General features: G+C 43.9%; 2 protein-coding genes and 1 non-coding gene across 13 annotated transcripts; 1 reads left to right on the forward strand and 2 right to left on the reverse strand.

Annotated features, from left to right (window-relative positions):
- The first annotated feature begins 5504 nt into the window (after nt 1–5504).
- LOC139265605 (gap junction alpha-3 protein-like) lies at nt 5505–58212 on the forward strand. The gene is made up of 2 exons (XM_070882728.1): nt 5505–6130; nt 56917–58212. The coding sequence occupies exon 2, from the start codon at nt 56934–56936 to the stop codon at nt 57984–57986; it is 1053 nt and encodes a 350-aa protein (XP_070738829.1). The 5' UTR covers nt 5505–6130; nt 56917–56933; the 3' UTR covers nt 57987–58212.
- A 30857-nt stretch (nt 58213–89069) lies between these two features.
- Nucleotides 89070–223059, reverse strand: LOC139265606 (zinc finger MYM-type protein 3-like). 11 transcript variants are annotated; one of them, XM_070882736.1, is made up of 26 exons: nt 223045–223059; nt 220118–220229; nt 186472–187342; nt 164884–164957; nt 164701–164767; nt 163421–163742; nt 160710–160878; nt 157806–158018; nt 152203–152353; nt 149813–149928; nt 142415–142501; nt 140275–140425; nt 134979–135151; nt 131388–131553; nt 119024–119094; nt 116644–116830; nt 115526–115641; nt 114058–114232; nt 113076–113222; nt 111704–111807; nt 110798–110966; nt 107623–107774; nt 98762–98876; nt 97948–98208; nt 94871–94988; nt 89070–91736 (listed from the first exon to the last, which is right to left on the reverse strand). In XM_070882736.1, exons 3-26 carry the CDS (start codon nt 187322–187324, stop codon nt 91535–91537), a joined length of 4359 nt encoding a protein of 1452 aa, XP_070738837.1. In that variant the 5' UTR covers nt 187325–187342; nt 220118–220229; nt 223045–223059; the 3' UTR covers nt 89070–91534. The 11 variants fall into 11 exon arrangements, with proteins under 11 accessions (XP_070738837.1, XP_070738833.1, XP_070738834.1 ...); XM_070882732.1 differs by lacking the exon at nt 223045–223059 and adding an exon at nt 222960–223011; XM_070882733.1 differs by lacking the exon at nt 223045–223059 and adding an exon at nt 222573–222615.
- On the reverse strand, nt 106200–106271 carry trnac-gca (transfer RNA cysteine (anticodon GCA)). Its single transcript has one exon. It is a non-coding gene; the product is annotated as a tRNA-Cys (tRNA).
- Nucleotides 223060–288358: the final 65299 nt, after the last annotated feature.

Consider the following 288358-nt stretch of genomic DNA (forward strand, 5'->3'; position numbering starts at 1 on the left):
ATCCCTGCTGTTGACCTCCTCCGTGATCTCCAGCCATGCCCTCTTAATGTCTCTGGCTGGTCTTTTGCGGCCATCCGCAGGGAAAAGGACCTCCTTGCGTGTTCTGCCTCCCTGGATCAGCACTTCCAGGGAGGCATCAGAGAATCTTTGTGCAGCCTTCTGTCTGTGTGACTCCATGACCCACACAAATATCAGTGATACGTAACAATTTGTAGCCAGTCCAAACTCCTTTATCTCTCTTACAACAGCTTTCATCCGGGATGTGTGTACAGCTGCTTTAAATATCCGTGCTAAAAACATGTCATCGGTGACATCATCAAACCCACTCCATTTAATTGGGCCGGGAAACCCGCATGTTTCAATTGATGTAATTGAGTTAAACGCACAGTGCAGAACGCGCTGTTGAAAACTTCAGGATGGTGACCCGCTACACGGCCCGTACGCACCCGCCCCGACTCTAAAGTAAAGATTCCGGCCCTGGTCTCTGCATTGTCACCATGAGGAAGTGCCGAGTACAGTCCGAGCTTTTCCGCACAAGGAAAAGGAAAGTCCCAGTTGCCTTATTTGGATAATATATAGCTGCCACAATATTTACAATGTTTTTAAATATGTAAAAAAAACATATTATATACCTAACAGTATTAGCATCTTGTATAATCTTAGGCTTTGAGAGAGGGGAGGTCTGTGCAGGCAAACGTTGTGGAGAGATTGGAAAGTGAAATGGTTTCTTTTTGAATTATTTAACATTTTATCTGTTGATTATTTAAACATTTTTGAGAGATAATAAAATTAATTTTCATGTGTTTTTTTGTTTGCTTTTTAATCAATGTGAAATCTGAGCACTCTAAGAGCATACAAATGTGTCAGACACAAAACTTTTCATTATATTGATCTATTGGCTATTATTTATAATGCATATATTGACATACTTAGTATATATATATAGAACATTATTTTCACTTATGTATATCATTCTGTAAACCAGAAATGTATATATCACAATCGTTATTTTAATCACACTTCAATGTTATGGGATATGTTGACAGCTGTTGTTCAGTATGCCATCTATACTGGCAAAAGAGCAGACCAAATTAGAATAAAACCACTCACAAGATGCAGTCTCTCTCTCTATTTATATATAGAAAGACTTGCATTTATAGCATCCTTCATGACCTCAGGATACCCAAAGTGCTTTACAACAATAATTTGCATTTATGTAGCACCTTTAACATAGTAAAACATCCCAAGGCGCTACACAGGAGTGTTATCAGATGAACGTTGACATTTTAGATACTGGCTGAGGAATAAATATTGATCAGAATAACTCCCCCTGCTCTTCTTTGAATATTGCCTCTAACATACTTCTGAAAAGGCAGACAGGCACTGCGCCGTAGGCAATTAGGTCCATATAGCAGTGCCTGGTCTCCAGTAGTCCTGGAGCCCCTTGCCATTGGACCAAGACCTCGCTCAGCTAAGCCCGTGTGATAGCCGGCATGCAACGATCACCCCACGTTAAAAGAAATCACGCACAGGCATCTTCCACTCCTCTAACATGAAGTTTGGGACCTGGAACATCAGGACCCTCATGGACAACCCCAACAGCGACAGACCGGAATGCCGCACCGCCATAATTGCCCGGAAACTTAGATGCTTTGATATCGACATTGCAGCCCTAAGAGAGACCCGGCAGGCAGGGGAAGGCCAGCTTAAGGAACAAGATGGAGGTTACACCTTCTTCTGGAAAGGGAAACCAGAGGCAGAACGCTGCCTCCACGGAGTCGGCCGCCATCAAAAACGAGCTGGTCGACCGCCTCAAAGACTCCCCCTGCGGGACTAACTCACGCCTCATGTCGCTTCGACTCACCCTATCTCAGAACTAGTGTGCCACAGTCATCAGTGCTTACGCCCCAACACTTGATGCAACAGATGAGGCCAAAGAGGGTTTTTACTCCAACCTCGAAAAATCCCTGACCTGCGTACCTGCGGGCGACAAACGATCCTCCTCGGCGACTTCAAAGCCAGGGTGGGCAGGGACACGATGGCATAGACCTCTGGGGAGGCGTGATTGGTAGAGAGGGGCGAGGGAAAGCCAACCCCAGCAGTACCCTACTCCTGACAAAATGTCTAGAGCATGAACTTGTCATCAACAACACCTTGTTCCACCAGAGAGACAAATACAAGGCATCGTGGCAACACCCTCGCTCCAAGCACTGGCAACTGCTCAACTATGTCATCGTCCGAGCCAGGGATCGCAAGGATGTGTGCATCACCCGCGCCATGACAGGAGCTGACGACTGCTGGACGGACCACCGCCTAATCAGATCCATCATTGACATCAACATAGCCCCAAAGCGAAGGGGGCAGCAGAAGCAGTGTCGCAAAAAAGTCAATGCCGGGACACTTAAAGATCCAGCTAAGTGAGCTCTTTACAGTCAGCGCCTCACAGCTAACCTGGCGTGCCTTGATGACCCCGAGGCGCAGAATGCCCACAGCGCTTGGTCTGCCCTCCAGGCCTCCATAACCAGTGTCTGCAAGGAGACACTCGGTCACTCAACCAGGAAAAACCAGGACTGGTTTGATGAGAATGATCAGGAGATTCAAGAACTAATAGACTGCAAGCGCAGGGCATTTCTGAGTCTTAAACAGCAATCCAACTCGGGAGCAGCAAAGCAGCATTACAGACGGCTAAAGGCTAAGGTCCAACAAAAAACGCGGGACCTAAAGAACAGGTGGTGGATGAAGAAAGCACAGGAAATACAGCAGCTGGCCGACAGCCATGAGGTGCGAGGATTCTTCATCGCAGTCAAGGCCACATACGAACCAAACTTCCAAGGCCCCACCCCACTCCTGGCCAAGAACAGGGAAACACTCATCAAGGACACCGAGGCAGTCAGGGCCCGCTGGAATGAACACTTCGAAGAGCTCCTCAACCGAAACTCTGCCGTTGACTCGAGTGTTCTCGACTCCATTCCGCAGCATGCGACCCGCCACCACCTCAATGAGACCCCAACACTGCACGAGGTAGAAAAGGCCATAAGACGGCTAAAAAACAACAAGGCTACGGATGTGGATGGAATCCCTGCTGAGGCACTGAAGTATAGCGGAGAGGCACTACTGGCGTGAATAGACGACCTCATCTCTCTCATTTGGAGGGAGGAGAGAATGCCGGGAGATCTTAGAGATGCAGTGATCGTGACCATCTTTAAAAAAGGGGACAAGTCCGACTGTGGCAACTACAGTGGAATCTCCCTGCTATCAACCACTGGGAAAGTCGTTGCTGGAGTCCTTCTCAATCGTCTTCTCCCCGTGGCCGAGGAGCTCCTCCCAGAGTTGCAGTGCAGATTTCATCCCCTCCGGGGCACAACGGACATGATTTTTGCAGCGCGACAGCTGCAGGAAAATGCAGGGAACAGCGCCAGCCCTTATACATGGCCGCCTTCGACCTTACAAAGGCCTTTGACACTGTCAACCGCGAGGGTCTATGGAGCGTCCTCCTCCGTTTCGGATGCCCCCAAAAGTATGTCACCATCCTCCGCCTGCTGCACGACGACATGCAGGCCGTGATCCTTATCAACGGATCCATCACAGACCCAATTCATATCCGGACCAAGGTCAAGCAGGGCTGCATCATCGCCCCAACTCTCTTCCCAATCTTCCTCGCTGCCATGCTCCACCTCACAGTTGATAAGCTCCCCGCTGGAGTGGAGCTAAACTACAGAACCAGTGGGAAGCTGTTCAACCTTCGCCGTCTCCAGGCCAGGTTCAAGACCACTCCAACCTCTGTCGCGAGCTACAGTATGCGGATGATGCCTTCATCTGTGCACACACAGAGGCTGAACTCCAGGACATAGTCGGCGTATTTACCGAGGCGTATGAAAGCATGGGCCTTAGGCTAAACATTAGTAAGACAAAGGTCCTCCACCAGCCTGTCCTTGCCGCACAGCACTGCCCCCCCAGTCATCAAGATCCACGGCGTGGCCCTGGACAACGTGAACCACTTCCCCTATCTCGGGAGCCTCCTATCAACAAGAGCAGGCATTGATGACGAGATCCAACACTGCCTCCAGTGTGCCAGTGCAGCCTTCGGCCGCCTAAGGAAAAGAATGTTTGAAGATCAGTCCCTCAAAACTGTCACCAAGCTCATGGTCTACAGGGCCGTAGTGATACCCGCCCTCCTGTATGGCTCAGGAACATGGACCTTGAAAAGTAGACACCTCAAGTCGCTGGAGAAATACCACCAGCGATGTCTCTGCAAGATCCTGCAAATCCCCTAGGAGGACAGACGCACAAACATTAGCATCCTCGTCTAGGCCAACATCCCCAGCATTGAAGCACTGACCACACTTGATCAGCTCCGCTGGGCAGGCCACATAGTTCGCATGCCAGATACGAGACTCCCAAAGCAAGCGCTCTACTCGGAACTCGTCCACGGCAAACGAGCTAAAAGCGGGCAGAGGAAACGTTACAAGGACACCCTCAAAGCCTCCCTGATAAAGTGCGACATCCCCACTGACACCTGGGAGTCCTTGGCCATAGACCGCCCTAAGTGGAGGAAGTGCATTTGGGAGGGCGCTGAGCACCTCGAGTATCGTCGCTGAGAGCATGCAGAAATCAAGCACAGGCAGCGGAAGGAGCGTGCAGCAAACCAGGCTCCCCACCCACCCTTTCCCTCAACGACTATCTGTCCCACCTGTGACAGAAACTGTGGTTCTCATATTGGACTGTACAGCCACCTAAGAACTCATGCTAAGAGTGGAAGCAAGTCTTCCTCGATCCCGAGGGACTGCCTATGATGATGATTAACATCTCATCTGAAAGACGGCACCTGCGATAGTGCAGCACTCCCACAGTACTGCGTTGAAGTGTCAGCCTGGATGATGTGCTCAGGTCTCTAGAGTGGAACTTGAACCAACAACCTTCTGACGCAGAGGCCAGAGTTCTGCCACTGAGGCACAGCTGACATACATAAATAGTTGGTAATGCTATAACATTCCAACAGTATTGGTCATGTTATTCTTTCTTCTGTGGTATAAGTTTTGCCTATAGAGTGTACTTCCAGTAAGTATTACACGTTCCTTATTACACTTCATTGCCAGCACTCTAAACGGGGCTACTGCAGATCTGCCTGTCGGTAACAAAAACAGCTTCAGCAATGTCTGCGGATGATCTCATCTCCTTGTTTAAATGTTTATGAACTGCTGGAAATTGAGCGTTAGCGGTTTATGTCTCACTTGATGAGATTACTGTCTGGTTAGAAGTCTCCCTGTTCCTTATTCTTTATTTAAAGTCAGGCTATCTATTGCTAACAGTTATAGGTCTTAAATCCTGTAAATCTTGGGGGAGGGGGTTGTGGAGGTGGAGGGTTTGACTTTAAGCGGTTAATTCCTTTTAAACAATGTAAAACGCCTTATTTCCAAAGGGGATTTCATTGTGAGAATTTCAAGGTACTCCCGAGCGGTATCTTTGTGGAGTTACTGGGTATATTTCTCGCAGGCTCCCTCACCCCCATTGGTGAGCAAACCAGCCGAATGTAACCAGCAGGCAAGGAGGCAAAGGGCAGCTCTTTAAACCCGAAGGCGAGCCTTAGTCTTAGGCAGATTGTAACCCCGGCAGCCAGGCAGACAAACTCAGCGGAATTCCTGTCCTGGGATTGATAAGACAAGTCCCACCCTGAAACCAACGCAAGCCGAGTTTATATTTAGAAGGGGTCCCGAGCTGGGTGAACGGTGTCATTGGTTGGTGGCACCGTCACTCATTCATTTCCCAACTTTACCGTCAAGAGTTAGAGTTGCTTCAAAAACGGAGCCATCAGGCAACGAATCAAGCAGCCGGACTCGAGATGAATTGAGCTGTAAACGCTAAAACAAGGACCGAGGCGACAGCGTTTAAGCGCAGCCTCCCCTCTCGGCTGGTTAATGTTCAACGCCCGCGGATACCATTTGGAAAGAAGAACGTTTTTTTCTTTTAAACGTAACGTTTTATTTAAGTTCAAGGACAAAGGCTCAACGAGATTCGAGAAATGATTATCAAGTGGCCATGAAGTGCTAGGAGACCCTTACCGACAGGACTGAGGAGGCTGGTATCACATATATTCTGCGATCTGCTCTGATTGTCATCTTCTGCTAGCAAGGTAATGGTGATGGTTAGGCGATCTTTTTCATGTTCATTGCTACTTATGCTGCTCACATTGCGAGGACATCTTGAATATATATATATATTATTTAGCTACAGAACATACTTCATTCTTTTATTTACTAAATAGAGGTAAAATTCAGAGAACAGCAAACCATTACATTTTAAGGAAACTTTAAGTTTAAAAAAAAGTTTGAACAGAATGTGATCCATAGGAGCGGGACTTTAAACCGAGTTTACTAGTTTGCTACAAATATTTACATAAACAATTAGGATAAATCTTTAAAGTGTTGCACAGTAACCAGGACCTTACAAAAAAACCTAAGCATTTAGGAAATATTTCCTCCAAAAGTGAGTTCGGTCTCGTGTGTCATGCTGAATAAGTATACTGTCATTTTATTCCTGGCACTTGAGTTTGACTCCAGGCCAGGTTGATGGCAGATGACTGCTTCTCTCTGCTGTCTGTGAGGGTCTCCAACTTTTAAGCGTTGACAACTGTATCTATTTGCCTCAACTAGTGAGTGGGCCAAATATGATTAAAGAAAGCCTTGCATTTATATAGCGCCTTTCACGACCACCGGATGTCTCAAAGCGCTTTACAGGCAATGAAGTTACTTTTGAAGTGTAGTCATTGTTGATTAGATTACTTGTCAGGCAAAATCATGACCGTCACCTTCAACTCCCAGTCTATTTTATACTTCTTGGAATCATCCAACCATGCCATTTCAGCTGTCTTTGTCTCGGTTATTGGCTTATCTCGTCCTATCTCTGCCTTCAACTGTGTGTGTCTTTCTCCTCCTTCACATCTGTCTCTTCCAATGCTATTTCTCTATTTATGCCAATCTCTTTCTCTTTGGCCACAGTGCTGTTAGGGAGGGAGTTCCAGGATTTTGATTCAGCGACGATGAAGAAATGGAGATATATTTCCAAATCAGGATCATATATGACTTGGAGGGGAACTTATAGGTGGTGGAGTTCCTATGTGCCTGCTGCCCTTGTCCTTCTAGGTGGTAGGGGTCGCGGATTTTGGAAGAGTGTCGAAGAAGCCTTGCGAGTTGCTGCAGTGCATCTTGTAGATGGTACACACTGCAGCCACGGTGTGCCAGTGATGGAGGGAGTGAATGTTTAAGGTGGTGGATGGGGTGCCAATCAAGCGGGCTGTTTTGTCCTGGATGGTATCAAGCTTCTTGAGTGTTGTTGGAGCTGCACTGATCCAGGCAAGTGGAGAGTATTCTGTCACACTCCTGATTTGTGCCTTGTAGATGGTGGAAAGGCTTTGGGGAGTCATGTGCCACAGAATACACAACCTTTGACCTGTTCTTGAAGCCACAGTATTTATGTGGCTGGTCCAGTTAAGTTTCTAGTCACTAGTGACCTCCAGGATATTAACGGTAATGCCGTTGAATGTCAAGGGGCGGTGGTTAGACTTTCTTTTGTTGGAGATGGTCATTGCCTGGTACTTGTGTGGCGCGAATGTTACTTGCATTTACCTAGAGCCTTTCACAACCTCAGGGCATCCCAAAGCATTTTACAATTAAGTACTTTTGAAGTCTAGTCGCTGTTGTAATGTAGGGAAAGGTTAGAGACAGCAGTGTCATTCACTGCAGCCAGGGCTTGGTGGGAAGGGCATTGAGAGTCTCCTGGCTTGCTGTGGCCTATTGGGAGAAAGGAAGCTGGCATAATCAGTCTCAAAAGCCCTATGGTCTTTTAGAGGTGTTTTAGGTTGTTGTAAGGTGGGCTAGCTGAGGTCTGACTGCAACCCTCCTGACTAAATACAGCCCAGTCACATTGAGTGAAATGAACACTATAAATGAAATGTCCTCACCTCCAGAAAACCTCGCAGCAGAAACAGTTGGTCTAGAAGGGAATGAAACAGACAAATATAGTGCTGCCGACTCTCTCTCAGCTGGAGTACAATGGGATGACACCTGCCTTCCCCTTCCACCAACGCTGCACTCACCCTCCAATTGGGAGCTGTCTAAAGAATCCATGCACTCCATATCCTATATCTACTTCAAATCCTATGAAATATGAAGTGAGAAGCGATATTTTGGATAAGGTATTAAACCGAGGCCCTATCTGTAAAAGTTCCCATTGTACTTTTCTCAATGCAAATCAGGGAGTTCTAATAGTGTCCTCACCAACAACTGATTTTCAACCACCAAAAAAAACAGATTCAAGGTGCAGCTTTAATTCAGATCCTAGTGAGCATGAGCCCATGGCACAAAAGAGTCAATAACTTTTTGTGAACTATCACTAAATTGGCAATCTTATGAGGCAAGTTCACAAGAATGACTTGTGGGAAAAGGAAATATCACAGTGGGGAAGGAAGCTCCCCTCAGTTAACGAGTCAATGCACATTGTTGAGTATAGAGAGAAGTTGATTCTGTATGTAGGCCATGGTATAACAGAAATAGGAATGCTTAAGAAATGCTACATCTTCCAGTCCTGATAAATTTTCCCCTTTTAAAAAAAAGAGTAAATGAATAATTCTAGAATGAACTCATCATGCAGTATCTGTAAATCCAAACTAGCAAATGGTTAATTTTACTGGTGCCATAATAGCAAGATCTATAAAAGACTAACACATTGGTTGCAGTGAATTTATTAATCTTACAACTTCATACCCTATGCAAATGAAGCTATATGTTGCTTATTCAGCATGTAGAGCCTAGACACCTGAAGGCACAGCCTGCAATGGTGAGGCAAAGGGGGAAGTTACACAAAGTCTGAGTTAGAAAAACAGTAAGTTTGGGGCTTGGGGTTGTAGGGCTGGAGGAGGTTAGAGAGATAGGACAGGGGTTAAGACCATGGAGCGATTTAAAGACAATGGCAAAAGAAATTACATTTGAAGTGTCAGGAGTGCAGGACCCAGTGTAGGTCAGCAAGGGCAGGAGTGATGGGTGAGCGGGACTTAGTGTGGGATAGGATACAGGAAGTGGGGTTTTGGACAAACTGAAGTTTATGGAGGGTGGAAAAAGAGAAGCAGGCATCGACAGTAATCAAGTCTGTTTCAGCTGCAGCGAGGTAAGGATTGTGCCTGGCAATGTCATAGTGGTGGAAGTTTTTGTGATGAAGAGGATATGAGGTCAGAAATCTAATCAGAGTCTAACAGGATGTCGAGCTTTTGAACTGTCTGATTCAGTCTGAGACAGTGCTTGGAAAGGTGGAGTCAGCGCTGTAGGAACTGATGTTTTCATAGGGATCAAAGACGATGGCTTTGGTTTTTCCAATGTTCAGCTGGAGAAAGTTAAACTCATCCAAGACTAAATGTCAGACAAGTAATCAAGAAAGGTGGTGTAGAGGTAAGTCACATGTAAGTCAGAAAGATCTTTAAACAATAGAACTGAAAAATATAAAAATATCCCCTCTGATGACTGTAAGGATCTCAAGTATAATGAGTTTGGGTGGTCTCAATCCAACTTTTTGGTAGTTTTGGGCAGGCTTCGTTCTTAGAGCAGCCGACTTTAAAAGTTTGCCTGCAGTACATCATGGCAGATTTACTGAAGCATGACATTTTGTAATGCATGTCTTAAAAAAGTCTCCTTTTTCCCTTTCCATGGTCATGAGAATCCAGATTAAATGTTAACCTTCTTAGCCTGGGACCCTGAGGCAAATTGTACTGGTGCTGCCACTACTCCAGATAACTCAGAATAGACCACAGATGAAACATGGGACCACCCCCAGTGTATGGCTCAGTATCATATCCGACAGTAACCCACTTAGATTCAGCAGAGTGCATTTAATATTTTTACCTTAGCTTGTAGCTGACAAAATTAATTTGTCCGACCAAACAAGATCAATGATGTGATGACAATGCAATGCTACCAATAGCATCACTGCACTCTTCTCTGTATACAGCTAATTACAAGGCACCATCATGGTGAGACTGTCAATTTGAGGAATCATTCAATAATTTTAAAGTCCCACATGACAAAGCAATGATGCTATTAATAACAAAGTGTATGTGCATGGCATCACGCATCATATTTTCTATGCAAGGAAAGAAAGGAAGGAAATAAATAAAAAGACTTGCATTTATATAGCGCCTTTCAGGACCTAGGACGTCTCAAAGCACTTTACAGCCAATTAAGTACTTTTGAAGTGTAGTCACTGTAAAGTAGGAACCATGGCCGCCAATTTGCGCACATCAAGCTCTCACAAACAACAATAAAATAAATATAATCTGTTTTAGGTGTTGGTTGAGAGATAAACATTGATCAGGATGACCTCTTACACCCACCTGAGAGGGGAAACAGGGCCTCAGTTTAACATCAAATTGTAAATAGAGAAACCCAGGGCAGATTAATGAATGAGAAGATTTTGAATTTCCATCACAGCAGTGACAGAGTAAACTCTAAAAGTAGAAACCATCCGCTTACCCTCATCTCATCTATTTACCTCATAATTGTGTTTACAATACAGTACTACAGTCAGTGATACATCAAAATGATGCTTGTGATACAGGATGGAATCATTTAGTTCATTGGATTATATTGCATAATAATACACTATCTCTTCATTTAGCATAAATAGTTGTTTGCATGCTTCAACACAGCTTCATTTTTAGAAATAAGAAATGCAATCGAGATGCCCGAGTGGTTAATTTCATGATAAATAACCTTGATTTGAAATTAAGTAGTTTACTAAGAATAGGATATGTGCAACTTTCCACAGATGAGGAATTTTAACAAAAATCTTATGTTGTTTTATATCCAAACCAAACCACAAATCTATAAAAATAGATTATTGCATAACTTCTCCCTTGAGATCACTTAAAGTTTGTATATTCTTGTCTTGAGATGATTTTTATACACATATATATTAATATAATGTCTGGGAAGGAGTTGCATAAAGAATGATAGATCCTTGGGAGTGAGTCACTAATTTCTGGGATTGAATTTTACAGAACTCGAGGAATGAATTACATGGAGTGTGATCTGACCTCGGGGGAAGATTATATAAAGAAATAACAATCTCTGGGAATGTGGGAGTGTTGCAAAAGAAATGACAAATCCCTGGAAGTTAGCTACACATCATTTATTAAAGATAATTAATGAAATTGGTGATTGGTTTCTGATTTGTAGAGCTTTCCAGTCTATTATTGGCTGCAGATGATGTGGTGAAGGGAGGGGAGGTGCACGAGAAGCCAGAGTCAGAGAACAGAGTTGGGGCTGGTTGTAGGACTGGAGGAGGTTACAGAGATAAGGTGGACCAAGGCTATGAAGGGATTTAAATACAAGAATGAGAATTTTTAGTTTCAGATGCTGGAGGACAGGGAGACAATTTAGGTCAGCAAGGGCAGTGGTGATGGATGAGCAGGACTTGGTCTGGGATTGGATACCGGCAGCAGAGGTTTGGATGAGCTGAAGTTTTCAGAGGGAGGATGGGAGGCTGGCTCAGAGAGCATTGAAATGGTTGATTCTGGAGATGATGCAAAGCATGGATGAGGGTTTCAGCATGGTGGACTGAGGTAGGTGTGGAGGCAGGCAATGTTACAGAGGCGGAGATAGGTGGTCTTTGGGATGGAGAGGATATAAGATTAGAAGCTCAGATCAGGGTCAAACTAAATGCAGAGATTGCAAAAAAAAAGGTTCAGCCTGAGCCAGTGGCCAGGGATTGGAATGGAATTGGTGGCGAGAGTATGGTGTTTGTGATGGCGTTTGAAAACAATGATCTCGATCTTGCCAATCTTTAACTGGAGAAAACTGTGGCTTATCCAAAACTGGATGAATGTTGGACAAGCAGGCTGACACTATAGAGGCAGTGGAGAGATTGAAAGAGATGGTGGAGAGGTAGAGCTGGACTATCAGTAGCATACATGTGGAACCATCTCTGAGCCATATAGGAGGGTGGGTATCACTACACCCCTGCAGACCATAAGCTTGGTGCAAGATTTGAAGTCCTGGTCTTCAAATACTCTCTTCCTCAGGTGACGGAAGGCTGCGCTGGCACATTGGAGGCAGTGTTGGACCTCGTCATCGATGTCTTCCCTTGCTGATAATAGGCTCCCGAGGTATGGAAAATGGTCCACTTTGTCCAAGGCCGCGCCATGGATTTTGATGGCCGGGGGGCAATGCTGTGCGGCCATATACAGTAGACACCTCAAAGAAGTACCACCAGCGCTGCCTCCGCAAGATCCTGCAAATCCATTGGGAGGATAGACGCGCCAATGTCAGTGTTCTCGCTCAGGCCAACATCCCCAGCATCAAAGCACTGACCACACTCGACCAGCTCCGTTGGGCGGGCCACATTATCCGCATGCCCAACACGAGACTCCCAAAGCAAGCGCTACATGGCAAGCGAGCCCCAGGTGGGCAGAGGAAACGTTTCAAGGACACCCTCAAAGCCTCCTTGATAAAGTGCACCGGCACCAATCCCCACTGGCACCTGGGAATCCCTGGCCCGAGACCGCCCTAAATGGAGGAAGAGCATCCAGGAGAGCATTGACCACCTAGAGTCTCATTGCCAAGAGCATGCAGAAAACAAGCGCAGACAGCGGAAGGAGCATGCGGCAAACCAGACTCCACACCCACCCTTTCCTTCAACCACCACTGTCTGTCCCACCTGTGTCCAGTCCAATACGGGAATTAGTCTTTGTCAATCACCTGAGAACTCACTTTTAGAGTGGAAGCAATTCTTCCTCGATTTCGAGGGACTGCCTACGATGATGATGACATGTGGAACCTGATCCCATGTGGATGATGTCACCAAGTGGCATATTGTAGATGAGGGGTCCAAGGATAGATTCTTGGAGATATGTGTTGGAGGAGGAAGAGAAGCCATTGCTGGATAAGTGAGAGTTTAATCAAGCAAGGGCAGTCCTACTGAGCTGGACACTGGAGGAGAGGCATTAGAGGATGATGGTGTGGTCGACCTAATTAAAGGCTGCAGAGAGGTTGAGGATGGGATAGTGCACCACAGTCACAGTCACGGGGAATGTCGATCGTGTCTTTGGATGGGACCATTTTGGTGCTGTGGTGGGGCAAAACCCTGATTGGAGAGATTCAAACAGGGAGAGATGGCAGAGATTTGGGAGGGAACAATGCATCCAAGGACTTTGGAGCAGTTAGGGTGGTTGAAGATGGGTCAGTAGTTTGCGAGGACAGAGGGGTTGAGGGTGAGAATTTTGAGGAGGGGCTATATATATCTGACTGAAAGTTGAAAAAGAAGCGTGCTGTCAATAATACTCATACACCCATAGTGATGACACGTATATCCATTCTGCCTCAACTTATATAATGAAACTCTGTTAAAGTGAACAAGGAAAATGTGAACATCTAGTTGTGATGCAAAATTCCAGAGTCACAGTTCACTTATATATCTGAATGGAGTAACATTCCTGTTAAACTGTCCTTTGATCAATACTCAGTATTGTTTAACCGCTAAGCAGCAGGATAATGCGACTCACTGATCAATGTACACTGGTGCAGCCAATGATAAAATGCTTAATTTTTGACTGTTCACTGACTCAGGTCGTTAATTAGATCTTTTAAAAGTGTTCATTCCAGTTTGGTTAGAGGGGGGAAAATCACTTTTTCTAAAGGAGTTGACATTGATGAACTAAAGACTCCTACTATCCTTCTATCCATCTTCCGAGTTCCCTCTCTCCGTTCCTGCACCCTCTCCCCCGCACCCCCCCCCCCACCCGTGTCTCCCTCCGCCCCCCCTCCCCCCCACCAGGCTCTCTTTCTTTCCCCCAGTCTCTTTCTCTCTCCACCCCCGCCCCCAGCAATCACTCTTTCCCTCCCTCCCCCGCCCCCCCCCCACCGGCTCCTCACTCTCCCGCCTCCCACACCCACCCCCTCAAACTCACCACCCCTGGCCCCTCACTCTCCCCCCCCGCAAGCTCTCTCTCTTTCCCCTCCTCCCCCGCAAGCTCTCTCTCTCTCTCCCCTCCTCCCCCGGGCTCTGTGTCTCCCCTCCTCCCCCGGGCTCTGTGTCTCCCCTCCTCGCCCGGGCTCTCTCTCTCCCCTCCTCCCCCGGGCTCTGTGTCTCCCCTCCTCCCTTGGGCTCTGTGTCTCCCCTCCTCCCCCGGGCTCTCTCTCTCTCTCTCTCTGCCCCGGGCTCTCTTTCTCTCTCTCTCTCTCCCCCAGGCTCGCTCTCTCTCCCTCCCCTAGGCTCTCTCTCTCCCCTGGGCTCTCTCTCTCTCCCTCCCTCGGGCTCTCTCTCCCCTCCTCCCCTGGGCTCTCTCTCTCTCTCTCTCCCCCGGGCTCTCTCTCCCCTCCTCCCCTGGGCTCTCTCTCCCCTGGGCTCTCTCTCTCTCTCTCTCTCGCCCCTGGGCTCTCTCTCTCTCTCTCTCTCTCTCTCTCTCTCCCCTGGGCTCTCTCTCCCTCCCTCCCTCTCTCTCCCTCCCTCCCCCGGGCTCTCTCTCTCTCTCTCTCTCTCTCTCTCTCCCTCCCCCGGGCTCTCTCTATCTCTCTCCCTCTCCCTCCCCCGGGCGTTCTCTCTCTCTCTCTCTCTCTCTCTCTCCCCCAGGCTCTCTCTCTCTCCCTCCCCTAGGCTCTCTCTCTCCCCTGGGCTCTCTCTCTCTCCCTCCCCCGGGCTCTCTCTCCCCTGGGCTTTCTCTCTCTCTCTCTCCCTCCCCCGGGCTCTCTCCTCCCTGGGCTCTCTCTCTCTCTCCCTCCCTCCCTCCCTCCCCTGGGCGCTCTCTCTCTCTCCCGGGCTCTCTCTCTCTCTCTCTCCCTCCCCCGGGCTCTCTCTCTCTCTCTCTCCCTCCCCTAGGCTCTCTCCCTCTCCCGGGCTCTCTCTCTCTCCCTCCCCTGGGCTCTCTCTCTCTCTCTCTCCCTCCCTCCCCTGGGCTCGCTCTCTCTCCCTCCCCCAGGCTCTCTCTCTCTCCCTCTCCCAGGCTCTCTCTCTCTCCCTCTCGGGCTCTCTCTCTCTCCCGGCTCTCTCTCCCCCGGGCTCTCTTTCTCTCTCTCTCTCTCCCCCGGGCTCGCGGTCTCTCTCCCTCCCCCGGGCTCTCTCTCTCTCTCTCTCTCCTTCCCCTGGGCTCCCCCTCTCTCTCTCTCTCTCTCTCTCTCCCTCCCTCCCCAGGGCTCGCTCTCTCTCTCTCTCTCTCTCTCTCCCCTAGGCTCTCTCTCCCCTCATCCCCCAGGCTCTCTCTCTCCCTCTCCCGGTCTCTCTCTCTCCCTCTCTCCCTCCCCCGGGCTCTCTCTCCCCTCCTCCCCTGGGCTCTCTCTCCCCCGGGCTCTCTCTCTCCCCTCCTCCCCCGGGCGCTCTCGCCCTCTCTCACTCTCCCTCCCTCCCCTGGGCTCTCTATCTCCCCTCCTCCCCCGGGCTCTCTCTCTCTCTCTCTCTCCCTCTCCCTCCCCTAAACTCTCTCCCTCCACCAGGCTCTCTCTCCCCTCCTCCACCGGGCTCACTCTCTCCCCTCCTCCCCCGGGCTCTCTCTCCCCCCTCCTCCCCCGGGCTCTCTCCCCCCTCCTCCCCCGGGCTCTCTCCCCCCTCCTCCCCCGGGCTCTCTCTCCCCCTCCCCCGGGCTCTCTCTCCCCCTCCCTGCCCCTCCCCCAGGCTCTCCCTCTCCCTGCCCCTCCCCCGGGCTCTCTCTCTCCCTCTCCCTCTCCCTCCCCCGGGCTCTCTCTCTCCCTCTCCCTCCCCCGGGCTCTCTCTCTCCCTCTCCCTCCCCCGGGCTCTCTCTCTCCCTCTCCCTCCCCCGGGCTCTCTCTCTCTCTCGCTCTCTCTCCCCTCCTCCCCCGGGCTCTCTCTCCCCTCCTCCCCCCCGGGCTCTCTCTCCCTCCCCCGGGCACTCTCTCTCTCTCTCTTTCTCCCTCCCCTGAGCTCTCTCTCCCCTCCTCTCCCCCGGGCTCTCGCTCCCCTCCTCTCCCGGGCTCTCTCTCGCTCTCTTTCTCCCTCCCCCGGGCTCTCGCTCTCCCCTCCTCTCCCGGGCTCTCTCTCCCCTCCTCCCTCGGGCTCTCTCTCCCTCTCCCTCCCCCGGGCTCTCTCTCTCTCTCCCTCTCCCTCCCCCGGGCTCTCTCTCGCCTCCTCCCCCGGGCTCTCTCTCTCCCTCTCCCTCCCCTGGGCTCTCTCCCCCACCTGCTGCCATTTGGGATTCGCGGATCACGGGAGGCCCGGGGGTCCAGTCGGAGGCTTGGGGCTCGCAGCTCAGCGGGAGGCACAGTCGGTCGCAGCGTCCCACTTATGGTTCGGGGACCCACTTCTCCCACTCCCCCCAGCCTCTCTCTCGCCATCGGACTACTCCGGCTGCCTCCCGCCGCTAGCGGCCCCCTCCTGCCGCCATCTCTCTCCCTCGACATTGGGCCCAGACCCGCCGCTATCGGCTGCCTCCCGCCGCCATTGGGCCAAAGCCGGCCAGGGGGAGAGAGTCGGGGCCTCAGGTCCTACTGCTCGCATCATGCGCATGGAATGATTTGGGCCAGGAGGGGGGCGGGGCTTGTCACCTGTCAGTCAAAAAAGTGCTTGGGCTGATTAAGCAGAGTCACTAAGTTTAAGTTTTGCATCCCTAAATGGTTTAGGATCTCGGTCATGACTACATCAGCCACTGTGCCTGGCTGGAGGATTGCGTCTGGTAGACTATCTTTCAGGGAAGTGGAACAGGCTAAGAGGAGGACTCGTGTTAAGTCTCTCTCTTCTAACTCGGGGTGACTTCTCCTGAAATTTGCCCACCTTCTGTTAATTCCCGGTGGGTCGTCCCCATCATTAATGGGCTCCAACTCGTGGCTACCCGCCCTGGCGTCAGCACCAGATATGGGCCATGAGTCAGCATAGTCACCGGTGATGTGACCATGCACATTACGTCGTAAAGAAGTGGTTACTACAGCTACGGTTCGCCCTCATGTCTCCAAGGTATCCCATTCTTCATCACCCTCCTGGGGATTATACGGACAGCCTTCCTCTTCCCAATCTGTCTCCCACTTGTCTCCTTCTGTTGTCTCTGATATGGCTCCCAATGTTACTGCAGATACAGGGCCTGCTGCTCCTCTAACTTACTTTTTCGCCTCGCTATTTCTAGTTGGCACCTGAAGTGGTCTGCCTCCCTATATGGCTTCTTAATTACTTCCCTTAATGCTCCCCTAGCATCTTCTACCTCTTGCCGGAGCCCCAAGTTTTCCAATTTATATTTTTTAAACTCTAATTTGTTTGCATTCGCTTTACTGTCGGCTGCTGTGACATTTAAATTTGAGAGGCTTTGTTGCTGTAGCAACGAAGCTGCCTGTTCGGCCCCTCTTTCTACTTGCCTAATACTGTGGTTTAATCGATCAAATTCTTGTCTCAAATGCTGTATTTCTCCCTCCTTTAACTGCCCTTTGGTCTTTTAAATCTTGTATCACTTCCCTTAAATTTTGAAGCTCTTTTGCATCCTGTCCCATTAATTCCTCATCACTCTGAGCACAGTAATGTGCGCAGAATGCCAAGAGACCGTTTACCCATTTTGGCCGCAGCTCTCCTTGATTTAATTTCTCCTGGACAAATGCCATGAGCTCCCCAAAGGAGGCATGTTGGCCCTTACGGAAGTACGGCAACTCTTGTATGTCCTTTATGGATACCTTTTCGTATGCTTTCTCCTGATAGACTATCTCTATATCTTTTGATGGCTTTCTATACATGACCGATCCCTTCATCCTGTGTCTTTTGAATTTAACCACTGGTGGGTCCCCACTTAAACAGTTCCAACTACCGAGATGATTGCTCCTTAAGACGCAAATTCTCCTGATCCGTTTAAAAGTTTATAGTTTACACTTCGCAACACAGGTTAGAATCGCAACTCCCAAGATTTCCAATGGTTCAAAAGAATAATCAAAAACTGTCTCGCCAGATCCCGGACGAGCCCCCAATTTTGTAAGATTTCTACATTTCTGGCATTAAATTAACAGCAAGACCGATTCTTTTAAAACAATTTGGAATAGTTTATTAAACACACACACATGCACACCTATCAGCAGTCGTCAGCTATTCTACGGAACTACTTAGTTACAACAGATACAATGATGTTACAATAATGATTTATAAAAAGGTATACTTTACTTCCCTTTGGCAAAGCACTAGCACATGGCATTCATCCATGCTTCTGCTATGGAGGGAGGTTCCTGCATTTGCCGAGTGCTAAGGAGAAGAGAGAGCCAGCAATCTTTGCTTGGATAATTACACCCCTTACAGCCATTGTTTCTCAGAAAGCCTCAGGATTGGGTATTATTTCCAGGGCCATTCCTGATTGGCTTCTCCTCATACATGTGTCTGTCTGGAGGGCCAGAGCCATTCCTTGATTAGGTTAATGGCTTTCCAATTAACATCTTTTCTAGTTTGGTGAGTTTCAAAGCCATGCTGACATGAACTTGGGAAGTCATCCATTTTGTTTCTTTTAATATTGTCATAAAATCTACACTTTTAATATTTATATATACAGAATCAATTTTATCATTACTAAACACTTTTATTCTTACACAAGGACACCTAGATCCCTCTGAACACCAACATTTCCCAATCTCGCACCATTTAAAAAATACTCTGTTTTTCTATTTTTCTTACCAAGGTGGATAACTTCACATTTTTCCACATTATTTTCCCTTTGCCATGTTCTTGCCCATTCTCTTAGCCTGTCTATATCTCCTTGAGGCCTCACAACTTACATTCCCACCTAGCTTTGTATCATCAGCAAACTTGGATATATTACATTTGGTCCCCTCATCCAAATCATTGATATAAATTGTGAATAGCAGGGGCCCAAGCACCGATCGTTGCGGCACCCCACTAGTCACAGCCTGCCAACCTGAAAATGACCCGTTTATTTCTACTATGTTTTCTGTTCATTAACCAATCCTCAATCCATGATAATATATTACCCCCAATCCCATGAGCCCTAATTTTGTTTAATAACCTCGTGTGTGGCACCTTATTGAATGCCTTCTGAAAATGCAAATACACCACATCCACTGGTTTCCCCCTTATCTATTCTACTAGTTACAACCTCAAAAAACTCTTAACAGATTTGTCAAACACGATTTCCCTTTCATAAATCCGTTTTGACTCTGCCGAATCTTATTATTTTCTAACTGCCTTGTTACCACGTCCTTAATAATAGATTCTAGCACTTTCTCTACAACTGATGTCAGGCTACTTGGTCTGTAGTTCCCCATTTTCTCTCTCCCTCCTTTCATAAATAGTGGGGTTACATTAGCTACCTTCCAATCTGTGGGAACCATTCTAAAATCTATGGAATTGTGAAGATGATAACCAATTAATATCACTCACAGATTATCTGGTCATTTTCACATTGCTGTTCGTGGGAGCTACTGTGCACAAATTGGCTGCTATGTTTCCTATATTGCAACAGTGACGACACTTCAAAAAGTACTTCATTGGCAGTAAAGCGATTTGGGACATCCGGTGGTTGTGAAAGGCGCTTTATAAATGCATGTCTTTCTTTTGTCTTTCCCATTACAAACCAATAATGTTCCCATTTTTAATTTATTTTTCCATTTTTAAAAATATAATTTCATATACATTTCTCCTTAGTATTTCTTCTTATTGCATAAAAAGCATCTGTGTTTCCTTTAATTTCCTATTCCTGTGACTCCTGTTAAACAGTGACAGTATTGCTGATGAACTCCTTGTCCTCCACCTGTTTGGCGACGTCTCCAGTACATCAATGTCAGCTCAGTATCACTCCTAACTCTGCAGCAATTATTATTTAAGATTTATTTTTTAAACTTTTCATAATTCTATGAAATAGATCACACTGATACCAACCTCTTCCTAAAGGATTGATTTCTGATCTTTGCTGATCAACGTTTGGCTATGCCAGGCCACTGCAATTATCTTTAGTGCTCTGGGTTAGAAAGGGAAAAATTAACCGGTGACATCTGCTATAAAAAGCACTGAAATAGACATTAAGGTCAGTCTCCATCCGCACAGTCTAAGAGGTGGAGAGTCAAGACTCAATCTCTAATCTCATGCGAAGGAAGGTCAGTCACTTAGACAAGATACCCAAGTACTTCCAATACCCATGGAATTGTGCCCAGCATGAGTCACTGCCTTCATACGAAGAAGGGAAAAATTAAAAAAAAGGCTTGAATATGTGTTGTATTTTTAGGATAGCAATACTATTATCTGAGAATGGTACACTCTTGCCCTCTACTGATCAGGGTAGGTAGCAATGTATACGATGACATTTACTGCAATCTTGCTCCATTGGATATTTTCTAGTTTTGCGAGCTATTTAATGAGAAACACATATAGGAAAGGATTACTTGGTACTAACTCAACTAGCCAATCTTTCACGGCATGATAAATCTTTAGTATAAGTTCCCAAATACACAACAAAAGATCCTGAAAATGTAGCAGTGCACATATCTCATTTCTTTCCTTGCTTGCATGCAAAAATGAGTAGATATCAATATTGTGTGTTGACATTCACATGTCGTGGTTGATACCTAAATGACATATTGCTCACTGGAATCAAGCTTAAAAGGAGAAATTGACCAGGTTGCTATACACAACCCCTACTGGAAGCGCAGGAGTGCAGATTCTGGGTGAGGGTAGGATCATGTTTGACTTTGAAGTTGTCTACAGTTGGATAGCCTGTCAACCATCACTGTCATCACTAGAACATTGCCGCCCTAAATGAGACCCAGCGGGCAAGGGAAGGCCAGCTCAAGGAACAAGGTGGAGGTTACACCTTTTTCTGGAAAGAGAAACCAGAAGAAGAACGCCACCTTCACGGGGTCGGCTTTGCCATCAAAAATGAGCTGGTCGACCACCTCAAAGACTCCCCCTGCGGGGTTAACGAACACCTCATGACTCTTCGACTCAGCCTATCCCGGTACCAATGCGCCACAGTCATCAGTGCGTATGCCCCAACACTCAATGCAACGGATGAGACTAAAGAGGGTTTTTATTCCAACCTCGAAAAATCTCTGTCCCTGTGGAAGACAAACTGATCCTCCTAGGTGACTTCAATGCCAGGGTCAGCAAAGACACAGCCCTCTGGGGAGGTGTGATTGGCAGAGAGGGGGTAGGGAAAGCCAACTCCTGCGGTACCCTACTCCTGACAAAATGTCTAGAACATGAACTTCTCATCACCAACATATTGTTCCGCCAGAGGGACAAATACAAGGCATCGTGGCAACACCCTCGCTCCAAACATTGGCACCTGCTCGACTATGTCATTGTCCGAGCCAGGGATCGCAAGGATGTGCACATCACCCGCGCCATGACAGGAGCTGACGACTGCTGGACGGACCACCGCATAATCCGATGCGTCATTGACATCAACATAGCCCCAAAGCAGTGGGGGCAGCAGAAGCTGTGCCGCAAAAAAGTCAATGCCAGGGCACTTAAAGACCCTGCTAAGAGAGCCCGATACAGCCAGCGCCTCACAGCTAGCCTGGTGTGCCTTGATGACCTTGAGATGCAGAATGCCCACAGCGCTTGGTCTGCCCTCCAGGCCTCCATAACCAGTGCCTGTCAAGAGATGGTTAGTCACTCAACCAGAAAACACCAGGATTGGTTTGATGAGAATGATCAGGAGATCCAAGAACTAATAGATCGCAAGCGCAGAGCATTTCTGAGCCTTAAGCAACAACCCAACTCGGGAGCAGCAGAGCAACAGGCGGCTCAAGGCTGAGGTCCAACAAAAAACCCGGAACCTAAAGAACAGGTGCTGGATGGAGAAAGCACAGGAGATACAACAACTGGCCAACAGCCACAATATGCGAGGATTCTTCATCGCAGTCAAGGCCACCTACGGTCTAAACTCCCAAGGCCCCACACCACTGCTAGCCAAGAACGGGGAAACACTCATCAAGTACACCGAGGCAGTCAGGGCCTGCAGGAAGGAGCACTTCGAAGATTTCCTCAATCAAGACTCTGCCTTTGACTCGAGTGTTTTCGACTCCATCCCGCAGCATGTGACCCGCCACCACCTCAGTGACACCCCAACGCCGCACGAGGTAGGCAAAGCCATAAAACAGCTCAAGGCTACGGGAGTGGATGGAATCCCTGCTGAGGCACTGAAGTATGGCGGAGAGGTGCTGATAGCACGGATACATGATCTCATATCTCTCTCATCTGGAGGGAGGAGAGCATGCCAGGAGATCTCAGAGATGCAGTGATCGTGACTATCTTTAGAAAAGGGGACAAGTCTGATTGTGGCAACTACAGAGGAAGCTCCCTGCTATCAGCCACTGGGAAAGTTATCGCTGGAGTCCTCCTCAACTGTCTTCTCCCTGTGGCCGAGGAGCTCCTCCCAGAGTCACAGTGCGGATATCGTCCCCTAGGGGGACAACAAACATGATCTTTGCAGTGCGACAGCTGCAGGAAAAATGCAGGGAGCAGCACCAGCCCTTATATATGGCCTTCTTCGACGTTACAAAGGCCTTTGACACTGTCAACCGTGAAGGTCTATGGAGCGTCCTTCATTTCGGATGCCCCCAAACATTCGTCAACATCCTCCGCATGCTCCACGACGTGATCCTTATCAACGGATCCATTACAGACCCAATCCACGTCCAGGATCAAACAGGGCTGCGTCATTGCCCCAACCCTCTTCTCAATCTTCCTCGCTGCCGTGCTCCACCTCACAGTCAACAAGCTCCCCGCTGGAGAGGAACTAAACTACAGAACCAGTGGGAAGCTGTTCAACCTTCGCCACCTCCAGGCCAGGTCCAAGACCACCCCAACCTCTGTCGTCGAGCTACAGTACGCGGATGACACATGTGTTTGCGCACATTCAGAAACTGAACTCCAGGACATAATCAACGTCTTTACTGAGATGTGCGAAAGCATGGGCCTTAAGCTAAACATCCGTAAGACAAAGGTCCTCCACCAGCCTGTCCTCGCCGCACAGCACTGCCCCCCAGTCATCAAGATCCATGGCGCAGCCTTGGACAACGTGGACCATTTCCCATACCTTGGGAGCCTTTTATCAACAAAAGCAGACATTGATGAGGAGATTCAACACCGCCTCCAGTGCGCCAGTGCAGCCTTCGGCCACCTGAGGAAAAGAGTGTTCAAAGACCAGGCCTTCAAATCTACCACCAAGCTCATGGTCTACAGGGCTGTAGTAATACCCGCCCTCCTGTATGGCTCAGAGACATGGACTATGTATAGTAAACATCTCAAGTTGCTGGAGAAATACCACCAACAATGCCTCCGCAACATCAGTGTCCTCATCCAGGCCAACATCCCCAGCATTGAAGCACTGACCACACTTGATCAGCTCCGCTGGGCAGGCCACATTGTCCGCATGCCAGACACGAGACTCCCAAAGCAAACACTCTACTCCGAACTCCTTCATGGCAAACGAGCCAAAGGTGAACAGAGGAAACATTACAAGGACACTCTCAAAGCTTCCTTGATAAAGTGCAACATCTCCACTGACACCTGGAAGTCCCTAGCCAAAGATTGCCTGAAGTGGAGGAAGTGCACCCGGGAGGGCACTGAGCGCCTCGAGTCTCATTGCCGATTGCATGCAGAAAACAAACGCAGGCAGCGGAAAGAAACTGCGGCAAACCTGTCCCACCCACCCCTTACCCTCAACGACTTCTGTCCCACCTGTGGCAGGAACTGTGGCTCTCGTATTGGACTGTTCAGCCACCTAAGGACTCATTCTAAGAGTGGAAACAAGTCTTCCTCGATTCCGAGGGACTGCCTATGATGATGATGAGCCTGCCAACCATCACTGTCAAGGCCTAAACATGAATAACCACTGCTTTGCAAGACATGGGAGGGCGACTGCTGCCAAAGGAACTGAACCCTAGTGATGGAATTAAGGGATTCAGGAAAGGAGGTGAGAAATGGGAGGAGAAAATAAAAAGCAACTGAAGGACTGAAGACAAGATGTTGATTGACCTTACTGTGGGATCAGTGCTGGGGTGAGAACCACACTGATGGATTAAACACAGCAAGATAAATGGAACAGATATGGTGGGATAAACAAGCTGCTGTTACTCAGGTTGGAGGGTTTCTTTGTAGTCTAGCCAACAACAACAACTTGTATTTATATAGCACCTTTAATGTAGTCAAACGTCCCAAGGCACTTCCCAGGAGTATTATGAAATAAAAAGTTTGACACCGAGCCACGTAAGTAGAAATTAGCGCAGGCGACCAAAGCTTGGTCAAAGAGGTAGGTTTTAAGGAGTGTATTGAAGGAGGAAAGAGAGGTAGAGAGGTGAAGAGGTTTAGGCAGGGAGTTCCAGAGCTTGGGGTCTAGGCAACAGAAGGCACGGCCACCAATTGTTGAACGATTATAATCAGGGATGCTCAAGATGGCAGAATTAGAGGCGCGCAGACATCTCGGGGAGTTGTGGGGCTGAAGGATCGATTACAGAGATAGGGAAGGGTGAGGGCATAAAGGGGTTTAAAAACAAGGATGAGAATTTTGAAATCGAGGCATTGCTTATCTGGAAACAATGTAGGTCAGCGAGCAAGGGGTGATGGGTGAGCGGGACTTGATACGGACAGCCGAGTTTTGAATCACCTCTAGTTTACGTAGGGTGGAATGTGGGAGGCCAGTCAGGAATGCATTGGAATAGTCAAGCCTGGAGGTAACAAAGGCATGGATGAGGGTTTCAGCAGCCGATGAGCTGAGGCAAGGGTAGAGACAGGCGATGTTACGGAGGTGGAAATAGGCAGTCTTAGTTATGCAACGCTATACAGTAACTCAACTCCAAGCTGCTCAATGATTTTTCAGTCCTAGGATGATTACCCAGTTAATGCTTCCTTTATTCCCCGTCCATTTTCTCGGGAAGGCCTAGACTCATGCTGGGATACAGTTCCGCAGATATGAACTGCTGTCTAGGAGCTTGCCCAGGAGGCCATTATTAATTTGTGAGCCTGAACAGTGCTATTCACTCTTCAGTGCTATTCGATCTATTCATCAAAGCACTGGAGCAGTACCACCATCGCTGTCTCCATACGATCCTGCAAATCCATTGGCAGGATAGGCGCACCAACGTTAGTGTTCTCACCCAGGCCAACATCCCCAGCACTGAAGCATTGACAACACTCGATCAGCTCCGATGGACGGGCCACATCGTCCGCATGCCCGATACGAGTCTGCCAAAACAAGTGCTCTACTCAGAGCTCCGACACAGCAAGCGAGCCCCAGGTGGGCAGAGGAAACGCTTCAAGGACACCCTCAAGGCCTCCTTGAAGAAGTGCAACATCCCCACCGACACCTGGGAATCCCTGGCGCAAGATCACTCAAAGTGGAAGAGAATAATCCGGGAAGGCGCCGAACACCTCGAGTCTCTTCGCCAGGAGCAAGGGGAGACCAAGCGCAAATGGCGGAAGGAGCACATGGGAACCAAGCACGTCAATCAACTGGCCCTTCAACCAACATCCTTTCAAACACCGTCTGCAACCTGTGACAGAGACTGTAGTTCCCGCATCGGACTTATCAGTCACCCGAGAACTCATTTTTAATGTGGAAGCAAGTCATCCTCGACTCCGAGGGACTGCCTAAGAGAGAGATTCACCTCTTGGGTTGGCATTCTAGCCGAGCTTGGTGCTATCCCAGTTGATGTCCACACTTATCCATGCTGTAACAGGTGTCACCAAATACTGATCAGCAGAAGGAAATGTGGTTGATTTGTTTTCCTTCCTTTGACCAAGGATGCTGAGGTCAACTGTAGTACCCCTGCTGCCCTCCCAATTTAGATCAGCTAACTCAGAACAAATCAAGAATCATAGCTTTAATTTTACACAGACAGTTCACTTACTGACCGAGCCATTAGGGGAGCAGCAGCCAGTTTTTAAGAAGGCCACCACTTTAATGTTTCTTGCAATAGACTTTCTCATATTTAAATATAGAGGAGGCTGCAATTTTGTGTTTGGTGACAGGCTGACATCACCTGTGGCATTTGCCTCTTAGATTTGTTGCCTTTTTTTTCTTCTCAGTTTTAATAAGAAAATAGCTCAATTGGGAAAACAGGTGGGCTGCAATAGGTCGTGCATCTGCTACAATGCGTATTTGGCAGTACATCCAACACTGCAGCATGGCTGCATGCATTTTCAAAACAGAATGCTCCATGGCTGTTCCAGGATATGAACTTGATTGAAAACTTCCTCATTAAACAAAGTCACCTTTAATTGCTACGAAACAAATTCACGTTAATCTATATTTTAAAAAGGAGAAGATTCAGTTGATTTCCTTGTCATTTAGTGGATGTTTGGTGTAGTAAATGACACACTGAAGGTTTTTTTTAAAAGGAGGCCCCATTGTCTAGATGTTGACATTCCCAAGGACATAAACTGAAAACTTTCCTTCCTGGCTATTGTCTTAAAGAAAGGCTGTAAACAGCATGAGCTGCTGTGAAGGAAGTCAATCCAGCACCACAAAGAGACTGTTTCCCACTATCCCATTGCCAGAAAGCTATGAAAAGAATTGAATGACTTACAAAGGATATGTGTGAAGGAAGCTCCATTATTGTGCACCTACCATCTCCCATCCCCTACCAACTTCCCGGTCTCACATTCAATCTGCAGTATTGTTCAGGTGTCATTTCTGATTCCAGATATTATTTGTGTTTAGCTTTTATTTCGCTTAGGGTTATTTCCACTTAGATGCCCCCTTCCATTTCCTATTCAGCTGTTATAGTGCAATTCCTCCTCCAGCCAGGAGAATGTATAAACTGGCTTTCAACATATAAGCCAGTAGGAGGTGCACTTTTTTGAAGTAAAACAACATTACTATTCTTACATCAATGACAAACAATATCATTTAATGAAACACTTTAAAATGAGTTTTAACTTTTCTCCCATATTTGATTTATTCTGGCAAGGCCCTGAGTTCTTCTGTGCTCATATTTATATGCATTTTCAGAAGGAATGCCATAAAGATTCCAGTTGTGACTCATAGGTGCAAGAAATTTTTTCGCATTTATTAACATTACATTGTGTCATTGCCAAGTGAATATATAAGATTATAAGAAGACAGAGACGTACCTCACCTTCTAACTCCAGAGAGAGAAGTACCCCACCTTCTAACTCCAGATGGGGACATACTCCACCTTCTAATTCCAGATGGGGACATACCCGACCTTCTAACTCCCAGTTTCACCAGCTGGAGATGCAGAGTTTCAGCAACAGATGCTTGATTCTTCGCAATCCAACCACGATAGACACTGAATGTAAAAATAAAATGGGGAAGGTGGCTCAATCGTGGCTAACAAGGGAAATTAGGAATAGTGTTAAATCCAAGGAAGAGACATATAAATTGGCCAGAATAAGCAGCAAACCTGAGGACTGGGAGAAATTTAGAATCCAGCAGAGGAGGACTAAGGGTTTAATGAGGAGGGGGAAAATAGAGGATGAAAGTAAGCTTGAAGGGAACATAAAAACTGACTGCAAAAACTTTTATAGATATGTCAAGAGAAAAGGATTAGTGAAGACTAATGTAGGTCCCTTGCAGTCAGAATCAGGTGAATTCATAATGGGGAACAAAGAAATGGCAGACCAATTGAACAAATACTTTGGTTCCGTCTTCACTAAGGAAGACACGAATAACCTCCCGAAAATAATAGGGGACCGAGGGTCTAGCGAGGAGGAACTGAAGGAAATCCTTATTAGTCAGGAAATTGTGTTAGGGAAATTGATGGGATTGAAGGCCAATAAATCCCCAGGGTCTGATAGTCTGCATCCCAGAATACCTAAAGAAATGGCCCTAGAAATAGTGGATGCATTGGTGGTCATTTTCCAACATTCTATAGACTCTGGATCAGTTCCTATGGATTGGAGGGGAGCTAATGTAACCCCACTTTTTAAAAAAGGAGAGAGAAAACAGGGAATTATAGACCGGTTGGCCTGACATCGGTGGTGGGGAAAATGCTGGAGTCAATTATTAAAGATGCAATAGCAGCGCATTTGGAAAGCAGTGACAGGATCGGTCCAAGTCAGCATGGATTTATGAAAGGGAAATCACACTTGATAAATCTTCTAGAATTTTTTGAGGATGTAACTAGTAGAGTGGACAAGGGAGAATCAGTGGATGTGGTGTATTTGGACTTTCAAAAGGCTTTTGACAAGGTCCCACACATGAGATTAGTGTGCAAAATTAAAGCACATGGTATTGGGTGTAATGTATTGACTTGGATAGAGAACTGGTTGGCAGATAGGAAGCAAAGAGTAGGAATAAACGGGTCCTTTTCAGAATGGCAGGCAGTGGCTAGTGGCATACCGCAAGGTTCAGTGCTGGGACCTCAGCTATTTACAATATACATTAATAATTTAGATGAAGGAATTGAATATAATATCTCCAAGTTTGCAGATGACACTAAGCTGGGTGGCAGTGTGAGCTGGGAGGAGGATGCTAAGAGGCTGCAGGGTGACTTGGACACGTTAAATGAGTAGCAAATGCATAGCAGATGCAGTATAATGTGGATAAATGTGAGGTTATCTACTTTGGTGGCAAAAACAGGAAGGCAGAATATTATCTGAATGGTGACAGATTAGGAAAAGGTGAGGTGCAACGAGATCTGGGTGTCATGGTAGATCAGTCATTGAAAGTTGGCTTGCAGGTACAGCTGGTGGTGAAGAAGGCAAATGGCATGTTGGCCTTCATAGCGAGAGGATTTGAGTATAGGAGCAGGGAGGTCTTACTGCAGTTGTACAGGGCCTTGATGAGGCCACACCTGGAATATTGTGTACAGTTTTGGTCTCCAAATCTGAGGAAGGACATTCTTGCTATTGAGGGAGTGCAGCGAAGGTTCACCAGACTGATTCCCGGGATTCCCAGGACTGACATATGAAGAAAGACTGGATCGACTAAGCTTATATTCACTGGAATTTAGAAGAATGAGAGGGAATCTCATAGAAACATCTAAAATTCTGACAGGATTGGGGTTAGATGCAGGAAGAATGTTCCCGATGTTGGGGATGTCCAGAACCAGGGGTAAGCCATTTAGGACCGAGATGAGGAGAAACTTCTTCACTCAGGGAATTATCAATCTGTGGAATTCTCCACCACAGAAAGTTGTTGAGGCCAGTTCATTAGATATATTCAAAAGGGAGTGAGATGTGACCCTTATGGCTAAAGAGATCAAGGGGTATGGAGAGAAAGCAGGAATGGGGTACTGAAGTTGCATGATCAGCCATGATCATATTGAATGGTGATGCAGGCTTGAAGGGCTGAATGGCCTACTTCTGCACCTATTTTCTATGTTTCTGTGAACTCTAGGGAGGAGAAATTCGGCTGCTTGGTCCCTCCAGTTAGCGCCTGGGGGAGGCGCTAACAGGGGGGGTGCGGGTGCATCCTGCTGTTTAGATCAATGTATACCTACCCAGAACCGATTTCATCTTACTCTTGTCTAAATGCTAAGCTCTTCTCCCTCTATTCCATGATAAATCATAATCAGCTAATTTCCATTTTAAATGCTTCAATCAAATCTGCATTCATTCCAGCTCAATTGTTTTGGTCTGCTACCTGTCTGTCACATGCTGAAACCTATCACCATGTGTACAACTCTCCAAACTACTGGGAAATCTACACAGGTAGAGTTTCTGTTTGCCTGATTTGGAGTGCATGCTCCTGGATAGGGATTATACCCCACCTTCTAACTCCAGATAGCGACATAACCCACGTTCTAACTCCAGATAGAGACATAACCCACCTTCTAACTCCAGATAAGGACTTACCCCACCTTCAAACTCCAGATAAGGACTTACCCCACCTTCTAACTACAGATAAGGACTTATCCCATCTTCTAACTACAGATAGGGACATATCCGACCTTCTAACTCCAGATATGGACATACCCCACCTAACTCCAGATGGGGACATACCCGACCTTCTAACTCCCAGTTTCACCAGCCGGAGTGCAGAGTTTCAGCAACAGCTGCTTGATTCTTTGCAATCCAACCATGATAGACACTGTACTCTAGGGAGGAGAAATTCGGCTGCTTAGTGCCTCCAGTTAGTGCCACGGGGAGGCGCTAACGGGGCACTAAGGGGTTAGCAACCGGGCACAGCAAAGCCCGCAAACTTCAATGCTGGTTTAGCGCTGGCACTAACTCTTACCACCTGGGCCTCTAGCGCCTCGCAGATCGTGATGTCATAAAGTGCGCAGCGCCCCGTTACCGCCCCAGATGTGAAATTGCCTCCCGTCCCCTGCTGTATTGCTGGGCATGAACAACGGCAGGAAGAGGAGGCATTGTCAACTCGGCTGGCCACTTGGAGAGTGCTAATAAAAGGGAATGGTTTTCACGTAGGCCAAACTTTATTATTTGCATCAGTCTGGTGCCTGCTCAAAGTATTTGATGTTTCATTGCTGCAAGATGTTCCAGCCCTCCACTTTGAGAGTGTTTTTGGGGCTGTAATGGCAGTTGCACAGGTTGCCTTGCAACGCAAAACTGAGCAGAAGTATGTTGTGCACCATCATTGGCCCTTCCTGTCATGTATTCAACTGTCATTGTAACCCATGTATTAGCTGACCTAAGTTGTATACCTTGAGAACACTGACCACAGGGGGCGAACTTGTGGGAGACACTCCTAACCTGGACTTTCCGGTATAAAAGAGGAAGCTCCACCCACCGTCTGCCTCTTGAGGTCTTGGTAATAAAGGTAACAGGTCACAGAGTGATCTCTTAAGTATGGGCATCGTGTGCATTTATACTGTATAGTAAGGACATATTATTGGCAACGAGAAACTGGGATTTAAACCATGTGAGCATGGCCACTAGCAGCACAGAAGAGAGGTACTGTGTTGGTGATGATTGGGACGACTTTATTGAGAGACTACAGCAAAGATTTGTCCCTAAGGAATGTTTGGGTTAGGATTCAGCCGACAAACGCAGGGCTCATCTCCTGATGGTTTGTGGATCCAGAACGTGCTCGCTGATGAAGGACCTTCTAGCGCCAGAGAAGCCGGCGGACAAGATGTTCGAAGAGCTCAGTAAGTTGATCAGGGAACACCTTAAACCGGCGAGCAGCATGCATATGGCGAAACACCGGTTTTACACACACCGGCGGCGAGAAGGGAAAAGCGTTCCAGACTTCGTGGCAGATCTCCGGCGACTGGCGAGCCTATGTAAGTTCCCAGATGCATGCAGAGCGGAGATGCTGCAAGACTTTTTTTGTTGAGGGCATCGGGCACGCTGGGGTTTTCAGGAAACTGATAGAGACCAAAGACTTGACTTGGAAGCGGCGGCTATGATAGCCCAGACAATTATCTCAGAGGAGAAGGAGACCAGAATGATTTATGGCAACAATCCTGGCTCAAGTGCGGCAAACGACCAGGGCATCAACATTGTTAATGAGGCACACAGTTCTCTAGGCAGACAAGGGCAATCGGACATGCCCCAGCATGTAGTTGAACCCAAAGGGGGAATTCAACAGAGATAATGGCTAGCTGAACGGCAATTCATGCCATCGCAATGGACAATGCGGTCAGTAATGGGGCCATCAACACCTGTTAATGGTGCGCTTAAGGACAGTTACAGAGACAATCAGAGATGATCGACTGGTAATGGACCTTTTGTTTCCGACAATGGGGCCTCTAGCTCATGCTGGAGATGTGGAGGCAAATACCCAGCCAGAGCTTGCAGGTATCAGCAATATACCTGCAGAAACTGCAACGTCAGCGGTCACTTGGCGCGTATGTGCAGGAAGCCTGCAGCCAGGTTGATGTACGAGGAGGACAGGCCAGATGTAAGCCCTACAAGGCCAAATGAATACTGGGGGAAATCGCTGGAAGCTGAAGTTCAGCGAGTTCATGTGGAGCACATATACAGTTCATATACCAGGACGCCACCGATAATGATGAAAGTGCTCCTCAATGGCATCCCAGAACTAATGGAGCTGGACACGGGGGCCAGCCAGTCCCTGATGAGAATCAAACAGTTCAAAAGGTTGTGGATATCCAAGGCCAGGAGGCCAAAATTATTGCCGATTGACGCACAGCTACGGACATATACAAAGGAGATCATTCCGGTGCTAGGCAATGCCACGGTAGTCGTGACCCACAAAGATTCGGAGAAGAGGTTGCCACTCTGGATTGTCCCGGGGGACGGTCCCGCACTACTGGGGAGTAGTTGGCTTGCTGTCATGAACTGGAAATGGGGCGATGTCAATGCAATTTCTTCTGTGGAGCGAGTATCATGCTCACAGCTCCTGGACAAATTTGACTCGTTATTTCAACCTGGCATCACCACTTTCATGGGGACCAAGGTAGTGATTCACATAAACCCGGATGCCAGGCCAGTACACCACAGGGCCAGAGCGGTGCTGTACGTGATGCGGGAAAAGATAGAATGCGAATTGGACCACCTGCTGAGGGAAGGCATCATCTCGCCAGTCGAATTCAGTGACTGGGCGAGCCCGTCGTGCCGGAGCTCAAGGCGGATGGGTCAGTCAGGATATGTGGCGATTACAAGGCCACCATCAATTGGGTGTCACTCCAAGATCAGTACCTGCTACCGTGAGCGAAGGACCTCTTTGTGACGCTATCCAGTGGGAAACTTTTTTCAAAATTGGATCTAACCTCAGCTTACATGACCCAGGAGCTGGCGAGTGAGTCGAAGAAGCTGACCACCATCACGACACACAAGGGGTTGTTTGAGTATAACCAATGTCAGTTCGGGATTCGTTCGGCCGCTGCGATCTTTCAGCGAAATATGCAAAGCCTCCTCAAGTCAATTCCAAGGACGGTGGTTTTTCAAGACGACATCCTCATCACGGGTCATGATACTGAAGAACACCTCCACAACCTGGAGGAGGTGCTACGCAGACTGGACCGGGTAGGGCTGCGACTGAAAAAGGCGAAGTGCGTCTTCTTAGTTCCAGAAGTAGAATTTCTGGGGAGGAGGTTAGCAGCAGACGGGATCAGACTTACTGCGTCCAAAACGGAAGCGATCCAGAGAGCAACCAGACCCCGCAACACGACGGAGCTGCGTTCGTTCCTGGGGGCTCCTGAACTATTTTGGCAACTTTCTTCCCAAATTGAGCACGCTGTTAGAGCCGCTACACGTGCTCCTATGCAAAGGTCGCGATTGGGTCTGGGGGGACAGCCAGGAAAGGGCTTTTGATGGAGCATGCAACTTGTTATGCTCTAACAAACTGTTAACGTTGTATGACCCGTGTAGGAAACTTGTTCTAACGTGCAATGCGTTATCCTATGGGGTCGGGTGTGTGTTTCAGCATATGAATGCCAATGGTCAGTTACAGCCGGTAGCTTATGCCTCCAGAAGTCTGTCCCGGGTAGAAAGGGGCTAAGGGATGGTAGAAAAGGAAGCGCTAGCATGTGTACATGCAGTAAAAAAAATGCACCAGTACCTGTTTAGCAGGAAATTTGAACTGGAGACAGATCACAAACCCCTAACGTCCCTTTTGGCCCACAACAAGGCCATAAATGCGAATGCATCGGCCCGCACTTACGTTAGCCGCCTATGACTACACAATTTGGCACAGACCGGGCACTGAAAACTGTGCCGATGCACTCAGCAGGCTACCACTAGCCACCACTGAGGGGGCTGCTGAGCATGATGCTGAGATGATCATGGCTGTTGAAGCTTTCGAAAGCGAAGGCTCACCTATGACAGCCCGTCAGATTAAAGTCTGGACAAATAAAGACCCGCTACTGTCTTTAGTTAAGAAATGTATCCTGAATGGGGACTAGGCAGCCACGTAGGGGGCATGCCCTGAGGAGTTTCAGCAACCCCATAGAAGAAGCAGAGGAAGAACACGTTGTAGCGTTTACTCCACCACAGGTGACCGAACACCGGAACCAAGTGGAGGAGAGCCCAGTCACTGTGGGCAGTCCGGACAGGCCTGAGGAGTTAAAACCGTTTCATAGGCGCAAGGATGAACTCTCGATTCAGGCCAATTGCCTACTGTGGGGAAACCGAGTAGTCATGCCCCAGATGGGCAGAGAGGCGTTTATCAGAGAACTTCACAATGAGCACCCGGGCATTGTCATGATGAAGGCAATTGACAGGTCACATGTTTGGTGGCCAGGGATAGATGCAGAACTGGAACTTTGTGTTCGCAGGTGCAACACATATGCTCAGCTGGGCAACACACCCAGGGAAGCCCCCCTTAGCCCCTGGTCCTGGCCCGCCAAGCCATGGTCACGCATCCATGTGGACTACGCAGGTCCTTTCATGGGAAAAATGTTTTTGGTTGTAGTAGACGCCTACTCCAGATTAATTGAGTGTGCCATTTTAAATTCAAGCACATCCTCTGCCATGGTAGAAAGGCTATGGGCAATGTTCGCCACCCATGGTCTACTGGACGTCTTGGTCAGCGACAATGGAAACACTGAATTCCAGGACTTCATGGCATGCAATGGAATCAACCATGTCAGAACTGCACCGTTCAAGCCGGCCTCAAATGGCCAGGCGGAACGAGCAGTGCAGATAATCAAACAGGGGATGCTCAGAATCCAAGGGGGTTCCCTACAAAGCCGCTTATCACGCCTCCTGTTGACCAATAGATCCCGACCACACTCGCTCACAGGGGTTCCACCCGCAGAGCTGCTAATGAAAAGGACGCTCAAAACCAGGTTATCCCCTATACACCCTACCATGAAAGAAATTGTTGGGAGCAGGCGTCTGTCACAATGTGACTACCATGACAGAAATGCGAAGGCGCGATGTATTGATGTCAATGACCCTGTTTTTGTCCTTAATTACGCTGTAGGGCCCAAATGGCTTGCAGGCACTGTGATTGCCAGAGAGGGGAATAGGTTTTGGTCGTTAAACTTACCAATGGACAAATCTGCCGCAAACACTTGGATCAAACTAAAAGGAGGTTCAGCAACCCCATAGAAGAAGCAGAGGAAGAACACGACTTAGAGTTTACTCCACCACAGGTGACCGAACACCGGAACCAAGTGGAGGCGAGCCCAGTCACTGTGGGCAGTCCGGACAGGCCTGAGGCATCGCAAGCAGCAGACACTCAGGCCAGCACCCAACAACCGGAGCCCCAACTCAGGCGCTCAACAAGGGAGCATAAACCACCAGAGAGACTTAACCTGTGATCCCAATAAGACTTTGGGTGGGAGGTGATGTCATGTATTCAACTGTCATTGTAACCCATGTGTAAGCTGACCTAAGTTGTACACCTTGAGAACACTGACCACAGTGGGCGAACTTGTGGGAGACACTCCTAATCTGGACTTTCCGGTATAAAAGGGGAAGCTCCACCGTCTGCCTCTTGAGGTCTTGGTAATAAAGGTAACAGGTCACAGAGTGATCTTCTCTCAAGTATGGGCCTTGTGTGCATTTATACTGTGTAGTAAGGACATATTACTTCCTTTTAAGCGAGGGAAGCAGCCTCAGATGCCGTTAGCAATGTGTTCCAAATTGTTCAGCGTTCTGCCGCTGTCACCACCCTTCCGGACTTTAGCGCCCCATGAGATGTGATTAGCGCTTGATTAAGCACTCTACTTCCCTCTTGGAGAGCTAAAGATGAATTTCCCAGCAGGAGAGAATCATTAACGCCTGATGCTACTTTTTCTACTTTTCAAAAGTTAATGCCCCAATCAGGGCGCTACATAATTTCTAGCCCTATAAGTTTGAGGGCATGTTCTCCAAGTCTCCAGGTAATGCCAAGTTTCTATAATCCCAAGTTTCAGAGTTACCTTATACAATGAACATCTGCCTTCAGCAGGAAGAACCTATGTAGGGCAGCTTGTGACAAGCTAACCAACTCGATGTTCTACATTTCCAAATTCAATGCTTTATAACACACTTACTCATCACCAACTGCTTAATCCAGGCCCTCATGTGTGGGCTTTGATAAAAGTATAAAACTTTGATAAACCATGATGCTGTCTCCCCTCCAGGCTGCTCAGTGACAGCCTACTTCCCAATTTTCCCTCTCCCCTTTTTGCCACAAAGCCATCTCACAACTTGGTCCTAGTTTTATTTCATATGGAACAAAGGTAGCCCTTCCATCACATGCCCAGGAGCTCTGAAGCATGAATGAGAAGTATTTGGTTGTCAGAAGCTTAATCTGCAATGCAACTTTGCTGTCATTGAAGAAAGATGGGAAAGATCCAAGGTGAGCTTTAATCCTTCTCAGTGTGGTGCCAAAGAACTGCTTCCAGGCTAATTGCTCGCCTCCATCATTCTTGATTCAAATCAGCACTCCAGCTCAACCTTTTTCACATAGACAAGAGCAAAAATAATTATAGAAATGTTCGCTTTGCCAGGAGCTGAGCTTGCCAAATTGAAAGAAAATACAATATGACCCTTTTAATTAATTGTCTGCATAAATGCAAGGATACAGAAAATCGTGCTTCAAGTTTTATGTTTTATTTCAAAGCACATCTTTTTTGTTTTGAACTCTTTTGTTCCAATCTACCCCAAATGAGAAACACGAAACAGCTACTAAGATTCTAGATTCAGGTAAAGCCAACTTCAACGAGATGAGACAGAGACTGTCTAAAGTAAACTGGGAAAAACTGTTAATGGGTAAAATGACAGAAGATCAATGGGAGGTGTTCAAAAAATAAGTTAACTTGGTACAGAACCACTTGATACCACTATGGGGCAAGAGCTCTACTTGCCAAAAAAACAGCCATGGACGACTAAAGAGTTAAGAGACAATATAAAACTAAAAGAAAAAGCATACAAAACTGCAAAAAGTAGCACAGATCCTGGCGAATGGGAGAGACACAAAGAACAGCAAAGGGTGACAAAACAGATAGTAAGAGCTTCAAAAAGAGAGAGTATGAAAAGAAACTTGCAAGGGATATCAAAATCAACACACACTTTTTTACAATTAGGAAAAAGAGGATGGTCAGGAGCAACGTTGGCCCCTTGAAAACTAATAACGGTGGTATTGTCAATGAAAAGGTTACTGCAGAAGATAGAGGTACGCGGAGTCAGAGGAAATGTATTAGCATGGATAGAGAATTGGCTGGCGAACAGAAAGCAGAGAGCCGGGATAAATGGGTCCTTTTCGGATTGGAAATCGGTGGTTAGTGGTGTGCCACAGGGATCGGTGCTAGGACCACAACTGTTTACAATATACATAGATGACCTGGAAGAGGGGACAGAGTGTAGTGTAACAAAATTTGCAGATGACACTAAGATTAGTGGGAAAGCGGGTTGTGTAGAGGACATAGAGAGGCTGCAAAGAGATTTGGATAGGTTAAGCGAATGGGCTAAGGTTTGGCAGATGGAATACAATGTCGGAAAGTGTGAGGTCATCCACCTTGGGAAAAAAAACAGTAATAGTGAATATTATTTGAATGGGGAGAAATTACAGCATGCTGAGGTGCAGAGGGACCTGGGGGTCCTTGTGTATGAATCCCAAAAAGTTAGTTTGCAGGTGCAGCAGGTAATCAGGAAGGCGAATGGAATGTTGGCCTTCATTGCGAGAGGGATGGAGTACAAAAGCAGGGAGGTCCTGCTGCAACTGTATAGGGTATTGGTAAAGCCACACCTGGAGTACTGCGTACAGTTTTGGTCACCTTACTTAAGGAAGGATATACTGGCTTTGGAGGGGGTACAGAGACAATTCACTAGGCTGATTCCGGAGATGAGGGGGTTACCTTATGATGATAGATTGAGTAGACTGGGTCTTTACTCGTTGGAGTTCAGAAGGATGAGGGATGATCGTATAGAAACATTTAAAGTAATGAAAGGGATAGACAAGATAGAGGCAGAGAGGTTGTTTCCACTGGTCGGGGAGACTAGAACTAGGGGGCACAGCCTCAAAATACGGAGGAGCCAATTTAAAACTGAGTTGAGAAGGAATTTCTTCTCCCAGAGGGTTGTGAATCTGTGGAATTCTCTGCCCAAGGAAGCAGTTGAGGCTAGCTCATTGAATGTATTCAAGTCACAGATAGATAGATGTTTAACCAATAAGCGAATTAAGGGTTATGGGGAGTGGGCGGGTAAGTGGAGCTGAGTCCACGGCCAGATCAGCCATGATCTTATTGAATGGCGGAGCAGGCTCGAGGGGCTAGATGGCCTACTCCTGTTCCTAATTCTTATGTTCTAATGTTCTTAAAATAAGGAAATGGCAGACATGTTAAATACTTTCCGTTAGTATTTACAGTAGAGGAAGAGGATAGCAAGCTGGAAATTACAAGGAAACTAATATTGAACAGGGACAGCGACTCAATAAAATTAACATAAGTAAAATAACAGTAATGAAGAAAATAATGGCACTAAAGAGTGACAATTCCCCAGGGCTATATGGTTTCCATCCCAGGGTTTAAAGGAAGTAGGTGAGCACATTGTAGATGCCCGAACTATAATCTTCCAAAGTTCTCTCGATTCAGGAACCTTTCCTTTAGATTGGAAAATTGCAAATTGCGCATGTCATTCCGCTGTTAAATGGCGAGAGAAGGAAACCAGGGAATTATAGACCAGTTAGCCTAACATCTGTTGTGGGGAAATTACTAGCATCTATAATTAAGGATAGGGTGACTGAACACCTTGAAAATTTTCCATTGATCAGAGAGAGCCAGCATGGATTTGTGAAAGGTAGGTCATGCTTGACAAACCTGATTGAATTTTTTGAGGAGGTGACTAAAGTAGTGGACAGGGGAATGTGTATGGATGTTATTTATATGGACTTCCAAAAGGCATTTAATAAAGTCCCACATAAGAGATTGTTAACTAAAGTAGCTGCCCATGGAATTGAAGGCAAATTATTGACCTGGTTAGGAAATTGGCTGAGTGGCAGGAGACAGAGAGGAGGGATAATGAATAGGTACTCTAATTGGCAGGAGGTGACTAGTGGTGTCCCACAGGGATCTGTGTTGGGGCCTCAGCTATTCACAGTATTTATTAATGACTTAGATGATGACATGAAAGTCATATTGGCTGACTGGCGCAGATACGATGGTAAATACTGCAGGGAATCAAATTCGGCCAGGGTGATCTCCTGGACTAGTTTTGATCGCCTGGATGGGTCAGAGAGGAATTTTCCCAGATTTTTTTCCCCCCAATTGGCCAGGGTTTTTAATCTGGTTTTTGCCCCTCCAAGGAGATCACATGGCTCCAGTTGGGGTGAAGTGTAGAATGTTTCAGTGTAAGGTGTGTCGCAATTTTGTGGGGTGGACTGGTTGGGCTGGGTGCTCTTTAACTTTCTGCCATTGTTCATAGGTTTATATGTAACCTGCAGGGCTGCTGACCGAGGGCTGTGCAGCTCTTTGTCAGCTGACGTGGACACGATGGGCCGAAATGGCTTCCTTTTGCGCTGTAAATTTCTATGTTTCTATATCTCCAAATTTGCCAATTATGCTTTTATGAAAGCATACAATTACAAAGGGATAGCGATAGATTAAGTGAATGGGCAAAACTGTGGTAAATGGATTTTAACATAGGAAAATGTGAGGTCATCCACTTTGAACCTAAAAAGGATAGAACAGGGTACTTTCTAAATGGTGAAAGGTTAAAACATTGATGGTCCAAAGAGACTTGTGGGTCCAGGTACATAGATCATTAAAATGTCAGGAACAGGTGCAGAAAACAATCAAAATGGCTAATGGAATGCTGGCCTTTATATCTAGAGGACTAGAATATAAGCGGGTGGAAGTTATGCTGCAGCTAAACAAAACCCTGGTTAGACCACATCTGGAGTACTGTGAGCAGTTCTGGACAATACACCTTCGGAAGGATATATTGGCTTTGGAGGGAGGTCCGTGTAGGTTTACCAGAATGATACCCGGACTTCATGGGTTAAGTTATAAGGAGAGATTACACAAATTAGGTTATATTCCCTAGAATTTAGAAGGTTAATGGGTGATCTGATCAAAGTTTTCAAGCTATGAAGGGGAATAGATAGGGTAGATAGAGAGAAACTATTTGATTCTAGCACTCGGGAGCACAGTCTAAAAATTAGAGCCAGACCTTTCAGTAGTGAAATTGGGAAACACTTCTACACACAAAGGGTGGTGGAAGTTTGGAACTCTCTTCTGCAATCAGCAATTGATGTTAGATCAATTGTTAATTTAAAATCTGAGATTGACAGCTTTTTGTTAACCAAAGGTATTAAGGGATATGGGCTAAAGGCAAATATATGGAGTTAGGTTGTAGATCAGCCATGATCTCATTGAATGGTGGAAGAGGCTCGAGGGCTGAATGGTCTACTCCTTTTCCTATGTTCCTCTGAAATTCTAATCCTCTGATTTCTTCAACTACTAAGAAGACATAAGGAGGTTAAAAAAATGTTAGGCAAATCCAGCTTTGTACTAATAATCTAGCAATTACTACTACCAAAATTAGTCGATGAATGCATTCATACATCTCTCTGTCTACCATTTTAGCATAAGTGCTAAGCCATTTAAAATAATGGGTTAACAGCTGCATTAGTGAATGGACAAAGGAGTCACGTGAAGACACTAGGGGGGCGGGGGGGATGTGCGCAGTGTCCCGTTTGGGGCTGTAACAGTCGCGAGGTGCGCTAGGTGCAGAAGTCCCGCTCCACTCACGATATGGGGGTTACTGCCCTCGAGAGGAAGTGCAGGGAGGGGGTCACAGCACTACGCGCTGGGATGTGTAGCACTGCCGTGTAGAAGGGGCCCTCTCCTTCGTTAAAGGGGAGGGCCAAGCTGCCAACTCTGCGGATCCCTACCTGGACCACCAGGGAGTGGGGTGCCGCGCAATCAGCCCAGCATTCAAGTGGAATGCCGAGTTGCCAGATCACGGTACAAACCCTGTGTTAAAGGATGCAACGAGACACAATCAGTAAATTGGCTGCTTTTTTTTCACGCATGCCACCTCCCCTTTAATTAGTGCCCCACGAGTGACCTGCGCCCGGTACAGCTTCAGGGGTTGGTTCCGAATTTTTGCTCCAGGGCAAAAATGGGTCACTGTAGCTTGCGCATGGTGATGACGTCGTCAACGCCACGCAGCGGAGCGGGGTGCTACCGGTTACCGCCACCGCTAAGCTCCCGTGGAATTTAGCGGGGGTTGTTAGGGGGCCATGCCCAGGGGAAAAATCATTTGCAACCTGATAGCGCCCCGAAGCATCTGGTCTAATAAATCTTATAGTTAATAGGGAAACAATATTCACACCAGAGATCAGATCGGAATTGCTGGAAGTGGATAGAGTGAATCAGTTCCTTTTCAGTGTCATGTGCTCTCTCTAACACAGAAGATGACAAGAAAAGAGTTGTTCATGGAAGAGATGTCTAGTGTTATAAAAGGAGATGAATGCTGTGCTTGTGATGGTTAAATGGTAAAGAGGACTGAATGCTGGAAACGGAACATTGTGACTGAGTCACGATGGTCCTTGTGATTCCTGGCCTCATAATCTGCTCTTTGTTGCAAATAGATTACTTTCATGCAAACAGTTAGTAATTGATTTATTGCCATCCGTGCACATGGGTCTAAATGTTCTGCTACACTTATTTAAAGAGTAGTATTTCAATTACTGTCCCTCCTGTGCATTTAGTGCCTTAACAATTTTAGGTAGATGATAGTAATCGTTTGTGTTTTTTAGGTCTATGGCTACTTAACCCTTTAGCATCCATGTTCAAATGATGGTTTGCAGAAATACAGAAAGTGAATTCCAGTGCTAAAAATAAAATTTGTTTTTAGAGAAATAGCGGATTATCCTTAATGGCATTCCAAATCATTGCCTGGGTGTCATGTATTTAACTGTCATTGTAACCCATGTATAAACTGACCTAAGTCGTACACTGTGAGAACATTGACCACTAGGTGGTGAACTTGTAGGAGACATTCCTAACCTGGACTTTCAGGTATAAAAGGGGAAGCTCCACCCACCTTCATCACTTCTGTGCTGGCTAATAAAGGTTACTGGTCACAGAGTGACCTTCTCTCAAGTATGGGCCTCATGTGCATTTATACTGTATAGTAAGGACGTATCACTGGGCAAGTTTGATAATGAGCTGTAAAGACCAAATTCAGTCCCCAGTCTGTGCTGATCTCGGTTGGGGCATCGGTAAGTACAACAAAGTTGAACTCTGGGTCCCTGGGCTAGCTAGAAGAAAAATCAGCAGGGTTTCCTGCACCTGACCAATTTTCAGTTACCTCTGATGGAAAGTATGTGGGTGTAAGTGTTGAGACAGGTTCAGCTTTGGCTGTGATGTCCTCCACAGCCTCCCGACATTCATTAGTTATGTTCATAATTGAAGTTTAGTCACTTGGCATGGTATCCAAGAGTGGCTAGCACCCATGCAAGTGTCTACCATTAAGGAAAAGTGCAAGAAACCAGTGCAAAAGTGACATCTATTTATATTTGTGTAGGAACACACTATGGGATAAATCACTTCAAAATAGGCCACCACTGCCATATAAATAACATCAAAATGACACATGCCTTTTCTGGCTCATCTCTTTTCCCACAGCCTGAATAAAAATTACCAAATATAGTTTCATGAAGACAATGCCCCATTAAATATAATTCTACAATTAACATAACTACTTTAAACAAATCAAAATTCTAATAATTAAAGAGCCCAAACTTGTAATATGTTATAATTTGAAAATATATAGTGGTGACCTTCTAGTAGTAGTCAAAGGCATTACAGACCTTTTTTTTTTATGTTGCAGCTTAGATCCAAGGCTTAATATCATTACTTGTCATTTTCCCCCAAACCAGTCACATGGCATAAAATATTCCAATCTACAGCAGCAGACTTTATGGCACGGTAACCATGTACAAATACGCATTAACAGTCTAAATACTATGCATTATATAAATAACATTTGGATCTAGTTTGTTGCACGGGGAAAAATAGTTGAGGTGGAGTGAGTTGCACAGATTGTTTTGAGTTTGTTACACAGAAAATGATCGTTGACTTGGAATATATTTCATAAAGGATAGCAGTTGGGTTAGAATGAATGACAGAGAAAATAACACATGGGTTGGAGTGAATTACATAAAGAATGATTGGAGGGAATTATACAGGGATTAACATTTAGGTTGGAATGTGTGACATGGAGAATTACAGATGGGTTGGAATTAGTCACACAGAGAGCTACAGTTGAATTGTGAAGTGTTATAAGGAAATCTGGAAAATCAGATATCTTCATAAATGCTTTGGGCTTTTTCTCTCTTTTGGTTTACCTGAACATCTAGAATGGGTTTAGAGCTCTGTAACACGTTTCAACCCAACTTTTATTTACTTAGTAACTGAGAAGGCACACGGGCAAGCTATCCATGGCCTCCACCATTAGTGGTTGAATCAGTTGTTGCATAGAGAAGAACAGTTGAGCCCTCAGTCACTAGGAGTACATGAAGTCACCCTGATAATGACTCTCACTGATTGACCTCTGCTCAGTACCTCCCACAGTGACACAGTTACGATCAGGAACTTGGGGACCACAGAGTAAATTCGTATTCCACCATACCATGAATGGCATTCAATAGAGTGAGCAAAGAATTTCACATTTACATTGCTACCTCATTCAGCAAGTACATTCATCTGTACTTTCGATGACCTTTTTGGATTTTTTTTATGTCTGGTTGATAAAACCTCTTTCTCAAAGGCAATAAAAGTTAATTGTTTTATACAAGTTCATGTATTTCTAACTCAGTTTTTTTTCCAAAACCACAACCATTTAGCACTGGTACAGGTCTTGCACCATGCAGTAATATTGCACCTTTGCTTCAATATATCAGGCACACATCTTAACAATTTACATTTCTATAATGTGTATTTTAGTAAAAATGCAAGCTCTACAATATTCACAACTACATTTCCAAGGGTCTTTAAGATTGTCATATAGTTACAATTTTTCAGTTGGACACAATCCTACTTTTCACTGCTTTATGAGCTGAACGCCTGGGGCTAGAACCTCTACTTTTTTTGCATGCTAAACACCCACTTAACGCCCATTTTACCGCTGAAATGACGTATAACGCCCATATATCACCCATTTTGGCACAGAATGGAAACTGGTGGACATTTTTCGGAAACATATCGCCATGTGCTTACTTTCCCCACATGCTTAACGCCTATAAAAAATATTACCGCCCGCCCACTTTTTTTGGGTGGAATCAGCAGAATGGGCGATTGCAACGCCCATAATATGGCCCAGCGTTACTTACCACACCGAATTAACGCCGAGATTCAATATTAACGCCCGCGCACTTTTTTTTGCCGTAAATTGCATATTTACCCAAACTAGCAGCCATGGAGATTGCCCATCGTCAATTTCACCAACTCGCATACATATTGCCCACAATATCACTCGCCCAAAAAGTGGAACTAACCGGAACGAATCACAGTGTTATGGACGCCATGTTGTAGATCACATGTCACGTCCTTTAAAAGGCTACTGTGCTTCAACCTCGGCGGAGGTCGGATGTACTCGGCAGGTCGTTGGAGTTGATGTGAACATCCATAAAAACACCTTGACCACACTGTGACCGATTGGAATTGAAGAGGTGTCTTCATCGGGACATTCCTTGTTTGTGACCAATCGGTGGAAAACAGAGAGCTACTGCAATGGGGTCTGTCCTTTCTCACACTCTCTTGGTGACCAAATACATGCAGCAGACTCAACATCACTGAAGGAATGCTCCACTGTATTATCTGCCCAATGTAAGACGTGACAGACAGATGAGGAGAACCAGATGTTACACCCCCTGCTAGTACAAGGAGAAGCATTCTTACCTCGACTTGCCCAACACCACCTGCCTTCAGAGACTGTGCTTCCACAAACAGGTTATCACTGATGTATGCCAGCTGATAAGGACAGATCTGCAGCCTGCCAGCACCATCAGTACTGCACTGTCCATCGAGGTCAAAGTCACCGCGGCACTGTCGTTCTACGCCTCGGGTTCTTTTCAGGCCACAGCTGGCGACATTTGCGAACTTTCTCAGCATGCCACACATTGCTGCATTAGACAGGTCACTGAAGCCCTGTACGCATGCAGGAGGGACTTGATCAGCTTCCCTATGACCAGAGAGGCACAGAGTGAGAGGGCTCTAGGATTCTCTAAAATTGCAAACTTCCCCAAGGTGCAGGGAGCAATAGACTGTACGCACATCGTGATGCGGGCACCTTTTCAGGATGCAGAGGTTTTCAGGAACCACAAAGGATTCCACTCCCTGAATGTCCAACTGGTTGTCGACCACCAGCAAATTATACTGGCAGTGAATGCTCAATTTCCGGGCAGCATCCATGATGCTCACATCCTGCATGAGAGCACTGTATCTGACTTGTTTAACATTGAGCCACAAGGTCAATGCTGGATGCTTGGGGACAAAGGATATGGCTTCACCACCTGGCTGATAACCACCCCTGCGTGGCACGCACACCAAGGCCGAGAGGCGATACGAGAGCCTCAGAAAAACTTGCAACATCGTGGAGAAAACCATTGGAGTGCTGAAGCAGCGCATTAGATGCCTAGACCACTCAGGAGGCGAGCTTCAATACCACCCTGAGCAGGTAGCTCAATTCGTGGTGGTGTGCTCCATGCTATACAACTTGGCTAGCAGGAGGGGACAAGAATTGCTTGATGAGTCTGACAGTCCACCTCACAGAGAGAGGAAGAGGAGGATGAGGAGGCGGACGCCGACATCGGCCCAGACAATCAGGCTGACACTGAAGCCATGCCCCCGCCCCCCTTGTAGACCGCATGAAAGGGCCCATGTGGCATGATAGCTGCAAAAGCCTTGCATCAGTTCATCAATGATCGCTTTGCCTGAAAGAACATTGGTGTTATTGGTGTTATTTACACTGCTGGATGTGTAGGTCATACATCAATGGTGGGCATCACCTTGGTGACAGTTAAAGTTTAAGTTATTGAAGTTAAGTGTGATTATACCCTTTGTTGTAAAGGAATCACCAGTCTGTAATGGTGCAGCTATCTGAGCCAATGCGCTACAAGGTTTTGTTAAATAAAACACATTTAAACCGAACAATAATCTGAAATCATCAGTATTTCTGTACAAACCAACCCTTTCAAACTCCCCCCGCTCCGCTTCTCCTCCCCACCTCTACCCCTTCCCCTCCTGACTCCAAGCCGCCTGGCCGAGGAGGTCGTCAGGCGATGCTTCATTGCAGGGGCGGGGGGGGCGATGACAGCCGAGGCACTGCTTGGACGGATACGGGAGAGGAGGGTCCCGAGGTGGGAACGTGCTCTGAGCCAGAAGCAAGATGTTGCTGCTGGCTCTCATGTGTGGTTGGCAATGGGGGTGCAGCACCTTGGGGTGCAGTGTAGCGCTCCGGGACCACTGGGAGCCCTCTGCCACCAGTGTTCCCGGCTACCAGCTCCAGGGCCTCCTCCATCACTTCCATGTTATATGTTATTTGTTGGACAAAATCTCCGTGCCAACTATGTTCTTGGTGCTTAGTAAGCTTTTTGCTACTGGTGAATCTCCGTCGTTCCTCCCACAACAGCGAGACAAGCACACACTACAGCCACACACGCTTTCAGTGCCTCTGAGCTCCCTCTCACTCTGTCTCCTCTTCTGCGCATGTCACGATGACCCTTGACCTCCTGAATCACAAGAATCGAGCGTTGCCGTGCCGTTGTTAAGGACGGCAACACTTTATGGCAGAAAGTCAAAAAAATTTAATGCTACCGCCCATTTGATATCGCTCGCGGTAACGCCCATTTTCAAAAATGTAAACTAGGTGTTTTGAGAATGGCCGAGAAGCCGATGATCTGAAAACCCTTTTTTAATGCCCACGCCGGAAATAATTCCCATTTTTTGGTGACAAGAACAAAAGTGGAGATTCTAGCCCATGGTGTTCTGTTTATCTATAAATGTAAATGTAATTTATTATTCTTTCCGTTAGCATTATCTATTTAGACAGTCATCTGTTCATTAAAATGAGATGGTAATACTCCCTTCCCAGTGTTGGTGGGCTGTTCTGTTTTCATCTATCTGACCAAAGAAGAGCTTTCGAATTTTTATCTTTTCACCTGTCACTGACTAAATAAGCCCATTTGTTTTAAATATTTTATTTATTTCTATATTCTGCCCATAAATTAGCCAACCCTATTCACAGCGTCTGTGCTTGGTATGGAGGATAAGGTGGTCAAACACAAAGACACTTCTAACTTGAAGAGAAAGAATGGAGGGTATTGTCCATAGATATCTTCTTTTGGGAGGATAGTCCTAACTACAGATAACTCTGTCCAACTGATGGGCTTGCTTGGTTAGGATAGCAAGGCAGTAAACATTTTTTGCTTGAGGAGTCATGTGGATCCAGTTTGTTAATATATCTATAGAACCTTAAAACACCATTCCTTAATCAACCATCAAAAAGTTTGCCCGAGTGATATGGAACTGGGAGAACCAGTGGATGTGGTGTATTTGGATTTCCAGAAGGCATTCAATAAGGTGCCACATAAAAAGTTACTGCACAAGATAAAAGCTCAAGGGATTGAGGGTAATATATTAGCATGGATAGCAGATTGGCTAACTAACAGAAAGCAGAGAGTCGGGATAAATGGGTCATTTTCCGGTTGGCAAACAGTAACTAGTGGGGTGCCGCAAGGATCAGTGCTGGGGCCTTAATTATTTACAATCTATATTAATGACTTGGATGAAGGGACTGAATGTAATGTAGCCAAGTTGCTGCTTGTACAAAGGTGGAAAAGCAATTTGTGAGGAGGACACAAAAAATCTGCAGAGAGATATAGACAGGCTAAGTGAGTGGGCAAACATTTGGCAGATGGCGTATAATGTGGGAAAGTGTGACGTCATCCACTTTGGCAGGAAAAATAAAAAAGCAAATTCTTATTTAAATGGAGAAAAATTGCAAAGTGCTGCAGTATAGAAGGATCTGGGGGGTCCTTGTGCATGAAACACAAAAAGCTAGTATGTAGGTACAGCAAGTAATCAGGAAGGCAAATGGAATGTTGGCCTTTATTGCAAGGGGGAAGAGAGTATAAAAGCAGAGAAGTCATGCTACAGGGTATTGGTGAGGCCACACCTAGAGTACTGCGTACAATCTTGGTCTCCATATTTAAGGAGTGATATACTTGCATTGGAGGCTGTTCAGAGAAGGTTCACTAGGTTGATTCCTGAGATGAAGGGGTTGACTAATGAAGAACGGTTGAGTAGGTTGGGCCTATACTAATTGGAGTTTAGAAGAATGAGAGGTGATCTTATTGAAACATATAAGATAATGAGGGGGCTCGACAAGGTGGATGCAGAGAGGATGTTTCCCCTCATGGGGGAATCTAAAACTGGGGGCATAGTTTCAGAATAAAGGGCCGCCCATTTAAAACTGAGATGAGGAAGAATTTCTTCTCTCAGTGGATTGTAAATCTGTTGAATTCTCTGCCCTGGAGAACTGTGGAGGCTGGCTCATTGAATATGTATATACACACACACATATAGATTATGGAGATAAACAGATTTTTGAGCAATAAGGGAGTGAAGGATTATGGGGAGCGGGTAGGGAAGTGGAGCTGAGCCCAATATCAGATCAGCCATTATCTTATTGAATGGTGCAGCAAGCGCGAGGGGGCCAAATGGCCTACTCCTGCTCCTATTTCTTATGTTCTTACGAACCTTTCACATTCCTCCAGATAACACAGAAGACAGTTTGAAGCTCATTCTCCAATACAAATCTGAGCTTGATTCCAAATTCAGGTTAGGATTTGAATTCAGCTTTGTTGCATTAGAAGAAATTTACAAACTTTACGATTTTTAAAGCTATCTACTTTTATTATTTCTGTGGGGTTTTAAAAAAATGCCTTTTCTGGTGTATTTACACTATCTATGTTGGCACAAAGCAGTCTTGCCCTCGCATCAATGCTATACGTAAATCAGGCAATGGTGTTTGGAGCAAAGCACAGGGTGGACGTGCATATTTTCTCCCTTCCCATTCTCTTATTGCTGGGTTAGCATTCGATGGGTTCTAGTTGTCCTCCAAGTAGCCATTATTCATAAATGCACCTTCACAGGGAGGGGTGCCAAACTATTTGACTGTAGCAAGAGGAATGGGATCAGAGCCAAACTCAATCCTATTCTCACTGGAGATCCACACAGCTGCATTCCTAGAAGGAGTCATTGGAGAGCAATCAGGAGCAGAACACTGGATGATTTCCTCATCTTTCATTCGGAGACACAGATCAATTGTAACTACATTACTGCCATTTGGCTGAGATTGGCTAACTCACCACAGATGAAAATGGAAATTGAGACCTTCCTGGTCCCTATGCTCAGCTACACACGATAAATTTGCTGAACCATCTAAGAAGCTATGCATACTCTTATTTTAATTGCATTTGAAAGGGCAAAACTTCTCTTCTTTCACAATGCTTGTTTTGGTTTTACCTGTCTTGCATCTCCTTGTGTCACATATTTGAGGGCAGTTGTGTGATCTGCCCCGAGGTATCTGTTAATGTTGTTCGGAAATCAATTGCCGGGACATTTATAAGAACAACTCAGTGGAATGACTCCTTGTAATTTACCTTCTCTTCTGTGAGAGAAGAGCCTGTGCTCGCCCATGCATCTTCATGACAGCACACTTGGGATGATAAGCTCAGTGTGTTAAGAATTCTGTTGTGAACGTGTGTCCATGTTCTGTGGGGGTTTGAAGTGATTCCACCATGCTGATCCTAGCACTGAAGATCAAGGTTGTTACGTTTAGAAGAACTCCACAAGACTGAGTGCTGTAAGCTTAAACTGATGTGACCTTAGTCTCTTTAATAAAACTCCAGAGTGCCAAAGCAGCATGACAGACAACCTTTTATACTCGCTTGCATGAAGTGTGCAGGTGACCCTTGGGCTTCCAACAGGTGCGCCCTCTAGTGGCAAGTCTTACACAGTTATAATGTTTACATACATAACAAAGCTTTTTGAGGTTCTCTTGCACGGAGTACCAGGCTGGCAGGTTTCAGCAGCATCTGTTTCTCATAGAACTGTTTTCTTCAGTAATTACCAGTGAATTGTAATCACATCACAAAAGCAAAATAGAGATCCCTCATGTCTAAGAATAATAGTCCAGTACCAGGGGTCACAGTCTAAGGATAAGGGGTAAGCCATTTAGGACCAAGATGAGGAGAAACTTCTTCAGCTAGAGAGTGGTGAACCTGTGGAATTCTCTACCACAGAAAGTTGTTGAGGCCAATTCACTAAATATATTCAAAAAGGAGTTAGATGAAGTCCTTACTACTAGGGGGATCAAGGGGTATGGCGAGAAAGCAGGAATGGGGTACTGAAGTTGCATGTTCAGCCATGAACTCATTGAATGGCGGTGCAGGCTAGAAGGACTGAATGGCCTACTCCTGCACCTATTTTCTATGTTTCTATGTTTCTAATAATTCAAAGTAATACGGGCGTGTTTTTTCTTTATGTCAGCTTTAATATGACAACCAAAAATATGAAAATAACCAAACATTGGCACAAAGGTCACAAATGAATGTTTTCAGCCTACTTTACCTAATTGCTGTGTCTCTGTTCCGAATCATTTAAGATGGCTTTCTCCGATTGTCACTGAAATGAATTTTGCTGTCATCTGGTTTGGGTAAGGTCTGTTATCTCTCCACACCAGAGGCTGTATCTTGCTGCTATCCTATGTTTGCCTCCACCAGTTCTGTGAGTGCAGCTCCATGATTTGCATGACCTTTTGTCCTTTAAATTTCTAAATTCTGCGATTTTACATAGTTGTTTTTAAAAATGCCGCAGTGAAGGGTACTTTTCAACAAAAAAAATGAATTTGAAAAATTGCTTAGGTATGTGTTACCCAGTACGCCTTTCCAAATTTGCCTGGATTTACACATACACTGACAGAGGCCTTAGATGTGTGCAATTATAAACATATGCACACCTTAAATTTTCCTCTCTACCATGTAATAATATAGAAGAAAAGTATGTAAATCACAATGTTAAATAGAATACAGGGCACCAATTCACCTCGTGCCTATTTTGTGGAATGTGTGTGGGTGTTACAGAAAATGCCCAGAAACAAGTACAGTCCAAAATGGACTAGGAAACTATTCCTTTTACATCTTTTTCCATGTTTTTTTTTTTAAAAAGAGTCTTTTAAGTTTTTAAAAATTATTTATTCATTTAGAAAATTTTCAAATTGTTTATTCTGTCCATTGAATAAATCCAACCATTTCAGTCCTAAGTGGAATCACAGAATGAGGTAAGCTAAGCACAGACATGGCTTTCATCCTATCTTAGAAACAAATGGACTAGAAATTCATTATAGCCAAGAAATGGACAGTGTTTAGGCTAAAAATGGTTAAGTAGCACCAGTTGAAAATCATCTAGGCTGCACACACAATTCATCCCCACTCCTCAATAAAATGATTGCAGTCATGATTCTTGTCTAAAAACCCAATCTCATTGGCATTACATTGAAAAGCTGGACCAATTTGCAGTCTAATTGCAAGTCATGATTGCCAGAGACTTTTTTCCCTTCTTAAAAGGGGAGGTCCATTGACGCTGCAGGATCTCATTCTCTGCATTGTTGAGTGTACATCTCATTCTCTGCATTGTTGAGTGTACAGCTGCCTCAATAATCCTAAGGAGGACAAGGAGAAGGATCAGTTACTAACAGATCCTCATGGCAGATCGCCGCTCCAGGGAGAGAGCATGAAGGTTGTCCGATAAAGCTCGGAGGCATTGTTTTTAGCAATGGAGAGAAGGCAGGAGATCCTCACCACAAGTCTGTTGAACTATGTAGAGGGAGGTACCACACCACATCACAGGTAGCACTGTGGTCCCCAGGTCCCAGCCCCAGTGCAGGAAGTTGTTTATTGAGCTCACACACCCTTCAACAATCTCGACCCAGCAACATTCACACCCACATCTCACACCTTGAACACAATGATAGCTATTCAACTATGGTACACACAAAGGTCATTAGTTATTAGAATTCTCGCGATATGTTTATAGATAGTTATTAATTGTGTTTGGAATATTTTGTGGTCGCTCTCATTTCACCTTTACACCCAGGAGAACCCTGTGATATGGCATGATGGGGGATGTGGTGAGCTACGGGAATCTGGGGTTTCATTCATGCAAATTGGAGTCCAATGAGCCGGTCACAGACAGCCCATCTGAAGGCCGATTGTCTCACTGCCTCCGCTCCCTCCACTGTAGACCCTGGAGGGCGAGGTCCACTGCAATTACAGCCCCCATGACTTTTAGCAAGTCTGATCGGTTGGAGCTTTTCAGAATTATGGGGTTTTGTACTTGCCACAACATTCCCTGATACTAAAGAAACTTGAAATGAATGAAGATAACTCTTCCAGTAGCAGGAAGTAGCACACAGCTACTCAAACTTCAAATACCTGTAAGGTTCGAGTGATTGGTGAAGATCCCTTTGAATAGCATTGCTGGATCTGGTTTCCTGCTGCTGCACGCCACCTCAATGTGTTGTTGCTTTCTCCAGCCATTAAGTTCAATGGCCAAAACAAGTTGGGAGATCGGGCGTCAAGTGAGCATTGCACACTCACTGACGTCATGATTTCAGTGACTGCGATGTCCCTGGCGGTCGAGTTTACCAGCAGCACTACTGGCAAGAGGGATATTGCGTGCGGCACTGCAACCGCCATCAGCTAGCGGTAACGTTCTGATCGGCATTTTAGCACCATCGCGTGGCACTGTTTGGCGCTAACCACATGAATTTCTAGCCCATAAGACCTATCCTGGGGATATCTGCCTTGCCCTCGGGCAGGACTATCTAAATTACAACTTATGTACCATTTATGACCTTTTGAGCAGTAGCAATCTGCCCCACAAAGCCAGTGACTCCATTTTATTTATGCTTATAACTTTTACTTACTGGTTGTCCTATTTGAATTTCATGAACCTGAACATTTGATCAAGTATCTACCAAACTCACTTTCACAGCCACACCTCTTTCCTCAGCAGCTGTCGCTGGCTCTGACTTATTCCATGTGGATTCCAATTGAAATTCCACCATTCATGACACCTCCAAGATGTTCAGCGTTCCTTAAACCACTTCTTGCCGCATCGTTCGATCCACGCTCAATGCCATGTGTCACCAAATGCGCGCTCTCGACCTCTCCCTTCAGCAGCATCAACTCACTCACTCTCGCCAAGCTGTCCTAGTCCGCAATTCCATTTCATCCTTCGCTTTAACAAAAAAAAAATTCCTTTCAGGTGTCAAGGATCGCAAGCTTCAACAAGTCTTGGATATGAACACCCCTCCAGAACACCACCTTCCCCTTCAGTTTCCTCTGACCCCCATTCCTTCTTTCAATCTTTTCCTTTGCCATGTTTTCACTATCCCTCTCCTCTCTGACCCTGAGCGATCAGTCCTCAGCAAAGGCCTCAGCTTCATTCCCTTACGCCCCCACCTCAATGAAATTTGAGCCCAGCCTGACGCAGAGCTCTTCTCCCATTGCCTTTGCCTCCGTGTCCACTTCTTTGGCCAGGAGTCTATCCCGCTGCCCCCCCGCTGCACAGCGCAACCTTTCTCCTATCTTCATAACTCTTGCTCGACCTGAACTCCTCCCTCTGGCCTCTCACCCTCTCCAGATCTTTTCATTGGGAACTGCTGGCATGACATGGGCCATCTCAATTTATTTGTTCTCCTCACTCACTCTATCCTACCTCCCTCTAAACCTGCAGCACTCGGTTCTCTCAGAACCAACCCTAACATTGCCATTAAACTTGCTGACAAGGGTGGCGCTCTTGTTGTTTGGCGAACCAAACTCTACCTTGCAGAGGCTGAAAGCCAACTTTCTGACAGCTCCTCCTGTCAGAAAGTTGGCTTTCCAAGACTGTCACTGACCTCATCTCCTCTGGAGATCTTCCCTCCACAATCCCCAAACCCCACACAGCCCACTTCTACCTCCTTCCCAAGATCCACAAATCTACACCCTGGTAGACCCATCCTTTGAACCTGTTCATGCCTCACGAAACTGATTTCTTACTATGTTGACACTATTTTTTCTCCCTTGTCCAGTCTCTTTCTACCTACATCCGCGACTCTTCCGACATCCTCTTCCACTTTAACAGTTTCCAGTTTCCTGGCCCTGTTATGTATGTAAACATTGTAAGACTTGCCATCAGAGGGCGCAACTGTTGGAGGCCCAAGGGTCACCTGCACACCTCGTGCAAGGGAGTATAAAAGGTTGTCTGCCATGCTGCTTAGGCACTCTGGAGTTGTATTAAAGAGACTAAGGTCACATCGGTTTTCACTCACAGTACTCAGTCTTGTGGAGTTCTTCCGTTCTTAACACTAACCATCTGCTTTTCACCATGGACGTCCAATCTCCCGACAGCTCCATTCCCCACCAGGATGGCCTTTGGGCTCTCTGTTGGTTCCTTGAACAGAGACCTCACAAGTCCCCATCCACCACCACCCTCCTCCTTCGAGCTGAATGTGTTGTCACATTGAACAACTTCTCCTTTAACTCCACTCACTTTCTCCAACTAAAAGGTGTTGCTGTGGGAACCCATATGGGTTCAAGCTATGCTTGACCTTTTGTAGAATATTTGGAACATTCTTTGTTCCAGTCCTACTCAGCTCCCTCCCTCAACTCTATTTCCGGTACATTAATGATTGTATCGGTGCTGCTTCCTGCTCTCGCCCTGAACTGGAAATTGTAATCAACTTTACTTCCAATTTCCATCCTTCCCTTGCCTTTACATGGTCCATCTCCGACTCTTCCCTTCCCTGTGTCTCCATTCCTGGGGATTGCCTATCAACCAATATCCACGATAAGCCCACTGACTCCTGCAGCTATCTTGACTACACTTTCTGCCACCTCACTTCCTGAAAGGAGACTCTTCCATTCTCCCAGTCTCTCCATCTCCACTACATCTGTTCCAATGATGCCACCTTCCATACAGCGTTGCCGATAAGTCTGTTTCCTCAACCAAGGATTCCCCTCCACCATGGTTGACATGGCCCTCGACCGTGTCCATTCCATTTCCCGCACTTCTGCTCTCGACCCTTCCCCTCCCTCCCAGAACCACAATAGGGTTCCCCTTGTCCTCACCTTCCACCCCACCAATCTCCACATTCAACGGATCATACTCCGACACCTCTAATGTGATCACACCACCAAACACATCTCCCCCTCCCGGCTTCCTCCACAACACCCTGGTCCACTCCTTTATCACCCCCCAACACTTATTCCCCTTCCCACGGCACTTTCTCATGCAAGCGAAGGAAATGTAACACCTGCCCTTTTTCCTCCTCCCTTCCCACCATCTAGGGCCCCAAACACTCCTTCCAGGTGAAACAGCGATTTACTTGTACTTTCAATTTAGTATACTGTATTTACTGCTCACAATGCAGTCTCCTCTACAATGGAGAAACCAAATGCAGATTGAGTGACCACTTTGCGGAACACCAGCGTTCAGTCCGCAAGAGTGATCCCGAGCTTCCAGTCGCCTGTCATTTTAATTCTCCGCCCCACTCCCTTTCTGACCTCTGTCCTCCCCCTCCTACACTGTGCCAATGAAGTTCGAGGAACAGCACCTCATGTTTCTATTAGGCACTTTACAGCCTTCTGGACTCAACACTAAGTTCAACAATTTCAGATCATAACCTCTGCCCACATTTTTTCAGCAGCAGCTGTTGCTGATGTTTGATATTCCCATTTACACCCATCTTCATTTCATTACTTGTCCCATTCACGCCACCTTTTGCCTCGCACAGTCATCCCTTTTATCATTTAATCTCGCCTACCTTCCACCCTATCACAGACCTTCCCTTTTGTTCTTTCCTCCTCTCCCCCCTTTCCCTACCTCTGCACTTGCTTAAAACCCATTACATCTCTAACTTTTTCTGGTTCTAGCGGAGGTCAACTGTTTATATTTGAAAATATCTGTTCCCTGCACTGTTCCTCATTAGTGGATAAATCCTAACTCAGAACACCAAGATTTGATAGCATCAACATCTTGAGCTGTATGCAAATGCAAGGGACATAGATTTAAACTTTATATTCAGCCTGCGAGGCTGCACAATGTGGATATAAGTTGCTGGAGGAGACCAAACACTTGAACACTTCTGCCCTTGGGACATCAGCCCTAATTCATCAGATTTACTTTAAGGACATCCATGAATCGAGAAAGAAATAAGAATAATTGTGCAGCTGCCCGTGAATTTGGCCAGGCTCATACCACCCTACCTTAGTGATCTCCTCCAACCGGACATCGCCGCGCATCCTCTGCCTCCTATTCCTCACTCGGACACTGTTCCCACATCACCATCCTTCTTTCAGTCACGATGCCATTTTTTTTTCAAACTCTCTTCCTAACCATCTCCACTTTTACTACCTCTCTGCTTTCAAACGTGTTATGTATGTAAACATTGTAACTGTGTAAGACTTGCCACCAGAGGGCGCAACTGTTGGAGGCCCAAGGGTCACCTACACACCTCGTGCAAGGGAGTATAAAAGGTTGTCTGCCATGCTGCTTAGGCACTCTGGAGTTGTATTAGAGAGAGTAAGGTCACATCAGTTTTAGCTCACAGTACTCAGTCTTGTAGAGTTCTTTCATACTTAACAAAACGCATCCTAAAAATTCCCTTCAACCTTTCTGCCCCCTCTCCCCCCTGTTAGTGTCCTTTTATGCCCACAACCTTGTTGTTCAGCTTTTCTGACAAGAAGGTAAAACAGTATCAGGACGCTTGTGTGTGCGCTGCAGTAGCTTGATTTTTTTTTAAGTTGGAGACTGAATTTTACTTTTGTTCATTGTACGATTATTACAAGTAAAGCCGCTTTAGAATTAAAAACAGAAAATACTGGAAACATTCAGCAGGTCAGGCAGCATCTGTCGAGAGAGAAACAGAGTTAACGTTTCACGTCAGTGATTTTTCATCACAAGTTTTGTATTGTCCAGGGGATTTCATTTTTCTCTCGAGTTGGAGAAGATGGGGGAGGGTTGACCAATATGGGGGTACTATACAAAGCAATGTGATCTAACAAAATTGAGATGGAATACCAAACATACTGACTGTTTTTCTCTTCTTCTCCCCCCACCTCCCCGTTAGGCTAAAAGCAGGAAAGAATGGGAGACTGGAGCTTGTTGGGAAATCTGCTGGAAAGTGCCCAGGAGCACTCCACCGTGGTGGGGAAGGTGTGGCTAACGTGCCTGTTCATTTTCCGTATCCTGGTGCTGGGGACGGCCACCGAGAAAGTCTGGGGAGACGAACAGTCCTTCTTCACCTGCGACACCAAGCAGCCCGGCTGTCAGAATGTCTGCTACGACAGGATCTTCCCCATCTCCCACATCCGCTTCTGGGTTCTGCAGATCGTGTTCGTGTCCACCCCCACACTGGTCTACCTGGGCCACATCTTCCACCTGGTGCGGATGGAGGAGAAACAGAAGCAGAAGGAGAAAGAGAAGCTGAGCAGGTACCCACTCGGAGACAAGGAGGCCTTGATGCAGAATGCCAAGAACATCAACAGCCGCACCCTAGACGAACACGGTAAAGTTAGAATGCAAGGCGTCCTTCTCCGCACTTATTTGTTTAATATCGTTTTTAAAACCCTCTTTGAAGTTGGCTTCATATTGGGCCAGTACTATCTCTACGGCTTTGAGCTGAAGCCTCTTTACAAGTGTAGCTACGTGCCTTGTCCCAACACCGTCGACTGTTACATCTCCCGCCCGACTGAGAAGACTATCTTCATTATATTCATGCTGGCTACGGCTTGCCTGTCACTACTTTTGAACCTAATCGAAGTCTGTCATCTGGCACTCAAGAAATGTAAAAAGAGAATCAAGGACAACCAAGCCTCAGCGGCCACCTGTATGCAGAATGGCATCCTGCCCAATGCCCCCAGTTACCAGTACTTCGCCAACGACAGTGGGCCACAGCTCTACAAGGTGGAGTCGGGCTTCAGCGACGCCCCACTGGCAGAAACGGACTCTGTGAGCCTTTCTTACAACGGCAATGTGGCAACTAAGCAAAACAGAGGCAACTTTGCCGTGATGGATGACAAACAGGGGGAAGAGAAAAGCGCACTAGCCAACAGCCACATTTCCGCGATTGACAAGAGGAGGAATAGTGAAACGAGCAAACAGAGTAACCGGACCAGATCAGACGATTTGGCAATCTAAGCCTCTGGTTGCTGAGGTGACAAGCCCCATACCAAAAAATCATTCCACTTGAACGTTAAAAAATCCCCAAAGGATTGAATCTAACTACCAGTGAGAAAAACTGTCAAAACGACAGATTGAACATGAAAAAGTTGATTAAAAAATTGCTTTTATGTCAGAAGACGTTTTCAGTTATATTTGATTTGTATTGTTAGTCATTTGCCTCCGATGTCAAAAAATTCTATAGAGTCTATGACAAAAAGCAAAATTTCTCAATGCAATTTTGTTTTCAGAAATCCCATGTTTCAAAGCCTCATGTTCTCATGATTTTACAAGTGGAAAATCAGGTGTTCTCCCATTTTATAACCAGAATTTTGAGCCCATATATATATATATCAGAGTTTAAAGTACTAAGCTTTAGAAATTATTTAAAATTCCTTATGAATCCTGGAAGGTTTATAGGGTTATTGTCTTCATGAAAAAGTGCTTGGGAAACCAAACTTATTTTCTGTTTGGACAAGCAAAACTGGCATGTCACTTTTTGTTATAATAAAATCACAATGCACTGCCACGTTTTGGCATGATTTCCATGATCATATCATGCGTTGATAGACAAGCAAAATGATTTGCCAAAAACTTTTCTAATGAAGATTGTTCCTGTTTGATGCATAAACCATGGAAATGGTCAAGAACAGAAAAGACCATTTGACCTAATAAAGCATCCCTTTCTGATAATTCAACCCTACCTGCCCAACTTCTCATCCTTAGATTGCTTCTCTCTTCAAAATCTAATCATATTGGGCTGGATTGTGCTCTTCAGTGGTGAATGAACCAGCAATTCATTGCACTTACTTGTCCCTACAGACTCTCTGGGATTTTGCACTGGAATTTGTGATGATTAGAAAGCTATTTTAGCACGGCATCCTCTACAGGGGACGTGTGTAAACAAGGCAAGTAACGGTGTACCTCCTTAACCAATGAGATTGAAGAATTGTTTATGAGCCATGCAGAAGTGTCAGTTAGAAAAGTTAATTTATGTACAGAAAACAAAAGAGAGAAGGAAAGAAAGATGGGATTGAGGGAGGGAGATGAGAGACAGAAAGAATAAGTTAAAAAATATATTTTTATTTAAAAAAATATCTCCAACAATAATTAAACTCCACACTTATAAAAGTTAACTTTCAGTGCCAGAGAGGTTGTTTGGCAGAAATTAAGACTTATCAGACTGTTAAAAATGTATTTACACGGCAATGGACAAACCCTCACTTTTCCGGTGAGTTTAGTGTCTATCACGTAATTACCGCAACATCACGCCGTTCCATGCCTTTCAATTCGGAGTCTCTCGGCGAGTTGTAGCGAATCTTCTAGAGGAGCAGGGCAACTTGGACAGCAACTTCCTGATTTCCGCGTTTAACTGTGCATGTGAGGTCGATGGAAGTTGCTGTCCGATTTACACTTTCACAACAGTAAGTGCTAATAGCCTCACCATTATTTTTACCTCAAAATCTGGACCAGTTGTCCTATGTACATGGTCTGCGTAACAAGGTCTTCCCTTGTAATTTATTCCACACACCTGTTGTGTAAAGAGCTTCTGCCTGTCTTTTATTAATTTATTTTAACTTGTGTCCACGCAACTTGGCCGTTTATGGATTCTAAGTGAGATTATAACATTAAAAGGATATGGCCATCTGGCAGAGTGGTAGACAGCACAACTCATCAAATTAAAAAACTGGCATCCCCAATACCCACCAGGGTTGATTTTGCAAGGTGCTTGTCCATATTGCACTTTTCTGTAACTTTATCATGATGTCAATTGCAGGGATGATGGGTATGAAATAATGTCATCACTTCCACCATCATGTTAAGTTCATCTCTTCCCACCAAAAATGTTATACCAATACGGTTGCTCCAGGAGGTATTACTTGTGCCATTCTGTGGCCTAACAAGCACTTTATTCTTATTCTTATTTCTTCCAGGAATTTTGGCAGGCCAAAGATTCCTGAAGGAAATATTTCCTCCAAATTCTTTCTGCAGTTTGTCAGAACTTGAAATAGAATCCTGAACTGAGGAACTGCATAAACATCTTTGAGTAGTGCGAGTACAACGTTTTGAAAGCTTGTATTCCAGAATTACTTCCTGTCAGTTAATGGTGAAAGGCGTTAATCAGGGTGAAAGGAACACAAGAATTGTAAAATACATTTAAAACTTACCACTAATTTACACTTGTGCAATGAATGTATTACAGAACAGCACTAGTTTGCTACATTTAGAAGGCTTGGCACAATTATAGAACCTTCTGGAGCTTTAGGGAAATGCAAACAGCACATCTTGAAACATCTGTATTGTTTGCATAGCATGGTTGGAATTGGACAACAACTTGTGGAAGTCCCAATCTGTCAACTTTGGAACTAAAGGTTCTTTTTATCAGGACCGGTATGTTAGTTATGTTAGTGGACTATAATCCAGAGGCCTGGACTAGTTATCCAGAGGCATGAGTTCAAATACCCACTGTGGCAGCTGGGGAATTTAAATTGTTAATTAATTCTGGAATTTAGAAAAGCTAGTGTCAGTTATGGTGACCATGAAACTACCGGATTGTCGTAAAAACCCATCTGGTTCACTAATGGCCTTGAGGGAAGGAAATCTGCTGTCCTTACCTGATCTGGTCTACATGTGACTCCAGACCCTCAGCAATGTGATTGATTCTTAACTGCCGTCTGAAATGGACAAGTGAGCCACTCCGTTGAGCCAAACTGCTATAACACAGACTGCAGCAGTTCAAGAAGGTGGTTCACCACCACTTTAAGGGCAAGTAGAGATGGCCAATAAATGATGGCCTTGTGATGCCCGCATTCTGGGAATGAATATAAAATATAGACCATCGTTTCTAAATTAATAGGTCACCTTCAGATCAATTGCATATCTCCTGGGATCCTGCCAGTGTGAACAGCTAAAATGAAAATCGCATATTTGAATGCCTTCACACATTGAACCATGAGGGAGTTCATAGCTGCAGCCTCACAAATCACTGGACAGCAATCAGGAGTGGGAAACCTTCTTAGCCCTGGACACTTGTCAATTGCAACACTGGATCAGTGGAGCAGTTAACTCAGGACAGTTCACAGATTGAGACTGGAACCCTCCTGATGTGTGGCTCAGTATATTTCCCTATATGATAACAAACTCAGCTTCAAACTTAATAAAATGGTTCTCAGACAAAAAAAAACAGTATTTTTAAAACTGTTGTGATGATGTACAAACAAAATTATATTTTCAAAAGTAGTTTCACACAGTCACAAGAAATAGGAGCAGGAGTAGGCCATTTGACCTCTCGAGCCTGCTCCGCCATTTAATAAGATCATGGCTGATCTGATCATGGACTCAGTTCCACTTCCCTGCCTGCTCCCCATAACCCTTTATTCCCTTATCGCTCAAAAATCTGTCTATCTCTGCCTTAAATATATTCAATGACCCAGCCTCCACAGCTCGCTGGGGCAGAGAATTCCATAGATTTACAACCTTCAGAAGAAGTTCCTCCTCATCTCAATTTTAAATGGGCAGCCCCTTATTCTGAGACTATGCCCGAGTTTTAGTTTTCCCTACGAGTGAAAAGAAACTCCAACTGGTCGAGCCCCCTCATTATTTTATATGTTTCGATAAGATCACCTCTCATTCTTCACCTATCCATGTCAAACCCCTCATCTCTGGAATCAATCTAGTGAACCTTCTCTGAACAGCCTCCAATGCAAGTATATCCTTCCTTAACTACGGAGACCAAAACTGTATGCAGTACTCCAGGTGTGGCCTCACCAATACCTTGTACAGTTGTAGCAGGACTTCTCTGCTTTTATACTCTATCTCCCTTGCAATAAAGGCCAACATTCTATTTGCATTCCTGATTACTTGCTGTACCTACATACTAATTGTGTGTGTTTCATGCACAAGGACCCCCAGGTCTCTCTGTATTGAAGCACATTGCAATTTTTCTCCATTTAAATTATAATTTGCTTTTCTATTTTTCTTGCCAAAGTGGATAACCTCACATTTTCCCACATTATACTCCATCTGCCAAATTTTTGCCCACTTACTTAGCCTGCCTATATCGCTTTAGAGTTTTTGTGTCCTCACAATTTGCTTTCCCACCCATCTTTGTAACAGCAAAATTGGTTACATTACATTCAGCCCTTTCATCCAAATCATTAATATAGATTGTAACTAGTTGAGGACCCAGCACTGATCCCTGCAGCACCCCACTAGTTACTGTTTGCCAACCAGAAAATGACCCATTTATCCCGACTCTGTTTTCTGTTAGCCAATCCTCAATCCATGCTAATATATTACCCCCAACCCCATGAACTTTTATATTGTGCAGTAACCTTTTATGTGGCACCTTATCGAATGCCTTCATGAAATCCAAATACTCCACATCCACTGGTTCCCCCTTATCTACTCTGCTCGTTACATCCTCAAAGAACTCCAGCAAATTTGTCAAACATGATTTCCCCTTCATAAAACTATGCTGACTCTGCTTGATTGAATTATGCTTTTCCAAATGTCTTACTACTGCTTCCTTAATAATGGACTCCAGCATTTTACCAACGACAGATGTTAGTCTAACTGGTCTATAGTGTCCTGCTTTCTGTCTGCCTCCTTTTTTTAAAAATAGAGGCGTTACATTTGCGGTTTTCCAATCGGTTGGGACCTTCCCAGAATCAGGAAATTTTGGTAAATTACAACCAATGCATCCACTATCTTTTGGGACCCTAGAATGCAAGCCATCAGGTCCAGGGGACTTGTCCGCCTTTAATCCCATTATTTTACTGAGTAGTACTTCTTTAGTGATAGTGATTGTATTAAGTTCCTCCCTCCTTATAGCCCCTTGGTTATCCCCTATTGGGACATTTTTAGTGTCTTCTACTGTGACGACAGATACAAAATATATGTTCAAAGTCTGCCATTTCCTTGTTCCCCATTATTAATTCCCCAGTCTCATCCTCTAGGGGACCAACATTTACTTTAGCCACTCTTTTCCTTTTTATATACCTGTAGAAACTCTTACTATCTGTTTTTATATTTTGTACTAGTTTAATTTCATAATCTATCTTCCCTCTCTTTTTTTAGTCGTTCTTTTGCTGGCTTTTAAAAGTTTCCCAATCCTTTGACCTCCTGCTAGTCTTGGCCACATTATATGCCCTTATTTTCAATTTGATGCCATCTCTTATTTTCTTAGTTAGCCACAGATGGTTATCCTTTTTCTTAACAGTCTTTCCTTCTCATTGGAATATATTTTTGTTGAGAATTATGAAATATCTCCTTAAATGTCTGTCACTGCTCATCAACCGTCCCACTCGAGTCAATTTTCCCAGTCCACTTTAGCCAACTCTACCTTCATAACTTTGTAATCTCCTTTTTTTTTAAGCTTAGGACTGGTTAGAGATCCAACTTTCTCACCCTCCAACTGAATTTAAAAATCCACCATGTTATGGTCACTCATTCCAAGAGGATCCTTTACTAGGAGATTGTTTATTAATTCTGTCTCATTACACAGTAGAAGATCAAAGATAGCCTGCTCTCTGATTGGTTCTGCAACAGTAATTTAAGTTGTGAACAGTGATTTAAGCTCTGTATAACTGTTGTAATATAACATCTTTTCTTCAGCAAAATTCAGAAGAATAATTACAGCGTCACGTAGCACTTAGCTTCAATGCGAACGCTGTTAAAGGTTTGAATTAGGAACATGCAGCTTTTTCTTTTAAGTAAAGGACTGCACTTTAGGAAGACTTTATAATATTGCACATGGTTACAGATGGGAAACAGTGGCCTAGAAATTGGGCACAGCCCACGTTTTTCAAGCTCTAAATGCCCTCTCAAGCCTCCAAATAGTGGGCAGAAAGTGGAAGCTCATTACAAACTGAAAATACACCAACTGTCATACAGCTAAAAGCCAAAAAAAAAAAAATCAGCCTGCAGTGCCCATCCATGAAAAAAGGCCAAGCGTCTGTTTGAGACCCCACTGCAGGATATGTTTCCCTGAGGCAGCCAGTGCCGGTTGCATTCTGGAAGAACAAGTCTACATGCGGACGAACAAGCAACAAGGTAAGTTTTTCAAAATACTTACCCGATTGTGGAGCTGGGTGGAGCAGGAGCAATAGCGGCCTGATCTTCAATCGTGATTCACTTGCGAGCTGCCTAATTCAAAATAATGAGACTTTGACTTGATAAGAATGGTCTTCTTAGTAACCGTGAACTACTCTTTTCTACTCAGACAGCATAACCTCGTCATCCAGGTAACTTTGACGAGTCTGTGTACATGCAACAACAGCCACTAATTTCGAACAATGAGTCTCAGCTGTCTATCAGTCTTCATCAGCACTGCCAAAATTCTAGTTTTACCCGTTAGGCTTTTCTGTAATTCAGCAGCATGGTTTAAATAGCCACTTTTATGGCAATGTTTTTATAAAAATGTTTACATTCATCGTTGTATACCCAAATGTTAAATTGTGTAGGTGACCAATCCGCTTGTCATGTTTTTTTCCTTTTTATTTCAATTGCTAAATTAAGGTAATATAGTTCCCAGTATTAAGGATTTATAGAAACATAGGGGTCAAAATTGCCCCTTTTTGCCACGTCCGCCATTGGCTCTGGGAGGTGCTAACGGGGCATGAAACACCTTCGCCCAGAGGGCTGGCACTACCAGCTCGCGCAAAATTGCCTACTTTGTGGAGGCGTTGCCACAATAGCTCCATGCCCTGCGGGCAATGCCCCAGGCTGCTGCGCAACCAGCGATAAGGTCATTGCCGTGCGTGGCGACCCCTTTCAGCCTCGCGGGTTGTGTGGCGGGCCGACATCCGCTCGCAGGGCGGAAGTTAAAAGGAAGGTCGCATAGCCTTGCGCCACCATCTTGGCGGTGTTGCCGACTCACTTGTTAGCCCAAATTCGTGCTCCCTTCCATGGTCCGGGCCGCCATCGTGTAGCCCGGAACTCTATTTTGGGTTAGTGGAGGCCATCAGGGGCCATGCAGAGTACGCAGCAGCCCTCCCCCTTAAGTAGAGGAGAGGGGCGTTGAAACGCATCAGCGCCACATGGAGCATCACACCCCTATAGCACCTTTGGATCCACCTCAATCGGGGCACGGGACTATTTCTCCTCCATAGACTATTACAGCACAGAAACATGTCATTTGGCCCAATGCATCTGTGTTAGCTCTGAAAGAGCTCACTGCTTAGCTTCATTCCACTATCCTTTCCCTATACTCTTATCTTTTTCAAATGTGGAGGGGTAGGAAAGGCACACTATGTTTTAGCCTTAGCTTTATGATTTGTTTCATCGTCTCCTCATTCAATTTCTTCAAAATCACACATCAATTCTTACGAAGGCTGTTCGGCTCCTCAGCCCCCATTCACATTGTCTTCTACCACTTTAAAGCATTACACAATAGAGTATTAAGCATTACCATGGTGCATTACTGTCCGCGGAAACATCTTTTTACACCTATGGATATATTTTCCAGATTCTTCAATACATGGGAAAAAATATTTACCAAAAATAACTTCTCCCAGCAAAAATTGGTTTATTAGCCAATGCTGTTGGGGGTAAAAAAAACACAACCGTTACCATAACTAAAGAACAATCTCTAAATGAGATGGTGACCATTAGTTCACAGCGCGAGGACCCTCATGGACAATGAAATGGTTTATAAAAGGCTGGTTCACATTGTCATGTGGCACATATGTCAGCATAGATTTAAAAGACAATATCCCTTTCATTTGGTGATAAAAGCCATTTTAAAAACTTTGAGCAAATGGTTCAAATGTTAGCATTGTCATCCCATGATTAAAACAGAGCACTTTATCAAGGAGGCTTTGAGGGTGTCCTTGAAATGTTTCCTCTGCCCACCTCGGGCTCGCTTGCCATGTAGGAGTTCTGAGTAGAGCGCTTGCTTTGAGAGTTTCGTGTCGGGCATGCGGACAATGTGGCCCGTCCAACGGAGCTGGTCGAGTGGGGTCAGTGCTTTGATGCTGGGGATGTTGGCCTGATCAAGAACACTGACGTCGGTGCGTCTATCCTCCCAATGGATTTGCAGGATCTTGCGGAGGCAGCGCCAAGCGCGCCTTAAGTGGAGGAAGAGCAACCAGGAGGGCACTGAGCACCTAAGGTCTCATCGCAAAGAGCATGCAGAAACCAAGTGCAGATAGCGGAAGGAGCGTGCGGCAAACTAGACTCCCCACCCACCCTTTCCTTCAACCACTGTCTGTCCCACCTCTGACAGACTGTAATTCCTATATTGGACAGTACAGTCAGCTGAGAACTCACTGAGTGGAAGCAAGTCTTCCTCGATTTCAAGGGACTGTTTATGATGATGATAAACTGAACTCACGCTAAAAATCATAGCTCTATTACATTTTAAAGTTTCTCGTGTAGTTTTTAAAAAAATAGTGTATTACCCTTCAATGAACTACACATGTGCTCTATTCTTCAGGGATGAGAATCATTCTCGGGGTTTTCTGTGGGCCATTTGTCTTTGCTGCTGTTGATGTGAATGAGCAGCTCATTCACAGCCAGTGATAACACCAAAGGGTCATTGGAGAGCAGCTCTCAGGCTTCACCGATTCTGAATACAACAATTGGAGTTGACTATCCCATCATCTCTTTAAGGAACTTTATTCGCTGGTTGTTTTCCACAGATGGCCTGCTTGATATCAAGAATCACGATATGAACCCATGTTCTGTCTTGCATGGCATAGTTCAGCAGAGCATCAATAGACTATGCCACTGGATTCCCTGAAAAACATTAGCACGGGAGATCGTACTCAGAGACCAGTGCTGTAAAATAGCTGCAAAAATGACTTGTAAAAATTCGAAGGCTAATTTCCAATGAGGGTAAACAGAAGGGATATTTCAAGCAACCACCCAGCCTTTAACAACAGCACTCTGAATTAAAAAAATTATAGATAAATCAATTGATCAAAATAACTTGGGCCAAAGTGCCCCAGAATCATACAGCACAGAAGGATGCTATGTGGCCAATTACACTTGTGCCAGCTTTTTGAAGGAGTTATCCAATTAATCCCACTCTTCTCTTTTCCCCATAGCTCTGCAATTTTCCCCTTTATATGTATATATCAAATTCCCTTTTGAAAGTTACTACTGAATCTACTTCCACCACCCTTTCAGGTAGTGCATTCCTGTGTAAAAGAAAATTCTCCCACCCCGCCACACGCTGGTTCTTTTGCCAATTATCTTTAATCTGTGTATTCTGGTTATCGACCCTCCTGCCAGTGGAAACAGTTTCATACTATCTACTCCATCAAAACCCTTCATAACTTTGAATATCTCTATTAAATCTCCCTTCAACCTTCTCTGTTCTGAGAACAATCCCAGCTTCTTCAGTCTCTCCATGAAACCAAAGTCCCTCAAACCCAATACCATTCTCGTAAATCTCCTCTGCACCCTCTCCAAGGCCTTGACATCCTTCCTAAAGTGTGGTGCCCAGAATTGAACACAATACTCGAGCTGAGGTCGAACCACTGATTTAGAACATAACTTCCTTGCTTTTGTACTCTCTTCCTCTATTAATAAAGCCAAGGCTTCCACATGTTTTTAAGTATCAACTTGTCCTGCCACCTTCAAAAGATTTGTGTACCTACACCCCCAGGTCCCTCTGTTCCAGCATCTCCATTAAAATTGTACCATTTAGTTTATATTGCCTCTCTTCATTCTTGCTTCCAAAATGTATCATTTCACACTCCTCTGCATTAAATTTCATCTGCACGTGTCTTCCCATTTCACCAGTCTGTTTATGTCCTCTTGAAGACTTACTATCCTCCTCAATGTTGACTGCATTTCCAAGTTTTATGTCATATGCAAACTTTGAAATTATGCCACCTATGCCCATGTCTAGGTCACTCGTATATGTCAAAAAGAGCCGTGGTCCGAATACCGACCCTGGAAGACACCACTATACATCTCTCCAATCTGATAAACAATCGTTCACCACTACTCTGCTTTCTGTCTCTTAGCCAATTTTGTATCCACGTTGCCACTGTCCCTTTAATCCCATGCACTTCAATTTTGCTAACAAGTCTATTATGTGGCACATCAAATATCTTTCGAAAGTCCATAATCTTAAAATTAGAGGTAGACCATTTAGGAGTGAACTCAGGAAGCATTTTTTCACAAAGGGAGGTGGAAATCCAGCTACACTCTCCTTAAAAAGCTGTAGATGCTTGGTCAATTGACATTTTCAAGACTGAGATTGATAGATTTGTGTTAGGTAAGCAATATGCATCAAAGGAGTCGAATGGACTTTAGGTAGAGATCAGCCATGATCTAATTGAATGGCTGAACAGACTCAAGGGGCTGAATGGTCTGCTCCTGTTCGTACATAATAGAGCAGGGACAAATCTAAGTTCTGCACCTCTTAGTTCACCATCTGAGTCACAGAAAGCATGGCGATAAGCAGAGGCTGTAGCATATGACAGCAGGTAGTGGGTGTGTAAAAGAGAAGATGAAATGAAAATCAGAAGGGGCTCATGTCTGGGCATCCTTTGGCGCCTCCTGGTGGCTGGTTACAATGATGGCAGCCTGTGAGAAGACCCTCTCTACAGGAAACGAATCATAGAAATACAGGGAAATGATTAAACTTACACCCCCTAAAAATAAAGTTGAAAACATTTACAGGTCCAAGAAAATGGCAACGATGTTCTTTAATACCCACAAATGCATTATGCAGATAGTTTAACATTTTTATTATTCAATTATTCGCTTTTGGTTGCTACTTTTAACAAAAACGTGGAGAATAATAGTTGGCTAGGAGTGAGTTATAAGGTTACAAGACACTCCCAGCAGTTTAAATATAAACAGTATTAAACCGTAAACATGTGTATATGCCTTTTTAGTGAGCTTTTGCTGTTTCTTTAAATATTTTCCATTATAGCCACCAGCTTTTCTCTAATCAAGTGTTTTTTTTTTGCTATTCATTATGTGACAGTTTTCCCCCCCCCCACATTCATGCTTGTTGATAAAACATCAGAACTGATTGAGAACAGTTGTCAGCTGACAGGAAGAGAGTGATTTATTTGAAAACTAGCACTCCCTTTGACGGAGTTAAAAGATCCTTTTAGAAGTTGTATGTCAAACAGATAGGAACAGGAATACGAAATGGACAGCATATAAAATGTATTGGCGACAGGGCCCCTTATTGATAAGTTTCAGATCGTCTCTCAATGAGCCTGCAGTGATGAGGTCACAACTTCACAATAATGATGCAGTAAAAGTTTAACATTTTAGGAGGGACAAAAATTACTGAAAATCTTAAAGAAAAACATAAAATGCTGGAAACAAACAATAGGTCGGTCAGAATCTGAAAGAGAAACCATAGATTTCAGGTGGAAAACCTTCATTAAAATTTGCAGGTTCTTTTCACTTTCAGCAGATCTTGTGTATTTCCAGCATTTTGTCTTTTGGCATTTTAAATTCTGGGCTGCAATTTGAATTTTAAAACACTCTTCTAATGTCATACAGTAATAGAATATTGCTGAAAAACATGAGCATTTCTTGCAAAAGTAATTTCCTGCCAATTTTCACCCTTTTGCTGAAAACTCCAGGTTAGTTTCACAAGCTGCAACAGTTCTCGAGGCCATTCTGTAAGTGTGGAGACCTAAGCAGCGAATGTTGGCGGACTATTCAACTGTAGGGTCGGGGCAAATGAAAATCACATCCCAGCTTGATCTTGTCCTCACCTCATCCACACACAAGCACTCTCCAGCAGAGATCACTGGATGGGAATCCTGGCTATTTTTACACTTTTTATCAGACCACTAGCCCTCATTATAGCATTCCAACTGCCTCTGCAGCCGAGACCACCTACTTCAGCATAGACCAAGGATGGCATCTGGGTTCTTCTGGTCTATATGGCCGAATGTTCCAATGGATTGGTGAATTTAACTGCTAGACCATTGTGAAACTGTTACAGGGATACTTCCAAAGTTCTGTAAAACACTGTCCTATTATAATGAAAAAGGCTTGATATTTCCTGTAGAATGCTGTAATACAGAATTGCAATGCTAGGTCCAACTGCCAGGTGCAAAACATGCTCAGCTCTTCGCTCTCTAAGATTCTCTTTGTAATACTGTTCAGAAAATACTATGATGTATAAAAGCACAGCACTATTACCCTGACAGATAAGAGGTCGATGATCAGCAGCTTTACATTAGTTTTACAAAAGTACACAGAGACTTTGCTTACTTCACATCTGATTTCCATTTTGTTTTTGTAAAACAAAAATCATAGAGAGTTAATTCCAGAAGAATAAATACTTGTCAGAATCAAATATCTTTAATACACTGAAACTAGCGCTTCCATTTTTGTCGTGTCACTGTTATCTATTTACTTGAACTGAAAGAAGAAATAAAGAGAGAATGGAAAATCAAACTCAACTGTGGTGTCGGTCACAATTTGTAGTAGCTGTTAGAGTGCATGTGTTATAACACCAAGAGTGCATTATAAGGCAGTGCATTATTTAACGCAGTTAGAGAGAGAGGGTTGCACATGGCTTTTTGAACCAGTTTCAGACTGGGATGGACAGAAGCCTGGGAGCAAGTCCTGTCTCCACCTGCTCAGCCAAACACAGGGTGGAGAAGTTGGAGGAACTTAAGTAAAAGGAGATTTTAAAATAACAAAATCTCAAAACAGAAAGTTTATTTTTTTAGTGTACCAAGGTCAGAGAATGAAGATTAAGGAAATAGGGCTGTACAGATAATATGTGGCAGAGCAGTCTTGATGGGTTGAATGGTCTGCCCCTTGTTCCTATAAACCCCTATCCCACATTGTGCAAGGGAGAGGGAACTCGTTTCATTTCTGCTGAGAATTTATTCTAATACTTTTATTATTGCTGTAAGTTTCACATTGCTGCACTATTATGCTTATTTCACACTATATGCTGGTCAGAATCCCACAAAATATTCTGTGCACATTGCAGTATACTGGATGAGACAAGTGATCCTTTAATGAATCAGATCAGATTTTTTCTGTAGCAATGAAGGGGGAGGCAACATGATAACAGAAGTTCCAATGCCACACATGGTCAATTAGGGAATTCTCATCTGCAATTCCCTATTGAGTTTCCAATGCCAGCTGTGTCAAGAGGGTAGAACAGAGACCAACGATTTCAGCAGAGGCCAGCAAGGAGGTTATTCAGCCAGCCTCCCAAGTAGAGAAGGCTCAGGAACCTGAGAGAAAGGGGAGGGAATCAAAAACATCAACATTCTCCACAGTATAAATGAATTTTGTAATGGCTTCAGGTATGCCATCTCTGCTCTGTAGGTTGACGATTAGTACATTCAAATCATGCTCATGTCAACTGCATCAGCCTCCAATGTTACACCTGCTCATTCCATCGCATCATTCTTTGCTTAATCTTATCCTATTTCCATCAGCTTTTCGAAACAGTAATAACCCCAGCAACTTTCTGTGGCTCCCAAATATGTTCACTGTAGGTAATTTTTCTCAGATGTTTTTATATTCATCTGCGCTATCCCTCCAAGCAGAGGGAAACCTTCATCCCTTCCATTCCCCATCATAAATTATTCAAAACTACTTGTATCCATCTATGTACAGTACTTATCTGAATTGCCCAGTTAACCAGCCTGGCATTTAAAAGTTATTTTACAATACTACTGTGTGTCATGTATGTACATGCTGTTTATAGCCACCAGATGGTGTCATTGTTGGAGACCACTGAGTACACACATGGTACTGCTCGGATATAAAAGGCCAGCCATTTTGTGAGTAAGGCACTTTGGGTCGTAATAAAGCAGGAACAAGGTTGTACCTTGTTCAGTTAAACAGTACTCAGTTTGTACCTTTATTGTATACTTAACACTATACAGCAATTTCCACGATGCAACAACGAACAGAGTCAGTGGCATGCAATTAAAACACTCTTATCCGAATTATTCACGAATATCAAAAAGGGCGAAAGGTTGCACTGGAAGTGTTTATCCACCTTTTATCTTTTGGATGCTGATCAACCTGTTCTGCATTGCTATTTAAAAAAATACTGCTTCCTGAACCATTGGCAGAAATAAGAACATAAGAAATAGGAGGAGTAGGCCACCTGGTCCCTCAAGCCTGCTCCGCCAATTAATATCATGGCTGATCTGATCATGGACTCAGCTCCACTCCCTGCTCCCCATAACCCTTTATCTCTCAAAATTCTGTCTATCTCCACCTTAAATATATTCAATAACCCAGCCTCCACAGCTCTCTAGTGTAGAGAATTCCATAGATGTACAATCCTCAGAAGAAATTCTTCCTCATCTCAGTTTTAAATGGATAGCCCCTTATTCTGAGACTATGTCTCCTAGTTTTAGTCTGCCGATGGAAATATCCTCTCTGCATCCACCTTGTCGAGCCCCCTCATTTGTTCGATAAGATCACACCTCATTCTTCTGAACTCCAATGAGTATAGGTCCAACCTACCTTCATAAATCAACCCCCTCATCTCCAGAATCAACCTAGTGAACCTTCTCTGAACAGCCTCCAATGCAAGTATTTCCTTCCTTAAATATGGAGACCAAAACTATATGCAGTACTCCAGGTGTGGCCTCGCCAATACCCTGCACAGTTGTAGCAGGACTTCTCTGCTTTTATACTCTATCTCCCTTGCAATAAAGGACAACATTCCATTTGCTTTCTTGATTACTTGCTGTACCTGTATATTAACTTTTTGTGTTTCATGCACAAGGACCCCCAGGTTCCTCTGTACTGCAGCACTTTGAATTTTGCGCCATTTAAATTATAATTTGCTTTTCTATTTTTTCTGCTAAAGTGGATAACGTCATATTTTCCCACCTTATACTGGGGTTAGATTACTTTGAAAACTGCTGGGCGAGGTGTTAAAAATCAAATTTCCCAACGTGTTCCACTAAATTTAATTTTATTTTGATCATGTGACAACATCCAAAGACATTGCTACTCTGGTTCAGATGCCGCAATGCTACCCACAGAGGAGCCAGTTATTCCAAACATGATTTAAAGAAACAAATTCATTCCATGTCAAGAGTTGAAGGATTTTTAAGTACCGGTATATACAATATATATCTCCATCTATATATATCTATGAAAAAATGTCATTGATGGTTATATACCAGCAATATAAATTTTCAAACAATGTTAAACCCAAGCTGGAGATGAGACAGTTTCAACTGGATGATTTTAGCTAATTAATAAAAATATTCAAACATTGAGCAGATGGAAAATTAAAACTGCAAATCACCGATGCTGTGCATTTCACAATTTTTTATATAGTCCACATAAAAAGGAGTACTAATGTTAACCAAGTAACAAATTGAGAACCTTTCTTCTAATCACACATTTTATTATATAAACAAATACAAAAGTTTGTTGCCTGAAGATTTACTTCACATCAGTCTACACTTACTATATAAATACACATTGACCCACAAAGTGAAAGTTGCTGATTAACAAGGTACACATCACCAAAGGTCCAGTGGTACACAATGGATTGAGCTAATACACCAAAGCAAGTCATCAGTAGGATTTAATACCTTCTTGAGCCAGAAGTACAGGAATTCTGGGATGCAGCTGATATTGTTTAACCATTTAAAATTTTTATTATTTATGCTTTCCCCAGCCTTCCTGTATTTTCCTTCAATATTGATTGTTCATCCATCAAAACTCTTCCTTCCAACTGTGATGATGGGAGGAGCCACAAGCAGATGGCGTGATACATTACCAGATGGTCATGTTAGTTTCCCCCCATTACATTGGGCCCAAAATGCCACATTGTAAAAATGCTGTTTTTTGGCATTATTTCTGAACAACAGCCATTTTTTTTAGTCCAAAATAACGCCCCAAAAAAGTCTGAAGTTTCACCAAAATTATTTTCAATTTGGCGCCACGCAGAAAGACCTCCAGTTTTGAGGGTGGAGCTAGTGCCGAAAAAGTGAGGCCCGTTCTGCGCATGCGCGGAAAAAAAAATTCCCATTTTTAAAGTGACAGGTGTGCCATTTCTGAAGAGCTTTTGAGCAGATCTGAGAGTACTTTAAAATCGGAGCTGACAAACTAAAAGGAGGAAACGCATTCAAATTTGGCTCGACACCTGTGGCGTGAAAAATATAGGATTCCATTAAAACCAAAAAGGAGATAGAGAACTAAATATCCTAAAAATGGAGCATGAATCTAAAATGGCCAAGAAATTTAGCGAAGACAACAATGAGGCCCTGAAATACACCATTGAAAGCAGATGGCAGATTAACAAGGGTCCCAGTAAACTGAAAGTTTCAGCAATGAATAAAGTTTGGGACCGTATTGCACAGGAGTTTTCAGCAGTGGCGTCCATCCAGAGGGACGGCAAGCAGTGCCGCAAGAAGTGGCAGGACCTTGGCCATGCAGTTCATGCAAGTAATATTTTTATTTATGCACTGCAATTAATAGAATTGTAAATGTGACTATCTGTGTGTGCCACGACAGCAGAAGGTCCCCCTCAAAAATTTCTGTTGCCAGCTTTGCAGAAGGTGTCACAACAATCAACAGCGGACAAAAACTGGTGGAGGTGTTCCAAATATGCACCCACTAACACCTTTAGAAATGAGGGTCGCTCCACCCTTGATTGACCACCCTTGCACAAGCTGGGCCCAGCTTCCAGAGAGGGCAAGTCCTGCAAATTCGAGAGTCTGGGTTGGCTAAATGTTAAGTACTATGTGGGTTACACTTCGGTTTATGGGATGTACACTCCATCGGCTACGCTTCGGTTTATGCAATGTGCTACCATTCATTGTGGTCTTTCAAATGAGCCTGCGCTATGTGAGCCTACTCATGTCACCCTGCCCCTTCCCCTGCTGCTAACCATTCATCTGTTTGGTTATATTTTGCAGATGTTGCACACATATCCATTAATGAAGGACAAACCCCCGTCGCGGTGCCACAACCAGAAGTGGATGAGCATGACCACCTCGTCCATATTCAAATCTTCCACAGCACGATCAGGAGGAGGATGAGCAGCAGAATCAAGGGGAGCAGGAAGACGCTGATATAACTCAAATGGTAACATTGCATTTGGACGAGGTGGTGCCAGACAGGCATGTACCAAGCCCTCGAGACCACAACAAACGATAGGATATTTCCTGGTTGTCCAGCCTCCAAGGTCACAGCGGGTTGCAGCACACCACAACCAGGGTACGGGTGAGGAGGGGAAGGAGATCTCAACAGTGCTCTCCTGAAATGCAGGATACACGGGAGATGGTAGAGCTCATGGGATTGAGTGGGCAGAGCATTGAGCTTACAAGATCGCTCATTGAGACCATGGGTGGGATGAAGAGATAAATCACAGCATTGTCGGGAGAAGTAGCAGCACTGTCGGGAGGAATAGTTAACATTGTCGTGAGGAGTTGCAACAGTGTCAGGAGAGATTAGGGAGAGAATATCGGAGATAACTGCTGCAAAAAGGGAACACACCCAGACGGTCATTGCCCAGCGGCAACTGACGACATCAATTGATACCACTTCCACTCCAATACCCAGAACAACCTCAAGTATTGTGCAGGTTGATCCACAGGCTGAAGAGGCCCAAGCTGGGCCTTCCGGATTGCCATCTCCTGGATCTGTCTACCAAGAAGTGCAGTGCTGTGCCCGAGACAGTAATACCTTGGGCTCACCGGGAATAGGGCTAAGGCTGCGCTAACGGGCAAGGGTAGTGGCAAGTACAAGAGGGGCGACACGGCGGTCTTTGAGTAAGGGGGAGGAGAGATGGCTGCAGCTAAAGTTGGTTGCTTTTGTGCTGCTGTTTTATTGTTGAGTGATGTTAATTGAAAATTTTAAAGTTTGATGCAATTTTTTTAATTAAAAGTACAAGTGTACAAATGTTTAATAAACTTCATTTTTTTGCAAGTAAACCAAAATTATGTAATTATTTTTTCAGAACAGGTGTAAATAGTCAATATGGGACACAATGATCAAATGTGCCATTCAGCCTTCATGCAGCAAAGCATTGAAGGATTAGCTGCTGACACAACACTCTTGCAATAGCATAAGTTCAACAAGGCCTCCTCCGTCATCCTGTGAGTTGAAGTGATGGCATGGGGTCCTCATCCTGTTGCTCCTCCTCCCTCCCCACCCCACCCCACTCTCACCTGAGTTAGTTCTTCAATGTCTAGTGTCTGTTCCCTCATGATGGCTAAGTTGTTCAGCGTGCAGCACACAACAGTGAACTGACCAACCTGGTCAGGGGAGTGTTGCAGGTAGCGTCCAGAGTGGTCCAGGCATCGGAAACACTGCTTTAGCACTCCAAGTGTTTTCTCGACAATGTTGCATGTGGCTATGTGCCACATATTGTAGCTCGCCTCTGTCTGTGTATTGGGGAGGGGGTCATGAGCCAGGTGGCAAGCACGTATCCTTTGTCCCCCAGCATCCAGCTCTGCCCTTCTGGCTGCTGCTCAAACAAACGAAACAGTGCTCTCATGCAAGATGAAAGCATCATGGATGCTCCCTGGATACCACTGCCATGATATGCTGCATATGGTCGCACGTTTAGCGAGTGGAATCCTTTTCGATTCCGGTAAACCTCCGAATCGTCTAAAAGTGCTCGCAGGGCGACGTGCATACAGTCAATGGCAGCCTATACCTTGGGGAAGGCAGCAATTCTTGCGAAGCCTATAGCCCTTTCACACTGTGCCTCTTTGGTCATCAGGAACTTGAAGTCATCCCTGTATGCATACAGTACTGTAGTCACCTGGCGAATGCAGATGTGTAGCATGCTGCGAGATGCACATACGTCCCCAGTTGATGCCTGAAAGGAGCCGGAGGCATAGAAGGCAAGTGCTGCAGTCACCCTCACCTCTACGGGCATTGCAGCCGTCCTCTCACTTCTAGGCTGTATGTCTGCCTTTATAAGCTGGCATATCTCTGCGACCACCTCCTTTCGAAAGCACTTTACTTCACTCAGGTGCAGGTATGAGCACCTCTTCCTGTAAACACGATCTGGGTAAGGCCTCCTCCCCATCAGTCTGCGAGCTCGCAGATGCCTCAGATATTGCTGCTGAATTATCCTCCTCCTTTGAAAAGCCAGCATACAATATGCACGCACCACATATGGCATCGTTAGAATTGCCCCCATTGTTTAGAATTCGTTCAAGGAACTTTAAAGTAAAGTATTCACAAAAACCAAACACAGCCTTCTCTCCAAAAAGGTTGACGCCCTAGTCAATAGGAACCGTTCTGCGCATGCGCAACACTGCACTCGAAGCATTTAGATTTCCAGGGTAACGTGACACACAATTGCGAGTTGCCAGAGATTTTGGCCAGAGAACACGAGAAATTCAACACTGGGGGAAAAATATACAATTTAAGTGTTTGCACCGAACTGTTGACGTCCCGTCTCCGCTGCTTACTGGGCTCGAAGCACACAGGGTCAAAAGAAGCCCAGGGGGAGGTGGAAGCCAAGAGTCGAGTTTGTGTGTCTGGCCAAGGGAGTGATCCTGCTGGCTGGTGCGCCAACCTTGTATGCCTCGAGCCCGGTGAGCAGCGGAGACGGGACATCAACAGTTCGGTGCTGGAACTTAAGCACCTCTCGCAATTTCAATAATGAACTGCAATAAAGTTTGTCTTTTCCCTCCACAAACATTTTTAAGTCGTTTGTATATACGTTTTGGTTCCCTCCCTCCAAAAGCTATAACTCAGCTCCGTTTCCCAAGATGGCATCGGTAACACCGATTTTGATCGGACTCCGACTTGGTAAGGCAAGGTTTTAAAAAGTGGTCATTAGCGCTGTCCTTAAAAAAAAATCCTTATTGGTGAAACTCGCAAAAGCGGGCAAAAATGGCGACATGGGTGGGTTTGACCCTGAGTGATGTCAGAAAAATGGTACTTAAAAAAAAACAGCTGTTATCTGTTAAAGATGGCGTTATACCATTGGCGAAACTAGCAAAATCGCCTTAAATTAAGTTTGCTCCAAAAATCACTTAGTTCTAAAAAAAAAATGGAGTTCAATGCTGATGAATTTTGGGCCCCTTATCCCTTAATAGACCGCTCTCTCTTCAAAATAGAAGAATCTCCAACTAACTGCGCCAAATTAATGAGATAAGAGTACCACGATTCTTAATTAAGAGTTTCTGGTCAGAAATCACCCCTCATCTCCTGCTTGCTTAGTGTGTAAATGCACCAGTGTGGTACTAAGCAATCTCTGACTCAATCACTGGTTTCTATCGAGTTAGTTGATCACAGTTACTCCAATGGCAGGCACTATAATTGGCCTCAACGTGCCCGAGTTCAGATGAAAACATGAGCCAAGCTCCCTGCTCCTCCTCATTTTCGTGTCATGCCCTTGCAGAAAAGTGTACACGTAGATCTGGATGAAACTACATTTGGGATTGACTGACATCTCCACACCAGAAGAGATTGCTGATATTCACGATCTGGGCTCACACATGAGTTGGGCAAGGGGCTGGCTTCTAAAGATCTGAACCTCAGGATGAATCATCAACTCCACAAAAAGGGAGGAATTCTTAAAAAACACAATTAGAGGCATAGAAGCCTCCATACAATTACATATCATCTTTTCCCGTACTCATCAACAACCAAGAAAATAATAAAGATAGCAATAAAATCATGAGAGTCAGTCGTCACAATTAGATTCACATTGATGTATTAATTTGAGATTTCTACAATTTCTCCTCTTACCTGGATTCGTGCAGCTCCAACAGCACTCATGAAACTCAACACCATCCAGGACAAAACAGCCCGCTTGATTGGCACGCTATCCACCATCCCTCCACGACCAGCGCATCATGGCTGCAGTGTGTACCATCTTAAAGATGCATTGCAGCAACTCGCCACGGCTTCTTCAGCAGCACCTCCCAAACCCGCGATCTCTACCATTTAGAAGGACAAGACCAGCAGGCACAAGGGAGCACCATCACCTGCAAGTTCCCCTCCAAGTTACACACCATGACTTGGAAATATAATGCCATTCCTTCATTGCTGGGTCAAAAACTTGTAACTCCCTCCCTAATTGACCTCAATGGTTCAAGGTGGCTCACCAGCAACTTCTATGGGGAAATTAGGGATGGGCAATAAAATGCTTACCTTGCCAGTGATGCCCACATTCTGGAATGAATGAAAAAAAAATATTTTAGTTAAACTAACTGGATTGACAAATGAATTGGTTGCACCTAAAATCATGGTGAAATTTGCATCAATTCTGTTGCTATTAATAGAGGTCAGTGTGAACACCTGATGACATCACATTAGTGGCTCTGCAGTCAGCATAGTCAAATCATTTCATAACATTGTGCTGTGCCACAAACTAATGTGTTGTGGAAACTCAAGCTGGTTTTATTAGTTTTGGGTTTTGTGCTTTCTTTTGAGCTGAAGTTGGGTTAATGTGTTTGAATCTAGCCAAGAACATAAATAGGAGCAGGAGAAGGCCACCTGGCCCCTCAAGCCTGCTCCATTTAATAAGATCATGGCTGATCTGATCATTGACTCAGCTCCACTTCCCTGCCCTCTCCCCATAACTCTTGATTCCCTGATTGCTCAAAAATCTGTCTATCTCTGCCTTAAATTTATTCAATGACCCAGCCTCCACAGCTCTCTGGGGCAGAGAATTCCATAGATTTACAACCCTCAGAAGAAATTCCTCATCAGTTTTAAATGGGCGGCCCATATTCTGAGACTACGACCCCAAGTTTTAGTTTCCCCTATGAATGGAAATATCCCCTCTTCATTCACCTTGTCGAGCCCCCTCATTATCTTATATGTTTCGATAAAATCATCCCTCACTCTTCTGAACTCCAATGAGTATAGGTCCAACCTACTCAACTTATCTTCATAAGTCAAACCCCTCATCTCCAGAATCAACCTAGTGAACCTTCTCTGAACAGCCTCCAAAGCAAGTATATCCTTCCTTAAATACAGAACCAAAACTGTACGCAGTACTCCAGGTGTGGCCTCACCAATACCCTGTAAAATTGTAGCAGGACTTCTCTGCTTTTATACTCTATCCCCCTTGCAATAAAGGCCAACATTCATTCCATTTGCCTTCCTGATTACTTGCACATTCATACTCACGTTTTGAGTTTCATGCACAATGACCCCAGGTCCCTTTATACTGCAGAACTTACCTTATACTCCATCTGGCAATTTTTGCCCACTCACTTAGCCTGTCTATATCCCTTTGCAGATTAGAAACATAGAAAACTGGTGCAGGAGTAGGCCATTCGGCCCTTCGAGCTTGCACCGCCATTCAACAAGATCATAGCTGATCACCCACCCCAACACCCCCGGACCCCCCCAGCCGCAAGGACCACATCCAACTCCCTCCCGATCACATCCAATGAACTGGCATCAACAACTCTCTGCGGCAGGGAACCCCACAGGCCAACAACTCCGAGTGAAGAAGTCTCTCCCAATCCCAGTCCCAAACAGCCCACCCCCCCCATCCCAAGAGCGTGCCCCCCCCCCCCCCGACTCCGGACCAACCCAACATCGGGAACACTCCCCCCGCAACCAACCCGCCCGATCCTGTCAGAATCCTTCCCAAATGCCGAACACCCCCGGATGTCGAGCCCCCAGCCCCGGCCACCCCGGAGCCACGCCCCCGCGACACCACGTCCCCGCAACACCAACCGCACCACATCCACCAACCGTCATCTGCGCAGTCAACCCGTCCACCCCACTCCGAACACTCCCCGCACCGAGGCACAGAGCCCCCAGGCCCGCCCCTCCAACGCACTTCACCACCCCCCCAGCCCCTCCTGTCCCCCGCGTTGGTTTCTCCGCCCCCCACCTCCACCACTCTCCCCTCCATCCCCCGCCCCCGTCTCCCCTCATCTTCCCTCTGCCTCCCTGCACAGGCTCCCATCATGGGGGCGGTAACCTTCTGGGGCAGGGAATTTTAGCCCCCAGCGTGGAAGTCCTGCTCCCGCCGCAGAATTGGCCTTACCACCCCTCAATGGAATCGGAGTGCAATTTCCTACACTCTGAGTTTGAACTGGTGCTCTCCAATCTCTGTCCTGTAACAGTGGGAACTGATGCTCTCCACTCTCCTTCCTGTGACAATTGAAACTGGTGCTCTCCACTCTCCCGTCCTGTGACAGTTTGAACTGGTGCTCTCCACTCTCTGTCCTGTGACAGATTGTGTGTGTCCTCCTCACAATTTGTTTTCCCACCCATTTTTGTATCAGCAGCAAACTTGGCAACATTACACTCGATCTCTTCATCCAAGTCATTAATGTAGGTTGAAAATAGTTCAGGTCCCAGCATCGATTCCTGTGGCACCCCACTAGTTACTGTTTGCCAACCGGAAATTGACCCATTTATCCTGACTGTTTTCTGTTTGTTAGCCAATCCTCTATCCATGCTAATATATTGCCCCCAACCCCATTAAAAGGTTACTGCACAAGATAAAAGTTATGTCTCAGCTTATCTAATGCCTTCTGGAAATCCAAATACACCACATCCACTGATTCCCCCTTATCCACCCAGCTCGTTACATCCTCAAAGAACTCCAGAAAATTTGTCAAATATGATTTTTCCTCCATAAAACCATGCTGACTCTGCTTAATTGAATTATACTTTACCAAATGTCCCACGAGTGCTAGTGGGAGACAAATACATTTAAAAAGGTAGGTCTTATGGTGAGGATCTCTTTAAAAGCAAAGAAAAATTAATACTTGCAGTTGTGCAGGTTATAGTTGTGCACTGCCATGACAGTGGGATGCATAGGCATTTTTCTCCTACTCTTCAAATCTGTAGTGCTGGACAGGCTAATGGGACTCAAGGTAGACAAGTCCCCTGGATCTGATGAAATGCATCCCAGGGTATTAAAAGAGATGGCGGAAGTTATAGCAGATGTATTCGTTATAATCGACCAAAATTCTCTGGACTCTGGGGAGGTACCAGCGGATTGGAAAGCAGCTAATGTAACGCCTCTGTTTAAAAAAAGGGGGCAGACAAAAGGCAGTTAACTATAGGCCGGTTAGTTTAACATCTGTAGTGGGGAAAACGCTTGAAACTATTAAGAAATAGCGGGACATCTAGATAGGAATAGTGCAATCAAGCAGACGCAACATGGATTCATTAAGGGGAAATCATGTTTAACTAATTTACTGGAATTCTTTGAGGATATAACGAGCATGGTGGATAGAGGTGTACCGATGGATGTGGTGTTTTTAGATTTCCAAAAGGCATTCGATAAGGTGTCACACAAAAGGTTACTGCAGAAGATAAAGGTACGCGGAGTCAGAGGAAATGTATTAGCATGGATAGAGAATTGGCTGGCTAACAGAAAGCAGAGAGTCAGGATAAATGGGTCCTTTTCGGGTTGGAAATCGGTGGTTAGTGGTGTGCCACAGGGATCGGTGCTGGGACCACAACCGTTTACAATATACATAGATGACCTGGAAGAGGGGACAGAGTGTAGTGTAACAAAATTTGCAGATGACACAAAGATTAGTGGGAAAGCGGGTTGTGTAGAGGACAGAGAGGCTGCAAAGAGATTTAGATAGGTTAAGCGAATGGGCTAAGGTTTGGCAGATGGAATACAATGTCGGAAAGTGTGAGGTCATCCACCTTGGGAAAAAAAAAACAGTAAAAGGGAATATTATTTGAATGGGGAGAAATTACAACATGCTGCGGTGCAGAGGGACCTGGGGGTCCTTGTGCATGAATCCCATAAAGTTAGTTTGCAGGTGCAGCAGGTAATCAGGAAGGCGAATGGAATGTTGGCCTTCATTGCGAGAGGGATGGAATACAAAAGCAGGGAGGTCCTGCTGCAACTGTATAGGGTATTGGTGAGGCCGCACCTGGAGTACTGCGTGCAGTTTGGTCACCTTACTTAAGGATATACTAGCTTTGGATGGGGTACAGACGATTCACAAGGCTGATTCCGGAGATGAGGGGGTGACCTTATGATGATAGATTGAGTAGACTGGGTCTTTACTCGTTGGAGTTCAGAAGGATATGGGGTGATCTTATAGAAACATTTAAAATAATGAAAGGGATAGACAAGATAGAGGCAGAGAGGTTGTTTCCACTGGTCGGGGAGACTAGAACTAGGGGGCACAGCCTCAAAATACGCAGGAGCCAATTTAAAACCGAGTTGAGAAGCAATTTCTTCTTCCAGAGGGTTGTGAATCTGTGGAATTCTCTGCCCAAGGAAGCAGTTGAGGCTAGCTCATTGAATGTATTCAAGTCAGATAGGTAGATTTTTAACCAATAAGGGAATTAAGGGTTATGGGGAGTGGACGGGTAAGTGGAGCCGAGTCCACGGCCAGATCAGCCATGATCTTGAATGGCGGAGCAAGCTCGAGGGGCTAGATGGCCTACTCCTGTTCCTAATTCTTATGTTGTTACCTCAGTATCAGAAGCCAGATGCCTCCGTACAATGAGGCTGGTGAATGGAAAAATGTGTCCTTGGGCTACTGTTGCATGCATCTCAGTGGCCAGCTCTGAGCACCTGTCGTGGAAGCCAGTAAACAGGCCACCTGTCCTATCAAGTGTCAGAGCAATGGGGCCAATCCTATTTCGATTGAAGGATAAGACCATGATATATACTTCTCCCTGTAGTCATGAATTACCTTTACAGAGAATAGGCAAGTAATTTTAATACTGGCTAATGTTAAAATGAAAGCTGTATTTTCTCTCCCTATTACCAGTTTAAATAGGATCAGATAAGAGAAAGCAGACCACATTGTTTGTTCTGCTAGTAACTAAATACAATTTTTGTAGGAGAGGACAGATGCTCATTGAATCAGTATTTGCATTTCTTGGTACCAATGGATAATATTGCTCATTAACCTAGCATGTTGCCACCATGTCCTTGTTCCGATTCTAATTAGCAATTCTGTAACCAGGAGCTGCCTGAACTTGGGATTAACTAAGCTTTAGCTTTTTTTTGAGTCACTTTAGACACTTCTAATGTATTTGAGTCGCTTTGGCAGAGTTACCCATTGGCAATTAGATCTTGTGCATGGCGTAATAATGTATTTGAACAGCCTTAAAGTATGCCAAAATAATTCATTACATTATACCCAGATTTATGTACTTGCGATAGTTGAATAATAATTTAATTTGAATTAGATTAGCCTGAACTGTGTGGAACTGTCAAGTGTGGTTTTTCTGTTAATGTAGGTCATAAGTATGCAGCCCCAATACACATTATTTCTGGTATACACACCAATGGTACACGGCTTTGATGTTTACCCAATGGACTTGCTGTCCCAGATATTTTTCAAGATCAAGTTTCAGTTCACAGAAAACTTGGGTTTGCTTGTGGAAGCTGACATTTGCAGCAGTGGTTGAATACGGATGTTCAGGGCAAGAAGGCAGCATTGGCTGGGGTGGGGGGGGGGGAAGAGAATGAGCAGTAGCATGGAAAGATTACTAACAAAATCCGAGTTCTTCAAGAGATGCACTTAAATATGTATATGTTTGGGGTTGGGCCTGCCTGGATTTGAATGGTCATTTGGAGAACTCAAGCTAAAAAGCCATTTGACAAATATTCTATTTCCTTTCATTTTACAAACATACATCAATGCGTGACTTCCACAAGATGAAACTGACACATGGCACTTTTCCCTCCCCAAACCAAGTAGGTTGCCAAATTCTCTGTCATAAAGACTGTCCTTCAAGGAATAGAAAAACTCTGCAAATGCAGGACATCCAAATGAAAATATAAAATGTTGGTTAAAAAAAAACAAGTCCCAAAGAAAATTAAATCAGTTCAGCACCATGGGTACAGACGTTGCCCTTCATCGCATTATGTTCCGGCAAAGTACACCCAAAATGTCAACCAGTTTGGTCTCTTCTCCCACTGGACACCAACATATGCATCCCGTATCACCAGCATGCCATGCTGCAAATAAAATGAAGGATACTGTTTACGTCTAATGATACTGATATCAATGTTTCGAGCAGGAGACTGCAGTGCCCAGGAGAGAAACTGAGCTGGACTGGAACAGTGTAAGATGCCAAAGATGCAGTTAAGGGGGAAGGGGAGGGGACTTAAAGTGGTAAGCAACAGATTAGGAGAGAACACCTGCGGACAGAACGGAGATGCAATAACCTAATTTAAGCTTCACCTCCCTGTGCAGAGGCCATGTCAGAGCAGCAAATACAGTAAAATAGATTGGAGCAAATACATATTAATTGCTACCTCGCATGTAAATGGCGTTTTCACTGTGATTGGACATAGCTATGGTTTCTTCCATTCGCTTCCCTTTTCCTCTTTTTTTTTGCTCCAAACTTGTGAAAATCATTTAGTGTTCAGTTCTGATGATGGGTTATACACCCAGCACATTAATGTACCCATACTCTTGACAGATGTTGAGTGGCCTGTATTTCCTCCAAATTAATTAAAAAATTTTAACATTTGCAGTTTTTTTCTTTTATTGGTATTCATTATGAATGGTAGGTGCAGATACAGTAGGCACGGAGCTACATTTGCAGTTACTCAATAATGCAACCTCCTCATCTTCAACCTACTTTTTATCCAAGTGCCTGGACAAGTGAATCAATAGCACAAAGGAATGCAGTTACAGCTTTGGAATTAGCAGATTGTATTTTTTTTTACCTCACGTAGGCTGTACTTGAATACTGATTGCTTCTCTGCTCTCCTCCTACTCCCAAAAATGTTTGGGGAACACAACTGGGTCCTGTTTACCCAGTAACCTTCTGAAACTGAACACTCTGTTGGGGTCAGTACAAGTAAACTTAGCATGAGCTACAAGGTTATTCAACACAAGACATTGCCGGCATTCACTGCAGTTATATCATGCCAGTTTTTTCCCCATATCTGTACATACCTGCAGCATCACTTAGGTGGTAGAGGAAACTGTCTTTCTGGATAGATGAGCTAAGTTGCACTAAACATCCTCTCATTCGCATCTATCTTGTGTCTTGTGACATATCGCAGACACAGTAACAGCACACAACATAAAATTAACACATTAATAGAAAACTAATAGCAACCAACTTTCTACTTTAATAGTCTTGAATTGATGGAGTTGGCTCTCAGCAGAGGTAGAATTTCTGACTGGCAGCTATATTTAATTAATAGCCTAACTTCATTTATTTGCAGGTAATTACATTTTTATCAAATAAAATGTCACCAAGTTAGATGGTTACTTGCAATAATTTGCTTAGGGGTACATACCCTAAAACATGTATTACTCCAAGTATAAGGCTCACCTTTATATACCAAATCAAAGAGTAAATCTCTTTTGCATCAAACTCGGTTATTTTAAAATGCAATACTTTACATTAACATTTGAGGGCAAGAACACAACAGAAACAAGGCAGCTAAAGATTCAACTTGTGTTCATCCACTCCCTGCACATCTGTCAACATCTTCCTGGTCACCCCTCTCCCATAAACAGCAACAATGAGAATATTTGGAGTAAAACAAATTTTTCCACCAAGCTCCTGATGGTAAATGGACAAGAATTCTCTGAGGATATGAAGTGAGACTGATGATATTTGGCATGAGTGTTCAAGTTGCATTCAGGGGTGGGGTTGGGGGGGAAACAGTAAGAAAGAAGAGTTAGGTTCTGCATCTATACAGCATTCCACAAAGTAGAAAAAATAAAGTGACAGCACAGTAACTCCAATACAATATTCAGACTCCCAACCCAAAGACATTAGGTCTCAAGTCCAATTATACCTGTACATAGCTGCATCCATTGGTTCTCAGCCACACAAACCAGGTCAAACAGCAAAGTAATTCATTGGGAACAGGAAGGAGAGCAAGAGAAGACTGCAAGAGGGTGAAAGAAGGGAAGACAAGCGGACCAGATTTGTCTCCTCTTTCTCCCCTTCCCAACAGCTCACTTCGTTCCAAATGGTGAGAAGTACTCTGCGAGCCCCGACGGTCCTGGCTGGAGAAGGAAACATAGCGAGAGGAAATAGTGGGCAATCTCCAAAAAGGGGGGCGGTAGTACTTTTTTTGTTGAAAGTATTTTTGATATAAAAGGTGAAACCAGAGCAATTCAATAAAATACTTAAACTAGTTCAGAAATGTATTTAAATACAAGGTAAAAAGCACACTTAAAATATAATCATTCTGAACTCCGTGGCTATGCTGAATATTTTTCAATTGAAAGGGGGCTGAAATCTTTGATTGCATTCAGCAGAATTTCATGTGTGCCATGATGTGTTCATATGTATTAAACTGAAAAACTAAACAAGGTTCACATAACCAATTCTAGTGTGGGCTGGGCTTTTACTTTGTATCTTTATTCATATTGATATTAGCTCTCCCAATGGCTCAGTTGGTAAATGCACACACAGCTTGGAACAGGGCCATATAGACCAAGAAAGTCACATTTGATACCCAATCTGTGCTGCATTAATTGATCTCATCTGGAGTAAGGATAGGGTTGCTAGAATTTGCCTGAACTCCCCTTGGAAAAAAAGAGAGAAAAATCAGCAAGAGTTCCAAAGCACTATCCAGTCACACATGCTGGGTGTCAGGGGAAACCAATTCCAGGCTTAGCTGCTGTATCAATGCTCCCAACCTTCCTGGCCAAATAACTTCCCAATAGAAACATAAGACAGAGAAACATAAAAAAATAGGTGCAGGAGTAGCCCATTCGGCCCTTTGAGCCTGCACCACCATTCAATAAGATCATGGCTGATCATTTATCTCAGTACCCCTTTCCTGCTTTCTCTCCATCCCCACTGATCCCTTTAGCCGTAAGGACCATATCTAACTCCCTCTTGAATATATCCAATGAACTGGCATCAACAACTCTCTGCGGCAGGGAATTCCACAGGTTAACAACTCTCTGAGTGAAGAAGTTTCTCCTCATCAGTCCGAAATGGCTTAGCCTTGATCCTTAGACTGTGTCCCCTGGTTCTGGACTTCCCCAACATCGGAAACATTCTTCCTGCATCTAACCTATCTAGTCCCATCGGAATGTTATATGTTTCTATGAGATCCTCTCTCATCCTTCTAAACTGCAGTGAATACAGGCCCAGTTGATCCAGTCTCTCCTCATATGTCAGTCCAGCCATCCCAGGAATCAGTCTGGTGAACCTTCGCTGCACTCCCTCAATAGCAAGAACGTCCTTCCTCAGATTAGGAGACCAAAACTGAACACAATATTCCAGGTGAAGACTCATTAAGGCCCTGTACAACTGCAGGGCCTATACTCAAATCCCCTAGCTATGAAGGCCAACATACCATTTGCCTTCTTCACCGCCTGCTGTACCTGCATGCCAACTTTCAATAACTGATGTACCACGACACCCAGGTCTCATTGCACCTCCCCTTTTCCTAATCTGCCGTCGTGGCTCATATGCAAAAAATAGCCACTTGGGTGAGGACAGTGGAAATGTCCCCAAAATGAGTCAGTGAGCTGGAGGGGAGAAAACATGCATCAAGAAATGGGAGGTCTGAACTATATCTATCACAGTGGTCCTTCTTTGGAGACCTTACTTTACTTGATTTCCCTTTCTTGGTTTATTGGCCATCACAAGAATTGCAATGAACCTCAAACATTCAACAGGAAATGCAATGTTATTTTACTTTTTGATTTTCCATTGGGTAGGCTGGGGGTGAGGTGAGGGGAGAAAGGAAGAGATACTTAAAAAAAAATTTGTAAGAGCTGATCAACCATTATGTAAACAAAGATGTTAGAGGTCCATCTCAGCAGAGCAAGCCTAAACTGGCAACTATATTTACAGATAATTCAGCACTGACATCGCAACGGTAATTGTTACTCTTTCTGAAACAAACCACCTCATACAGTTGGTACAACAAATACTTTGACAAAGTGTTTTGTCAGTGTAGATTGGAGTGGAGGGTGGGGTGGGGAGAGAGAAGGGATTGACCACAGAGCTGGGCAATTTCCTACACTGCTTTCTGTAATGATTCAGTACTTCACAAACTTTGATGTGGTGAAGAAAAAGAAAACAAAAAAAAGTGTCACAGATTTTCTGTCATTGCTCTGATGGCTTCAGCCACAAACCAGAAGGTGCATCCTTTTTAGAAAATCATTATCACAACCAAGTCGAGCATCAAGTTTGCGAATTCTGCACAACTGTCAAGTTATAAAGGACCAATGAATGCACAAAACACAAAAAATGTAACTGGGAGAACACGATTAATCTTTATGTTTTCAGCCACTTTGCTACAATCTTTTCCAATAAAATAAGATGACATCATAGTTCAGCTTTGGTCAACAATTTATACAATGACACAAACCAGTGTGGTTAATCTTAGAGACAGTAAAACAACCAATGCCTGTTAATGGATGGATGGGGGTGCATTTTAACACACCCAATTGAATCCTAGTACAATGCAATCATTATTGATATATTACTTATTAGAAAGAATCTAATAAATACTCGATTGCATTCCCACAAGCAGATACCATTTAACAGGGTCCATTTGGAACAAACTCAGGCCTCCGTGTTTCTTCTACTCCCTTTTCCAAGGCATCAAGAGTATTTTGGAAGCATTATACCACTCTATGTAATCAGGTCTCAAGATTCTTATTGTTTCAACTGACCCATCTGTCAAGAATTTCTTTTACTCTAAGTGGAGAAGACATAGTTCTTCACAGATTACAGTTCAACATAAGATATAAAAAGGGTCATTATAGTGTCCCTACACTAAATACCCTAAAAATGCTTCACTGCGGACATGTAAATACTTTTTTCCTAAATTTTACATCACATCCAAAAAAAAGTACACTTTTTGAAATGATCGAGTGAAACTCAACTGCTTTCTTCTAGATAGGAGTTTTAACTATTGGTGATTGTGGTACAGCAGTTTTTAAATTCCTCGCAATATCAGGTCCACCCAGTTTGCATAAGCACCTTTTAAATTTCTCTTTAAAAAATTAAATTTAAACTGTGTGTGAACTTGGCAAACCTTCAGGTTACCAATTGAATACTGTGCAGATATTTACCATTTTAAAACAGATTGGTTTTACACTGATGTAGCTCACAAACAGATTCATATATACTACAGAAAAACACACGAGACAGTATCCCCTTTTTGATCCGCTTTTCTCCTGGGTATCTTTAAATACTGAATTTCTCAACAGTTCACTTGAACCACCTGGCAGCACAAGGATACAGCAAGTGTTGCTGCTCAATACTTCTCTTGCCTTCAGCTCACCAACCCTTAATCACCAAAATGGAGGCAAATATTTCACTCCATTAGCTATCTTTACGAGCTGCAGGGCTTTTTTTTTTTTAAGATTTGCTTTGAATTATAATCCAACAGTTGCTTTCGTAGTCATGAGAGTATCACTACCCTGGTTAATATTCTTCACCCCAAGAACACTGCGGATGAGATGAGGGAATTTCAAAGGATTATTTCAACAGAAATTAAAATTCAGATTAAGAAATTGCAAAGAACAGAAAAAAAAACTCCAGAAAACCTCCCCCGCCCAATATTTCAACATCCTCTGCACTAGCATTTATGATATCAACCGGCACAGCCTTTTTGGTTATAATAAAAAATAAGCAAAATACAAATCAAATCTTTTACAGATTCAGAAATCAGCAAACATACATCAGTGGGACAGGCAAGATGTATGAAGAAGGGTCAATTTGTGATGCTCAAGCTCCTCTGGTTTCTTCTCTTATGAGCGCATTTTCTGCAGAAAATATTCCCTAAAACTTTAAACCCTTAAATCTGAATATGGCCCAGCAGACTGAGCCAGAAAACTCCCTCAAAGCAGACATGTGCCTCACACTGGTGGTATTACATTTTTCACCCTTCAAATCAATTATTAAAATGTTTAAAAAAAAATGCTAATCATGCACTTGGAAAGATTTCTCCTTGCCCATTCCTCCCCCCATCTTCCTCAGACAGCCGAGAATAACTTTTTAATGTAATAGCTGAATGCAAGGCTATTTCAGAGTGCATATTCTGGTTGCGCCTCTGGTTTGACAACACCATTTGCCTCCAAATTGTCCTCCTGACCATCTGTTAGCAATGTAGTAACTTAGAACAAGGCTACATGGCAACAGTTTCTGGTGATATTTAATCTCAAACAGCCAAAGACTCGACACCACCACTCCCACCCCCCTTCCCCACACTATTCCTCTTTGTTCTTTTTCGGAAAATAACATGGGAACGATAGGTGGAATGTTCTGGAGGCAGGCTATTTTGCAGCATCCATCATTCCACTTTGCTGACCATTTAAGCAATTCTAAAATCCCAAGCATTGCAATTAAATGAAAGACTCTCCCATTGTATCAGTGTGCACACTGCTAACCATCTCAGCTGTTCCATTCAGAGCAAGTGCAAAGCGGCTTGCTTATTGACTGCAGGAGTTTTAGGTTCAAAGTACTTTTTTTGGTCTCGAGAGAATGTTATGTACACCCGATTGTCAGCAAGTGCACTCAAACTAAAAGGGATACTGTCTCTAAACAATGGCGATAGTCTAACCGTCTCTGCTCTCACAAATAGGCCACATGACTCTGCAAGTACGTGTGTAGTAATTTTTTTTCTGCAGCACCAAGTAGGCCAGCCTATAATGACCCATTGCTTTTCTAAAAAAAGTAACAGAACTCTGTACAACATCTACTACACATCATCCTTCAACGTCATCGTCGTCTAGTGAATCCTTTGAATCGTCATCATAGATTTCCTTCACAGCCATGATTCTGTTCAGCATGCTCTCCAACATACTCCGATCCATGGGAATAACTGAGTACCACAGAGGGCTCTCCGCCACACAGGAACGTTCAGGTTGCAAGTAGAAAACATCGTTCCTGCTCTTCATACTCTCAGGGCTAGAGCAAAATAAAATCAAAAAATTACTTGGAAAAATATCACTCACAAAATACTACAGGTTGAACCTACCTTATCCAGTACTCCCTCATCTGGAACCATTCCCGGCCACCGGGTGTCGCATGCGCAGAACTCCGACATGAACAAATTAAAGTCCTTCCTCGCTGCTGACTACCGCAATCGCTGGCCTGACCCCCCCCCCCGACCCCGATCTTTCTGCCGCACTCCCAGCTCCAAACCAGCCAGCCCCGATAACCCCTTGCGCAGTACCTGTACCATCCAATTTAACGTGACCACCCCTTGTCCAGAAAAATCCCTTATCCAGAACAGGCCAGGTCTCGAGGATTCTGGATAAAGGAGGTTCAACCTGTACTAGATTTTGTTGTTTTCATCTCCTCTCAAGTTTTACTCTGCTGTCAAACACATCCTAAGAATTTTGAGTCAAGTTTTGTAGCAGCTAAGAATACCTCGCATTTGGCTCCACTTCCCCTTTCTTCTCAATTGGGAAATTAATTCCTCAGAGTGGTACAAAGCCATACGAAAGCAAGAGGTTTGATTACTGAGTTAGCTAGCTTCTGCCAAAGAGCAATTGAGTCTCTGCTATTGGCCATTGCATCAATAAGTCACTGATGGGAATTTGCATGCAAACAAGTGGCTAAACAGTGACACGACTATTCCTGGCTAGAATGGAGATGATTGAGTAATTCTCCCATCAATCACACTGCTGCAAGTGACTGAGGTTGGTTTTACACATGTAATTTGTATGTAACTATCCTCCACTCACTACATTTTGCCAGATAAATCACTGCTTTTATTAGGCAAAGTTGCGGTAGTTTCGGTCATGAGTTCTGCTGCAGTTCATAGAGATTCTTTTTAAATAGACTTTGTCTGCTGTGTAAATAAACTTCACTGTAAAATACGCGTATCTGCTATAAGTCCTGTCCCGCCTTCAACTCATTGGCTGACAGTGGTATCAATTGGCACTCCAGTTAACAGATTGGATTTGACTTCCCCTCTGGTCAAATAGCCAGCTGACAGACATTCTATGAAGAATGGTGACATACTGATATGCAATGGAAATATACCAGTATAAATCAGCTCTTTCAGTAGAGGGGGACAGCTCTCAAAGATGACTCTTTTGAATCTTTGGAGTGGCAGGAGCAACTGAGGAGAAAGGCCAGAGGACATGCATTGGCCCTGAAATTCCAGCCTCTCCGGGTGCATACGAAGAGGCCCCGCAAGTTCTGGGTTTATGCATGCGAAGCACATACACCTGAACCTGGCACTTGCAATCTGTCAAATTGACTTGACAGATCACACGTATCCCAGGGAGAAGGACCTTCGCAGGCGGAGTTAGGCTATTTGCCCAACACTTGCCCAGAATAAGGCCTGTTTTTATTAGCGTAAGATTTCTAATAGATAGAAAAAATACATATTACTTATTTTTATATTAAAAACCATGTCTATGAAGGTAAGTTTATTTTTAACACTATTCTAACTTTTTTTTCAAAAAAATAAAACTTACTCGAACATTTAATTTAATGCAATTTCTATTAATTAAAAAAAAGCTTTAAAAAAATGTATGTTTGTTTTATTTGTTGTCAGGGGTATTTTCATTAATAGTAATGGAAGCTCCGAGCTCCCATTACTATGAGAACACTACATTGTGATTGGTGGTCCAGGCCCACACGATTCTAGGAACGCTCGCACTCCTGGGATGCGTTGGTCTCTGCGCTGGGCTACACAGCTAGGCCTCAGACCTGAAGTGTTCGCTGGAGCTGGACCACCAGGTACATTCGGAAAACATTTTTGGTCGGAGGCATCCGCCCGTGGGAATCCTCCACCTGCAATTTTTGGCCTTTATTTTTGTCTCAATGTCAGGCACAAGCAGCTTGTAAGCTTTATACCCAGCAACATAAGATGGAAACATCTGTGCAAAAGACTATTTCATAAAACATGCTGACCTTTTAATGCAGAATAAAAATGTCACCCTGTTAATAAACATGTAATTTGTACTCTAATATATGATATAAAAGAAAGTGATTAATTCTATTTAATGGCAATCATTGATCACGGCGCAAATGTAGGCTTAGCAGCCTTTTGGTGCCAAGTGATGTGTATGCGATATCGATTGCTCTATTTGAGAGGACTGTTGTTAAATGCAAGACATCTAAAGCTGGAAAGCTTTGCATAACCTGCTCTGAACCTTATGAATACGTGGTAAAATGGTGTCTGTGGAGATTTAAAAATAAAGGTTTTGCAAGACATTCCATAAAGAAGTGAACAGAAGCTTCTGAAATCGACGACTCGCAAATGATTGGAATCTGTTTTGCATGACTCGCACTAATCGGTAACAAACCGCACCAGAACTGGCTTCCACTTTGTCTGACAAAAGCACAGCTCATTCTCTGTCCATAGCCACTTTGTCAAATCAGCAATGCATGCAACATTCTTCATTCTCAATGTCTCCTTAATATTGTTTTGCTTGTGGATGTTTACTGAAATGTTCCTTTTTAAAAAAAGATAGAAACAGGCCTGGTCTTTGTTCTCCCTTTGACTAAAATATAATTACAGAAATGCTGGGACTACAAACACCAGTAGCACAACAGGGGCAATATTTGACTCCAGATCGATAGCAACATGGTTGACACTTAACTGCCCTCTGAAATGGCCTAGCAAGCCACTCAGTTGTTCAAGGGCAATTGGGTATGGGCAAATAAGTGCTCACATCCGGTGAACGAATTAAAAAAAAATCAATTCAGCATTTGTACATCAATACTTCCAAAACCACTGCCAATGTCAAGCATTCTCCCCGCATGATCAGGAGAAAAGTTCAAATATATATGTTTTTAAATTAATAGAACTTAAAAATGTTTCAAATAAAGACCATTGGAGAGAGTAGATTTTTTCCAAGAAAATTGAAAAATCTCTGTTCTGCTATATATATATATATATGTGTATATATACACACCTGACCAGTGATTGTGTGATACTAACATAAAAATAGAAAATATTCCATTCCCAGAAATTACATTCTTCATCTTGATCACAAAAATCTACCCCAAAATGATTAATGTTTCTAACGTGTAAAGACAGCAAATTTAAAATGTCAGCAGGAAAGAACTAGGGGCCTCACCATTTTGAGAGGTAGAACTCATAAAATTTCACAGGGCATCTTAATGGATTCATTCTGTTTTCTCTCTGCTCCAAAACAGCAACTTCCTCTTCACGTTTCCTCTTCCCCACAGTGCTGCCTTTGAACAAATAAAAGGGGAAGAACAAAACTGAACCGCGTGCAGCAATATAAATTATTTTCAAAAAATGTTACTTCAGACTTTCCTGGGAAGCAGTATTTCCAACTTAGTACTTCAGGTCATATTATTGTAAGTAAATAGACACTGTACAGAAACGAAAGCTTGAAGCTGTTTCAACCTTTGCACTGGAGGATGTTTGAAATTTCAATTTCAATTTTAATAAATACAGGTTGGACCTCCCTTATCTGGGATGATTCCGGCGGTCGGGGGGGCGCAAGCACCGAACGCGGCTGACCTCCATCCAGACGGCCTGCCGACACTTCCTTCGTGGCCCGTTGATACTTGGGGCCCGCCCGGGGCACAGACCTCTTCCCCCACCCCCCACTCCACCTCAGGCTGCCTCTCCAACCCCCTTCCCCCTGGTCCGAGGGTGCCAGATAAGGGATGCTCAACCTGTAACACCATTTATATAAACAAGAAAAAAAAATCCCCCTATTCGTTTTGTCCCGTCCTATCCTTAAGGCATCAACTCTTGGAGCATACAGTTCCAGGGGCACCAGGAGCCACCTGATACCTCTCCCAAGTGGACACTCTTTACGTTTGAATCTGGACAATAAGCATTGATGTGCTCTTCCTACATGGGGGCCTTTCACCTGAGCTCAATCCTGTACTCGCCAGATGTCAACATATGCACACTTTCCAGCAGAGGACACTGCATGGTGCACAGAATTAGGGACTGCGTCCAATTCTTCCCCTTTCTCGCCCATGATGCCAAGGCCAATTGTAGCACCTAAACTGTTGTCCTGGCAGATATTTTTGGCAAGCCATCGAACTGTAGAAAGGGCATCAGCAAGCATCTGAACCATGGAAAGGCCATCACAGTTGAGTCCAATCTTATTCTCCCTTTGACACCCACACAGGTTTATTGCATTGGGATCACAAACAGGAATCCTGGCTCATTTCTTCTTTCCTGACCCGGGGAGTGGAGATCAGTTGCAGCATTCCAATTACTCGTATAGCAGAGATCAGTTAAGCCTGTGCAATTCAGGAATCAAACCTTGGACCAACTGGTCTTATATTTTACTGCAGCAGTTAATGTCACTATCCAGTAACCCTTTGGGGGCAGGGGGAAGAGGGTCTTTTTAAATCCAAAACAGAACCGACTGAGAGTGAAAAGGTTAATACCGCAGATACTTGTAGTCTTCCACATAAACATGACTCATTGACCCCGCTGAGAAATGTGTATTTTTCCGTACACTCAGGTTATAAATAGAAAGTAAACTGATTTAAAAATAGAAGCATAGCAGAGTGGGGGATGGGGAAATGAATCAAGAGACCAATTCAACTTGAAACTGGTGCAAACTTAGCAGGTCCTCCTCAGGGGAGAAGAAATGAAGGGGGGGCGGGGAGGTTGGAGGGAAGAGGATCAAACTAATCAGCAAAGGTACATTTTGGTAGGAAAAATAAGGAGGCCACATACCTCTTGGAAAACAAGAGTCTGAATGGGGCAGAGGAGCAAAGGGATCTCGGGGGAACGGACACACAAATCACAAAGTAGCGACACAGATTAGTTAATAAGGCCATAAAAAAGGCAAACAAAGCAAAGGGTCCATTGTGATAGGAATATAATTGAAAACCAGAGAAGTTATGTTAAATTTATATAGAACTTTGGTTATACCACAGTTAAGAGTACTGAACAACATAAGAATTCGGAGCAGGAGTCGGCCATGCGGCCCCTCGTACCTGCTCCGCCATTCAATAAGATCATGGCTGATCTTCTACCTCAACTCCACTTTCCTGCACTATCCCCGTATCCCTTGATTCCCTTAATATTCAAAAATCTAACGATCTGTGTCTTGAATATACTCAATGACTGAGCAGCCACAGCCCTCTGGGATAGAGAAGTCCAAAGTTTCACCACCCTGTGCGCACAGTTCTGGTCTCCATATTACAAATAGGATATAGAGACACTGGAGAATATGCAAAAAGGATTTACAAGGATGATACCAGGACTAAAGAGGTTATACCTATAAAGGAAAGATTGATCAGGCTGGGGCTTTTTTCTCTAAAAAAGCAAAGGCTGAGGCCTGATCTCATAGATCTTTAAAATTATGAAAGGGTTCAATAGAGTAGATGTAGAAAAGAATATTTCCACTTGTGAGAGAGTCCAAAACTAGGGGTCATAAATATTAGTCACCAATAAATCCAATCGGAAATTCAGATGGAACTTCTTTACCCAGAGTGGTTGGAATGTGCAATTCGCTACCATATGGAATAGTTGAGGCGAATAGCTTAGATTCATTTAAAGGAAAGCTAGAAAAACACGAGGGAATAGAAGGATTTGTTGATGGGGTTAGATAAAGAAGGGCGGGAGGAGGCTTGTGTGGAGCATAAATTTTGGTGTAGACCAGTGGGGCCAAATGGCTTGTTTCTGTGCTATATATTCCGCTTTAATTGCTCCAGATTATCCCAGATTTGCTAATATGGACCATGATCAGAAATAAAGCCTTTTGTTATTCCTTTTCTTACATCTGGTTAGGAAAAGTCAAGAGATTCACAGGTACAGGCCTGTGTTCCTGCCATATTTATCCACGGCAAGAAGAGAATACATGGACAACCAGCATCCATATGGGGATTTTCTCCCATACCTTTCTAAAGGCTTTGACTCTGGTATGGTTCCACAGGGAGTAATCACACTTGCTCTGGTCATCACTCTTCGTGCCTGGCCACTGACAACAGTTGCCAGTGACTATTTGATTATGGGGTCATGACAAGCAAACCTAAAACCTATCCTCAGCAATAATACTTAGAAAATAGCTGGGAGCTAGATCGGTGCTACTCTCATCACTTTACACGTCCTAGTACAATGCAAGGACCCCAAATTTCCAGCAAATCATTCTTTGATTTGTTCCTTTTCGCCTACCCCTCCCAGATATATCACTGGATATACAACACTTACTTTGATCCCTTCCCTTTCTGTAATGAGCAGGCATGTAATAGCGGATGCTGACCAGCTTTGTGGTTCCTCTGGGTGTTGTGCACTTCCTGGACTGGCGAAGAACATTGGTGAAGGACAGTCGCATGTGCTCTTCTACACACTTCAACCCAAAGTACTTTGTGTTAAAGAACATGAGTGTGTTTAGCAGAACAAAGGGCGAGTATACGCCCAGTTGCTTACATTCCCAGAGATGCTCTTCCTCTACCCGGGAGAATATTAAACCTAAGTGAAAACAATTCCACAATATTAATGAATATACTCATCAAATCCCCACAGGTATTTTTATGCTGCTTTTTAATTTGCATTGTAGAATATTCCGCAATAAAATTAGGAAGTACTAGGTTGCTGGGCAGTTAGCATTGCCCCCAGCACGCTTCGACTTTGCGGGTGGAGGAGAATTAACTATGGAACCACAATTTGCAAGGGATATATAAAATATGAGTATGGGCAGTCAACCCACTTCCTCACTACAGTTTATAATGCAATAAAACAGCAGGACATGGTTGGGGGCGGGGAGAAATACAGAAGTGATACAAAGTTATATCTCGTGGGTACAGAGAAGATCCATCTGTTGGAAACACTAAGCAGGTCATGCAGCATCTGAAAGAACGAGGGGTTAACGTTTCAGCTAGGACACATCAGAACCTACATATTTCCAATTTCTACCTTGTAGACAACCCCTGGTGATCGATTATTCTCCACCAAACACAAGTATAAATGTATATGGGTGGACATGTGCATTATTTAAAACTGGTAGGAAGTCTGATGAACTCACCGTTTGGAAGCAAACTTGGTTGCCAGCCTTGTAACATTTTATTCAACTCTTGGACAAAGGTAAGGTAATAAAGATCAGTGAATATGTTTACCATTCGGTTGTTTTCAAGCAAAAACTGTAATAAAACAGATCAAAAACAGAAAATGTTAATTGAAGTAAACACCTGCTTATTATCCACACAATTTTTTTTTTAAACTACCTTTTGTTATGGGCACTCTGATTAAATCGGTTCTAATTTGAAGAGCTATCTGAACCTTTTCCCCTTGTATTTACTTCCATTTTAGCTTGGCAGCCCATTTTTGATTGGAAACATTCTCACTATTGGACATTAGTGAGTAGATAACTAGATTTGATAGCTCGGTACTGAAGGTTCGTGAGGAACCATACATTTAATTCCCCCAATGCTGCACTGCTGGGAGGAAGCACTAGGTAGAGAGTACGCAATTCTGCTCGAGGTGGGGAGGGGAGTGAGGGGAAGAGATAGTTGTCTCCAGAGAACACGGTGATGAGGAAATGTGTTATATTAAGTTCCCACTTTAAAAATAAAAGAGGAAAACAAACACTGATTTGACTAGATTTTAATTCCTGGGATATTTCCCCATCAGGAAAAAGCCTGCTTTTTTTTTATAAAACCAATTTTCACCCAATACAAAACAGACCATACGGGAATTCTGGTACATAATTGTATGTTACTTTACCACTGAATTATCAGAGAATCATACAGAATAGGAGGCTGTTCAGCCCATCGTGCCTGCTCTTTGAAAGAGCTATCTAATTAGTCTCAACCCCTGCTCTTTTCCTCTTGCTCTGCAAAATGTTCTTTTTAAAGTATATACCCAAAAATCTATGAGCCACATACACAAAATAAGACAGTTGATGTGTCAGTGTATGGAAATAGTGTCTAGGGCTGCCTACATTTTTTTTTAAAGTTCAAACTCTTAAACGAAAACAGACAGCACAGTGGCACTGCATGCTGGAACAGTAATACTCGACGTTAAAGTGGGATGATCATTGGTTTCCCATTCTGCTCAATTCCCAATGACAGAATTTTCTAAATGGTTGTCCATAAAAATTTCAGTCAAGCCAGTTTTCCCACTGTTTGATGTGAGGATATTGCAGCTTTTGAACGTTAATGTGCTAAAGATAAAAAAGATGATTTTATCCTTTCCTTGCTTTGGGTGCAAAAACTAATTGTGAGAGGGGCGGTGGGCAAGATGAAGAGGAGAGAAAAAAGAATGAGATAAATAGGCCCTCTTAAGAGTTGATTTGGCTTCAAGATGTCAATCTTGAAAATGGGAGATTAGAAGTAATTCTGATGTGGTAGTCTTAGTAATTGAACAGGAACATCTAACATTTTCTAGAATTGTTGTTAATGACTGGCCAGTCTGGTTCATTGTGACTTGGGAGGGTAGATTGATCACCAGGAGCTCAGATTATTCCTATTCTACTCCAGATAACCTTGCAAGTTAATTATGTAACCAGGCAGGGCTATCCTGGCTTGACAATCAGTGGGGAATTTATCAGTGATCTGCATGCATTTTGGAAGGTTAAACTGTAGCAATGCCTATTCAGACACTTTGGGATGCTTAAGCATGAACTTTAGTACTCAAGTTCTCCATGGTTAGACAAGGGGGTTGTGTCTCTACAGAGTGAAAGTGTGCACTCCAACCCATGCAAACAGAAACACTACTCGGATTTCTCAGCAGTTTGGTTTCGAGTCTCTTGAACACAATGATTGTTTTTCCAAACGTACAGGACATCTGATTGACCAACATAAAAAATGATGGATTGGCTGTGGTCAATCAACTCAGCAGAGATTGATAAATGGAACCTGGGATCTTCCTTGTCTGAATGGTTCAGTGCCATACTACATAGTGCATTGACCCAGTGAAGCAGCAGCAAACTGGTTATCAGATTCAGGTGAGTTGATGCCAGGGCAGAGTATGCAGTTTCAGTGATGATGGGTAAATGGGGTTGGAAAATCAGCTTGGGGCCAAATAGGATGCTGAGTTTCCAAACAGTCTAGTTCAGCCTGAAACAATGGCTGGGAAGGGGGCTGGAATTGGCAGTGAAGGTATGGAGTTTCTGATGGTGCCGAAGGCAACAATTTCAGTCTTCCCAATTTAACTGGAGGAAATTGCGGCTCAGCCAAGATTACAAATCAGACAAGCAATCTGATAACACAGTAAAGCCCAAAGCAAAGGTATCCAAGCTTTTGTCTTTGTGAGCTGTGTTGGGTACATATCAGAGCCTTAAGGGCCACACATAGGCCCCAAGTTTCCACACGCGGCAAAACAGGCGCCCCTCCGAGCTGGGTGCCCGTTTTTCGGGCCGAAAACGGCGCCTGAAAAAAAACGTGGTATTCTCGAGCGCCTTGCAGCTCGATGTCTGCTTGGCGCGGCGCACAGGGGGCGGAGCCTACCACTCGCGCTGATTTTGTAAGTAGGAGGGGGCGGGTACAATTTAAATGAGTTTTTTTGGTGCCGACAACCCTGCGCGTGCGCGTTGGAGCGTTCGCGCACGCGCAGTCTGAAGTAAACATTGGCACTCAGCCATTTTAAAAAGTGCTGCAGAAAAAGTGAACATTTGTTTATTGAACCCTTGCAAAGGCTTGCATTTTAATTTTCTTGATATTTCTGTGTGAGAGGGAGTGCATTCTGTAATTAAAGATGTGATAAATGGGACACATGCACTTGTTTGAGACTATTCAAATTTTTTGTAGCTGTTCAATTTTAAAAATTTTTTAATAAAACCACATTGCCCTTCCATGATCAGCACTGAGGCTTCTTGCAGCTTTCTCCTTCCCCCTGCCGTCGGTCGGTCCCGACAGCAAACGGCTGCCTGAAGCACTCAGGCTTCTTGCAACTTTCTCCCTCCCCCTGCCGTTGGTCAGTCCCGACGGCAATCGGCTGCCTGAAGCACTTGGGCTTCTTGCAGCTTTCTCCCTCCCCCTGCCGTCGGTCGGTCCCGACGGCAATCGGCTGCCTGAAGCACTTGGGCTTCTTGCAGCTTTCTCCCTACCCCTGCCGTTGGTCAGTCCCGACGGCAAACCGCTGCCTGAAAGGCCTGCCTGAAGCACTTTCACACAGGTAGGAACATGGTTTATTTGCTTATCAATTTTTATTCAGGTTGGATTTATTTGTATAGCATTTGTAGAAGTATAACTAAGGATTTATTGTAGAATTTAATGACTTCCCTTCCCCCGCCCTCCCCCCCCCACCTCGTTCCCGACACCTAATTTGTAACCTGCGCCTGATTTTTTAATGTGTAGACAAGGTTTTTTCAAGCCTACAAAAATCTTCACTTGCTCCATTCTAAGTTAGTTTGGAGTACGTTTTCAATGTGGAAACTTTCAAATCAGGCGTCAGTGGCCGGACACGCCCCCTTTTGAAAAAAAAATTCTGTTCAAAAGTGAAACTGTTCTACCTGACTAGAACTGCAGAAAACTTAAATCTGGAGAATTGCGATTTCTAAGATACTCCGTTCTCCACCAGTTGCTCCTAAAAATCAGGAGCAAATCATGTGGAAACTTGGGGCCATAAAGTTTAAATCTAATGATGATTTGAATACATCTTCGGTTGCTGTCATCAACAGATCTAAATTTAGGGATTACCCATCAAGTAGCTCTAAGGAAAGCCCTTTTCAAATCTCCAAAATTAAAAAAAGACCCAATATAAGGACAACTAGGACTGAGTTCCATGGGCTGAGGCTTAACGCTGAATACTGTTTCAATCACTATAACGCTGCATTAAACTATTGGTGAGTCTCTGACTGTAGCTTGTTAAAACTTTAGCCCCGAAGCATACTTCTGGATATTAAAAGTAAAAATGAACAAACTGCACACACACATTTGCTTCCATACAAACACCTACCAAAAAATTCTCACTGATTATAGATTGAAGATGCTTTTGATGGGAAATACAGAAGTGTTGATCATGTTAAAAATTACAATTGAAACTGATTTTTGATTTTAGTCCAATATTAATGTAGTCGTACATTGTATAATGTTTATCTGTACAAGCTCGGTACTGTGTCTTGAGTGCTTAAAAGCTTTCTTTCCCTTTTTCTGAATAAAATTGCTTCCAATTCCTAAATAACAGCTGCATTAAGAGGAAAACATATATACGCCAGTACTTGACCTCGCCTGACCCAAGAGCTGACGATGTTTTCCTTTGTTGAGAATCAGAAGCTGCTCCCCACAAGTACGTGTGAAGGCAGATGCAGTCATGTGTACTGCATACTTTAATATCACAGAGCATACTTAAAGCCAGAGAAAAAGCAGATCATGAGCATGGCCTAGTTTCTGACAGAAAAAAAAACTACAAATGCAGGAAGTAAACTTGCAGGTCCACCGGCTTCCAAAAAGTGTGAAAGGCAGTTTACAGATGCTGACAGACAGCTGTGCATTTCCAGCATTTGCAGTTTTATTTCCTACTTTGCTGTGCCAGTATAATTGTTTTTGGTATATGCATTTCCTTTTAAAATCTATTTTCTGCATTTCCTCTCGGAGATCTCTACAGGCCTTGCATTAGAACACCACCTCTTCACATTCTTCCCAGACCTCCCCCTCAGGTCTGCAGCTCAGGAAAGTGCTTAGAAGCCAGCTTTCAGGTCTCTGGCAGTGCAGCTTACAGACTGGATGTTATGTGATGCTTGAAAGTGACACTAAAAGGACTGGCAATACTGCACGTACTTCCGGCATCCTCATTGTAGTGAGATACAGACTTGTCACATTGCACCCTGCTCAACTTGTTCTTTCCTAGGACTGCTTCCCACCCTCAGTCTTCCTCCTACAATTATAGGCTTGTAAAACCCAAGCTTGGGTAACAGTTATTTTGGTACATTATCAAGATCGAAGGTCAAATATATCTCGGATCACAGTTCACATCACAAATACCAAGACTGAATCCTGATAAATACATAACCGGTCAGGAAATTTTATTCTTGAATCATAAATTTACCAATCTGCAGATAATAATTAGCAAATATATGACAGCCCATTTATTCTGCACACGTCAAACATTTTAAAACATTTTTGTTTACCAGTTGTCCTGAGAAAGTGGTGGCGGCCGTTCTTAAACCCCTGCACTTGGTTCTTAATTTCTCCGCAAAAAAAGATTCTATTTTTATGCTGTCTTCAAACATCTAGCACTGAGAAACTGCATTGTGAGCTGATTCAGGATCATTGTGCTTCTACTGAGATTTATCATTTACATTTGCTTGGATCAGGAATTCTGCCAATGGGAGTAACTGGGCCACAGACAGGAATACTGAAAATCTTTGATTGAATCACACATGCTTTTACCTTGATTCGAGTGTCCTAATAGTTTACCCAGCCATCAATCTCAGTGTTACGATATGAACATCTGACATCACTGTGGTCATATTGCCATTTTTTTTTTTAAATCTTACCGTTGCTTCATTGTCTCTGGCTTGACACCAAAGTCCCAACAAACTAGAAACAGAATTTAAGGATGCCGGAGCATGTACAGTACACTACTGTGTAATAAACTCCAATATTAATCCATGAATATTATTCTAATAAAGGCAAAACATAGACTTTCAGACTGGAATCTGACAAGAGGTCAGATTGCTGGCCTAGGAAAGAATCAGTTACAGTAGGAGACAGTGTGACAAGTCGATTTCAACAGAGTTAAGATGAAAGGAGGTGGAGGATGTGTGTGTCGTACTGACAGTCTTCTTAGTGGCACTCTTGAATCACAAAATATGCTCTCACTGGCACTGTCAAAAGCTCGAAAGTTGGTGATTCCAAGCATTTCCCACAGCTGCAGTGACTACAGGGTGGGGAGAGTGGAATATATGGGTGTTATATTCTAATGCATGGCCTGGAGGAAACTTGGGAGGGAAAAGAGTTTTTTAAAAAAGTGTTCAGATTAAGAAATTCTGCTTCCACCACATTTTCAGATTATAACTCGCTGATTTTTTTTTTAAATTCTCATTTCCCCCTTTGGATATTTTGCCAATTATCTTAAATCTGTGTCCTCTGCCTACTGACCCTTCTGTCAGTGGAAAATGTTTCTCCCCGTCCACTCTATCAAAACCATTCATAATTTTGAACACCTCGATCAAAATCCCCCTTAATCTTCCCTACTTGAAGAACAATCCCAGCTGCTCCAGTCTCGCCACATAATTGAAGTCCCGCATCCCTGGTACCATTCACATCCTCTAAAAGGTCTGGACATCCTTCCTAAAGTGTTGTGCCCAGAATTGGACACAATACTCCAGCTCAGGCCTAACCAGTAATTTATACGAGAATATTCCATAACAAAAAAAACCAATGATAATGGGTGGGGACAGAAGTCAATGATAATGAGAGGAGAATGAAGAAATTTGAGGGTAGTAAGAAAAAATGCAGCTTAAGTCTACAGCTCTTTATTTTTTTTTTAAAGATTCAAATGATATTTTCAGCCCATTTTCTTTTGTTAACTTATTTTTTTGCCATGTTTCTCACCTCATCATTGACTCCACACTGAAGCCAGATTCCTGGGTTGCAGACACCCTCCTAATCTGCCCTGACCTCAAGAACACTCCAGGTTGCAGCAGGGTGGCAAATTTCAGTTTCTCACTTCAGTCATCCTCTAGCTTCCAAGTGAGATTGAAAACTTAGTGCCAAACTGGAGCAGTTTTCATCACTAGGAACTGGACTGAAAACTCTCTGCACATACTTCATGCAAGAGCCTCACAGCCAGCAGATCCTGCTGAAAAGTGGTCAAGTGTGGACATCAGTTAATGTCAGAAATGTTCAAACAACCCCCCCTCCCCCACCCCCAATGCTTACTGTCTAGTTATACAAGAAGAACTGCCATTTGTGCACAGGTAGAATTGGACCTCAAGCAAGGATTCACTTGGGAGGAGAGAAACCACTGGTAAATTGGTTTCATTTGTACTGTTTTCAAACTACTAAATTACTGGAGTATCAGTTAATAGAGGCTCCTGCAATCAAAGGCAGTGTTGTAGCAGCATCTATTCCTGTTTCACTGCAAAGGAGTAAATTGTGAAAATCACTGATATTTTTTCAATAAAACAAGCATGTTCACATTTGTAACAGCGGCCACCTTTCATTTTGAGGCTCAAATTAAATTAATCTTCCTTCTTGGTTCAGCTGCAAGCTGATGAGTTAAAAAGCTATGATGGTTCTCAATCGAGAACAGCATCTGATTATCTTTATACCAGCAAATGCATGGATGAATCTCCAGTTGAAAGAGATTTCTTGGGTCACTGCTCCCTCTAGTGGAAGAGCACCACAAAAGCAGAATGACAAAAGCAAAAACAAAAGCCAATGCGAAGAAGTTTCAAACAAATTATCAAAAACCATGATAAATTAAGAACACTCCCTTAATTTTCAAAATGAGAACAGTGAAAATAACTGAAGATAAATTAACTGAATAATTGTTTTTTTTTTAAATTAAAAAGCTTTAGGGGGTACTCAGATTTGAACCAAGGACCTCTTGATCTGCAGTCAAATGCTCAACCGCTAAGCTATACCCCCAAATGTTTCTAAGCCAGCTAATATTGTTCACATAAAAGCTTGTGTATAGTATAAGCATATTCTATTTCAAGGTATATCTTTTATTTTGATTTTCAAGTAACTGGGAAACAAAGTACTAATGCTTTACAATGAATAACAAACAAGAGAGTTTAGAGATTTTTTTTTTTTTTACAATGGGATTTATAAAAAGGACTAAAAACAGAAAATGCTGGAAATGTCAGCGGATCAGGCAGCATCTGTGGAGAGAAAACAAAGTTAACGCTTTGGGTCGATGACGAAGGGTCATCGACCTGAAACATTAACTCTGCTTTCTCTCCAGATACTGCCTGACCAGCTGAGATTTCCAGCATTTTCTGTTTTTATTCCAGATTCCAGCATCCACAGTATTTTGCTTTTGTATTTATAAAAGGACCGATGGCCATTTCAGTTACCTTTCAAGCACGTGGAGCTAATGGTACAATCCTACCTCTTAACCTCATGTACTGCATAAAAACTGGTGCCATCTACTCTAGACGCAATTCCTATTCTTTATTCAATTCTTTTTTATATAAATGAAGGGTAAGCTTCTGCCTCAACTGTCACTTGTGGTAACTAACTTCATGCCACTCCAGTGGTTACAGCCATGACAATAGACTCTGAAGAAAAGGCTAAAAATGCTATAATGGAAAGACTGCAAGGTCTTTAATGTGACAGGATGACGTTGAATGACCTGACCAGCCTTCTTCATTTGAACCCATCTTATAATCAGTACAATTAGAAAACCGATGTAACACCAGAGTGCTTAATATTTGATCCAGAATTCTTCTGATTTTGACTGAGTGATGTGTATAAGCAATATATTATCAACTCGGGTTTTTATTTTTACACTTGACTGCAAGCTGATCAGCATTAATGCATCTGGCCGAGTCCCCACAAAAGCCCGAGAGAGAGACTGGGGAGAAGATTCATTGAGTTGCTCTCATCTACTTCCTCGTGGCCAGCAGAGAGCAACATTAGCGATGGTAAGGAAGCAAGCCGTCAGCAGAAGATGCACAACGCTTGAAGGACATCCGAACCTCATTCACATTTGTATCTTATTCTCTGTTTTTAAAAGCAGATCACAATATTCAACAAGAAAAGAGCAAAATGTTACTATTGGGGTGGGGGGCGGAGGGGGAATAACTCCCTCCTTCCCAATGGATGAACCACCTCGTCCTTTTGTGGCCCCGCTCGACAGCATGCAACCTAGATCAGCAACTCACTGTACAAGGGTGCGTCGACAAAAAGCTGCCGTTCTGCCATTGCTAGATATACTGTACAGCAAAAATAACATGCCGACTCAGCTCATATAAATCTGAACTGATAAACAAACCTGTTGAATTCCGAGACACAAGTAGTAAACGCTATCCGGCTCATAACGCTCCCCGTTGGGCCTCTGTATTTCTTTAACAAATTGGGCCAGCCCGTAGTTTAGTTCTGCAGCAGTGCAGGATAAAATATCCTCTTTAATCCTCATCGGTTTAGCTGATAGGGAAGAACAAAAATATAATTTTTTATAAAATGGAGCAAACATGTCATTCTCAAGGTTGGGATGGCAAAAGATTACATCCAACATCTGTGCCATTTTCCTCCACTGCCTATTTTCTCCTCTCCCCATGAAGGTACTGACTTCTTACTGTACTGCTCCACAAGAGCCACAGGTGTAGGGTTTTCACAGAGAAATAGATGGATTTGCAGAATTTAAGCCCCCCACCACCCCAAAGCATGTTAAAAATCCCAGAAATACACATAATAAAAAGGGAGCTGGACTTCTTCAGTTAGCCGAAAGCAATGGCTCTGTACAAAAGCATCAACACCAAGTGGCCACCAGCTTCCCAGCCAAATCTCATCCGGTTATAGCAATTGTATGAAGCAACTCTCACAAATCTCAGTTTTGTGGGTTTTACCTACTTTCGAATAAAGCAGCTTACAATTCAAACCAAACCTCACCCAGTGTTAAATTGGTCGATCTGAAGGGGATTAGGTGGCTTGAGAGAGTGACTGACACCCTCGAGTCAGAAAAGATATTTACAGAAGTCCCAAATTTGTAAAAGCCAGCCTTATATAAAATGGTAGTAACAAGAGCAGAACAGAGGCTGGGCACTCTGCAACAAGTGCCTCACTTCCTGTCCCCACAAATCTTCTCCACTATGAGGCTCAAATCAGGAGTGTGATGGAACATAAACCACCTGCCGAGATGTGTGCAACCACAACACTCAAGAAGCTCAAGACGATGCACTGCAACAACATCAAGTTTATTTTGACAATATCTCCCTCCTTATGACCTCTACCACTGAGAACAAGATCAGTAATGTTGTAGGACACTATCCTGACTTAGGCATACATCAGCATTGCTCCATTATCACTGGAAATCTCTACTCACCACTGTGGGAGCATGATCAATATAGGAATGCTGTGGTTCACCACCGCCTTCTCAGAGAAACTAGGGATGGACAATAAATGCCACTTTGTCATTATCACACACATTTGGAGAAACAAGTTTTTAAAAAAAAATCTGTGGCCTGGGAGAGTAATTCACAAAATACTTCACACATGTACTTCCCCTCCCCACTGCAAAATGCACTGGAAGGTTAATGTTGTGGAAGCACATTTCACTCAAGATACAACAAGTACCTGAAAATAAAAACGTTGATTTTACAAATCAATAAACTTCTCTTCTTCAAAAATGTTGCAGCAGCCCAAATGTACTCCCCAATTTTCTCCTATCCTCAAGGCAGTGACCACAGCTGCCACAGGTGATGGCAGCTTGCTGCTACCTTAAGTGTTCAGTCATGGGGCTCAATTTCCCTCAGTTATTTGCGCCGTTTTTTTGGTTGCTAAATTAAAATATCCAAGTTTCCCCAAAGATTGTGCGCCAGTGTAACTCAGTTAGTTACGAATGTTTTAGGTTAGTTTTTTTTTAAAATCTCATTGGGGACGTAACCTGCCACCCACGCTAATTCTGGCCATTTAAGCAAATTTGGCCAGCTCCAATTTACTCCAATTTCTCTTAGGATAGCGTATGTGACCACTCTGGAAAAACCTTTTGGGCAGTTAAGAAAATCGGCGCAGGTAAGGAAATCAGTGCAGATGTACTTCCATGGCCCGGACAGCAGCAGCAGAGAGGTAGAGGCCTTTCGGCCAGGGATAGTAGCGGGTACCGGCATTGGGAGGGGTGGGAAGCCTTTCCACCAGAGTTAGGAGCGGGTACGAGCAACAGGAGGCCCTTCGGCCAGGGATAGTAGCAGGTACCTGCACTGGGGGACCCTTTGGCCAGGGATAGTAGCGGGTACTGGCACTGGAAGGCCCTTCGGCCAGGGATAGTAGTGGGTATCAGGAGGGAGGGGGCCCTTCGGCCAGGGATAGTAGCAGGTACCAGGAAGGCGGCGGTCCTTCAGCCAGGGACAGCAGCGTATACCAGCACCAGGAGGCCCTTCGGCCAGGGATAGTAGTGGGTACCGGCACCAGGATGCCCTTTGGTTAGGATAGTAGCGGTTACCAGCACCCGGGGGGGTGGTGGGGAAGGAGATAGACTTTCGGCATAAACACTTCAATAATTTAATGCTGGTAAGTTGCTGCAATGTGTAAGTGCTTGTGCAGGTTGCTGTGAGCTGGCAAGAATGTGTTGTATGTTTCACTTTCCAGCCTCAGCCCGCAGTGTATCCCTGGTTACCCGGGCAACCCGATCTTTTTGGCGCAGATCTTAGACTCCACCCGCAAAGCTAAAGGACAGGCTACTAGTGCCAAAATTAACAATTCAAACGGAGAAAGTGCGATGATTTTTTTTAGCGTAATTAGGCCCCCAAAAAATGCACGTAACTCTTCAAGTATGCCAGAAAACAGCTTTGGGGAAAATTGAGCCCTTAATTTATGAACCTAGACAGAGTGTCAACAAGCAATTCAACTGTATAGGACATCACAGCCACAAAGCAGAGCCTGGTTGTTGTGTTCATTCTTTACAATCATTTATTGATAGCTGTTGTTTTTAAACACTCAACGTAGGTTAATACTATAGTGGATGTTTTAAACCAAGTAATTTATTAAAGCTTTATTTTTTGTTGATTTTTTAAAAACTGGTCATGGCAATAGCTGTTGTGTCCTCATTCTTATCACATATCAGCAATCTCTCCCAGGTTAAGTGAACACCCCAACCTCAGGCAATTATTCCCGACAGTGCCTGTGACATTTCTCTATTTACCACAAACTGCCCTATGGTAATGCAAGTGAGATTTCCAATTCAATGCCAGCTATTATATTCAGGGCAGTTTTGCACTGTGGTCCACAATCACGTGGGAACAGATCAACATTTTTTTTTTTTTAAAAAGTGTGCTAGTTAGTCCATGGCTGCTTTCCTGCAGCTATAATGGCCAACTCTTCAGAATTGGTAGAGATGTGGACAGAGGGATTTGGCCAGTGGTCTTGCCAAACAAACTACAAAAGCGGGGTTAAAAAAAAAAAGGTACACAACATCCCGATCAAAAAGAAATAAAACAAAAGCATACACTTACGTCCAAACCGGAGCTCTTCACTTTTACTGGTATCACCACTGGCATATTTAGCCTGGACCCAGGACTTCCAGGCATTCACTCCGTATGAGTAATTTAATCCAGTACAGCACTGTTGACTAGCAAGAGAATCACGTGAACAGCTCTCTGAAAGCATTATCCGCTTCTGACCCTACAAGGGGAAAAAACAAAATAAAAACACTAAAATTAAGTCTTTCTTTATGACAAGGTGAAGAGATTTTGCTACCTTCTCCTGAAAACCACTGACTGTCTTCAAATTGTTCCGCTTCTTTTTTCCCCTCACTTAATTCAGAGAATTTAAACTCTCTAATTTTTTTTTTTTTAAAGTGGCTCTAATTTAACACATCTTCCACACAAAATTACTCTTACTGGGGTAGTTTCCCAAATTTCTGCCCACTTCAGTATCTTATCCAAGTGATCATTCATGTGTGAAACAAAGTAACGAGTGGCATTGATCTATTCAACTGTGAAAGAAGTCCAGGTCAAGTTTGATTTGGTCCTCTCACTACTTCTACACACATCAACTTTCCAGTAGGGGCCAATGTATAGAAATCAGCAGCAGCCACATTCGTCCATTTTCTCTCTCCCTGGCCCAGAACACTGAAGTAATTGTAATCCCATCACCATCCCAGCAATCTGTAACTCACCATAGACCAAACATTCCCAATTTCTCTGACTCAGTTCTGCATTGGCAGTGCATTTATTGGTGGGAGTAAAGCTTTTAAAAAAAAAAAGCCCATGTGATATGACATCAAGATTGCCTAGTTAAAGCTCAACTATTTTGTATTTATTTTTAAATGGACCAAAATGCGACAACTTGAACCCACTGACTGTCGTGGCAGTCACATGGTTCTGCTGAATACACATACAAACTCAAAGAAATCGTACCCTTCTGACAGCTCGTGGGATTTCAGATTCTGGCTGTTCTTCATCTGTTGTCACAAGCCCACAGTCAAACAGGAAATCAACACCCGAATTAAGTTCCAACGGTGCTGAAAAATAAATGAAATGTAATTTTAAAAACATTTTTAAATGAAATTCCCAAGAAGTTTTTACAGCAAAGTTGTGGAACAAATATGAAAATTATCTGCTTTTTTGGCCTCCTGATGGTAAAATAAACCTTTAGATTGTAAGAATTTCTGCAAAAAAAGTAAAAGCCATTTAATCAGGTCGCCGCCGTGGAAATTAAGTTTTCCGTTGAACTGATTGCCCCAATGTTTGCATGCTGTTAGAATGTCCAAATCTCTCGGCTGATTATTGAATTTGCATGCAAATGACTATGATCGACCCAGCCAATTCAGATTTCAGTCAACTGAAAGACAAATGCTACGCTGGAGAGATCGCAGAGTTAGGAAGGCACACCAATATTAGCTATCAAAAAAAAGAGCAGGAAGACCACAGGAACACCATCACCTCCAAGCTCCAGTCCAAATCTCATCATTCTGAATTGGATATATATCAGCATTCATTCCATGTTGCTGGGTCAAAATCCTGGGATTGCTATGGGAGGAAGGGGGGGGTGGAGAAGAGAAAGAGTACCACTAGCACAAGGCAGCCCAACATCTTCTCAGGGAAATAATTGTGGCCTTGTCAGTGTTGCTCACATCCAAATTACATTTAAAAACATTGGAACCATCAGGTAATCCCTATAAAATAGATGTGCCAGCTTATTCACGCCACACCTAAATGGCTTCTCCTGTGCCAAATAAGTTTTCCCACTGGTCTGCAATCTTTCCTCCAAGCAACATAAATATATGCAAAACTGTAGACCTCGCATCAAACCACTGGGAAAAGAGGTTGGGGGTCTGCTTAACCTTGCTCTTTTTTTGTTTTGGTCAATTCTAAAGATGAATAATCTAAACCATAACCATCAGGAAAAGTCAGCAGAACCATTCCCTTTGGTTTAAACACTATCCATATCACTATATGGAACATAAATGCTCATCATCAGCCAACTTTTCTTCTCCCATTATCTACAATGGGAATAAATGCTATACCTCACTACTGTATTTAGACTAGCAAGTCATTTCTAGTCCCTATCAAATATTATTTTATCGTACATAAAAAGGGAGTAAGCTGCAGAGATGCTCGCAGAACTCCAACTCTGCTCAACTTTGAATGTTAGATTAGCAATATTTTCAAATTTGCATTGGGAAAATATTTTCAAGGTTTGCAATTTAAAAGTGAAAGCAAGTTTGCAACATACTGCACTCCTCAACGTCACTGCTTGGAACAGCTTCAAAGCACCACTTATACTTACTTTTGGGGAAGTCCGCTTCCAAATCCTGTCCCGGTTCATCCAAGACATTAGCCATTTTTACTGCCATGGCCAACACATCATCTCTGGCAGGTCCAAATAAGTCACAGTCTTCCAGGAGGCCATCAGCACTCTGATTGCTAGCAAGATCTGTTCCAGACAAGGAAAAAAATAACTGGGTCTTATTGCATATCAAAAAGATAATTAACTTTATAAGGCCAGTGGGGTGGCGTATAGAAAAAAAGAGAATCCAACATTGACAACACAGTTGGCTAGTAAGTATATATTTACTTAAAAAGGAAAATAAGTGTCAACTTGGCTCAGTTGTTAACACATTCATCTCAGTCAGGTGGTTTGGATTCAAGCTACACTTCTGAAAGAGAGTACATAATTTAGACTGACATTGCAGTGCCGTATTGAGGGACTACTGCATTGCTGGAAGTACCATATTTTCCATTAGAAATTTAACTAAGGTGGAAACTAAAGATCTCTCGGCATGATATAAAGAGTAGGGACTTCTCCTGGTCATCAGAAGGCAACAACAAATGCAATGCCGAATAGAAAAATAGAAAACAAAATTGGATATAATTTGCTACGTAATTATCCTTCCTGCTGCTTTGCCAATTATATTCTCAACTAGAACCATGATCAACATCCATCATGCTGCACAAAAGTCTATTAAACTAGCAAGAGTCTCAGGACAGTGCAGTGGTTCAATATGCAGCAGGAGACTTCTAAATCTGATAAACAATTGGTTACATATACATGGACAAGCTTTGGAATACAGTTTTGTGAAACCACAAGAAAAATGATGACGACACAAGTCACAGAGCAAGTTTATATTACATCAGAAGTCACATGAGAAAATGTTACAGTCTGCTTTAGATTTTGAACAATATGGCTTATTGAAGGATCCATGCCTCATTGGAACAGATTAGGAACAACGGTGAAAGAGAAATGAGTAAAAATTTAAAATGAAACTTGCCACAAAGATCTGATGAAGCTTTCTCCATTTCCTCAGCCTCTGCTATCATCTCCGCCATGGCGAGTATATCAGCTTCAAATGGGTTTGATGGGATTTTGACTTTCAATTCCTCTATCGTCTCTACTATCTTATCAGCACTGTCTAAAGTGGTAGGAAGGAACATCGGAATAGGGACCTATTTTATAAACCAAACAGCGTGTTAACAAAAAGTTATAAAATGTAATTTCAAGACTCACAAACAAAACAAACATTTCTGTACATGCTAGTAACTTGGAAATATTTGTCTTACCATTGTTTACTGAATGCTGCAAAATCCATCCCCCAAATCATCCTCTACATCTGAAAATGCAGATTCCCACATCCACCAACCTTAAATTTCTCCTCTTTCTACAAACCACAGCTGTACCTCTGTCTCCCAATCCTCCTCCTCCTAAATCCCACTTTTCTCCAAAGTCTAGCTAGATGCATGTTCCCAGATTGTGCCCCTCAAAAATCCAGCGACATGCTATGTCCTCCAATTCCTCTCTCCATTTAAAACCCAGTTAGATCTCGTATCATCCCAATCCTCCTTGAAAACCCTGCCAAAAACTAAGGGCTCAATCCTCCCCCACCCCGGTATCAAACCCCACATAAAGCAACTGCTCTAACCTTTCTCCTTCTCCAAACCTAACTTGCATGTCCTCTCCTTTATCAGAATTGCTCTCCTAGTAATGAGTTTTGCTGCAGTCCTAAACCTTTTAAATATTGATTTTTTTTTTTTTAAATTCAAAATATGAAGATTTCAGTCATGGAATATGTCCGAAAGATACTATCACCTACCACTGAAAATTATAAGAATTAAATAAATATACACAACAGAATCTCAGATGATTTGGGAGTGTCAACAGGCAACTCCGCCATCGGAAGTATCAAAAGCAAGCCTGATCCTGTTCTCATCCAACATCCACACATGCATACTTTCAATTAGAGATTCCTGAATAGAGTTCTGGAGCAGGAACCCCAATTCATTTCCTTCCCTTTGCACCCACTCCTATCCTGTTAACATTTACTGTCAGGACTCTCCAATGAAGAACAGTTGACAAAGTTACAAGAGAACAGTCAATACAGTACTTTCAGGAGGGGAGAAAATTGTCGGTGAAATCAACACGAGCACCCCACCTACTGCAGTATTTGAACCGCCATCCCTCTCCCCACTTTTATTAATTTTGGCAGCTGAAAAGTAACCTACCACGGACAAAAAAAACATAAAATTAAATCAACTTGCCAATCAGGACTAATGTGAACCAACAAAAAAATTGACAGCCTGATCATTTGTATGCTTTCTATACCGCATTCACAAGCTTAAATGTACAACCCTAATAAAAAAGAACATGAACCTAGTCGTTCTTTTATGATATCTACCGAGTAAATTGTCGCATTTGACTCAAAGATTCTTGCAAAGTATGAGCTACAAAACCATGAAACTTACCGGGATTGGCATAGATAAAGGCACTGGTGTGTTTTGACAATACATATGCAAAGGCACTGGTATGAAGACTGGCACAGGGATGGGTACCACAATCAGTTGTGGCTTCCATTCCTCCTCTGAAACAGAAAATTAAACAGATTTTTAAAAAAGGGTGCAAGAATTACAATTTTATTGCCAATTTATAAAATTACTTATTTCTTAGAATTACTGGGAAATGTTTTAATTGCATTTTAAAACTTGAATTCACATGCTATTTTCTAATTGAAGCAATCCACAAGTAGTTAAGTGGCACATATAATACAATCCTTGCCTCTTTCCCAAACCTTTATAAATTTCCCCAATATTCAGATAAATCCCATTATTTTTTTAGCACCTCCTAAACCCGGAACCTCTATTGCCTTGAAGGACAAGGACAGCAAGCGCATGGGAACACCATCCCCTCCAAAGATATTAGTGAACCAGTGGGTTTTTCTGACAATCAACAGTTTCATGGTCACTTTTACTGGTTCCGGCTTTTTATTTAAAGATATTTATTTATTTTTAATCAGAATTCAAATGCTAAAGTTCCATAGTGGGATCTGAACTCTCATTCTCTGGATTAGTCGTCTTGGCATCTGGATTATTAGTGTGGTATCAGCAATGCACTATCGTACCCTCGATGTGGTCGAGCCAGATCTGGTGATTGACTGTTAAACCAGTTGTGTGGCAGATATGGTCAAGCCTGCACCTCTTGGACCGGAGAGGGCAAAAATGGGGTCCATAACAAAAGGGAACGACCAGGAAGAGCCTACTCAGACTACAGATCCAGGTATTAATCACTTCTCAATTGGTCTTTTATCAATTTTATATACATCCCCTTGTCCTGGTGGTTTAATTTGAATATGACGGAGCAAATTAAGTGTTGATTACAGGCTTTCAGTTTCTCTGCAGTTTTTAAAAATAAACTTAACTAATAAATGCACAGCGGATTGATCAGCATCTTAAAAATAAAGCACGGTTAATGCTTCAGGATCAACGAAAGGGCACACCAGAAAGTTTAATTCATCTTTCTCCAATAATAATCAAATCAGCTATGCATTTCTAGCATCAATGGTTTTCTCTTCATCTTAACAATTTACCTGTTTGACATCCTTTGGACTTCATTTCGGGTTTACAGGAGATGCCCTTATTTTGAGTCAAGGGTTTACACAGTATAGCCTTATTCTTCAGTGTCACAGGAGGTGGAGATGGCGGTGAAGGTGGTGGCGGCGGCGGCGGCGGCTGTGGTGGTGGTGGTTGTTTTGACGACCGAGTCTGTACAGATGCCTAATAAGGAACATTTTAAAATTAGAAATATACAGCACAGTTACATTACTGTTAGAATCAATTCTGAACAAACCATTTTACCCAAGTGGATTAATAAATCACGTGAAACTGATCATACGGACAAGCAAGTTTCCAGTTTGAATTCTTGGTCTGTGCTGAGTCACTCTCAGCCAGTGTGGTAGTGGGGCCACAACAAAAGGTCTCCCTGACCCCTCACAATTCACAGCCACAGTTCTGTTCCGAATTACTATCTAGTGACACCTGCTCAAATGCACCTGCGGGGTCATCGGAAGAGGCGACAGAAGCAGGTTGAGCTGTGCTGTCCCCCTCACATTCACTGCCCAAGCTTGCACATGAAGAATGTGCCACTGGGTGAGGTACCAGAGAGCTGATCACAAGCACAAAACTGAACCCCAGAATGGGTTAGTAGGGATAAAATGGAGGAAAAATACATTGATAAAGACATTGACAGTCTCCAAAGAATATATGGAATGTCACTGGAAGTCTTATGAACAAAATCACATGACTGAAAACATTCTGAATCCCACTAAAATTCTTCCAGCCTTGCAACACAAAATTAGATTTTGCTGTTCTTTGAACACAACCCACAATTTCAAATCTCTGCAAGAAGCAACATGTTATACCTCTTTTCCTGCCCAGCCCAACAAAGTACTGCTCCTCTTTAAGCTTGTAAAATCAATTATTATTTTACAGTTGATCATGGTCTGAAGATAGCCCAATTTTATAATTGGGGCATGCACCTATTTTATCTATAACCACCCGACAGCTATATGGATAAAATATTAGTTACTGGGCATCTCACCTTTCTGATTTTAACTCCTCCTTAATGTAAAGGACCCCAAACTCTCTTAAAATCCAGCTACAATCCTTTCCACAAGACCAGTAAACAATGACCCCACTCGACACAACAGACAGAAGAGGACCAGAAACCCCCTCCCCCGTCTGTTATCACTCCAGTTCTTCGCTTCCACAGGCCATCAAAACAATTTAGAAGGAATTGCTTAAAAAAAGGACTCAAAATGTAAACCTCAAACAACTGCAGGCAAGGAAGGAACTCTGATTAAGTTCCTGCAAATATTTCTATTTACGCACAGAATTATCTTCCATTGCATTTAAAAGAATATTTCTGGGTATAAATAAAACTAAGAAACACACTAACTAAGATTTCCAGTTTAAAATCATCTCCCTCTTCCCAGGGTAGTGCATATGTGCAAGAGACTCCCAATAAAAGCAGTTAATGCTTAACAAACTGAAATACAAACAAAATATGCTTAAATACACAGTTCTGATGAAGAGTCAAATCTGAAACGTTACCTATTTTTCTCTTTCAGATGTTGAATGGCTTGCTGTACGTTTCCAGCATTTTTTTGTTTTTATTTCAGATATTCAGCATTCACACTGCTTTTTACCAATGCTTTGCTGATTAACTCCTTAATAAATAAAAGTTATATAAAATAAATGGTTAATAATGGGTTTGAAGATAGGATAAGCACAAAGATAAATCAAATGCTCCATGGAACAGTGGTTCTTGCAGTGCTGGGACTGTGGAGGGCAGCTGACTACTTTTGAACGAGTAATACAAATACAAGGCAGAAATTGTGTCGTTTTATTCAACTATCATTGGAGACCATACGATATTTTGCAGAACTTTCCCTCTTATGATTACATTGGTGGCATGGAATCCATCACAGGACAGATTGTACACGGTCTGTGGAGGAAGTGAGCTTGATAAGCCATAAAGCCTTTTCTTGTTCAATGCTTTCTTACATTTGTTTGTATCCTGCATGTTTAGGTAGTTGTTACACAAAACCAGAAACAAAATTTCACATTCTGTAGAGTAACACAAAGCAAAAACAAAAATAAAGGATTAAGACTTCAGTGATTTAAAAATTGGTAACATGCTCAATATGCCTAGAGTGTACAGAGTGCATCCAATTTCCATGGCAACCTTTCTCTAATTCTGGCACCATTTTTTTTTAAAGTTATGAATGGAATATGGATGCACTTACCTCATACATTCAGAGTTCAATCTCTCAACTGTTCAGCTAGCACCCGGAGCATGGGAGGAAGCACACTGAATGTGGAGTTAAAATGGTAACAAAAAAAACACACTTCAATCCACTCTTGTGGTCGGTGGAAGATCATTCAAAACAAAAAAAAAACTTTACTTACTTCAAATTTCGTGGGAGAGGGAGTCGGAGAGGGAGTCGGAGACGTCGCATTCTTAGACTCCTGCGCCTCATCTGCAAACAAAAGACACAGATTGTTTGAAACAAACTGAGCCGATGTTTGTGACTGTGCACGTTTGAGAGTGTGCACATTTGTGGGTGTGCATGTTTACAAAACCTCAATAAGTTGTTTTTTTTTCAAAAATCATCCACATAATAATGTGGAAGTCATTTGAGGTCACTACTGCACATCTCTGTACTTGCACTAGTCTGCGCGAGTCGTGCAACATGTGCACGGCATATTGCCAACCACAGTTTCTGGGACAAAACACAAATATGCTAATTATTTCTCATTTTAGAAATATAATTATAAGTGTTCAATACATTTTGTTAGCGTAACTAAATGAAACAGTTAAAAAAATATTTTAAAAATGTTGGTAGCTGAATGAACAGGCTCAAGAGGACCGTGGGGTGCACACTCCAACATCTGGGATTTGGATTTGAATTCAGCTCAGACCAATGGGACTAAAAGGTCACGTCTCTGTGCCACCTGAAACGAGTTAAGTAAAATGAGTCTGGTGCAGTTCAACCAAGTACCTACCAGGCATGAGCCCGCTGCGTAAAACTACAATTCAACCCAAGTTAGCTGTAAACTGAGATTTAATTGGGGCAAAGTGGAATGAGATTTAAATTGGAACTAGGTATTGCTATACCTACTCAACAGAGACAGGACATGCAAAAACCATTCTTCACCCGATCAACACAAAAAAATAAACTTAACTTTACCACTTAGATTGGAAATACAAATTCAATAAAAACACAGTTAACCAAAATATTATATATCCATTGCAAACTTGTGCAGAGCTAAAAGTCATCACAATTAATGGGGGTGGGTGCTCATTCTTCTAAGGGCCTGACACTGGAAATGGAGAAATACACTGCAGTGTCAGTTATTCTGCAGGAATACTTGTTAAAGATAAATAAATTCTACTGAACTGCTCCCAATTATAATAGAGAACCACCTGTAAACTTGACAATATATCAGTCACCTCTTATTGTGCTGGGTCACTGGCCTGGAGGAATGGCTGCAAGCCTTTGCTCCCCACCAGCCCCCACCCCACCAGTCCAAAATTGGGAGTCCAAGAATGGGATGGTGGGGGTTTGCTTTGCCAATGACAATTCACCAAAAAATGCAAAAAAACATGCTCTAATTAATGAGGCACAGAAGTAAATGAAAAAGTACTGTTAATTGTTGTTACACGAACAGTCACAAGGTAATTTAAAGGCTTTTCTACCCTATCCTCTTTACACAATACTTGTATGCCTTTCATTGCTCAAAGGATGATCCTCAGTCACTTGCACTAGTGTCAGCTGTGGCTCAGTGGGTAGCACACTCGCCTCCGAGTCAGAAGGTTGCGGGTTCAAGTCCCATTCCAGGAACCTGAGCACATAAATCTAGGCGGACACTCCACTACGGTGCTGAGGGAGCACTGCACTGTCGGAGGTGCCATCTTTCAGATGAGACGTTCAACCAAGCCTGCTCTCTGAAGTGGATCTAAAAGATCCCATGGCACTATTTCGAAGAGGAGCAGGGTAGTTATCCTCAATCAATATAACAAAAAGAGATTATCTGGTCATTATTACATTGCTGTTTGTGGGAGCTTGCTTGTGCGCAAATTGGCTGCTGCGTTTCCCACATTACAACAGTGACTACACTCCAAAAATACTTCATTGGCTGTAAAGCGCTTTGAGACATCTGGTTGTGAACGGCGCTATATAAATGTCAGTCTTTCTTTCTTTTTCCCAACTTCCAATATTACGTGCAGACCTCCTGACGGCAATGAAGGGGAGCAGCCGCGAGCTTTGCCTGCAACATCAGGTCAATAGCAGCTAGCACTAATGAAACATGATCCGAACTGATAAATCAGAAGATGCGCAATGCATCGAGGGCAGGAGAAGCATCCTTTCATATCTCCATATTAGCCTGCTTATAGAAACATATTTGTCTGCTCTGCCCCATTCCTCACCTCTTCAAATATTTTAATAATTTTTTTTGCTCTTCTGGGTGTCAATCATTGAAGAATTGAAGATGCATTCGACTCCTCTGTCCATCTAGTATCAGCACCCCACTACAATATTTACTTTACTCATGAATAGAACATAGGTTGTAATGTACTACAAGGCAGGAATATCTTGAGATTCAGGTGCTATCCTAAATCATGAAAGTGAAGCTTTGCATAATTAAGAGTGTCACCTGAACCCAGATAAATTGTATTCTTATCCATATTTTTAATCCATACACCAACATTGTTCTATTAACATGTACAAATGGAGTTCAGGGGGGTCTCTTCGTGCCAGTGCGTCACGTGCCTGCCTAAATCTGCATCCACATGCAAGCTACAATTTAAACTAAAATATTGGGTTTTATTTTACTGCCCATTGCAGTAAAATAGCATTTGTGTGTTTAAATAATATTCAAGTCACTAGCAGTAGGGAAATGCTAAATATCCACTCGTTATGCTGGCATTGACAGTCATTCATTAGTTGTTCAGTCAACCCAAGGTGGAGCTACTTGGATCCCATCCAAGTCTTGACTACAACATACCATTTCATTTACAATTAAAATCTTGGCTGGAATGCAGGATTGGCTAGAGACTTCAAATACAGATGCTGTAAATTATACAATTTACGGTGGGTGTATTTCAGTGCCAGTATCAACTAAGGAGCACAAATTACAAGACACCTCTTCACTACAACCAAATTGTTGACTGGCTTCCAAATGCAGTTTTAAAGCAGAGTTCTACAAAGTTAGGGTGCGGGATCATTGCAGAGCATTTCCTCGGAGCAAGCAGTTCATTGGACACAACCCTTCAGAGAAACTAACTGCATCTGAATTGCCACACAATCTTAAACATTGGTCAGCAGCAAAGCAAAGGCGTTTGCTGCTGGCCGCAAAGTAAGCTTCCCACAGAGATCTATATCTCTAGCGAGAAGTTCGGCTTTTCTGACGTGCAGTTGAAATCAGTGTAGTTTAGTGGAAATCCCATAACATGACGTCAACAAGCTGTCTAAGTAGCAATCACAGTGCAGAATTCTCAGACTGAACACCCAGGTGGTGAATAAGCGCCTTTGATTCTAACTTTTAAAAAATGTTGAACAAAACAAAGATTGGGGCTCTCACATGGGGAAAAGGTACACCTGAAATAAAGATAAACAAACTTAAAATATATATATATATATATATTTTATAGCAAAAGGTTTCTGAAAAGTGTTAAAAAATTTTTTATTAAAATAGTTGACACACCAAGATTAAAATAAAATTTTCAGGACCGTAACATTTGCTTAGCAATCAATAAGCTGCTAAAACCTCAGTTACACCTAATCCAAAAGGGTGTAACTATTAATGGGGTATGTCAGTTTCCCTGGGTTCAATTTTCTCGTGATTTGCGCCGTTTTTTTTGGACTAAATTTTAAAAATCCTAGTTTCCCCAAAGATTGTGCACCAGCGCAACTCAATTAGTTACGATTTTTTTAGGGTTTTTTTTTGCGTCATGGGGGGCGTAACCTGATGTCTGCACCAGTTTTTCACATTTATGCAAGTTTGTCCAACTTACATTTCTCTTAGGACAGCGTATGTGACCACTCCCAAAAAACCTTCTGGGCACTTAAGAAAAACCAGTGCACATCAAAAAATCAGCGCAGAAAGATTTGGAGGGAGTCAAGAACGCATTAAATGTGCATCATCAAGCTTAATTTTTTACAACTGAAAACGCAGAAAATGGAAGTTCCATGCAATTCTTTCATTTGGATTATTTTTTAATAAAAAGTGCCACACCACCCAATGTCTTCAATCCGGGCTCGAGGGTCTGCCGGCAGAATCTGTCCCTCACCCGGACACAGGGGCTCGACTTCAAAAGAAGCCGGGGGGAAGGGGGGAAGGAGCCAAACTGAATCCTGAAATCCTGAAGGAATGAGAATCCTTACACTATGCAGCAAGCAGCATCAAATTAAGCCCGGGGGGGGGGGGGGGGGGGAAAAGAGAGAAATGATAGGCGAACGGCAGGGATGAGAACCCTTGCACTATGCAGCAAGAAACTTCAAATGAAGCCAGGGGCTGGGGGGGGGGGGGGGGTTGTTTCCTGATCTAAGCAAGCCTACTGCGCATGCTCAGAGCTGGATGTAGTCTATACTAGGGAGTCGACCTTGGGGAGAGAGAGAACAAAGAAGCTTGCCCTGCCTGCTGTTTTGAGCAGCTTGTAAAAGGTACAATTTAATCATGGGGGCAATACTGAATGCCATACATCATGCAAGTCTTCTGCATGATGGTGCTGCGGAGCAGACATTTGAATAGACGTCATCGCATGAGGAACCTCAGAGCATGTAGGATGATGAGCAGGAGGCCTTACCCACGTCAGGTATACCGAAACAGGCGTTCATACCTTCGCCCGAGTGACGTAGACCGAGAGAAGGCTGTGTTTCCGCAAAGAAGTTATAGCCATGATCTGTGAGTTAGTCATCTTCATAGGCAGTCCCTCGAAATCGAGGACTGCTTCCACTCTGAGTTCTTAGGTGATTGAACACTCCAATATGGGAATTACAGTCTCGGGCATAGGTGGAACAGACAGTGGTTGAAGAAAAGGGTGGGTGGGACTGGTTTGCCACATGATCCTTCAGCTGCCTGCGCTCGTTTTCTGCAAGCTCTCGGTGACGAGACTCGAGGTGCTCAGCGCCCTCCCGGATGCTCTTTGGCCAGGGACGCCCAGGTATTGGTGGGGATGTTGCATTTTATCAAGGAGGCTTTGAGGGTGTCCTTGTAACGTTTCCTCTGTCCACCTGCGGCTCGCTTGCCATGTAGGAGTCCTGAGTAGAGCGCTTGCTTTAGAGTCTTGTGTCAGGCATGCGAACAATGTGGCCCGCCAACGGAGCTGGTTGAGTGTAGTCAGTGCTTCGATGTTAGGGATGTTGGCCTGATCGAGGACGCGAATGTTGGTGCGTCTGTCCTCCCAGGGGATTTGCAGGATCTTGCGGAGACATGGTTGGTGGTATTTCTCCAGCGATTTGAGGGGTCTACTGTATATGGTCCACATCTCAGCCACACAGGAGGGCGGGTATCACTACAGCCCTGTAGACCATGAGCTTGGTGGCAGATTTGAGGGCCTGATCTTCAAACATTCTGCCTCAGGTGGCCAAAGGCTGCGCTGGCGCAATGGAGATGGTGTTGAACCTTGTCGGTGATATCTGTCCTTGCTGATAATAGGCTCCCAAGGTATGGAAAGTGGTCCACGTTGCCCAGGGCCACGCCATGGATCTTGATTAGTAAAGCAGACCTGCTAACTAGAAGCAGCAGGAAGACTGCACGCAACATGCAACGCACATCTGCATTTGGCCCGTAGGAATGACTACATAAAGTTCTCCATGACCGCCCAGGCAATGCATGAAAAGGCTGTGGGCTTCTCCAGGTTGTTGGCTTCCTGAAGATACAGGGCTGCATTGATTGTACCCTCATCACCTTGCCAGTACCTTTGGAGAATTCAGAGATGTACAGGAACAGAAAAGGCTTCCACTTTGTTAATGTGCAACGCATGTGTGATGACAATCAACGCATCATGTCAGTTGATGCAAGATACCCTGGGAGCACCCATGATGCGTTCATCCTACATGAGCATGCTACATCTGCCATGTTTCAGCAGCAACCAGAAGGGCAGAGCTGGCTACTGGGAGACAAAAGGTATGGCCTCGTCATCTGGCTCATGATGCTCCTACGCATAACCCGGATGGAAACTGACCAGGAGTACGACATGTCCACATTGCAACACGCAGCATAATAGAGGACCATTGGCATCTTGAAACAGAGTTTCCGATGCCTGGACCATTCCGGAGGCTAATTGTAATACTCCCCTGAGATTGTCGGTCAGTTCACTGTTGTGTGCTGCATGTTGCATAACTTAGCCATCATGAGGCAGCAGCTGGTAGTAGAATTCCCATCCGAGGCGAGAGTGGCTGATGGAGGAAGATGCAGATGACGAGGAGGACGACGACGAGGAAGCCATGCAACTATCTGAACCTGGAGCACGACGGCGGAGGAGGGCGGGTCGTCGTGCCCCTTTAACGATTGCTGGAGCCTTGCGCCAGCAGCTCATCTGTGAACGCTTTGCTGCCTGAAGGCTCAGCGGCAACTATTCAAAATGAACCATGTTTACTGTTTGGACCTGTTCCGTAATGTTGTGTTAATGGAACAAATAATGCAATGATTCTTCGTTACTTCAAAAAATTGTGCTAATAAATGGAACAAATAATGGAAATGATTCAGTTATAATTTAAAATATATTTTATTCAAAAGTTTAACACACACGTTTGTACTTAATTTAAATAAAAATATTCTTGTATCAAACTTTAAAGTTTTCAGTTAAGATCACTTACTAAGTCTAAGATCACTTACAAAAAACTTTTAATTTGAGAACAGTTACAACAGTGACATCAACAACAGCAGCAAAGAAAGGCTGCACCCATCTCTCCTCCACCTTATTCCAAGACCGCCGCTGCGCTTGGTCTTGTTGACTCCACCCCTGCCCGCAGGCAATGACGCAGCGTTTTTCATGTTATTCTTTCGAACATCTTAGGTAATGCTCACTTCTTGATGGGTGGGGAGTGCAAGCGCTAATGTGGAAGGCCCGGCTTCAGTCTCTTCAGAGGTCTGGGGATTGGAGTGGGAGTGGCAGTAGATTCGATCAATGGGTGCAGGGTCTGGGCATGTTCCCTTATTGTAACAGCTAACTCTTGACATTCCCTCCCTCACGTTCGCCGACAGTATCTCAACTACCTGTGACATTCCCTCCCTCATGTGCACCGACATAATATCAGCTGCCTGAGCCATTCCCTCATGTTCTCGGACAGTGCTCCCATTTCTTGAGTGTGTTGTTATTTCTCCCAACAGTCCTGATAGCTCATCACCCACCCCACTGATGGTGTACAGGAGTGATCGTGAAAGGTCAATGCTCTCCGCACTCATTGCCATCATCTGAACCACATCTGTTAGATTCTGCACCTCAGGAGAGCACTGTGGTGCTCTCGTTCCCCCCCTCACCCTGGGTGTGCCTTGCTGCATCCCACTAGGACCCGCAGCTTCGGACGGTGGTGCCCTGGGTATGCCTTGCTGCATCCCACTGGGACCCACAGCCTCGGACGGTGGGGCCCTGGGTGTGCCATGCTGCATCCCACTAGGACCCGCAGCCTCGGACGGTGGGGCCCTGGGTGTGCCTCGCTGCACCCCACTGGAATCCCCAGCGTCGGACTGTGGGAAACCATGGAACGTCACAACACTCGTACCACTCAGGAAAGGGACTGGCACCTCAATGGACGATATCTGCACCTCCTCAAGAGAGAGTACAACAGTGTGGGCTTCATCCATTCTTGGTCTGGAAGATGTTCTCTTCTTCAGGCTTGTCCCGTCTGAATCGTCAGGGTTGGCCTCAAGTTCTGTAAAATATAACAGAAGACAAATGGTTAGTAGCAGAGGGGGCAGCGTGGGCCGCATGAGTAGGCTCACACAGCGCAGGCAGCAGGCTCATTTGAAGGACCACAATGAATGATAGCACATTGCATCAACCGAAGCAGCTGACAGAGAGATCCCCATGAACTGAAGCATCGCTAGCCTGCGCAGTGCTTGACTTTTAGCAAAGCCAGACTCTGGAATTTGCAAAACTTCCCCTCTCCCTCAAATGTGGACCCAGCTTGTGCAGTGGTGGTTGCTTTTCTCCAGGCAAGACCCATCAAAGCAGCGACCCTGTCTTCCAAGTGTGTCAGTGGGTGCAGATTTGATGGGCCTCCTCCTGTTCAAGTTCTTTCCCGTTTGTTGTGTGCCACCTTTCTCTGCAAAGATGAAAATATAAATTTTTTAAAGAGAGTTTGTCTTTCTGCTAGGTGGGACATATTCAGATAGTCATATTTACAACTGCAATTCCAGTGAATAAATGAAAATATTACTTACATTAACTACTTGACCAAGGTCCTGCCACTTGTTTGTGCATTGGCCTCCGGACCTCGGGGTGGTCACCATTGCACAGTAATCTTCTGCAAGTTGGTTCCAGCGTTTCTTCATTTCTTTTGGTGAAACTTTTGTGACACCTCTGCTGGTGTCCAGCTCGTGCCATCTGGCCTCAATTACAGTAACTAGTGCCTCCACTTCATCCTGCAAGAAATTCTTGGTCCTTGAGCCAATTGCAGCTCCAATTTTTCCAATGAGAATTAAAGTTCTCTCACACAACTGGCTCTTTAAAAATGGCTGCATGCAGACCGGGAGCTGTATTGAGCATAAAGACGTCCTTATTTTTTCGCGCATGCGTCGAAGGGGAGCATCATTTTTTTGGCGCATACATTAGGCTCCATCCCCCGAAGCTAAAGGACAGGCTGCGCGGCGCCAATTTCAAAAAAACAGAACGGGGAATCTTGCTACTTTTTTGGAATAGTTGGGCCAAAAAAAAACAGGCGCACTCTGGCAATATGCCATTTGAGAAAATTGAGCCCCCTAATTTGACAGATTACCCTGAATGCCGACTATGGGGTGGGGGGCCACAGCGCAGCCAGTGGCAAAGAAGTGAATGGCTGACCGCAATTTCAGGATTTCCGCGCTAGGATCCACATGCGTTACATCCAGAAGTTGCGGTTAGTTTCAAAAGGGTGTTCATTCACTGTTGTTACCCACCGCAATATCCTGGCCTATGTCGTGTTTATCTCACATATTAACACTTGCATTAACTCGTGTTAAGTTGCTTAGGAGCAAAAAGAGCAAATTTTATACAAAGAACTGATATTTTTTCTTCCGATTGCCAAAGTATTTTATTTCACACCCTTCACGAGCCGATCCTATTCCAATGCATCCGAATTTGGAGAATCTACCATAGATTTGGTAGTGTTGTCACTACACTCATTTAGTATGTTGGTACTAATACACTAGGATGGAAGTGTAAAAAGAAAGTTGCACTTAAGCCAATATACTTCACTGTTGTGCAGTACATTCCTTGCTTGTTACTCCAAGTCCATCTCAAATGACTACCAGCAGTGTCATGCCTGTAGCCATCAGTACTTCACCCTAGAGTTTTACAGCTCACAATGTTCTCCCCAGACACCACCCAACTTTGGATGAATAAAATCCAAGATAGCACTGGTTATTTTTCCACAACTGAAGTGAGCATTATATAAAAATTCACATGCCTTGTACTATACCTCCACTGAAATCCTAGTTAATAACACTAATATACACAAAGCCCTAATAATGGGGTGATGTACTGTATTGTTCTACAGGACTGATATCAGTCTCAGTCTTAATTCAATGACATTTCAGACCTACTTTTTAAACAATTAACATTAATTTGTTTTCAAAGCTGGAGTGTAGCTGTCATTTGTTCTGAGAGTTCAGACAAAGTGGTTATCTGAACCCCTGGAACAAATGGCAGCTTTCTTCCTCATCAACTTTTCAGTAATTCTGTATAGTATATGAATATAATGAAGCACAAAATAAAAAATAGCATACTGAATTATACAGCATGTCCATGTGTTTGTAAACAGAAAAGATATGTTAACATTTTGTGGCCCTTTCATTAGAAAATTTCTGATCGAGGGTTTATATCTGAAACATTCATTTAGCTTTTCACTTTAAAAACACTGACAGACCAACTGTAATTCCAGCATTTGTAGTTTTTTCTTTTTCTTTCTCCTCACACATACAGCATTACAAGATATTGATTCATCACACTCTCAACAATAAGAGGCAAAGTCCTCAGTAAATTTCTAGGAAAAGTATGATAATGGTATGGTACTAGCCACGAGTTCCTTCTTCTTTGCAATCAGAGCCAGGACAAAAGTGGGAGTACTAGATATAAATTCCCAGCTTTAAGGCAAGGAGAAAGAAAGCTGAAAAACAGCCATTATTCTGTATATGCTACACCACAATCTGTAACTGCTCATCTGTGATGACAAAGAGTAGAAGTTAGGCAACAGTCTATTATTGTCCCACCAATCAGAACATCTTGCCAATGTTCACAAGTTAATGGAGGGTTTGTTGTCATCTGAGGAACCATACTCCAGCATGAGTTGTCATCTTCAGCAAAGAAAGAGTAAATAAGAAAGCTAGGACAAAAATGTGAAAATCAAGTGTCGCTAAACTAAATAGCTCAACTTTTGTTTCAACCAATCACACAGATCTGATTAAGGGATGCCCCCAGAAAAGCAGCTGCTTACTTTAATGGCTGCATGCCTTTTCAAAAGCTCTCTAATTTGTACTAATGCTATGACTTTTATGCAGTGATTAGGGAGCTGAACCAGCAATTGTGCAAAAATATTTAAACGAGTCCTACTTCTAAAGCGTGAAATATTAAAACCCAAGGCCCTTAAATTACAGTGTGGTATAATAACAAAATGCAATGCACAAAATATCTCTCCACTATTTTAACAGAGAGATTAACGTGATTAAAATAAATGGATTGATGCCTGTTAAAACAGAGGAATTTCACATAAAAGCTTGTATATTAGTATCTCACTGCAATTTCAACTTACATGTGGTCACAAAATGTACTGAGACATTACGTAAACTGCACATCACAGGAGAAGTGTCAGCTTGGCTCAGTGGTAGCATTTTTACCTCTGAGCCACATGATTGCGAGTTCAAATCCCACTTCAGATTTGTGCACATAATCAAGGCCAACACTCCAGTGGAGAAATGCTGCATTGTCAGAGATGCTGTGTTTTGGATGAAACATTAAACAGAGGCCCTGCCTGCTCACATAAAAGATCCCATGACATTATTTGAAGAGCAGGCGAATTCTACCGCTGTCCTGGTCAACATGCAACCAGCACCACCAAACACAGATTAACAGGTCATTCATCTCATTGCACTTGTGGGACCTTGCTAAGGTCAAATAGACTGCTGTTTGCCTACAAAATAATAACTATATTGCAAAAAGTAATGACTCGGCTAAGAAGAGCTTTTGGACATCCTGAGGTTGTGAAAGGTCCTGATAAAACAGAAGTTTTTTCTTTCACACGGAGGCCAAGGGAGATTCACATTTGAGGTGGGAAGTTAGCATCCACGTGCAGACTAATGTTCCCTGTAAGCTGCATGGACGCGTGGTGTCTCAGCGCTCCAGGGGTCCCATCAAGCCGACTTTTCAATAGAAAAACCATGCAAGTGCTGTATTTTGAATGGGCCGTGCAGCAGGAAAATAAATTACAGGGAACATGGAAGATTACTAACAAAATTATTATTATTTTTTTTAAATAAAAAGGGTTGCAAAATGACAACAGCATCAGCAATTGTGCTTTCAATTCAGATCAAGCCGTTCGGCTGCCATTCTAAGCAGAAGCGTTGTAGGACCAGGCCAAGAAAATGTCCATTATATCCTCAGAAGAAATGGAGGATTGTCATCACCAATGTTCCCGTTAAGCTGTGCAGTGCGGTCTGGAGGTTCTGCGCAGCCGGCTCATAAATGGAAAAACTGCAAAGAGACAGAAATCTGAATAGGTCGCACAGTCCGTAAAAATTTTTAAAGGGAACTTTGGTTATCACTGAACCACTCGAGCACCCCTCTGCAGTCAGGATGATAGATCTCTCCCTCTCCCTCTCCCCACCCCCGATGTGTACAAGACTTCCCAACTAAGCAATGGAAGAAACAGCAGCTTTTAAAAAAGGACGAATAACAGAGAAAACACAATTTCGTACAAGTGTATGTGCAAACAGAACACGGATTTTTTGGGGGGGGTTGTGGGGGCTGGAATTAAAGTTAGTTATTGTGCACAAGTGGAAATCATGCTACTCCTTCCCCACAAAAAGAAAATGTAACCATGAGAAAATACGTGGGAGTGTGTAATTATAACGGGAATAATCTGAGAGGTTCAGATCAGCAAAATCAAAGCTGAAGCAGTTTAATAAGTATTGATCTGAAGAGCGAAGTTGAATTACTGGCTGTAATCATTCTTGCATTTGCCTCTTCTTCAAAACAAACAAGTTGATGACAATTTTATTCCGTTTAGGGTCTGCTTTCATCCAGTACCCAATAGCGAGAAGACCAGGCAGCAATATCTTAAATCACTGATGTGCAATTACGCACAGAGTGAATGAAGAATTACCTATAATGACATGATTACTGCAAGTTTACAGAGATGCACAGGTAACAGCTGATACAGCGAAGATTAGAACTCGCAAACATCAGCTAAGAATAGTCAAGAGGTCACATCCCAATGCTATGAAATGGCTAACAGATCAACAACTATTAATTCCGTAGTTAGCAAAGCACCATTTGGTAATGCGTTCTAATTTGCTCTACTAGTTTATTACGTCCACTGCCTACAACATGCGGCTTTCTCTACCCACTTACTGTTGAGCAGACTTTCAGGTCCCTTCTGCGTCGCTAGATTGGGCTGGTTTTGCTGACTGTAGAAGCGCAAGAGGCACTGCTGGTTGCAGAAGTGTTTAATTTCCCCGCGCCAGTGTACCGTTTCCAGAAGCTTGCCCTGACGTTTGCAGGCATGGCATCTGGCTACCTGAAGGACACAGTGAACAATTAGGAAGCAGTCACCTTCCACACCCAAACAAACATGTTGCACAAGGCAGGTCACAGCTGTTAACACAAAGCATGGAACGAGAAAAAGGCCATTCAATCCATCAAGCCTGCTCCTTCCACAGACCGTGTACAACCTGCCCTATCACGGGCTCTATCATGTTTATTTAATGACCTGAGGGAAAGTTCTGCAAAATTTCTCCCCACCCCGAAGAAGTTTGAACATGCCTCCACAATACCTATTCAGTCACTCAAACCTGGCCAGTTGCTCTCCGCAGATGACATTTTCATGGTCCCAGCAGCACAGGAACCACCGTGTTCCATGGAGCATTTGATGATCTGTCTGTACCTATCTCTATAACCGTACATCGCATTCCTAGCCAGATACTTATCCAGCCTTTTATTTTGATGGAGTTAATCGACACCATTAACTGCTTTTGCCAGGAGTCTGTTCCACAGATCCATTACTCTGTGAGGAAGGGGGAAAAAGGTAAGATTTGTTGCCAAGTCTGAATGACAAGATGGTGAAATTCAATGTCCTAAATACAACAATATCATCTATAAGAAAATATCCATGCCTCGGTTTAAGGCTGGCTGCGTACTCCAGGTTCACAATACGCCTGTGGAGAAACAGTGGTAGATAGATTTTTTTTTAAAGCCACCAAGGTAGCTAATGTCAGGACATGCAACATTACAATAGAACAGGTTTTCTTGAGTATTTTTTTTCAAATTTTCCTTCCTTTTTTGACAACATAAAAAGGTTTAACATTATATATTTCAACACTACATCATGGCCCACCACATGGTGCAAAAAAAACATCTCTCGACATTGACCATTACTTACTCACAAGTTTGTCCTTTAAGCTCTTCAGTCAAGCAGAAGCTCTCAGAGCTATCCCCCAGGCCACTTGCATCTTCACTGCTACACTAGCATCAGAAGTGGCCTGGAAGGAACTCATCTGATCAACCATTTAACCAAATAATTCTACAGCTCAGGAGGCCATTCAACACAACATTCCTGTGCCGGTTTTCTGAAAGAGCTTCACTTAATCTTATTTCCCTACCCTTACCCCATATCTTTTTTAATTTTTCTTTTTCACATATTTATAGACTTCCTTTTTAAAAGCGTTCCACAATCTAACCCTCAGTTAAAGAAACCTTTGCCCTTATTGCATTTTTGTGTGATTTTAAATGTTTTCCCCTTCCCCACGCCCTCCACCTCCATTATCAATTCACTAGCCACAATCATTTTTTTTCCCTTGCTTACCTTCTCAAAACTCCTCAATTCTGAGCACATTTATCACATAGAAACATAGAAAGTAGGTGCAGGAGTAGGCCATTCGGCCCTTCGAGCCTGCACCACCATTCAATATGATCATGGCTGATCATGCAACTTTAGTTCTCCATACCCCTTGATCCCTTTAGCCGCAAGGGCCACGTCAAACTCCCTTTTGAATATATCTATGAACTGGTCTCATCTCCTGTTTCTTTCGTCTATCCTCATAACTAAAGCCTCTCATCGCCAACATCATAGTGAATCACTTCTGTACCCTCTCCAAGGATTTGGCATCCTTCCTCAAGTAGAGCACCCAAAACTGGACACAATGTTTAAATTGCAGCTTAACCAATGACTTGTGCAAGTTTATACTTTTGTGCCTCCGCTTACAAAACCTAAAATTTCGCAGGTTTTTTTAAAGCTCAAATCAATTTGTTCTTCGTGTAAAGGTTTGTATATCTTTATTCCCAAATCTCTCTGCTTGTGTACTCCTTTTGAAGTTTTATATTTTAATGTATATTTTGTCGTCTTCTTCTTTGCAAAATGTAGTATCTCTCATTCTCTGCATTAAATTTAATCGGACAGGTATCTACCAATTTTATTGACCGAACCATACCTTCCCGGAGCCCTCTAAACAAATTAACCAAGCTACCTAATGTTGTGCCACCGACAACTTTTCATATTGTGGTCCCTATACTTAAGTCCCGATCTCAAATAATATATGCATCTTATATAACTTTAAGAATACTAACATCAATATGTATGAAAAAAATACATTAGTAACTACTCTCTATTTCTTATGTTTTAACTTTTTACCCATGCGGACATATCATCTTTAACACTGTGAGCCTTAATTTTATCAATTTATCCAGTCCTTTGGCACAGATGCTATATCCAACAGCATTGAACTGCTTTTTCCGCTCCGATTTCCCTCAGCATTCTAGGATACAAGCCAGCAGGGTCCACTTCTCGGTTCAATCAACTTTATTTTATTACTTCATTGTCTATATTTATCCAATCTAATTGCTCCAACTCCTCCACTTGTACCTCATCATTCTTACCATCACATTCATCCATGAAAGTCGAGGCAAAGTACTAATTAAGTATCTGTACCATTCTTTCATCCACCTATTGTGACTTTAAAAACTTTAGTTTATAAAATCCCTTACTTTTTCTTACGTTACTGGCCAGCCTTCCTAAATCCGTTATATTTTCTACGCTTTGCTTGATTTTGATTTCTCTATTCATTCAAGGAACTTCAACTATTGCTTCAATTCCTTTGCTACTTGTGGGATTATCTCTAGATTGTACCCAATAACCTCCTGTGGAAGTTTCCCATTGTCCACCAACTGATCTTCCAATTTATCTGGACTTATTCCTTACTACATTATTGAAAGTTACTTTTTAAAGCAGTCATGTACTTTTATCTTTAACTATCTTTATCGATGTATGTCCAGGAGGTTGGACTGGAAAAAGTAAATGAGAAGATGCAAATAAATTCATTATCTTCAAGAAGAGTGAGGGGTGGGGGAAGAGAAGAGAGAAACAGTCTTGCATACCTTAGCTATGCAAAACTCTCTCAAAACTTGGTTCTAGTGAAAAGTACATGCAACTAACTTAACAAATCATTCAGGAAACACAGCTGCGATAAGTTGAATGCTTGGACAGATGAAAAGGCTCTTCAAAAAAATTGCAGATCACACAAGATTAGAACAATGCAGGCATAGTAATTTCAAACCCACTGCATCACTATTTTTTATTCATTCTTCAAACACCATACCTTATATTAGCACCTCTGAAGACTCAGCAGTTAACGATGCCTGGTGTGGTACGAACCACACAAAAGATGAAGGTGCCACATTCAACCTACAGTCCTAGGTAAGTTAGCTGATTTTTTTCCAGGGCAGTTATAGGGCATTACATTTGGATATGGCACCCCTGGGCTAAGAAAGGGGAAATAAAAATTCACCCACGACAATCTGTACACTCAGGGAAATATTGATCACACATCTCTAGTCTATAGGTGTAAAACCATCAATTCTTTTAGCCAGGGGTAAAAGAGGAGAAAAAAAGTAAGTTGTGAGGGTGAATGCAAGAGCCAGAAAACTAATGATATGCAACTTCCTACTGACCTTGAAGTACCACAGTAGGTATTTGCTTTTGCATTCCTCCCCACAGAAATCCCATGTATTTCCATCCAGCTCTTTGGTCACTGCCCTCTGACAGGTCTGGGAACAGTAAGCACACGTGATGCAGCACAAGCCCAGGTTTTTGGTAAAGTCCTGCTTATAAAGAAGCACACAACCTGCAGACAATGCACACGAAGAAAGAAAATTAAACAAAGTCAAAATTACTGCAGCAAATCAATTACATCCACTGGCACAGAGGGAACCAAACACGTAGTGTTTGTATGGGCAATGCTCATTTTAAAAGTTATTTTTTCTCTTTTCCCAATTAGACTCTCCTTGTAACTTCCATCATATAGGTTGAACGTCTTGTCTGGCACCCTAAGGATCTGACCGGTGCCAAAACAGAGAATTTTCCAAACCACAGGTGATCAGTGCTGGTGATTGCTGAGTGAGGGAGGAGAGATGGGGAATGTTGGCGATTGGTCATTTCTCTGTCCGTCTCAGGTCGGACATTCCTTCACTGCGCTGTCAAGTCCCACAATAAGGAAGCAGAGTGAGATGCTGAGCGCCACGGGAGCAATTAACAGTGAGCGGCAGTTCCACCACGGATGCCGAACCACAGATGTTTCCGGACCAGAGAGTCCCAGGCCGGAGAGGTTCAACCTGTACTTGCAGGTAGCTTGTTCCCAAGCTTTCAACAGCACTACACAGAAATGACAATTAGGATGTGAACAAGAGGAAAACACAGTATGGCAAAGCATGGAGTGAACCCAGTCAATGGTTGGGCCACGACAGATTGGCTCCAAAGAGACACCACCTCCCCCCGCCACTATCAATGCATCAGCTCCAGAACACAAAGTGTTCTTTCATATCAATGACATTACCAGAGCAGTTTGCAAACAAGACAAGCGAACATGGCAGTTGGGATGGGAAGTGCCTACATTTGTGTGAACAAAGACAGATCTACCTACTTGAGACTCGCCTCCGTTTTTCAAATTGATAAGCATCTGCCACATACTACCACAAGTGTATTCTTGTGAAATAGTTTGTCAAAACCATGCAATGACCATACATATTTGCACATCTTGACACTAGTAGTCAGTGCCATACATGATCTAACAAAGGTCCTGGGACAAGGAAACTACATGCAGCACTGCCTACTAACATCAAGATGGCACTTTCAAATTAATGGTAGCACTTATTATCCCAAAATAGTTATATACTGTGGGTGTGAAGGATGCTGATGAATTAAACAATTTTAAAATTTTACAGAACATAAAAACATAAGCAATAGGAGCAGTAGGCCATTTGGCCCATCGAGCCTGCTCTGCCATTCAGTAAGATTATGGCTGTTCTGATTTTGGCCTCAACTCCACTTCCCTGCCCGCTCCCCATAACCCTCGACTCCCTTATCATACAAAAATCTGTTTACCTCCACCTTAAATATATTCAATGACCCAGCCTCCACCACTCTCTGGAGTAGCGAATTCCAAAGATTCACGACCCTCAGAAGAAATTCCTCCTCATTTCCATTTTAAATGGGCTAACACCTTATTCTGAAATGTCCCCTAGTTCTAGATTCCCCCACAAGGGGAAACATCGTCTCTGCTATCTACCCTGTCAAGCCCCCTCAGAATCTTATACGTTTCAATAAGATCACCTTTCATTCTTCTATACTCCAATGAATATAGGCCCAACCTTTCTTCATAAGACAACCCCTTCATCTCAGGAATCAACTTTGTGAGCCTTCTCTGAACTTTCTCCAATGCAAGTATATCTTTCCTTAAATAAGGTGTACAACAGAATCAAAAGGCATCAAGTTTCATCGATGCTGAGTTAGCTGATCTCATCCAGGAGTAATAGTAGAGATGCAAAAATTGGTCTCTGCTCCTCTCTGGGATTACGAAATGCCGGGGTGGGGTGAGGGGGGGGGGGGGGGGGCAAGAATCTACCTGACGCTGAATGATAACCAACGATCTGTGCTGGAAAAAGGTTCATGTCGACACTGAGTAAGAAAAGGATCAGGCTCAGTTAGCGAATTTACCCCCACACACAGCTGAAAGACTACCAACATTTCCTCCTCCCACACACAGTTGAATAACTGGCCAACACTCATTCACCAACAGAAATCAGAACTCCAGACTATACAAGCTTTTTCTTCAATAAATGAGGTGGGGGAGAAAACAGAGGTTAGTAATCAACTAAACTTTAGTCTTAAAGTTTGAGTGAATTTTAAAAGTTAGCCTGGGAGCTACACAACCTGGAAAAACAGTACTAGATTGATACTGCTGCCTACTCAGCCAGTAAGGTTTATTCTGAACCTGGGAGGCTTGAGTTGAGTAGCAGACCAGTCCAGAACACTAAACTGCATTAAAACAAAATTCCTTCTGTGGTTAAATAAGTTATCCAACTGCAACACCATCAAACCTGTTCGCAAAACATTTAGTTGAAAGATTTTTCTAAAACTTAAAAAAAACTAAACAAATCTATTTTAAGAACAGCCCTTTGTATAGAACCCTTAATGTAAAAAGTATCAATAGGTGGTTTAAAGGGCAGAGGGAGGTTGGGGAAGAAAGGGAGACAAAACAATAGATAAAGAAATGGACAAGCAACAAAATAGTTTCTTTTCCCCCCCAAAAAGGAGCGGCGGGGAGAGGGGGCAGGGAGAGAGGATGCAACGCGTAAAAGACCAGTCAGAGAACTGAAAGGCCCAGAAGGGTACAGGAGCTTTGAGGAACTCGCAGAGATAGGGTGCAGCAAGATCACAGACAGAGTTGAAGGCAATCATGACGATTTTAAATTTAATGTGTTGGGGGACTTAGAGCTAACATAGGTCTACAAGGATGAGAGTGACAGGTGAGCAGGACAAAATGTACAGTTGAGTTTTGGACCAGATGGAGTTTGAGGAGTGGAGAATGGGAGGGCAGTGAAGAGGACTTTAGTGAAATCATATTTACGGGTGACAAAAGCATGGGTAAGGGCTTCAGTGAAGGAAGGGCTGTAGCAAGACTTTTATTTTTTTTTTAAACGCAGGAAGTTGCTATGATCTGAAATACACTGCCTGAAATAACTTTCAAAGGGGAATTAGATGAATACTTGAAGTGAAAAAATTGCAAGCGTATGGGGAAGAACAGGGGAATAGGATTAATTGGAAAGCTCTTTCAAAGAACCAAATGGCCTCGTGCTGTATCATTCTATGATGAGGGCAATGCTAGAGATAGAAAAATTCAGTGTTGGTACACGATAGGGCATAGGGTTGAAAGCCAAGTTCATGGTTAAACAGGAACCCAAGGCTTTGCAAGGTCTGATTCAGTTTGAATGAGTGACCAGGAGGGGAGGGGGGAGCAGGGGGGCTGGAGTCAGTGTAGCAAGGGAATAGTTTGTAGCAGGGACCAAAAACAATGGTTGAAGCCTTTTTGATATTCAGTTACTAAGTACTGACATCCAAGACTAGGTCCCAAAAGGCAGCCCAACAGCACAAAGGTTGAGATTAAGGGAAGTAGTTGCAAAGTAGAGCTCAGTGTCATCAGCTTATATACGAGATCAGCCAGCATGCAGATGCGGAGAAAGTGGACCAATGGGGGGGGAAAAGAGATGACATGGTCAATATCAAATGGTGTAGAGGTGCAGAGGACAAAGAGGGATAAATGCACTCCAATTTGACTAAACAGGGTACGTGTGTGACTTTGATCTGGGCATTCTCAATACGCGAAGCAGGACAACAGCTGGACGAGATTAATGTTAGAATATTGAGTTTTCAAAAAGAGGGGCATAACTAGAGGCAATGCCATGTTTGAGGACTTAAGGAGGCTGTAGATGGATTGATACTTGGGAATGATGGGTTTTTGGAGAGAGTTGATGACAGCAATTTTGAATAGGGAGAGGGTCAATGGCTGAGGAAAGTGAGCCATTAACAATGTCAGCTAGCACAGGGCTCGAGGAGTTGTTGAGTGGTTAAGAGTTGAGTGTGGAAGGGTCAAGGGAACAGGAGATGGGTCTCATGGAAGGGATGAGCTTGAAAGAGGCAGAGGGCAAGATGAAGGGAAATTAGAGTAACGGGCAGTAGACAAGAGGTCAGAATTAGAGGGTGGGAAGGCGAAGAGAGAAGCTCGAGACAGAAGCAACTGTGTGGACATTCTCAACTTTAAAAATAAATCAATGAGCCCTTCACACTTTGTATTGGAGGTGTGGGTTTAAGGTGATCAACCATGTAGATTATGAGTCTCCTGGGCTGTCCTTGCCCTCCAAGAAAATTCTAGTATCGTAGATGGTTTTGGCTGACAAGAACAAGGCACTGTAACGGTCCACGTGGTTGTGCCAGATCTGGTACAATTAGTGAACTGACTCGAGGGAACAAAAATGATAACCGCCAGTGGAATGGCAGGGATGGGAGAGAGATTTGGTGGGAATGAGGGCATTGAAGGCAGAAAAGAGGGAATCTGCAATTATATAATTGAAAAAGATATTGGCCCTGAAATCTCAGCCTCGCCGGGTCCGTATGGCAAGGCCTCGTAAAAGCCGATTTGCGGCGCACAATGCACACGCGCCGAAAACCGACTTTTGCGATCGGTCGACAGATTCTCCGCATTCCCGCAGGAAGGACATTCACGTGGGAGAGACTGGGCTATTTGCCCGTCTCTTGCCCAGCGAATGTCCTTCAAACTCTTGCGCCTAGCAGGCGCATAGCCTACTTTTACCAGCGTAAGAGTTTTAAAACATAATAAAATTTAAAAACACATTGCTAAAAACACATTGTCCACGAAGATAAGTTTATTTTAAACCCGATTAAAACACTTAAAAAAATAAATAAATAAAAATCCAAACAATATTTTCTTTTTCGAAAACATTTAATTAACTTTCATTTCAATTAATGTTAAATGAGGGTTTTTTTTCTCATTTTTTTATGTTGTGTTTGGGTGTTTATGGGGTATTCTCATTGATAGTAATAGGAACTTGGATACAGAGTTCCCATTATCAATTAGAATCCTGTACAGTGATTGGTTGCCCAGTCCCACAAGACTCCAGCTTCTGCGCCCGTATCTCCAAGACGTGGATAAGCTGCGAAGTGTGGGAAGAAACGGCTTCCGACCGGAATCCAAAGCGCCTCCAGGGCCACCAGGTACTTTTGTAGAGAAGTTTCAGGTCAGATGTGATCGTCCGAAGGAAGCCTCTGACTGGAATTTTAGGCCCATTTTATTTTTGGTATGGGTTTGGGAGCCTTCACCCTTTGTATCATGAGGACAAAATTCTACCAATGTGTTTTCTGCATGGGTTGCTCTATTAGTTTCTGAGATCATACCTTCACTACAAAAATTCTTTTCTACTCCTGAAAACTTAATCTTCTCGTGTAGTATCTTCTCCTGTTTGCAATATTCACAGATCGACACAACACCATGCAGCCTCTTATAATCTTCACAGCATACTTTGCAACAAAACTGCCGAACACTGCCCTAAAAAGTAGAATTAAGACAAAGTAAATATCCAAGCTCAAACAAAAAAAAAATGCCCTCTCCCATTAGTTTTAAATGTAGTTAGTTCCCTCTTTGTTGACTTAGGAGTGGATTACTTTCTTTGCAGTTTAGAATATGAAGATACAATAGTTTTTTTTAAAAACAAAAAACAAAGCATTCAAATCAATTTCCACTTAGCCAAAAATGAAAAAAATCCATGTAAACTCATTGTCTGCTCTGAAATTCACCTGCTACAAGAGAAAGTGACAACAGGATCAGGACAGACAACCCATTTGACTTTCTTTAAATATAAAAAGTGTCCTGTATCTAGCTACAGTTCATTTTCCACCCCAAGAACACCCTGTGTGTAGATTCAGTTTGGTTCAGTGGTAATCCTCTTGCCCAAGTCAGAAGTTCATGTTTCAAGCCCCACTCCAGGACTTCAACAGATACCCTGGGCTGACACGCATGTGCAGTATTAAAGAGAGTGCTGCCCTCTTTCAGATAGATGTTGAACAAGCAGAGAGTGCCTCAGTTTAAGTGGATATAAAACATTTTATGGCATTATTTGAATGCTCTCCCCTTATTCTATCCAACATTTACCCCTCAACCAACACTCTCAGAACATATTATTTGGTTGTTTATCTGCTGTCTGTGGGTCTTTGCTGTTCAAATCAGCTGCTGCATTTGACTACAAAACAGTAAATATGCTGGAAAATAATTCAAAGCGTGCAGAGCAATTTGGAACGTTCTGAGGATAAGAAAGACGTTACACACACACATACAAATACGTTCCTTCTTTCTTTTCCTCTGCATGTTTCTCTGGCTGCACTTTATCTGCAGGGGACATACGGCCAGGTCCTTTACCAATGCCTTTTTTTTTTTGCTGGCCAGCAGGAGAAAGACACTAGCAATGGCTCTCTTTCCAGGACCAGACCAGTCCTCACAGTGCTGGCAGCAAGAAACATGAAACCAGATCAGCTGAACAAAGTTCATGTAAAACATGGTAAACTGGACAGGAAGTCCCACGTTCGATCTCTGGTCTGTGGGGGAGTGAGCTCATCTCAGTCTGCTTGGTAGAGTAATGCTTCCTCGGCCTGATCTGATCTTGGGCAAGTCAAGAAAGGAATGGTCCCTGCTCTTAATTGTTCTGCAGTGACTTCTACTGGAAAAGCACATGCTTTTAGGCAATAATAAAATCAGATTGGCTGTGATGCACCACTTCAAGTAACAAGCCAACACTAATTAAGCTCGCACTTCAAGAATGATGATTTCAGCCACTGTAGGGCTGCGAAACTGTTCGCCACACAAACTTTTATTTTTAAGCCGAGACGGAGTATGGGGAGTAAATCGTAAGTAAACTGGAAGCCGAAAAAGAGGGAAAAAAACTAAATGTTAATTTTTTTTAAAAACTTTTGTGAATTTAGATAGGTCTTCCATTTTTTTTTACATATTATATAAACTGTAGCCAAAAAACTGCTGCACTTTACCCTTGCTTTAATAAACGGGTTGAAGGATATCACAAACAAGCAATGAGTGGGGATTTCACAAGTGAAGAGTGATTAAGAACTAAATACAGAGCCACAGCATTGCAAGCACAGTTCGGGACATAACCTGCATTCTATATTTCCAATTAAATGTAATAACGTGTCATAGCATGTTTGCACCGTGCCGATTTGTACTATTTTGATGGCCACTCTCATCATGGAGGTCCATACTTACGTATTTAGTTCTCAATTTCTATGTAGGATATTCTGCAACCCCACCCCCCTTTTCATGCTTTACTACCTTCACCAGAACACTATTTTAATCTCTCCCTTTAGTAGTAAACATTTCGCAAGATGAAACCCTGACCCATTAGAATGCAACTACTAAAAAGAGGACAATAAATACAGGACGGGAGCTATTACTATCTAATCTTGAAACTTTATACACTCCTCCAGCACTATGCAAATATAGAATGCACGAACAAATGATCATTGCCCTTACCTGCCAGTCCAATATTTCCGGTTTCCCATTAAAGATATTGTGGCAGTACGTACAGTTAAGTTGTATGCTGCCTTCAGGGCTGGATTGCTGCAACGACAAATTTTTAAAATTAATTGAAAAATAAAGTGACCAGGAATGAATACTCCGAAGGCTGGGTATTTATGGACCATACGTCTGATGAGTCAAACCGTAAGGATTTAAACATATCTGAATTTCATCCCTTAAGCATCACATGGTGCTACAAATTGCAATGAGCATGACCATTGAAACAATAATGCTGATTTTTACATTGTTAAATGTACACAATAGAACGGAACACCACAAGAGCACCAGATGACTAGTCAATCAATCCACCCCACCTCCAAATATCAGTCACAACAAACATTGCTCTGAATTGTACTGCCCCCACAGCAAGCAGTTAATTTACATTTCACTTCATCCAAAACTTTCTGTACCCAAAATAATCTGGCCCATTGCCCTTCAGAAAATAAACTGGTGATTCTGTGTCAGCTCTATGCAGCTCAGAACTTTTTAAATTGTTGAGTTTTACAAAACAATACAAATTTTTTTCAAGTCACAGAAAGACAACCAAATCAGCATTTCCAGCAAACTGTTATACATACTGTGGGGACAATGGTTATACTGAATTTATTTGAACAGTCCAAAGATCCAGCATGCTTTGCAAGAAGTCCTGATTAGAGCTCAACATAACCACAAAATCAACACTACAAGCTGGATCTGGGGTATCAAACATACCACCTGTAGTCTGTATCTGGCTCGCGGAACAGTTTAGTCCAGTGTGCTGCACTTAAGGTTGCTGAGTCTATCAGAATAGGAAACAAATCTCCCAGATGCGGCTTCTAACCATCCAGAAGAACTACACCATTTAAATTTCACACTGCAATGCTGATTTCAAGCGGCCGACAGGACACCTAAAAACAATGAGGAACAATATGGCGGCATCCATGCGGCCGCCAATTAGGTGCTGGTCCCTGCACCCAGAAATTAGTATACATTGCGGCGGTTTTATGCCCGAGAGACAGACGAAACGCATACCAATTTCGATCAGAACCAGCACAATCATACCATGCAAGCCCAAAAATCCAAACTACCAATGTAACACTTGACATGCTTTGCTGCTGGAAGGAGAAAAGCAACAGTGGAGGGCAGAGAAATCAAGGGCAAAAATAAAAAAAGGCCACATTACAACATAAAAGGATAGTGTTAAAAAAACAAGCCTGAAGGCTCGGAGTCTCAATGCGAGGACCATTCATAATAAGGTGGATGAATTGACTGCGCAGATAGCGGTTAACGGATATGATGTAATTGAGATTACGGAGACATTGCTCCGAGGTAGCCAAGGCTGGGAACTCAACATCCAGGGGTATTCAAAATTCAGGAAGGACAGACAGGAAGGAAAAGGAGGTGGGGTAGCATTACTAGTTAAAGAGGAGATTAACACAATAGTAAGGAAGGACATTAGCGTGGATGATGTGGAATCTATATGGGTAGAGCTGTGAAACATCAAAGGGCAGAAAACATTAGTGGGAGTTGTGTACAGACCTCCAAATTTGTTGGCCTTCATTGCGAGAGCGATGGAGTACAAAAGCAGGGAGGTCCTGCTGCAACTGTATAGGGTATTGGTGAGGCCGCACCTGGAGTACTGCGTGCAGTTGGTCGCCTTACTTAAGGAAGGATATACTGGCTTTGGATGGGGTACAGAGACGATTCACTAGGTTGATTCCGGAGATGAGGGGGTTACCTTATGATGATAGATTGAGTAGACTGGGTCTTTACTTGTTGGAGTTCAGAAGGATGAGGGGTGATCTTACAGAAACATTTAAAATAATGAAAGGGATGGACAAGATAGAGGCAGAGAGGTGGTTTCCACTGGTCGGGGAGACGAGAACTAGGGGGCATAGCCTCAAAATACGGGGGAGCCAATTTAAAACAGAGTTGAGAAGGAATTTCTTCTCCCAGAGGGTTGTGAATCTGTGGAATTCTCTGCCCAAGGAAGCAGTTGAGGCTAGCTCATTGAATGTATTCAAGTCACAGATAGATAGATTTTTAACTAATAAGGGAATTAAGGGTTATGGGGAACGGGCGGGTAAGTGGAGCTGAGTCCACGGCCAGATCAGCCATGATCTTGTTGAATGGCGGAGCAGGCTCGAGGGGTTAGATGCCCTACTCCTGTTCCTAATTCTTATGTTATGTTCTTAAATAGTAGTAGGGAGGTTGGAGATGGCATCAAACAGGAAATTAGGGTACAGCAGTTATCATGGGTGACTTTAATCTGCATATTGATTGGGCTAACCAAACTGTTCGCAATACTCTGGAGGAGGATTTCCTGGAGTGTATAAGGGATAGTTTTCTAGACAAATATGTCGAGGAACCAACTAACGAGCAGGCCATCCTAGACTGGGTCTTGTGTAATGACAGTATTAATTAGCAATCTGGTCATGTGGGGCCCCTTGGGGGAAGAGTGACCATAGAATTCTTCATTAAGATGGAGAGTAACACAGTTGATTCAGAAACTAGGATACTTAAAGAACTTAAAGAAAGGAAACTTCCGACGGTATGAGACGTAAATTGGCTAGGATAGACTGGAGAATGATACTTAAAGGGTTGACAGTGGATAAGCAATGGCAGACATTTAAATATCGCATGGGATGAACTATAATAATTGTACATCCCTGTCTGGCGTAAGAATAAAAAAGGGAAGGTGGCTCAACCATGGCTAACGAGGGAAATTAGGGAAAGTGTTAAATCCAAGGAAGAGGCATATAAATTGGCCAGAAAAAGCAGCAAACCTGAGGACTGGGAGAAATTTAGAATTCAGCAGGAGGACGACAAAGGGTTTAATTAGGAGGGGGAAAATAGAGTATGAGAGGAAGCTTGCAGAGAACATAAAAACTGACTGCAAAAGCTTACACAGATATGTGAAGAGAAAAAGATTAGTGGAGGCTAATATAGGTCTCTTGCCGTCAGAATCAGGTGAATTCATAATAGGGGACAAGGAAATGGCAGACCATTTGAACAAATACTTCGGTTCTGTCTTCACTAGGACAGACACGAATAACCTCCCGAAAATACTAGGGGAATCGAGGGTCTAGCGAGAAGGGGGAACTGAGGAAAATCCTTCTTTGTCAGGAAATGGTGTTCGGGAAATTGAAGGGAGTGAAGGCCGATAAATCCCCAGGGCCTGATAGTCTGCATCCCAGAGTACTTAAGGAAGTGGCCCTAGAAATAGTAGATGCATTGGTGGTCATTTTCCAACATTCCATGGACTCTGGATCAGTTCCTACAGATTGGAGGGTAGCTAATGTAACCCCACTTTTTAAAAAAGGAGAGAAAACAGGGAATTATAGACCGGTTAGCTTGACATCGGTGGGGGGAAAATGCTGCAATCAATTATTAAAGATGTAATAGCAGCGCATTTGGAAAGCAGTGACAGGATCGGTCCAAGTCAGCATGGATTTATGAAAGGGAAATCATGCTTGACAAATCTTCTAGAGTTTTTTGAGGATGTAACTAGTAGAGTGGATAAAGGAGAACCAGTGGATGTGGTGTATTTGGACTTTCAAAAGGTTTTTGAAAAGGTCCCACACAAGAGATTAGTGTGCAAAATTAAGGCACATGATATTGGGGGTAATGTATTGACGTGGATAGAGAACTGGTTGGCATACAGGAAGGTAAGAGTGGGAATAAACGGGTCCTTTTCAGAATAGCAGGCAGTGACTAGTGGGGTGCCGCGGGGTTCAGTGCTGGGACCCCAGCTATTTACAATATACATTAATGATTTAGACGAAGGAATTGAATGTAAAATCTCCAAGTTTGCAGATGGCACTAAGCTGGGTGGCAGTGCGAGCTGCGAGGAGGTTGCAGGGAGACTGTGAAAAGGTTAGGTGAATGCACAAATGCATTGCAGAAGCAGTATTATGTGGATAAGTGTGAGGTTATCCACTTTGGTGGCAAAAACAGGAAAGCAGATTATCTGAATGGTGACAGATTAGTAAATGGGGAGGTGCAACGAGACCTGGGTGTCAGGGTACATCAGTCATTGAAGGTAAGCATGCAGGTACAGCAGGCAGTAAAGAAAGCAAATGGCATGCTGGCCTTCATAGCGAGGAGATTTGAGTATAGGAGCAGGGAGGTCTTACTGTAGTTGTACACGGCCTTGGTGAGACCACACCTTGAGTATTGTGTGCAGTTTTGGTCTCTTAATCTGAGGAAGGGCATGCTTGCTATTGAGGGAGTACTGCGAAAGTTCACCAGACTGATTCCCGGGATGGCAGGCCGGCCATATGAGGAAAGACTGGATCGGCTAGGCTTAGACTCATTGGAATTTAGAAGAATGAGAGGGGATCTCATAGAAACATAAAATCCTGAAGGGACTAGACAGGTTAGATGGAGGAAGAATGTTCCCAATGTTGGGGGAAGTCCAGAACCAGGGGTCACAGTCTAAAGATAAGGGGTAAGCCATATCGGACCAAGATGAGGAGAAACTTTTTCACCCAGACTGTTGTGAACCTGTGGAATTTTCTGCCACAGAAAGTTGTTGAGGCCAGTTCGTTGGACATATTCAAAAGGGAGTTAGATGTGGCCCTTACGGCTAAAGGGATCGGGGGTATGGAAAGGCGGCGGGAATGGGGTACTGAAGTTGCATGATCAGCCATGATCATATTGCAGGCTCGAAGGGCCGAATGGCCTGCTCCTGCACCTATTTTCTATGTTTCTAATCACCGTCCTGAAACCTGCAGTTCACATCACCACCCATTCTTCCCTCACACTTCCTCCTTCTCCCCATACCACTCCCTCATTTTTCTTTTTTCCCTCTTTATCGTAGTCACCAGTGATGCTCCACTATACTCTGCACAGCCCAAGCAACAACATCCAGCTTCTTCTCAGTCAGAGGCTAACAGTGCACTGAAGGCTAGCCTGCAAAATTCCCCAAAAATGTCCTCCTTTTCCGTTCCTTCACCAGCTGAACAGCCAAATGTGTACAATACATCACACCACTTAATATGGGATTGCATCTCATCGAAAACCAACTTGATTGCACTGCAACTAATTCAAAACACATGGGCCAAGATTTTGCTGTCAGCAGTAAATAAACGGCACTAGCTGTTAATTACAGAGACTTTCTAAGGGCTTTTGCACTGGAACTTCTGGTGATTAGAAATCCAAAACAGCGTGGTGCCCTCTACAGGGGGGATCTGGGTGGACAGGACAAGCAAATGTATGAGCAACTTCTGCAATGCATAAGGGATTTGCCCGACATCAGTTCTGATGAAAGGTCATCAACCTGAAGTGTTAACTGTTTCTCTCTTCACAGATGCTGCCTGACCCAAGTATTTCCAGCATTTTCTATTTTTATTTAAGCAACTGTGTTAGCCAATCAGAGTGAAGAATCTTGACTGAGACCCATAAAGTTTCAACCCGGAAATGTAAAGTAGAATAATTAATTCAATGTCAAATCATGCACAGACGCGAAACAAAGAGAGGGAAGGCAAGACCCCAGTTCTCCTTCCCTCCCTTTGTTTCGCGTCTGTACATGTTTTGGCATTGAATTAACTATTCTACCTTACATTTCCTGGTTGAAGAGAGATGAGACACAGAAAAAGTACAAAAATATATATATTTTTAAATCTCCAACATTAATTAAAATCTGAAGGATTGAGACTCCACACTTATAAAAGTTAATTTTCAGTGCCAGAGCCAGTAGTAATAAAGACTCCTCACACTATTAAAAATTTGTTTACACTTGAATGGATAAGCGCTAACTTTCTCTGGCAGGTTTAGTATGCATCTATCATGGATATACTCCAACTTCACGCCCTCCCATGTATTTGAATGGAGAGTCTCTCAGCGAGATACTGTTTTCGCGAAGCTTCTGGAGGAGCAGAGCAACTCGGACAACTTCCATATTTCATCTTTAACTGCGCATGTGCGGTCGTCGGAAGTTGCTGTCCAATTTACTCCCAACAGCGAGTGCTGATAGCTGCCCACTTCAAGCTCATGCTGCACTGCGTCTCCTGTCTCAACATGTGGGCAGACACAAATAGCTACACCCCAGATCGAGCGACACAGGGTGGCTTGCTCTAAATCGTCACCTGGCAAATCTTACTACTCACTCGTAACCAGATATTGCATCATAACTCAAATTCAAATTTTTTAAAGAATAAATCTTGCCATTATTTCCCATTCCTAATTGCCCCGAGGGTATTAAGAGCCAATCGCATAGCAATGGGATTGGAGTCACTGTAGGCCAGATTGGGTAAGGGTTGCAGGTTCCCATCCCTGATGGACATTAGTGAACCAGTTGGAGGTTTATGGCAATCCGGTGGCTTTCTTGGTATTTTTCTGGTGGTATTCCACAAGTTATTAGTTTTATTGAATTCAGTTTCACAACTTTAACATACTGAGATTTGAACTCAGGATCTCTGGTTTACTAGCCCAAACCGTGACCACTACACAACTGTGTCCACATTACCAATGGGGTCTCTGTCTGCTCAGAATAGTGCCCTGCCTGAACCAGAATAGATGCCTCTTAATTTGGCCCCCAGTACTGGAATATTGGCAGAAAGGTTGACATTGCTGGATTAAAAAGAAATAGGCTCTGGCAGGAAAAAGGAAAAGGATTGACAGGAGACAATTGAGAATGTAAATTTCATACTTAATTCTTCAGTAGTCAATACCAAACTAAGACACAAACCCATGGCTGAAATGCAGTTTAACTGTACTTGAGACAGTGTGTTTTGTTTGTCTTTTTTTTTTGCACTCTGCAACCCTCCATTTCCAGCAGATTACTACTCAATGTCTGGTTCCACTGCTCCAGTTAGTGGCCTTTCTTTCAAGCACTGTGCTCCACATTCTGGAATTCTGTCGCTTTTGCCACCTTCCTAACTGCCTCCTAAAAAAAAAACAGGTTTTGATACAGGAAGGATCCACACCTAAAATCTCAACTGTTCTCTCCACAGATGCTGCCTGACCTGCTGAGTGTTTCTTGCATTTTCTGTTTTTGGTTCAGATTTCCTGTATCTGCAGTTTCTTTTGACTTTTTGTTGCTAAAACTCTCCTATTCAACTGTGCTTTCAAATTTCCACTTCCGCCTTTTCCAGATTATGGCTTCTGATACATTTTCTCGATGTAAGGAATGTATCAGTGAAAATAAGTAATTGCTACAGCCTGTACTTTGACGGGTTGCCCATTTGTTGTATCAAAAAGGGGAGATAAACAGCACTGCTATTAAAATTAAAGAGGGTTTACTCCACACATATGCCACTTGCAAGGAAAAGTTCAATCTGAATGAAATACCGTTCATAATCAAACTACTTACTTCTCATTCATCCTTAATAAGATCACACTAAAAATATATTTAAACAAAGCTTAATTTACCTGAAAATTAGTCCAGCAGTTGGGGCTGCAGAACTGATGCACAACCCGGTCTGTCATGTTGTAATAAACCCGCTCCGAAAGACTCTTTTTACAAAACCTGCATTTAGATTTGGGTGCTGTAATAAAGACATATTCAAATCACCAACTTCTGCAGGCACAGAAAATGAATACTGTTCAGCTCATTTAAAAGTGGTGCATGTGTGTGTGACAAGAAAATTCTACTCAACGACCCCAGAACCAGTGGTGCAAAGCGAAATATCTTTACACTGTCTTTCACTCGCTCTCGTAATATTAAGTTGAAATGCTGCCCAAGTAGAAGTGGTGACAAGAGCTGGCCAAAGGCCAGAAATTTAGAACTGCATCATGAAGCTCCACTCCAGGGTGGAAGTGAAGAAGTCACTCTGAGCCCACCATTCCTATCCATGGTGTCACGTAAGAGGAAAGCGCAAAATAAGAACATGCTTCCACCTAGCAGTTGATTTTCCCTGATTTACTCTCCTCCAAATTTGGGCTCGTAACACTTACATGAAGTCTGATCTTGTCCTCATCCAACGTCCATATACGTGCACTTTCCAATGGAGGACACAGGACAGTAATCAAATTGGTAATATGAACCAATATTGAAGGAATACAGGTTGAACCTCTCCAATCTGGCACCCTCGGGACCTGACCAGTGCTGGACCAGAGAATTTTCCGGACCAGAGGAGGTCACGCCAACCCTAGCGTTGTCAGCAGTACCCTAGAGGCCAACTGACAAGTCGTTAACTTTGTAAAACTGCCAAGAGACCATGTTGAATACCTGGTTTGTAGAATATACTATTACAACAATGTGTTATCCTTTGTTTTTTTTTAATATGTGTTCATCAAGTTGAGTAATTTTTTTTTAAAGTATGGTGTATAAGAAAAACACGGAAAGGCCGATCGCTGTATTTACACAGATCCCTATACGCGATAAAGCACTTGGGTGCCCACGAAAGCCGATTCCTCCAAACGGCACAGAAATCAACCAAAGCAAAAAAGGCTGAAAGCTGCCACAGATCTGGGGCACAACCACCGGTGAGCGGCCCTTGGGCCCAGTGACATCGTTGCTCACCCCTCTCAACAACACCCGCTCCCAGCTGCCGTTCACCTTTTTGATGTTGGACTTGGAAGCCGGATAGGAATCCTTTTTATACACTACAGAGTGCGCAGGAACACTGCTGGGTCAGAGAGGAGGTGAGGGCTCAACCGGGTGCCAGGTGAGGGGATCTTTATTTAAACAGGGTACTGCTGACAACAACCCACGTCATTCCATCCCTATGGGAACCTACGGCTTCTCCTGATCCCAGCCCCATTTTCAGGCATGACGGCTGTGAAGCATTGCTGTCGACATGAGGAAATCATTCGCCAATTTCATGTATAAAACGACGTCACTGGTGCCCTGAGGGCCGCCCGCCTGTTCACCGGTGTTTGTGCCCCAGATCTGTGGCAGGTTTCAGCCTGTTTTGCTTTGGTTGATGTCTGCGCCGTTTGGAGGAGTCGGCTTTCGTGGGCACCCAAGTGCTTTATCGCATATAGGGATCTGTGTAAAGACAGTAATCGGCCTTTCCCCGTTGTCTTTCTTACTCTCCATACTCTTTTAAAAAAAAATTACTCAACTTGATGAACACAGGACACAGTGCAGGTCGTGACCCCCGCCAGGAACGATGCCAGACCAAAGAGTCCTGGACGAGAGAGGTTCAACCTGTACCTCTTTTTAATTACAATGGGTTTGAAATCTTTGTGCTGCAACTTACAAGCACATACATCATACTTATGTTACGCCACTGCCCATCTCATCTACAGTAAAAGGATACAAAAGCAATTTGTTCACAACCACATATCCTTAAAGGTTAAAAATACACCTCCTAAGATATTATCTAGCCACCCTTCTCCTCCAAATAACAATACCCTGGTTAAACCAAGCTCATCTAATTCCCAACAGTATGCACGTTTACCAGAATAAGGACTTTGTGTGGTGGGAGCACTGCAGAGAAAGCAAAGTCACAAGTTAATCTAAAGCCAAGTCAATGCCTTCATCATAGGTGAAAGACGCCTCAATACATTTTTGATGCATCTCTCCCAAACTTGGGGCTGAGGATTTTGATCTTGGTCTTCCTGTCTAAAATCTGCCCACTCCTTCCAAGACCAACAGCCTCCACATCACATTAACTACTGTTCTTTTATCAGTGATCTTCATCCAGCCATTGCCTCAGTAAAAAGAGCTGTGTGTCCTTTCACAGTGGACATTGCATCCTAAAATACTCAAGACAACATTGGATACCAAGAAAAATGTTTCATTTAAAAGCAACATCTTTCCTCAAATCAACATGTAAAACACACAAGGCAGAAAAAAAAATAAGCTGCAGTACCTATTGTTCCAGACTGTTTTACTTTATACGAAGTGATGCAACACAGTGAACAGAAGAAGCCCATCTTCCCAGTGGTATCCACATTTGCTATCATGTCGAAGTTCTTACCCAAAGTTTTGCACCAAGCACAAGGAAGCACTTTAGTGTTTTTCTGAGGGAAGGAGAGAAAAAAAAAATTGATGTCAAATAATTGGCTATTCACAAATAATTACATAACAATGAATTGGGATATATGTCAATATTACTTTGTTACTTTGTTATACAACTGCATAAAAATAAATGTTCTGGTCCCCCAGTGGTTCATTTAAAGCTGTGCCTAACCTGGTACTAAAAAGTAGGCACACTGCAGTTGACAAGCACAACTCTAGGCTACAATTGTAAAGGAGAGAGCGCTTGTGTTACTATTCTGTTGTAAAATGTGGATGTCGAGCATGGACAGGATTGGGATGGAAGCAGATTCAATAATCATTTTCAAAAGGCTATGGGAAAAGGGTAGGGGAGTGGGACTAATTGGATACCTCAAAGAGCCTGCACAGGCATGATGGGCAGAATGGCTACCTTCTGCGCTGGATCGATTCACGAGACTGATTCCAGAGATGATGGGGTTACCTTATGATGATAGATTCAAAAGGGAGTTAGATGAAGTCCTTACTACTCGGGGGATCAAGGGGTATGGCGTGAAAGCAGGAAGTGGGTACTGAAGTTTCATGTTCAGCCATGAACTCATTGAATGGCGGTGCAGGCTAGAAGGGCTGAATGGCCTGCTCCTGCACCTATTTTCTATGTTTCTATGATTGAGTAGACTGGGTCTTTACTCGTTGGAGTTCAGAAGGATGAGGGGTGATCTTATAGAAAATTAAAAATAATGAAAGGGATAGAGGCAGAGAGGTTGTTTCCACTGGTCGGGGAGACTAGAACTTGGGGCACAGCCTCAAAATACGGGGGAGCCAATTTAAAACCCGAGTCGAGAAGGAATTTCTTCTCCCAGAGGGTTGCGAATCTGTGGAATTCTCTGCCTAAGGAAGCAGTTGAGGCTAGCTCATTGAATGTATTCAAATCACAGATAGATAGATTTTTAACCAATAAGGTAATTAAGGGTTATGGGGAGCGGGCGGATAAGTGGAGCTGAGTCCACGGCCAGATCAGCCATGATCTTGTTGAATGGCGGAGCAGTCCCGAGGGGCTAGATAGCCTACTCCTGTTCCTAATTCTTATTTTCTTATGTTCTTATTCTATGATCCCCTTCTTCTCCCCCCACCCGCCACTCCTAATTAGCATTACAATTGAAAAATAAGTGCCTTCAGGAGACAAAGTGAAAAAATAAGCAAAATAAATCTGCCTGGAAGAATTTATACTGTATTGAAGACACGGGGCTGAAATTCCGATGTCCCGGGTCCATACGAAGTTTCTACGGACCCAGGAAGGCATCGGAAAAGCCGGTTTTCAGCGCACAATGCGCATGCGCTGAAAACCGGCTTTTCCGACCTGTCAAGTTTCTGGCTTGACAGATCATCCGCAGATCAGGGAAGCAAGGACACTTGCAGGGCAATATTTCCGATATTTACACATATCTTGCCCAGAAAATGTCCTCAAAAATCTTGCACCTGAAAAAGCAACCTACTTTTACAGGCACAAGTGTTTAAAAATAAACAAAAACATTTTAAATTAGTTATAAAAACACATTGTTAAAAACCTTCCCCACTACAATAAGTTTATTTTAAGGCATAATTAAAAAACATTTTTTTTTTTTTTTAAATATTCCCAACTTTTTTTTTAAAAAGAAGAACTTTAATTTAAATGAATCTTAAATATGTAGTGTATTTCCTTTTTTTTTTTAATTGTGTTTTGGGTGTTTGGGAACGGGGGGCGGTTTCTCATTCATAGTAATAGGGGTTCCGGACTTAGGGAACTCCTATTACTATGACTAAGAATATACTACATCTGATTGGCTGCTCAGAACCATGTGTCTACAGCTCCCGGCCTGCGCACATCCCGATGTGCACGCGCTGTGACGCGCAGTCACGAGAGGCCTCAGGCTCGGAAGTTCGAACGGGCGCAGCAGCAACAGGTAAGTGCGCATCTTTTTTCCCTTTTTCCAGACTTTTGCCCACGGGAAGACCTCGACTGGGATTGAGGCCATAATCTTAACCAACAGTGTACAAAAAAAAGTGTGGCATCCAGTTGCAGGATGGGAGGTCCATAACTGTGTCTTGATAATTGCTGTTAGTGATGTGATTGCCTCTATACTAGGCAACAGTCGGGCTGCGGCTGACCACACTACTGTATGTAGTTCTGATCGCCATATTATTAAAAGGATAGAGGCACTGGAGAGGGTGCAGAGAAGATTCACAAGGATGATACCAGAAATGCAAAAGTATACATATTAGGAAAGGATGAACAGGCTGGGTCTCTTTTCTCTTGAAAAAAGACCGAGGGGTGGCCTAATCGAGGTCTTAAAAATTATGAAAGGTTTTGATAGAATACACAGAGAGTGTGTTTCCACTTGTGGGGAAGAGGAAAACTAGAGGCCGTCAATACAAGAAACCAAATAGGGAATTCAGAAGAAACTTCTTTACCCAGAAGGTGGTGAGAATTTGGAACTCGCTATGACAGGGAATGGTTGAAACAAATAGTATAGATGCATTTAAGGGGAGGCTAGACAAGTATATGAGGGAGAAGGGAATAGAGAGTTATGCTGATAGATTTAGAAGAAAGACAGGAGGAGGCTCGAGTGGAACATAAATGCTGGCATGGACAGGTTGGGCCGAATGGCCTGTTTGTGTCGATTATCCCATGCAATCTTATGGAATCTACACCAGAGGCAAATGCCAGAGGGAAAAATAAATCAGACTATTCTCACTCAGCTGCTAGTAGTCAATGTCAAAATGGCATTTGAGGTGACCTGGCGACAGATTGCCTGCTTACCATCTTAACTGGATTCAATGCATGGCACAGGGAGACCCAAAGCAAGAAAATATTTTATTTACCCTTTTAAATAGCTTTTACATACAGAATTGCAATATCGACACTAAATCATGGCTTCTATAGACACAGAAAAGAAGAATATAAATTACCAATGTGCATTTATATGGTGACTTCAACAAAGAATCACATTCCAAGGCACTTCATAGAGGTGCAAGGAAAAAAAGTGCACACCGAGCCAAAAGAGGAAATATTAGGAAGGGTGACTAAACAATTGGTCAGAGAAGTAGGTTTTAAGGAGAGTCTGAAAGAAGAGTAGGCAGAAAGGTTTAGGGAGAAAATTCTATAGGAGCCTAAATGACTGAAGGCATGGCCAACCACAATAGGATGAAGGGAGGACGTCAATGCACAACAGTAGCGTCAGTGGAGATATGTTGCTTTTTTTGGCGCGGGGGGGGTGCACGGAGTTGTTGGGCTGCAGGAGGTTAAAGAAATAGGGAGAGGGGCATTGCCATGAAGGGATTTGAATAGGAGGATTAGAATTTTAAAATCAAGGCAATGGTGCACCGGGACCATGGGGTGATGAGTGAAATAGACTTGGTGTGAGTTAAGATACAGACACAAGAGTTTTGGATAAGCTTAAGTTTATGGAGGATGGAGCATTGATGGCCAACTAAGGAGTGCACTGTCTGGAGGTGACAAAAGCACAGATGAGGGTATCACAGCAGATGGGCTGAGGCAGGGATGGAGACGGGCAATATTGTGGAGACGGGCAATATTGTGGAGGTGGAAATAAGCAGTCTTTGTGATGGAGAGGTTGAAAGGTTCTGGAGCTCAGGAGCTGGGTTCAAATAGGAGGCCGAGGTTACAACAGTCTAGTTCAGCCTGAGGCAGTTGGAATCGGTGGCGAGGGAACAGAGTTTACAGCAGGGCCCGAATATAATGGCTTCGGTCTGCTCAATGTTTAAGTGGAGGAAATTACAGCTCATCCAGAACTGGATGTTGGACAAGCAGTCTGACAACACACGAGCCAGTGGAGGGGTCAAAAGGTGGTGAAGGAGAAGCTGAGGGCCATCAGCTTACATGTGGAACCTGACATTGTGTCGAGTCAAAGTGGGCAGTGGCAGGTGGATAGATAAGCTTAGCCCTCAGCAGTTACACTGGATGGATAAGGTTAGCGAGAGAAGAGGATCAGGTAATTGGGATTGCTGCTTGGAAAGCATTCTCATTAGTGCCTCGATGGGCCCTTTGGAAAAATGACAAGCAGAGGGCAAGCCCTGCACTTATTCAGGGGAGATTCAAGCCGAGGACTGCAGCAAAGTAGAATGGCAGAGTAGTGGTGATTATTTGGTGTCAGGATTAGGGGGTTAAGAATTTTTTTTTTTTTAAATTCAGTCAAGATAAACTAGTGCAACCTGATCACATTAATATGCAGCCAAGTGAAAAGACAGTGGGGCACCGACCCTTGCAAGCCATGCACAATTTCACTAGGTTCAAAGCATACTGGCCTAAACATTTTTGCACACACCATCTTATGCACAATGACAGGTTCTTGCAACAAGTTAAGAGTCAGTTTTATGCTAATGGAGGTGAAAAAACCCACAGCACTCTGGCCACATTTGTGTGAAATTGACTCTCCTCCAAAAGAGATCAAGACAAAGTATTTGAACAAATTGCAATCAAACCCCAGAAATAAAAGACACACTTAAAAACCACAGGATGTTTGAACCCCACTCTTGTTTTTTGGTGCCTCTGCTTCCTGTCAAAACATTTGCATGATTGGGATGTCACCACAAATGGAAATAAAACTTACTAATTTATGCTGAGGGGAAAAGGCTGCAAGTATTCAAGACAGTGCCCACCACCTGATACCAAGGGCTCAATATACAACAGCACCACCAGCCAGCAGTGCAGTTGCTGATTGGTCGTGGTTTTAATAATTTGATAGGGTGAAGTTTTATTGTAATTTACAACCTTGTGGTAATGCCCACCATTAATCTTTACTAAAATCCTATAATCTAAATTATAGATGCTTACTTTTTCTCTTTTCAAACGTTGACTGGTTTTTCTTTTTCCATTATTACAGGTGACACTTCTACCAGTTACATTAGCTCAGTAAGGGAGGAGTGGAAGACAAACAAAATCTGGACAAGTTGTGCCCAGAATGTTCAAGAGTCAGCATGGGTTAAAATGTTGTGGGCTCAAGCCCAACATCAACACTTGAGTGCATAACCTAAGCTAACACAACAGCGCTGTATCAGAGTGCTTTGGATGGGATCATAAACTGAGATGCCATCTATCATTCAGGTTTCTGTTGTAGTATTTGAAGAGCAGGAATTTCATGATGTCTTGGCTTCCCGTCTTAAGCAACACCACCAAAACAGATTAACTGGGAATTTAATTCATTGCGTTTGTGGGATTTTGTTCAGCCCAAAAGTAACTTACTGTGTGAAATGTTTTGAAACGTTCATATGAAAAAGTACTACATAAATGCAAGTCTTCCCTTCTGCAACGCCAAGTTGTTGGTTGCTGACCTCCATTGAAGCCTGGGAGCAGTCACTTGCCTGCCTGCTGCCCAAGTGAGAAAAAGAATTTGGTACAGAAAGAGACACAGGAAAATACATTGTTTTAAAAAAAATGAGGGATGTGGGGAGTGGAGAAAAATAAAGAAATAAATTTACCTTTTTGTACATATTCAAACAGCCTGTGTTGCAGAACCTCCTTTGTTGCCCTTCATGATACAGGTACTGAAGCATAAACCCTCGGTTGTAAAAATAAACCCCGCAGTTATCACAACAGTTGGTCTTCAGGCCATTACTTGCTCTGAACTTGCTGAAACAGGCATTGCTGCACAGCCGATGGACCACATTTCCATTACTGACTTCATGGAGAATCTAGAAGGAATAGTACAACAGTTTTATGCAACATGATGTGAATATGTAATACAACTTGGGGGAGGGAAACAGTTGTAACCCACCTCTTCATTACCTGCAGTCTCTAGCAGCAAGCGTCATTCACGTGCCTCAGGGCCTCTGCATTGCCAATTCATCCGGGACTACTCTGGCATTAACTCAAGATTCCAAAGAGGAATTTGCCTCGAGAATCACAAGTACTGGCAATGCAGAAGAACTCAAATGACAGGCATCCAAACATGCTGCATTGCGGCAACACACACCCCTCCCTCTTCCACCAGCGTTACCAATAATGGTAACAAGCGAGAACAAAATTGTCATTGATGAGCTTAAATTTACTAGATTGGGTGGGAACAATCAAGCAGCAGGCTCATAATGGTTCAAGTTGCATTAACATTGTGGCAGGTGTAATGTATTTGCTTCATGGGTTCTTTGCTTAAGAATTCATAGCAACATATTGATAGGAAGAACTAGTTGGTTTATTAACAAAGGTTTAACAATCACACTACACATTACCAGTTCACCCACTAGGCTCACAACTGCATACCTCATCATGGATGACCTAGACCCAACTGACTGGGGTTTTATTAAGTCTTGTGAACATCACGTGATTGGCAAAGCCACTCACAATGCAACAGCTCTACAAACCTGCGAGCATACTCACAGGTGCATACATTACTGCAAGCAAGTCAATTAATGAGTTTGGGGCTTGATTTTTGTTAAGCCAAAGGCATCTGCCTGCTCAGGTGGACGTTAAAGACCCCATGACTGTATTCAAAGAGGAGCAGGGAAATCCTGGTGTCCAATATTTATCCCTCAACCAACATCACCAAAACAGGTTATCTGGTCTTAATCCAATTGCTGTTTGTGAGAGCTTGTGTACAAATTGGCTGCCACATTACAACAGTGACTACACTTCAAAAGTACTTAATTCGTTGTAAAACACTTTTGAGACATCCAGACGCCCGTCGTGAAAGGCACTATATAAATCCAAGTCTCGCCGCCTTTCTTTCATAACTGCATGGACGAAGTGTTAAGTTCTAATGATCAAGCTGGGGTATAAATGTATTTTATAAATGACACAGGATGGCAAACCATCTGATATAATTAAGGAAAATGCAGGTTTTGTGAATAGGAATGTTTCAGTACAATTTTAAAAGGAATTTGGAATGATACTTCTGTACATGATTTGCCTCTGAAGTCAGTAAGAGGGCATGTGCTAAATCTGTGACTCAGTAGTAGTGTTTTGCCATGCAAGAAGTGAACATCTGTTTAAGGTTCATTGTGCTCTGGGAGAAGAGTTTTCATCGTTTTTGATATTTTTGAGAGATTTCACAAAGTCTGTACACTTCTGTAAGTAAAAATTTTCACTGAATGTTGTTCATTTACCTGCTCCATTTATATTTAAATACATTGCCTGAGATTTATAACTTGAACCCCCAAGTGAATTCAATCTGCCGACTGAAGAGAGCAGAATCAAGTGGCAGTATGTTGTATAATCCAGTAAGCAGGGGTGCAGTGGTAACTTATTTTGTTCAATCTTGAGTCTCACCATTACTAAGCCAACTATCAGGCAGGTACAGGAATGCGCCAAACCATAAGAGACCAATTTATGAGTGGTCAATGATTCTGAATCCAGGCATAATGTGCAAAACCCAAAACCATAACAATGACTTTGGGAGTGGGGGACAGTAGTATTGTACACTGCCTTCTGCAGTGTTGAATGAAGCAAACATACGCACCAACATTTAGCATGCATCCAATCTGTAGAATGGAGGCACAGAAGAGGAGGAGGAGGAATGGGTGGGAAGGGGGTGGGGCAGGGAGAGGCCAGGAGAATACAGCCATAATGAGAAAGTTTTGATTCCCAGCCCAGTTCAGCATCCTTGCATAATAATACATGTACAGAAAACCTAGTTCCTGCAGGTGGCGCTGCTCAGCAAAGATTATCACCAACAGGAACTTAATACCATGGTGGTGGCATGTTACACGCAGCTTCACATTGTATTTTGCCTCCAAAAATGTTCTCCCGAACATACAATTTTGGCTGGGATAGTATTACACAGGTACCAGCAGTCTTGCATCCCTTACTCATCAGCCTAGACGGCAAGTGTCAACAGGCTACTGGACCGTGAACAACATTCACATCATAGCCCAATACTAAGGGCAACAGCTGGTATAAAGTCATATGCATTACAATATCTCGGGTTTAATCACTAGTGGGTAACCATCAAAGGGGAACCTTGGATATCCCTCCACACTCAGTATGCCCAGGTCAATTGTAGCACCTTGCCTACTCAGGATTCCAGGGATTTATATGCAATAAACTGGAAGGAGAAATTGAAGTAAGAGTCTCTGCTGTAGAAAAGTAACATTTCTTCAGCTCGGCTACTGTTGAGAGTCCACTTGCATGCTTGAAAATATTAGTATACATGCCTGCACAAATGCAAAGGAACCTTAATCAACACCACTTCCTTCTGAAGATTCCTCGTCAGAAAATTAATTCTCCACATTCATTAGAAATTAGGATGTGTAACTTAAGGGAGAGATGGTAGAAATAAAATATTTGTATTTTAAAAGAACTAAGAATCTGCTCATGTGCTGTGACCTCAAGAACCAGAAATATTATTGAAAAAAAACACATTTGCACAATTTCCACCTGGTGACTCTCACCTTTCCTTTTTTATTGCAGATACTGCATCTTGAGGAATCATCTGATGATGAAGCTGGTTTAAGCAGCTTGGCCTCATAAAGTGATAGACAAGTAGCATTGCAGAATTCCTGGAAGGACTGACTTGATCCAGCCTGTGCCACAACCAATTCCTTTGTATTCAAAATATCCCTGGGGAAAAAAACAGAACAGTGCATTCTAAAACAAAACATTCTATTTTATTTTTGAGGGCGGGAGGAGGGAAGAAAGAGGAGAAAGAGAAACATAATTAATTGACAAAGACTGCAAGAGGACTACAGTAGATCAGAGATCATGTTGTTATTGGGTTGGAAAAGTCCAGGTTTCAGACTTGAGAGTGAAAGCCCGATTAATAAAATTGTTGGAATAGAAGCTGAAGGCTTGGCTGAAACATAGCACAAAATTATTATACCAAAGAGAGAAAGAAGCTAATGCGATTTTAAAAAACACTGCTGTAGATGGGGCAATGAATATCAAGCTAGAAAACTATGAAACATAATAAGGATGAAAATTACAAATATTGGGGTCAAGATTGAATGATATTTATGTGAATACACAAAGCATTCAAAACAAAATTGGATAGATTAATGGCCGTGGAGAGATGACATATTCGCTATAATTGAGACATTATAGATTTGGACAGGAACAAGAATTAATATTCCTGGTTATAACATTTTCAGGATTGATAGAGAAGGGGGGAGTGGGGGGGGGGGAGGGGGGAGTGGGGGGGGAGGTGGTAGTGTTAGCAGAGAATTCTATCACAGCATAAGAACTCAAGAAGGTCCTGTGAGTTGCATTAAGGCAAAATCCATATCAACCAAGTTTAATACAATTTTCAGTATGCAATTACAGGTCCCCTTGAGTTAGAAGAGATCTGCTGACAAGTTCAGAGATATGCAAGAACTACAGGGCAATAATATTGGATGGTTTTAACTGCCCCACAATGAACTGGAATAAAGGTCATGCATGTAGTCAAAGTGGGTAATTTTTTTTACGGCTGCATTCAGGACTGCATCCTAGTTTGTTTCTCATGCAACAGGAAAAGCATTCATTAATTTATCTATCGGAAATGAAGTATAACAAAAAAACTGAAGCAAATGTAGGGGAACAATTGGCACCAATATGGTTAGGTTCCATACAAGATTGGAAAAGGAAAATAAAAATAATAAGGACACTGGACTGGAAAAGCACAGTTCGGCAAGATGAGAAAGAATTTGGCCCAAAGTAATTGAACAGAAAAGATAGCAAGGTCAACAGATCAGCAGTGGGAAATCTTCAAATAGAAAATTGATAGAATATAAAATAAATATATTCCTATCGGGCAAACACAGAATGAAAAAGAGTTCCATGGATAGAGAGATAAAACCCCAACTGAAATTTAAATGGAGCTTTATGATAAAGACAGGGCTAATATAACTAGAGATTATCATTTCATGGCTGATGAGTCCTCAATACTCCAACACTAGGGGTTAATCTCATCACCCATTTCTGCAGGGCTTGACTAAAACAATGCAACGTTTAAGGTACATCCTGCTCAGAGCACTGTACAACTTCATCATGGTAGCCTTAGACTTAAACCCGATCAATGTGGTCACTGTGTTTTCTTTGTTAGCTGCTGCTCTACAGTGACTAGACATGGTCAGTGCAGCATCAACTATCACTTTCAGTCTCTCCCTAGTTTAACAATTTTCATCACATTCCCCATTTTTATCTTCCAATGTGCTAGACCTTGCACTTATCTAATGGAATTTAATCAGTCACATAATTCTGACTATTGTAAATAGTGGCCAGGACCTTCTGTAATTTATTGGTAGCGAAATCAGATTCCACTCTGACTCCCCCTCAGTTTAGTATCATCTGTTAACTTGACCAGCTCACATTGACCTTCTGAATCCGGGCCATTTAGGACCCACCGAGTACACCTGCCCAGCTCAACATCACTCCACTAACTAGTATCTGCTGCTTCCTCTCACTCAGCCAATTCTTTAGTCACTTCCAGTTTTTACTTGGGTTACTTATTGCCTCAAGCTTGTGTAACAGCCTTTTATGTGAAATTTAAGGGTTTTTCGGAGTCTGGATAGACTATCAAGATTTTTTGACATCCACTTGACATGACACTTTTGCATAAAAAAGTCAAGATAGATGGTCCAAGTCAGACAATGGTGCTGTGCTAGATTTGAGAGATCTTTTTAGGAATGTTCAAACTTCCAGAAAGAGACCATACATTGGCCTTCTCATTTACATAGGTGTGAATTAGTAGCACAATAAACTAGGACTGCACAAGTACCTTCCTTCTTCCAAAACATTGCAGGAAGTTACAATTCAGATTCAGTATTCAGATTAAATATTTTGAATTTTCCTGTATGCCTTTCCATTAGTATTTTAGCTTCCACTTGGTGTGGTGCTGAGCCACACTGGCCAGAAGGCTGATATCTCCAAATCTGATCCCATTTGTGCTAAATTAGCCAATTTCAGAATCCCTTGACTATGGGAGATGAAACCAGTCAAAGTTTCTTCCTCCTTACAGTTTACTTTTGGGGCCAAAGATGAAAATAGACTGTAGTACAAATCAATCATCGGAGTCTAAGGATGATGTTAAGAATGGTTAGAAAAAAAAAAAATCTACACTTGCTTGCAAGTCTGACCCTTGTATGCTTATGTCAACATTTATGCAAAAAGAGTAGAAAATGATTACTTGTTGCAGAACGTGCATATCTTGGTAGACGATGGTTTCTGAGAATAGGTTGTGAGGCATGTGGAGGAGCAGAAGAGCTGAGGCGCCCCTTTTCTCTGGTATGCAGTTTGTCCCTTTTGCAGGGGCTTTTTGCAGTTAGCACACGTTACTTTTACCAGGGATCGTGAAGACCTTTGTGAACGAGGAGATTGGGTTTGGGCTTCGGCTTGAGCTTGAGCCTGGGCTTGAGCTGCTTGTAGAGACAATCTGGTGGTACGCCTTGGCCGCCGTGAAACATAGTCTTCCTCCTTAATATTAGTTGTCGTGGTGGAATTATCCTTTACTGAAGGATGAAAGAAAGCAAAACAAAAAATTTAAAATACAGCACAAAACATTTCCTCTTACAGCATTTGGGTGCACAAGACAACTTGGGCAGAGCAGAGGAAATGTAGGCAGGGAGAATCACCCCCCCCATAACAAACCACCCAATTTTCTACCATTTAAAAAAAATCAGCCTGGCTATTACAGATATGCAACCTTGCACCTTGTTTTCTTGTATCTACTTTGTACAGGCAATCCTTCTTTCGAAGTGCTCAACAGGAGTATCTGACCGACAATGGACACCTAAATCTCACTTGTTTCTTACCAACACCTACATTCCACCAGTAACAATTCAAATAGACTCCCTGGCTTCTCATTTAGGATAAACAAACTGCAGTGTGTTTGACAGAGCTAAACTTTATACCCTCATCTGCATTACTGACAAGACTATCTCTGGAGCAATGCTTAATTTTCCCATTCCACATCCATGCCATCATCGTTTCAAGGGTCAACTCATCAAATGCTCTTATAACAGGCCTCTTTTGTCTCACATAATTCAACTAATTCATAACTGCAGACTGATTACTCTCCCGTACTGCATGTCCATCCTGCCCAACTCCAGTAGCTCCCGATGCTGTAAGAGATCAATTTTTAAGATCCTAGTCTCCATTTTCAACTTATGGGTAAGCTTCTCAAGCCCTATATAGTAGCCGTGCCACGGATTCAAGATAACTGTTCGTCCTCCACTCCCTCAAGTACACAAGAGGCTAATCTTCCAGTCATTAATACTTAAACTTTTCCAATTCTCTTCTGGAACCACATTGGTTTACTGCCCCTCTTGCTATCTTCAAACACCTCCTTAAAAATATACATCTTCCACCAGGTCATTGGCCTCTCTGATCCCAATTTCCTTAACTGTGTATCCCGCATATGTTCTTTACAAATGGAGCAATACAAAAACACAAGTTTACTTCTCTTACCTTTTGTTTTGTTGGAGGATGAACAATTCTCTGTTTTGGGGGACTTCGGGGCTCCTTCCTTACTTTCCTGCAACATAATCACAGCATCTTGTGTCATTATTACCACGCATGGTTACTGAATAGGTAGGAAATGTTTTAACTGCAGAGTGAGGGTGAGGAAAGAAGAAAATAAAACACAAATACCGTATCATTATCCGTTTTTTCAGTATCTTTACTAGCTGCATCAGTTCCACAGGATGACGATTTGTCCACTTTAACTGATGAAGCAGAAACAAAAATATTAGGTTTACAACCTTGCAGCATAGAACTGGGGACATGCGCCCATGATAGTTCAGTGTGATGGCAAAGGGGCCGGTAGAAATGGCCAGAGCTCTGGTTCGGATTCCATCCAGTGAAATTGATTAAGAGTTCAGAAACTAGAAAACGCGCAGAAATATTTCACAAAAGGGACCGTAGGTAATGAACTATTCCCTTTCATTTTAACTTTCAATACATCTGTCCTTGGCAAGTTTAATTAATTTATTTTATATTAAATTTAATACAAAAATTATAAATGTATGCACAAAAAGTGATCAGAATGGACAGTTTTCCATTTCAGAAACACACTACTAAACACTTGCAGCATGATTATGTGCAGAATATGGCTTTATCCAGATTACTCCAATGTGCCTCAACCCAACCTCAGAACAGTATTGTATTGACATGTGTCTTCATTGCCCACTTGGCCGGCCTTTTGAGTGCAACTCTCCAGAAACTACAATTCACCCAAAACTCTGCAGCCTGCACTCTGTGCTGCACACATCGTCCTGGTCTTCCACTCCCCATCCTCCAAACACATTCAATTCAAACTCCAAATCTCTATCTACAAATCCCTCCATGGCCAAACCACTTCCAAAGCAATGCAATTTCCTGCAGCCTTACATTCAATGCCATGCCTTCTAGCCACGAATCCAACCTCCTGCGCATCCTCCTCCTCCGTCAGCAAAGCTTCCAACTCTCTGGAACTCCATCTCAACTCTTCTAACCTCACCATATCTCACCTTGCTTCAAAGCCTCCAGAATACCTATCCTTTCAACCAGTTTTAAATTACCTCTCCCAACTCTTCCATTACTACCCAACGTCCATTTGCTTATCTATGAAGCACTTTTAAGATTTTTTTTTACATTAAAATTATACAAATGCAAGTAATACACGCATTAACAATGTTTTCTAGATTAAGTTTACAAAAGGCTTTCTCAAACACTTCTGCAATGTCAGAGGTCTGGTGCACTGATTCAATATCACATATTGAATCAGTGAACACATTCAGATTGCGTCACACTACTCGCATTTCCAGTTTACAGCTCGAACAGCGCTATTAACAGCCCAGCCATTTTGAGCCGAGGGGGTTACAAGCTGATTTGTACTTTAAATATTAATTTAGCACATTATAATTTGTCTGTATTCTTTCCCCATTTACTCCACCCATATTTGCTTCACTTTGCTGGATCTGTCCTGGGCTACACATTCTTTCCAGCAGGGCCTATTTGCAGGCTTCTGTAAATAGCTTTCTTGAGTCAGGCAATATAAGCAGCATGCAACTGACCTGGGTAGGGCTCTTTCCACACCCCAAGCTCCATTTTTCATAAACCTTGTGAGGGAGAACTAGCTTCTGCTTTGTGTTCCTCACACACTATTTGCAGAGACCGACAAGTTGCTGTGTGTGGAACTGTAGGGCAAATCTACATCCAGTCACTATGGCACCGACTGGATGATCCAGCTATACTGCACCACCAATGCTCCCTATAAGCTGTACAGCCGAGCAGCACTCTAGTTGCCACGCAGCCAGCTCATCTGCTCTTACATGGGGGGAAAACCGTGCATGCATGGTATTTTGAATGGGCCGTACACTCAAAAGAAAAATTAAAGGGAACATTGTGCACCCCTTTTATATAGGCTCACCTTTGGGTGGTTGTAGACGGTAAATGTCGGGGCTCTCATCTTTGGAAACCAGGTTCAAATCCAATCCAGGCAGATAGAATGAATGTGTCATCCTCTGCTAGCAGCAAGGGTCTTCTGATATATTTAATTATGATTATGTGCATCGCAGCCAAAGCCAGCAGTTATTGCCCATCCCTAGTTGCCCTGGAAACGGTGGTGCTGTGCCACCTTCTTCTTGAATCACTGCCGTCCCACATTGCTGTTAGGTAGGGAGCTCCAGGATTTTGACCCAGTGACAATAAAGTAACTCAGATACATGGCCAAGTTGAGAGGGCATGACTTGACGGGAAACTTGGAGCTGATGGTGTTCCCAGCCCTTGTTCTTCTAGGTGGTGGAGGTCATGGGTTTGCCAGGCGCTGCCAAAGCCACCTTTGCGGCGAATGGATTTTTAAGCTGGTGGACAGGGTGCCGATCAAGCGGCTGCTTTGTCCTGGATGGTGCTGAGCTGCGTCAATGCAGAAAAGTGGAGAGTATTACATCACACTCCTGACTTGTGCCTTGTAGGTAGGTAGAGGGGCTTTTAGGAGACAGAAGATGAGCCACTTGCTTCAGATTGCCCAGCCTCTGACCTGCTTGGTAGTGTCAACCTCAGAAATGCCCGGTTGTGACACTAAATTCTGCTACCTTGGTGAGCACAACGTTAAAGTCTTGTCCTTTTAAGAATATATTTTGCAGGATTAAAAAATGATGCGAGTCACAGCCTCAGTTCCTTATCAGCCATGATCTAATTGAATGGCAGAGCAGGCTCGAGGGACCGTATGGCCTCCTCCTGCTCCTATGTTCTTCCATGAGATCTCAATCAAAAGATAGATGCTTTGCCCATAGAGGGGGTAAAAATAATCCCGAAGCCATCTTAATAATGAAACCATCAGCCATGCCTGTGTTACCTCTTGACTTGACTATCCCAACGCACTCCTGGCTGGCCTCCCATTCTACGCTAGGTAAACTTGGTGATCCAAAATTCAACTGACCATGTCCTAACCCACACCAAGTCCAGTTCACCCATCACCCGTGCTCGCTGACCTATATTGGCTCCCGGTTAAGCAATGCCTCGATTTCAAAATTCTCATCCTGGTTTTCAATTCCCTCCATGGCCTCTAATCTGCCGCGCAACCCCAAACCCCCGCCCCGAAATATCTGTGCTCCTCAAATTCTGCCTTCTTAAGCATCCCTGATTATAATCGCACAACTACCAGTGGCTGTGCCTTCAGCTGCTAGGCCCCAAGCTCTGGAACTCCATCCTTAAACCCCTCTGCCTCTCTAGCCTTCTTTGATGCGTTCCTTAAAACCTACCACTTTGACCAAGTTTTTGGTCATCTGCCCTAATTTCTTATATGGCTCAGTATCAATTTTATGTCATACAACACCCTTGTGAAGCGCCTTGGGACATTTAACTACATTGAAGATAAATACTGTACAACAACTGGTTGTTGATACAAATCTACAACAAGCTGCTGACCAAACAGCATTATGGAGGCCAGGGAGCAGGGCACCACCTACTGCTCTGTGAAAGAGTGTGTCCTGTGGAGTCACTCAACAAAGAGGATGTGGGGAGAAAATAACTTAAAAATTGACCATAAAAGAAAAGTTAACTTGGGTGAATTCCTCATCATCTGATTGTACTCTTCTTCCACCCGGTATTTAATATTATTCAATCGAAGGAGAGACATCTTTCAAAGAGCTGGGATCAGATTGCTGTCTGTTTTCAAATTCTTGGACAGCAGGAATTTGAAATGTGTTTTTGTTTGAGGTTTCGGCTCAGTACCAGATTTTTCTGGTGTCTTTCAAAGCAGTCTCCAGGAAATACGACAGCACTGCAAACTTTGTGTGCGCCTCGTTCCTTTTGAGCACTTTCATTGTTGTGAAGAATTACAACATTTCCTCTTCAGTCAGCAACTGAAATCTTACGTTGTCAGACATCAAATAATGCAGGTGTTGCAAAGCTTTCTGGGTTGGCTTCTCAGTTGTTTGATATTGAGTCCTTGTTTACTGCTACTGATTTCACTGGGCCACACACCATACCCAGACCAACAGAGTAAGTGGATGTAGAATCTTTGGCCCCAAGTTTCCACACGTGGCAAAACAGGCACCCCTCCGAGCTGGGCGCCCGTTTTTCGCGCCGAAAACGGCGCCTGAAAAAAAACGCGCCATTCTCGAGCGCTTTGCAGCTCGATGTCTGCTTGGTGCGGTGCCCAGGGGGCGGAGCCTACCACTCGCGCCGATTTTGTAAGTAGGAGGGGGCGGGTACAATTTAAATGAGTTTTTTTCATGCCGGCAACCCTGCGCGTGCGCGTTGGAGCGCTCGCGCAGTGTGAAGAAAACATTGGCACTCGGCCATTTTTAAAAGTGCTGCAGAAAAAGTGAAAATTTGTTTATTGAACCCTTGCAAAGGCTTGTATTTTAATTTTCTTGATATTTGTGTGCGAGGGTGAGGGAATGCATTCTGTAATTAAAGATAGACTGTGATAAACGGGACACATGCACTTGTTTGAGACTATTCAAATTCTTTGCAGCTGTTCAATTTTTAAATTTTTTTTATAAAACCACATTGCCCTTCCATGATCAGCACTGAGGCTTCTTCCAGCTTTCTCCCCGCCGTCGGTCGGGCCCGTCGGGAACGGCTTCCTGCAGCAGCCTTCCCCTGCTTCCCCGCCCCTGCCGTCGGGAACAGCTGCCTCAAGCAATGAGACTTCCTGCAGCCTTCCCCTGCCTCCACCCTCCACCACCCCACCCCGCCGTCAGTCGGGCCCGTCGGGAACGGCTGCCTGAAGCAATGAGGCTTCCTGCAGCCTTCCCCTGCCTCTCTCTTCTCTCTTTTCCCCCCCCACCCACCCCCCCACCGTCGGGAAACCGCTGCCTGAAAGGCCTGCCTGAAGCACTTTCACACAGGTAGGAAGATGGTTTATTTAATCTTTTCTTTGCTTATAAATGTTTATTCAGGTTGGATTTATTTGGAGAATATTTGTATAAGTATAACTAAGTATTCATTGTAGAATGTAATGACTTCCCTTCCCTTCCCCCCCCCCCCCCCACCCCCCCACCTCGTTCCCGACGCCTAATTTGTAACCTGCACCTGATTTTTTAATGTGTCGACAAGGTTTTTTCAAGCCTACAAAAATCTTCACTTGCTCCATTCTAAGTTAGTTAGATTGGAAACTTTCAAATCAGGTGTCAGTGGCCGGACACGCCCCCTTTTGAAAAAAAAATTCTGTTCAAAAGTGAAAATGTTCTCCCTGACTAGAACTGCAGAAAACTTAAATGTGGAGAATTCCGATTTCTAAGATACTCCATTCTCCACCAGTTGCTCCTAAAAATCAGGAGCAAATCATGTGGAAACTTGGGGCCATAGAATGGTACTATTCAGCCCATTGTGCCTGTGCCGGCTCTTTGAAAGAGCGATCCAATTAGGCCCATTCCCCTGCCCCTGCCATTTTTTCTCCTTCAAGTATTTATCCAATATTGAATCTGCTTCCACCACAGATTTAGGCAATGCATTCCAGATCATAGCAACTTGCTGCACAAAAGAAATTCTCAACTTGCCTCTGGTTCTTGTAACAATTATCTTAAATCTGTGTCCTGTGGTCACCAACCCTTCTGCCACTGGAAAGAGTTTTTCCTCATTTACTCTGCCAAAACACTTCAAGAATCTGAACACCTCTATTAAATCTCCCTTAACCACCTCTGCTCGAAGGAGAACATCCCCAACTTCTCTAGTCTTTCCACAAAACTGAAGTCCTGCATCCCTGGTACCATTCTAGTAAACCACCTCTGCACCCTCTCTTAGGCCTCATCATTCCTAAATTGTGGTGCACAGAATTGGACACAATATTCCAGCAGGCTAGTGATTTATAAAGGTTTAGCATAACTTCCTTGCTTTTGTACTCTATGTACTCATTTACAAAGCCACGGATCCCTTATGCTGTTTCAACAGTCTTCCCAACTTGCCCTGCCACCTGGCAGATCCAATTTAATCGAGAAGTGTGTGAAGTGATTCATTTTTGTAGGAAGAATGAAGAGACACAATATAAAGTAAATGGCACAATTTTAAAGGAGGTGCACGTACAGCCCCAGGTTTCTCTGTTCCTGCAACCCCTTTAAAATTGTACCGTTTACTTTATATTGCCTCTCTTCATTCTTCCTACAAAAATTGCATCTGCCTCGTGTCTTCCCATTTCACCAGTCTGTCTATGTCCTCCTGAAGTCGGTTACTATCCTCATCGCTATTTACATTTCCAAGTTTTGTGTCAGCTTTGAAATTATACCCTGCATACCCAAGTCCAGGTCATTAATATTTATCAACCAAGTTTGCTGATGATAAAGATGGGTGGGAAATCAAGTTTCGAGGAGGATACTTCGGCCCCAATTTTGCCCAAGCAGAAATAAAGGCGTACACTGACCTGTACACACATTTCGTTGTGGACCGTTTGCGCTGGAAAAAAAATCCTAAGTTCCCGGCAAACAATTATCCTGTCGTGCCAGCGCTACCGCAGTCGGTATCCGGGGGGGGAGGGGTGCTTAGAGCGTGCGCCTAAATCGCATAGCGCATGCACTCAAAAAAAAATGAAAAAGCAAAAAAAACAAATCGAGTCGGCTGCATGGAGGATTGGGGCCAATGAACAGCAATCAAGATCTGTAATTCTGGCCAACCTTCCTCTTCACTAAACCAATGATAATCCTCTACACTCACCCCATCTGTGCTAAGCACAGGTAATGAATTATATGTCTGAATCCTCTCAGAAAATATACTGTCTGGTATGGGACTGAGCCACACCAGGGGAGCACGCACAAATTTAAAAATCATCTTTAGGAATTAGGCAACAATTATTTTACCTCTGTGATTTGGTGCAGACCGAGGGAATGAAGGTCTCTTCTCACATCCAGTCCCCAGTGTCATATGAAAATCATTTTCAACACACTCCAGCGACTTCCTACTGCTTTGGCCACACACAAGTGTAACAAATTCGCACTCAATTGACAAAGCAGGTGTAATGCAAACTGATCTGAGAAGTGCAGCAGTTCATACTGGTGCCCTGGTATTTCCATTTGAAAACAAGATCTACAGTGCTGGACAGATTAAAGGTGGGTTTACTTTTCAACTGACATGCTACCTCTCATCAAGAAATACTCTTCATGCTGATACTTGTGACCAAAATAGAAAGCCATTCAATTCTGCATAATGACATCCATCATCTTAATAAACACATCAACTAAATAAGCCACAATCCCAAACATTTGTTCCACCTCAGCGTGTTGAACCAACGAAGTCTTATTTGCTAAGTTAGTAGACGCTCAGCTTCAGCTTAGAATATTTTCTAGTACAGTGCAGCACACAATTCCTTTATAATCCTACCATCCATGGAGAGAAGGTCACACATATATTGGAGTCCAATGAGCTACGAGAAACTACTGCCATCAGCAGCAGCCTTGGTTTCAGCAACAGCACTATATAAAGGATCTGCTGCAAATTCCTCCACTGACAAATAAACTGCAGCAGTCATAACACACAAGAAAACATGGAATGAGAAAAGGGTCATTTAATCCATCAAGCTAGTTCTTTCCATATTTGATCTACCAAGGCTCTGAAAAGTCTCTATTAAATGCTGGAAATACTCAGGTCAGGCAGCATCTGTGGAGAGTGAAACAGAGTCAACGTTTCAAGTCAATGACCTTTCAACTGAAAAGTCTCTCCCTGCTCCCAAAAGGTAAATCCAACAAAATTCAAGAATGTTTCTCCAGCCTTATACATTTCAAATACAAGCTGCCACAGGTTGCCATTCTACTTGTTACAGTCAGGGCCAAAGGTTCATTTTAGAGCATAGGCTAGAAAAAGTAAAATTGCATCGGTACTTTTTAAACAATTGTGCACATCAGGTAATTTTGTGTTGTCCCAGTGCTGTAAAATTCATTGTGCAATGTAAACATTACATATCCCAGATCACCAAGATGTGATGCATGCAGATATATTGGAGCATTGGAGAGAGGAAAGTGGCAATTAGTGGAATCTCTGGTGGCACCACGAGCTGGCGCTCCTGTTGTTGGTCAGGTACCCAAAATATCTCCATACATGCAGAACCACTTCCATTTGGAGCAATGTTGTGTAACACAGACTGGTGAAATGAGGTTAAGTGAGGGGGAAAAAGATAAAATGCAACTTTATTAAAACCATTAAGAAAGCCAGTCCACCCGGTTGAGATATTTTGTTTTATTTTCCAGTTCTGCCTTTTCAGATCTCCATTCTGGTCAAGGGGGTACTCAGCTGACCAATGACTGGAACACCAGCGCGTGATGCCGCCAGAGATTTCACTAATTGGCACTTTCCTCTCTTGGATGTTCATCAGCATCCAAACCAGAAAAATGCAGTTTCAACTGAGTATATATTTGAATGGTGCGAGGGAAGAGAGAGAAAAAGAGAGAGAGAGAGAGAGAGAGAGAGAGAGAGAGAGAAATAGAGAGAGAAAAAAAGGGAGAAGCAATGACACTGTACTGAAAGCATCCCTCCCCTAACTCTCTGGACAAAAGACATTGTCAATTAAAATAGTAAAACTCACTTGTAGCAAAAACATTTGGAAGCCTGTTTTGACTTTGTTTTTTCTTGGTAGTTGGCGAAAGAGAAAATAGACGGAGAAAAAGAATAGTGTATGGCCGGATACAAACTGCAATCCTGCATGAAGTTTACCTGTAATCAAGAATTTGACTACGAGGTGTGCCTAGTGTGGATCTGACGCCATTTGCATTTTTCTCATAGGAACATAACAGTGGGTACGGTGTGAGCTCCCTTCAAGCTGCTGCCTTTTGGCATGATTGATGCTACAGATCCATCCACTGCAATCATTAATAATGAACAACTAGTTGTACAGTACCAGGAAACGGAGGAGAATCAGGTCAAGTTGAAGAATGCAACCGCAGCTCGAGTGTACCAATCCATTTTTCGTTCTCGACCAGAGACAGTCGCCACTGTTACTAAATAATCATAGCCTCACTTTCTGGATCCATTTGGTTAAAATGACTGACACGGCTCATAACAGCAGCAGGGAAGTGTCTACTGCTAGTCGCACAGTAGAATGACATCGAACACATTAAGATTAACTCCTGAGCACATCATGGATCAAGCCCTCAAGGTCTCAACCATTTCCTATTTTTTTGTTTCCTCTTCCATCTTTATTTTCTCAGTGCTGTGTCAGTCATTTAGCACATTCATACTAAAAAGCACCAACTATTATGCCAATATGGTTCACACTTTAAGGTTCACTGAAATTCTAACAACAATTCTCACTGGCTTTCCAGGAAATACATCAATGTAGGAGAGCTAGGATTTGCAATTTGCTCCCCAATGCCAAAAACAGCAGTGCTTTTAATCAGCTTGTAGGAATTACACAACAGGAATTACACTCTGCATGGAAGGGGCTTCTACAATGACAATCATAGAAATTTACAGCACAGGAGGCCATTCGGCCCATCGTATCCATGCCAGCTGACAAAGAGCTATCCAACCAAATCCCACTTTCCAGCTCTTGGTCTTGCAGGTTACGGCACTTAAAGTGCACATCCAAGTACTTTTTAAATGCGATCAGGGTTTCTGCCTCTACCACCCTTTCAGGCAGTGAGTTCCAGACCCCCACCACCCTCTGGGTGAAGAAATTTCCCCTCAAATCCCCTTTTAAGGGCCCAAGTTTCCGATGCTGCAGAAAACGGCGCACTTCTGTGGTTTACATAACCTGTCTGGGAAAAAGAGTGCGCCAAAATCTTACCAGGGAATTCTCCGGTTGTCCTGGAGCGTGGCGTGGCACAGCGGAGCCTCCCTGGCAGGGAGCAAGCCGATCGCAGCCAGCAGGGGGGGGGGCTAGGGATCATTGTTCTTCTCAGTGCCGACAGCATTGCGCAGGCGCGTTGGAGCATGCACGCATGCGCAATGGCTCAGCAGGGCGTTATTCCCCCAATCTGTCTTTGAATGGTGAGGGTACCGGGGAGGTGATTGGGGGTGGAGCCCCCGGGGGAGGGAGATGGAGCAGGGAGGGAGATGGAGGAGGGAGGTGATCGGTGGGGGAGAAGCATGGGAAAGGATGAAGAAGCATGGAAAGGGATGGAGGAGCATGGGTTGGGGGGCACTGGGGAGGTGATCGGTAGTGGAAAAGCATGGGAAGGGATGGAGGAGCATGGGTTTGGGGGCCCTAACCTTCTACCAATTATTTTAAATCTATGCACCCTGGTTGTTGACCCCTCTGCAAAGGGAAATAGGTCCTTCCTATTCACTATCTAGGCCCCACGTAATTTTATACACATCAAAAAGGTCTCCCCTCAGCCTCCTCTGTTCCAAAGCAAACAACCACAACCTATCCAATCTTTCCTCACGGCTAAAATTCTCCAGTCCAGGCAACATCCTCGTAAATCTCCTCTCTACCTCTCTAGTGCAATCACATCTTTCCTGTAATGTGGTGACGAGAACTGCATGCAGTACTCTTACTGTGGCCTAACTCGTGCTTTCTACAGTTCAAGCATAACCTCTCTGCTGTTGTATTCTATGCCTCAGTTAATAAAGGCAAGTATCCCGTAACCACCTTATCTACCTTCAGGGATCTGTGGACATGCACTCGAAGGTCCCTTTGTTCCTCTGAACTTCAGTGTCCTACCATTTATTGTGTATTTTTTTGCCTTGTTAGCCCTCCCCAAATGCATTACCTCACACTTATCAGGATTGAATTCCATTTGCCACTGTTCTGCCCACCTGACCAATCCATTGATATCTTCCTGCAGTCGACAGCTTTCTTTTTCATTATCAACCACACAGCCAATTTTAGGACCATCTGCAAACTTCTTAATCATACCCCTTCCATTCAAGTCCAAATCATTGATATATACCACGAAAAGCAATAGACCACATACTGAGGGTGAGGAACTTAATGTAATTAATATAAGTAGAGAAAAAGTACGAGAAACTAATGGGACTAAAAGCAGACAAATCCCCTGGACCCGACCCTGCACCCTAGGGTTCTAAAAGACGTGGCTGCAGAGCTAGTGGATGCATTGGTTTTGATCTTTCAAAATTCCCTAGATTCTAGAACAATCCCAGCAGATTGGAAGATAGCAAATGTAACACTGCTATTTAAGAAAGGAAGGAGAAAGAAAACAGGGAACTACAGGCCAGTAAGCCTGACATCAGTCGTTGGGAGAATGCTGGAATCCATTTTTAAGGAAGTGGTATCAGGGCACTTAGATAATCATAACATGATAAGGCAGAGTCAACATGGTTTTATGAAAGGGAAACAGTGTTTGACAAACTTATTAGAAACATAGAAAATAGGTGCAGGAGTAGGCCATTCGGCCCTTCGAGCCTGCACCACCATTCAATATGATCATGGCTGATCATTCACCTCAGTACCCCTTTCCTGCTTTCTCTCCATACCCCTTGATCCCTTTAGCCATAAGGGCCATATCTAACTCCCTCTTGAATATATCCAACGAACTGGCATCAACAACTCTCTGCGGTAGAGAATTCCACAGGTCAACAACTCAGTGAAGAAGTTTCTCCTCATCTCAGTCCTAAATGGCTTACCCCTTATCCTTAGACTGTGTCCCCTGGTTCTGGGCTTCCCCAACATCGGGAACATTCTTCCTGCATCTAACCCGTCCAGTCCAGTCAGAATTTTATATGTTTCTATGAGATCCCCTCTCATCCTTCTAAACTCCAGTGAATACAGGCCCAGTCGATCCAGTCTCTCCTCATACATCAGCCCTGCCATCCTGAGAATCAGTCTGGTGAACCTTCGCTGCACTCCCTCAATAGCAAGAACGTCCTTCCTCAGATTAGGAGACCAAATCTGAAACCAATATTCCAGGTGAGGCTTCACCAAGGCCCTGTACAACTGCAGTAAGACCTCCCTGCTCCTATACTCAAATCCCCTAGCTATGAAGGCCAACATGCCATTTGCCTTCTTCACCACCTGCTGTACCTGCATGCCAACTTTCAATGACTGATGTACCATGACACCCAGGTCTCGTTGCACCTCCCCTTTTCCTAATCTGCCAATATTCTGCCTTTGTGTTTTTGCCACCAAAGTGGATAATCTCACATTTATCCACATTATACTGCATCTGCCATGCATTTGCCCACTCACCTAACCTGTCCAAGTTACCCTGCAGTCTCTTAGCATCCTCCTCACAGCTCACACTGCCACCCAGCTTACGGTCATCTGCAAACTTGGAGATTTTAGAGGATGTAACTAGCAGGGTAGATAAAGGGGGACCCAGTGGATGTAGTATATTTGGATTTTCAAAAGGCATTCGATAAGGTGCCGCATACAAGGTTATTACACAAGATAAGGGCTTTTAAGATTGGAGGTAATGTATTAGCATGGATAGAGATTGGTTAATGGACAAAAAAAAACAGTAGGGATAAATGGTCTTTTTCAGGTTGGCAGGCTGTAACTAGTGGGGTGCCGCAAGGATCAGTGCTGGGGCCTCAATATTAATGACTGACCGAGATGAAGGGACTAAGTGTAATGTATCCAAGTTTGCGGACACTACAAAGCTAGGTGGGACAGTAAGCTGTGGGAACACAAAGTATCTGCAAAAGGAGATAGATAGACTAAGTGAGTGGGCAGTAAGGTGGCAGATGGAGTATAATGTACGAAACGTGAGGTTATTTACTTTGGTAGGAAGAATAGAAAAACAGACTTTTTTTTTTAAAATGGTGAGAAACTTTTAAATGTTGGTGTTGAGAGATTTGGGTGTCCTTGTGCAATCTAGCATGCAGGTACAGCAAGCAATAAGGAAGGCAAGTAGTATGTTGTGCTTTATTGCAAGGGGGTTGGAGTTTAAGAGTAAGGAAATCTTGCTGCAATTGTACAGGGTCTTGGTGAGACCACACCTGGAGTACTGTGCAGTTTTGGTGGTCTTATCTAATGAAGGATATGCTTGCCTTGGAGGCGGTACAGAGATTAACTAGATTGATTCTTGGGATGAGAGGGCTTTCTTATGATGAGAGATTGTATAGCATGGGTCCATACTCTCTGGAGTTTAGAAGAATGAGAAGTGATCTCATTGACACATACAAGATTCTGAAGGGAATTGACCGGGTCGATGCTGAGATTGTTTCCCCTGGCTGGAGTGTCTAGAACTAGGAGACACAGTCTCAGGATAAGGGATAGGCCATTTAAGACAGAGATGAGAAGGAATTTATTCACTCAGGAGGGTTGTGAATCTTTGGAATTCTCTACCCAGAGGGCTGTGGATGCTGAGTCTCTGAATATATTCAAGGCTGAGATAGATAGATTTTTGGTATCTAAGGGAAATCAAGGGATATGGAGATCGGGCAGGAAAGTGGAGTTGAGGTCGATGATCAACCATGACCTTATTGAATGGCGCAGCAGGCTCAAGGGGCCATAGGGCTTACTCCTACTACTATTTCTTATTTTCTTATGAGACCTGCAGAGCCCCACTGGAAACAGCCTTCCAGTCATAAAAACACCCATCAACCATTACCCTTTCCTTCCTATCTCCAAGACAATTTTTGATCCAACTTGCCACTTTGTGCTGGATCTCATGGGCTTTTACTTTCATGTCCTGCCATGTGGGACCTTACCAAAAGCCTTGCTAAAACCAATATAGACTACATCAAACGCACTACCCTCATCAGCCCTCCTTGTTACCTCCTCAAAAAATTCAATCAAGTTAGTCAGACAGAACCTTCCCGTTACAAATCCATGCTGACTGTCCTTGATTAATCTGTGACTTTCTAAATGAAGATTTACCTTGTCCCTCAGAATTTTTCCACTACCGAGGCTAGGGTGACTGGCCTGTAGTTACTCGGTCTATCCTTTTTTAAACAAAGGTACAACGTTAGCAGTCCTCCAAACCTCCGGCACCACACCATTAGCCAGAGAGGACTGGAAAATGATGGTCAGAGCCTGTGCTTTTTCCTCACTTGCTTTGCTTAACAACCTGGGATACATTCATCCAGGCCTGGGATTTATCCACTTTCAAAGATGCTAAACCCCTTCGTACTTCCTCTCTCACTATGTTTATTTCATCGAATATTTCACACTCATCCTCCATGATTGCAATGTCTGCATTGTCCCTCCTTTTGTGAGAACAGATGCAAAGTATTAATTTAGAACCATAACCATGTATTCCGCCTCCACACACATTATCTTTATGGTCCCTAATAGGCCCTATTCTTTCTTCAGTTATCCTCTTGTTCTTAATGTATTTATAACAAAATCTTTGGGTTTTCCTTGATTTTACTTGCCAATATTTTTTCATACCCTCTCTTTGCTTTCCTAAATTTCCTTTTTAATTTCACCCTGCACTTTTTATACTCTTCAAGGTATTGAGCCCTCGGTATCGGTCATAAGCTTCCCTTTTTTTTTTCTTTATCTTACCTTGAATGCCATTTGACATCCAGGGGTCCCTAGATTTGTTAGTCCCACCCTTTTTCTTTAAGGGAACTTACTCGCTCTGAACACTATCTCCTCCTTGAATGCCTCCCACTGCTCTGACACGGATTTATCTTCCAGTCCACTTTCGCTAAATCACACATCAGCTTAGTAAAATTAGCTTTTCCCCAATTGAGAACTTTTATTCCTGGTCTATCTTTGTTCTTCTCCATAACTACCCTAAATCTAACTGAATTAGTCACTATCACCAAAATGCTCTCCCACTGATACCCCTTCCACCTGCCCAGCTTCATTCCCTAAATCTAAGTCCAAAGCCACCCCCTCTCTTGTTAGGCTTGCTATGTACTAGCTAAAAAAATTCTCCTGAATGCATATTGAGAATTCTGTTCCCTCTATACCTTTCATATTAATTCTATCCCAGTTTATATTAGTTGAAATCCCCTATTACTACCTTATTGTTTTTGCACTTCTCAGAAATTTGCCTATGTATTTGCTCTTCAATCTCCCCATGACTGTTTTGAGGGTCTATAGTACACTCCCAGCAGTGTGATTGCCCTTTTTTTGTTCTTCAGTTCAACCCATATGGCCTCGATTGATGATCCTTCTAACATATCATTCCTCCTCACAGCGGTCATTGTACCTTAATCAATATTATGACCTCCCCCCTCATTTTATCCCCCTCTATCCTGTCTGAAAACCCTGTCACCAGGGATGTTGAGCTGCCATTCCTGCCCTTCTTTCAGCCATGTCTCAGTAATATCCATAATATCATACTCCCACATGTCTATCTGTGCCCTCAGCTCATCTGCCTCATTCCCGAGACTCCTTGCATTGAAGTATACACCATTTAGTACTGCCAAACTCCCTTGTTTATTTTCTAGCCTTCCAAACTCGCTTACTAATTTTATGCCTTCCCTTTCCAGCTTTTATTCTCTCCCTTCTGAATCTACTCTTGGGTTCCTATCACCCTGCCAAGCTAGTTTAAACACAATCAAGGACATAAATCTGTTGATGCGCATTAGATGGATGAGGGTGGAACAGAGCTATTCAACCATTCAGAGCTTTGTTTTATTAAATGTAAAAGCAAGCAAGCAAGCAGTTCCTCCCATAGCCATCATTTTTCAATGGTAGCATTCAACATAGTACTAAACAACTTTCCCTGTAAGCTGCGCTTTGTTCTGCACGGCCAGTTTCTTTTACTGCGCGGTCCCTTGAAATGTCCGCAAATGCGCAATGTTTACAATGGAGAAGCCAGTGCATGGCCTGCGCTAGACCTTTCTCATTACTGCCAATTGCGCACACTTAGCCACACTGGCTAGAAAATCCAAGGTTTGAGTCAGGTTAATCTAATTTCAACTGAATGGCAGCAGAGGCACTACAATTGTCTTCAGAACCCTGAACTTGGGAATGAAGAGTGAACTAGGTTTTCCAATCCTCATTTCAATTCAGACACCCCAGCTTAGAGCGACAAAAGCAGAGTTGTGTTCATCGTCCTGCAGGGTAAAACAGGTCACCCAATGCTCATTACTTAGGCTCATGCACGAACAATGGCCAACCGGACAAAGTAGTAAAGAGTTGTTACCACCAATGGAACTATATCAGGGGATGAGACTGCACCTTCAACGAAGAGAGGGAGAAAGGGAAAAAAATGATGGGTGAGGGGGATGTGATAATGCAGAGGAAATAAAATGAAGCATTTAAAAAAAGCCTCCTAGTCCTTATCTTGGGTATTAGAGGTCATGCAATTTTAAACTAGACCCTCACTATTATGATCACCAGATTCCATGCCACACAACTACTCTTGAAAGAAATCAAATCCATTTCAGCACATAGTGACATGTGTCACCCAGTATTAACACTTAGTTTTAAATGGATACAGCCCCTTCAAACAAAAAAGTGGACATAACAGATCTTGTTCTTGGGAATGAAGGAGGTCAAGTGCAGTGCGTTGCAGTGGGCGAACATCTGGGCAACAGTGATCATAATATAATTAGGTTTAAAGTAGTTTATGGAAAGAGACAAAGAAAAATCAAGTGAAAATACCCACCTCGAAGGGAGCCAATTTCAGTGATTCGAGAAGGGATCTAGCACAGGTGGGCAGGAAACAAAGATTGGCCATTAAAGCAGTAAATAAGCAATAGCAGGCCTTCAAGGCAAAGATAGTTTGGGTACAAAGCAAGCATATTCCTATAAGGTGGAAAGATGGGGCATCCAAAGCTAGAGCTCCCTGGATGACAAAAGGAAATATAGAGGTTAAACTAAAACAGAAAAGGAGGTTTATGACAAATGTTAGGTACAGAATACAGTTGAAAACCTGGCTAATAGAGAGAAAATCCAAGGGGGAATTTGAGAGAGGATACAAGAAGGGCAGAGAGAGATTCAGAAAAGATTAGCAGGCAACATAAAAGGGAGCCCAAAAATCTTATGAACATAAAAAGTAAAACGATAGTTAAAGGAATGGTAGGGCCGATTAGGGAGAAAAAAGGAAATTTTCTTGTGAAGGCAGAGCATGACTGACTGTTCACAAGACATAAGAAATAGGAGCAGGAGTAAGCCATTTAATTGAATGATAACCCATTGGGATGTTTTACTACATTAAAGGTGCTATATAAATAAAAGTTTTTATTATTCGACTTCTCGAGCCTGCTCCACCATTTAATAAGATCATGGCTGATCTGATCTTGGGCTCAATTTTCCTTCCCCCTGCCGGCTCCCCATAACCCTTCACTCCCTTATCGTCCAAAAATCTATCTATCGCTGCCATAAATATATTCAATGACACAGCTCTCTGGGGCAGAGAATTCCACAGGTTTACAACCCTCAGGAGAAGAAATTCCTCCTCATCTCAGTTCTAAATGGGCGACCCCTTATTCTGAAACTATGCCCCCTAGTTCTAGATTCCCCCACGAGTGGAAACATCCTCTCTACATCTACCCTGTCGAGTCCCCTCAGTATCTTACGTTTCAATAAGATCACCTCTCATTCTTCTAAACTCCCATGAGTAGAGGCCCAACCTGCTCAACCTTTCTTCATCTCAGGAATCAACCTGGAGAACCTTCTCTGAACTGCCTCTGTGCAAGTATAACCCTCCTTAAATAAGGAGACTAAAACTGTGTGCTGTTCTCGAGGTGTGGTCTCACAATTACCCTGTACAGTTGTAGCAGGACTTCCCTGCTTTTATACTCCATGCCCCTTGCAACAAAGGCCATTATATTTGCCTTCCTGATTACTTGCTATATCTGCATACAAACTTTGTGTGTTTCATGCACAAGGACCCCCAGGTCCCTCTGCATTTTGTAATCTCTATCCATTTAAATAATAATTTGCTTTTTTATTTTTCCTGACAAAGTGGATAACCTCACACTTTCCCGCATTATACTCCATTTGCCAAATGTTTGCCAACTCGCTTAGCCTGCCTATATGCCTTTGCAGATTATTTGTGTCCTCCTCACAACTTGCTTTCTCACACATCTTTGTATCATCAGCAAATTTGGCTACATTATACTCGGTCCCTTCAGCCAAGTCATTAATTTGGATTGTAAATAGTTGAGGCCCCAGCACAGATCCCTGTGGCACCCCACTAGTTACCGTTTGCCAACTGGAAAAAGACCCATTTATCCTGACTCTGTTTTGTGTTAGTTAGCCAATCCTCTGTCCATGTTAATATATTACCCCCAACCCCATGAGCTCTTAACTTGTGCAGTACCCTTTTATGTTGCGCCTTATTGAATGCCTCCTGGAAATCCAAATACACCACATCCACTGGTTCCCCTTTATCTACCCTGCTCGTTAAATCCTCAAAGAACTCCATAAAATTTGTCAAACGTGATTCCCCTTTCATAAAACCATGCTGACTCTGCTTGACTGCATTATGATTTTCCAAATGTCCTGCTACCGCTTAATAATGGACTCCAACATTTTCCCAATGACAGATGTTCGGCTAATTGTCTTTATGTGGCTTTTTTATACCTTAACAGTACTATATGAATACATCCACATCAATTAGGAGATGGGCTGCTTCTCCGATACAACCACAGTTATTCAGCAGAAAATGTGTATTGCCAATGCTGACCTATTTTGTATATTTAAAAAGAAATGGGTCAAGGCATTAATTTTCACAAAACATTTGCATTCCTGGGTGTCATGGTACATCAGTCATTGAAGGTTGGCATGCAGGTACAGCAGGCGGTTAAGAAAGCAAATGGCACGTTGGCCTTCATAGCGAGGGGATTTGAGTACAGGGGCAGGGAGGTGTTACTACAGTTGTACAGGGCCTTGGTGAGGCCACACCTGGAGTATTGTGTACAGTTTTGGTCTCCTAACTTGAGGAAGGACATTCTTGCTATTGAGGGAGTGCAGCGAAGGTTCACCAGACTGATTCCCGGGATGGCGGGACTGACATATCAAGAAAGACTGGGTCAACTGGGCTTTCATTCTTCTGAACTCCAGTGAATACGAGGGAAATCTCATAGAAACGTTTAAAATTCTGACGGGTTTAGACAGGTTAGATGCAGGAAGAATGTTCCCAATGTTGTGGAAGTCCAGAACCAGGGGTCACAGTCTAAGAATAAGGGGTAAGCCATTTAGGACCGAGATGAGGAGACACTTCTTCACCCAGAGAGTGGTGAACCTGTGGAATTCTCTACCACAGGAAGTTGTTGAGACCAATTCACTAAATATATTCAGAAAGGAGTTAGATATAGTCCTTACTATTCGGGGGATCAAGGGATATGGCGAGAAAGCAGGAATGGGGTACTGAAGTTGCATGTTCAGCCATGAACTCATTGAATGGCGGTGCAGGCTCGAAGGGCCGAATGGCCTACTCCTGCACCTATTTTCTATGTTTTCTATGTTTCTAATTTGTCTACAGTCTCCTGTTTTCTGTCTGCCTCCTTTTTTTCCCAATAGGGGTGTTACATTTACAGTTTTCCAATCAATTGGGACCTCTCCAGACTCCAGAAATTTTGGTAAATTGCAACCAATGCATCCACTATCTCTGCAGCCACTTCTTTTAAGACCCTAGGATGCAGGCCATCAGATCCAGCGGACTTATCCACCTTTAGTTCCATTATTTTACCAAGTACTTGTTCTTTAATGATAGTGATGACATTAAGTTCCCCCCTCCCGATAGCCCCTTGATTATCTATTATTGGGATGTTTTTAAGTGTCTGCTACCATAAAGACCGATACAAAATATCTGTTCAAAGTCTCTGCTATTTCCTGGTTCCTCATTATTAATTCACCAGTCTACTGCACTACCTTCATCAACCCTCTCTCTTACTTAATCAAAGATTTCCAGGTACTGAATGAGTACTTTGCTGCAGTCTTCACAAAAGAGGAATGTTAATGTTGCAGTAGAGGAGGATGACAGGGGGAGGGGGGCGAAGAGACCATTCGGCTCAGTAACTCCTCAAACCATTTCCTCATGAAGACATCAACACTCTAGTCAAATAAAACAGTAGACTTTTTTTTTTAAAAAGAAAAAAAGTGAAAAAAGTATACTTCTTAATAAACTTCCGACATAAATATACTTCTTAATAAACTTCTGCGCGTCTGAAGCAGAATTTATCAAGTTTATAGCAATCTAATATTTCCATATTCATAGGTGGGAGGCAGATTAGAAGTGAGGCAGAACTTTTCGTGATAAGGCCAACATTATTTTTTATATCGTAAAAGTTGTAAATGTAATAAAACAAATCACTTAAAAAAAAAAATAAACAAGATGCTTAACTACCAAAATCAAAAAAAGGGCAAGATAACAATCGCTTAATTGGCATTCAAGGCTAGCCATGACCCTGCTGACAGAACAGCCAATTGGACATTTTGGTAAGATTTATCAGGAAGAATATCCCTCAGGACCCAAGCCCAGAAACTGAGACAAACTGCGGCCCCCTCACCAGTAAAGGACAAACAAACCTGTACTTGTATAGCACCTTTCATAACCCCAAGATGTCCCAAAGCATGCAGAAGATTGTACTACATGCAAAGCAGCAGCAAATGATCCACAAGTTTATTGAAATACCACACCCCGCCACCAGCAAACACTCCCAAGATTAAAAAACTCTGCTCTCAACCCAGCCTACCCAACCCAACCCTGAAGGCAGCAGCCGAATCTGGCAACCCCTTGGCCATTGAGTCAAAATTAGCACACGGACATAAGATCCCTCTCCCCCCACTAACTGATTAAACCCCCATTGAAGGGGGGAGAAAATCACCCAACAGAACACCCTCTTTCCCTGACCTCCCCAGACAAATGTTGACCACAATCTCCTTTGCCACTCCTTTCTTAAGCTTCTTCCAGCCCAAAAGAATGTATCTCGGAAAAGATCCTTAAGAGGTCTGCAAGATACTTACTTAGCCAGAGAGACAGTAAGGCCAGAACAAATATTTCAGATATTCAAAGGCAGCAGAAAAAGAGAACACAGGATCAAACTTGCAAACAGAAAAGTTAGAACGAACATCAGCTAAGCTTTATATAAACATTGAGGGTGAGCAACAGTACAGGTCTCCAGGAAAGGCAGTTCAAGCCAGGATATTTGACTGATTTAATAATCAGATGCTCTTCTGGAAAGAAAGTAGAATCGGTATGCTGGGCTGCCAAAGGGTCGCCTTCATCCAAACTTATATTGAGAGATTGGCAGACAGCTTCCGTGCAGAACATTCTCAGATTGATATAGAATAGAATACATCACAGGATTTCATAGAACACCTATACAGGGCAGTGGTTCATCTCCATCTGGAGTACTGCATGCAGTTCTGCTCTCCATATTACAGGGAGCACATCATGGCAATGGAAAAGGTGTAGCAAAGCACCATCAATCTCATACCTGGCATCAGACAATTTGGCTACAGGAAGATAAGAAGAACTGGAGAGTTTTATTTAAATTGAAGACTTAAAAGGGCCCTTACTACTGTATTAGATAGACAAGTTGAACCCTGAAGAACTGCTTACCACAGACCCGAGAGCTCCATGAGGACACGGAATAAAGCTGAGAGAGGTGAATGGATCGATCAGATATAACTACTTGAAACTGAGGGTAAATGTCTTGATTTGACTGCCTAACGTGGTGTTTGAAGCTGATAACATTGGTAATTTTGGAAGGACAGAAATCTGGTAGAAAAATTGAGGATAAAGGTAGAGAACTACTTTTTGAACCCAGGCCAGCCAGGTGAATCAAAATGCTTTTTTCCTGTTTCCATGAACTGCTATATTCACCAGAATAATTTAATGTTTTGTGTTCTTCAATTTATAACTGCACAAGTTAAGCTTTTATTAAGATTTGGGGGCGGGGGGGGGGGGGGGGGGGAAACCAAATCTTTATACTAATTAGTATGTTTACCCACTGATCCATCACAGGAAGCTGTGAATACCAATTTAGAAAATGAAAGGTGCTCACCTTCAATAGTTGCTGTTGAAGTCCCCGCACTGGAAGTTCTTTTTGGCAGAGTCTCATAAGTGTCACTTTCTTTTCTCTCCAGCTCATTATCTTGTGCACCACCTTCTTCTTGGATCATTTCTGTGGCCTCAGGATCCTCCACAGTCTTTATATCACGCATCTCTTCCGCTTCTTCCTCATGTGGCAATGGTGAGCTGCCACCTTTGTCAGTGGGTAGCTGTTGATTGTTATCAGCCTTCACATCAACCTCTTGCACACTGGACTCCATTTCCTCATTGCCTACTCGGGCTGCAACATTCACAGGCCTGTCAGTTTGCAGTGTTGATTCTGTGACTTCTGTTTTTTCCATCGTATCCCCACACTCAGGTTGGTTATCAGGAGAACCCCAGGCAAGGTCATTCTCAGGAGCCCCTTTTATATCAACTGCTTCTTTGTTGGATGTAGGCTCAATCGATTGTAACATGTAGTCCATAGTGCTCCCCTCTTCATCTGCTCTGCAAGGATCATTCAGTCTGTATGCTGAAGGACCAGTGTGTCCTTCCCCTGAAGGGGAGTCATTATAAAATGCCTCCAATTCTCTTCTTTCACCATTTCCTTCACTGAAATTTTTTGGTTTAATCCACACCTCATTGCCTCCATCAGTATTCAGCTTTACTGTGACTTGCTCATTAATGGGGGGTGTCTTAAGACAACCCGCTTCTTCAATAGTGGAATTCTGTCCCCTTTCCGAACAGGGCTCTGATGCATCAAGTGAAATATCCATATTCACAGAAGTAGACAGATCACTGCTGTTATTTGGGGCATTTTCGTTGGGGAGACAGTTTGTAGATTCTGCAACATTGCTAGCATCCATGTTTAGACAGAGCACAAACTGTGGGAAAATGCAAAAAGAAACAGCTGGTTAACAGCAAGCTCTTCGTAAAAACAAAACAAAATTGCAAAATAGGTGGCTATATAGTCATCATATCACAGCAAACAGTGATGACAAATCTGCTGCAGCCAGTGCGCTGAATAACAATGTTTTACCAATTATGTCAAAACAGGTGAAGAGCTGAATTAATTTATCCCATTTCCTTTGAAAACAGTAGTTTATGCTGGGGAGATGGCATGGCACTGCTCTACAACCTGTCTCAATACCTCACCATGTGGTGAGTAGACTGTTCAACTGTATAAGGCATCACTGCCAAACGAGACACTATCCTCATCCAACACTCATACACGTGCACTTTCGAGCGAGTCTGTACCTCTTAACAGCAGAAACTTTGGGCTTAGTCCAAGGCCATTGATGCCAATTTTATCATCCAAACTGAAATCAATTAACTCAGATTACTCGGGACAGTCCAAGGATCGAGACCAGACCTTCCAATCCCTGCATCTCAGTACTATCCCAAGTGGTGTATTTACTAATTGAGCAAATAGGAAAGCCCCACTCACAACTACAAATCATTTCCGAATAAACTTACAGCAGGGATGGATCAACTGCTATTTCTTCACCAGCAACCTCTCACATCAACAACTTAAGGTGCATTTTCCACCAGTCAGCGCACAATGAACCAAAACTGAAATTGCCTTTCATCTCCCACCCTCAAGTAAAGGTACAACTATTGTAAATTTAAGACTTCACTCATTATTTTTGTGCTCAGTCAAGAAATGTCAGTGGTGAGGGTTTGTTCATTTATCTATTTTTGGTATCGAGGCTCACCATTGAGATTTCCAGCCATAAAACATTTGGGGTAAATGCAATGGCATGATAACTGTTGTGAACAGCTTTCTTGCTCTTTTCGCTTCGTTGCTTTTAACGTCGAATTACACACACACACACTCAGTTGTAGTAAAGGCAGGATCAGGTCTTTTATTTAAACATTCATACTAAACAAACCAAGTATGAAAGCTACTGAGATGCTGCGATTTCCATGGCTGCTTGTGACACACCTTCCGAGATTCCAGTGTGTGTTGTCTAACGTCAAATTCTCATCTTCATACTGAAAAGGCCTTTGAACTCTTATTTCTCTTTACATAGTACATTTAGACAATTATCATGCAGACGATGTAGAATTGTCCTGAAATCATGGTTAACTGCTTTCTGAATTACTATTCTGAACTGCTAACCGAGTTACCAGGTCGTTTCCTCGCATAGTAACAAATGGTACATTCAAATTAACGTGAATTACTGTACACAAACCAGGTGATTGGCATATATCGATGATACATACAAATAATTAACATACAGAGGTTATCATATCTTAACATCGTTTAGTCATGAATTACTATTAATCCCACCGTAGCAAGGTACTCAAATATTTAACATAGTTTAGTTCCAAGGTACTCAAAGGCTATCAGCAGGCCGGAGCCATTGGAGGGAGCAGCATGCAGCGGCCCGGCCCGGAAATCAGCGCAGTCCCGGCCTGCAAGACCATCAGCAAGCCGGGGCCATTGGAGGGAGCAGCATGTGGCGGCATACCACTGCAGGGAGCAGTGCGTGCTGCTGCAGGAAGGCGACGGCTACGAAGCCAGGTCGCTGATTGCAGTGCAGACAGGCACAGCAGGAGGGGCGAAGGAGCGGCAAGAGTCTGTAGAGGGAAGTGACCGGGGCCCAAGAAAGGCGTGAGTTTGGGGCCGAGAAAAGGCGAGGGCCCAGGGGCAGCACGGGCCAGCCCACACTACAATGTGTGCGCGCGCTCGGTCTGTGCAGCAGAGCTGGTCTCCAGTTAGTCTTGAGTAATCCTTGCCACTGGACAAAGACCTAGCTCTGTCAAGCCCGTGTGGTGGTTGGTGTGCAACCGCCATCACACGTTAAAAAAAATCCAAGCACAGGCGTCTTCCACCCTTCACGATGTAGTTCAGGATCTGGAATATTAGATCCTTCATTAAAACATCTGTGAACTCATTCCTTTTTGGCATGGAAGCAAGTCATCCTCGCTTCAAGGGACTGTCTATGATGATAATGACTCAAATATTTAACATCCAGAGAGTGACCAGTTACTCATTTCAATGGCTGAAAGGCACCACATTGTCTAACAGTCTCGTTCGATCCAAACTTCCAATCTTCCTGTTTTTTTAATCCAAACTTCAATCTTCCAACTTTCAAGCCTTTCGATCTCCAGACCACGCGCTGAAGCAAAGACTCCAGAAATGCGGGCCTGCGTTCCCACAATAACTTAGCACAATAATTGCACATTTTGCATTTTAACAGGGTCCCTGAAACACAGGGCTGGAGAAAGGATCTTTCTCTTTGTAATTCTATGTTTTTCCCAAAAAAACAAAATCAGAGGTAACATTTGTTCAAAAGGAACGAGCAGGCTCCCCAATAAAATATGAACAGGACGACAAATACTTGGAAAACAACCTCGGGCAATACTCAACATCTCTTTAGCCATCAGATTGCAACACATTCTCACATAAATTTAAAAAAAGACAAGTCAGTCAATCACAGTTTCTCGGTATCTAACCTTGTGCTACACCCAACACTGGGGCTTTTAAAAAGTTCACAATCCAAACATCCTCATCTTCATAAGAAAATTAACACTTAAATTATTTCCATTCGCTTTGTACAAAACACCAGCAGGATGAGGGAACATAAAAATAAGTCAAGGGAGGAACTTACTGGATTAAAATTCGAGCGCATGGATTAGGAGGGTAACCTGTGGCATGGGTTGGTAAGTCGGAGACAGAGAGAAGAGGCAACTGGTTTGTTCCCCGACAGGTGATACAAATGGTGTTCTACAGGGATCTGTACTGGGACCTCAGCTTTTCACCATTAATATAGAAGATTTGGATAAAGGAAAAAGTTGTATATCCAAGTTTGCAAACTAAGTTAGGAGGCCGAGTAGTTAAGAGGCGGAGTAGATTGCGTGGATGGAAGCAGGAAGTTGCAAAGAGACATAGACAAACTAAGATAGTGGGCAAAACTATGGCAGATGGAGTTCAATGTGGGGAACTGTGATGTTATTCACTTTGGATCTGAGAAAGACAAATCAGAATGTTTTCATAATGGCAGTAGACTGGGAACTATGGAGGAACAAAGGGATTTAGGTGTCCATGTACCACAAAAAAAAAAATCACAAAGCTGGTGCACAAGTGCAAAAAGTAATCAGAGACTAAATGAAAGTTGCCCTTTATCTCAAGGTGTTGGGAATTCAAAAAGTGAGAACGTTATGCTTCAGTTGTAGAGCCTTGGTCTCATCCCATCTGGAGTACTGTGTTCAGTTTTGGGCACAGAACCTCAGGAAAGATATATTTTTGCCCATGGAGGGGATACAGTGTAGATTACCAGGGATTATTAGGGTCAAATTGAGGACAGGTTGCATAAACTCGCCTTCTATTCCCTGGAGTTTAAAAAGTTGAGAGTTGATCTAATCGAGGTATTTAAAAAGATTAAGGGAATCGATGGGGTAATTTTAGAGAAACTATTTCCTCTGGTGGTGGAATCCAGAACAACAGGGCATAGTCTTACAATTGGAGTTGATCATTTCGGAGTGAAATCAGGAAGCACTTTTTTTCATACAAAGGCTCGTGGAAATCCGGAACTCACTCCCTTTTGATAGAGGCGAAAGGAATTTGTTTGGCTGAGATCAAGATTTTTGTTGGATAGATGGAGTTGAGGTAGCAATCAGCCATGATCTGGTTGAATGACAGAATGGGATTGATGGGCTGAATGGCCTACTCCTGTTCCTACAATACAATTATTTATGAAAACATGCTCGAGGTCAACACTCAAGAACTTGCATTTAAATAGCATCTTCCACAACTTCAGGATATCCTAAAGCACTTTATAGCCAATGAAATGGTTATTTTTTTTGAAGTGTGGTCACTGTTGTAATGTAGGAAATTCGGATTTTCTGAAGGCTTTCGATAAGGTATCGCATAATAGATTCATGGCTAAAATCAGACCATGTGGAATCAGGGCACAAGTAGCAGAATGGATAGCAAGCTGGCGACAAAGGGTAGGTGTCAGGGTTAGCTACTTAAGACGGCAAAAGGTGGGAAATGGTATTCCATAGGGATTGATACTAGGATCACTGTTCAAAATTTACATAAACGATTTGGATTCGGGAATCAAAAGTGTAATTTCAAAATTTATGGACATCAAATTGGGGGCTAGTTAATACTGAGGAAGGTGTTGACAAAATAAAAGAAAACATTCATAAACTTGCAGAATGGACGTGTAAATTGACAAATGAGTGCAATATAGATAAGCATGAGGTGCTGCATTTTTGCAGGAAGAATTAGGAGATCACATACTGCTTGGATAAGAAGTCTAAATGGGGTCGAGGATCAAAGGGATCTAGGGGTACGATACACAAATCACTAAAAGTAGCGAAAGGTTAATAAAGCCATTTAAAAAGTTCAAACCAAGCACTGGGGTTCATTTCTCGGATGATAGAATTGAAAAGCAAAGAAGTTATGTTAAACCTGCATAGAAACTTGATTAGACCACACTTGAGTTAGATTAAGAGGGGTGGGAGGAAGCTTGCATGGAGCATAAACACCAGCATAGACCAAATGGCCTACTTCTGTGTTGCAGACTCGATGGGCCCAAGTTTGCCCCCACGCTTACAATGGAGGTGCGCCGACTTTTTAGAACAAAAACCACGCCTAAAAGTTACCTCGCAGCTGGAACGATGTAGGCCTTTGGCATAGCGCAGAAGGAATGGGGGGCGGGGCTCCTCACCCCCAAATCTCTGCAGGCTGTGGGAGAGGGGCCCGAAGCATGCCACCCCTAGCCCTGGCCGAATGGGCTCCCCTCCGTGACCTGCGAGGGAACAGTGCCTGATGGAAAAGAACAGATTTACAAGCTGGCAAAGGGCTTGACCCCATCACAGATTGGTGTGATACTCAGGGATTCCCATGGTGTTGCCCAGGTGCATTTTGTTACTGGGAACAAGATCTTCAGGATACTGAAATCCAAGAAGGCTCCAGACCTTCCAGAGGATTTGTACCATTTGATCAAGACTGCCGTGGCTGTCCAGAAGCATTTGGAGAGGAACAGGAAGGATAAAGATGCCAAATTCCGTTTGATTCTTAAGAGCAGAATCCACAGACTGACTCGTTATTACAAGTCCAAGAGGGTACTTTCCGCCCATCCCCCCCCCGCACCGATGCCGCGTTGAGCCTAGCCTCCTGGTGAGTCTTATCGCCCCGAGCCCTGGTCAAATGGGCTCCCTCATCTGCGGCCTGCTGTCTTCCCTTCACATAAAAAGGTAGGACTTCTATTTTTTATTTGTTATTGATTGATGATTGCTTATTACTTTGGTCTTGGTGCTTTAGGTGCAGGGTTCCTTCTATTTTTTTTGTTAATTAATTGCTTATTACTTTTTGTGCTTTGTAAGTCTTGGTGCTAGGTGCAAGTTCTCTCAGCTTCCCTGTAATTTTTATTTGTTATTGAATGGTTATTTTTGTGCTTTGTTTAGTGCTTTAAATGTACTGTTTTGTTTAGTGCTGAGCTTTAAATGTACTTATGCTTCTTTAATGTTGTTGTGAAGGTGTTTAGTGCTTTGCAAAATCCTCTCACTTGCCTTCGCCCCCCCCACCCCCCCCATCCCATCCCCCATCTCTGGCTACCTGCACCGATTTCTTAAATCTCAAGGTTTTTGTGAGCGTACAAAAAAAGTGGCCACATACGCTGGCCTAAGTTAGTTAGGAGTAACTTTTTGCTGGCTAAACTTGCTTAAATGGCCAAAACAGGTGTAAGTGGCTGGTAATGCCCCATGTTGAAAAAAACTGAACTAACTCACTTAAACTGGAGCAAATTAAATGGGGAGAATAGCGATTTTTAAGTTACTCCAAAAAAATCTAGTCGCTCTAAAAAAAAATAGGAGCAACTTGGGCCCTATGTAACTCCTTCGTAAGTCATGATTGCACCCATTTTAGTATTTTCAAACTAAGTTAGAATCAGGGATCGAATTTCATGCAATTATTTATAGCCATTTGAAAACCATTGCCCAGCAATGAAATGTAAGACAAATGAGCATTCATGTAATCACTCCCTTATGAAAACATCAATGAGCCAGGTCACCATCCAGCTAAAAATCAGACTGTATTTTCCATAAGAGTAGTCTAATGCCCCCCCCAAAGTACAGTGTTTATTTATGATGCTTTTCTGTTGTCAAATAGCTGATACACAAAAGCCATGGTCCAGCCATGACCACTTTCCACAGCTATTCATCCAAAAGGACCAACATGTCAAACCTGATCCCATGGGTTTTTTGATTTCCACATGTACCAGTAGTCTCAGATAGCAATCAGGGCCAATTTCCCCCAACCTTCCTCCAGCCAACTGAGGCCAATTGTCACACCATCATTTGGACCCAGCTGATGATTCCTAGCTCAACACAAACCAGGGATGAAAACTAATCTCCAAATAGATCATCAGTACAACCAGTGCTACAATCACACACCACCCACAGCAAAAAGAGCAGGCAGGCAAGCTTGCTCTCTGATTTCTGCTGCTCTATGTCTAGCCACAAACAGATATGGTCGTGTGGGGCATGAAGAATTCTGATGATTCTTCCTCCCTGAAGTAAACTCTGTGTCTTCTTTGACACTGCAGCTCAATCTGTAGTTGTCTATGCAGGCAAGAGTTGGCACAAAGACATCTGTGAACTTTAACAGCAAGGTGTCACCATCTAACCATCTAATGTATAAAGTATTTGCTTTCCCTTTTACTTTGCCTTTGTTTCTCTTCTCTGTCTCTTCTGCTACTTCGAAGTCAAGAATCAATTTCCCGTTAGTAACGGTTCAGTTACCAACAGCTTTTAGCAGGATTGGACCTGCTCTACAATCATTTTAGGTTAAACAGCCATTTTGTTCCTGTTAAGCAGCATGTGTAAGCTGTGCATTGTGTAGTATGAAGCTGACTCATACATTCTCAGTAATGGGAGAGGAGATTATATACTGTATTATTAGCCAGCAAGCCCCTACATTATGAAATTGTGTCTTTAATCCTTCCCATGCTATTGTATCTTTCCCACCTCAAAAGCCTCTTCAAACCCATTTTTGACTGCCTCCCTAACCTTTCCCCCCCCCACTTTGTCCTTGGCATTCATTACAGTATTCCATTTCCCCTACTCCCATTTTGTTCAATTGTTCACTACATCAAAAGCACCAATTGTGCATAAGGGGCGGGTTCCTTGAGCAGTATGTAATGGAACCAACCAGGGGGCAGGCTATCTTAGATCTGGTCCTGTTTAATGAAACAGGATTAATAAACAATCTCCCAGTAAAGGATCCCCTCGAAATGAGTGATCATAGCATGATTGAATTTCAAATTCAGATGGAGGGTGAGAAAGTTGGATTTCTAACTAGCATACTAAGCTTAAATAAAGGAGACTATGAAGGTATGAGGGCAGAGTTGTGTAAAGTGGACTGGGAAAATAGATCAAAGTGTAGGACGGTTGATGAACAGTGGTATACATTTAAGGAGATATTTCACAACTCTCAAGAAAAATATATTCCAGTGAGGAGGAAAGGGTGTAAGATAAGATAACCATCCATGGCTAACTAAAAAAAAAGGACGATATCCAATTAAAAACAAGGGCATACAAAGTGGCCAAAACCAGTGGGAGCACAGAGGACTGGGAAGCTTTTAAAAGCCAGCAAAGAACGACTAAAAAAATGAAGAAAGGGAAGATAGACTATGAAAGTAAACGAGCACAAAATATAACAGATAGCAAGAGTTTCTATAGGTATATAAAAAAGGTAAAAAAAAGAATGGCTAAAGTAAATGTTGGTCCCTTAGAGGACGAGACTGGGGAACTAGTAATGGGGAACATGGAGATGGCAGAAACTCTGAACAAATATTTTGCATCAGTCTTTACGGTAGAGGACACGAACAATATTCCAATAGTGGATAGTCAAGGGGCTATGGGGGGGGGCAGGGACAATCACAATCACTAAGGAGGTGGTACTCAGTAAGATAATGGGACTAAAGGCAGATAAATCCCCTGGACCTGATGGCTTGCATCCTAGGGTCTTGGGAGAATTAGCGGCAGGGATTGTGGATGCATCGGTTGTAAATTACCAAAATTCCCTGGATTCTGGGGAGGTCCCAGCAGATTGGAAAACTGCAAATGTAATGCCCCCATTTAAAAAAGGAGGCAGACAAAAAGCAGGAAACTATAGACCAGTTAGCCTAACATCTATGGTTGGGAAAATGTTGAAGCCCATTATTGAAGAAGCAGTAGCAGGATAGTTGGATAAGCAAAATTCAGTCAGGCAGAGTCAGCATGGATGTATGAAGGGGAAGTCATGTTTGACAAATTTGCTGGAGATCTTTTGAGGATGTGACAAACAGGGTGGATAAAGGGGAAACCAGTGGATATGGTGTATTTGGACTTCCAGAAGGCATTTGACAAGGTGCCACATAAAAGGTTACTGCACAAGATAAAAGTTCACGGGGTTGGGGACAATATAGCAGCATGGATAGAGGATTAGCTAACCAACAGAAAACAGAGTCAGGATAAATGGTTCATTCTCTGGTTAGCAGCCAGTAACTAGTGGGGTGTCGCAGGGATCAGTGCTGGGACCCCAACTATTTACAATCTATATTAACGACTTGGAAGAAGGGACTGAGTGTAACGTAGCCAAGTTTGGGGATGATACAAAGATGGGAGGAAAAGCAATGTGTGAGGAGGACACAAAAAATCTGCAAAAGGACATACAGACTAAGTGAGTGGGCAAAAATTTGGCAGATGGAGTATAATGTTGGAAAGTGTGAGGTCATGCACTTTGATTTTTTTTCTGCCAAAGAGAAAGTTATTATTTAAATGGAGAAAGATTGCAAAGTGCCGCGATACAGCGATACAGCATGGACCTGGGGGTACTTGTGCATGAAACACAAAAGGATAATATGTAGGTACAGCAAGTGATCATGAAGGCCAACGGTATCTTGGCCTTTATTGCAAAGGCGATGGAGTATAAAAGCAGGTAAGTCTTGCTATAGCTATACAAGGTATTGGTGAGGCCACACCTGGAATACTGCATGCAGTTTTGGTTTCCATATTTACGAAAGGATATACTTGCTTTGGAGACAGTTCAGAAGGTTCACTTGGTTGATTCTGGAGATGAGGGGGTTGACTTGAGGAAAAGTTGAGTAGGTTGGGCCTCTACTCATTGGAATTCAGAAGAATGAGAGGTGATCTTATCAAAACTTATATTATGAGGGGGCTTTACAAGGTGGATACAGAGATGATGTTTCCACTGATGGGGGAGACTAGAACTAGAGGGCATGATCTTAGAATAAGGGGCCACCCATTGAATTTCTGTGAGGGTTGTAAATCTGTGGAATTGCTGCCTCAGAGCTGTGGAAGCTGGGACATTGAATAAATTTAAGACAGAAAGAGACAATTTCTTGAGCGACAAGGGGAGAAGGGGTTATAGAGAGCGGGCGGGGAAGTGGAGCTGAGTCCATGATCAGATCAGCCATGATCTTATTGAATGACGGAGCAGGCTCAAGAGGCTGTCTGGCCTTCTCTTGTTCTTATGTAATTTGTTCTATTAAAAATCCAAATTACATTAAACATATAACAATGGAAAGCTTAACATAAGCTGGCTGCCATTAAGATATTTATATATTTTCAAAAGGCACTTTTACATTGCTGAGGTGCAGCTGATGTCAAACAGCCAGTAACCCAACTGTTAGTTGCCCTTGGAAATATATATAACGCTACCTACCTTGTTCCTGCAGCAGTCACCCACTGTCCCATGGGTCTGGAGAGCTGCCACCAGATTTGCCAGCTCCCCTTTTTGGCTCATTAAATATGAAGAGCCAGTTTCATGCATTGGACATCAATCGTATAAAAGCTGCTCAATAAAGTGGAGACCCATTAAAATGTTGCATCCATGTGCAGAAAACTGTTCTACATGTACCCAACTGCATCTTTTGAAGAGCAGCTCCAGCTGGGCAAATGAACGAGAGAATGGCATTAGGAAGAGAGAGCTGTGGAGGCTGGGTCATTGAATATATTTAAGGCGGAGATAGACAGACTTTTTGAGCGATAAGGGAGTAAAGGGTTATGGGGAGCGGGCAGGGAAGTGGAGCTGAGTCCATGATCAGATCAGCCATGATCTTATTGAATGGCGGAGCAGGCTCGAGGGGCCAAATGGCCTACTCCTGGTCCAATTTCTTCTGTACACTCCCCCAAAACCAGAGCAGAATAATGGTAACTGGCCTGACAAATCAACACTTCAATCCATTAACCTCTCCCCCTAAAAATATAAGTGCATCTATCAGGTACAGAAACAATATTGCAAATAGTATCCCCAGGGTGAGGATTGCTCAAAGTCTGTAAATATTTTAATAGTCCAAAAATAAACTGCATACAACAGCACAATTGGATAAATTCCTTGTATGCTCTTTAAATATTTTATTTTGGCATGCTGTTAAAATTAATTAGACTTTCTTTCAGGACCAAAAAAGTTTGTTTTTCAGCAGTGGATAGATACTGTGGGTTGAAATCATGGAATCATAGAAATTTACTGCGTGGTAGGAGGCCATTTCAGCCGATCGTATCCGCGTCAGCCGACAAAAAGCTATCCAGCCTAATCCCCCTTTCCAGCTCTTGGTCTGTAGCCTTGTAAGGTTAAGGCACTTAAAGTGCCCATCCAGGTACTTTTTAAAAAGTGGTATGGGTTTCTGCTTCTACCATCCTTATGAACTGAAGCAGGATACCTCCATGAAAATGATTGAAGGATAGGCTCATAGATAACTCAAGTCAGCAATGAATTGCCTGGTATAGTCAGGAGTTCAACACAACAGGAACATTTCTGGTTTGAATTGAGTGAGCTGATCTCAGCTGAGGAAACAACAGAAATGCTACGAATTGCTCGAAGCACCCCTGAGGCTAAGGGGAAGGGATTGGGGGCGGGGGGGGGAGGAGACCAGGGTATCTGTTTCTCATCACTACCCAATAACTGCTGCTGGAATGTCCACACATGCAGACATTAAGCAAAGGTAGGATTGGGCTTGACTGCAATACTCAAAACAGCCTGCCAATTCCCACTGACGTGAAGAATAGCAAAGTACAGAGGGGTGCCAGCATTTGCATAACTATATGCCAGAATACAAAAGCATGGAGAGGAGAATATATTGAGAACATAAAATGAAAAGCAATAGAAAGATTTTTCTCCTAATAGTTTTCTTCGAATGTGTTCTGTAGCTGGCCATATAAGGTTTCCAGCCATCATCAGGTTTATTGAGCTATAGTTAACATTAAACATGGCCATCAACAGCATTGTAGCACAACATGTGGCTCCTCCACTAAAGGTCAAGAACATCGCTTTCATAAGAATTAAATCTCTAGCAATTATGCAAAAATTTTACTTTCCCTAAGGAAGATGAGCAATACCCCTGATTTGCAAGCTTCACATGAAAATGGACAGAATTACAGAATACAAGCCCTAAAAAATGCAGTAAAAATTCACTAATCCCACATATTAAACACAATGTCAATGGAAAACAGTAGTCCTGCATATTCACAAATTCCATCTGGAGTTGCCTTTAGCATCTGAAGTGTGTGTGTTTGCGCGTGCGTGCGTGGGGGGGTGGGGGGGGGGGGGGAAGTGAGAGGCAAACAGAAACTTCACAAGAAAAATACAAAAAGAAAAGTCAATGACCCTCATTGATTTTACCAAAATCTAAGTAATAACCCTTCATGAGAAACCCAATGTGACTCACCCTCCAACTAAATCCTCTTCACTGTGGTCGAGATGTTAGTGGTTTGTAAGGGACTAACACTGCACATTCGACAGAGGATAACTCAGCTCCCCAATGAATTAACAAAAAAAAAATTGGAAATACACTATCCATAAAAATAAATTAATTAATTTGGAGCGAGGCGCAAAGAAAGAAATCCTTCCACAGAATTGTTCCAAAGGGTCTCTACACAAATCATTAACTTATCAGATGTCTTAAGACCAACTGTCTCACCAGTATTTTCTGTTATCATGGCAGTGTTTCCTGATCATAGTCCAAATGCTCACATGGCCCACAAGCAGCCCAAGAGCCTTGGTTTCCCAGCCTCCACAACTCAGTTTCAAATTACACTTTCTTACTCCCCTAATTTCTCCTATTTGAATTTTGTGGGACTGGGGATTTTGAAAAGGCCTGTTTATATATACTGCTCCTTTATCAATAGAACAAAATAAGTTATCAGTACCTCAAGATAAGTCAACGTAACATATATTTAAACGTTGTACGTGGCCCGCAGGACTTTATGTAAGCATCCCACAAACAAAGATTGAGCACCCCAGTCTTACACAGAATAGGAAATAATGGACACATATGGAGAACTGATGAGCAAATAGAGATGGACAAATGTGCAAACTTGTGAATATACAGCAGCAAATGAAGTCCAAAATTGAATTCGAGAAAAAAAAGGAAAAACTACATTTTCCATTATTGTGAAAACTGGTAGGACAGCCCCTCTATAGAAAGTTGCTGTCTATAAAATAGAACAGGTTATTTGTGCAAAACACATTTTCCTGTGGAAAATTAGTAAATTACTGTCCCTAACAGTTCACCGATAGCCTCTGGAGGCTAAACCTTTACTGCATCATTACAGTATAACTCTACATCAAGAGTCTGAAGGTTTTTGTGCTGCTGCAACTGGTGCAAATTGTTTGTTTTTTTTAAAAAAGTCAACACGTTAGAAGCACCATTACAACAACTTGCAGTTATACAGCATCTTTGACATAGAAACACATTCCAAAGCACTTCAGGAGGCACAATCAAGAAGAAATGGATGCTGAGTGAAAGGAGGAGACATTAAAATCAATAATTTAAAACTTGATCAAAGAGATAGGTTTTGAGGAGAATCATATAGCAGAGGAAGCCACTGTTCAGCCCATTCGAGTCTGTGCCAGCTCTTTCTTTGAGCAATCCAGTTAGTCCCGTTCACCCCGCTCTTTCCCCATATCCCTGCAATTTTTTCTCCCAGTATTTATCCCAATTCCCTTTTGAAGGCTACTACTGAATCTGCATCCACCACCCTATCAGGCTTTCCAAATTCCAACCGTTCATTGCATAAAGAAACTTTTCCTCATGTCACATCTGATTCTTTTGCCAATCACCATCTGTGCCCCCGAGTTAGCGATCCTTCAGCCATTGGAAACTGTTTCTCTTTTTTTTTTAAACTCTATCTAAACCCTTCATAATTTTCAACACCTTTATCAAATCTCCTCTTAGCCTTCTCTGCTCCAAAGAGAAGCTTCTCCAATCTATCTACAAAACTATATTCCCTCATCCTTGGAATCATTCTAGTAAATCTCTTCTGTACCCTCTCCAAAGCCTTCACCTTCTTCCTAAAAAGTGTGATGCCCAGAATGGGACATAATACTCCAGCTGGGGCTGAGCTAAGGTTTTATCTCCAGGAACTGGAGCATAAAAAAAACATCTAGGATGACACTCCAGTGCAGGACTGAAGAAGCGATGCACTGTCGGAGATGCCGTCTTACAGATGAGACATTAAACCGAGGCCTCATCTGCTCTCTCAAGTGCACATAAAAGATCCCATGGCACTAGTTCGAAGAGCAGTTGAGTTATCGCCAGTGTCCTGGCAAATATTTATCCCTCAATCAACATAACAAAAAAAAACAGATTATCTGGTCAATATCACATTGCTGTTTGTGCATTTCCAACATTACAACAGTGACTACACTCCAAAATGTACTTCATTGGCTGTAAAGCGCTTGGTGACATCCGGTGGTCGTGAAAGGAGTTATATAAATCCAAGTCTGTCTTTCTTTCTTATATAAGTTTAGCATAACTTCCTGGCTTTTATACTGTGTGCCTCTATTTATAAAGCCCAGGGTCCCATATGCTTTATTAACCTGCCTTGTCACTTTTAAATATTTATACTCAAACACCCCCCAGGCCTCTGTTCTTACACCTCCTTTAAAATTGTACCATTAAGTGTGTGGTCTCTCCTCATTCTTCCTACAAAAATGTATCACCTCACATTCTCTGCCCTTGTTCATCTGACATGTGTCCGCGCATTCCACCAGCCTGTCTGTCCTCTTGAAGTCTATTACGATCTACCTAACTGTTTACTACACTTCCAAATTTCGTGTCATCTGCAAATTTTGAAATTGTGCCCTGTACCCTCAGAAAATAGTGCAGCAGTAGGCCACTCGTCCCTTCGAGCCTGCACCACCATTCAATATCATGGCTGATCATGCACTTCAGTACCTTTTATCCCATGGACTTCAATTTCACTAACAAGCCAAATATATGCTAATTTATCAAAAGCCTTTTCAAAATCCGTATACACATCAACTGCACTGCCCTCATCTGCCTTTTCTGTTGCCTCATCAAAAAACTCAATCTCAGTCAAACACCCTCAACAAATCCATGCTGGCTTTCCTTTATTAATCCCTGCTTGTCCAAGTGGCTGTTATTTTTCTCCCAGATTATTGCCTCTAAAAGCTTCCCCATCATCGATGCTAAACTGACTGGCCTGTAATTGCCAGGTTTATCCTCCTCCCTTTTTTGAACAAGGGTGTAACATTTGCAATCCTCCAGTCCTTTGACAGCATCCCTGTATCCAAGGAGGATTAGAAGATTGTGGCCAACACCTCTGCAATTTTTACCCTTACTTTCCTTAGTAAACCTCAGATGCATCCCATCTGGACCAGGTGACTTATCTACTTGAATTACCGTCAGCCTTTCTAGTACCACCTCTATCTATTTTTAGCTCAGTATTCTAGCAACCTCCTGGTTTACCATAGCTTTTGCAAAGTCATCCTCCTTGGTAAACACCGATGCAAAGTACTCGTTTCGTACCTCAGACATGCCTTCTGCCTCCACCAATAGTTGTCTATTTTGGTCCCGAATCAGCCCCACCGTTCTTGTGACAGCCCTTTTACTGTTAATATGCCTCTCGAAGACCTTTGCATTCCCCTTTATATTAGCTGCCAATCTATCCTCATTTTGTCTCTTTGTCCCTTATTTCCTTTTTCACTTCTCTTCTGTACTTTTTATAGTCAGCCTTATTCTCCCTTGTATTATCAAGCTGACATCTGTCATCCAGACCCTTTTTCTGCTTCATTCTACTCCATCATGCAGGGAGTTGTGGTTTTGGTTGCCCTCCCTTTCCCCCTTGTGGGAATGTACCTAGAATGTCCCCAAACCATCTCCTTTTTAAAAGTAGCCCATTACTCCATTACATTTTTTCCTGCCAGAACTGGGTTCTGACAAAGGATCATCGACCTGAAACATTAACTCTATTTCTCTCTGCACAGATGCTGCCTGACCTGCTGAGTATTTCCAGCATTCTGTTTTTATTTCAGATTCCAGCATCTGCAGTATTTTTGCTTTTCGAAACATAGAAATTTACAGCGCAGAAGGCGGCCATTTCGGCCCATCGTGTCTGCGCAGACCGACATAAAGCCGCACGGCCCTTGGTCAGCAGTCCTAAAGGTTACATATAAACCCATGAACAATGACGGAAAGGCAAAGAGCACCCAACACATTCAAGAATATTGAACAGGAAAGAGAAGTTGGAGATGAGGCAGTAGTTTGCAAGGAGAGGGTGGGTTTTGAAAAGGAAAGGAGACAGTACCCGAGGAGAAGGAACCATTTACAATGTCAGCTCACAAGGGGGGCCAGGAAGGAAAGTTAGATGATTAATTTAGTAGGAATAGGCTCAAGGGAGCAGCAGAGTGGGGCTAGAGCAAGAGGGAGATTGGCTTGGTGAGTATTGGGAAATTGGGGGTGGGGGGGAGGGGGCGGGAGCAAAGACAGCTGAATGGATCGTTTAAGTCTTAGCAACGAAGACATCCATGAAACCCTTACATATCCTGTTGGAGAGGACTGGTGAAAATGACTTAAGGAAATGGTTGCTAGTGGCGAAGCTCTCCAGCCTGATCTTGGAATAGTCGGTTGTTTTGGCAGAGGAGAGCGAGGCCCAATAGTAATTAAATGTGTCCAACCAGGTCTGGCTAAGCCATTCCCTGAAGCAAACCACTCACTTAGTGAAGAAATAGAAACACACATCAGATACATATACAGATGAAAAACATGTTTTCTCTAAGAAATTCTAATGATTTTGTGGGTTAGTGCACTGAATCGTGTGTGACTGAGCAATATGGGTGAAGTTCAATCCCTGGTCTGGATGAATTTGCTGTGAACTGGTCACAGTAGCTCCAGTGAGGAAGAAGGTTGAGGAAAAACTACAGAAACTGCTAAACAGAAACTGTAGCACACACAATATTTCACACAACTGAAGGCTACCAACATGTTGACACAATTAATTTCAATGAGTTAGACTTAATTCATTATATTCAACAGCAAGAACATTTGTCATATACAGCATAAAACATCTGGATAAATTTGCATCTCAGAATGATCAGGTAAATTCACACGACAAATAGTAGAAACGACGGAAAAGTTTAAAACTTAAATGTAGTAATCCTATTTGCCGATAAGGTCCTACACAAATATAGTAAAAATATACCAAATTACTGTGCAGTGACTCCACAAACTTTCGACCTTTCCCCAAGCTTCAGGGTGGGTTTGCCTCAGTTGATAGCACTTTCAACTTTAAATTAAATGATTCTTGGCTCAATTCCTATTTCAGAACATGAGCATATAACCGAAATTGACACTCTAGAACAGTAGAGAGAGAAAGTTGCACTTTTAGAGCTTCCATCCTTTAGATTGGTTATGGGGAGCGCGCAGGGAAATGGAGCGGAGTCCATGATCAGATGAGCCATGATCTTATTAAATGGTGGAGCAGGCTCGAGACACCAAATGGCCTACTCCTGCTCCTATTTCTTATGTTCTTATGTTCTGCAATAATCATGGGTGATTTTAATCTTCACTTTGATTGGACAAATCAAATTGGCCAAGATAGCCTTGAGGAAGAGTTCAGTGTGTGTATCCGGGATGGTTTCGTTGAACAGCATGTTGTGGAACCAACCAAGGAGCAGACGATCTTCGATCTGGTACCGTGTAATGAGACAGGATCAATAAATGATCTCAGTAAAAAATTCTCTAGGAAAGAGTGATCATAGCATGGTTCAATTTAAACTTCAGTTGGAGGGTGAGAAAATTGGGTCTCAAACCAGTGTCCTGATCTTAAAAAGAGATTACAAAGGTATGAAGGCAGTGCTGGCTAAAGTGGACTGGGAATATAGATTAAAGAGTAAGATGGTTGATAAGCAGTGGCAGACATTTAAGGAAATATTTCATGACTCTCAAAAATATATCCCAGTGGGAAAGAAAGACTGAGAAGCGAGAACTATCCGTGGTTAACTAAGGAAGTAAAGGATGGTATCAAATTAAAACAATGGCATACAATGTTGCCAAGATTACTGAGGCCAGAGGATTGTGAATTTTTTTAGAAATAATGTAAAAAAAAAGAAAATAGATTGAGTAAATTAGCAAGAAATATAAAAACAGACAATAAGAGCTTCTACAGGTATATAAAATGGAAGAGAGTCACTAAAGTAAACGTTGGTCCCTTAGAGGATGAGACTGGGGAATTAATAATGGGAACAGGAAAATGGCAGAGACTTAGAACAAATATTTTGTATCGGTCTTCGCGATAGAAGACACTAAAAACATTCCAACAATATATTATCAAGGGGCTACAGGGAGGTGGCAGGGGGGAGGAACCTAAATCAATCACTATCATTAAAGAAAAAGTACTCGGTAAAATAATGGGACAAAAGGTGGATAAGTCCCCTGGACCTGATGGCCTGCTTCCTAGGGCCTTAAAAAAAAAAAGTGGATGCAGAGAGAGTGGATGCATTGATTGCTATCAACCAAAATTTCCTGGATTCAAGAGAGGTCCCAGCAAATTGGAAAACTGCAAATGTAATGCCCCTATTTTTTTGTTCCAAAAGGACGGAGACAGAAAGCAGGAAACTATAGACCAGATAGCCCAACATCTGTCATTGGGAAAATGCTAGAATCCATTATTAAGGAAGCAATAGCAGGACATTTGGAAAAGCATAACACAGTCAAGCAGAGTCAGCATGGTTTTATGAAAGGGAAATTATGTTTGACAAATTTGCTGGGTTTTTTTTGAGGATGTAACGAGCAGGGTGGATAAGGGGGAACCAGCGGATGTGGTGCATTTGGATTTCCAGAAGGCATTCGATAAGGTGCCACATAAAAGGTTACTGCACAAGATAAGAGCTCACAGGGTTGGGAGTAATCTATTAGCATGGATAGATGATTGGCTATAAAAACAGAAAATCTCAGCAGGTCAGGCAGCATCTGTGGAGATGAAACAGAGTTAACATTTCGGGTCGATGATGAAACTTCCTTTCCATAGATGCTGCCTGACCTGCTGAGATTTACAGCATTTTCTGTTTTTAATTCCAGATTCCAGCATCTGCAGTATTTTGCTTTTGTATTACATGATTGGCTAACTAACAGAAAACGGAGAGTCGGGATAAATGGGCAAACTAGTGGGGTGCCACAGGGATCAGTGCTGGGGTCTCAACTATTTACAAGTGTAAGGCAGCCAAGTTTGCTGATGATAAAGATAGGTGGGAAAGCAAGTTGTGAGGAGGACACAAAAAATCTGCAAAAGAATAGACAGGCTAAGTGAGTGGGCAAATATTTGACAGATGGAGTATAATATGGGAAAGTGAGAGGTTATCCACTTTAGCAGGAAAAATACAAAAGCAAATTATTTAAATGCAGAGGGACCTGGGGGTCCTTGTGTATGAAACACGAAAAGTTAGTGTGCAGGTACAGCAAGTAATCAGGAAGGCAAAAGGAATGTTGGCCTTTATTGCAAGGGGGAGAGAGAGTATAAAAGCAGGGAAGTCCTGCTACAACTGTACAAGGTATTGGTGAGACCACACCAAGAGTACTGCATACAGTTTTGGTCTCCTTATTTAAGGAGGGATATACTTATATTGGATGCAGATCAAAGATGGTTCACTAGGTTGATTGCTGTGATGAAGGGGTTGACTTATGAAAAAAGATTGACCAGGTTGGACCTACACTCATTGGAATTTAGAAGAATGAGGGGATCTTATCGAAACATTCAAGGTAATGAGGGGGCTCGACAAGGTAGATAGAGAAGAGGTTTCCACTCATGGGGGACATCTAGAACTAGGGTGCATAGTTTAAGAATAAGGGGTCGCCCCTTTAGAACTGAGATGAGGAGAAATTTATTCTGAGGGTCATAAATCTGTGGAATTCTCTGCCCCAGAGAGCTGTGGAGGCTGGGCCATTGAATATATTTAAGGTGGACAGATTTTTGAACAATAATGGAGTGAAGTGTTATGGGAAGCGGGTAAGGAAGTGGATCGGAGTCCATCATCAGATCAGCCATGATCTTATTAAATGGTGGAGCAGGCTCAAGGGCCAATAGCCTACTCCTGCTCCTATTTTTTATGTTATGAGTCATGAAGATTCCCCAGATCAGTCCAAGTACCTCTGATATTATTTAGTAATGGCCTACGTAAAGATACTAGTGTAGAATGTCTACAGCTGCACAGGACATAAGAACATAACATAAGAAATAGGAGCAGGAGTAGGCCATTTGGACCCTTGAGCCTGCTCTGCCATTTAATATCATAGCTGATCTGGTTATGGACTCAGCTCCACTTCCGTACCCGCTCCCCACATTGCTCAAAAGTCTGTCCATCTCAGCCCTAAATATATTCAACAACCAAGCCTCCACAGCTCAATTCCATAGATTTCCAACCCTCAGAAAAGAAATTCCTCCTCATCGCAGTTTTAAGTGGACAGGCCCTTATTCTGAGACTGTGTCCTCTAGTTTTAGTTTCCCCTATGAGTGGAAATATCCTCTCTGCATCCACCTTGTCGAGCCCCCTCATTATCTTATATGTTTCAATAAGATTACACCTCATTCCTCTTAACTCCAATAAGTAGAGGCCCAACCTATCTTCATAAGTCAACCCCCCTCATCTCCAGAATCAACCTCATGAACCTTCTCTGAACAGCCTCCAATGCAAGTATATCCTCCTTTAAATATGCAGACCAAAACTGTATGCAGTACTCTAAGTGTAGCTTCACCAATAATCTGTACAGTTGTAGCAGGATGCCTCTGCTTTTATACTCTATCCCCCTTGCAATAAAGGCCAACATTCCATTTGCCCTCATGATTACTTGCTGTGCCTGCATAATAACTTTGTGTTTCATGCACAAGGACTCCCAGGTCCCTCTGTACTGCAGCACTTTGCAATTTTTCTCCATTTATATTATAATTTGCTTTTCTATTTTGCTGCCAAAATGGATAACCTCACATTTTCCCACATTACAACATGATGTTGGCAGATGGAGTATAAAGAAGGGTGTTGTAACTGAATATCAGTTAGCTTTTAATACTGAAAAATAACAGAGTAGGTTGATCAAATGCGAAGAGATTACACAGAAGAGAGTGCTGTGAGAAACACATTAGCATTTATAGCCGATCCAGATACTAAAGATGAATTTAAAAATATTTAACAACATTCTTCAGGTCTAGTTACGATCATCACGCTTAAAGTTATGCACCAGAATGAGATCAAGCAAGGACAGGAACAATATCACTGGGTATTAAATAAATGGGTTCTAAAGACAAGTTGGCAGAAGTTCAAGCAGCTCTCAAAGATTAGGCCACAAGACACAAATTAAGATTTTGCCCGAAAGCACAAGATGTTTAAAAAAAAGACACATTTCTATAGCACGTCTCATGACCTCAGGACATCTCAAAGTGCTTTACAACCAATAAAGTACTTTTTGAAGTGTAGTCACTGTTGTAATGTTTGTGTTGGGAAAGATACACTCTTCCATTTCAGGCACAAAGTGTCGTCGTGTATAGGTTAGATGTGGGGTTGAAAGCCACCTGAACAATTTGCCTTGGCATCAAATTCAACTTAATTCCCAAGCATGATATTTTCCCCTTGCATCTTCAAGAGCAACTACTTTTACTTGAGAGCAGTTAAACACCCATCGAACTGAAATTGCTTATTCAGCTCAGGTATTCAAAAAGGAAATGTACAGCTTCCCAATTCAGCAAGACTAGAATAGGAAGTTGATGCCATGGCAAGAGTCAGACTACATAAACTGTACAGACTGATAGAAACATAGAAACATAGAAAATAGATGCAGGAGCAGGCCATTCAGCCCTTCTAGCCTGCACCGCCATTCAATGAGTTCATGGCTGAACATGAAACTTCAGTACCCCATTCCTGCTTTCTCGCCATACCCCTTGATCCCCCGAGTAGTAAGGACTTCATCTAACTCCCTTTTGAATATATTTAGTGAATTGGCCTCAACTGCTTTCTGTGGTAGAGAATTCCACAGGTTCACCACTCTCTGGGTGAAGAAGTTTCTCCTCATCTCGGTCCTAAATGGCTTACCCCTTATCCTTAGACTGTGACCCCTGGTTCTGGACTTCCCCAACATTGGGAACATTCTTCCTGCATCCAACCTGTCCAAACCCGTCAGAATTTTAAACGTTTCTATGAGGTCCCCTCTCACTCTTCTGAACTCCAGTGAATATAAGCCCAGTTGATCCAGTCTTTCTTGATAGGTCAGTCCCACCATCCCGGGAATCAGTCTGGTGAATCTTCGCTGCACTCCCTCAATAGCAAGAATGTCCTTCCTCAAGTTAGGAGACCAAAACTGTACACAATACTCCAGGTGTGGCCTCACCAAGGCCCTGTACAACTGTAGCAACACCTCCCTGCCCCTGTACTCAAATCCCCTCGCTATGAAGGCCAACATGCCATTTGCTTTCTTAACCGCCTGCTGTACCTGCATGCCAACCTTCAGTGACTGATGTACCATGACACCCAGGTCTCGTTGCACCTCCCCTTTTCCTAATCTGTCACCATTCAGATAATATTCTGTCTCTCTGTTTTTACCACCAAAGTGAATAACCTCACATTTATCCACATTATACTTCATCTGCCACGCATTTGCCCACTCACCTAACCTATCCAAGTCACTCTGCAACCTCATAGCATCCTCCTCGCAGCTCACACTGCCACCCGCAAATTTGGAGATACTACATTTAATCCCCTCGTCTAAATCATTAATGTACAGTGTAAACAGCTGGGGCCCCAGCACAGAAACCTGCGGTACCCCACTAGTCTCTGCCTGCCATTCTGAAAAGTACCCATTTACTCCTACTCTTTGCTTCCTGTCTGACAACCAGTTCTCAATCCACGTCAGCACACTACCCCCAATCCCATGTGCTCTAACTTTGCACATTAATCTCCTGTGTGGGACCTTGTCGAAAGCCTTCTGAAAGTCCAAATATACCACATCAACTGGTTCTCCTTTGTCCACTTTACTGGAAGCATCCTCAAAAAATTCCAGAAGATTTGTCAAGCATGATTTCCCTTTCACAAATCCATGCTGACTTGGACCCATCATGTCACCATTTTCCAAATGCGCTATGACGACATCCTTAATAATTGATTCCATCATTTTACCCACTACTGAGGTCAGGCTGACCGGTCTATAATTCCCTGCTTTCTCTCTCCCTCCTTTTTTAAAAAGTGGGGTTACATTGGCTACCCTCCACTCGATAGTAACTGATCCAGTCTCAATGGAATGTTAGAAAATGACTGTCAATGCATCCGCTATTTCCAAGGCCACCTCCTTAAGTACTCTGGGATCCAGTCCATCAGGTCCTGGGGATTTATCGGCCTTCAATCCCATCAATTTCCCCAACACAATTTCCCGACTAATAAAGATTTCCCTCAGTTCCTCCTCCTTACTAGACCCTCTGACTCCTTTTATATCCGGAAGGTTGTTTGTGTCCTCCTTAGTGAATAGTGAACCAAAGTACTTGTTCAATTGGTCTGCCATTTCTTTGTTCCCCGTTATGACTTCCCCTGATTCTGACTGCAGGGGACCTACGTTTGTCTTTACTAACCTTTTTCTCTTTACATACCTATCGAAACTTTTGCAATACGCCTTAATGTTCCCTGCAAGCTAGCAGTGTGACAAGCTAGCAGTTCCTATTCTCATTTATTCCTTTCAATTTTGCAACAAAAAAAATCATTTAGTTGGGCAGCTTTTTTTAAAAGCAAAGTTAAAACTATGAGTATTAAATCCAAAACTAGGTGTCACAAATACAAGAGTCACTAATGAATCCAATAAGGAACTCAGGAGAAACTTCTTTATTTAGAATGTTGAACTTGCCACACAAGGGGCCCAAGTTTCCACATGATTTGCGCCTGATTTTTAGGAGCAACTAGTGGAGAACGGACGATGTTAGAAATCGCAATTCTCCACATTTTTTTTTCTGCTGTTCTAGTCAGGTAGAACAGTTCCACTTTGGAACAGAATTTTTTCTTCAAAAGGGGGAGTGTCCGGCCACTGACGCCTGATTTCAAAGTTTCCACAGTGAAAACGTACTCCAAACTAACTTAGAATGGAGCAAGTGAAGATTTTTGTCAAACTGAAAAAACCTTGTCTACACATTAAAAAAATCAGGCGCAGGTTACAAATTAGGCGTCCAGAACGAGGTGGGGGGGGGGGGGGGGGAGAAGGGAAGTCATTAAATTCAATAATAAATCCTTATTTATACTTATACAAATAAATCCAACCTGAATAAAAATTTCTAAGCAAAGAAAAGATTAAATAAACCCTCTTCCTACCTGTGTGAAGTGCTTCAGCCAGGGAGAATGCTGCCGGGGTGGGGGGGGGGGGGGGGGGGAAAAGAGAGAAAGGAGGCAGCCGTTTGTTCCCGCGGAGGGGGGGGGGGGCGGACGGCGGCCTCAACTTTGAGGCTTCCTGCAGCCTTCTCACTGCTGCAAGAAGCCTCAGTGCTGATGGCAATGTGCTTTTATTAAAAAATGTTCAAAAATTAAACAGCTACAAAGAACTACAAAAATGGGCGAGTGGCAATGTTTCCTTCACACTGCGCGTGCGCGAACGCTCCAACGCGCACGCGCAGCGTTGCTGGCAGGAAAAAAAACTAATTTAAATGGTACCCGCCCCCTCCCACTCAGAAAATCGGCGCGAGTGTAGGCTCCGCCCCCCTTGGGCGCCACGCCAAGCAGACATGGAGCTGCAGGGCGCTCCAGAATCGTGCGGTTTTTTTTCCGGTGCCGTTTTCGGCGCGAAAAACCGGCGCCCAACTCGGAGGGGCGCCCGTTTTTTATCGTGTGGAAACTTGGGCCCAAGATAAGAATTAGGAGCAGGCCATACAGCCCCTTGAGCCTGCTCCTCCATTCAATGAGATCTTCGACTTCAATTCCACTTTCCTGCCCTATCCCCATATCACTTGATTCCTCGAGTCCAAAAATCTATCTATCTCAGCCTTGAATATTTTCAACGACTGAGCATCCACAGCCTTTTGGGGCAGAGAATTCCAAAGATTCGCAAACCTCAGTGAAGAAATTACTCCTGATCTCAGTCTTAGAAGGCCGATCTCTTATCCTGAGACTATGCCCCATAGTTCTAGACTCTCCAGCCAGGGGAAACAATCTCTCAGCGTCTCCCCTGTCAACCCCCCTCAGAATCTTATATGTTTCAATGAGATCATCGCTCATTCTTCTAAACTCCAGAGCACAGGCCCAATCTACTCTATCTATCTATCTTCATAGGACAACCATCTCATCCCAGGAATCAATCTACTAAACCTCCGTTGCACCTCCTCGAAGGCAAGTACTGCCTTCCTTAGATAAGGAGACTAAAACTGCACAATGCTCCAGCTGTTGTCTCACCAAACTCTTGTACTCCAACCCTCGAGCAATAAAGGAAAACATGCCATTTGCCGTCCTAATCATTTGCTGTACCTGCATGCTGATTCTCAGACTGGGGCGCCTAAATCTTTCTGAACACCAACACTTAATAGTTTCTCAACATTTACAAAATATTCTGTTTTTCTATTATTCCTACCAAAGTGAACTACCTCATATTTCCCCACATTATACTCCATCTGTCACCTTAATGCCCACTCACTTAACTTGGCTACATCCCTTTGCAGGATCTTTGTGTCATCCTCACAGCTTACTTTCCCACCTTGCTTGGTCATCAGCAAACTTGGATACATTGCACTCTGTCCCTTTACAATCTATATTCATGACTTGGGTGAACAGCTGAGGCCCAAGCACTGATCCTCGCAGCACCCCACTAGTTACAGCCTGCCAACTTGAAAATGATCCGTTTATCTCTACTGTTTTCTGTCTGTTAACCAATACTCTTCAATGCTAATATAGAACACCCAAACCCATGTACCTTTATCTTGTGTAACAACCTTTTTTGTGACACCTTATCGAATGCCTTTTGGAAATCCAAATATACTATATCCACTGGTTCCCCTTTATCTACCCTTCCATTTACATCCTCAAAAAAAGTCTAATAAATTTGTAAAACACGATATCCCTTTCATAAAACCATGTTTACTCTGCCTAATCATGTCATTTTCTAAGTGTCCTTCCTTAATAATGGATTCCAGGATTTTCCCAATGACTGATGTCAGGCTAACTGGCCTATACTTCCCGGTTTTCTTTCCCTCCTTTCTTGAATCGCAGGGTTACATTTGCTATCTTCCAAACCGCTTGGATCGTTCCTGAATCTAGGGAATTTTGGAAGATCATAACCAATGCATCCACTATCTCTGCAGCGACCTTTTTTAGAACCTTGGAATGTAGGTCATCAGGCCCAGGAGATTTGTCGGTTTTTAGTCCCATTAATTTCTCACGTAGTTTTTCTCTACTGATCGTTCCTCACTCTCATTAGCCTCTTAGATCCCTACTATTTTTAGTATACTATTTGTGTCTTCTACTGTGAAGACAGATACAAAATATTTGTTTAAAGTCTCTGTCATTTCCTTGTTCCTCAATATAATGGTTCACTTGTCTAGGCCTCTAAGGGACCAATGCTTATTTACTCTCATTCTAATTTCTTCCTTTCTGATCAATTTTTGGGTCATCTTTTGCTAGTTTCTAAATCTCTCCCAATCCTCAGGCGTATTACTATTCTTTGCATTATAAGCCCTCTTCTTTTAATCTAATTTATTTCTTTAGTTAGCCACGGATGAATCAATGGAATGTATATTCGTTGAGAGTTTTGGAATATTTCTTTAAATATTTGCCACTGCTTATCTACCATCATACCTTTTAATCTAATTTTCCAATCTACCTTAGCCAATTTGCCCCTTATACCTATGTAATTGGCTTTGTTTGGATGCAAGACTCTAGTTTCGGACTTAATGTCACTAAAACTGAATGCGAAATTCTATCATATTATGAACACTCTTCCTTAAAGGATCCTTTACTGTAAGATTACGAGTTAACCCTGTCTCATTGCACAATACAAGATCTCAAATAGCCTGTTCCCTGGTTGGTTGCATGATGTATTGTTCCATGAACTCGTCCTCCAGACTACCGTTGCCAATTTGATTTGGCCAGTCTCTGAAGATTAAAGTCCCCCATGATTATTGTAGTACCTTTATTACAAGCTCCTGTTATTTTTTTGATTAGTAATCTGTCCAATGGTATAGCTACTTTTTGGGGCCTATAAACTACCCCCACTGTGATTTTCTACCCCATGTTATTTCTTATCTCCACCCATACGCATTCTACTTCCTGATCTTCTGAGCCAAGATCCTCTCACTACTGTCCTTAAGTCATCCTTAATTATCAGCCCTATTCCCCAACCACCTTTCCAGTCTGCCTGTCTTTTCAAAAATGTCAAGTACCCTGGAATATTTAGTTCCCAACCCTGCAAACATACCTTTAATAGCTATTCGATCATATCCACTTATCTCTATTTGCGCCACTAATTCATTTATCTTGTTATAGATGCTTTGTGCAGTCATGTAAACAGCCTCTAGTTTTAACTTTTTACCGTTATTCCCTACTTTCACCTTATTTTGCTGATGCACTATTACTTGAGACTCTGTCCATTCCTGTCACACCGCTCATCTTTACCCAATTCACTGCACTGCTCTATTGCCTTGACTTTTCTCTTTAGATTACTAAATTTCCCATCACCTGCTTCCCTTTTAGTTTAAAGCTCTAACTACAACCCTAGTTATTCAATTCGCTAGGACACTGGTCCCACCCTGGTTTAAGGAGAGCCCCTCCCAACGGAACAGCTCCCTCTTTCCCCAGTACTGATGCCATTGCCCCATGAATCAAAACCCCTTCCTTCCACACCACTCTGAGAGTCACACATTTAACTCTCTGATCTGCTTGTCGCTATGCCAATTTGCATATGGCTCACGTACTAATCCAGAGATTATTACCGTGGAGGTTCTGCTGATTAATTCAGACCTTAGCTCCACAAGTTCCCTCAAAACAGAACCTCATTCTTAGTTCTACACGTCGTTGGTTTCTACATGGACTACAACTGAATCCTCCCCCTCCAAGTTTTTCTCCAGCCGCGAGATGTCCTTAACCTTGGCAACACAGCCTTCAGGACTCTCAAGTCGCGGCTGCAGAGAAGAGTATCTACCACATGGAGTAGTTGAGGCGAATAGATGGATTTAAGGGGAAACTAGACAAGTATGAGGGAGAAAGGAATAGAAGTTACATAAGAACATAAGAAACAGGAGCAGGAGTAGGCCATAAGGCCCCTCGAGCCTGCTCCGCCATTCAAGATCACGGCTGATCTGATCATGGACTCCGCTCCACTTCCCTGCCCGGTCCCCATAACCCTTTATCGTTTAAGAAACTGTCTATTTCTGTCTTAAATTTATTTAATGTCCCAGCTTCCACAGCTCTTTGAGGCAGCGAATTCCAGATTCACAACCCTCAAAGAAATTTCTCCTCATCTCTGCTTTAAATGGGTGGCCCCTTATTCTAAGATCATGCCCTCTAATTCTAGTCTCCCCCACCAGTGGAAACATCCTCTCTGTATCCACCTTGTCAAGCCCCCTCAATCTTATACATTTTGAAATCATCTCTCATTCTTCTAAATTCCAATGAGTAGAAGCTCAACCTACTCAACCTTTTCTTATAAATCAACCCCCTCATCCCCAAGATCAACCTAGTGAAGCTTCTCTAAACTGCCTCCACAGCAAGTATATTCTTTCATAAATATGGAAATCAAAATTGCACGCAGTATTCCGGTGTGGCCTCAATACCCTGTACAGCTGTAACAAGACTTCCCTGCTTTTATACTCCATCCCCTTTGCAATAAAGGCCAAGATTCCATTGGCCTTCCTGATCACTTGCTGTACCTGCATACTATCCTTTTGTGTTTCATGCACAAGTACCCCCAGGTCCCACTGTACTGCAGCACTTTGCAATCTTTCTCCATTTAAATAATAACTTGCTCTTTGATTTTTCTGCCAAAGTGCATGACCTCACACTGTCCAACATTATACTCTATCTGCCAAATTCTTGCCCACTTAGCCTGTCTATGTCCTCCTGCAGCCTCTTTATGTCCTCCTCACATATTGCCCTTCCTCCAATCTTTGTATCATCAGAAATATGCTGATTGGGTGAGAAACTGGTGGAGGCTTGGGTGGAGCATAAACATGAGCATGGACCAAATGGCCTGTTTGTGCTGTAAATGCTATGTAATTTCAAACCACTCAACACTGAACATATACGAACAAGACCATCTGGTCCATCCGGCCTGTTCGAAATAATCGTAATACACGCCACTTCATCCAAAAGCCATGGGTTTTTTTGCCTCCGAGATCACAAGTCAATTATAGGGGAAATCTGTGAAATTTCTCTCCGACCCATCTAGGTGATCGAAATTAGTCCACAAGGTCACTCTGGCCCTGAATTCCTTGCAGTACCTACCTTTTGCGAGAGGTGTTCTCCATCCCAGGGAGAACAGGTCCAGCTCTTGCTTGAAGGAACTTGGCAAATCAGCATCCACCGCACAAGCCAGCAGCCTGCTCCAGAGCTCCACTATCCTCTGGGAAAAGAACCACATCCTGACATCTATCCTAGATCTGGTCCTACATAACTTCAAATTGTCTCCCCTGGTCCTCACGAACCTATTTAATTGGAACAAACCTTCAACTGGAACACAATCTATTCCCTTTGTCATCTTATAAACTTGATCAAAATCACCCCTAGATCAATGCTTCTCTAAAGTGTGGAGTCCCAACTCTCTTAGCCTATGATAACTAAAATGCATTCAACTGGAAATTAGTCTAGCAGCATCTGCACTCTTTCCAAAGCCACAATATCACCCATGTGAGACCACCAAAACTGGCCGCAGTATTCCAAGTGAGGCCTGACCATGGTCTTGTAAAAGGACAAAATAGTATGCTTTGTCTTATGAATGCCGCGCCCCCCCGCCCCCACCCTAGTTATCGCTTTATGACATTGGCCATGAACCTTTAGAAATGTATACACAACGCACAGATCCCTTTCTTTCTCCACCTTCTTTAGTGCTTTCCAGTGAAGGGTGTATGTATGTTGAGCATTTGCCCTGCCTATATGCACAACACTGCACTTTTCCAGTCATGAGCTCAACACATCAAGATCCACCTGAAGCAGTAGAACATTGTCTAGTCCTTACACCCGCAGACTTGGTATCATCTGCAAATTTGCAGATCGTACCACCACCACTTAAATCTTGATCAGTAATTAAAATAGTAAAGAGCAACGGTCTCAACACCGATCTCTGCACCAAACAGATCCAAATCCATCTGTAACTACTTTCTGCCTACATCCTTTCAGACTGTTCTCGGCCCAGCTCAATATATTACCCACTAATACAAGAGGCTTCATAGAGAAGTTTCATGCGGTAACTTGTCAAAAGCTTTTCGGCAGTCTAAGTAGACAATGTCGACTGGACTTGCCACATCCACCACCTTGCTGACTTCTTCAAAAAATACAATCAAATTTGTAAGACATGACCTTTTTATGAAGCCATGTTAAGTGTCCCCAATATGTCCCTCTCTATCCAAGTAATCATATCTTGCATCCCTAATGATTCCCTCAAGCATCTTTCCTATTACTGATGCCAAACTAATGGGCCTATGGTCCACCTTGTGAACTTCTTTTAAAGATATGGACATTAGTCTCTTCTAGTCGACGGGAACTGTCCCAGAGTGCAGAGTTATTAAAAATACGGACTAAGGGCTCGCTCAGCACTTGCCCCATCTCCCCTCAGGTGGGGATCATCCGGCCTGGCTGCTCTATTTTCACATTCTTAATCCTATGTAAATTTGCCATCGTTGTGGAAACTGGGTCAGACTGATGAGTTTCTTTATTTTTAACGGTTAGAGCTAGAGGGGTTGTTTGGATGGAGCACTGGAGTTTAGAGCTCCCTTCGAATGAATTTGTTAGGAAAGCAGAAGAATTTGGTGATCTTGAGACTCTAAGACCCACATTATAGCTTCAGTACTGGCAGCTTTGTTTCAACTTTAATATACAAGTAAACATTTATGTTGTGCTCTACTGAAGCTATAATGTGGATCTTCCTGTTTCAAGACAATCAAATTCTTCTGCTCTCTCAAACGAATTCATCTTAGTGATGGCAATACTCGGGACATAGCTCAGGGAGCTTTAAACTCCATTACTTCCATCTAGCTCGATCCGCTAAAAATAAAGAAACTAGTTAGTCTGACCCAGTTTGCACAAGAATGACAATTCCATTCATTTTCCGAATCAGTACACCAGAGATGTAGAATGTTTCTCAGAAAATCTAGCAGCTAAATGTAGGAAAATTTGCAGAGCACGCTCAAAGGGCCGTAGCGCCTACTCCTGCTTCCATTTCTTATGTTCTTAAATGTGAGGTTATCTATTTTGGACGTAAAAAGGATAAAACAGGGTACTTTCTAAATGGTGAAAAGCAAATAATAGTGGAGATCCAAAGAAAATTGGGGGCCCAGGTACATAGATCACTAAAATGTCATGAACAGATACAGGAAACACTCAAAAAGGCAAATGGAATGTTGGCCTTTATATCGAGAGGACTAGAATACAAGGGGGTAGAAGTTATGCTGCTGCTATCCAAAGCCCTGGTTAGATCACATCTGGAGTACTATGAGCAGTTCTGGGCACCACACCTTACGAAGGATACATTGGCCTTAGAGGGAGTGTGGCATAGGTTTACCAAAATGATACCTAGACTCCAAGGGTTAAATTACGAGGAGAGATTGTACAAATCAGGGTTGTATTCCCGAGAATTTAGAAGGTTAAGGGGTGATTTGATCTAAGTTTTCAAGATATTCAAGCAAACAGATAGGGTAGATAGAGATAAACTATTTCCACTGGTTGGGGAGTCTAGGACTAGGGGACATAGTCTAAAAATTAGAGCCAGAAGAGTTGCAGAAGTTTGGAACTCATCCGAAAACCACATTTGATGTTAGATCAACCAAAAGTATTGAGGGATATGGGCCAATGGCAGTTATATGGCGTTAAGTTGCAGATCAGCCATGATCTCACTGAATGCCGGAACAGGCTAGAGGGGCTGAATGGCCTACTCCTGTTCCTATGTTCCTCATATTGCCATCAATAAGACTTCAGTAAAGTGTGATGTGCATTCGGAACTTTCACACTCCGTACTTTGAAAAACACCCACTAGTACAATTTTAGTGTTTGCCCTTCCAGGCTTTTGTGCTGCTGTACTATCTGCTGCTGAAATTCTGATACTGTACTTAACTACAATATTGTACCACCTACTCCGTATAAACTGGCATCATATCACAAATTTCAGAGTCTAAACTATGGTTGTGCTACTCTTGACATTCTGCTTTATAATTCCCAGGCAGCCGGGTGAACCAGATCTTTGCCAACTAGCAGCCACCAGAAAGAAAGTGACTAAGGACAGCTACTTACTTACTGGACTGAACCAAGAACTCACGATCAGATAAAGTGACTAGATTTATTCTCAAGTCACTTGATCAACATTAGAGAGAACAGAAGCAACGGAATCACCTTATTTCCAAATTCACTGACATTATTCACCCGCAAAATTTGTTGACTCAAACATGGCTTCAGCTTAGTGTGAACATTTCACATATAACTTGGGGAGAAGTATTGTTTAGTACAGTGAAATCAGTTTGAGGTCATGAATACCAATGCAATTAGCCACACCACTGCATACTGGGTATTATTTTTCAACAAACATTTTAAATAACTTCTTTTGGTCAGCCTCAAATAAACAAGCTTTATGTGCTTGCACTCAAATCTCATCACTTACAAACAGGTAAGTAACCTGCTCCCAAACATCTCTACCATGTCATTGTTATCATTAGCTGTACACAACATGGAAACTGACTTCATTTTCTCTGCATCTGAGGAAATGTCAAACCTTTATTTAGCCCGTAAGAATTGAAACAGAGAATCTCAGAAACTCATATCTGGGAGGTACAGGGGTGAATCATTCCTCAACCACTCGTGCTACAGCCCGGCGGTGTATGAATGAGATGCACTGCTGCAGCAATCTTAACTTTTAGAAGCTTGGTTTTCCAAGTACTAATCTGATTTAAAAATGATGCATGTTTTCAGAAAATTATTCCAAGTTCGTCATGCATCAACAAAATGAACGGTGCAACTAAAACCCAAGTACAATGCAAAACGTATGCTTTAGAACCGTTGACATTCATGGCTCCAAGTGAGGAACATTAGTGATGGAAAATTGAATATTTTCTCCTTTTCAGACATTCCTCCCCCAAAATGTCAGCATCAAGCACTCTCAAGGTGAGATACAAAATAGCTAAACAGTGGACAACATTCTCTCTACTCTTACCCCAAGCCCATTAAGAACTAGATCAAAAACTACACAAACTTAACTCACACAGAGCCTTCAAAAGTCAAGAGGTTGCTTTCTTCGCATCAGTCTGAGCCAGATTCAAAACCAAGTTCCAAAAGATGAAAAATCACTTATTCCCCGAAGGGATGGGCAATACCTACAACATGAGAACAAAAAAAAGTATTAATATTCAGCTGCAGGGACTGGGACTACTTTCCTATTAATTCCTCAGTCATTACAACTGAAGTTCAAACTCCAACAACAAAATTAGTAGACAAAACTGTTTCTGACTTCAAAAACAACTTAATTCAGCTCTAAACTGTGGGGGCTGATAGATTTTTTTTACAATTTGAGAGAACAGCATGGCAGAATGGGTCAGCATCCTGGCCTTTTACGACTTGGATGTAGATCTGAATCCAACCAACGCTGACAAGACAAATATTACCCGTCATCCATTGAGCAGACCATGTGAAGAGAGTTTGGGCAGTCTCAATCCAACTCAGTGGCCATAGCCCTACACCACTAAACTGACAACCAAAGATGCAATAGGATGGCTAGTGTGAAAAGTATCATTCTTGTGTAATCGAGGTGCTTTTCCAAGGCTGCAGCGAAGTCAAATCATGCTTTTGAGTGTGCTTGACGCTGACTCCGTGTGATTAAAATAGGAAGGTATTCAATTTCCCAATATTAACATGCCTCAACTAAAAAATACAAAACAAATTTACTCTTATGCCAAAAAAGGCACAATCCTGCGATATCGCACAGGCAGTACCACAATAAATTTTAAATGTTAGTGTAAAGGCTAATATTCCTCAATCAAAATGTTTAAGGCGAACAATAATTGCCAATGGGGTAAGATTTCCATTCATAGGTTGTGGGCACACATGGAAATGTCATCAGACTACACAAATATCTGGATACACCAGCCACATTAAGGTGCGCGGCTGAGGTTCAGTGCCTGTGACAAACGTGGATCAGAACATTACCATGGATCAGAAACACTAACCATTTTCTATCGCGGTCTTCCTTCTACCGCTCCACTGCATCATTGCTAGTCAAGAGCATAAGTAGTTCACCAACTTCCATCACTCTACCAGCCAGTAGAAGATAGAGCACTGAAGGACAGCAATTATTTTGTGCCTCCCAAGGCGAAATCATGAATTTAGGGCAAACAAAATACACATTCCACAACATGGTACAAACAAGCGACCCGTCTGTGCCCGAGTAAATAAATGTCATTATAATGAGATGAAGATTGTACAATATATTAAGTTTGTGTGAAGAAATTCAGAGAATGGGAAACAAGAATTTCTCCCAATCTAGTACAACATTCGAAATATTCTTTTTCGGGTTAGCTGTGGGTGAATACACCCCAGAATGCGGTACCAAGCCATGTTGATCAGGAATGTCCAAGCTCTGCGTTGATCTCAGTTTGCACTCCCCACACAGTTGTAGTGTGTCCAGGTTTTATTTTGCCAAAAAAATAGTCAGTAAAGAAAGCTCCTAACCACTATCGATTGACTCCCGTCCGCTGCAAAATACTCATTGGACTAGATGTCAGAGACGAGGGCACTATTGGGCTTAGCTGCAATGCTTTCCTCCTCTACAATTCCCACCCCCCACCCACAAACTCATTGGGCTCACGCATAAAGAACAAGGCGAAGTAAGTGAGAACAACCAGCACCTGTAGAACAATATGCAATCAAACGTTAGCGTCTAAAAGATGGTGGGGGCGACCAAAAAAAAAGGGATTTAAAAAAAAAACAAGCATTTTGTTCATGCATTTACTCAACAATGCAAACCCTGCAGCATTTGCTCCTGGGGCTGTGCAGTTCCATGTACGGCCTCCCTCCGCTGTTGCTCGCTGCTGCTTATTTGCTGCGGGAAACGAGCGGCACTCACTCAGCAGGCGCCCCCCACGCTTTGGGCAGAGAAGCTTCGCTGCACAGGCGCGGCTGTGATTGGCTGCCGCCGCCTGGAATGCAGCAGCCGCCAGGGCTCACGAGACGCTCCGGGGCCGCTCCGCAATCCCGGACCGGATTCCGCGCCTGCCGCCTACAATGGAACGGACCGTCTGAACCACTCTCCCCTCCTCCCTCTCCCTCTCCACACGAGCTCACTCTCCCACCAATTCCAACCTCCCCCCTCCTCTCCCCAAACTACCGTCTGACTGGGCGAGACGTCTCCAACCGCCACCATCGCCCCACATTTAACACAATTATTACATAATTTTTTTTTTTAAAGTCCTCCTGGACCATTTAGCAGATAAAACATTGTGTTTTATTTTTAAAAACAAAAAAAGACAATGTTCACAATACAACGGTTTGGAAAGGAAGAATTAAAAAATACCAAATAAAAAGCCTCCCACCGAATGCCCTTGACTATCCAGCAGGTTGGATTTTTTTTTATTTGAATGCAACTCTGCTGCTTTAAAAAAAAATCTGCTTCCAAACAAACGGCACCGAAAAAACTATGGGAACCCATACAAAATGCATCATACACGTTAGTATACATTGCCAGTACCAAACAGGAGCCATTTGTTGCACAAACCCCAGGATCATTTAAAAATAACACAGTAAACTGATTTCCACCCCCCGCGGCCCCCCCGCGCGCCTTTCGATCCGACCGGAGCACACCTCGCGGATTTTTTTTGTTCCCTCAGTTTTTGCGCGAGTCCGCCATTATTACATTCAGCCATCCTGCGTGAGGCGCCTCACACACCACACACACACACACAGACCTAAACACACACAACACAAGCCGGGCAATCAGCTCCCGGGCCCACATTTCAACTGCCACCCGCATCAGTGACGCAAACCGAGAAGTGATTTGCTCATTCCTGGAGGCCGTTTGTCACAAAAATTGATAACAAAAAGTGCAGAAATACCTGCGCCACGGCTGCAAAAAAAAAATATCACCAACAGCAGCAGCACCCAGCTCCAGAAGTCGGCGGTTCCACTCGGATCACATACCTCGCTTTCCAACTACCGCTGCAAACTGGGCGCTCCGTCTGATTGACAGGGGCAAGGGGCGGGGTTTGTGGTTGATCGACGGCCATGCCGAAGGAGGGGCGGTACAGTGGTTGATTGACAGCTATGGAGAGGGAATGGGCGGTACAGTGTTTGATTGACAGCTCAGATGAGAAAAAGGCGGTATAGTATTTTATTGACGGCTATGTGGAGGGGCGGGGCCAGGTGTTTGATGGTGAGGAGGGGGCGGAGCCCTGCTTGATTGACTGCTATTATGATTGAGATGGGGAGGTATTGAGAAGGGGCAGGGCCATGTGCTCGAGGGATACGGTGAGGGAGGGGCGGGGGCGTGTGTTTGATTGACAGTTATGGCGAGATAGGGGCGGCACAGTGTCTGATTGACAGCTATGGTGAGGGAGGAGGCAATACATTGTTTGATTGACAGCTAAGAGACGGTTTGATGTGCCTGTTTGACAAGCAGGGGGGCGGTACAAAGTCAGGACCGGAACCATTCAAAAACAATCCGCTCTACTCCGCGCATGCAGTGAGCCCGCGCGCTCCTGCTTTCATTTCATTGTTTCTTGAACTCTGGAAAAAAATAAACAAATAAGCGCGCGGTCATTCACTGATAAAAACGTACCAACACCTGTAGAAAGGTAAATCCGCAACAAACACATCTTTAAGAAAAAGAGAAACGTTAATTATGGCGTGGAAAATATATACGTTTTCAATATCAAGAGTTTATTTTTATTCATATTTCCGGAAGATTTTTTTTTTGAAACGAGGTTTTTTTTAACGTTTAAAACAGTTAATATGTTTGTACATAGAGCAGCGTGTAATGAGGACATTGTTTGGAGTAGCTGGCGATTGAAAAATAACCTTTAGGATTGCTTTAGCACGGTGCATGTCTGGGGTCACTCTCCTGGAGCCCAACATTCCCCCAAAAACATTCCAACCCCCAACATGCCCATTCACCAAAAAACATTCCCATCCCCCAATATTCCCATTCGCCAAAAAACATTCCCTCAAAAAACCATTCCCATCCCCCAACATGCCCATTCACCAAAAATCATTCCTATTCCCCAACATTCACATTCCCCAACATTCGCATTTACCCTCAAAAACATTCCCCAAAACCCCATTCCCATTCCCCAACATTCCCATTGCCCACAAACCCATTCCTCAACATTCCCATCCCCAACAAACCCATTCCCCAACATTCCCATTCCCCAACAAATCCGTTCCCATTCACCAAAAACCCATTCCCCAACAACCTGAATCTGATCAAACCAATCAATTACCATTCCTTAAAAAAAAATTCCCACTCTCCAACAAACCCATTCCTCAGACCATGTCAGAGCTCTGCTGAAACAAAATCATTCTCCAAATCATAGAAGAAATAAACAAAATGGTGTCCAAGTTGGCCTTCATTCCAATGGTTATAGCAGAGGGAATCTATATTGAGTGTTGTGGGGTAATGTGTATATTTTGAGTGCCCTTTTTATTCATTCATGGGATGTGGGTGTCACCGGCAAGGGCAGTATTTATTGCCCATTCCTAATTTCCCTTTGAGAAGATGGTGGTGAGCCACCTTCTTGAATCGCTGCAGTCCATGTGGTGAAGATACTCCCACAGTGCTGTTCGGGAGGGAGTTCCATGATTTTGACCCAGCAAAAATGGAGGAATGGCAATATTGTTCCAAGTCAGGATGGTGTGTGACTTGGAGAGGAACTTGCAGGCACTGATGTTTCCATGTGCCTGCTGCCCTCGTCCTTCTCGACGGTAGAGGTAGCGGGTTTGGTAGGTGCTGTCGAAGAAGTGTGGCGATTTGCTGCAGATCTTATAGATGGTACACACTGCAGCACAGTGCGCCGGTGGTGGAGTGGGTGAATGTTTCAGGTGGTGGATGAGATGTCAAGCGAGCTGCTTTGTCCTGGATGGTGTCGAGCGTCTTGAGTGTTTTTGGAGCTGCACTCATCCAGGCAAGTGGAGAGTATTGCATCACACTCCTGACTTGTGCCGTGTAGATGGTGGAAAGGCTTTGGGGAGTGAGGAAATGAGTCAATCACCGCAGTATACCCAGCTTCTAACCTGCTCTTGTATCCACAGTATTGAGGTGGCTGGTCCAGTTGTGGGATACTGTGTATATATTGGGCGTTGTGGGTGTTCTTTAGTGTTGTGGACCACTGTATATTAGTGTTATGAAGAACACATTGTGTGTATTCATTTTTATTTTTGGAAGAGAAACTTACTTGCTTTTTGGCCACAAGTCAATCAAGCGCACATCCAATTTATTTTTGGAGATTAAGGCATGGATGAGTATTTAACATTCTCAAGTCTGGGGTTTTCCCACATCTGCTCTGGCCAGCCTGCGATTTCCTGCCCTTTAAGGTGAATGGAAAAGTGTGAGCAGGCTAACTCAGAAGCGGAAAACCCCAGGCAGTGTGTTACACGCATTCTTTAGTCTTTATCTCCCACATACTGATAACATTGTTTAGATATCACTCATACCTGGTATCCGTTATTATTATCTATTCTATGTATTATTCACAATCATAATCTTCGAATAATAGGCCACCCATTTAAAACTGAGATGAGGAGGAATTTCATCTCTCAGAGGGTTGTAAATCTGTGGAATTCACTGCCTCAGAGAGCTGTGGAAGCCGAATCATTGAATACATTTAAGACAGAGATAGACAGTCTCTTAACCGATAAGGGAATAAGGGGTTATGGGGAGTGGGAGGGGAAGTGGACGAGTCCTCGGATCAGCCATGATCGTATTAAATGGCGGAAGCAGACTCGAGGGGCCAAATGGCCTACTTCTGCTCCTATTTCTTACGGGCCCAAATTTGCCCCACCCATTTTTTCGGCACACTCACGTGAGATGCGCCGACTTCCTAGACTCAAAACGGCACCAAAAAAGATGTCCCCGGATTCTGGCAGCTCTGTTGACTCTCCCGGGGCTTGGCGCGGCATGGTGATTCCATTGGGGGGGGGGAGGGGGGGGCGGAGCGGAGCTAGAGCCCTGCACGTGAAAGAGTGCTGGCAGCTGTCCACATGCGCATTAGAGCATTCGCGCATGCGCAGTAGCTCTTGCTGATGATGATGATGATGCGTGTGGCAGCATGGGACCCGATGCGTCCCGCCCCTATCCTGGGCCGAGTGGCCTACCATACAGTAACGAGAGAAGCCTGCCTTTTTCTAAAGCACTTGGTTCTTTTGTTGGCTGCCTGCATTATATTCTACACACAACTTGAAGACTTGAGGACATTGCCATGCAAAGGTTCAGGTAGAATTGTCTATTTTGAAATCCATCTCAAAAGTTTGATGGGGGGGGCAGGGAGAGTTTTGATCGGGGATTGGGGGGTGAGTTTTGATCCCGGGGAGGAGTTTTGATCTGAGGCCCGGGTGGGACGGGGGGGTGGTGATAATTGTGTAGCCAGTAATTTTAATGAGCTTTCTCAAGACTTTCCTTAATCCTGTTGATGAAAATACTTTCCTACATAAGAACATAAGAATTACGAGCAGGAGGCACTTCTATTCTTTATTTGGACATTTTGAAAAAATTATGTAAATATATTTTGTCTCTTTACTTCTTTTATTTTTGTAGTTTAAGCTTCCATGTATGCTTCTGTTGTATAGTAAATTAACTTTGCGAAGTTTGTCATATGATGTCCTGTATAGCTGTTTGATCCTATTCACATTCTTTAGTCAAGTCATTAAGGACCTACCTGCGCTGATTTCTTAACTCTCCGCAAGGGTTTTCTGTGCGGCCACAAGTGGCCACATACGCTGGCCTAAGTTAGTTTGGAGCAACTATTAGCTGTCCAAAGTGGCTTAAATGGCCAAAACAGGCGTAGGTGGCTGGTAACGCCCCCTTTTGAACAAAACAAAACTAAACTAAAAAAATCCTAACTAACTCAATTACACTGGTGCAAATTGAACGTGCAAAATGGGGATTTTTAAGATATTCCAGAAAAATCAAGTTACTCAAAAAAAAACAGAGCAACTCCTGAGCAATTTTGGGCTCTATGTTCCTTACGTTCTTATATGCAGTCCCCATTACCATTACACACGATGCTTAATCCTCATTAATATATGTTGAATATTTTCCTGACACTGACTTTTCCCCTTCATAAACTTAATTATTATTAATACAGTCTGATTAGGTAGCCACAACCCATTATTAAATGGATGATTAGGCAAAGCTGATGTTCCAGAAATTGATTTAGCCCCACCTATTGCTCAAACCTGGCACTTGATTAATGCCCTTGACCTATCAGCCCTCCTTAGAAGGCATGGTTCTTTTGTACTAGTCAATTATTAGTGATTCATTTTGAGGTCAAACACCGTTGGTAATATTAGCAGATAAGCACATAATCTGCATATTTCCCATGTGTATATTATTTGTGTATTATTTTAAGAGTTGTTAGCCTATTTAAAATACAGTAAACTGGTTAATACCTGCATTAAAATAGTCAACAAAGCAATATCACACAACTGTGTGAAACATTAGTTAGCTAATATTGCCAACAGTAAAAAGTATATTGGTATACCACGAAACAATTTGAAATGAGCCAAAAAGTACAATATTATACTAATAGATTACCACAATATGCATAATTTGCCATTACATTATTTTCTATCCAATCTCGTGGAATATAAACACATCAGAAAATATTAATATATATATATCTATACTCCAAAATGCTGAAAAATGCAAATAAAATATCAAAAATCAGCATGTTCTATTGGAGCATGCATCTAAACCTGCTCGAAAATACATCTCATAACCTCTAAACTTGGCCACTGGATTGTTTAATTCTGTTTATTAGTTTGATTTTTAATAATAGTTGTGGTGGTGAGGTTCTTTCGCCATTACATTCTTTTATTTTGACACATTCCAGTAATTTTTAATGATACAGGCTGCACAATCTTTGCAGCTATGTTTAATGGTTTCAAGTCCAGCTCATGCAGCGATTACTTGAGTATCTACAACAAAATACACTGTAAATAAAAAACCACAGCGATAGATAGGCAGTGATCAGACACTGGACTGCTTCATTTGTTCTTGTTGTGTATGCAATAACTCAATTGACTGAATACTGTAAACTCCGAACAGGTACAAACCTAGCTCTACTTTATTAGGACCTAAAGTGATCACATTACAAGATGGCTGGCCTTTTATACCTGGGCCACACACATGTGCGCACAGCCCAATGACCTCCAACAGTGGCGCCCTCTGGTGGCTAGTAAACCCAAGCATACATACATGACAATATCCTCCTTTAAGATATTAGTAACTGTTATGTTTAGAATAACTCCACAAGACTGTACATCTTAAGCTCAAACTGTTGTGACCTTGGTCTCTTTATTGTAACTCCAGAGTGAGGAGGCAGCATGGTAGTCTGCCTTTTATACCTGCTTACCCAGGGTGTGCAGGTGACTCTTGGGTCTCCCACAGATGCGCCCCCTGGTGGCAAGTCTTACACATTGGTAGTGTTTACATACATAACATCATTCCCCCCCCCCAAAGTCTTATGTACAAGTTATTTACAAGTTGAGGCGATCTGGGGCTCTACGTTCCCAGGTTGATTGACTGAGTTGAAGTCCTGGTATGGGTGAGTCGGTTGGATCATTGCTGCACTGCAGTGTGGCTGGTTTGATCGGACTGTTGGGCATGGTGGGTTCATCCTCGTGGTTGACCGCGAGGTCGATTGCTGGTTGGGTGTGTGTGGGTGGATTCTTGATGGTAATGTCCTCTTCAAACTGTTCTTGATTGTCAGTGAATCGCTGTTTGGTCTAATCCAAGTGCTTTCTGCACGTTTGTCCATTCAAAAGTTTGACAACCAGCACTCTATTCCCCTCCTTGGCTAACACAGTGCCAGCAACCCATTTGGGACCATGACCATAATTAAGAACAAACACAGGGTCATTAACCTGAATGTTGCGTGATACAGCCGCGCGATCGTGGTACATGTTATGCCAGTGACGCCGGGTTTCTACATGATCATTGAGATCCGGGTGGACTAAGGAGAGCCTGGTTTTGATTGCTCTCTTCATTAGCAATTCTGCAGGGGGAACCCCGGTAAGCGAGTGGGGTCGCGTGCGGTAGCTGAGCAGAATCCGAGATAACTGAGTCTGCAGGGAACCGTCCGTCATGCATTTCAAGCCCTGCTTGATGGTTTGGACTACCCATTCTGCTTGACCATTGGATGTGGGCTTAAACGGCGCAGACCTGACATGCTTGATGCCATTGCGGGTCATGAACTCGTTGAATTCCGAGCTGGTGAAGTATGGTCCATTGTCACGAACAAGGACATCGGGCAAACCATGGGTGGCCAATATGGCCAGGAGGCTTTCAATGGTGGCAGTGGACATGCATGACGACATTATTGTACATTCAATCAATTTAGAGTAAGCGTCCACTGCTACGAGGGACATAATTCCTAGAAAGGGGCTAGCGAAATCTACGTGGACCCTTGTCCACGGTTTGGAGGGCCATGACCACAGGCTCAGTAGGGCCTCCCTTGGTGCATTGCTCAACTGTGAGCAAGTGTTACATTGGTGTATGCATGACTCCAATTCCGAGTCAAAGCCGGGCCACCAAACGTGCGACCTGGCGATAGCCTTCATTAGGACTATGCCTGGGTGGGTACTGTGAAGGTCGCATATAAATGTTTCCCTGCCTTTTTTTGGAAAAATTACACAATTCCCCCATAGGAGGCAGTCCGAATGGATGGACATTTCGTCCTTGCATTGGTGGAATGGCTTAATTTCATCTTGCATTTCCCCTGGGACCGCCAACCAGCTCCCATTGAGGATGCAGGTTTTTACTGGTGAAAGCACTGGGTCCTGGCTAGTCTAGGTCCTGATCTGGCAAACCGTGACGGGTGACCCCTCGCTCTCAAAAGCATCCATTATAAGGAGCAAGTCTGCGGGTTGCGCCATTTCCACCCCGGAGGTGGGCAATGGTAGCCGACTGAGGGCATCGCACAGTTCTCAGTGCCTGTTCTGTGGCGGATTACATCGTCATACACAGATAACGTTAGTGCCCATCTTTGGATGCGGGACGAAGCATTGGTGTTAATACCTTTGCTTTTGGATAACAACAAAATGAGCAGCTTGTGGTCGGCTTCGAGCTCAAATCGGAGCCCAAATAGGTATTGGTGCATTTTCTTAACCCCGTATATGCATGCTAAATACTTCTTTCTCAACCATACTGTTGGCTCTTTCAGCCTTAGATAAGCTTCTGGACGCATATGCAACTGGTTACAGTTTGCCTGACCCATTGGCTTGCTGTAACACACAACCAACCCCGTACGAAGATGCATCACAAGCTAGTACTAAACGTTTACATGGGTCATACAATACAAGTAACTTGTTAGAACATAGCAGGTTTCTGGCCTTGTTAAAGGCTGTCTCTTGAGATTTACCCCAAACCCAGTCGTCACCCTTGCGTAGCAATAAATGCAATGGTTCTAGCAAAGTGCTCAACCCCAGTAGAAAGTTACCAAAATAGTTGAGGAGTCCCAGGAACAAACGCAGCACCGTCACATTCTGTGGTCTGGGTGCATTCTTGATGGCCTCCGTCTTGGAGTCCGTGGGTCTGATGCCGTCTGCCGCAATTTTTCTCCCCAGAAATTCGACCTCTGATGCCAGAAAAACACACTGGGAGCGTTTCAGCCTGAGTCCCACTCTGTCCAGTTGCTTGAGAACCTCTTCTAGCTTGTGCAAGTGTTCAGTGGTGTTGCGGCCAGTGATCAAGATGCCGTCTTGAAATACCACGGTGCGCGGAACCAATTTCAGCAGACTCTCCATGTTCCTCTGGAAGATGGCCGCCGCCAAGCGAATCCCAAAAGGGCATCTGTGATATATGAACAGTCATCTGTGCGTGTTGATGCACATCAATTTTTTTGAAGGTTCAGCCAGCTCCTGTTTCATGTAAGCAGAGGTTAGATCCAGTTTGGTGAACGACCTCCACCCTGCTAACGTTGCAAGCAGGTCGTCTGCTTTGGGTCGTGGGTACTGGTTCTGTAATGAGACTCGATTGATCGTTACCTTGTAGTCCCCAGAGATTCTGACCGTCCCATCGCTCTTCAACACCGGCACAATTGGATTGGCCCACTCGTTGAACTCAACTAGCAATATGATCCCCTCTTGTTGAAGTATGTCCAGCTCGATCTTGACTTTCTCTCACATCATGTACGGAACCACTCAGGCCTTGTGATGAATGGATCGTGCATCAGGGACTAGATGGATCTGCATTTTGGAGCCTATGAAATTGCCGATGCCTGGATCGAATAATGACGGGAATTTGTTTAGCACTTGGGCGCACGAGGCATCCGAAGACAGTGCTTTGATGTCGTCCCAGTTCCATCGGATCTGCTGAACAGCGTTGGGCCATCGCCTGGTACAATCCAGAGTGGTAAATCATGCACAGCTCCATCGTACAATACCTTCACTGCCACACTGCCAATGACTGGTATAAGCTCTTTGGTGTAAGTGCACAGCTTGGTGTGGATCGGGCTTAGTTTTGGCCTTTATTGCCTTGTTGCCCCACAGTTTCTCAAAAGCCTACTGGCTCATAATTGACTGACGCCCCCGTGTCCAATTCTATGGAAATTGGAATGCCATTTAATTTGACTTTTAACATTATCAGAGGGCTTTTGATGGTGAAGGTATGTACCCCTTACACTTTCTCTTCAGCCTCAGGTTGAGTTGCCTCTTACTCATTCAGCATGATCCATGCCGGATCGGTCATCTTCTGCTGACACTGCCATGTGGTGAGTCCCAGCACGTCTGCACATTTGCTGGAGGTGCCCCATTGTTCCACAGCCCTTGCACATGTAGTGCTTGAGTCAACATTGATGGGCTCGATGATTACCCCCACAGTGCCAACATGGTGCTAATGGATTCGCATTCACGCCCCACGCCGGGCTCTGAGTCATCCTAGGTCTGGCCTTTGGGCGTGTAGGCTCTGCCACGTACAGTACTGCCTGCTGAAGGCGTTATTTTATGCACAGTACTTGCCGGTGAGTTCCGATGCTGCAATGATATCTGTTTAATGTTATCGTTCATGGACATAAAAGCCTGGGCTATCATGATGGCCTTGCTCAGATCTAGGGTTCGGCAGACAGCAGTTTGCGAAGAATGACCTCGTGGCCGATTCCAAGCACGAAAACGTCCCGCAATACTTTTCCCAAAAATCCAGCAAATACGCACGGTCCCGCAAGGCGTTTTAGGTCAGCGACATAGCTCGCCACGTCCTGGCCCTCGGAGCGGTGATGCATATAAAAGCGATACCTGGCCATCAAGATGCTCTCCTTTGGCTTGAGGTGTTCCCGAACCAGTGTGCACAGCTCTTCATATGTCTTCTCCGTTGGTTTCGTCGGTGCTAGCAGATTTTTGATGAGGCCATATATTGTGGACCCGCAAATGGTGAGGAGAATTCCAGCTCGTTGGCCACGAAGTATTGGTCAAGACGCTCAACAATGGCTTCCCAATCATCACCCTCAACAAATCTCTCAAGAATAACCGGGTGAAAGTTCATGATCTGTTACCCATTGCCAATTGTTACGTTTAGAATAACTCCACAAGACTGCACATCTTAAGCTTAAACTGTTGTGACCTTGGTCTCTTTATTGTAGACCTCCAGAGTGAGGAGGCAGCATGGTAGTCTGCCTTTTATACTTGCTTGCCCAGGGTGTACAGGTGACCCTTGGGTCTCCTACAGGTGCGCCCCCTGATGGCAAGTCTTACACATTGGTAGTGCTTACATACATAACATCAACGGTCTTTATACAAATTGAGATGGTCCGGGGCTTTCCGCTCCCGAGTTGAACATCTCAGTTCAATTCCAGCCTTGGGCGAGCGTTCTGAGTCTGTTATAACTAGGGGCTGGGTAGCCGATCCGATGGGAGTGGCAATGACCACATCAGGGATTGAAAGTCCAGATTCATTGACCATGTCAGTGATTGAAAGTCCACATTCATTGATGACGACGGAGTCCTCTGATGACTGAGGGTAGGTTGGTTGGGCACTGATTGTGTCTTCCTCAGACTGTTCCAGACTCAGCAACGATTCAGCTGGTGCTTTACTAAGCTGCATGCAAGTGTTGCACTGATGCACACATGATTCCAGATCAGAGTCAATTCCAGGCCACCATACATGAGACCTGGCAATGGCTTTCATCATGACAATACCGGGATGCGTACTATGTAGATCATGCACAAATTTCTCTCTGCCTTTCTTAGGCATAACAACACGATTACCCCACAGTATACAATCTGATCGAATGGATAGTTCGTCTTTGTGACGGATGTAAGGTTTGGTCTCCTCACACATTTGCTTGGATATGGCAGACCAATCACCACTAAGGATACAACATTTCACAACCGATAATATCGGGTCCTGGCTGATCCAGGTCTTAACTTGTTGGGCTGTGTTTCCTTCACTTTCAAAAGCATCCATGACTAACAGTAGGTCTGCCGGTTGTGGCGTTTCCACCTCCGGTCCGGGCAACGGCAGACGGCTCAGTGCATCGGCACAATTCTCGGTGCCAGGTCTATGGCGAATGACATAATCATAGGCAGATAATGTCAGCGCCCACCTCTGGATGCGGGATGATGCATTGGTATTGATACCTTTGTTTTCCGAAAACAATTAAATCAGTGGCTTGTGATCTGTTTCCAGTTCAAACCGAAGACCAAACAGGGACTGATGCATCTTTGTAACCCCATACACACAGGCTAGTGCTGCTTTCTCTACCATGCTGTAGGCTCTTTCCACCTTTGACAAACTTTTTGAAGCATATGCAACAGGTTGTAATTTGACCGGCTCATTAGCTTGTTGGAGCACGCAACCAACTCCATATGACGAAGCATCACAGGCCAATACTAGATGTTTACACAGATCATAATGTACCAGCAGCTTGTAAGAGGAAAGCAGATTAGTAGCTTTCTCAAAAGCTCTATCTTGAGACGCACCCGACACCCAGTTGTCGCCTTTTTTTAGCAGCATGTGCAGTGGTTCTAATAAGGTGCTCAATCTAGGTAAGAAATTACCGAAGTAGTTGAGTAGATCAAGGAATGAACGCAGCCCCATCACATGAGGCTTGGGTGAATTTTTGATGGCCTTGGTATGCGAGTCCGTAGGCCTGATACCGTCAGCAGCAATTTCCTCCCCAGGAATTCGACTTTCGGTGCCATGAAGACCCACTTCGAGTGTTTCAGTCTGAGTCCCACTTTGTCCAGACGATGTAGAACCTCTTCCAGGTTGTTCAGATGTTCAGCAGAGTCACGACCTGTGATCAGTATGTCATCTTGGAACAAGACGGTTCTGGGGACGGACTTCGGTAGACTCTCCATGTTCCTCTGAAATATGGCTGCAGCCGAGTGAATTCCAAAAGGGCATCTGTTGTAGATAAACAGTCCTTTATGAGTGTTGCTGCACTTAAGTTTCTTCGACGTGTCGACCAGCTCCTGTGTCATGCAGGCCGACATCAGATCCAGTTTTGTGAACGACTTCCCCCCGGCTATCGTTGCAAACAGGTCATCAGCCTTCGGTAACCTGTTTCGAAACTCGGCTGATCGTAACCTTGTAGTCTCCACAAATCCTGACAGTGCCATCACTTTTCAACACGGGAACAATGGGGCTGGCCCATTCATTAAATTCGACCAGTGATATGATCACTTCATGTTGGAGTCTGTCCGGTTCGATTTCGACCTTCTCCCTCACTCATCATGTACGGAACTGCCCGAGCTTTATGATGGACGGGTCTTGCATCTGAGTCCACGTGGATCTGCATCTTGACTCCCGTGAAATTGCTGATGCCTGGTTCAAACAGCGAGGGGAACTTGCTCAGCACTTGAGCACATGGAGTATCTTCCTCCGACGACAACGCTTTGATCTCGTTCCAGTTCCATTTGATTTTTTCAAACCAGTTCCTGCCGAACAGCGTTGGACCATTGCCTAGAACAATCCATAACGGTAAATCGTGAACTGCACCATCATACGATACCTTGATTACTGCATTGCCAATCACCGTTATGAGTTGTTTAGTGTATGTACGCAACTTGGCATTGACTGGACTCAGCTTAGGCCTCACAGTCTTAGTATCCCACAATATGTCGAATGTCCTCTGGCTCATTATTGATTGACTCACACCTGTGTCCAATTCCATCGATACCGGCACACCATTATCGGTTGGCTCTTTGTTAGGAATGAATACAGTCCATACACTTCCTCCTTTGGTATCTCGGATTGCATATCTGGATCCGCACTAGACTGGTTATCATCCTCCACATGGTGTGTCGCAGCATGCTTGCTCAGTTGCGGACACATGCGTTGGAGATTCCCCACTCTCGAACAGCCTTTACAAATATACTGTTTAAACCGACACTGATGATGCCGATGATTTCCCCCACAACACCAACATGGTGATATCAGATTCATTCCCATTGACGGACTTTGAGTAGCCACAGGTTTTGCGTATGCAGTCGGATAGGCCCTGCCATATCCAGCTCTGCCAAACGACGATACTATCTTGTTTACAGTACTTGCTGAGTTCTGATTTTTCAATGATATCTGCTTTAAGCTTTTGTCCGTCGTCATGGATGATTGGGCAATCGTGATGGCCTTGCTCAAATCCAGCGTCTCCGCCGTCAGTAGCTTACGCAGGATCACCTCGTGGTTGGTGCCGATTACAAAGAAGTCCCGCAGCATGTTACACGGTCCAGCTAGACGTCTTAGGTCGGCAACGAATTCCTGGCCTTCAGAACGAACATGCCTATAGAATCGATATCTTGAGATGATGATGCCTTCATCTGGTTTGAGATGGTCACGTATCAGAGCACAAAATGTTTCATAATCCTTGTCCATTGGTCTTAAGGGCAAGAGGAGATTCTTTGAGTCCATAGATTTTCGGACCGCAAACCATGAGGAGGCACCGAACTGCGTCTTCCTCTTCCTCCATTTTGTTGGCCACGAAGTATTGGTTCAAGCGAACTACAAAGTCTGCCCAATCTTCTCCCTCCACGAATCGCTCCAGAATTCCAATTGTGCTCATTTTTGCATGTGAAGGTTCTTGTTACCTCATCGCCAAATATTGTGTATGCAATAACTCAATAGACTGAATACTGTAAACTCCGAACAGGTACAAACCTGGCTCTACTTTATTAGGACTCAAAGTGATCACATTAGAAGATGGCTGGCCTTTTATACCTGGGCCGCACACACGTGCACACAGCCCAATGACCTCCGACAGTGGCGCCCTCTGGTGGCTAGTAAACCCAAGCATACATACATGACAGTTATGCCCTGAGTAAAGTGAACTATTCAATAGCATAAAGCATATCATGGGAAACGGGTCTTGTTTAGAGATTTTTATCGAAAGCCATATGATTTTCCTTCATGTGCTATATCTGGAACATCCCCATATGCACATCTGCCTCCTATTTCCACCCCCTCCCCTTTCTTAGTTCCCACCCTCTAACTCTGCTTCAATTGTTCTTGACTACCCGCCTGCAATGCTTTGGGAAACTAACTAGTACATTAACAATACTGACTGGATCGCTACATTAGATCTTAAATACAAGACAACTTCTTTGTCAGGCTTATCTCAATGGGAAAACACATGATGTAAAAGTGTCAGCATTTAATTGCAGTAGCTTGTTCTACTCAATTTTTGAGATATTTGCTCAGAAATTGCGGTGGCCGGTTGACAAACAGTGCCTGCCGCTGGTTAGACATGCCCTTTCCCATTGAATTTCTATGAGGTCTTGCAGTGGAAGTTGCTGAGAGGGAGAGGGTGCAGGGAAAGGAGCATAACACAGGAACCACGAGCTAGGAGTCGGGGGAGTGACTTTACAGGGCATCTGGGATCTGTGTGAACAGGGAAAGCAACTGTATATCTCCTTAACCAATCAGATTGAAGGACTGATAAATGAACAGCACTGTCTGAACCAGGAAGTGTCTGTTCGAATGATGAATTCCATGTCAAATCAGGTATAGAAAGAGAAACAAAGAAAGGGAACGAAATATTGGATTAAGAGAGAGAAAGAAAATAGAGCGAAAGAAAAAGTTATAAAAATTATTTAAAACAAAAGTTTCCAACAATTAAAAGCTGAAGGAATGAGACTTCACACTTGTAATAGTTCATTTTCAGTTTGTTTGGCAGTAATTAACATTATCACACCATTAAAAAAGGTACTCAGACTGAAATAGACAAGCCCTAACTTTCTGTGGCATGTTTAGTTCGTATCTACCATACAAGTAGAGGAACTTCACGCCATTTAGTAGATTTGAATGGCAAGCCAGACAGCGAGATGTTGTTTTCGCGAAGATAACAGCGGAGTGGTGCATCTCGGACAGCAACTTCTGGATTTTTGTGTCTAGCTGTACAACTACCACAATTCCTACATTACAACAGTAGGAAACGTGGCAACCAATTCATGTACAGCAAGGCCCCACAAACAGCAGTGTGATATATGACCAGATAATCTATTTTAGTGATGTTGTTTCAGGGATAAACACAAGGGAGAACTTCATTGCTCTTCTTCGACTAGTGTCATGAGATCATTTACGTACCACTGAGAGCACAGACGGAACTGTGGTTTAACATCTCATCCAAAAAGTGGCACCTCCGACAGTGCAGCACTCTGTCAGTACTGCACTGGAGTGTCATAGAAACATAGAAAATAAGTGCAGGAGCAGGCAATTCGGCCCTTCGAGCCTGCACCACCATTCAATAAGATCATGGCTGATCATTCACCTCAGACCCCTTTCCTGCATTCTCTCCATACCTCTTGATCCCTTTAGCCCTCTGGAATATATCCAATGAACTGGCATCAACAACTCTCTGCGGTAGAGAATTCCACAGGTTCACAATTCTCTGAGTGAAGAAGTTTCTCCTCATCTCAGTCCTAAATGGCTTACCCCTTATCCTTAGACTGTGTCCCCGGTTCTGGACTTCCCCAACATCGGGAACATACTTCCTGCATCTAACCTGTCCAGTCCCGTCAGAATTTTATATGTTTCTATGAGATCCCCTCTCATCCTTCTAAACTCCAGTGAATACAGGCCCAGTCGATCCAGTCTTTCCTCATATGTCAGTTCTGTCATCCCGGGAATCAGTCTGGTGAACCTTCGCTGCACTCCCTCAATAGCAAAAACATTCTTCCTCAGATTAGGAGACCAAAACTGAACACAATATTCCAGGTGAGGCCTCACTAAGGCCCTGTACAACTGCAGTAAGACCTCCCTGCTCCTATACTCAAATCCCCTAGCTATGAAGGCCAACATACCATTTGCCTTCTTCAACACCTGCTGTACCTGCATGCCAACTTTCAATGACTGATGTACCATGACACCCAGGTCTCGCTGCACCTCCCCTTTTCCTAATCTGTCACCATTCAGATAATATTCTGCCTTCGTGTTTTTGCCACCAAAGTGGATAACCTCACATTTATCCACATTATACTGCATCTGCCATGCATTTGCCCACTCACCTAACCTGTCTAAGTCACCCTGCAGCCTCTTAGCATCCTCCTCGCAGCTCACACTGCCACCCAGCTTAGTGTCATCTGCAAACTTGGAGATATTAAACACTAGATTATGTGCTCAAGTCTCTGGAGTGGGACTTGAACTCTCAACCTTCTGACCAGAGGCAAGAATGCTGCCACAGAGCTACAGCTGACAGCACCATGTTACTAAGTTGGTGTTTGCAAACATTCGGCTAGCATGTATAAAGATTTTTGACCGGCAACTATCTGTATGTGTGAAAATTGGAAATAAAATTCTGTAAAAATCAAGTCCTTTTGGTGATCTCCTGCTGCTCCCGTGCATCCATAAATTAAGAGCCCAGTCTCTCCCACATTTATAGTCCCACTCAATCTGTGTGTGAAGCTACCCTCCCAGGCTTTGCTTGCTGGCCACTTCTGTGGCTTCCTTTCTTCACAGTCTGTGGTCTTTCACCTTACTGCTGCCTCGCACCAAGGGTTTCCTGTCTCACAGCCTGCTCTGGGGTCACTGTGCTGCAATGACCACGACAGATGTTCTTCCTTAACTCCACCCGCCGAAAGCAAAAACAATTCTCTGTGCAGCTGTACTCCTGACATCCAAGCCTCCCCCTGAAGCAGTCCAGACGAACTTGCAGCCGCTGGAGGTAGTGTCAAGTTTTTGACAAAAACATTGGCTTCATTTTAAATATTGGCCAGGAACAGGGTTGAGATTGCTGTTTTTATGACAAAGGCAAAGGACCTCCTGTTCTTTCCTTACTCTCGGGCCTGTTGGTGCCACGCCCACTCCCAAAACCTGGATTGATGCCCGTAAACAGCATTGTGTATATGGGGGCGGAGGAGGAATGCTTGGGGCCAGACTTGAAATAAAAAGATTGGAATTGAACCCTGACAGCAGATTGGGGAGGCGGGTGGCTGGACTGGGATGGCTGGAAAACAGATGCCACAGATTTCGAATGTTTTTAATATATAAATTGTGAATGAGGAGTATTATGAGCATAATAAAGTAATGTAACTGAGTACTGTAGACAATGAGTAAGTGTGACCTTAGTTCCTTTATTCTAACTCCAGAATGCTCGTACAGCATGGGAGGTCTGCTTATATACCGTGCTCCCAAGGGATGCTGGGATCCATGGGACTCCAACAGGTATGCCTTCTTATGGCAGTATAATACTGGTTTCATAGGGTTGCATACATAACATCACTCCCTCCCAAAGTCAATAGTATACTTATTTACAGGGTGAGACAATCTGGGGCCTTTCGCTCCCTAGTCGATCGTCTCGGGACAGATGCAGGCGTATGTGAGTTGGTTGGTTTTTCACTGGGCTGCTGTGCAGCTGGCCTTGCTGGGCTGTTGGGGACGGTGAGTTCAACTTCGTGGTCAACCGTGATGTCGGTTGGCACTTGTGTGTGTATCGGAGGGTCGAAGTTGGTGGTGTCCTCTTCGGGTTGCTTGTGGCTGTCTGTGAATCGCAGTTTGGTTTGGTCCACATGCTTTCTGCAAGTTAGTCCATTTGAGAGTTTGACCTGAAATACCCTATTCCCTTCTTTGGCTATGACACTGCCAGCAAGCCATTTGGGACCATGTGCATAGAAACATAGAAAATAGGTGCAGGAGCAGGCCATTCAGCCCTTCTAGCCTGCACCGCCATTCAATGAGTTCATGGCTGAACATGAAACTTCAGTACCCACTTCCTGCTTTCACGCCATACCCCTTGATCCCCCGAGTAGTAAGGACTTCTTAGTTGAGTACAAATGCAGGGTCATTGACTTCAATATCGCATGACAAATTTGCGCGATCATGGTACATGCTTTGTTGATGCCGTCTGTCCTCGACGTGATCATGGAGATCAGAGTGGACAAGAGAGAGACTTGTTTTGAGCGCCCTTTTCATGAGCAGCTCGGCTGGAGGAACACCAGTGAGCGAGAGGGGTCTGGTGCGGTAGCTGAGCAGGACTCGGGACAGGCAGGTCTGCAGGGAGACTTCCAACACGCGTTTCAAGCTTTGCTTGATCGTTTGGACTGCCCGTTCTGTCTGGCCGTTGGATGCGGACTTGAACGGGGCAGATATGACGTGCTTGATCCCATTGTGGGTCATGAATTCCTTGAATTCAGCACTGGTGAAGCACGGCCCATTGTCGCTAACAAGAACTTCAGGCAGGCCGTGCGTGGGAAACATGGCTTGTAGGCTTTCGATGGTGGCAGTGGACGTGCTCACAGACATTATTACACACTCAATCCATTTTGAATAAGCATCCACAACAACTAAAAACATTTTGCCTAGAAATGGGCCAGCAAAGTCAACGTGGATCCTATACCACGGTTTGGAGGGCCATGACCACAAACTTAGCGGTGCCTCCCTGGGTGCATTGCTCAGTTGAGAGCAAGTGTTGCATTGGCCCACGCAAGACTCCAAATCTGAGTCGATGCCGGGCCACCACACATGGGATCTGGCCAAAGCTTTCATCATTACTATGCCTGGGTGGGTACTGTGTAGATAAGGTAAACGTTTCCCTGCCTTTCTTAGGCAAAACCACGCGATCACCCACAAAAGACAGTCCGTCTGTGTGGACATTTCGTCTTTGCGCCGCTGGAACGGCTTGATCTCTTCATACATCTCTGCTGGGACGCTGGACCAGCACCCATGGAGGACACAGTTTTTTACAAGGGACAGTAAAGGGTCCTGGCAGGTCCAGGTCCTGGTCTAGCGGGCCGTAATGGGTGACTTTTCGTTTTCAAATGCATCCATCACCAAGAGCAAGTCTGCAGGCTGTACCATTTCCACCCCGGTGGTGGGCAATGGTAGCTGACTGAGAGCATCAGTGCAGTTCTCTGTGCCTGGTCTGTGGCGGATTACATAGTTATATGCAGACAGCGTGAGCGCCCATCTTTGGATGCGAGCAGAGGCATTGGTATTAATATCTTTGCTGTCTGAGAATAGCGATATGAGCGGCTTATGGTCAGTTTCGAACTCAAATTTAAGATCAAACAGATACTGGTGCATTTTTTTTACCTCGTAAATGCATGCCAGAGCTTATTTTTCAATCATGCTGTTGGCCCTTTCAGCCTTGGACAAATTCCTGGATGCATAGGCAACCGGTTGCAATGTTCCCGATTCGTTTGCTTGTTGTAACATACACCCGACCCCATACGAAGACCCCATATTGCATCGCAAACTAGCACTAAATGTTTACATGGGTCATGCAGAACAAGCAGTTTGTTGGAACATAACAGATTTCTGCCTTTCTCAAAAGCAGCCTCTTGTGATTTCCCCCATACCCAGTCATCTCCCTTGCACAGCAACACATGTAGAAGTTCTAGCAAGGTGCTTAACCCAGGTAGGAAATTACCAAAATAATCGAGGAGTCCCAGGAACGACCGCAGCTCCGTCACGTTCTGTGGTCTCAGCGCGTTCTTGATGCTCTCCGTCTTGGCATTGGTGGGTCTGATGCTGACTGCCGTGATTCTTCTCCCTAAGAACTCAACCTCTGGCGCCAGGAAAACACACTTCGAGCATTTCAACCTGAGTCCCACACGATCTAGCCAACTTAGAACCTCTTCCAGGTTCTTCACGTGTTCGATGGTGTCCTGACCTGTGATCAATATGTCGTCCTCGAAAACCACGGTATGCAGGACCGACTTTAGCAGGCTCTCCATGTTCCTTTGAAAAATAGCAGCGGCCGATCGAATCCCAAACGGACATCTATTGTAGATGCAGGTGAGGCCTTTCGAAGATTCCGCCAACTCCTGCGTCATGTAGGCCAAGGTCAGGTCCAACTTGGTGAACGTCTTCTCTCCTGCCAGCGTCGCAAATAGGTCGTCTGCCTTGGGTAGCGGGTACTGGTCCTGCAACGAAAAACGGTTAATGGTTACTTTATAATCCCCACAAATTCTGACCGTGCCATCGCCCTTGAGGACCAGAACAATCAGACTGGCCCACTCGTTGAGCTCCACCGCCGCGATGATGCCTTCTCGTTGCAGCCTGTCCAGCTCAATCTCCACTTTCTCTCGCATCATATATGGCACCGCCTGTGCCTTGTGGTGGATGGGTCTAGTACCGGAAACCAGGTGGATCTGCACCTTCGCCCCCGAATAATGACGGAAACTTGCTCAGAACTTGGGCACATGAGGCGTCGTCAACGGACGAGAGCGCTCGGATGTCGTCCCAGTTCCAGCGGATTTTTCCCAGCCAGCTTCTGCCAAACAATGTGGGGCCATCTCCTGGTACAATCCACAGTGGGAGTTCATGCACTGCTCCATCATAGGAAACTTTTACTGCTGCACTGCCAATTATAGAGATCATCTCTTTCATGTAAGTTCTCAGCTTGGTGTGAATAGGGCTCAGCTTGGGCCTGTGTGCATTGTTGCATCACAGCCTGTCGAAGGTCTTTTTGCTCATGATAGACTGACTCGCACCCGTGTCCAGTTCCATGGATACTGGAATTCCGTTCAGTTCGACTTTTAACATGATTGGTGGACATTTCGTGGTGAAGGTGTGTACCCTGTACACTTCTGTCTCCTTAGTTTGAGTCTCTAGTTCAATTTGATCCACCATGGACCGGTCTTCCTCTTCAACGTGGTGATTTGCAGGGTTTGCAGCTCGTCTGCACACTCGCTGGAGGTGCCCCATTGTTCCACAGCCTTTGCATGCATAGTGTTTGAAGCGGCATTGATGGACGTGATGATCACCTCCACAGCGCCAACAAGGTGTCAATTGCCTCGTATTAACGCTTGATGATGGACTCTGGGTCATCTGAGGTCGTGCAGCTGCAGGCGTGTACGTTCTGCCATATGCATTCTTGCCTGAAAACGACGTTACTTTGTGTACAGTACTCACCGAAACCTCTTCATGCTGCGAAATTTATTTGGTGCTATCGCTGGTGGACATAAATGCCTGGGCTATCGTTACGGCTTTGCTCAGGTTCGGTGTTTCAACAGTCAATAGTTTGCGAAGGATAATCTCATGGCCAATGCCAAGCACGAAAATGTCTTTTAGCATTTACTCCAAGAATCTATCAAATTCGCAATGTCCTGCAAGGCGCCTTAGTTCAGCGACGTAACGCACCACTTCCTGGCCTTCAGACCGTTGACATGTGTAAAATCGATACCTTGCCATCAGAACGCTCTCCTTCGGATTTAGGTGCTCCCGGACCAGTGTACACAGTTGTTCATATGATTTGGCTGTTGGTTTCACAGGAGCGAGAAGATTTTTCATGAGGCCATAGGTTGTTGACCCGCAGACGGTGAGGAGGATCGCCCTTCGTTTGACAGCGTTCTCGTTCCCTTCCAGCTCGTTGACCACGAAGTATTGGTCGAGTTGCTCCACGTAGGCCACCCAATCGTCCCCTTCTAAGAATTTCTCCAGGATACCAACAGTTCTCTGCATTTTTGCGTGATGGTTCGTTATCTCATGGCCAGTTGTTATGTTCATAATAAAGTAATGTAACTGAGTACTGTAGACATGAGTAAATGTGACCTTAGTTCCTTTATTCTAACTCCAGAGTGCCTGTACAGCATGGGAGGCCTGGTTATATCCAGTGCTCGACTCCAACAGGTACATAGCAACATAGAAAATAGGTGCAAGAGCAGGCCATTCGGTCCTTCGCGCCTGCACCGCCATTTAATATGATGGTGGCTGATCATTCAACCTCAGTACCCCTTCTCTCCATACCCTCTGATCCCTTTAGCCGTAAGGGCCACATCTAACTCCCTTTTGAATATGTCCAACGAACTGGACTCAACAACTTTCTGTGGCAGAGAATTCCACAGGTTCACAACTCTCTGGGTAAAAAAGTTTCTCCTCATCTTGGCCCTATATGGCTTACTCCTTATTCTTAGACTGTGTCCCCTGGTTCTGGACTTCCCCAACATCGGGAACATTCTTCCTGTATCTAGCCTGTCCAGTTCCGTCAGAATTTTATATGTTTCTATGAAATCCCCTCTCATTCTTCTAAATTCCAGTGAGTATAAGCCTAGCCAATCCAGTCTTTCCTCAAAAGTCAGTCCTGCCATCCTGGGAATCAGTCTGGTGAAATTTCACTGCACTCCCTGAATAGCAAGCACGTCCTTCCTCAGATTAGTAGACCAAAACTGCACACAATGCTCAAGGTGTGGTCTCACCAAGGCCTTGTACAACTGCAGCAAGACCTCCCTGCTCCTATACTCAAATCCCCTCACTATGAAGGCCAGCATGCCATTTGCTTTCTTTACTGCCTGCTGTACCTGCATGCCTACCTTCAATGGCTGATGTACCATGACACCCAGGTCTCGTTGTACCTCCCATTTTTCTAATCTGTTACCATTCAGACAATAGTCTGCCTTCCTGGTTTTGCCACCAAAGTGGATAACCTCACATTTATCCACATACTGCATCTGCCATGCATTTGCCCATTCACCTAACCTGTCCAAGTCCCCCTGCAGCCTCATAGCATCCTCCTCACAGCCTGCACTGCCACCCAGCTTAGTGTTATCTGCAAACTTGGAGATATTACATTCAATTCCTTCATCTAAATCATTAATGTATATTGTAAATAGCTGGAGTCCCGGCACTGAACCTTGCGGCACCCCACTAGTCACTGTCTGCCATTCTGAAAAGGACCTGTTTATTCCCACTCTTTGCTTCCTGTCTGCCAACCATTTCTCTTTCTACATCAATACATTACCCCCAATACCATGTGCCTTAATTTTGCACACTAATTTCTTGTGTGGGACCTTGTCAAAAGCCTTTTGAAAGTCCAAATATACCACATCTACTGGTTCTCCTTATCCACTCTACTAGTTACATCCTCAAAAAACTCTAGAAGATTTGTCAAGCATGATTTCCCTTTCATAAATCCATGCTGACTTGGATCGATCCTGTCAATGCTTTCCAAATGCGCTGCTATTGCATCTTTAATAATTGACTCCAGCATTTTCCCCACCACCGATGTCAGGCTAACCGGTCTCTAATTCTGTTTTCTCTCTCCCTCCTTTTTTAAAAAGTGGGTTTACATTAGCTACCCTCCAATCCATAAGAACTGATCCAGAGTCCATGGAATGTTGGAAAATGACCACCAATGCATCTACTATTTCTAGGGCCACTTCCTTAAGTACTCTGGGATGCAGACTATCAGGCCCTGGGGATTTATCGGCCTTCAGTCCCTTCAATTTCCCTAATACCATTTCCTGACTAATAAGGATTTCCCTCAGTTCCCCCTTCTTGCTAGACCCTCGGTCCCCTAGTATTTTCGGGAGGTTATTTGTGTCTTCCTTAGTGAAGACAGAACCAAAGTATTTGTTCAATTGGTCTGCCATTTCTTTGTTCCCTGTTATGAATTCACCTGATTCTGACTGCAAGGGACCTACATTAGTCTTCACTAATCTTTTTCTCTTCACATATCTATAGAAGTTTTTGCAGTCAGTTTTTATGTTCCCTGCAAGCTTACTCTCATACTCTATTTTCCCCTTCCTAATTAAACCTTTAGTCCTCCTCTGCTGAATTCTAAATTTCTCCCAGTCCTCAGATTTGCTGCTTTTTCTGGCCAACTTATAAGCCTCTTCCTTGGATTTAACACTTTCCCTAATTTCCCTTGTTAGCCACAGTTGAGCCACCTTTCCTTTTTTATTTTTATGCCACACAGGGATGTACAATTGTTGTAATTCATCCATCTGATCTTTAAATGTCTGCCATTGCCTATCCACCATCAACCCTTTAAGTATCATTCGCCAGTCTATTCTAGCCAATTCACGTCTCATACCGTCGAAGTTTCCTTTCTTTAAGTCCAGGACCCAAGTGTCTGAATTAACTGTGTCACTCTCCATCTTAATGAAGAATTCTACCATATTATGGTCACTCTTCCCCAAGGGGCCTCGCATGACCAGATTGCTAATTAATCCTCTCTCGTTACACAAGACCCAGTCGAGGATAGCCTGCTCTCTAGTTGGTTCCTTGACGTATTGGTCGAGAAAACCATCCCTTATAAACTCCAGGATCTCCTCTTCCACAGTATTGCTACCAGTTTGGTTAGCCCAATCAATATGTAGATTAAAGTCATCCATGATAACTGCTGTACCCTTATTGCACGCGTCCCTAATTTCCTGTTTGATGCCGTCCCCAACCTCCCTACTACTGTTTGGTGGTCTGTACACAACTCCCACTAACATTTTCTGCCCTTTAGTGTTTCGCAGCTCTACCCATGTAGATTCCACATCATCCAAGCTAATGTCCTTCCTTACTATTGTGTTAATCTCCTCTTTAACCAGTGACGCTATCCCACCTCCTTTTCCTTCCTGTCTATCCTTCCTGAATATTGAATACCCCTGGATGTTGAGTTCCCAGCATTGGTTACCCTGGAGCCATGTCTCCGTAATCCCAATTACATCATATCCGTTAACAGCTATCTGCACAGTTAATTCATCCACCTTATTACGAATACACCTTCTGGTGGTGGTATAATACTGGTTACATAGGGTTGTATACATAACAAGGAGGATGAATGGAGCTCACTCAAAGAAAAGGGGTAAGAGGCAGATAGAGGGGGCAGCCATTGCAGGAGGATGGGAGATAGCAGGGGCAGCCACAGTTGAAGAAATTTGGAGGCAGACACAGAGAGGGATGGTAGCAGCCACAGGAAGGGAATGGGGGCTGTTACATAGAGGGTTGTGGGGCAGCAGGGGCGTTGGAGTGAAGGTGAATCATGAGGGTCAGCCAGAAAGAGAAGCAGATAGGTAACCAGTGAGCAGCAGATAGAGGGTAGATAGGAGAGGGGGAAATAGGGAGTATAAAGCAGTGAGATAGATCATGCAGATGCAGAGATAGAGGCTCTGGCAGGGGTAATACATGTTTTTTATTGGATTATGTGAGGTGAGAAGATTTAAGGTGCAACACAGAATTTAAAGTTGAGAGAGGACTACAAAAGGAGAAAAGGGGATATAATTGGAGCAACAATTTGCTCGGAGGAAAAAGGAAAAAACCCAAAGATGTTTTATAAATACATTAAGAGCAAGAGGATAACTAAAGAAAGAGCAGGGCTATTGGAGACCATAAAGGTAATCTGTGTGTGGAGGCAGAAGATGTGGGTATGGTTCTTAATGAATACTTTGTGTCTGCTTTCACAAAAGAGAGGGGCGATGCAGACATTGCAATCAGGGAGGAGGAGTGTGAAATATTAGATTAAATAAACATAGTGAGAGAGGACGTATTAAGGGGTTTAGCATCTTTGAAGGTGGAAAAACCCCCCGGCCTAGATAAAATGTATCCCAGGCGGTTAAGGGAAGCAGGAGAGGAAATAGCAGAGGCTCTGACCATCATTTTCCAATCCTCTCTGGCTATAGGTATGATGCCGGAGGTTGGAGGATTGCTAACGCGGTACCTTTGTTTAAAAGGGAGAAAGGGATAGACCGAATAATGACAGGCCAGTCAGCCTAACCACGCTGGTGAGAAAATTATTGGAAAAAATTCTGAGGGACAGGATAAATCTTTATTGAGAAAGACATGGATTAATCAAGGACAGTCAGCATGGATTTGTTAAGGGAAGGTCGTATCTGACTAACTTGATGAGATTTTTTGAGGAGGTAAAAAGGAGGGTCGATGAGGGTAGTGCTTTGATGTAGTGTATATGGATTTTTGAAAGGCTTTTGAAAAGGTCCCACATGGCAGACTGGTCACAAAAGTAAAAGCCCATGGGATCCAGTGCAAAGTGGCAAGTTGGATCCATAATTGTCTCAGAGACAGGAAGCAAAGGGTAATGGTTGATGGATGTTTTTGTGACTGCAAGGCTGTTTCCAGTGGAGTTTCACAGGGCTCAGTACAAGGTCCCTTGCTTTTTGTGGTATATATCAATGATTAAGAAGTTTGCGGATGATACTAAAATTGGATGTGTGGTTAATAATGAAGAAGAAAGACTGCGGGAAGATATCAATGAACTGGTCAGGTGGACAGAAAAGTGGCAAATGGAATTCAATCCGGAGAAGTGTGAGGTAATGCATTTGGAGAAGGCTAACAAGGCAAGGGAATACACATTAAATGGTTGGACCCTGAGAAGTGTAGAGGAATGAAGGGCCTTTGGAGTGCATGTCCACAGATCCATGAAGGTAGCAGGACAGGTAGATAAGGTGGTTAAGAAGGCATATGGAGTACTTTCCTTTACTAGTTGAGGCATAGAGTACAAGAGCAGGGAGGTTATGCTTGAACTGTATAAAACACTAGTTATGCCACAGCTAGAGTACTGCGTGCAATTCTGGTCACCACATTGCAGGAAAGATGTGATTGCACAAGAGAGGATACAGAGGAGATTTACGAGGATGATGCCTGGACTGGATATTTTTAGCTACGAGGAAAGATTGGATAGGCTGGGTTTGTTTTCTTTGGAAGAAAAGAGGCTGAGGGGAGACCTTATTGAGGTGTATAAAATTATGAGGGCCCTAGATAGAGTGAATAGGATGGACCAATTTCCCATAGCAGAGGGGTCAACAACCAGGGGGCATAGATTTAAAGTAATTGGTAGGCGGTTTAGAGGAGATTTCATGGGAAATTTCTTCACCCAGAGGGTTTTGTGGATCAGGAACTCACTGCCTGAAAGGGTGGTAGAAGCGGAAACCCTCACCACATTTAAATAGTACTCGGATGTGCATTTGAAGTGCCGTAACCGACAGGGCTACGGACCAAGAGCTGGAAAATGGGATTAGGCTGGATAGCTCTTTGTTGGCTGGCTGGGACATGATGGCTGAAATGGCCTTCTTCCGTACTGTAAATTTCTATGACTGGGGCAACATTATGACATGGGGTGACATGGAAGTGTGGCAAAAGCAGAAGAAAGGGAGAAGACGCAGGGGACGGAGCATAGCACAGGAACCACAAGCTAGAGGTGGGAGGAGTGGCCACAGCATAACTGCGAGTGACAAGTTAGGATACAGTGTATGAAGGGATGGTTCAAAACAGGCAGTGAAATAAAAAGTCTGTGGCCTGACCACATCCGCCCTGCCATGACCTGCAACTTCCCTCAAGCGTTGGTTTTATCCCTCTTCCAACCAATGACCCTAAATCCTCCCAGCAGTCCTGACTGGATCTGCCAGCCATACCATACCACATTACCTCTCTTTTACTTTCACTCTGGAAGTTTATTATGTGAGCGCCCCTCCTACATTATGTTTTTCTGCTGTCTTCCTCTAATTTTGCAGTATTTTTTTAAAGTCGGCTTCCAATGTTCCTGTGATTTTTTTACTGCTGCTCCGCACATTTAGATTGTTTGTGGTCTTTGTCCTGTGCCTGTCTTTTATTTTTAGACTTGCTTCTTTTGTTTGCATTTATATCTGAGTCCCTCTCCTATGCTTTTCCTTTTGCTCTTGGTGTTTCCCTTTTTTAAGCCCCACTGCTGGTGTGAATGTATCTTTTTGTGCAGCTCCTCACATTTAAGTTTTATTCAGTCTTACTCCCAGTGTTTTTAAGTTCTGCTCCAAAACTTTCAATGTTGTACTCATATACCTGGTACTGATGTACTTTTTTAGCATCACTTCCACTTTTTTTGGTCTTTAAGTATAGCTCTGCTGTTTCCTTTTAACTCCTGCCTCCACTCTTCCATTTTAAGTATCGCTCTGCTATCTGTTTTCACTCTCACTTTTAGAGTTCGTGTTTTTTTTGAGTGTCAGTTCCGGTAGCTGTGTTTTTTTGAGTGCTACTTGACTATTTCTAATTACATTTAAAATATTTGTATTTTACCTGCAGTTTCTTTTAAAACTGCTCCCAGTATTTCCCTTTCTCTTAGTTTTGCTTTCACCGTGTTTTTTTGACTTGCACTCATATGAACAGCAGTCGGCCATTCAGCCCCTTGAGCCTGTTCTGCTATTCAGTTAGATAATTGCTGATTTTTACCTCAACTCCATTTATGGCATTTGTATTTTCCAGTACAACTCGTGGTGTTACTTTTTAAAGTTACCACTCTTGTCCTTTTTAGTTACGATCCTGGTTTCTGCTTTTTAAAAGAAAATCCGTACACTGTGAAACCTCTCACGACTCCCCTCCCCCACTTATAAATGTTTTTGTTTATCTCTGTCTCTTTTCTCTCAAAATTCTCTTCATTGTGACTACCCTGACTCCTTCATTCCTCTCATTTCTCTATGCTCACCACTCGCCAACACCAAATTCTCCTGAACTCCTAACCATTCTTCTCAAATGTTTCAGCACTTCCCATCATTCAATTTTTACCACTCAACTTCTTCAGCAGTCACCATCAAAAACCTCTGCACAACTCAACTGTTTTCCCCCTCTTTCTTTCTGTAATGTTTCATATCTCCCCAGCACTGATGTATTACTCCTCAAACCACTGCGACATCTTGAACTTCAAACTTTCACTTTAAGCAATGAAGAAACTTAAACTGTCACAAATCTAACATTCTCAAGATACTTTTACTGTAAGATTTCTATGCAAGATATTACTTTCAAATGATATTTACTATTTGAAACATAATAGAAAAATGTGCTTTATTGACACATGCACAGTTATATATACACCAAATATACATTCTGTTGTGTATCTGTAAAGCATGCACTCCCATGTTCTGTCACCAGGGAGTACAGCCCCTGAAGTTCCAAGGAATCCCAGTATCCCTTGGGAGCACTGTATATAAGCCGGCCTCTAAGGCCTGTTCCTCACTCTGGAGTGCCTTAATAAAGACTGAGGTCACTGCAGTCTCATCTGTGTAAGGAACACAATAACTGCCGACGAGTATACAAATCCAACACAAAGATGCAGCAAACTGTGGCCATCCTGGAGATGTTCTCGGAGGGTGAGGACTGGGAAGCCTATGTCGAACAGCTAGACCAGTACTTTGTAGCCAATGAGCTGAACGAAGAAGGAAGCGCTGCAAAAAGGAGAGCGGTCCTCCTCATGGTCTGCGGGGCACCGACCTACAGCCTCATGAAGAATCTTCTGGCTCCGGTGAAACCCACAGATAAGTCATATGAGGAGCTGTGCACACTGGTTCGGGAGCATCTTAACCCGAGGGAGAGTGTGCTGATGGCGAGGTATTGGTTCTACATGTGCCAGCGATCTGAAGGTCAGGAAGTGGCGAGCTACGTCGCCGAGCTAAGGCGACTTGCAGGACAATGTGAGTTTAATGGCTGCCTGGAGCAAATGCTCAGAGACTTTTTTGTACTGGGCATTGGCCATGAGACCATCCTACGAAAACTTTTGACTATAGAGACACCGACCCTCAGTAAGGCCATTGCGATAGCACAGGCGTTTATGTCCACCAGTGATAACACCAAACAAATCTCTCAGCACACAAGTGCTAGCAATGTTCATAAATTAACTGGAACTGTGTTTGCGAGCAGAAATGTACAGGGCAGAAACCACGAGTCTGCAACTGTCAGCAGGCCTCAGGTGACCCAGATGACTCAGAGTCCATAACAAAGGCTGAATGCAAGGCAATTCACACCTTGTTGGCATTGTGGAGGCTTCCATTCAGCCTATTCATGCCGCTTCAAAGGGTATGTTTGCAAGAGCTGTGGAACAATGGGGCACCTCCAACGAGCTTGCAGACGAGCTGCAAGCTCTGCAAAACCTGCTAACCACCACGTGGCAGAGGAAGATCGGTCCATGGTGGATCAAAGCAATTTCGAGCCTCAGAGAGAGGAGGCAGATGCTGAAGTACATGGGGTGTACACATTTTCGATGAAATGTCCACCTATAATGCTAAATGTAAAAGTGAATGGCTTACCCATAGCCATGGAACTGGACACTGGTGCTAGCCAATCCATCATGAGTAAAAAGATGTTTGAGAGACTGTGGTGCAACAAGGCACTCAGGCCAGTCCTGAGCCCCATCCACACGAAACTGAGAACGTACACCAAAGAGCTTATCACTGTCCTGGGCAGCGCCATGGTCAAGGTCACCTACGAGGGCACGGTGCACGAACTGCCACTCTGGATTGTCCCGGGCGATGGCCCCACACTGCTTGGAAGGAGCTGGCTGGGCAAAATCCGCTGGAACTGGGATGACATCCGAGCGCTATCACATGTCGATGAGGCCTCATGTACCCAGGTTATTCACAAATTTCCTTCCCTTTTTGAGCCAGGCATTGGAAACTTTTCCGGGGCGAAGATGCGGATCCACTTGGTCCCAGACGTATGACCCATTCACCATAAGGCGTGAGCGGTACTTCACATGATGAGGGAGAGAGTGGAAATGGAGCTGGACAGGCTGCAACGCGAGGGCATCATCTCCCCAGTGGAATTCAGCAAGTGGGCCAGCCCAATTGTTCCAGTTCTCAAAAGTGATGGCACGGTCAGGATTTGTGGCGATTATAAAGTAACTATTAATCGTTTCTCGCTACAGGACCAATACCCGCTACCTAAGGCAGACGACCTATTTGCGACACTGGCAGGAGGCAAGACGTTCACCAAGCTCGACCTGACTTCGGCCTAAATGATGCAGGAGCTGGAGGAGTCTTCGAAGGGCCTCACCTGCATCAACACGCACAAGGGACTGTTCATCTACAACAGATGCCCGTTTGGAATTCGGTCGGCTGCAGCGATCTTCCACGCACAATGATTTTTCAGGACAACATATTGGTCAAGGGTCGGGACACCGTCGAGCACCTACAAAACCTGGAGGAGGTCCTCCAGCAACTGGATCGTGTAGGGCTGCGGCTGAAGAAGTCGAAATGCATCTTCATGGCAACAGAAGTGGAGTTTTTGGGGAGAAAGATCGCGGTGGACGACATTCGGCCCACAGACGCCAAGACAGAGGCTATCAGGAATGTGCCCAGGCCACAGAACGTCACGGAGCTGTGGTCGTTCCTGGGACTCCTCAACTATTTTGGTAACTTCCTACCGGGGTTAAGCACCCTCTTACAGCCCCTACATGTGTTATTGCATAAAGGTGAGAACTGGGTATGGGGAAAAAAATAAGTAATTGCTTTTGAGAAAGCCAGAAACATTTTATGCTCCAACAAGCTGCTCGTATTGTATAACCCGTGTAAAAGACTTGTGCTAGCATGTGATGCATCTTCGTACGGAGTCGGGTGTGTATTACAACAAGTTAACGTTGCGGGGTAGTTGCAACCTGTCGCCTATGCCTCCAGGAGCTTGTCTAAGGCCGAGAGGACCTACAGCATGATTGAGAAAGAGGCATTAGCATGTGTGTTCGGGGTAAAGAAAATGCATCAGCACCTGTTTGGCCTCAAATTTGAGCTGGAAACCAATCACAAGCCCCTCATATCCCTGTTCGTTGAAAACAAGGGAATAAATACTAATGCCTTAGTCCGCATACAAAGATGGGCACTCGCGCTATCAGCATATAACTATACCATCCGCCACAGGCCAGGCACCGAGAACTGTGCGGATGCTCTCAGTCGGCGACCATTGCCCACCACAGGGGTGGAAATGGCGCAGCCTGCAAACTTGTTGATGGTGGCGCAGCCCGCAGACTTGTTGATGGTCATGGAAGCTTTTGAAAATGATAAATCACCTGTCACAGCCCACCAGATTAGGACTTGGACCAGCCAAGATCCTCTGCTGTCCCTAGTAAAAAACTGTGTAGTGCATGGGAGCTGGGCCAGCATCCCCATTGAAATGCAAGAGCTAATCAAGCCGTTCCAGCGGCGAAAGGACGAGCTGTGCATTCAGGCAGACTGCCTGTTGTGGGGTAACCGCGTAGTGCTACCCAAAAAGGGCAGGAAGATGTTCATCTCGGATCTCCATAGCACACACCCGGGTATAGTAATGATGAAAGTGATAGCCAGATCCCACGTGTGGTGGCCCGGTATCAACTCTGACTCAGAGTCCTGTGTACGGCAATGCAGCATGTGTGCTCAGTTGAGCAATGTGCCCAGAGAGGCACCACTTAGTTTGTGGTCCTGGCCCTCCAGACCATGGTCGAGGATCCATGTCGACTATGCGGGCCCGTTTCTCGGTAAAATGTTCCTGGTGGTGGTGGATGCTTTTTCAAAATGGATTGAATGTGAAATAATGTCGGGAAGCACCACCACCACCACCATTGAAAGCCTGAGGGCCATGTTTGCCACCCACGGCCTGCCTGACATACTGGTCAGTGACAACGGGCCATGTTTCACCAGTGCCGAATTTAATGAATTCATGACCCGCAATGGGATCAAACTTGTCACCTCGGCCCTGTTTAAACCAGCCTCCAATGGACAGGCAGAGCAGGCAGTACAAACAATCAATCAGAGCCTTAAACGAGTCACAGAAGGCTCGCTCCAAACCCGCCTATCTCGAGTACTGCTCAGCTACCACACGAGACCCCACTCGCTCACAGGGGTGCCCCCGGCTGAGCTACTCATGAAAAAGACACTTAAAACCAGACTCTCGCTGGTTCACCCAAACCTGCATGATCAGGTAGAGAGCAGGCGGCAGCAACAAAATGTAAACGATGGTCGCGCCACTGTGTCACGGGAAATTGACCTGAATGACCCTGTGTATGTGCTAAACTATGGACATGATCCCAAATGGATCGCGGGCATGGTGATAGCTAAAGAAGGGAGTAGGGTGTTTGTAGTCAAACTAGACAATGGACAAATTTGTAGAAAGCACCTGGACCAAACGAGGCTGCGGTTCACAGACTGCCCTGAACAACCCACAGCAGACACCATCTTTTTCAAGCCCACAACACACACCCAAAGGATCAACGACACCGCCCCAGACTAGGAAATCGAACCCATCGCGCCCAACAGCCCAGCAAGGCCAGGCTCAACCAGCAGCCCTGCAGGGCCAACAACACGCCAGCCCAGCGAGGGCACAGCCAACACACCAGAACAGACATTTGTACCGAGGCGGTCCACCAGGGAAAGAAAGGCTCTCGACCGCCTCACTTTGTAAATAGTTTTCACTTAGACTTTTGGGGGGAGTGATGTAGTGTATCTGTAAAGCATGCACTCGCATGTTCCGTCATCAGGGAGTGCATCCCCTGAAGTCCCAAGGGACCCCAGCATCCCTTGAGAGCACTGTATATAAGCCGGCCCCTAAGGCTTGTTCCTCACTCTGGAGTGTCTTAATAAAAATTGAGGTCACTGTTACTTTAACCTCCCTGAGTGCAGTCTCATCTGTGTTAAGAACACAATATATTCCATATATAAATACATTTTTCTGTACAACTTAATATATTTTATATTCATTCAGTCATATTTCCCAAACCTCGACAATTATATAAAAGCCTTTTAATATACTATTTTATCTACATTTCCGGTTGTTTAGATTCACTTTATTATAATTTGTGTTTGACTCCAACATTGCACATTCCTCATTTTACCATATAATCCTCCTATGCTAATCAAACAATATATACTCTAACTTGCTGTGAGCAACACCACAGGAGATAGCCTCGTATATTAAATAGAAACATAGAAAATAGGTGCAGCAGTAGACCATTCTGCCCTTCGAGCCTGCAACACCATTCAATAAGATCATGGCTTATCATGCAACTTCAGAACCCCATTCCTGCTTTCTCTGCATACCCATTGATCCCTTTAGCCATAAGGGCCACATCTAACTCCCTTTTGAATATATCTAATGAATTGGCCTCAACAACTTTCTGTGGTAGAGAATTCCATAGGTTCACAATTCTCTGAGTGAAGAAGTTTCTCCTCATCTTGGTCCTAAATGGCTTACCCCTTATCCTTTGACTATGACCCCTGATTCTGGACTTCCCCAACATCAGGAACATTCTTCCTGCATCCAACCTGCAGGGTGACTTGGACAGGTTAGGTGAGTGGGCAAATGCATGGCAGATGCAGTGTAATGTGGATAAATGTGAGGTTATCCATTTTGTGGGCAAAAACACGAAGGCAGAATATTATCTGAATGGCAGCAGATTAGAAAAAGGGGAGGTGCCACGAGACCTGGGTGTCATGGTTCATCAGTCATTGAAGGTTGGCATGCAGAGCAAGGAGGTCTTACTGCAGTTGTACAGGGCCTCAGTGAGGCCTCACCTGGAATATTGTGTTCAGTTTTGGTCTCCTAATCTGAGGAAGGACGTTCTTGCTATTGGGGGAGTGCAGCGAAGGTTCGCCAGACTAATTCCAGGGATGGCTGGACTGTCATATGAGGAGAGACTGGATCAACTGGGAACTTTATTCACTGGAGTTTAGAAGGATGAGAGGGGATCTCATAGAAACGTATAAGATTCTGACGGGACTAGACAGGTTAGAGGCGGGAAGAATGTTCCCAATTTTGGGGAAGTCCAGAACCAGGGGACGTAGTCTTAGGATAAGGGGTAGGCCATTTCGGACTGAGATGAGGAGAAACTTCTTCACTCAGAGAGTTGTTAACCTGTGGAATTCCCTGCCACAGAGAGTTGTTGATGTCAGTTCATTGGATATATTCAAGAGGGAGTTAGATATGGCCCTTACGGCAAAGGGGATCAAGGGGTATGGAGAGAAAGCAGGAAAGGGGTACTGAAGGAATGATCAGCCATGATATTATTGAATGGCGGTGCAGGCTCAAAGGGCCGAATGGCCTACTCCTGCACCTATTTTCTATGTTTCTAATTTTCTAACCTGTCCAATCACGTCAGAATGTTATGTTTCTATGAGATCCCCTCTCATTCTTCTAAATTCCAGTGAATATAAGCCTCGTCGATCCAGTCTTTTTTCATATGTCAGTCCTGCCAGCCCAGGACTCAGTCTGGTGAACCTTCGCTGCACTCCCTCATAAGCAAGAAAATCCTTTCTCAGATTCGGAGACCAAAACTGTATATAATATTCAAAGTGTGGCCTCACCAAGGCCCTGTACAACTACAGTAAGACCTCCCTGCTCCTACACTCAAATCCCCTCTCTATGAAGGCCAATATGCCATTTGCCTTCTTCACCGCCTGCTGTACCTACTGCCAACTTTCAATGACTGATGTACCATGACGCCCAGGTCTCGTTGCACCTCTCCTTTTACTAATCTGTCACCATTCAGATCATATTCTGCCTTCCAATTTTTCCCACCAAAGTGAATAACCTTAAATTTATGTACATTATACTGCATCTGCCATGCATTTGCCCACTCACCTAACCTGTCCAAGTCACCCTGCAGCCTCTAAGCATCCTCCTCACAGCTCACACTGCCACCCAGCTTAGTGTCATCTGCAAACTTGGAGATATTACATTCAATTCCTTCGTCTAAATCATTCATGTATATTGTAAATAGCTGGGATCCCAGCACTGAACCTTGCGGTACCCCAGTAGTCATTGCCTGCCATTCTGAAAAGGACCCATTTATTCCAACTCTTCGCTTCCTGTCTGCCAACCAGTTCTCTATCCACGTCAATACATTACCCCCCAATACCATGTGCTTTAATTTTGCACACTAATCTCTTGTGTGGGACCTTGTCAGAAGCCTTTCGAAAGTCTAAATACACCACATCGACTGGTTCTCCCTTGTCCACTCTACGAGTTACATCCTCAAAAAATTTCAGAAGATTTGTCAAGCATGATTTCCCTTTCATAAATCCATGCTGACTTGGACTGATCCTGTCACTGCTTTCCAAATGCGCTGCTATTACATCTTTAATAATTGATTCCAACATTTTCCCCACTACCGATGTCAGGCTAACCGGTCTATAATTCCCCGTTTTCTCTCTCCCTCCTTTTTTAAAAAGTGGTGTTACATTAGCTACTCTCCAGTCCATAGGAACCGATCCAGAGTCGATAGACTGTTGGAAAATGACCACCAATCATCCACTATTTCTCGAGCCACTTCCTTAAGTAATCTGGAATGCAGACTATCAGGCCCCAGGGATTTATCGGCCTTCAATCTCATCAATCTCTCCAACACAATTTCCTGACTAATAAGGATTTCCTTCAGTTCCTTCTTCTCGCTAGACCCTCGGTCCCCTAGTATTTCCGGAAGGTTATTTGTGTCTTCCTTCGTGAAGACAGAACCAACGTATTTGTTTAATTGGTCTGCCACATCTTTGTTCCCCATTATAAATTCACCTGATTCTGACTGCACCTACATTTGTCTTCACTTATCTTTTTCTCTTCACATATCTATAGAAGCTTTTGCAGTCAGTTTTTATGTTCCCTGCAAGCTTACTCTCATACTCTATTTTCCCCCTACTAATTAAACCCTTTGTCCTCATCTGCTGAATTCTAAATTTCTCTCAGTCCTCAGGTTTGCTGCTTTTTTTGGCCAATTTAAATGCCTTTTCCTTGGATTTAACACTATCCCTAATTTCCCTTGTTAGCCACGGTTGAGCCACATTCTCTTTTTTATTTTTACGCTAGGCAGGGATGTACAATTGTTGAAGTTCATCCATGTGATCTTTAAATGTCTGCCATTGCCTATCCACCGTCAACCCTTTAATTATCATTCGCCAGTCTGTCCTAGCCAATTCACGTCTCATACCATCGAAGTTACCTTTATTTAAGTTCAGGACACTAGTTTCTGAATTAACTGTGTTACTCTCCATTTTAATGAAGAATTCTACCATATTATGGTCACTCTTCCCCACGGAGCCTCGCACAACAAGATTGCTAATTAATCCTCTCTCATTACACAACACCCAGTGTAGGATGGCCAGCTCTCTTGTTGATTCCTCGACATATTGGTCTAGAAAACCATCCCTTATACACTGCAGGAAATCCTCCTCCACCGTATTGCTACCAGTTTGGTTAGCCCAATCTATATGTAGATTAAAGTCACCCATGATAATTGCTGTACCTTTATTGCACGCGTCCCTAATTTCCTGTTTGATGCCATCCCCAACCTCACTACTACTGTTTGGTGGTCTGTACACAACTCCCACTAGCGTTTTCTGCCCTTTGGTGTTCCACAGCTCTACCCATACAGATTCCACATCATCCAAGCTAATGTCCTTCCTTACTATTGCGTTAATCTCCTCTTTAACCAGCAATGCTACCCCACTCCCTTTTCCTTTCTGTCTATCCTTCCTGAATATTGAATATCCCTGGATGTTGAGTTCCCAGCCTTGGTCATCCGAGAGCCATGTCTCCGTAATCCCAATTACATCATATCCGTTAACTGCGCAGTTAATTCATCCACCTTATTACGAATGCTCCTCGCATTGAGATACAGCCTTCAGGCTTGTTTTTTTTATACTCTTTGTCCTTTTAGAATTATGTTGTAATTTGACCCTTTTTGATTTTTGCATTTGATTTCTCTGCTCTCCACTTTTCCTTATCTCCTTTCTACCTTTTGCTTCTGCCCCCATTTTACTTCCCTCTGTCTCCCTGCATAGATTCTCATCCCCCTGCCATATTAGTTTAAACCCTCCCCAACAGCACGAGCAAACACTCCTCCGCCTAAGACATCAGTTCCGGTCCTGCCCAGGTGTAGACCGTCCGGTTTGTACTGGTTCCACCTGCCCCAGAACCGGGCCCAATGTCCCAGGAATTTGAATCCCTCCCTCTTGCACCATTCCTCAAGCCATGTATTCATCTTAACTATCCTGCTATTTCTACTCTGATTAGCACGTGGCACTGGTAGCAATCCTGAGATTACTATCTTTGAGGTCCTACTTTTTAATTTAACTCCTAGCTCCCTAAATTCAGCTAGTAGGACCTCATCCTGCTTTTTACCTATATTGTTGGTACCTATATGCACCACAACAACTGGCTGTTCACCCGCCTCCTCCAGAATGCTCTGCAGCCGCTCCGAGACGTCCTTGACTCTTGCACCAGGGAGGCAACATACCATCCTGGAGTTTCGATTGCGGCCGCAGAAACGCCTATCTATTCCTCTTACAATAGAATCCCCTACAACAATCTTACAACTGCATGTACTTTCTGTCTTACTTCCTGTTGTCAGATTTATGTTACACTTTTGTGTCAACCAACTACTCCTCCTGTGACCCCACTGTTTCTCAGCCCCAGTGAGTGTTCCCACATGCTGGTTTTCCTCAATCTAACTCAAGTGCCCAACTCATCATGAGCAACACCATGGGAGATCTTCCCCTCCCCCTTTCGGTGCTTCTTAAGAATGTGTTCTTTTAGAATATTCGCCAGTTCTAACAAAGGGTCATCAACCTGAAACGTTAACTCTGTTTTTCTCTCCACAGATGCTGCCTGACCCGCTGAGATTTCCAGCATTTTCTGTTTTAATTTCAGAATTCAGCATCCACAGTATTTTTCTTTTATACCATGGGAGATCTGTTATATATCTACATCTATATATCTGTGTGTATCTATATTTGCTTATATGCCACATTTCTCCGCAATATGCTGCTGAAGAGATTCCTGCAATGGGTTGCATGAAAAACAAACATGATTGTGTCCCTCAAACAATATGATAGGCCGAATGGCCTCCTGTGCATTATCATTCTACGAATCCAAGCTGGATTTCCCCACAATGCAGCACGATGTAGTTCAGAACATTTGGCAGCAGATATTATTTAGCAGTTACCCACTGAAACTTATCATTTTAGAATGTTTTTTTCCCAAGTACAGGAGATGGATGCTAAATGGTGAAGACCTGTAGAATGTGATTTATATCCTTTGACAGGGCTGAGTTACCAGGTCAATGCTGCGAGTGTGGTATCAATCATATTCCATGAGTCTTCATATTGTATTCCAGTTGTGCCGTATATTAAAAATTAATCTGATAAAGAATTGGATAAAGAGGAAACACAAAAAAATGGATTTGATATTCACTGCATTCTTTTGTAGTTGTTTCCAGTGCAGGTGGAGAATTTTTGAATGATATTTAGACTATTGTTGTGTTAAATGGATTTAGAATGAATAAATTTTAATTATTCTCTGCAAAAGTTTTTGGAAATAATTTGAATGTAATGTGATGTCGTCTCTACAGAATATTAAAATATTTCATAGAAATAGCACCATAACGTTTGGAATAAAGTAATTTCTATAAAGTGACAATGCCATCACTTTATATAATATGCTTAAAACAAGTCTCCACCTTATGCAAATATACAGTGACCACACAGAAAGTATAACTATAGTCTGCATATATAACATCACTCTCCCCCAAGTCCTGTGTGCCGATTACCTTTGCACTATGTGCTCTGGCTTAGCCCTCCCCAATAGCCCTTGCACCTTAGCTGTGCTTTGGCTTGGCTCTCTCCATGTTAACCCCCAAGTCCTTTTGCCACAACCTTGGGTAGTGATTACCAGTTTGGATGGTTTGACGATGCAGTGGAGGTTCCAGTGGGTTCAGAGTGTGATCCATGTGTGTGTCCATGGCTGCATACATCCATTTCCCTCCCCCCCCTCCGCCTCCCCCACAGCGAGATCATGTAACAGGCCCGTTACATTAACATACAGGATCAGACACAGTGCAAGTGCAAAGAAAGGAAGTTACAGTTTGTATCATGACACCTTGGTTCAGTGACTTACATTCGTTATGTTTTGTGGTCGTGCGCCAGGATTGGGTAGATTGCATTCATGGTTCAGTCATGGTAAGTACTGAGGTAGAGTACAGGTTTGCAAGGACGCAGGTTCCAGAGCAACCGGACAAGGTCCTAGTCATCTGATAGCGGTGCTGCGCCCCCTGCTAACGGGGTGGGCTTGGTTCGCTGACCTAGCAGGACTCAGGGCCTTTGCCGTTGCCTAGTGGTGGGCTGAGCCATAGATGTGTGTAGTCTCCCTGTCCTCCATTGAGAGCTGCAGAATCTTCTGCCTGCTCTCTAACGGTGTTGGGAACCTGGCTGTTCCAGGTCCTGTTTGAGGAACTCGTTGGTTCTGACCTTTCGCTCCCGGTCATGGCCGAGGTAGCGACTGGGTCTGGGGGCTGCGCAGTCTCCACCCGGGTGGTGGGTAACGGCGGCCGACTGCACGTATTGGCGCTGTTTATGTTTCCAGGTCCATGACGAGTAGTGCCATGGATGCCTCGAGCGTGGGATAAACTTGGGGCAGTTTATCAGGATTAGTCTCCTGAGGTCGCTGGCCTATAACTTTTGGGGACACCTGGGGCAGGGCATCAGGATCAGCGCCTTTACCCTCCCGAGTTCGCTCGCTTGCTACTTTTGAGGACACTCTATTCCTGATATCTCGCAACAATAGTTTGTTCTTTACATTAGGAATAGTACCAACATCTCGCAACAACATTTTGTTCACAATCTTAATCGGTTTGTTACATTGCTTGCCATGCATACAATGTCTCTTTAAGTTCAGTTGTTTGCGGGTCTCCTTTAAGAGAACCCTGCTGGCTTAACCCCAATCAAATCCTTTGTTAGACACCACGTGTTGGTCCCTCGGCATTGCACCTCATGATATGGCCGGGGCCATCTTTTTTTATCAGCCAAGCTGCAGCAGTGACGACATTTTGCCTCTGTCCTCGAGGTCGACTGACTTGATCCTTCTCTCCTGCAATTCTGCCACAAAAGCTGGAAGAGTGCCTGTGAATTCGATCTTCCTGCCCAGGAGTCCTGCCACTGTAGCCACAAAGGTAATTTTAGGTCGTTCCGATCGGATCATTGCCACACAGTCGTGATGGACGGTCTGTGCCTCAGGTGCTGCGCTGGTCTATTCTCTTGTGCCTGGCCCAAGCGAAGGTGAGGTTTTGCTCTGTCTCTGAGCACGGGGGACAACGATTGCTGGAATGAAGAGGTCTTCCCATTTCCACTTAATCTTCCCCATCCACCTTCTTCCGAGTAGCGTTGGACCATCACCTGCAACAATCCACAGAGGTAACTTGTGCACCACGCCATTATGGATTATACTTACATCCGCACTACCAAGGACTGGGATTAGCTCCTTGGTGTAAGTGCGCAACTTTTCCTGTACTGGAACCAGCTCGCATCATTTTTCATTCCATAGCCTTTCAAAGGCATCCTGGCTCATCACTCGCTCCCGTGTCCACTTCCATGAAGACTGGAACGCCATTTATCTCGACATCCATCTTCACTGGAGGACAATCGGTGGTGCAGGTATACACTCCATATACTTCTTCTTGGGGCTGAGCTGCCTCTCTGGCCAAATCATCATACTTCCCACTGGATTCAAAGTCATTTACCAACTCCTCTGCTAGGCGGTGAGTCGTATTTCTTTTACATATACACTGGAGGTGACCCTTCGTGTTACTGGCTTTGCATACATACTCAGCAAACCGACACTGGTGAGCCCTACGGTTTCCTCCGCAACGCCAGCATGGTGCTACTCGATTAGCACCCCTTGGCGGACTCTGAGTTCTGGAACCCTGAGGTCTGTGCTCTCTGCCCTGGGCAGAGCCACGTTCTACAGTCTTGCCTATGAAAGGCACCATTCTGTGTACATTACTTGCCAAGTTTGAGTCCACAGGATGAATAATTTGCTTGGTGCTGCAGGTCGAGGTCATGAATGCTTGACTGATGCTGATGGCCTTCTGCAGGTTGACTGTGGTGTTGGCAGATAATAGCTTGTGAAGGAGACTCGTGGCTAATTCCCAGAACGAAGATATCTCGCAATGCTTCGTTGAGGTGCGTGTCGAAATCACACAGTGCCACAAGTCTCCTGAAGTCGGCAGCATATTTTGCAATCTCCTGGCCCTCAGGTCTGCGGTGAGTGTAGAATCTGTGCCTGGTCATGAGGATGCTCTGTTTTGGTTTTAGTTGGTCGCAATTTAGTTCAGTCAGCTCATCGTATGTCTTATCCTTGGCCTTCGTGGGTGCCAGCAAGTCCCTGACGATGCGGCAGACCTCGGGCCCACAACTGGTCAGCAGTATAGCCTTGCACTTCTCCGCCAATGTGTCCGTCTCCCCTGCCAGGTCGTTTGCCACGAAATATAGCTCGAGCTTTTCTATGAAGGCATCCCAATCATCACCCTCTGCAAAGTCTTCTAGTGTGCCAAAGGTAGCCATAATTGCGTGAAAGTCCGTATTCTCATTGCCAGTTGTTATGTCTGTAATGTACTTATGAGTGACTCCACGAGGCAATGTGTTGTACTCAAACTGTAGTGACCTTGGTCCTTTATTTGTAACTCCAGAGTGAGGCACAAGCATGGTGGGCCGCCTTTTACACTGGGCCCTGCACACCTATGCAGGTGACCCTCAGGTCTCCCACCGCAGTGCCCTCTGGTGGACAGCCTCTATCACATGGGCAGGAAACCCCGGTCTCCACCAGTTGCACCCTCTAGTGGTGCCAGCATAGTATATATACAGTGTAAACCTTATCGATAGTAGATCAGTTAACAAGTCTCCATTTTATGCAACTATACAGTGACTACACAGAGAGTATAACTATAGTCTGCATATATAACAGAATGTACAATCTCAATGGTCAGAACACTAGAGCAAGCCTTAGCAATGAGGTTCTACAAGTGCTGGTAACCACCATCAGAAAGCAATGCAAGCACATTTTTGATGGGTGCAGCAAGTCCCTCCCTTCCCCCATGCAAAAACAACATGAAGTAGCACATAAAGAAAAACGCTGTCTTCCTGATTCAGAGGAGCTCCAACAATGCCAGAAGATGCATGACTTAAAGAGAAGCACAAAGCACGAATACTATGGTAAAGCAAAAGTACAGGACCTATATGTACATGAACATTGTAGTTGTAAAAGGTACGTGCAAAATACTTTGCACTGATACAAAGAAATATTATCAAGAATGCAGCATGTAAGACATTAGGGGTCTGAGGACACATCATTGCATAAGTGTTGGGATGCAACTGCCTGGTGCCTGCAGCATTGACCCCACTAAAGTTTGCGGGGTATCGGGAAGGTCTCTTAATTTGTATCCAAATGGTGAATACCCATGGCATTAGGAGCACATCTGAAGTACATCCACGTCCGGACCAGGGTCAAGCAGGTCTGCGACATCGTGCCAACCCTCTTCTCGATCTTCCTCGCTGCAATGCTCCAACTCGCTCTTAACAAGCTCCCCGCTGGAGTGGAACTAAACTACAGAACCAGTGGGAACATGTTCAACCTTCGTCGCCTCCAGGCCAGATCCAAGACCGTCCCATCCTCTGTCGTCGAACTACAGTACGTGGACGACACTTGTATCTGCGCACATTCAGAGGCTTGAACTCCAAGCTATCGTCAACATCTTCACCAAGGTGTACGAAAGCATGGGCCTTATACTAAACATCCGTAAGACAAAGGTCCTCCACCAACCTGCCAACCTGACCCCGCCACACAGCACTGCCCCCCCCCAACGGTCATCAAAATCCACGGTGCAGCCTTGGACAAAGTGGACCACTTTCCATACCTCGAAAGCCTACTATCATCAAGGGCAGACATAGACGACGAGGTCCAACACCGCCTCTAGTGCACCAGCGCAGCATCAAAACACATCCCCAGCATCAAAACACTGACCACACTCGACCAGCTCCGTTGGGTGGGCCACATTGTCCGCATGCCCGACATGAGATTCCCAAAGCAAGCGCTTTACTCCGAACTTCTACACAGCAAGTGAGCCCCAGGTGGGCAGAAGAAACGTTTCAAGGACACCCTCAAAGCCTCCTTGATAAAGTGCAACATCCCTACCGACACCTGGGAATGCCTGGCCCAAGTCCGGCTAAAGTGGAGGAAGAGCATCCGGGTGGGCACTGAGTACCTCGAGTCTCATCGCCGAGAGCATGCAGAAAACAAGCGCAGGCAGCGGAAGGAGCGTGCAGCAAACCAGACTCCCCATCCACCCTTTCCTTCAACGACTCTGTCCCACCTGTTTCAGAGACTGTACTTCCCGTATTTGACTGTACAGTCACTTGTGAATTCACTGTTAGAATGGAAGCAAGTCTTCCTCGATTTCAAGGGACTGCCTATGATGATGATGATGAGTACATCTGAAGTACCTGCCCATTGAAGCGGCCACATAATGCGACACTTACTGCCAGGTCTGAGAAGGGGTGCTGGGTTCACCTCCCCCCTGCCCCCCCACCAACAAAGAAGCTTTTATTGCATCCTCAGCCCTTACCTAAGGGGGCCAATACCTAAAAAAAGAATACCTTTTGAATCTTTGGCAGTCCAGGCCCCATTCAAGACATGGGCCCGCAGGTGGGCCCCACTTCCACTATTCATCAGTCTAGTACACCTGGTGTGACCAGACATCTCAACTGCCAATGATCTCCAACTCTTCTGAGAGGCAAGAATGCAGGAACTCCAAAACTTGGAAGCTCTGGCACCACTCGCTCCAATGTTTTGCATAGGATGGGTGGACACTCAATCCCTTGCAAGACCAAGCAGGAATTCTCATGCAAGGCGGCTTTATGAAGTATCTTGGTCCCGGCCAAATGTGTGCCTCTTTCAGTGCATTCCTGCTGGAGTTATGGTGGATTTTTGGCCTCCAGAGGTGAAAATAGCAAATTAGATTATACATGCCATAATGGATGAATGAATATATTTCAGGAAGAAATTTCCTTGGCTAACTCAGCATATCCCAATCACTGCTGCTGTTACGTTTAGAGACATAACTCACGGAACAAAAGGTGTTCTGATATAGGGTTCCAAGCAAAACGCTAACTTGTCTTGTCTCTTTAGCGATGCTGACTGATCTGCTGTGTCTACCACAAAATGTTCGATTTAGTTTAGCACTCAACAGTATAACATCATCACCCTCAGCACAGAGGAGGCTCATGTGGAGGCTAAACACCACCAGGGACCTGTTTGGTCAAATGGCCTGTTTCTGTGCTGTAAATACTATGTAATACTGTGTATGTAGTGTTGGTCAGAAAATGTCCCTTTTAACTGTAGCTCCCTCACTGGGTCAGTATGTAAATGCAGTACATGATGTGAGACTAAGGCATATAGGTCCTAGCTTCAATTATCAGCTTTTGCTGAGTTCTCTAATCACAATGGGACAGCAGTGGGGTGCTATGATTGGATTCAGCATCCCAGAACTAAGTCAGGGAAAAAATTATTCAGGCTTCCTGCTTTTGATCACTATCCAGTGGCCCTTGCTGGATTGAGTGGGTGTATGGCGAAGTGTAGACCTTGTGTGAGGACAGAATCAAACTTAGCTATGATTTCCCACAGTCCAGTAGCTTGACAGTATTCACAAATTTTAATTTCCACTTTGTAGTATGTTTAGCACATTGGTCAACAAGATAGCAGTAACTTTCCAATTCTGCAATTTTTAAATCCAATTGTTGTTCACCCTTTCAAACAAATGAGTACACAACTGTGTGGAAATTGTTGTGTAGGCATGCCTGTTCACTGTGTGATGTCTGTAACACTGTTATGCCACATTGAATGTACCCTTGTACTGTACACACCTTAACGGTACACCAGAGGGTGCTGTTGCTGGAGACCCAGGGGTTGCCTGCACACGACAGGTAACCCAGTATAAAAGGGAACTCACAGCTTGTTGTTGGCACTCAGGAGCGGCTAATAAAGGACTGCAGGTCTGCACAGTTTAAGTACCATACCCTGCCTCGTGGAGTCATTACTAAAGGTGCCTACATACACTACAGAAATAATGAAAACAGAAAGTTAATGCAAACACGTTAACCAGTCATCATCATCAGAGGCAGTCCCTCGAAATCGAGGAAGACTTGCTTTCACTTTAAAAGTGAGTTCTTAGGTGACTGTACAGTCCAATACTGGAATTACAGTCTTTGTCACAGGTGGGGCAGACAGTCGTTGAAGGAAATGGTGGGTGGGGAGTCTGGTTTGCCGCACGCTGCTTCCGCTGCCTGCGCTTGCTTTCTGCATGCTCTCGGTGACGAGACTCGAGGTCCTCAGTGCCCTCCCGGATGCTCTTCCTCCACTTAGGACGGTCTTTGGCCAGGGACTCCCAGGTATTGGTGGGGATGTTACATTTTATCAAGGAGGCTTTGAGGGTGTCCTTGAAACATTTCCTCTGCCCACCTGGGGCTCGCTTGCCGTGTAGGAGTTCCGAGTAGAGTGCTTGCTTTGGGAGTCTTGTGTCAGGCATGTGAACAATGTGGCCCGCCCAACGGAGCTGGTCGAGTGTAGTAAGTGCTTCGATCCTGGGGATGTTGGCCTGATCGAGGACACTAACGTTGGTGCGCCTGTCCTCCCAGGGGATTTGCAGGATCTTGCGGAGACATCTTTGGTGGTATTTCTTCAGCGATTTGAGATGTCTACTCTATATGGTCCACGTCTCTGAGCCATACAGGAGGGCGGGTATCACTGCAGCCCTGTAGACCATGAGCTTGGTGCCAGATTTGAGGGCCTGACCTTCGAACACTCTCTTCCTCAGGTGCGATAAAAATAACATACTGAGCAGATTAAACCCAATTCTGTCTCGGCTATCATGTGAAGAATAGCTGCTTGGCCACCAAGGTACTGGAGGGCAGCCAGTGGTTATGAAACCCCATTCCTCAGAAACATTCAGGGCTGAAAATTCCCCAACCTTATGCCGGGTTTTTCAGCAATATTTCGCCGTTTATTGGTGGAAAACGGTGCGGCGGGAAATTAGCTGAAGTCTTGCGCCGACGGTTTTTAAATACCACTGGGGAGCAGACCGCCGGCGTGTAAGACTGGAAAAAGTGCTTTTGCCCAATATTTGACTCGCAGCGCACCCGTAGACAGGATGAAAAAAAACGCCTGGGACAAACCTGCATTGCAGCCCTTGGAACAGCAGCAGGTATGAAGACCTGCAAAAAAAGGTAAGTTAGTGTTTTTAGTTTTCAATTCTTTTGCAGCGATTTGATAGAAAGGGGTCTTGTGAATGTTTTGTGATTTTTTTACTTTTTGTTTTTTGGAAATTTTTAGGGGTGTGTTCCTCCCTCCCGAGGCCCAACTCGCAGCGATATCGGCCTCAGAGAAAAGTTGCAGAAAATTCGCGGTTGGCAGCACGAATCCTCGTGCAACGCCGATTATTAATGCTGGACGCATTTTTTACCGAATGTTTGGCCTCAGAATCATCGTGCAATCATAGTGGTATTTTTGGCAGAAAAATACCGCTATGACCAAAAATTAAATTTCTAGCCCTTGGTGTCTTCTGGACTGAGGTGAGAAAAATGGAAAAATTGAGAAGGAGTGGTGGCTTCATAACCAACACCTTATTAATAATAAAACATACACATATAATACGCCCATACTCATTTTAGAAATGTCTCAGGTGATATCATGAAATGACTTCGGGAAGGCCAACTTTGAGCATCCAACTTTACAGCAACAACAACAACAACTTGTATTTATATAACACCTTTAAGGTCGTAAAATATCCCAAGGTGCTTCAAAGGAGTATTTGAAGACAAAACAACAAAATTTGACACCAAGCCACATAAGAAGAAATGATGGCAGATGACCAAAAGCTTGGTCAAAGAGGTAGGTTTTAAGAAGCGTCACAAAGGAGGAAAGCGAAGTAGAGAAGCAGAGAGGTTTAGGGAGGGAGTTCTCGAGCATGGGGCCTCGGCAGCTGAAGGCACGGCCACCGATGGTTGAGCAATTATAATCAGGGATGCTCAAGAGGACAGAATTAGAGGAGCGCAGACATGTCGGGGAGTTGTGAGGCTGAAGAAGATTACAAAGATAGGGAAGGGTGAGGCCGTGGAGGGATTTGTAAACAATTATTAGAATTTTGAAATTGAGGTTTTGCTTAACTGGAAGCCAATGTAGGTCAGCGAGCACAGGGGTGATGGATGAGTGGGACTTGGTGAGAGTTAGGACACGGGCTGCCGAGTTTTGGATGACCTCAAGTTTACGTAGGGTAGAATGTGGGAGGACAGCCAGGAGCTTTTGGTCATCTGCCGTAATTTCTTCTGATGTGGCTCGTTGTCAAATTTATTTGTTTTGTCTTAAAACACCTTGAAACGCCTTGGGACATTATATTTGAGTTGACAAGTCGAGAGGTAACAAAGGCATAGATGAGGGTATTAGCAACAGATGAGCTGAGGCAGGGGCAGAGACGCAGAATGTTACGGAGGTGGAAATAGGCGGTTTTAGTTATGCCGTGGATATGTGGCCTGAAGCTCAGTTCAGGGTCAAATATGACACCTAGGTTGTGAACAGTCTGGTTCAGCCTCACAGGGAAAGGAATGGAGTCGGTGGCTAAGGAATGCCGTTTGTGGCGGGGACCGAAAACAATGGCTTTGGTCTTCCCAATATTTAATTGGACAACATTTCTGCTCATCCAGTACTGGATGTCGGACAAGCAGTCTGACAATTTAGAGACCATGGGTGGGTCGCATGAAGTGGTGGTGAGGTAGAGCTGGGTGTCGTCAGCGTACATGTGGAAACTGACGCCGTGTTTTATAAAAATATACAAATCAATGATCAAAGCAACTTGGCATTTAAACCACAGCAGTCCATTAACATGAACTCAAAGGGAACTGTATAAGTTTGCAAGATATCTTGCTCCAATTCTTAACATGACATATGATATAGCGCCTAGTGTACATAAAATGACAGGGAATTAAGGGTACCAAACAAAAGCAGGGAGAAGTAATTAAAATAGCTATGGTGTTACATGATGGGACAAATGCCTCCTTCTGTGCTGATATTTTCCTGATTCCATAGAATCTCTTTATTTATTCTTGGGATGTGGGCATTGCTGAAAAGGCCTTATTTAATGTCGATCCCAAGAAGCCCTGAGAACATGGTGGTGAGTCTGCCCCTTCAACTGTTGCAGTCCTTGTGCTAATGGTGCTCCCTCAATCATGTTAGGTAAGACATTCTTGTCATTCTCCTTTTTCTGTCAGCTTTCTTCCCCTCCTTTCCGCCTCTTCTGGAGGCATTGACTGGCACCAGTTTCTGTTGGTACCTTGTCCAAGCAGCTGTTCTTGTAGCCCCTCCTTACTCTGTAATCTCCTCCAGCCCTATAATCCTCCTAGAACTCTGCGCTCCACCTATTCTGGACTTTTGAACATTCCTGATTTTAAATGCTCCACCATTGGCGGTCGTGTCTTCATCTGCCTCGGCCCTCAGCTCTGGAACTCCCTCCCTAAATCTCTCCGTCTCACTACTTCTCCTTCCTCCTTTAAGATGCTCCTTAAAACCTATCTCTTTGACCAAGCTTTTGGTCATCTGCCCTAATATCTCCTTATATGGCTCGGTGTTAAACTTTATTTTTGATAGCACTCCCCTGAAGTGCCTTGGGATCTTTTATTACATTAAAGGCGCTATATAAATATAAGTTGTTGTTGTGATTTTGCATATCATGGCTTCGTGATCAGAGTGGAAATAAGGAGTAGAGGAGAAGGACAGTATATCTCGATTTCTCTTTTGCATTACCTAGTCGCTGGTTACAAAGTAGCATCTGTAAGAGGCTTGAAAATTTCAACTGTGTGTATATGTGTGTGTGTATGGACATTGGGTGAGAACTGGGCTGGGGTTAACTGTGCTTCCCCCGCCCTGTTGTAAAGCCTGTAACAACTCACTGTCTAGGGGCTAGATTTTACACTTTTGTGCATATTGCCTAAAAATGGGCGTTATTTCAAGTATGGGCGGTAAAAATGGGTTTTCAGATTGCCGGCTTCTCACCCATTCTCAAAGCACTTAGTCTCCATTTTTGAAATTGGGCATTACTGCAAGCAATATGAAATGGGCGGTAGCGTTAAATCTCGCTGACCTTCTGCCATAAAATGTCGCCGTCCTTAGCAACGGCATGGCTATTAAGTCCTGACTCTAATATACTGACTTACACGAGACACATGCTGAAGTCAAGGTCACTCAGGACCTGCACCTTTAATTCCAGCTCTCCAGTGCTGCACTTGCCTGAGACCTCCCTTTATATACCACAGTGGGACAGGTATGGAGTGTCTCCTGCAAGTGCACCCCTGGTGGTAAGATATGCTTATTGTTACAGGTCATATCCAGTTACAGTCATGTATAGCATGGTAAGATACAATTATATACAGTAATGTGAGATATATGAAATCACCCTTCCCCAAGGTCTTATTGCCTTTATAGATTCAGTCTCTCAGGTGGTCTGCGCTCTCGCGTGGAGCGTCTTAGTTGTGGTTCAGTTGTTTGCCTTGGTACCTGTTTTTCGTTCGGTGTGATTGCCGGTATCTCGCCTGGGCTGTCTGTTGAGACTGCCCTTTCCTCAGGTAGTTCCACCTGTCTGTCCACCAGGTGTGGTGTGAGTTCCACATTGTAGTCTGCCTCTGGTTCTTCAGTGTTATCAGAGAATCTACTTTTTACTTGGTCGACCTGCCTCTGGCAGGTTTGGCCATTGTCCATTTGTACAACCAGTAGCCTGTTTCCCTCTTTGTCTGTTACTGTCCCTGCAAGCCATTTGGGACCCCGGCCATAGTTTAGCACAAACACTTTGCCCCTATCTCATTCCACCTCCCCCTCGAATTTCGGTACTCAGTTAGCTTTTGACGCTTAGCTTCAACAATTTCATGCATGTCTAGGAGGATTAACAAGAGCCTGGTCTTTAAGGTTCATTTCATCAATAGTTACACGGGGGAACCCCAGTCAACGAATGCGGACGAGATCTGTATGCCAGCAGCAGTCGCGACAGGCGGCTCTGCAGCATGGGACCTTGTATTCTGAGCATGCCTTGTTTAATGATCTGCACTGTTCGCTCCGCCTGACCATTGGAGGCCGGCTTGAAAGGTGCTGTCTTAACGTGATTTATACCGTGGTCAAATATAAAGTTAGTTTGCAGGTGCAGCAGGTAATCAGGAAGGCGAATGCAATGTTGGCCTTCATTGCAAGAGGGATGGAGTACAAAAGCAGGGAGGTCCTGCTGCAACTGTATAGGGTATTGGTGAGGCCGCACCTGGAGTACTGCGTGCAGTTTTGGTCACCTTACTTAAGGAAGGATATACTAGCTTTGGAGGGGGTACAGATACGATTCACGAGGCTGATTCCGGAGATGAGGGGGTTACCTTATGATGATAGATTGAGTAGACTGGGTCTTTACTTGTTGGAGTTCAGAAGGATGAGGGGGGATCTTATAGAAACATTTAAAATCATGAAAGGGATAGACAAGATAGAGGCAGAGAGGTTGTTTCCACTGGTCGGGGAGACTAAAACTAGGGGGCACAGCCTCAAAATACGGGTGAGCCAATTTAAAACCGAGTTGAGAAGGAATTTCTTCTCCCAGAGGGTTGTGAATCTGTGGAATTCTCTGCCCAAGGAAGCAGTTGAGGCTAGCTCATTGAATGTATTCAAATCACAGATAGATAGATTTTTAACCAATAAGGGAATTAAGGGTTACGGGGAGCGGGCGGGTAAGTGGAGCTGAGTCCACGGCCAGATCAGCCATGATCTTGTTGAATGACGGAGCAGGCTCGAGGGGCTAGATGGCCTACTCCTGTTCCTAATTCTTATGTTCTTAAATCGTGAAATTCTATGCTGGTGAAGCTATCACTGACCAATATATCAGGAATGCCGTGCGTTGAAAACATGGTTCTAAGGCTCTCCACAGTGGTGGAGGTGGTGCTCGAGTTTAAAATAGTGCACTCATCCATTTTGAAAATGCATCAACGACTCCGAGGAACATTTTGCCCATGAATGGGCCCACATAGTCTACATGCACCCACGACCATGGTTTGGTGAGCCAGGGCCAGGGGCTTAGGGGGGCCTCCCTGGGGGCATTACTGAGTTGGGCACAAATGGTGCACCGACGGACGCAGAGCTCCAAGTCCGCATCAATGCCAGGCCACCAGACATGAGATCTGGCTATGGTCTTCATAAGGACGATCCCCGGGTGCTCGCGATGGAGCTCCCGGACAAACACCTCCCTGCCTCGTAAGGGCATAACTACTCGGCTGCCCCACATCAGGCAGTCTGCCTGTAGTGAGAGTTCATGCATGCGCCTATTGAAGGGTTTGACCTCCTCGGGGCAGGCATCGCGAGCCTCTGCCCAGTCACCAGTTAAAACGCATCTTTTAACCCGAGATAACGTGGGGTCGCTGGTTGTCCAGGCTCTGATTTGGTGAGCCGTTGATCGAGAATTCAAACAGGCTGCATTTAGACAGATTGAGAAAACACAGACTGCAATGACTACGTGCAGTTCAGCATGTTGCATTAAGTCATCAATCAACTTGACATTTTAGGACCTTGGGTAGCGAGCCAATTAAAAGGTTAAAAGACTATTAATTGAGCCAATAAGGTCAAAGAAGGTGAGTTCTTTTCTGTAAATTGATCCAGGTATAAGTACAGCCATTTTGACCATGTGGTCTCAGAAGGACAAAGACCTGGCTTAAAGCCAGAAGCTTGTGACTGCTGTCCAGAAATAAAGTGACATTAAAACTACAATCGGAGTTCGTATTTCATTGGAAATTAAGAGATCTAATAATTTTGGCATCACAAACAGGATCGCTGAGGAAAGAAACTGAATTTTGGACATCGGACCTACATACTGAGGTAAGGACACCTCTTTATAAAAGTCCTCGCTCAAAAGTCTAAATTCGCCTTTCCTTCTATTCGATTCCGAAAGCCTCCGGTTTGCGAACCCTCCGGTTGGTAGTCGGCTCGAGGTCCCATAGACGTCTAAACTTCGGCGGTGTGTTAGTTAATTAATCACCGACCTATTGATCGGCTAGATAGCCTACGACTTGAGACCTCAGTAAAGAAATCAGTATTATGGCAGCAGGAGATAAGAGCAAAGAATTGTCGACAACTGTTAAAGGTGGACAAGCACCACCTGAGGTTTCGCTAGATTTAATTCTCGAACAGTTGAAAGAATACATAGAGCAACAATTCAACTTATCTAAAACCTGTATTAAGATCGAACAAAAGTACGGAACCTCCAAAGGACAATGGTCCTTGGACAAGATTAACAGGGTCTGGGGAAAAACGACCCGTATGAAAAATAAAGAGCGAACTAGAGGGTCCCTAGCGGTTATGGGACAGATTCGAAAGCGGAATGAAATTATAATGCGTTCCCAACATGATCGAGAACTGACCAGTACAAAGGACCAATTGCAAGCAGTTTGTGCGCAGCTGCGACAGAAAAAGCTTGAACTTGAAAAGCTGGAAGCGGAAGTTACAGATCTTAAAGGTGAAATTAAAGAATGGAAAAAATCATTCGATCAAGAGACAGTAATAGGAAAAGGAAAATGTATTGGTCAATTCCCAGGGTACCCATGTTTGGATAAATTAAAAGCGCAAACCCGAAGACACGACCGAGGAATAGATACGGATTCTGAATCCTCCGACGATACAGGGTCGGAGGATGAAGAATTAGGGGTGCGCTTTGTCCCGTTTAAAAAAAGACGAGTTGTAGTCAAATCAGAAGAGACTGCGGATGAGGGCGGAACCAAAAAAACGAGGAAAAGGATGTATGCAGAATACTTATTTCATGATCCGGCAGACCCAGAGAAAATTGATAAATGGTCCAAGGAATTGCCCAATCCAAAGAAAGGGGGAGTAAAAACGTGGGACCAATTGGACCGCTTAAGAAATATATATCAACTTCATCCCTGGGACGGAGTGCAAATTTTGACCATAATGGTGCCAAAACCACAGGGAAGAAAATTGCACGACAAGGTAGAAGAAGCTTTGGGGCAGGATGAGCAAGAATTAGACGCAGAATGGGAGGCGATTAAACACTGGCTGCAAGCCTTCAGTCCAGCTAAGACAGACTGGGGGAAAATTGCAGCCTGCCAACAGAAAGGAACAGAGGAGGTCCTGGAATATTATGAGTGGTTTAGATGCACGTGGATAGAACATTCGGGTATGAATAATACGGATGAGGAAATGGATGAACAAGTGTTTGGACCCCTGAAAGCAGCTTTCGTGGCAGGTCTAAAGCCAGAACTGTCCAAAATGCTTAAGGTAGTGTTACCGGACTGGGAAGGTAGAGGAAGTACCTTTGCAGCATTGGTGGATCGATGTAACCAATTAGATCGGGATATGGGAGCTAAAGTCCGAACTGTACAGGCTATGGGATGGAAATCCCAGGATTCCGATAAACAGTCATTTGGAAAATTACCCGGAAAATGTCATTATTGTGGGAAAGAAGGTCACTGGGCCAAGACGTGCAGGGCAAAACAGAAAGGTACGTGGCTGGGGAAGAGGACGCAGCTAGGGATACAATTCAGCCAACAAACCAGGCTTGTCACAAGATAACGACCTCATAGAAGCATTTAAGCGACTGACAATACAACAACAGAAGGAGTTACTTGGGATAGCAAAAAACGATTAGAGCCCACCCTGGTCCACCTCCTCGCACTAATACAACAAAGGGGAGATGGGCTATATATAACTGTGAGGGTGGGCGATAAGGATGTGGACTGTCTTTTAGACACAGGGGCGGAATTAACATGCTTACCCCTACAATATGGAGACTTTTTGCCGTTGGATGGTAGGGCACGTACAGCCTATGGAGTTGGGGGCCATAAATGGAAGTTAAAAGGACAACACCGGTACTTATAGGGCTGGGTCTACATGAACTAACCACGCTGGTCTGGATAGGCCCAGTAGATCAACCCCTTTTGGGAATGGACGTTCTAATCTAAATAGATTCATCGTTGCATTTTGAGGATGGTCGGGTGACATGGTCAATTAGAACTTTGAAGAAAGAAGAATTGAAGGAACACCCGATATGGGCTAAAGATAAGAACGATTGTGGCCTACTCCAGATGGAGCCTGCGTCATTTACCGGGACCAAGCCTCCATGCACTAAACAGTATCCCATCAGTCCAACTGCCATCGCAGGAATCTTACCGGATATTCAGCAATTGGAGAAACAAGGGGTGCTTATTAAAAAGCATAGCTCCTCCAATAGCCCCGTGTGGCCGGTACAGAAATCTAATGAGACTTGGCGTTTGACTGTTGATTATAGGAAAGCTAACCAGTGTATTGATCAAAAAGCTCCTTTGGTCGCAGATCCCTCCACCATTTTTAATGCCCTCAAACCAGAACATAAATATTTCTCGGTTATAGATATGGCCAACGGATTTTGGTCGGTGCCTCTTTCTTTACAAAGCCATTTGCGAGAATTACCTCCCCTGTCATCCACAGTCATCCAATATGTCGACGATATCTTGCTAGCTTCAAACACGGAGGAACAGCATGAACAAGAGTTACGAGCTTTGCTGGACCACCTTCGGCTGAAAGGACATAAAGCCAGCATCGACAAAGCACAAATATCCCAAGAAGAGGTTGTATACCTGGGACAAAAGATTTCACAAGGAAAGAGAGAACTTAACCAGGATAGAACTGCAGCCATTCGGGCTGCTAAAAAACCCACCACTATTCAGGAACTAAGGTCTTTTTTGGGATTGTGTAACTTTAACAGAAATTGGATTGACTCCTTCACACAGCTTGCTCAGCCATTGAATGATATTTTAAAGGGGAAACGTGCCTCTAAAGAAGCCATCACCCTCACTAAGGAACAGCAAGACGCCTTCCTGAGTTTGAAAAAGGCTTTGTGTTCAGCACCGGCTCTGGGAATCCCCGACAGTGGTAAGCTATTTACGCTGTTTGTCCATGAGAAAGAAGGATATATGACAGCTATACTGACACAAGAATATGGGGATCGGCAAAGACCTATTGGCTATTATTCGGCAAAACTGGATGCGGTAGCCCTCGGATGGGGAAGTTGCCTAAGGGCCATGGAAGCTACATGTCGAGCAGTAATGATCACTGCGAGTCTAGTCCTCGACCAAAAGCTGATTGACAAGTGTCCCCACACCGTACATGCTTTGCTGTCTATGAATATAATGTCTCCGGTGATGGCAGCTAGATGGACCCGCTGGACAGCAGTTTTGGAAGCTCCTAATCTCCATATCGTCTGGGCCAGCCCGGTTAATCCCGCAACTATGCTCCCGATGTCAGAATCGAGGGAGCAAGAGGGGGGAGAATGTGAAGAGCATGACTGCGTGGAGATTTTAAAAGAAACAGAAGAAGCAGCCTTAGCAGCAGAGGAGCCCCTGCACAACCCAGACCTCATCCTGTTTACAGATGGTTCCTCCTTTGTTGACAATGGTACCAGAAAAGCAGGATGGGCAGTTACAACCTTATATGAGGTAGTGGCAAAAGGATGTTTACCCTCAGGAACGTCAGCACAACAGGCCGAGTTACGGGCCCTGTCAGAAGCATGTCGAATAGCAGAAGGACAGACAGCTAATGTCTACACAGATTCGCGTTATGCTTTTGGAGTCGCTCACGACTTTGGTATGTTATGGCGGAAAAGAGGATTCCTCACTGCTGCTGGAAAACCATCCGAAATGGAAAAGAAGTCCGAGACTTACTGGAGGCCATACAATTACCTCAGGAAGTGTCCATCCTGAAGTGTAAGGCCCATACAAAGGAAAATACCACAGAAGCACAGGGAAATGCCCTAGCCGACTAGACAGCTAAAGATGCCGCCTCACAGGGCGTTCCTCCAGAAGAACCAACACAGATGTGCAGATTGAAAGCACTCAGGACTCTGACACGAGACCTTCAAACAATGCAAGGCGAGTGCTCCCGAGAGGAAAAATGGACATGGATTGAGGCAGGAATTAAGCTATGCAAAGATGGTGTCTGGAGACAAAGAGTTACCGACAAGCCAGTCGCGCCACAAGCGCTTATGCCTTTTTTAGCCCAGGGGACACTTGGCCTCCCAACAGATGACGGCACGGTTCCAGAAAAGCTGGTGGGGTCGGGGATTTAAAAAACATGCCCAGCTGGTAACAGACCGCTGTGTGGTCTGCCAGAAAAATAATTCTGGACCCATCACGGTAATGCCCCAACTGAGGCCCTCTGCCCCTGTCGGACCATTCCAGCATCTGCAGGTTGATTATATATCTCTTCCTTCATGCCAAGGATACACTAACATTCTTGTCATGGTCGACAGATTCTCTAGACGGGTAGAAGCTGTCCCAACTAAAAGAGCCACAGCCAATCACACTGCAAAGGTCTTGTGTAAGGATTACATTCCCCGATGGGGAGTCCCGAGTAGCATTGACTCAGATCAGGGAACACACTTCACAGGTGCTGTCTGCCAAGAAGTCTGTAGGTTACTGAACATTACGTGGGATTTACACTGTCCTTATCATCCACAATCATCAGGACAAGTAGAACGAATGAATCTAACTCTGAAACAACGGCTTGCCAAATATCACCAAGAAGGAACACCATGGCCCCAGGCACTACCAATAGTGCTATGTAGCATTAGGGCAACCCCGAACAGAACTACAAGTCTAAGCCCATTTGAAATTATAACAGGACGACCCATGTCGCTGCTAGGAACTATCGATTTACGGAAAGTTGATGTTCACTTAATGAGTGACACTTTGTTATCATACTGTCAGAACCTAACCAATGCTATTAGTTCTGTTTTCCGACAGGTATCGGCAGCTTGGGGTAATCCACCCGAAGGAGGACATGATATCATCCCGGGAGTCTGGGTGTATGTGAAAAAGTTGCATAAAGAACCTTTGGGTGCCAAGTGGGAGGGACCTTATCAAGTGTTATTGACCACCCAGGCAACTGTTAAAGTCCAAGGAAAGAAAGCCTGGATCCACGCTTCACACATTAAACGAGCACCCGTAACTGAAGCTGAAATCTATTAAGGACAATTACATTTTGCGAAAATGTATAAATTTACTGTGTTATTGATTGTAGGTATTCTAGGCATAGGCCTACTTCTTACTAGCCGACCCTCTGCACCAAAGGGAAATAGTAGGGTAGCAAGGGAATTACATGTAAATACCTTTTTATATATGTCATACATTTATGCCAAACAAGGTAACATTTCTAATTGTTGGGTGTGTGGCCACAAGGCCTACCCTTGGCTGCCCCAGAATTGGACGGGATCCTGCTATTTAGCCGACATTGTGCCTTATATGTATCATATAAAGTCACTGTTGGAACATTTACACCGTCCTAAGAGAGCTATCACAGAAACAGAGAGGTTCTTTGCCATTCTGATCCCCAGGTATGGGACTGGCAAGGAAATCCATTAACATGGCATCCGTTGTGGAACGGGTAGCCAATGATACCTCAGAGGCCCCAGTTAAAATCAATGCAGAAATGGTAGCAATCCGTACAGTAGCCCTACAGAATAGACTGGCCCTTGATTACATCCTGGCTGAAAAGGGAGGTACTTGCACCCTACTCGGAACTGAGTGTTGCACATATATCCGAGATAGCTCCGAAGAAATTACCCACTTAGCGGAGCATATCCAAAAGGAGGTAGAAAAACTTAAGCAACCCCCATCATTCACTTTGTGGAGCAGAGCCACTGAATGGCTAGGTTCAATAGGAACTTCATTGGTGGAAGGTTTAATTCTATTTGTTGTAATTGTTTTACTTTATATTGTTTGTTTATGTTGATTAAATGTTGTTGCGACCAGGCGGCTGTAGCTGCTGTCCTGCAGGTGAGACACCTTGCAGGTCCCAGCAGACTGTCTGTACGTGGCACAGGGGTATGTTATGCTTAAGGGAAGGTTGTTTACTGGTTGAATTAAGATATTGATTTGGATTAAATTGGAATAAGGTTAATTAACCTACTAAAACCAGACTTCCATTGTGGCCACGATGGAACTCGGGTTGGTGTAAATTTGTGTGGAAGCTACTAGTCCGGACATGTGGCGAAACACATCAACAAATTTTAGAAGGAAACTCTATTAACATGTATGAAATTATTTTGTAGAATGTTTAACCAGTGATACCTGATGTTTTATGATTCAGTTTGTGAAAGAATCAAAGGGGGGATTGATAGAGAATTCAAACAGGCTGCATTTCGACAGGTTGAGAAAACACAGACTCCAATGACTACGTGCAGTTCAGCATGTTGCATTCAGTCATCAATCAACTTAACATTTTAGGACCTTGGGTAGCGAGCCAATTAAAAGGTTAAAAGACTATTAATTGAGCCAATAAGGTCAAAGAAGGCGAGTTCTTTTCTGTAAATTGATCCAGGTATAAGTACAGCCATTTTGACCATGTGGTCTCAGAAGGACAAAGACCTGGCTTAAAGCCAGAAGCTTGTTACTGCTGTCCAGAAATAAAGTGACATTAAAACTACAATCGGAGTTCGTATTTCATTGGAAATTAAGAGATCTAACAGCCATCATGGGCGAACCTGTGGATTCAAAGGCATTGATTGCCATGACCATCTTGCAGTCCTGTTCGTCGGACCCTTCTGTGGTCGCCAGGGGTAGCCTGCTAAGTGCGTTGGCACAGTTGTCTGTGCCTGGTCTGTGCCTTATCGTGTCGTCGGAAGCCACCAGCATGAGTGCCCACCGCTGAATTCCACGGGAGAAATTATGCCTTCCCGCAGAAGCCGGTCCAGTTAGTGTTCAATCTTTTCCCTCATCACATAAGACACAGCTCTAGCCTTGTGATGGACTGGTCTGGCATTCTGTGTGATGTAGATTCTAACTTTAGCCCCTTTGAAGGTGCCCACACCTGGCTGAAAGAAATGCTCAAAACAGCTTAGAACTGTTGAGCAGGAGGTCCGTTCCTCTGACGACATGGCGTGAACATCATCCCATTTCCAATTAAGTTCTGCTCGCCAGCTTCTCCCCAACAGGGCTGGGAGATCCCCGGGGACAATCCACAGGGAAAGTCGGTGCACCATCCCTTTGTGTGTGACTGAGAGCATGGCGCTGCCAAGGACTGGGACGATTCCTTTAGTATAGGTCCTTAGTTTGGTGTCGATCTTTGTGAGTTTTGGTCTGTTGCTTTTGTGCGGCCACAGCTGTTCAAATTGTTGAACGCTCATGAGGGATTGACTGGCCCCCGTGTCCAGTTCCATGTTGACGGATATCCCGTTGAGTAGATCCCTCATCATAATTGGAGGTGCCTTGGTGTAAGAACAGTGGACATTGATCATGTTAACCCGCTGTTCCAACCATCTTCTGGTCCGCTTTCCGACCCTTCCGATTCGTATACCAGCCGAGCTGCTGTTTTTCTGCACATGCGAGCCAGATGCCCTGTGTAGTTACAGTTTCTGCAAATGGCATGCTGAAATCGACACACCCTGGTTGAGTGCCTTCCCCCACATTTCCAACACAGACCGTTTTCATTGTTTCCGAAGGATGAGCTGCGTCTGGCTGATCTCCCTTGAGCTTCTCTCAATCTGTTGTTGATTGCTCACATTGTGGGTTGATAAGGTGTGATCGGCCGTTCATGTGGCCCTTGATTTTAATAGCTTCTGGCGCCACTGTCTGCTGTTGAAGGCCTGCTCTCCTGCCTTTGTCTGTGTGTGGGGATAGCGGTTTGTTTCACAATGTGAACCCCTTGCTCCAATGCCTCGTTGGTTGTCGTACCCGAAGTATAGATCAGCCTTGTTTCTTCTTCGCCTGCCAAGAACGTCTGTGCGACCAGTGCTGCTGCCTCTCGAGTCAAGTTCTTAGTCTCTATAAGCTTTCGGAATATGCCCGCGTGGCCTATTCCTTCAATAAAAAGGTCTCTCAGTACTTCTCTCCTTCGTTCATCGGGGAACTCACATGAACTAGCCAGCCTCCGAAGTTCCGCCACAAAGTCGGGTATGCTTTGGCCCACACAGCGTCTGTAGTTGTACGTTTTCGAGCCACAGCTGGTCAAGAGATGGACTCTTCTCTTGTCTGCCTTATCGTCGCCAGTCTTTGGTCACAAAGTTTTGCTGGAGCCTTTCTATAAAGTCATCCCAATTGCCTCCAGCATTGTATTTCTCATCTGAGCTGTTGGTAGCCATTCTGTGGATTCTGTGATTCCGTAACTGGTCACCACTGTTAAGTCCTGACTCTAATGTACTGACTTACACGAGACACATGCTGAACTCAAGGTCACTCAGGACCTGCACCTTTAATTCCAGCTCTCCAGTGCTGCACTTGCCTGAGACCTCCCTTTATATACCACAGTGGGACAGGTATGGAGTGTCTCCTGCAAGTGCACCCCTGGTGGTAAGGTATGCTTATTGTTACAGGTCATATCCAGTTACAGTCATGTATAGCATGGTAAGATACAGTTATATACAGTAGTGTGAGATACATGACAATGGCAACGCTCGATTCCCGCGATTCAGGAGGTCAAGGGTCATCATGACATGCGCAGAAGAGACAGAGAGGGAGCTGAGAGGGACTGAAAGCGTGTGTGGCTGTGGTGTGTGCTTGTTTGGCTGTTGTGGGAGGCACGAGGTAGAATCACCAACAGCAAAAAGCCTACTAAGCAACAAGAACATAGTTGGCACCGAGTTTTTGTCCAATAAATAAAATATACCATGAAAGGAATGGTGGATGCCCTGGAGCTGGTAGCCAGGAACACTGGTGGCGGAGGGCACCCAGTGGTCCCGGAGCGCGGCATTGCACCCCAAGGTGCCACATCCCCATTGCCAACCACACATGGGAGCCAGGAGCAACAACTTGCTTCTGGCTCGGAGCAGGTTCCCACCTCGGGACCGACCTCTCCCGTATCTGTTCAAGCAGCGGTTCAGCCGTCAAACCCCCACCCCCACCAATGAAGCATCGCCTGAGGAGCTCCTCAGCCAGGCGGCTTGGAGTCAGGAGGGTTGGTTTTTACAGAAATACTGATGATTACAGACAACTGTTTGGTTTAAATGTTTTTTATTTAACAAAACCTTAGCTGCACCATTACACACTGGTGATTCCTTAACATCAAAGGGTATAATTACATTTAACTTCAATCAACTTCAACTTTAACTGTCACCAAGGTGATGCCCACCATTGATGTATGACCTGCACATCCAGCAGTGTGCCAGGCTTGTAAATAACACCAACGTTCTTCAGGCAATGCGCACATTTATGAGCTCCTGACGTAAGGCTCTTGCACTATCATGCCACCATGGGCCCTTTCCTGCGGTCTACAGGGGAACAGGGGCATGGCTTCAGCATCAGCCTGATTGTCTGGGCCGATGTTAGCGTCCGCCTCCTCATCCTCCTCTTCCTCTCTCTGGTGAGGTGGACTGTCATACTCATCAGGCAATTCTTGTCCCCTCCTGATAGCCAAGTTGTGCAGCATGGAGTACACCACCACGAATTGAGCTACCTGCTCAGGGTGGTATTGGAGCTCGCCTCCTGAATGGTCCAGGCATTTAAAGCGGTGCTTAAGCGCTCCAATGGTTTTCTCCACGATATTGCGAGTGGCTTTGTGACTCTCATTGTATCGCCTCTTGGCTTCGGTGTGGGTGTCACGCAGGGGGGTCATCAGCCAGGTGGCGAGGCTATATCCTTTGTTACCAAGCATCCAGCATTGACCTTGTGGCTGATTGTTAAACAAGTCAGATACAGTACTCTCATGCAGGATGTGAGCATCATGGATGCTGCCCGGAAATTGAGCATTCACTGCCATTATAATTTGCTGGTGGTTGACAACGAGTTGGACATTCAGGGAGTGGAATCCCTTGCGATTCCTGAAAACCTCTGCATCCTGAAAAGGTGCCCCCATCGCGATGTAGATACAGTCTATTGCTCCCTGCACCTTGGGGAAGTTTGCAATTCTGGAGAATCCTAGAGCCCTCTCACTCTGTGCCTTACTGGTTATAGGGAAGCTGATCAAGTCCCTCCTGCGTGCGTACAGGGCTTCAGTGACCTGTGTACTGCAGCAATGTGTGGCATGCTGAGACACACCGCAAATGTCGCCAGCTGAGGCCTGAAAAAAATGGATGTGTAGAACGACAGTGCTGCGGTGACTTTGACCTCGACGGACAGTGCAGTACTGATGGTGCTGGCAGGCTGCAGGTCTCCCATTATGAGCTGGCATACCTCAGTGATAACCTCTTTGTGGAAGCGCAGTCTCTGAAGGCAGGTGGTGTCGGGCAAGTCGAGGTAAGACCACTTGTCCCTGTACTTCTGGGGGGTGTAACGTCTGGTCCTCCTCATCAGTGTGGCACGTCTTACATTGGGCACATAATGCTGTGGAGCGTACCTTCGACCATCTCGAGTCTGCAGCATGTAATTGGTCATCAAGAGAGGGTGAGAAAGGACAGGCCCCATTGCAATAGCTCTCTGTTTTCCACCGATTGGTCACAAAGAATGAATGTGCCGTCAAAGATATCTATTAAATTCCAATCGTCCACAGTATGATAAGATGTTTGTTCAGATGTTCACATCACCCCCAAAGACCTCCAGAGTACATCCGAACTCCGTCGAGGTTGAAGCAGAGCAGCCTTTTAAATGATGCAACATGAGATGTAGAACATAGTGTCCATAACGCTGTGATTAGTTTCGGTTTGTTCCATTTTTTCCGGGTGGTTTTTTGGGCAAGCGATAATATGGGCGATATGTGTGCGAGGTGGTGAAAGTGATGCTGGGCGATCGCCTGGCTGTTAGTTTTGGCAAATGTGATCTTTACGACAAAAAAAAGTAGGTGGTCATTATTATTGAATCTCGGCATTAATTCCATGCAGCAACTAACACTGGACAATATTATGGGCGTTGCTTTTGCCCATTCTGATGATCCCGCCCCAAAAAAGTGGAGGGACGGTATTATTTTTTCCTGGTGTTACGCACATGGGGAAAGTAACGCTCAGCGATAAGTTTCTGAAAAATGCCCGTCAGTTTCTATTTTGTGGCTAAATGGGCGATATATGGGCGTTATACGTCATTTCAGCAGTAAAATCTAGCCCAGGTCTTTGGTGCCTGTGGAACCATACAACAGACAACACATTCAGGGGAGAAGGAGAGAACATTAGCAAAAAAAAGCCTCTCTGATATCTTTCACTGGAAAGCAAAAGACATCAAGAAAACAAGCTTTAAAAGGAGAACCAGTGAAAAGAGATAAAGAGGCAAGAAAAAAATGAAAGGGAAGGCAAGAAATGGGAATACTATTAAGAACACATTGAACCAAATTGAAAAGCTATGTTTTCAACTGCCTTAAATCCCTTCACGTTCTGGAGTTAAAGCAAACAAACTCCTGAACTATTAGCTGGAGTGAAAGATTAAGCCTTGGTTTTAACTTGGAGCAAGAATCAGGCGGGCGAGTGCCAAACCCGCCTGACTGCGACAGCATAGGACCTGGAAGATTTTAGCAGCCAGGCCTCACAAGCCTGCGTTGGTCAGTTGCCTGCCCAAAACTGGTGGGAAGCAGCAGCTGGTTGACGGGCTGGAGAGGAATGATAGATGGCAGGAGGCCACTGGCCAAGACCATAGAAATAGTCCCCGGCACTCAGGTACGTCGTGGGAAGGGGATTTCGGGAGAGTCTCGCAATTAGGAGGAGTGGCGGAGGATGGGACCGAGCCCAGGGCATGTGAGGCCTAAACATTCCTTGTGGGGCCTGCTCCTCCTGGCTCCACAAAGAAGGTGAAGAAAAAGTAAAGAACCGTGCTTCTCTGGTGCTTTTCCCACTATCTTCCCCTATCGAAAAAGCTACAACAGCTTTTTCGCTCAAGCCAATAGTTAAAATAGCAATCAGCGCCTGAATATGCCATTGGGCCCTGATCTGCACATTTTATGAAGATACCCCTTGGCTTCAGGCTGGTGTCCTTGCTGCCTGCTCAGAGGAACTGGTTAAAATTCCAGACAGCAGGAGCAGAGCAAGATGTCAGTGGGTAATTCTCCCAGCTGATTTTAAGGACCTGCCTACTTAGTTTCTGCTGTGTGGGCAGGGTTAAAATTGTCCCTTAAATATAACTCTGAAAATATAATTATTTCAATTACTTTTATTTTTAGTTATGATTAATCTATGAAATGGAACATATAAATTCAATGATGTGTCACAGTCATTTGGATACAATAGCTCGTTCATTATTGTTAACTACAATATAATATTAGCTTAGGCTGTCTATCTGCTATGTGGCTGGAAAGATAGTATAGGAGGGAGGGCTTTAAATTCTTGAGGCATTGGGACCACTTCTGGGGGAGATTGGACCTGTACAAACCGGACGGGTTGCACCTCAACAGCACCAGGACCAATATCTTTGCGGGGAGTTTTGCTGCTGGGGAAAGTTTAAACTAGCTTGGCAGGGGGATGGGAACCTGAGAACTAATTCAAAATGGAAGAAAATAAAGTTGAAATTGGATAGCAAGAATTTAGAAAGTGAATCTGTAAGACAGGGTTTAGTATGTAGTAAGAAACATAGAAACATAGAAAATAGGTGCAGGAGTAGGCCATTTGGCTCCTCGTGCCTGCACCGCCATTCAATAAGATCATGGCTGTTCATTCCCTCAGTACCCCTTTCCTGCTTTCTCTCCATACCCCTTGATCCCCTTAGCCGTAAGGGCCACATCTAACTCCCTCTTGAATATATCCAATGAACTGGCATCAACAACTCTCTGCGGCAGGGAATTCCACAGGTTAACAACTCTCTGAGTGAAGAAGTTTCTCCTCATCTCAGTCCGAAATGGCCTACCCCTTATCCTAAGACTATGTCCCCTGGTTCTGGACTTCCCCAACATCAGGAACATTCTTCCCGCATCTAACCTGTCCAGTTCCGTCAGAATCTTCGAAGTTTCTATGAGATCCCCTCTCATCCTAAACTCCAGTGAATAAAGGCCCAGTTGATCCAGTCTCTCCTCATATGACAGTCCAGCCATCCCTGGAATCAGTCTGGTGAACTGTTGCACTCCCTCAATAGCACGAATGTCCTTCCTCAGATTAGGAGACCAAAACTGAACACAATATTCCAGGTGAGGCCTCACTAAGGCCCTGTACAACTGCAATAAGACCTCCCTGCTCCTATACTCAAATCCCCTAGCTATGAAGGCCAACATACCATTTGCCTTCTTCACTGCCTGCTGTACCTGCTGCCAACTTTCAATGACTGATGAACCATGGCACCCAGGTCTCGTTGCACCTCCCCTTTTTCTAATCTGCCGCCATTCAGATAATATTCTGCCTTTGTGTTTTTGCCCCCAAAATGGATAACCTCATGTTTATCCACATTATACTGCATCTGCCATGCATTTGCTCACTCATCTAACCTGTCCAAGTCACCCTGCAGTCTCTTAGAGTCCTCCTCACAGCTCACACCGCCACCCAGTTTAGTGCCATCTGCAAACTTGGAGATATTACACTCAATTCCTTCATCTAAATCGTTAATGTATATTGTAAAGAGCAAGGGTCCCAACACTGAGCCCTGCAGCACTCCACTAGTCACTGCCTGCCATTCTGAAAAGGACCCGTTTATCCCAACTCTCTGCTTCCTGTCTGCCAACCAGCTTTCTATCCACGTCAGTACATTAC

The sequence above is a fragment of the Pristiophorus japonicus genome, chromosome 6 (genome assembly GCF_044704955.1).
Source record: "Pristiophorus japonicus isolate sPriJap1 chromosome 6, sPriJap1.hap1, whole genome shotgun sequence".
Classification (NCBI taxonomy): Eukaryota; Metazoa; Chordata; class Chondrichthyes; family Pristiophoridae; genus Pristiophorus; species Pristiophorus japonicus.

Coding starts and splice junctions, on each gene's coding strand:
- LOC139265606 (XM_070882729.1), bottom strand. CDS start 221,910: ATGGAACTGCACAGCCCCAGGAGCAAATGCTGCAGGGTTTGCATT. Junction 164,958..186,471: donor TTCAACAGCAACTATTGAAG/GTGAGCACCTTT, acceptor CTGCTTCATCAG/TTAAAGTGGACAAATCGTCA. Junction 160,879..163,420: donor ATATGCACGTTCTGCAACAA/GTAATCATTTTC, acceptor TTTTTTCCCCAG/GGATATTTTGAATACAAAGG.
- LOC139265605 (XM_070882728.1), top strand. CDS start 56,934: ATGGGAGACTGGAGCTTGTTGGGAAATCTGCTGGAAAGTGCCCAGGAG.